At 41.5% G+C, this 288,358-nt stretch overlaps 13 protein-coding genes across 28 annotated transcripts in view; 9 read left to right on the forward strand and 4 right to left on the reverse strand.

Annotated features, from left to right (window-relative positions):
* The window catches only part of LOC119128047 (nuclear cap-binding protein subunit 1), a 9,893-nt gene extending 5,165 nt beyond the window's left edge, over positions 1-4,728 (forward strand). The window contains exons 12-23 of one of the 2 annotated variants that reach the window (XM_037260096.1): positions 2-66; positions 149-211; positions 298-372; positions 776-879; positions 954-1,079; positions 1,178-1,280; positions 1,704-1,797; positions 1,897-2,000; positions 2,075-2,192; positions 3,255-3,398; positions 4,206-4,319; positions 4,387-4,728. In XM_037260096.1, coding sequence (XP_037115991.1) covers positions 2-66; positions 149-211; positions 298-372; positions 776-879; positions 954-1,079; positions 1,178-1,280; positions 1,704-1,797; positions 1,897-2,000; positions 2,075-2,192; positions 3,255-3,398; positions 4,206-4,319; positions 4,387-4,500 — 1,224 coding nt within the window. In that variant the 3' untranslated portion in view covers positions 4,501-4,728. The remainder of the gene's footprint in view (position 1; positions 67-148; positions 212-297; positions 373-775; positions 880-953; positions 1,080-1,177; positions 1,281-1,703; positions 1,798-1,896; positions 2,001-2,074; positions 2,193-3,254; positions 3,399-4,205; positions 4,320-4,386) is intronic. The other variant, XM_037260097.1, reaches the window with a different exon arrangement.
* Positions 4,729-5,826: 1,098 nt separating this feature from the next.
* On the reverse strand, positions 5,827-12,554 carry slc49a3 (solute carrier family 49 member 3). The gene is made up of 11 exons (XM_037260098.1): positions 12,143-12,554; positions 11,338-11,496; positions 9,293-9,509; positions 9,142-9,218; positions 8,930-9,067; positions 8,726-8,842; positions 8,051-8,203; positions 7,821-7,978; positions 7,114-7,217; positions 6,128-6,312; positions 5,827-6,076 (listed from the first exon to the last, which is right to left on the reverse strand). Exons 1-10 carry the CDS (start codon positions 12,320-12,322, stop codon positions 6,149-6,151), a joined length of 1,467 nt encoding a protein of 488 aa, XP_037115993.1. The 5' UTR covers positions 12,323-12,554; the 3' UTR covers positions 5,827-6,076; positions 6,128-6,148.
* A 1,161-nt stretch (positions 12,555-13,715) lies between these two features.
* LOC119128050 (polycomb group RING finger protein 3) lies at positions 13,716-36,155 on the forward strand. Of its 4 annotated transcripts, XM_037260100.1 has the most exons (11): positions 13,716-13,866; positions 19,931-20,040; positions 21,862-22,006; positions 23,057-23,174; positions 23,771-23,867; positions 24,641-24,696; positions 24,795-24,902; positions 30,653-30,741; positions 30,887-31,024; positions 31,693-31,773; positions 32,496-36,155. In XM_037260100.1, exons 3-11 carry the CDS (start codon positions 21,935-21,937, stop codon positions 32,541-32,543), a joined length of 807 nt encoding a protein of 268 aa, XP_037115995.1. In that variant the 5' UTR covers positions 13,716-13,866; positions 19,931-20,040; positions 21,862-21,934; the 3' UTR covers positions 32,544-36,155. The 4 variants fall into 4 exon arrangements, with proteins under 4 accessions (XP_037115995.1, XP_037115997.1, XP_037115998.1 ...); XM_037260102.1 differs by lacking the exon at positions 21,862-22,006 and having other exon boundaries at positions 13,717-13,866; XM_037260103.1 differs by lacking the exons at positions 13,716-13,866; positions 21,862-22,006 and adding an exon at positions 13,961-14,317.
* Positions 36,156-49,373: 13,218 nt separating this feature from the next.
* Positions 49,374-90,467, forward strand: LOC119128613 (complexin-2-like). Its single transcript, XM_037261165.1, has 4 exons — positions 49,374-49,631; positions 51,524-51,625; positions 85,507-85,682; positions 90,115-90,467. Exons 2-4 carry the CDS (start codon positions 51,595-51,597, stop codon positions 90,307-90,309), a joined length of 402 nt encoding a protein of 133 aa, XP_037117060.1. The 5' UTR covers positions 49,374-49,631; positions 51,524-51,594; the 3' UTR covers positions 90,310-90,467.
* Positions 90,468-106,968: 16,501 nt separating this feature from the next.
* Positions 106,969-112,114, forward strand: smu1a (SMU1 DNA replication regulator and spliceosomal factor a). Its single transcript, XM_037261164.1, has 12 exons — positions 106,969-107,093; positions 108,056-108,266; positions 108,383-108,535; positions 108,620-108,730; positions 109,393-109,521; positions 109,603-109,722; positions 109,813-109,929; positions 110,010-110,137; positions 110,780-110,906; positions 110,982-111,149; positions 111,414-111,566; positions 111,646-112,114. The coding sequence occupies exons 1-12, from the start codon at positions 107,068-107,070 to the stop codon at positions 111,742-111,744; spliced, it is 1,542 nt and encodes a 513-aa protein (XP_037117059.1). The 5' UTR covers positions 106,969-107,067; the 3' UTR covers positions 111,745-112,114.
* A 3,475-nt stretch (positions 112,115-115,589) lies between these two features.
* Positions 115,590-126,223, forward strand: LOC119128061 (probable carboxypeptidase X1). Its single transcript, XM_037260113.1, has 15 exons — positions 115,590-116,087; positions 116,622-116,759; positions 117,614-117,723; positions 117,798-117,937; positions 118,532-118,616; positions 118,688-118,847; positions 119,526-119,611; positions 120,195-120,318; positions 122,635-122,831; positions 123,269-123,448; positions 123,516-123,713; positions 124,777-124,873; positions 125,006-125,145; positions 125,341-125,443; positions 125,741-126,223. The coding sequence occupies exons 1-15, from the start codon at positions 115,850-115,852 to the stop codon at positions 126,007-126,009; spliced, it is 2,265 nt and encodes a 754-aa protein (XP_037116008.1). The 5' UTR covers positions 115,590-115,849; the 3' UTR covers positions 126,010-126,223.
* A 712-nt stretch (positions 126,224-126,935) lies between these two features.
* On the forward strand, positions 126,936-135,778 carry LOC119128064 (probable polypeptide N-acetylgalactosaminyltransferase 8). 3 transcript variants are annotated; one of them, XM_037260123.1, is made up of 11 exons: positions 126,936-127,214; positions 128,248-128,500; positions 129,705-129,871; positions 130,641-130,824; positions 131,876-132,073; positions 132,554-132,668; positions 132,759-132,944; positions 133,107-133,244; positions 134,224-134,319; positions 135,171-135,338; positions 135,419-135,778. In XM_037260123.1, the coding sequence occupies exons 1-11, from the start codon at positions 127,022-127,024 to the stop codon at positions 135,563-135,565; spliced, it is 1,845 nt and encodes a 614-aa protein (XP_037116018.1). In that variant the 5' UTR covers positions 126,936-127,021; the 3' UTR covers positions 135,566-135,778. The 3 variants fall into 3 exon arrangements, with proteins under 3 accessions (XP_037116018.1, XP_037116016.1, XP_037116019.1); XM_037260121.1 differs by having other exon boundaries at positions 132,554-132,944; XM_037260124.1 differs by lacking the exons at positions 134,224-134,319; positions 135,171-135,338; positions 135,419-135,778 and adding an exon at positions 133,526-133,636 and having other exon boundaries at positions 133,107-133,320.
* A 924-nt stretch (positions 135,779-136,702) lies between these two features.
* Positions 136,703-152,333, reverse strand: elp1 (elongator acetyltransferase complex subunit 1). Of its 2 annotated transcripts, none has more exons than XM_037260112.1 (36): positions 152,236-152,333; positions 151,370-151,539; positions 150,913-151,065; positions 150,759-150,840; positions 150,295-150,375; positions 150,139-150,224; positions 149,515-149,705; positions 148,995-149,118; positions 148,840-148,933; positions 147,910-148,140; positions 147,651-147,821; positions 147,267-147,345; positions 147,042-147,194; positions 146,828-146,934; positions 146,416-146,519; positions 146,128-146,181; positions 145,951-146,056; positions 145,031-145,146; positions 144,887-144,960; positions 144,714-144,792; positions 144,450-144,529; positions 144,222-144,365; positions 143,880-143,965; positions 143,601-143,749; positions 143,339-143,462; positions 141,004-141,101; positions 140,738-140,939; positions 140,372-140,433; positions 140,234-140,296; positions 139,207-139,267; positions 139,017-139,133; positions 138,839-138,938; positions 137,783-137,910; positions 137,548-137,699; positions 137,330-137,411; positions 136,703-136,850 (listed from the first exon to the last, which is right to left on the reverse strand). In XM_037260112.1, the coding sequence occupies exons 2-36, from the start codon at positions 151,517-151,519 to the stop codon at positions 136,789-136,791; spliced, it is 3,945 nt and encodes a 1,314-aa protein (XP_037116007.1). In that variant the 5' UTR covers positions 151,520-151,539; positions 152,236-152,333; the 3' UTR covers positions 136,703-136,788. The 2 variants fall into 2 exon arrangements, with proteins under 2 accessions (XP_037116007.1, XP_037116006.1); XM_037260111.1 differs by having other exon boundaries at positions 147,267-147,348.
* A 229-nt stretch (positions 152,334-152,562) lies between these two features.
* Positions 152,563-167,448, forward strand: arhgef37 (Rho guanine nucleotide exchange factor (GEF) 37). 7 transcript variants are annotated; one of them, XM_037260115.1, is made up of 18 exons: positions 152,563-152,680; positions 153,098-153,161; positions 155,344-155,524; positions 155,809-155,858; positions 156,618-156,716; positions 156,963-157,341; positions 158,493-158,622; positions 158,822-158,969; positions 159,037-159,236; positions 159,325-159,455; positions 160,584-160,688; positions 160,775-160,888; positions 160,967-161,136; positions 161,482-161,629; positions 161,709-161,837; positions 162,798-162,993; positions 163,166-163,353; positions 165,333-167,441. In XM_037260115.1, exons 6-18 carry the CDS (start codon positions 156,976-156,978, stop codon positions 165,546-165,548), a joined length of 2,241 nt encoding a protein of 746 aa, XP_037116010.1. In that variant the 5' UTR covers positions 152,563-152,680; positions 153,098-153,161; positions 155,344-155,524; positions 155,809-155,858; positions 156,618-156,716; positions 156,963-156,975; the 3' UTR covers positions 165,549-167,441. The 7 variants fall into 7 exon arrangements, with proteins under 7 accessions (XP_037116010.1, XP_037116011.1, XP_037116009.1 ...); XM_037260116.1 differs by having other exon boundaries at positions 155,812-155,858; XM_037260114.1 differs by lacking the exon at positions 156,618-156,716 and having other exon boundaries at positions 165,333-167,448.
* Positions 167,449-181,453: 14,005 nt separating this feature from the next.
* ppargc1b (peroxisome proliferator-activated receptor gamma, coactivator 1 beta) lies at positions 181,454-231,870 on the forward strand. The gene is made up of 12 exons (XM_037261202.1): positions 181,454-181,588; positions 217,102-217,287; positions 217,914-218,120; positions 220,793-220,906; positions 222,828-223,788; positions 224,604-224,652; positions 225,819-225,877; positions 225,965-226,517; positions 227,099-227,156; positions 227,323-227,441; positions 228,438-228,565; positions 229,096-231,870. The coding sequence occupies exons 1-12, from the start codon at positions 181,508-181,510 to the stop codon at positions 229,188-229,190; spliced, it is 2,610 nt and encodes an 869-aa protein (XP_037117097.1). The 5' UTR covers positions 181,454-181,507; the 3' UTR covers positions 229,191-231,870.
* Positions 231,871-238,902: 7,032 nt separating this feature from the next.
* pde6a (phosphodiesterase 6A, cGMP-specific, rod, alpha) lies at positions 238,903-258,215 on the reverse strand. The gene is made up of 24 exons (XM_037262408.1): positions 258,136-258,215; positions 255,513-255,843; positions 255,114-255,255; positions 252,256-252,411; positions 251,971-252,060; positions 250,924-251,064; positions 250,764-250,838; positions 250,191-250,255; positions 250,051-250,117; positions 248,497-248,544; positions 247,166-247,315; positions 245,648-245,791; positions 245,406-245,471; positions 245,191-245,337; positions 243,504-243,611; positions 243,022-243,131; positions 242,768-242,855; positions 241,233-241,333; positions 241,046-241,153; positions 240,886-240,949; positions 240,498-240,572; positions 240,290-240,373; positions 239,253-239,421; positions 238,903-239,175 (listed from the first exon to the last, which is right to left on the reverse strand). Exons 2-24 carry the CDS (start codon positions 255,839-255,841, stop codon positions 239,138-239,140), a joined length of 2,565 nt encoding a protein of 854 aa, XP_037118303.1. The 5' UTR covers positions 255,842-255,843; positions 258,136-258,215; the 3' UTR covers positions 238,903-239,137.
* Positions 258,216-258,768: 553 nt separating this feature from the next.
* On the forward strand, positions 258,769-264,922 carry slc26a2 (solute carrier family 26 member 2). Its single transcript, XM_037262250.1, has 4 exons — positions 258,769-258,891; positions 260,412-261,314; positions 261,791-262,239; positions 262,317-264,922. Exons 2-4 carry the CDS (start codon positions 260,421-260,423, stop codon positions 263,101-263,103), a joined length of 2,130 nt encoding a protein of 709 aa, XP_037118145.1. The 5' UTR covers positions 258,769-258,891; positions 260,412-260,420; the 3' UTR covers positions 263,104-264,922.
* A 6,187-nt stretch (positions 264,923-271,109) lies between these two features.
* htr4 (5-hydroxytryptamine receptor 4) overlaps positions 271,110-288,358 on the reverse strand; it is a 49,118-nt gene continuing 31,869 nt past the window's right edge. The window contains exons 5-9 of one of the 3 annotated variants that reach the window (XR_005099133.1): positions 287,693-287,893; positions 281,883-282,036; positions 279,435-279,997; positions 277,247-277,362; positions 271,706-271,789 (exon numbers count right to left, since the gene is read on the reverse strand). Coding sequence is in view for 1 of the 3 variants with exons in the window: in XM_037262158.1 (XP_037118053.1) it covers positions 271,711-271,789; positions 279,435-279,997; positions 281,883-282,036; positions 287,693-287,893 (997 nt within the window). In the remaining 2 variants the exon portion in view is untranslated. Of the gene's footprint in view, positions 271,790-277,246; positions 277,366-279,434; positions 279,998-281,882; positions 282,037-287,692; positions 287,894-288,358 lie in introns of all 3 variants that reach the window. The other 2 variants (XR_005099132.1, XM_037262158.1) reach the window with 2 other exon arrangements.

A 288,358-nucleotide genomic window follows, 5' to 3' on the forward strand; every position in this document is an offset into this window, starting at 1 on the left:
GTTGGCTCAAGCCACAGAGATGCTCTATATGCGACTGGACACTATGAACACCACCTGTATCGACAGGTAATGCGTCTTTTCCTCCGCTGCGATGAAGGGCCACACTCATTTTTTTCCTGTCTTACCCTGGCCCTTATCTTGGTTTCAGACTAATCAACTGGTTCTCCCACCATTTGAGCAACTTCCAGTTTCGATGGAGCTGGGATGACTGGTGAGCAGCGAAGCTTCTAAATATAAAATCTGAATATTTATCGTCAGCAGGCTCGATTGACCCTTTGTTGTGTCGATTTTGTGAAGGGCTGACTGTTTGACATTGGATCTGGAGAAACCCAAACCCAAATTTGTCAAAGAGGTTCTGGAGAAGTGTATGAGGTATGGAATTATTTTCCCATGATTAAATACAAATGTGTTACATAAGAGGCCATTAAATATGGTGTCATTGGGGTGCAATAGATGCATATACTAGATACCAGTGACGTGCGGTGAGGTTCATGACTGGGGAGGCACTGACGTCACCCCCAAAATGGGCCTGCGGGCCATAGTTTGGATACCCTTGCTGTAAAGGAAAGGAGAACATTTCATAGCTTTTGTGACAGTTGTAATTTGTGTATATTATATGTATATTTTAATATAAGTATAGTTTAGATAAGATACATTTTTGTAATTCTCAAGTATATTAAACATGTAAATATGGTGCTTTAGAGGTGTGTACTTTATGATGTAAATATATAATATGTATTTTTTTTCTGTGAATGGATGAATGTGCGTTATGCAGGTTGTCCTACCACCAGAGAATTGTGGAAATTGTCCCGTCCACCTTCGCCGCTCTCATTCCAGCCGACCCTATCTTCGTTTACAAATATGAGACCGAAAATGCTTGTAAGCCTTTTTGTCGTTGTTTAGAAACTGCCAAAAGATCTGAAAAAGGTTATATCCACATTTTCATGTCTCAGCAATGTTGCCGGGTTACCCCGTCTCAATCATCGTCTGCAACGCCATCAAGAACCGAGCATCCAACGAGGAGATTCTCACTATCCTCAAAGACGTGCCCAACCCCAACCAGGATGACGACGACGGTTGTTAGTTTTTTAACAGTTATTTAACATCTTTGACACTGTCAGGATTTAGGCCTATGAACGTAAATATTGGACATTTACGCTTCTTCGTCTCCTGGCAGACGAAGGCGAGAGTTTTAATCCGCTGAAGGTGGACGTCTTCTTGCAGACCCTTCTTCACCTGGCCGCCAAATCATTCAGCCATTCGTTCAGCGCCCTTGGCAAGTAAGTTCACCCCAGAGCCTTGAAAACGTGCCACTGAATCAATAATGCTCAAAGTCTGGGTGTTCAGTTTACATGAGAGCTTTTTGGAATTTGGTTACCTCACCTGACAAGGTCAGAATATGTAACAGCTGTGTGTAATGCAGTGTGTGTAAGCAAATTGTTCAAGGAATACGCGTGGATGAACCAGGTTGTTTTCTCCATTGTCTTATTTCGTGGAAATGATCAATGACATCATTGAAACATTGCTCAGATTTGACAATAGTCGATCACCAACTTTGCATATGATGTAAAATATGGAACGATTTTGATCCACTCAGCGAGATCAGTGTACAATCTACAGACACCACCTAAGATTTACTGTCGTTTTAGCTATTTTCCAAAGTGAACCCACTAATAATAGGTATATGCTGGTCTTGCCTGCAGGTTTCACGAGATCCTGAAGAATCTCACAGAGAGTGACGAAGGCAAACTGCACATTCTCAAGGTGGTCTACCAGGCGTGGAAGAACCACCCACAGGTAGGACGCCAACCTACCCCAGCCCCTACCCTTCAATAAGCAGGAAATGTCAGTCTGCTGGTTGTCTGCTCACGTTTTTGAACATTTGAATCCTTTTAGATGATCGCAGTGCTGGTGGATAAAATGATCCGCACGCAGATTGTGGACTGCGCTGCTGTGGCCAACTGGCTTTTCTCTCAGGACATGGCTCACGAGTTCACTAGGTATGTACTGAGTCTACTTCCTCATCCACGTCCACAAACGAGATGGTCTACATTCTCTCTTTCATCTGACCCAGACTTTACATATGGGAGATTTTGCACTCGACCATCCGGAAGATGAACAAACACGTCCAGAAGATCCAGACAGAGCTGGAAGAGGCCAAGGACAAACTAGAGAAGCAGCAGAACAAGAGGGTACAAGTTAATCAATTTTGATTTGGAGTCACAATCTTGCAGGCACCACGGGCACTGTCCCCAGCACCAGGCGGCACTTGTACCGACCGATCGCTGCTATTCGTCTCCCATGCTGGCCTCCTTAGCTTGACCATGATGGAGCATTGTCTTCATCTCTCTGGGCTCTCTGCTTTCACCCCTCTGGTTGTTTTCCAAGGTCATTTCCTTCAGCTTATGGTACATGTCCAGCCCCATGAGGGTTGGAGAGAGCCAGCCGATGGCGATGGAGATCAAGAGGTACACATCTTCCGTGTGCAACACGTCAAGGCACATGACGCGTCACTTGCTCCAGCCATCCATTGTGTACCCTGTGAGAGAGGTGCCGTGGGGGGCATTGTGGCTCCCCAGTTCCTGGACGTCGAGTGAAGATGGTCTGGTCGATTGCTCTGAAGGCCCAGTTTAGGAGATCCATTGTATAAGATAGAGTTAATGAAGTGCCTGTTGCTGCAGCTTAGAGGTCTATCCCCGGTGTGCCCTCAAGATTGAAACTCCATCTCATATTTATGTGTTTCATAATCAACATTCAGCATTCCCCAACATTGTTTTTGAGTTTTAGTATCAACATTAAACAACAGTGTTGATGGGTTTTGGTATCAACACTTGCACATCAACAGCACAGGCGCCAGCCCCTATTATAGACATAATACAAGAGATTTCAAAGCACAAGTCACAGTAGATTTCATATGGAATACGTCTCATATAACACATTGTATGTTTTGTATCAGTAGTCTCTTCACAAGTCTTTAGATTTGCAGACATCTTGGTTCCTGCATTTAATTTGTTCCAGTAGTTTAACACCAGCTACGGAAAGTGTGTGGCTTCTTAATGTTGAGTTTATTTGCAGGTGCTCAAATATCAACAGCCCTCAGACACCAAGGTTATTTTGTCTCAGCAGTGGGATATTGGTAGACGTGTCAAACTTCACACTCGTTTCCCAACTTGTTGCATCTCCGTTACTACTCATAAAAGATTTGTGGGTGGATTTCAACATAGTCTGTCTACCTGTCTGCTTACGTCGGGCAGCCGAGGGACAGCGGGGACGAAGAAGACATGGAGAAGAACAGCGAGGACGAGGAGGTTCAGCTGGAGGAACAGATCGAGAGGCTGCAGGAGAAGGTGGAGTCGGCCCAGAGCGAGCAGAAGAACCTCTTCCTCGTCATCTTCCAGGTCAAAATCTGTCACTTTTCGGACACTAATTGAATTCCAAGAGTTTCCCGATTTTGACTTAGCATAGCAAACATTTCCTTTTGTAATGGTCATCCACACATTTTTAACCTTTCTGGGGTGTCATCAAAAAGTCTCTGAATGAAATCTTGCATGATGTCATGTGCGATGATATTTTTCCTGAATTTACGTTTGTTGGCTTTGCTACATCGACTGCTCATTTTCTTCGATTGTCGTTATTACATCTTTGAACTTTCTGTGATGTGAAGTCTTTTTGTCCTGGGATTTTTATTTTTATTTTTTTTGCTTTGCTTACGGCAAGTACTATTTCCTGTTCTTCATTCATCTGCACTTTTTTGTGGTATGTTTTTGTGGTACAATCAAAATTCGAGCAAGCTACCCGCAATGACATTTTAACTCTGGCTTTTCCCCAAATTTAGGATTTTTATTTCTTAGGCTACATCATTCTAATCTCATTTCTCTTTTCAGTGCTCATCATATTTTAATCTCTTTTGCTGTGCCATCTCAAAAGTGACCATGAACTCTCACAAATGAACAGTTTCCCCCCCCAATTTTCAGATTTTAATTTCTTCATGCTCCCTTCAGATTCTTCTTATATAGTCATTTCTTTTAATCTTTCTGTGGTACCATTAATGATTATTATTTTGAAAGTCTCGCGTTACTTTCTGCTCAACAACTTTATTCCTAAATTTGCAACTTACTGTCATTGCCACTTTTGTTTACCCGTTTCTAGTAATCTTTGGGAGAAACAATTGTAAATTAACAGCCATTTTCCATGTGGCCCGGCAGCGCTTCATCATGCTCTTGACAGAACATCTGGTGCGCTGCGAGACAGGCAGCGTAAATGTCAGCACGCCATGGTACAAGAACTGCGTGGAGAGGCTGCAGCAGATCTTTCTCATGGTAACATACACATGCACACTGGCGCACACAATGAAGTACTCACATGAATCTTGCCATTCCTCATCAGCACCACGTGATCATCCAGCAGTACATGGGCACATTGGAAAACCTGCTTTTCACGGCCGAGCTGGACCACCACATCCTTGCCGTCTATCAGCAGTTTTGCGCCCTTCAGCTCTGAAAATCTTCTGCGCAACTTTCCAGCTCTTGCATCAAGAAACCCCTCAGCCATTGAAAAAGAAATGTTTACGATGCTGTTCTTTTTTAGTTTTGTTTTTTTTTGTTTAAAATATCGGTCCCCTTGTTGAACTTCAAGTCCAGAGTGATCCTTTCAACTTTTTTTTTTTTTTTAAATATTTGTTTTATGTGAAATTGAAAATGAATTAAAACTCCAAAGTACTTTAAACCACGTCTTAGTCTGTTTTTTTTAATGAATTGCGTGAAGTAAACATGTGAAATACAGCTCTGTACATTATTAGAGTAAGCATTGTTCGTTTGTTGGTTTTATAGAAAGCTATCAACCAAAATTGCAGCGTGCTAAATATAGTGGAGTATTCTTTGTATTAGAATTTGGTGATTACTTATTTTATAATTATTTTGGGATTGTATTTTTGACTATTCTTTTTTAATACACTACATACAAATTATGCTCGATTTATTTCAAAATCCTCTACCTAAATGCTGCAAAATAAGGATGTCATGTAAAAATAAAATGAAAGAATTTTAAGATGTACAAAAAATGAGGTGTATATTTATACTTCATTAAATTTTGTCATCTTGTCCCACATCAGTAGATGCCACAAATTGTATTTTTGTAACATTTTATAAATTTAGATCCAAATTTCTGCTCAACTTCAAACCCTCTAAATGAATGTTTAATGTCAAATAATATTTTATTTATTTATTTGATTGCACTATGCACAAACCAACTTAAAATTAAATTGGAATTCATAAAATGATTTTGTAATTTAAACGAATACATTTTAATAGTATTGCGTTATGTGAATATATGTAATGCTTCTATATGTTTATCTATGTATACATTTTTCACTCAAACTCATTCTTAAAGTAAAAACCTCAAAACCACCATTTTGTGGCTCATGACTAAAAGTTCCAAACTGAGAAAGGCACACAAGGTTTATTTACAATTTGCATACAGAGGTCATTTACAATTGGATAATACCATTTTCAACTTTAAAGGGTATAAAATAAAATAAAAATACAGAAAAACCGCTACCTCGAACTTAATTCGCTCCGTGATCGGGTTTGTAGGTAGAAATTATGTAGAAGCAATATTTCCCGTAAGAATGAATGCAAAATGTAGAATTAATTATAAGTGCTTTACCTTGAAAGACGTGATGTCCTGTTATAGGAGTAGGTGCTTGAGAGGCGGTGGGAGGGGGTGTGGAACACACAAGCCTTTATAATGTATATTCTGAAATATATTTCTTGATATTTGAATTGTATTTTACTGTAATAATTTTGATATATTTGCAGAAATTATCTCTTTTGTAGTTAACGGTTAACACCATAGGAATTAGTTTTTGTGATAATTACCTTTTACTCACAAAACATAAAAATGAAATTTTTTTAGTTTAACTAATGACATGATCAAATTAAAACACAAATACAAACCTAGATAAGGAATCAATAAAAAATAAATTACAATATTGTCAATATTATAAACACACCAACAACACACAATTTCAATCAGGATCCGCTTTCCATCATTTAAAAATATCATTCACATAATTCAGATGAAACAAATATTTGGCTCATCTGTTGCAGCACATGCAATGAACAAAATCAAGTTGTATCGTTGTGGATCGTTATGTGTTAATGCTGGCTGGGGTGGGAGCAGCAGATCGATTGTCTCGGGCGTGCCCGTAGGTGGCATCCTCCTCGGCCTCCAGGCGCTTGTAGCGTGTATGGAAGACGATGATGAAAACGCAGGTGAAGAGGGTGGTCAGTGCTGCTAGCACGAACATGGACACTGAGGGATGAAACAATAAAAAAAAAAACATTTTTATAGTTATTTTTTAACTTACATAGTTGACTATGTTGTCCTAAAAAGGGTAATATTCCTTTGAAAAAAATATAATTAAGTCTGTAAAAAAAGAAATAAATGTATACAATAAATATCTTTTTAAATGAATACTTTCAGGCGGCTCGTTGGCGCACTGGTTAGCACGTCCGCCTCACGGAGTGTGCGGGTTCGATTCCACCTCTGGCGCTCCCTGTTCATCCATTATCTGTAACGCTTATCCCCACGGGGGTCGCGGGCATGCTGGAGCCTATCCCAGCCGTCATCAGGCAGTAAACGGGGGACACCCTGAACTCGTGCCAATCAATCGCAGGGCACACAGAGACGAACAACCATCTGCACTCACACTCACACCTAGGGGCAATTTGGATTGCTCAATCAGCCTACCAAACATGTTTTGGGGATGTGGGAGGAAACCCACGCAAGCACGGGAAGAACATGCAAACCCCACACGAGAAGGACTGGAGGTGGAATCGAACCCACACCCTCCGAATTGTGAGGCGGACATGCTAACTAGTGCCCCACTGTGCCGCCATGGATCAAATTTTAAAATATAAAATATACAAAATAAATATATAGTCGTAAAAATACAACTTTATTCAGAATTTATCCAGAAAAATATCTAAGACAGACATTTATATAATTTATTTTTTGACTATTTAGTTTTGTATGTTCAGATTTTGAATTTGGTGTATACATTTGTTTATATACATATGTAGGAGCTCCTCCAATATGGCCCCGATACATTACCTTTCCAGCTCTGAGGGGCGAGCCCACATGTCGAGCGAAGTGACTCGGCGACAGGCGTGGCCAAAGACTGGAGGAGGACGATGTAGATGATGGACAGGATTTGCCTACAAAGATGAAGAAAAAGTCAAGCACCCTCATCTTAAACAATCAATGATAGAGCAAGAACCTAAAATGGCTTTCTATTATTTCAACAACCTCTTTAATGGCTAAAAAAAAGTCATGTCGATTTAGTTGCAGGAATATTCCAGTTTTACAAGCCATCAAATTTGCACACACTGGCAAACATTTACATATTTTAAAGGAGCCAAATGATGCCATTTTAAACTGCTCTAAAAAACTGGGCGTGTGTTCTGTCAACGTTTTTTTTTTGTAAGTCACTCACACACAAGCACAATGTCATATGCGGGAATCGAACTCATGGTGCCTGCACACAAGACAGGTGAGTGTACCACTTCACCATCAGCCATTCCCAAGTATTACCTATGTCAATGCTATATGGGTGGCTCTTCACTTTGTGACATACAGTGAGGAGCCGATCAATTTTTGGGTTGGGCGGTGATGCTACTTCGAGATTAGGAATGAGCAGAAATCCTCCTAGAAAAGTGAATGGGGGAAAAGACCACTTTTGGGGGGCGAGAAATTAGCATTTGAAAATGGAGGATTTCCAAAGTTTAGAACAGACACTTTATTAGGACTTGATCTGGTACCCTGATATGAAGACGAGTCCTGCCGAAGTGGCCTCTCCCACCGGGTAGGAACATTCCACTGACAGCTCCATGACCACTGGGAAAATGGAGAACCCAAAGAAGCCAAAGAGCGAGCACACCGTCGCGACGGCGATGCTCTGCTGCTGCATCAGACACACCTGAGGAGGATTCAGTGTTCAGACTGTGTTAAGAGGCCATGTAAAGTTGGAAGATGGGTACCATGAGCTCACCACAGAGAAGGCAATGCCCGCCAAGGAAGAGAGGGCCATGTTGATCTTGATGGCCTCCGTGAACCTTTTGGTTTTGTCCACGTACAGTCCCAGTAAGGCGGCGCCAACGATGCCAAACACAATAAAGAGGGCACCGCACAGGCCCGCAAAGTCCTGCAATCGATGTGATTTAAAAAAACACACATTGGAATTCTAATAAAAAACTCATGAATTGCACATGCTGGAGTGGTTAATTCTAATGACTGAATTGTCTTTATTGTTAACAAAAGGTTTGTTGAATTTCTGAAAACATTCAAAAATGATTCAGACAAATGCCGTTAGGCTAACGTTAAGTTAACTGAAGCTTACTATCTTTGGTGTTAAAAAAAAACCTGTACAATAAGATCATTTGAAATGTTGTTGTATTAGTTAAGAAGAGCGCGTAGGTTCTTTGTTTTAATTTCGTCGTGAGTCCAAGTTACAATTAAGCGGACAGTTTTAGAACATTCTTTGCAAAAAGTCCTCTGTACAGAGGCCACGTCCTAAGTATTATGGATGGACTTGATTTTTACCCTTGTATGACTTTATTAGATTTACTCAATATGACTTTACTCATGATTCGCACCTCTGGGGCACATCAATCATGAGTCAGAAGAAGTCACGAGAACTCTGGCTGAGCAAACAAAGGACACTCACGTTAGTGTAGCCCTGCACGCAGAGGATCTGGTCCAGCAGTGTGGAGAAGCATGTGAACACGCCCACGCCCGAACCGAAGCACAGCAGCAGCACCAGATACGCTCGGTTCTTCAGCAGCTGCGTGACACAAAACACCTCAAATTTAGTTTTATGCAACACTAAATTGTCAGGAACAAATCCACATAGAGCCACTGTTTACCCTACCAGTTTGACGCCTTGCACAAAAGGTTCGGAAGTGGAAAATTCAGCACTGGCCGACGGCAGCGTAGGTGGGGCGTTGCTGCGTATGCCCACTGTCGCCAGGAAACAGGCAAGGCAGGCAGGAATCGCGTAGGCCAACATCTGGAGGCATCAAGGCCAATCTGTGATGTGCATTTGTGTGTGTGTGTGTGTGTGTGTGTATGTATGTTACTCACTAGTGTGGGGATTCGATCTGAATTGTGCGCTACAGCAGGCGATACCAAGTTAGCCACCAAAATGCCCAACGGGTTGGCTGCAGAGACAAATACTGCCGAGTCGAGTGCACTGTCAAAAGAAAAGTGAGCATGAGGCGCAGCGAAAGCTCACCCATGGAGGACATGGTGTTGGCCGTGGCCCGCTGGTGTTCTGGGAACCAGAGCGCCGCCATCTTTGTGGGCGTGAAGATGATGAGCGGCTGTGCCATTGCCGCCAGCGTCTGGCCCAGCATCACTACCGTGTAGTTGATGCTGAATTCATCACCCGGCGGACCACCCATGATGCGGATGACGCCGCCAAGCATGTTCAACCACGAGCCCAGGATGAGCTGAGTACAAGCAAAACACAAATTAGTAATTTCCTTTCATATTTACAATATGTCACAAAATTGGAAAACTGTTGGACAAAAGGGTCTTCTTTTCCCAAAAGGAGTTATGTTGTTCCTTGAAGACGACGTTTCTTTAAAGGAGCGCAATTTTTAAATTATCTTTCAATCGCTGTTAAAATGAGGCTGCCACCAAAGTCAGTCACCGTTCATTTCAAATCAGCCGGGGATCAAATACTTATTGTTGTTTGTAATAAAAAAAGAACAAGGGTGCGATAAAGATTAAATCGTCTTTAAAAAATGATTGTAATTGCCAACACTTTATTGTCATTGTTAAAAAATAGCAACATTTGTTTAAAAAAGAAAAAGTAAGTAAGATCGCCTTTTGTTCAAAACATGCACGTTGGGTTCCTTGACGGCTCAACATTGTCTTTAAATAGCCTCATAATTAAGGAAGTTGACTGAAGACTCAAAATTGTTTTGAGCGTTCACTTCACTAAAGACTTGTGTTCAGGGCACTGAGTAATCACATGTTACAATACTATTGTAAGCACATCAGGAGTAGAACCTTCATTGCCGTCTTTGTCGTTTGTTAAGATTAAAGTACCGTAATTTTCGGACTATAAGTCGCGTTTTTTTTTCATAGTTCGGGTGGGGGGGCGACTTATAATAAGGAGCGACTTATATGTGAATCTTTTCAAAAATTTTGTGAAACCGCGATAAACGAACCGCGATGTAGCAAGGGATTACTGTAATTTGAATTTCAAGTGACGTCAGCAGCGCGGCGCGGCGTTTGTTTACAAAAAGGACAAAGATTGATCACGGGATGACGAAGGGCCCCACGTACTACCGGCATCATTAGCGGCTTTGTTTCTAAGTGACACGGAGGACGAAGAGTTTGAAGGATTTAAGGATTTGGAGTGACACAGAAGGTTTGAAAAACTATTATGGCTTTTACGCACGCCTGGCCGGTCCTACTCTACGGAGCTCTCTTTCACCTCCGTGGATAGAAGTCGGGGGCCGGCGCTCGGCCGGGTGGCTGTCTGGGGACGGTGGATGGGGTTCGGACATGGCTTTTACGCACGCCCGGTCCTATTCTATGGATCTCTCTTCCACCTCCGTGGCTGGAAGTCCATGCCGCCACACCCCTGGAAGTTTGTTTTGTTAAATAAAGAGCCATTTACCAAACCCACGTCTTTCCTTGTACTTTGTTAACGCTACAATACAGTTATGTACTAGATCTGTGGAATAATGACAAGCTGACGTCAGGGCGCACATGCGGCATTGTTGACAAAGGACGAGGAATTTGATCAATGATTTAGAGTGCACAGATGGTTTGATAATATTATTGCTTATATAATAGTTATTTGATATCTAATTTATATATCGTTATATGGGCCTGTGGAATATTTTGAAGTGCAAGCACCGTCAGCGGCGCGCACCCATTGTTGACAAAGGACGATCGATGGATTTAATGAATTGGAGTGACACAGATGGTTTTATAAACGTGTTATTTATGTAATAGTTTTTTTTTTAATAACTCTGAATGTTACGTCAGGCCTGTTCTCAGCTCTTCGTTTGTGTTTATGTCACGTTAGCATACCTATCGTTTAGCCTGTTGTTGCTCGTTCATGTCTGTTCTTGGTGTAGGATTTTGTCGAATAAATTTCCCCCCAAAATGCGACTTATACTCCGGAGCGACTTATATATGTTTTTTTTCACGTTATTGTGCATTTTATGGCTAATGCGACCTATATTCCGGAGCGACTTTTAGTCTGAAAATTACGGTAAGCGGCACTGCATCCAACAAATATAACGCCAGCTTTGTTACCGTGGCGCGCAACCCGACCGTGTCCAGCATCCAGGTGGTGGCAATGCTGAGCGGAATAGACACCACCATGTAGACCACTGACAACCAGTTGATGTCTGACAAGGTAACCTGTAGGTACTGGGCAGACTGGTCCGCCACTGGTGCAAAGGTCAGCCATAGCTGGGAAATAAAATACAAAAGATGACCAATGAAGAGTATAAAGAGTTTACTTAGCATGGCATTGCTAGCTACTGGAACGTCTACTATAAAAATTGTGCCATGAATGTCATACATTTGTTTTATCCATCCATCCATCCATCCATCCATCCATCCATGTAAATTAAGCTAAGTTATATGTGATGTAAAAACATCGCAGACTAAGATAAAACATTTCCAACATTTTAAAACAAGTTTTTAATTGCGTTTCCGTAAAATTCTCAACGGCTCTCTGACCGCTCCAAACAGAACATGCAGCAACCAGTTTTGTTGGCTGGCTCATGAGACCGGTCACATGACCATGAATGAGGAAGTTAAAATACACTGTATATAAATACATACATATGTATATAAAAATGATAAATGGATAATTGCTTGTAATTGACCCAATCGGAATGAGTATATTTTTTAACTGTTATTACGAGTTTACAGTGCTGTACAACTACGCCGTCGACATTATGCTCTAACTTTATTTCCATTCAAACTTTCCGATAAGGTGGCGCCGATCGTGGAAAAGTAATTGACATCATTTGCCGATAGTGCCCAATTTTACAAAGCCGAGTGTGTTGGACAGTATTATCTAATCTAAGTTGTGGTTGTTTTAGCTCACCGTGGCATTGGAGCAGTTGAGCAAGCACAGCACCAGGAGTACGAACCATCTCCTCTTGTAAACTTTGAAATGGAGCAGCTTCTTCAACTCGTCATTCGGAGGAGAAGCCGGCGACGGCGAGAAGGCAATTAGTTTGTCGTTCTCGCCGTTTTCCATCGTTGACGCCCGACAAGCTAACATACACGGCGCATTGTTGTCCAACTTTTCTTTTTCTTCCCAGTGTTTTAAAAAAGACACGTCACAAGTTTAGGACAAAGTCCGCAATTAGCAGACTGTTTTGTCAACACAACGAGCAACCTCGAATCCCCCAAAGAAGACAAGAAAAATAAGATAAGCGACATCAAATATACATCACTTGTCAATGGGATTGACCGTAACAGAGATCTTCTATTGACAAAAGATGTTGCGCTTCTCGGTTAGCCTAGGACCTTCTTTTAAGCAAATATTCACTCATTTTTAACTTGATGCCTGCAAAACTTTCCGATGAAGTTGGGACAGGGCATGTAAATCTCAGTTTTTTTTTCACCTTTTCCGTTTAACTACATTCAGTAAGCCTTTGGGAACTGAGGACACGAAAAGCTCTATTTTTGCAGACGTGTTTAGAAATTTGGCGGACTGCACTGCGCCATGCTGGGCGTTCTGGTAGAGAAAGGGTGTTTTGTTCAATGACAAGGCTGCAAGTAAGCTAGACCTTAGACCAGGTGAAATCAGGTCTAGTATGTGGCTGCGACAAAAACAAGAAGCGCCGAGATCTAGGATAGTGGTTCTCAAACAGGAGTACATGAAGGCACTCCACGGGGTATGTGAAAGTTTAAAATGTATTCAAAAAGTAGCATCTATGCAAAAGATGATTAGTAATTTATGTAAATATTTCAGGAAAATACAATTTTAGTAAATTAATATTGTATTAATTAGACTATTCAATTTCATTGTGCTAAAAACCCAGTTTCCCCATTCCAAAATAGTTCAACGCAACCTGTCATATTCCACCGAGCATCACCTGTCAAACACCTCTTAAACAATTATTTAAAATTAAGTGATTTTTTTTTCTCGAGAATAAGTCTTTACTATGAAAGGAGGACACTTTGGTGAAAATAATTTGTTTCGCAGTGTGTTTATTAAGTTTTGCTCCTCTTATTTATTATGTTATTTGTTTATTTATTATTTATTCATCACTCTTATTTATTCATTGTTTGTGCCTTCTTGTTTTTATTTTTTGTGTTGTTTACTTGTATGTATTGTGTACTATGTCTTGTCACCGTGGGATAGTGGGAACGTAATTTCGATTTCTTTGTGTGTCTTGGCATGTGAAGAAATTGACAATAAAGCAGACTTTGACTTTGACTTTTTGACTTTAATCAAGGATACCGAGACAAATCAACCGTGTGATTTCTTCCAGCCATTCAGGAAATACCAACAATGATCACGTTTCAGTAAAATGAAATGTTGTAAGTAAATATAAAAGGAATAAAAACATGTGCAGCAATGAAAATAGCATTGTGTAACTATAGTTTGTTATTAAAATGTATATAGTATCATTTGAGCGCTCCTTTCTTCCACCTTTCCACCTCCAGCGCTGTGCGCATGCGCCGCGCCGCTCGGGGAGCGCTTTGCTTCGGCCTGTTCCGCGGCCGCTCGGTCATTTTCGCCTCTTTGTTGTACTGCGAGTGGAATTAACTCGGTTCCGACCCATTATCCAGCCGACTTCGGCGCTCCTCGACCAGGTCAGTCAGCACTCGGGTACCTGTCGTCGTCGTCACCTGCCTCACTGTTTCCCCGATGCCCCCAGCCCGGCCTCGGTGGCCGGGTTCGGGTGCCGGTTTGTACCCTCCTCACTCCCCTTCTTCCTCCACCTACTCCTCGTTTTTAGCATGGCTTGCCGCTGGCTGCTACCAAGCATGCTATCCATACGTGATGCGTGTGAGAATATGTGTGTGAGGGAGTGTGTATGACGCCGGGCCCTTGCAGTTGCACGCCGGGTCTTTGAAGCCGGGAGGAGGGTGAAGGCAGGCAGACAGAGACTCGGAGCTCGGTCGGGATGCACGCGGTGGTCCTCCGCGGGGCTCAGGCTCGTCTGGACGGCGTGTCTCGTCTTGTTCGCTCGCTCCTCTGCGGTGCTCCTCCCGCCTCTAGGCCCATCACTGAAGTTGTTTTGTGGAGCTTCTTCTACATGAGGTTTGGATTAAACGTGATGGGAGGGTTAGTTCTTTGCACTTCCCTCACCACCTTTTTTTGTGTCGCTTTTCATGGATATGCTACTGTTGTGTACACTGTGAGTGACATCGTGCGTGGGGGAGCACCAACACGCAGCCAACAAGTCTGCAGTGTTTTTGCTGTTGTCAGTTTTGCAGGCTTTGTGATGCTAACCGTGCTAATTTGACGTGTGTGCTTGCACAATAGAGTTGTCCAAAACTTGTGGAGTGTTGCTTCGTTCGGTTTTAAGTGAGAGTTAGTGCTAAAAAATCAACACGTTTTAGAGGGGAAACCACAATTTGCTGACTGCACGGGACTCCTCTGTGAAGTGTTAGAACAAGTTAAAGGGTGTAATCAGGCATTTGTTTCCCCCCCAAGGTGTGTCATCATAGAAAAAGCTACTGGTAGCTAATCTAATAAGTTGATTTGTTCTGACAGTATGACTCTTGCCATTATTTAATCATTACCAATTCGAAACTCATTCACTGCCAGTTGTTTTCAAAGTAGGATTTTGTTGGAACGTTTTAATTGATCTTTCAAGTACCACAGAATATTGACAATAGAAGCAGTGAACCTAGCATAGTTGACTTTACCGCTCTCCAGAAAAGTGTTTCTCAACTTTTCTGTTCTTTCGTAATTACTGGTGCATAAAACAAGGAGTGATTTCACAAAAATTAAGATTTTTGATCAAAAAGCAGAAATATCAAGCATATATGATGATAACAAATATGTCAAGTAGAACAATAATAGTTTTTTTTTTTTTGGTTACAAGACAGATTTGACAGATGTCTAACTTGGAAACGCGGCATGAGCTACACTGAGTTTACTAGTTGAACGTCAATGGCTTTACTTGCTGTTGGACATTCACAGAATCGTGGCATCTTTTTTCGTGATAAACATTTGGCACTATCCACTGGAACACATACTCTGTTTATACCCCTGTTTTAGTGTAAGATGCCTAAACCTGTCCTACGTTCAGCGTGTTGGCCTTTATCTCCCTCATAATCGACATGACAAGCCAAGATTCCGAACCAATCATTTTATCAAAAGCGATGCAGATCTCAGATCCAAAGCGATGTAATGCTCCAATCTACAGGGATCTGTTAGTCGTTACAGTAGTTTACAAACCTGACTTTCATAGACAAACTGGACCGACCGGATCCATGACTATTCATTCAAAAAAACTTGACAAATATATATGTCCAAGGCCGTAAAGTGTAAACGATTTGATTTTAGTAGAGCAGTATAAGGGCAGTGAATGAGTTAATTGTCATACACGTTATAAAAAGATATCAAGGCGGCTTAGCTGATTTGAGTGCTAAGCAGTGAATGTGCAACATTCATGTGCATCACGCCCCTAAAAAGCCAAAGAGAAGGCAAAAATATGAATTCACTAATCTTATTTTACTGTTAGTATTGGTTTTTGGCATTAGCATTGATATGTTTTGACAGTCAGCCACAGTTACCCTGACCAATAACTCTCTTTTTTAACATTCTGAATTGGCCTGCAAGTGTATAAAGAAGCTAACCACTGTAATGCTTAGCTAAAGTTTGGTGCTAACAAGTGATTACATGCATCTTGCAGAATTGGTCACCCATAAATGTTTAGTCCGAGACAACTTGTGAGATGTCAAGAGTAGTTTTGTTCGCATTGTTTTTAGCATTAGCCGTCCCAAAGCGTGAAAGCCATTGTTTTCTTGATTTGTTTGCTGTTATCAACTAAAATTCTTACTGTAGTACAAATGTAAAAATAGTAGCTGTTTTTAGTTTTAGCGAGTCACCTAACTTTATAACTTTAAGAATGTGGGTTATAGATAATTATTCCATTGATAATCTATTTAGGTCTTAAGCTCTTCTGAAGTGGAAATGAGAGAAGCTTGCTGCATTTGTTTTTGTATTTTAGCATAAGACTTTTTTGAATCCACTCAGTTCACACAACTTTAAAAGTGTGTTGCCAACAATGGCAAATATTGCAATTGTTTGTTGTTGTTTTCAGCCTAAGGCCGCTCACTGTGACTTACTATTCAAATACATGTTGCTAAAAAGCCAAAGAAAAGACCAAACATGCTCAGTCCATTAATACTAGTTGAATCCAATTGTGACGACGATAAAAGTGACGATGAAGCTCATTTTATGACTTTCAAGACTTTTTTGTTGTTAGCATTATTTTTAACATGAGAAAAAGCCAAGCATAGGTAATCCAAAAGATGTATTTCTTGAGCTTTGGGCCTTTGAGTCGGGGTAACATCGACTCTTGTTTGTTTTGACAGTTGGCAACGGTTGACAGGTTAAATTCTTAACAGTCATGCAAACGTGAAAAGAATTTAATCACTAAAATGAAAAGAAACACTCTCAAAAAAGCTAAAGAAAAAGCAGAACAAATGTGTCCTACAGTTTTTCTTACTCTACACAAGGCCAATTTGCAAATGAGCTCCATTAGGCAGCAATGTACAGCGGGGGATGTCGCCCCATGACCACAAGTAGGGCTGCTCGATTATGGATAAAAATCATAATCACGATTATTTTGTTCAATATCGAAATCACGATTATGTTTTTTTGAAATAGGAACAGTATTTATTGAATTTATAATCTAATAAAGATAACATTAACGATAATGGGGGTGGCAAAGCTCGAGAGTGAGATTTGAACCTGTGTTAAGTAGTCGTGACCACTCTCGCCACCATGTGCTACAAGGCAGGCAGAACACTCAATTGTGCAGAATTTGTACTTGCCCCTCTCAAGCGATTCACGGCAATGCACGGTGGAGAGTTGCCGCCCACTCTCCTCCTGTATCATACTGTCACTGTCTTTCAAACATTTCATGGGAAAATAAGGTGGGGAGTATCATACTGTCACTGACACACTCGCTCCCGGATTCCTCCTCGAGAACGCCTCTTCACGCTCAGTCACAAGCTGTCCAAATATCCGCCAAAAAGTTTCAAATGACTTATTTACCAGGATCCGACTCGGCATTGTAGCCTAGGGGAGAATCAAATCCAAGTCAGTTATTGTGCTGTCTTAGAACATCCAAGCTTTTCTCTCTGGGGCAAACTACTTTGAGAGAAAAGGTAACGGTGCAGTGGTTTCATGATTCTTAATAATCACATCACATTTGGTCTGAAAACACTTTTTTCTTCTCTTTTCATAAGGAAATACTTGGTTGCGGTAATTCTGACACCTTGTGTGTGACTGACGGCTGTAGAGTGAATGCAGAGTGCGCATGTGTGAGAAGTTGCTTGAGGAAATCAGGAAGGGAGGCATATCTGCGTCTAAATGTCGCATTAGAAGCAAGGAAAAGAGTGTGAAATAAAAGGAGGACTGTAGGGCAAGACCACTGTGTCCCTGTTGTGTGTACTTTGGCCACTGGCTTCCCCCAGAAGGGAAGGCAGAGTTGCCTGTGCTCATATCTCTTGTCCTGTGGTGAGCTTGGATTGGCAGTAGGAAAGGGGCCAAAATCTGTTTGCATCAGGATGACCATTTCAAATTTTTTTTTACTCCTTTACTATTGTCACTGACGTCACGAAATATTTACATTTCTACATAAGATAAAATAATTAAAGGTTTTTAATCATGTAGGCGCTTTATGAACAAATTTGACTTGACTTGACTCTACATATACGAAGGGCTGCAAAACATGGAGAATTACCAGCATGCCAACTGATTCCATAATTTCAATTCTCGTTAGACGCATCTACTGCACTGCAAAGCAAGTTATCAAATGCTTATTGAACCCCGTTGGCATACTTTCTATACTCCTTATCGGTTCCCTATCTGCAGACGTAACAGCTGTTAGCATGTTGGCCTTCGGACAAAATCGTGTGTGTCGGCCAAATTGTCTTTTACCGTCACAAATGTGTGAATAGTGGCACTTTGGTCTGAGTGAATGTGCGTGTGTGTTTCTGAAGACGAGCCAAAGCTTCCTAACAAGAAGAAGCAGCTTTCCTCCTCCTGCCGCCTGTGGGAGAGCTTACAGCAGGCCTTCTTCTGTGTGTGTTTGTGTGAGTGAGTGAGTGAGTGAGTGTGTGTGTGTGTGTGTGTGTGTGTGTGTGTGTGTGTGTGTGTGTGTGTGTGTGTGTGTGTGTGTGTGTGTGTGTGTGTGTGTGTGTGTGTGTGTGTGTGTGTGTGTGTGTGTGTGTGTGTGTGTGTGTGTGTGTGTGTGTGTGTGTGTGTGTGTGTGTGTGTGTGTGTGTGTGTGTGTGTGTGTGTGTGTGTGTGTGTGTGTGTGTGTGTGTGTGCGTGCCTGCACCTGCATGTTTGTTGGCCTGCATGCGTGCCTCTGTGTGTTGGATGCCAAACTACAGCGAAGCAAAACATTCTAATGGCCACAGGCGGACCAACAGGAACTCTTTTGTGTGTATCTGCGCTTGTGTGTTTGCAGTGCAACTGTGTGTGTGTGCGTGCGTGTGTATGTGCGTGCGTGCGGTTTTGGCAAAGGGAGACTCGTTTCATATTAAACTTGTTTGTCACATATGCTACATTCATTATGGTTAGCGAATTTGTATTGTGCAAGTTGGTGATTATTATGAAGGGACCGCCTCCCAAATGAGATTGCATTTCAAGGGATGATTGACAAGGCAAGCAATGAGCCCATTAGAGTTCGAATGACAATATCAAAATTCTGCATGTACGTGGATTTTTTTTTTTTTTTTAAACAATGTGGATCATTTCTAATCAGTGGTAATTTCTATTGTGCAGATTGTCACCTCTCAAGAATAACTGACAAGGAACAGTGATGTTACAATCGTTTAATGATGATGATGTGCCCCCTCTTTCACTCATACATGACCAAGCTTCTAATGTGTTGAATATTCTTTTTTTTTTTTACTCTGGATTATGTCTGGGTTACTCAGGATTATGTCTGGTTGTACCGCTTTTCTATATTGTGTATGATGACAAATAATTTGTAAGGATTGATCATATTTGAGTGTTTGTATGACCTGTGCTTGAGTGTAAGTCAGCGTGCTTTGGCCTTTTTTGACAATAGAGTACAGTACTTGCTGTTCGCTCCCGCAAAATTCTTAAAAGTGAGGATATCGTTCCTCCAATAAGCATTTGCCATGAAAAATGGGGGTTGGTTTTCGCTATAAACAATGCGTTAAAAAAGAAATATCATGAGGAAAAAATTGGCAAATAGGCAAATTTGTGGGTGCTTCATGGGTGCACTGTTTTTCTCATTGTTCAATTTGTGTAGACTCTACACAAACTCGTTTTTTTCGCGGGCCGCATTGTAGTCATAGCTTCTTTCCGAGGGCCATTATGACTGTCAACCCAAATAAATGTATGAGCACCTCATATTATATACAGTAAAAGCTACAAAACAAACTGACAAATAAATCGAGTAAAAACTGGTCAAATATTTAAAAAAAATAGATATTATTAAAAGTGAAGACAATTTGCAATTCTAGTAATGACACACGAATTTGATGCACAATTTGTCTTCGCGGGCCACATAAACTGATGTGGCGGGCCGTATCTGGCCCCCGGGCCTTGAGTTTGACACGTGGTGTAGAGCTAGAAAGTGGTCATCCTGAATAACTGACATGAAATGTCTTAAAAACCTCCTCTTTTGTATCCCCCCACACCCCCATGGCTCAGGCTCAGATGAAAATCTCTTCATGATGTGGAGCTAACACCGCCGGCTGCTCAACCTGCAGGACAGACGTGGACGCCGCGACATCCACAGCCCACGCATGGCGGTATTAGGGGTGAGGAGAACCACACGGGCACAATTCTTTGTTTACAGGTCAACTGCATGGATTGGATGAAAATGTCAACTCCTACTTGGTCACAGAATGCACATTAATAGTTAAGGTTGGGTATCACTCTTTTCCCCTGCTTGATACTGGTGCCAAACCAGTACTTTAATGGTGCCTGAAGCCCTGATCCCAGGCACAGCCATTTTTTTTGGAGGGGGGGGGGGGGCACCATCGCCAATAATTGTTAGTGCCAGAGCACGTCTGATTGGAGGGCTTGCTACCCTAGCTTCTTTGTAAATGACATACTGAGCTACAAAATACATACCAAAATGCAAAAAGCTACCTATCTTCCTATCTACCTATCAAGTTGCATACCGAGCTATATGCAAACCTACTTACACACCTAGCTACCTGGTTGTCCGCCCACATAGCCACTAAATTGCCTACCTAACTACCTACTTTACCTTCTACTTACCTACCTATGTACCTACCCGCCTAGCACAATACAACTGCGAATAACAATTTCCACACTGCAAATCCAGGACAGAAACAAAAAACACTTGCATTAACCATCCTCAGTCATAAAATAGCCTGTGTAGTCTCGGATTTAACGCTCTTGTTAAGATATGGTGTCACCTGGATTCCACACACTTTGCTTGCCCTTACGTAATGATTGAAGTTGACTGGTTTGAGTCGGGGCAATGTTCTTCAGCATAATTTTCCTCCTTCCTTGCAAGACGGAATCAAACTTCCCTAAGGTAGGCAAAACTCTCATGGTATTTGACGAAAAGAAAATCGCAGCTAGGGTGACGAGCTGCATGTGACTTTATGGACCAGTGACACGCGCAGTTTACTCATTCAATCCAGCGAGCGTCATTTGTCAGCCACTTTACAAACATGTTATTGTCGCTGTCGGGTGGAAACCTCAAACTGTCAAAATGACAACTTTACAGCAACTCCCAAAAAAAGCTAGCTTTTTTTTGAGTTCCCAGGCAACGCTTATTTCAAATTGTATTATACTTTTTTTTATTATATTCCTATTGCCCACTCGCATCAACACTATAGTCCCTAAAAAAAATGACACTGGCATTGATTAAAACGTGAAGCCGCGGCGGTCAATCACATGTCCGAAATTCCGCCGCTGCGCTCCGTCGTGTCCGTCGAAATCGTGCCCTGAGCGTGCTGCCAGGCTGATGCACCGGGCTCCCCGGCTGGAGCGCCGCTCTGTCCAACTTTTCCCCTCTTCACTTCCATGCAGTCTCTCCGCGAGCTTGTCTGACTAAGGCGCTGCGCATATTTGCAGGACAAGGACAGGAAAATAGTTTTGACAAACTTTGGCAACACTTCTGACATAATGAAATATAAGTTGCGTTCAAAAGCAGCAGTGTTGGGTGGAGTTTGGCAGCGTTCATTTCTTTTCAGGCTGTTTTCACTGCTTCAAATTGGCTAAAATTGTGTAAAAAATTAGAGGCAAGGTGTATACAGTCTATTTATTATATTGGTTTGTAAAAAAACAAAACAAGTCTGACCGTTTTTGGCCATAAAAAGTTTCTGCCGGACAGTGACGATATGAAAAGCCAAGTGTCCTTGAATAAATTTAATTGCATTGACATTGGTGTGAAAAATTAAGTTCAGCATAATTTTTCTGTGGAATTGTCACATTCATTCCCAATCTTGTAGACAAGCCATCACCAATTTGTGTGAGTATTGAATTGCAAAAGAACCTCTTGGGTTTTGGCAATGTAGGCCTGCAGAAAATCTACTGCATGTAGCTAATGTTATTTGTTTTGTGTCAATATTCTTATGGTTCGCTGCCATGTAATTTTGAAGGTGGCCCAAAGATTCCGCAAGACCACGCAACTTCTGACCAGCCATCAGGAGATCAAGGCTTGTCCATGAAGAAATGTTTGGCCAGCCAGCCAGTTGTCAAAAGTGTCAAACTGAAGGCAACGTTCACGCACATCATCCAGACCAGGTGATGTCTGGTGCTGCCTCTATGGGGGGGAAAACTATGGAACTGAACACCACACTAAAGTGTTTGTATGTGTGGATACTGAAAATGAATTCCCTACTTGCAGGAAAATTGAAATCTTCATGACAATAGGCATTTGTTTTGACCACAAACGGCATTACTGTGGGTTTTACATGAATTCATTCCGAATTGAGGAGGATTTGTTCGCCGTTATTGGTGTGTCTGACCTGATTTTTATCGGCATGATTGGAAATGTTCACCTGAAAATGATAAAAACATAACATTGTGTCCTGCTGCTGTTTTGGAAGAGCTGTGTGAAATGGCTTTAATAAAATAAGTGTGTTGGATTTAAATTTTGTCTGATGTTTTATTTAAGGGAGTGAGGCATGGGGTATTTGTACAGTCTTGGCACGAACAACCATTAGTGTTAATCCAAACACTTGATAGTATTACTGCACTGCCAACTAGATTTTGTTGTGAAAACCGTTGGGTGTTGAACACTTAACATTTTAGTAAATGTGACTTTAACACAGGTTTTCAATGTGACTTATTTACATAAGACATACAGATAGCATGAATGGGGGTAAGAACATTTAGAAAATGGATGGATGGACTGTAGAAAAAGAACAGTTTTGTTACGCGTTGTAAATATGTCTGCCCAAAACATCAGCATGTCAACCTCCACAACCTCCACTTGGAACTGTCTTTTGGAGCTTTCTCGGTTTAATGTCTTAATATTAACGAAGGTACAACTGACAAAAAGTTGAGCACATTTATTATGTCAGGAATGTATATCTAAACTGTAATGTGGTCGCCTTTCACGTTAATCAGTAGCTGAGCAGTAACTCTCAGTTTCTAAAAGGTTTGTGAGCCCTGTGCTAATATTATAGTCAAGTTTGGCATTATGTGTCCCCTCCACTCCTCTTCCACAAGATGGCAGTAATGCTCCGTTGTTTGCATGCAGAGTGTGGCTGCATTTTGCTGCCATGATAACAATAGGGCATCTTACTTAAATCTGCTCTCGTTTTATTTTCACTTCTTTTTCTGCTGCAGAACCCCGACATGCTGACGAGGAAGATCAAGCTCAGTCACATCAACGCCCACATCACGTGTCGACTCTGCGACGGCTACCTGATAGACGCCACCACTGTCACAGAGTGCTTGCACACATGTACGTGTACACAATCGCATCCATGCACATGCATGTAAATCCTCCTTACATCCGCTAGAGAGAGTCCTCCTACTTGCAACGGCCACCCGGGGCTTCCCTGTGGAGTCTTTTCAAAAGAGACATTCAGATCACGTCGGCCCACTGCAGCTGTCTGACTGCAATAAAGCTTTCATAAGACGGTGTGTGTGTCTCGTGGAAGACAGGTCAAGTGTAGAAAGGTTTGATGGAAGAGTGCTCAAATCATCATCGTCATCGTGCTGTTCTAATCGGTTAGCAGGCTGAAAAGGGGAAAATTGAGTTTGCTTATGATGGTGTTGCCCCACATGTATACGGTGTATGTGTCTGTGTGTGTGTGTGTGTCACCGATACAAAATTCCCTCTCACTTGAGCCTTCCTTGTTGTCGTAGCTATTATGACACGTATCCATACGTATGTAGGTACACACACCTTCATCACTTATTGCGAGCTTCTCGTTCGGACATGCCTGTCAACAACGCATTTCTAATTCCTGATGGAGTCTCATGTTGGTGGAAAGAATTGATCATTTAATTCGAAAGCATACTGTAAAATGTCATTTTTGCTGTTTGTGTGTGCAGTCTGTCGAAGCTGCCTTGTGAAGTATCTGGAGGAGAACAACACGTGTCCCACATGCAGGATTGTTATTCATCAGAGCCATCCACTGCAGTACATCGGGTGAGTGACGCACGTGCGCGCACGCACACACAGGTTAAATATTATAGACATTAAAGAAGATGCTGATATCAAGCACACGCTATTTTAAAATTTTGGACAAACAATTTTGGCCAATGGAATTTACGAAAATAATCTGTGCCTCATGGCCGCTGTCCGTGATTCATTTTTTTCACAAGTCACATGGTCACAGACTTAACATTTTAACTTAACTCATATTTTTATAATTAAATGAAGTGCCACAAATGCACACGTCGCGTGACACGTATCCACACAAAAGATGACGTCACAAAAGTATGGTCCCATATTTTGTGGCCTACAGAGTAGATAGAGACCCTCATTTCCTGGAGACATCTGCTAAAGATGACGTTGCGTCATTGCCATATGTTCACAAATATAATGTGCATAACTGAATCATTACTATGGCAACAAATGTCAACATAAAGCTTTCACGTGGGATCATTGTTTTACCGGTTTGCTGGATGTGGTTGATGTTGGTGAAACAAATCTAAAGGGGTTGTTTCGGGTTTTAGCCGTTTTGCTCAACGTTGCCAACACTCGGTTTGTTAAAAGAAAAGAAAAACAAAGGTAGACGGTCTTTGTTTTCCTTGTTTCCATACTGATCTTTTGTACTGTTCATCAAAATGGAAGTGAGGTGTCGCCAGTTGTCCATATTCACTTTGTTGAAACAAATTAAGGGACGTAGGCTCTTGTTCATACATTTCTGTCTTTGTGTACTATTTTGCTTTGAACACAATATGTCGTCTTCTTGGCAGCCATGACAGAACAATGCAAGACATTGTGTACAAGTTGGTACCCGGACTTCAAGAGGGTATGTTTTGTCTTTTTAAAATGGAAAAAATACAATGTTTGTTATATAAAGATAAATATAGCTTACGATCCCCATGTTTCCCCCTGTTGGTTGTCCAGCGGAGATAAAGAAGCAGCGGGACTTCTACCAGAAATTGGGCATGGAGATACCCGGCGATATTAAAGGGGAGCTCTGCAACATGAAGACACATCTAGACCAGCGTAACGGTACAGTCCAATTACATCATCCTCATCTTCATCACATTCATTCAATGAGCTCCCCATCCCAACTCCCAGTATTTAAGAAATGCAGCCCTTGAAGCTGGCCATTCTGGTACTACGTGAACATTTTAGGTTTTCATTTTTTTAGTTTGTGTCAATGCGAATTAAAAAATTCCGCCCCTAAAGCCACTTAAACTTTAAAGCAAGCATTTTCATGTCATTTTGGCCATTTTCCCTGGGATTCCTTAAAAGACAAACTTTTTTTTAACTTCGTCCAATTGCTCTTAAATTTGAATCTTGTGTACTAGAGTGGCGCAAATCATTCTGCAGGACTGTCTCAGAAAATTAGAATATTGTGATAGTTTTTTATTTTCTGTAATGCAATTAAAAAAAACAAAAATGTCATACATTCTGGATTCATTACAAATCAACTGAAATATTGCAAGCCTTTTATTAATTTCATTTTTGTTTTTTAATTGCATTACAGAAAATAAAGAACTTCATCACAATATTCTAATTTTCTGAGACAGTCCTGTAGTTTCTGATTTTGCATGTGGGTGGAGCATGTTAGCGAAGTTTAATGAGTCTCAATAATGCATGTTGAAAATCATTTTTAAAAAAGGGTCAAGATCCACTACGGCACACAGCAGATGTACCGGCATAGACAATAACACTAAGATCAAAGCAGCAGTGGAAGCGCTTGATTTCTTTTTGAGGGCGGTCATGCTTGCGGAGCCTAATCGCTCACTTAATCCCTCGCTCTCTTTGCGCTAATTAAGGTGCGTTGCGAAGAGGAGTGGCAATCTCTTGTACACTCATAGCGTCGCACACACGAAGAGTTGAGAACGCTATTTATTTTTAGTCTATTTTTGACAACTGTAGCTAGGCGTCTCGTCGTCGCTATGCCAATCTACTGCTTGATCCCTGCATGTTCACACTGTAAGAACGCCTACATACACTACAGTTCAAAAGTAAAAAAACACAATTAGAAAACAAAATGGACTATTAGAACACTGGAGGGATGGTGGCTGGAAATGTTATACACCTATGTAAATATTGCATTAAAAACCAGACGTTTGCTGCTAGAATAGTCATTTACTAGGGGTGTAACGATTCATCGATACACATCGATTAATCGATATAATGCTCTACGATTTATTGGCATCGATGCTAAACGTAAACATCGATTTATATCGCCGTGTTTGACCTCGGACATTAGACGCGACTTTATTTTGAAATCCAGTTCATTGTTGCTTGCTTCCTCTTTCCGGGAGCAGTACGCGGCGTGTTGTGTTGTGAGCAGAGCAGGCACGTGAAAGGGGAGCCGACAACTACGCGGCTCCTGGGCTGGTGCTATGGCTAGTGTCCAAGAAGACGAGGAAATTCGCTCCCCTTTGGGCTTCAAGTCATTCGTTTGGAAGCACTTTGGATTCCAAAGAAAAGATGGCTCAACGGACAATTAAAATTATTGTAAATAAATAGTTCAGTAATGCACTTTAAAGTTAATGGTATTACAAAAAAAGAAAGAATATTCATTTTTCTTTACTTATATGAGAAAAAATATAGGAATTTGATAAAGTTCAGTGTTAAAATAAGCACTTTGTATACTACAATACTCTTGTAATTTCCTAAATAAAGAGTTTGTAGTACCTTGTTGATTTTGCGTATGAATTGTTATAAATCAGGATATTGTTCTATATTTTTTATTTAAAAAAAAAAAAAAAATATATCGATCGTGGAGCACTATATCGTGATGTATCGTGAATGAATCACAGCAGGCTTTAAGATATCGTATCGCGGTTCTTTGTATCGATATGATATCGTATCGTGACAAAACCCGCGATTTACACCCCTATCTTTTACCCATTAACAATGTATAGTTTGATGTTATCCTCATTGAAAAAATATCGGTTTTATTTTAAAAATAAGGACTTTTCTAAGTGACTCCAAACTTTTGAACGATAGTGTAAGTGCACACTAAACCATCTGGAATTCCTATTTGTCTTTTAAAACGAGACCATTGGGGCCCAATGACAAACATCAACTTCCATTCCAGGATCAATTTAAAAAGTGTTTGGGGACAAGCGGTACAGAAAATGGATGGATAAATGTTTCACAACTAATCTTAAACTACAGTTTTAGCTGCACAAGCACAAATCTATTGTTGTGTCAGCAACAGTAAAGTAATAGCAGCACCAGTCATTAAACTAAGCTAAAGGCTGCTTGAATTTCTCTTAGTCATTTTTAATCTGTCAATGTTTGTTTTCACCATTTTGTTGTAGGTCAGTAACACTAAAGGGGTCCAGTTTTCCCCACTTTGTCAGAGGTGCTTGAGTCATTAAAACAAAGTAAGGATGACTAGCTCTAGTGGGCAAAACCAACCGGTTCTTGTTGTCGTCACTCGGTTCATTTAAGCAAGGTCATGGCCAAACATCTTCGGTTTTAACCCCTTTGCTAGCGGTAGACGACAATATTAATTAAAAGAAAGAAATTGTGATCGGACCTCGTTGTTTACGACTATCCCATAGGTTGTAGGCACTTCATGGAGGAAAAACAAAACAAAAAAAACTGAAAAACACGTTGTTGTTTTTTTAGCCATAAAACAAAGTAAGGGCAGTAAGTTCTCTTTTTTGACGCTTTCCCAAAGTTGTGCGACATGCTTTATAGTTAGGAGCTCATGGACTGTTCATTAGTTCAAGCGAAATATGGGCAACCAGCTTTTTTTTTGTTGATTCGCTATATTGTTAAAGTTTATTAAAACGAAGGGCCGACCGTCTTTATTTTTGCTGCTTGGCTATGGTCAGCAAAACAAAGGAAGCTTGGTCAATTCTCGTTTTTGCCACTTTTCCAGAGGTTTGGCACCATTTGGTTAGCAAATTAAACAAGGTCGTTGGCGATTTGTTAAAATATGGCTAATGGACCCTTGTTTATGTTACTTTGCAAGAGGTTGCCAATGCCATGATAAAGATCTACACATCCATCAAACAATGTAAGGACGGTCCGTTCTTGTTTTCACCCCTTTTATCAAGGTTGTTTATATGCTCATCATTAATTTAAACAAAGGAAGCATTAAAACAGACCCATTCGGTTGAAACAAAGTCAGGGTGTTTGGTCCTTGTTTTCATCTCTTCGTCAGAGCTCGTCAATACTTGGTTCACTAAAACAAAGTGAGAATGACCAACTCCAGTTTGCTCCACTTTGCAAGAGATGCTCATTGAAACAAAGGTGGTGATTTCTCGCGTTTGCTGGAGGTAGCTGATGTGTGTTTATTAATATAAAATAAAAGCGGTTGGCTCTTATTTTCTCCGCTTTGCTGAAGGTTAGCAACGCTCAGTTTATTAAAACAAAGTAGAGGGCGGTTTCTCATTTTTGCTGCTTTGATAAAGACTGCCAATGTCCGGGCTTTTGGTCTATTAAAACAAAATGTGGGCAGTCAGCTCTCGTTTTCTCCGCATTGTTCCAGGTCGTTGAGGCATAGTTCATTAAAACAAAATTAAGGGCGGTATGTATGTTGTTAAGCTCATGTTCAAGTATTACGTTAAGTAACAGAACAGATTTCACAAGACTTCCTTGCTTTGCCTTTAGTCCAAATGTCTCTTGAGGGATAAACGGGGTCTCTCATTACTTCTTATTTGAGGACGGCTCAGCAAAAGGAGCATTCGTTAAAGCAGAGATCATGCCATGCTAACTGCAAGCGACAGCCCAGCAGCGCAGCAGTGCACATAATGAAAGACCCACACCACCCCGCGCTCCTACCTACCACCGCAAGAAGCTCTCAAAAGAGGAACATAAACTTCCTCGGGGCGTCCACAAGAGCAGCTGTTCGAAATAAATCTCATTCAACCATTGCTCACTGTGTAGCGCTCCACAAGTCCTCTGAGAGTCACTCTGTAGACGACTGGTCGCATGAGCAGCAGAGTGACGTTTTCATCGAACAAGTCTTCTTTGAATGCCGCCGCCTCTTATTTGCTATAGGTTCAATAAAACAAAGCATTAATGATCGGTTCTTGTTTTTGCCGTTTAGCTGAGGGTCATTAAAACAAAGCGAGGGCAGTCAATCTTTGTATTTGCTGCTTCGATACAGGTGGTTAACACTGTTCAGTCGAACAAAGCAATGCCGGCTGGCATGTCTCTAGAGGTTTACAACTTTCGGTTCATTAAAACAAAGTAAGCGGATGCTTTTTATTTATTCCACGTCATCTTAGGTTTTCGACAGGGAGCAGGGAGTCAGTTCTTGTTTTGCTAGCTTGATAGAGATTGCTGATGTGGTTAGAGAAAAATAAAGGAAAGATAACAAGCTATTATATTTTTTCTGGATTGCGAGAAGATTATTGACACCGTCAGCTCCTATTTTTCTCATTATAGCAATCTGTTCATTAAAATAAAGTAAAAGGCAGCTGGCTCTATTTTCTGCCAAATTGCTAGAGTTCATCAACACTTATTTTATTTAAACTAAGTACATATGAGCAATCAGTTCTTGTTTTTGCTGCTTCACTACAGGTTGTCCAATCTCGGTTCAATAAAACAAAGAACGTAAAGCAGGCCGCTCTTTATTTTTTATTTCTTCAGTAGAGGTCATCAACACGCTGTTCTTTAAAACAAAGTCAGGGTGATAGGTTGTTTTTCTGCGAGAGGTTGTCAAAACGTAGTCGATTGAAACAAACTATTATTTTTTGTCGCTTTGTTTGTGTGTTGACACCATGAAAACAAAGCAGCCTTATATTGTTATTGCTTTGCTAGAGGTTTCTCATCCAGTGGGAGTCACCCATTAATTCAACCTTTCACATCATTTTCATGCTATGTAAACATGAGGCCCGAGTGGCTGTGAGGTCATGTGAAGGTGATTTCACCTATGCAACGAAAGCAATGAGAGCGAGTGCCTCTTTAGCCGCAATCAAGCAGGTTGACTCTGGAGACGGTCGCTGTGGAGACCACACGGCACTCACTCGCACGTACACACGCATGCACACACACAGTTAGGTAATTCTCCTTGGGATCGGTGAGAGTTTGACCAAATAGAAAATGGTCTCTAGCTGGGATACCAATCTTCTCACACGAAAACATTTACAGTAACACACACGACCGTGCACAAATACTGATATTTCCACTGTATTAAGAGTGAATGTTTTCAAGGTTGTGCAAAAGCAATCATCCTCAATTTCATCGGAGAAAAATGTGTCTCACATCCAAACATTGTGTGTATGCAATACACAAAGAAATGTCTCTTGTGAGAGCATTTTCTTTGTTGTCAGCGTTTTTATTATATACACTTGATGCGATGCAGGTGACAAACAGGTTTCCCTATGGACGGTCTCATAGATTTGTTTTTGCAGAGCCCACATTATTTTATATGCTCTATCTTAGTGGTGTGCAATATTGCAACATTTGTAACCTTTTAAGTGTTTTTCTCTTGAGTTTTCGAGCATTATTTCGATAGACTTTTTGGCAAGTCTCCTCGTTCTTGACACTTATACAAAGTTTTACATTGCTATCTGAAAATGGCTTCGGGGGCTGAATTTTCAGTCTAAAGAAATGGACAAAAAGCTCCTAAAATGGTGGTTTCACACCAAATTGTCTTTTCTGGCATGACCTCTGCGACTGGGGTATTTGTCATGATAGACAAAGGTTTCATATTATAGCGAAATGAAACTGTCTTTGCAGCCATGGCTTTTTGAGACTTTTCATGGATCTCTTCATGATGAAAATGGCTGAAGAAAAAACCTAAAGAGCTTTTCTATTTGTTTGTGTTGAAACAGGAGACACAAAGTCAGAGGACACGCCCAATAAGGAAGCAGGAGAGGAGAAAGCAGAAGAGGACAACGATTATCACCGAAGCGACGAGCAGGTACAGATTTGATCTCGACGGATTGTATTACTGCAAAATGACCAATTTGTATCGGTTGCTTTTATTTTCGCACAGTGGCGATTATCATGAATCACTGGCGATCATCTTACTTGTAACACTTTTCCTGGTGTGCCCTGCCTGGCAGGTGAGCATCTGCCTGGAGTGCAACAGCAGCAAACTCAGAGGCCTCAAGCGCAAGTGGATCCGCTGCTCGGCACAGGCTACCGTCCTACATCTCAAGAAGTTCATCGCCAAAAAGCTCAATCTGACCTCCTTTAACGAGGTAAAATCAGTGACATAATCTTATCATTAATATTATTATTATATTAAAATCTGAATGCAACACATTATTCCATGATTGCAGTATTAATTGGTGCCATGTTTTGTACAATGCATTCTTGCCAGAAAAAAATGTTTAGTTCCCCTTTAAAAGATTAAAAAAACCACAATAATCATCCAAATTTAAACTCACATATCAAATTAGTAAGAATATCCAAATAAATAAAAGACATTCAAAATACAAAATTTTTAGTTTACGTTAAAATGAAGATATATTAAAAAATATATATAATATATTTTACTCTTTTTTTTTCCCCCAGTTTTTATGTAGAGAATGCCATTAAAATACATGTTCTGGTTAAAAATCAAGAGATCTTTCCAAGATTTAAAGATTTTTACTGAACAAATAATTCAAGGAAATCCAAAAACCAATTACAATGAGGTTTGCACACCTGCTATAGTACCTTGCTTTGTGGGGAAGCGAACGCATGTCGCCTCTTGGCATTTTTGTCCTCTCCGCGCTACGTGGAGCGCCAGAAGTGGTGGTTGAAGTGATCGGCAGGATGAAAGTATCACAAATGCTTTTTCAAAAAGGTCCTTCTCTCACTCTCAGCTCTTTTCTCAGAAATGTGACTTGAAAAAAAATTATGATACTTTTTTCTTCCCACACAGTTGGACATTTTATGCAACGAAGAAATCTTGGGCAAGGACCATACTTTGAAATTTGTCGTCGTAACGAGATGGAGATTTAAGGTAACCCCATCATGTGGCATTCTCGGTTTTATCTGGGCCTTCAGTGCGGACCTCCCCAATTTAATCCACATCGTAAAACCATCACTGTCACGTCGCTGTTAGAGAAACAATACATTACAACACAATGCATGCAGCTATGCCATGTACGTCATCTGGAACAGTTCACAGTCAGTATTTGTCTAACATGACCGAAACACAAAATGTCATGCTGATTAGATTCACATGGTAACACAGAGGCTGAAAGAGAAATGTGGGCATTTCAAGAACAAGACAGAATTGAATTGAATGTTGGGCAAGGTTCGCGGGTCGTAATTCGCCCAGGTCTGCTCTAAATGATTAATCGATTATCAAAACAGTTGATTCATTTGACTCTTGATTAATTGATTAATATTGGACACCTCTCGCTGAAATATAGTTGGGCAAAATAAATTAAGCTACGATGTACTCGTTCTGAAAGCAGTGCATGCAGCCAGGAGAAACGGACTTAGGAGTGCCACAGTTTTTCAAGTTACGACCCTTCTCGATGTAATTTTCTTTTAACTATCATTTTGTGTGAATCGATTCGTGGTGAAAAGGTTGGTTGAACAAGTATTTAAAAAATATTTAATTTTACATTTAGAACAGATATCCAATGTGTAATTAATCCTGATGAAACTAATGAATGGAATCTGAATTTATTGCAATGGGGAATACGCTAAGTGTATTGTCTTGTTTGCTTCCAGAAATCGCCCCTTCTGCTCCATTACAGACCCAAGATGGATCTGCTGTAGCTCAAACGCACACACAATTTCCTTGTTTTTGATTTTAATTTTGTACTTTGTCAAAGTCGTTGCTGTCCCAGCGTGCTCTTTATAACCAACGTATGCAAAGACGATCAACCAGCAGCAGCGAGCAAACAAGCAGACGCCACAGCAAAGTCGCACTCGACACAAAAAGCCAGAAACTCGGGGAGATACCGCAACACTGGCTGTTGTTTTGTTTTTTTTCTGGTTATTTTTGTTTTCATTTTTGTGCGCTACATCCGACATATGTGAAGAAGAGGAAAGAAAAAGACAAAAAAAGAAATGGAGATAAATCATATATTTATACTTTTGTACAGTTTAAGAAAAGACAAACTTAAAGACACTACACTGGTGCTCTGTTTACATGCAAACGAGATGTCGGGAGCGATGTCAGGAGCGGGCGGGGTTTTTTTCGTGACCATCCTTCGGCGCAACGGAGGATGAAAAGTTTTATATTGACTTTTTTGTTTTGTTATTGGGGACAGGATTTTCTACTTGTGTCCATTTTAAGTTGGCTGCAGAGTAAATCGTCTCTGAATGTGTCTTTCTGCCCCACGTCCCGCCATGTTTTCCATCTAATTTGCTATTGATGATTGTCCATTGTGAATAGGCTTTGTGTAGTAATTTATGTTCTATATATTGTACATACAATGTGCTTATAGGGAGTGAGCGGCGGAGAGTAAGAGAGACTTTTAGACTGTTAAAAACAGAGCCGATCAGAAGTGCTATCTATATCAGAATATATCTTTCTTTTAAAGTTTGTTTTATTGTTTTGTTATTCTTTGAGAAAACAAATCTATGGCATAAAAGCTCCCGCCACTCGTCCTCCGTCCCTTCAGAATGCGATCAAATATTTTACGTCATAAAAACGTCCCCCAAAATCTCAAAAACCCACATATTTCTGTTTTTTTTTAAACAAGGAACGGTGCTAAATTCCCATTCTTGTGCTCCTCTTTCATTTGGAGAGCCTGCAAATTTGCAGCGTCAAAGCCGGATAGAAGGTTTTTTTTTGTATTTAGTATTTATCTAGTTTATCTAGCGTTTAAATTTATTCTTTATGGTATGGCTTTGTTCTATCCAATTACCAGGAGGCCCAAGTGACACGGCTTCAGAGCTGGAATTTATCAATCTCATTTTTTTGACGCGGAGCCCAGATAAACGTATCAAAAGCCATGACAAAAGGGGCCAGCATTTATTCGTTTTACTTTTGACACGAAACCCAGCAAAGGCATGAGTCATAGCTGTAACGGAAGCGTCAGGCATTTAACTAATTTTGACACAGAGCCCAGATAAGGGATTAAATGCAATTTTAAGATGATTTACACAGCAATGGGGAAAATATGCCTACTAATCAAGAGCCACAACAGAACACCCGACATTTATTATAAGTCTTTACCTTTTGCTCCATAACCCAGGGAACATTTTGCTGGTTCTAGTATGTGTGAAAGAAAAAACGTACACATCAGGGCTATAACGGTATAGTATCCAACTTTATTTGGAAACCTTGTAAAGTAGCTACATTAAGACCCAGAATTGACATCAAATCTCTTTTATCACAGAGCCCAATTAAGGTTAAATACCGTGTTGTGTTACGGCTCTGATACAGCCATTTTGCAGGGTCTCTGTGTGAAATATCTAATGAATGCCTCCTAAATACGTCTTTACCTTTTGCCACAAAAGTTCATTACATGACACATTTCACAATCTTGAAACAGCCCTGTTGTAAATTAACGGTCTCCATGCTGTCGTGTCCTGTCAAGATTTTTTTATTCACACAACTGGAAATTCTTTCCCCCTAAAAATTGCATACAAAGAACAAAATGCTACAATAAGGCTAATGGATGTTATGGATGTTGCCCAATGCTGTTTTTTTTTTCAAATTTGTTTGGAAATAACAATGACATCTTGACGATCTTGTGGGCAGGACATGTCCCAGCCAAGTGGTGGTGTTGGACTATGAAATGTCAAAAAAGATGCTCCAAATCAATATGTCAAGCATTATTATTATTGTTATTATTTACAGCTGACCATACTTCGTGTTCATCTGGTGCTTTCTCTGGTGCTAACCCTAAATCCTGTTGGACTATGTATTTCTCACTGCCCACCCCCGTTGCTGTAAAAAAAAAAAAAAAAACTTCACTCCCTATTGGTTCTGAGTTTAGCTGTCCAACTTGATTGACAAGCCGTCGGCAGCCCGATCACATGGACATCCTGCAAAAATTGCTGGAGCGAAAGGTTTTTATCCATCATTACCCTTTTGATACAGAAACTTGCAACGGGGGACACGGTCACGATCTTTTCAGAAGAAGAAAATAATTCTGATTTCTGATCTTTTTACGGCACAAATGTGACAATTTTGCAGGGTCACTGTGGTGACACTTGACACATGATGTGACAGAAGATCTGGCATTCATGCATCATGACACCGAGCCTGACGAGGGGAAGAAATACACAATCTTCTCTTATGACACAGATTTAGTAAACATTTCTGCTTCAGAACCATAACAGACGATCCGATATTTATTCAGTCTATACCTTTTTGCTACAGAGGCCAGCCAAGAGCTTAAATGCATCCGTTTTCACTTTCACACAGAGATCCTGCAAAATTGTTGCACCAAAGCCATATCAGATAATATGGTATTCCGATGAAAGGGATATGTTCCATATCTTCTGTTACAATCCTGATGTGACACATCTTACCCATAGACCATGCAAGATTTGCAGATTCTTTGTGTGAAAGTGAAAGTTGCCATGATGCAAGATCCAATATATCTTTTTTTTTTTTGTCATCTTTTGACGCAAAGCTGTAAAGGGTGTACAGTTCTTCTGTTAAGGCACCACAAAGTTGCCAAATAGATTATTTGACTTTTATTTAGTAGCATTTAACTCAAAGTCTAGCAAAAGTGTTAAATGCCATACCTTCTTAAATGACACCCATGTGAAGATTTAGCTGTATCTCTGTGTAAAAGAGAAAGTTGCAAAATCAGAGCTGTAACAAAACATCTGGCTTTCATAGGGTCTGTATCTTTTATCCCAAAACTCAACAGAGATAAATTTGAGACTTTTTGTTACAGAAACCTTGCAGCATTTTGGGTCTCTGTGTCAACAGCTGAGGAAGGCCTGTCAATCAAGCAGTGCTGCGTAATAAACTGCTTTTTGAGTCTATCTTCTATGAGCGTTTTTGATGGTTCTTTTTCCCCAATTGATTTTTCTTTTGTATTCTGAATTCCTGATGTTCATGTTGGCGTGAGACCAACACAATTTGTGTTTTCTTTTTCAGGTTTTAAGAGTGAAGGACAAATGTGCAATATGGCTTTTCATGTGCGTTTCCAGTCAGGTCCTCAGGTCACAAAATGCCTTCTCAGCATTTACCCTCATACCCCGAAGAAACACGCCACTCCACCCCCACTCTCCCCTCTGCCTACTTTTTGTATTATTTATTGCGGCTGTGTAATGAAAGTGCTTACCATGGCGACCCGACCTTTTGGAGGGGCGTTTGATCGAGACTGGGTCCCAAATTTCTTATTTTAAAAAAACAACACAGAAGCTTTTGTCCAAACTTAACTGTGTATTTAATCAATAAATGCCTTTTAAAAGCCATCTGCAGCCCCATTCTCTGTCCTGATTCCTACAATACACAGCAAGGGAAGTGAATCCCAGCTCTTCTGATCCAGGGATTTGGCCTGAGTGCCATGGCCTGAGTGCCATAGCCATCTTGGTCATTTTGCGATCTGTACATTTTTACACAGACACCAGTCAAAGGGGTCAATGCTGGCTCTTCTGATTTGGTAATTTTATTGCATCTCTATTTGAAAAATCTGGAACAGAAAAAAATAATCCACTTTCACAAAGAGTTCCAGCATTGCTGCACCAAAAATGAGAGCGTTGCAACAGATTACTTGTAGTCTAATCAGTTTTTTTGTGTGCAGACCCTGCAAAATTGTAATGGGAAGAGCACTGTAACCTGCACCATGTAGTAGTGCTGAACATTTTGCACAGAATCCGGCAAATGCCTGATCTTCTGATGTGGCAATTTTGCATGTCTGTGTGGAAGAGCTGGAACAAACTAGAAATTGTGCTCTTTTACAGCGAATCTGCAAAACTGCAAGGGCATGAGAGCAATAGCTTTTAACCTTTACACTGAACCCAACAAAAGCCTTTAATTCCAGATTTGATGAACTTTCAGAATGTCCGTGTGAAAGAGCTGAAACAGACTAGGAATTGTCTTTGTTCACACAAATACTCTGCAAAACTGCAGTATGTACAAGAGTTGGTATTAAGCAGTCTTCATCCTTTTACACAGCAGAAAGCTTGCAGGTCAGATATCTGATTTGGTGAGTTTGCAGTGTTTTTGTGTCGTCGTACACTGCTGGGCATTTTAAGCCATCTTTTTACCGTTTTTCAAAAAACTCAGCTGAGGCGTGAATGTTGATTCTTCTGATGTGGGCTTTTCGCAGAGACAAAGTGGAAGAGCTAGCACAGACAAAAAGTGGTCATCTCGCACACAGAGACTCTGGACAACTGCAATGGCCTCCAAACAATAACATGTCTAATGTTTAAGATTGACTATTTCATGAGCGCGGTTGGTTGTTTGTCTCTGTGTGCCCTGCGATTGGCTGGCAACCGGTTCAGGATGTCCCCCGCCTTGATGACGGCTGGGATAGGCTCCAGCACCCCCATGGGGACAAGCGGTACAGAAAATGTTGGCCTACCATGCATGATTTTATACATCATTGTTTGAACTACCTGCATGTTTCAAGACGACTTTTCACTTGTACTCCCTTAGGTGTTTTTGTACAGGCTTGTGATTGTGGCCGCGTAACACATTGTTTTCCTGCCTCAGAGGTGAGCCGACCTCCCGCGAACTAATTAGGCCTATTGTGAGGCAAGCTAATAAGCGGCTCTCATTTGGCCACAAATTAGATGCTCGAGTCACGGCAAGCAACACCATGAAGGCACGGACGGTCACAGGAGGCCACATGGCCGAGATTGATGTCCTCAGGTGGGGGCTTTCTCTCCAGAGATACCTGCTGATCCCGTTAACTGAGGAGACTAATTAGTCACTGGCAGGCACGGCAGTGGGTACCTCAGTCACTGAGCTTCTCTGTGTATGCTTTACAGCTAAAGCAATTAGTATTCTGTATCCCAAACATTCAGAGTGCCACTGTTCCTACTGACGCAAATGTCCCCAAAACAGAAATCTGAATATGGTTAAGTAAAGATTTCTTCACATAAATAATATATTAACAACACACATGCTAGTGGGGAGGCCCCCATTAACAACATTGGCTAATGAGGCCCACAAGGTCAGATTTAATATGATAATTTTTTTCTACCAATTGTCTTATGACTACAAGATGCCCTCCAATTAAAATTTTAATTTAAAATCATATAAAGATTATAATTTATAATTCTTAAAAGAAACTAAGTAAGTAGCCCCCACAATTGAGTCTGCGTCTTTTAACCTGAAGCGCCTTATGGTGCAGAAAATACAGTACTTAGTTCTACACTTGAACTGCTTTACTGCCTTCATACAAAGAAATTGAGTTGAAAACTGGGATAAATTACCAAAACTGTCAACAATTACTATGCATAAAGTACATATTGGCAAGCATGCGGGAAACACAGGCACACTAGTTCTTGCTGCCAAGTTCCAAAATGAGTTTTCTGGCCAAATGTGAACAGTATCATTCAACCTTCAGAAGTCCTGACTGGGTACAAAATCTGTGAAACTCATACACGCTAACTTCACGATATTAGTATTTATATAGCTTGTGTTCGTGTACATGACATCACTTCACATGTGGATGATATCAGTTCAGATAAAATCACTGCAACAATTTATTTAGAATGAGCAGAGTCTGTATTTTAATGATGACGTATCATAAATTACAGACAGCGTGGGACTCGATTAAACAGAATTGTGTTACATTGATATTTGATGTACTCAACAGTTTTTCAAACTGATGCATTTTATGGGTAGAAAAAGATCTTGAATGGGTGTGTTGAAGTGTCACGAAGCGGAAGTGGCTGGGAGCGTTGTTTTTCACCACTCCAAATACATGTACACACAAATGACCGTACAAATATCAGCGAAGTTGTTTTATTTTCTCTTTGTGGTTTGTCTGCAATATTGTAGGCTGTGAATTCAGGCGAGTGATTCTAAAGGGAAAATAATGACCGTTGAAGTGACTCAACATTTGAGCATGGAACCATACCATAGTTCTGGAAAGGGTTTCAGAAGACATCACATCAAACATTGGCAATAATACAAACATAACAACTATCCCTAATGATACGTTGTTGTTTAAAGTGGTTACAGATGAAAGAGGAGAGATTCAAAGATGACCTAATACAATGGGACTGGACCATTTCTCAAGGTGGGATGCAACCATTCCCCATCCATTCCCCATTTCTTACATTCAGCCCTGGCAGAAATAATTTAAAAAAAAGACGGGTATTTTTTGCATTACATCACACTGAGAATGTGTTAGCGTCTCTTGGCGTGATGCAGTTCAGTTAGTTGCACACCCACTCGCTCCATTCTTCTACCCCCCTCAGCTTTCTCTCTCGCCCTATACATCAATCACCGGCAAGGGGAAAACGTCTTCAAATAGAACACACTGAATATAAAATAATGTTATTGTGCATCATACTGCTGCTTTCTGGAGAAAAGCATGTGGCAAAGGCCAAGTAGGGTATGCGGTGACCTCCAAGATCGGAAAATGGAATTGGCGTATCAATTCAGAGCAAATGAAAGGCATGTGGGGAATAGCAGTTGATTGGATTATGGTGGTGGTCAATTCATGGTCACAGTCACAGGCTTCCACAGAGGCATGTAGGGGGTTCCCAATTTAGAAGTCCGTTACTGCTCTTTTTAACCGTCTGCCTCTCTTCTTGGCTTGGTTGAAGAAGACATGTTTTTTTGTTTTTAAGTACAGGTATTGCTTCCCATTCTGGCTGTGCATCAGTATTAGTATTTTTATTTATATGTATCTATTTATAGTTTTGCCAATCTATGTGAATGTTCTAGGTTCATTCAATTAATTATTTTTTTGGGCAGTTGTTATAGAGGTTGTAATTTTAGTTATTGTTAAGTTGTAGTTGTTGTTTTTGCACTTGCTTGTTTTTGCATGTGCTTGTTTTTGCACTTGCAGCAGATAGCCAAAGGAGGCAGTGCGAATACTCTCCTAGTCCTTATAATGACCACAGGTGTAGGTGCTTGGGTGTGGGAGTGAAAGGTCATGCAGTTTTTACCACTGGGACTCAGTCACTGGGAGACTTGGATATTTAGGGTGCTTGCACAACTATATAAAACATTATCTTCCCAATTTGGGCCCAGTTTAAGTAACATTTTGAGTAGAAAGCAACCTATACTACATTCGGAAAGGAAAATTGTAAGAACAATTGCCTGGCAGAGCGACAAGTGCGTAAAAACATCTCCCATGCAGCGACTACTGGGACAAAGGTTAGGCGCTACACTATCCTTTTAAAGACAAGTGTTTGATATTGAGTTTGGATGAATGTCTGCACTTGGATCCTTATTTACTAAATGCACACTCGTGACAAGTTGTCGCAGTAATTTCTTATAGTAGTGGCCAATTGTTTTCTGTAGTAGTAGAAGCAGATGTGTATTGTTAGGATGTCAAAGCGACATTGGTCAACAATTAGTGTGTTGCAGTTCGGCATGAGTGGCCTTTGGCATGCATCTATTATTCATACACAAGTCCCCCTCTTCAACATGAATGCTCATGTTTAGCTTAGCCACGTCTGGGGCCGTCGATTCGAAGCACTTCAAAGGTTCCCATTAAGCTATTTGCACTGCCGCCTATGAATTCTACACGTCTGCGGCGTACTGGCGACACATTAGCAAGGAGAAGCTTCAAGGATCTGGAGCTTTCTCTTTGGAGCTCGGCAAGCCTCGACTGCTACGGAATCTCCTTCCAAATGATCAAAGCTAGAATTATTTTCATTTCAAAGATATTGGTAAGCTGAAGGTCGCTGAGGCAGAAGAGTAATACTAATCTGTTTCTCTTTGGCGCGCAGCTAGGCACTGTTGTGAAATCTGCTTTTAAATCTATTGTCAAGCTTCGTACTCGATGTCAAAGCAATTGAGTTTTGTTGCTTCGAAAGACTGAAGACACGTGATGGTGATAAAGAGCGCTAGCTATTGTATACGTTTTTCTCGGGTACTCAACAAGCCTCAAATGTCAATGCATCTTTAGTTAGTCTTGAAAATGTCAGACTGACATGACATGCTGAATGTGATTGGTTTATGTTTTTCTTTGGCACTTGAGCGGCCACAATTGTCAACAAATCATCGTCTTACTCACTTAACCAATTATTCTATTGGTTTTGTAGATACTGTATATTCAGATCGAGAAGGTTGATGTGATATAGTTACATGTTTCTCTTCAGTGCTCAACCAGCCGTAGATCTTTCAATGGATCGATAGAGCTTCAGAATTCGTAGTGTACCATCAATGCAATGATCCCATTGACAGCAATCAGACACCAAAAGTTTGTGTTTGCCATTAGGTAAGCAACGACAAATTTTCATTCAAGGTCTTGTCTTATGTCACAGCACAAATTAAGCACATCAGACCCTTTTGTTTGATCACCGTCGGTACACCTCAGCGTTCCATGGTGACATAAACTCAGCTTTTGTCTGCTTGTGTGTCAGCTGGGGGTAAAAAAAAAAAAAAAAAAGGGCCAAACATCATTAAGATGCTTTCCAAAGGTCAGTTCTGTGAATGCAAGCATTCAGCTCTTGTCTGGCACCTCATTAGCAGGTGTACCTAATATTTTGGCCATTGTGACCTTTTTTGTTGAGTGGCGTGTGTGCTACTGCGTGACCTCCATTTGGCCCAAGCCACTCTCATTAACACAGATGCCATTTGGACTTCGTCGATATTTGTGTACGTGTGTGCAATCGTGCGTGCGTGTGCGCACGTCCACATGTGAGTCTTGAATAAGATCTTTAGATCTAATAACTTATTTTGACAAAATAAGGGTTGTCTGTACGATGATTTCTAATGGACAAATTGGGATCATACTTGCACTGGTGACAAAAGTAGGCCCCCCATGTTGACATCCTAACCCAGCTTTAAATGCCCAATTTGAAACTTTTAACTCTTGAAGCCTTAACTCAGGCTTAAAATCCTACTTTGAAACGTTTAGCTTGTGTTAAAAGCCCTATCTGGCTTGAAAGCCTTTCTCCCCCTTGTTATTGTCATTGCCTTCACCTTGTAGGCAACCTTCCTGTTGTCATTGAGACCCCACAGGAGTGTGGACCAATCACTTGTGCTCCTGGTTGACCACCTTCTCCTTTTCCTCTACTTTTCACACAATTACACTAATAAGAGCAGTGTTGAAAAAATCGATAGCAGCCCAACACCTGTGTGGTAGTTTGTGCTCACACAGGGAAAGTCTGATAGTGTTAGATGAGCTACACACACGAGAGACCTGAGTCCACTTAAATTATGTAGCTAACCAAAACAACAGCACTCACTGTAAAGGAACCTGTATGCATGTTGCGAACCACTAAAAATTACAAGTTTTTTTCCCAAGGAGAAAATATTTTTGTTCATCTTTCAAGTTGGTATTTGTGACACATTTTTAAAGGTATAGTTGTCCGTCTTGAGTCATTTCTTGAGTTTCTTGAGTCATGCTTTTTTCCTGGGGAAAAAAAGCATTTTTAAGTTTTTTTTTTGTATATTTAGTAAGTAAAAAAGTTGTTTTTTTAACCATAAAAATGGAATTTATATTTTTTTCAGAGAAAAAACTATTTTCTTTTCTACACAAATTTAATTAATTTATTTTTTTAATATATTTCTTTTTTTGGGAAGGTGTTTTTTTTTCCAAAACAAAGTTGGTCATATTTCCCACTTGCGGCCAAAGCGCACCAGAAGACAGCCCATTGTATGAAAGTATGAAACGGAGATTCTTTTTAAATTCTTAATATTTTAATTGATTGTTATTACTGAATGTTTCTATAAAGTACAGTTAAGTACAATACTGTAGTAGAGTGTTACTGTCCTTATTTCAAAACACCCAAAAAAATGGGGGTTTGCTGTAACTTATCATTTCCATTCATTTTAAAGGTAAAGATAATTTCCGATACAAGACTGAGTTACAAGCGTGTTCACAGAAAGAATGAAACTCGTACGTCAAAGCACCACCGTATGTATTTTTTTATGCCGTTTTTGTTGAATGGTTTGCTGTAAGGATGGATTACATAGCATTCCAAATTAATAGGGATCTTGGCCTAATGTGGTGAAGCCTTCCCCGCGCCATTTTCTCTCTGACCTCCCACGGGCTGGCTGTGGGAGGCTAATGCGACGCTAATGTGGTTAGTGATTGTTTTTTTTTTAAAGGTCAGTCGACAACTGCCAGAGGAGGATCATATGTCGCCCGCAGCCAAGCATCAAAACATCAGCATGTTGCCCCCTCATCAGCGCATTAGGAAAAAAATAGAAACAATTAATCCTTACCGTTACTCTAGTCCACAGGTGTCAAACTCAAGGCCCGGGGGCCAGATACGGCCCGCCACATCATTTTATGTGGCCCGCGAAGACAAATTGTGCATCAAATTAGTGTGTCATTACTGGAATTGCAAATTGTCTTCACTTTTAATAATCTTTTTTTTTAAATATTTGACCAGTTTCTACATGTCTGATTTGAAAACGAGTTATTTTTCAGTTTGTTTTGTAGCTTTTACTGTATATAATATGAGGTGCTCATACATTTAATTGGGTTGACAGTCATATTGGCCCTCCGAAAGAAGCTATGACTACAATGCGGCCCGAGAAAAAAATGAGACTAGAGTCTAGTCTAAGCAAATCATGGCTATGTTTTTTTTTGGACTAGCATCATCACTAATATTTAAATTCAAAGTACTGTAGACAGAAGCATAGTAATTAACAACTGTGGTAGAAAATGGATGGATGGAAGTTATGATAGGACAAGCAAAAATACTGGTGATTTATGAGAGGGAAAAAAAATCATTTCACAACAATAAAGATTGTATGCTGCTTTTCCCATGAATTTTGCATGGGGGAAAAATACATGTTGAATGTTTATCATTTGCACATTAATTACCAGCACAAGATGGTGAATAACTTGATGATGATGATTGGTTTATTTATGGGGAAGTCTTCTACATTTTTACTTCATGTTCTAATGAATTATTGATTTTTTTTTTTCTTCTTCACCATCGAGACTTGCAGCAATAGCCTTTTAATGAGGTGAGCCATTGAGAACTACAGGGAGGAATTACAGTCTCCTCCAAAAGTATTGGAACAGCGGGGTAAATTCCTTTGTTTCTGTTGTATATTAAAGACATTTGGGTTTAATAGAAGACAATAGGCCAGAATTTCAGCTTTTATTTTGTGGTACTTACATCTGAATCAAAAAGATTTTGATCTGAAACTTCAAAACAAAGGAATTGGCCTTGTGGTTTCAATACCTTTGGAGGGAACTGTAGCTTGATCATATATGTGGTAATGATTACATCATATGGATACTTTTTTTCATAGAAATTATGAAATTTTCCTGAGATTTTGGCATGTTCATTTAGGACATGTAGTATTTTTTACGTTGTTGGAATCCATAACTGCATTATTGTCCAAAAGTTTGATCCTGGTCCGTATCATCCAGGTGGCCTGAAAAATTAAAAAACGTTCGTACCAAATTGATTAGGGCCCAAACATCCATCAACTCTATTAATATTTATGTTGATATACAACATTCATGCAAGTTTAAAGGCCCAATTTTGGTGCAAAAATGGCCGCAGTTTTGTGCTGGAGCAAGACTAATTTACTGTGTATGGGAATTTGGCAGACACATTGTGTCAATTTGGGCATTGAATAATAATAATAATAAATTATATTTATGTTGCACTTGACATTTTAAGAAGATCTCAAATTGTAATCATTATCATCAGAATAATGTTTATAACCCCCCCCCCAACCACGTCTCCCAAGACCGCAACACAAAATTATGGGGTGAAGAATTGCCACACATGGCAGCAAAACTAGGGCCTTAAATCTGTTTCTGTGTAGAATTTATAATTTCACAAGTCATACTAGTGAAGCACAGTACAGTGAGGAGCCTCCCATCTTCATCATCTTTATCATCTTCATCACTTTGTCACCTGTCATGACTCCTGCAGATACTAAAAGGTCAGCCAATGTGCTGCCACTGCACACATGCACAAAACATGCGACGACTGATGTGTTTGTGTGTTTTTTTTTAAATAAATGTACATGATATTATAAAGACATGATGTTATAATTGGTCTCTGGGAGAATTGAAAAGGAATGGCATTTATTGGAGAAGAGGAAACAAAGTTGTCCGTGTGGAGGGAAACATCAGCTACGTTCATACATCTTTTAACCCCAAAACCATACTATAACCACATCGATCAGGGGTCTCAAACTTTGGTCCTCGAGGGTCGCTTTCGTACATGTTTTAGCTTTCCTTCTGAACCACACCTGATTCGACTATCCGGCCCACCAGCAAGTTCTGCAGGATCCCGATACCAATCCTGATCATTTGAATCAGGTGTGTTGAAGGAGGAAAACCTCTAAAATATGCATGAAAGTGGCCCCAGGGGACCAGAGTTGGAGACCCCTGACATAGATGCATCATCAAAGACACTGCAAGAACATGCCATAAGCTCGTTCTCAAAAATACACAATCAGAGCATACTCAGAGACACACCGTGAACACATCCTCAAAGACACGTCATAAACGCGTAGCCATGGCACATTCTCAAAAGACGCATCCACAAAACAGGACATAAACTCACACTGTAAGCATATCCTCAAAAATATGTCATCAACATATTCCAAAAGTCATAATGTCAGACACACTGCAAACACATCCCTAAAAACACATTATGACCACAACTGTATGAAGACACCATAAACTACCTCCTCAAAGCCATGATGTAACATTATTCTCAAGAACACACAATGAACACAACCTCTAAGACACACTACACACGTCCTCAAAAACACACCCACCACACACATATGTTACATACTTCATGAAAACATCATGAAAGACCATAAGAACACCATAAACACATCTTCAAAGACACATCGGCAAGATCATAGCATATCCTCCAAGACATGTACCGTGAACAGATCCTCAAAGACACAGGACACTTTAGTTCTGGTATGCAGTAGTAGATAGAGTGCATGCAGGTTTTACAAAAAGCAACTATGTACTTAGTGGACGTGCGTGTAATAGAGGCATGTTCAAAGATTTAGTGGGATTCACTTATTCATTTATTTATCTTCAGCGTGACCTCAGACTACAATCCAGTGAAAGAATTCAGTCACTGAGGACAATTCACGTAACAATAGAGAATTTGATAGGCAAGTGTATCATGAATAAACTCGCACAAAAGTCACACCTGAAACGAAACTCTGCCACTTTGGTTTGAAACAGATATTTTAGGTTCATTTTGGCCACTTCCATACTTGACCTATAGATTTTGTCTGAGCTACTAAGTTTAAAGCATTGTGTACAAAACTGATGGACAATGTTCAATTTGAAAACTTTGCGGTCTGAACATTCTGTGCATGATGGCAAAATTGAATGACTTGCCATAAAACACAAGTACTTTACTGAGGTCCATCGACATGGAGCCAATGTTCTCATTTCTAGGTCAAGTTGCTCTTGCCCACCTGAAATTATGAATTAGAAATACTAGCTTCTATTGCTTGAATACAATCAGGGACTTGAGTTGTGGAATCAGATAGATGTTAGACTAATCCAAAGTGGGAGTGGGTTTGAATTTGAAAGTGCAAAAAACTGGCGAAAAGAAATGATCAAATGAGAGTGGAGAATAAATCCAGATTAGTTGGGTAGAGTTTTGGTTGGAAAGCCTGAGCATGAAACCAGAGAGATACGTATCTATTGTGTTTGTCTACTTTGAATGCATTTTTGTAATTAAAGTGAGCATATCTGGATCTAAAACAGGTTGGCAATATAAAACCGGTTGGCAACCTTGCCTTGGTTTTTTATTGATTCCTCAGGAAAAGGTTTGAGGCAGAGCTTTAAATTCCAGCAGAAAAGCTTTTTTTTTATTGCAAAAATTTATTGCTGCCACTGTCGTAATCCTCCGAATGATTTGTTGTCAAGTGATGCGGCCGCTGTACGCAAACAGCGGCGCAATCACCGGCTGTCATTTCCACCCCACGCTTTCACTTGTAATGGATTTGCGGGTGTTGCTGTGCAGTCATATTTGGCCCCTTCAGCACTGCAGGATCCACTGAAAATTGGGTAGTCGGATACATAACATTTCTTACAGCGTGGACTAAAAACACCTGTGATATTTGTGTTCAACTCTACTTTTTTTAATCATGTATATGTTGGCTTTGTTTAAGATTCCAAATTGTCTTTTTGAGACTTTCATGTATCCCCAAAAACATTCTAGGTTCATTGAGTGTACAACGTATTAAAGTATGTTCATGTCTAGGTTGTCTTTACAAAAACTCCAATTTGTTTTCAATGCTAACTAAATTAAATACATTGCATATTTAAAGACAAAATATTCAGATTAAAAGAAATTGTAACGATAAATTGTCCAAAGTTGTCTTCCAATATGTATGTTAAGGTTCTTGAATGCTCTAAATTCTCTTTCACACAAATTACTATATGCAAAACATGCACATTTAGTAGGTTTGTAGGAGCCTTATTCACAAACACACATAACTCCAGTTATATGTGAATTGACATTTTCGGCATTATAGTTCCTGTCAAATGTGACGTGTGGGTGAGGTCTCCGTTCCCAGGCTTGTTTTTGTCCTCCTAAGGACAGAAGGTGTCAATTGCGTACTGGATATATCCGACAGCCTGCTGTAGGTGCTGCTCATTATGAACGAGAACAAGAAGGAAATGTCTTCTCTTGGGCCGAATCAGGAGAGGACAGATAAAGCTTCAAGCTGCTAATGAAGCTGAAACTACAGACATCTTGTCTCCTTTATAGGCTATATAAAGGCAAAATAATTGCACTGCAGGAAACGGCGGCTCTGACTTCCACCTGACTTAACATTCTTGCGGCAGTGTTTGCCACGTTACAACAACTTAACGTACATGTTTATATAAACATCAATTAGTCAATAATTGCACAAACATGTCTCAATAACGTCATGAACAAACATATACTAAAAGCTTAATAAAACTTAATACAATGAAAACCATATGTGAAAAGAATCAATTTTCTAATGACTAAATTTGTCAAAATCAAACGTTTGCACTTCCTGGCTTTACAATGAAAATAATGCTTCATTTTTGTGCCCCCACCGCTCCCCCAAAAAAGCCACACATGCAGCATTCAAGTGTTCTATTAATACAAAATGAGAGCCCGCCGCTGTGTTCCAGATTGATCGTTTTAATTAAACTGGCTCAGGGACAAATGGGCCCACATGAATCACTCATGAGCCCACTTGTTATTTAGCAGAGGTTTAAAAACACAGATGGACAAGAAAAAAAATAAATTCTAGAACTTCTTTTGTGTCTGTGCTTGACTTATGTGTGAACGTACACAACAGGTTTGACCAAGCGCTCGCCTTGTGGAGTTACATAAATACTTGAATCACAGCCTCTTGAAAAAGAACCTCTACTCAGTTTTTGATTTTAAAGAAGCACTTCAATCAGGTAAATTTGTCAGTAATTATTAACTTTATGAAATGATAGCGTTAATTCTGAGTGAACCAAATGTGGGTGCCATGCATTTTTTATTTACATTGGATAATATTGCAGCTCTTTGGAGCTTTTGGCTTCAAGAAAGAAAAATGGCAGATTTTCTTCCATAAAATTCAGGGCCCTTTTTTGTGCTCAAGGTAAAACCAGGAGTAACTACATTTTTGTGCAAGTCATTATTTCTCACTCACTCACTCACTCACTCACTCACTCATGGATGCTTCTTCCCCGGCTGTAAAATGCAGCCGCCAGCCCACATCCCGACATGGGTGGTCGTTGTTATGAGGCCTTTGGGGGGACCACTTTGGAGCAATGTAGCACTACTTTGAGACCTGTTGGCTGGATGGGAGTCAAGTGATCTGATCACTTGCTACTGCCTTCACCAGGGCATCCAAGCATAATCACAGCAATGTTTAAAGGTGAGGTAAAAAGTTTTCTTAATAGTTGTATTTGCAATAATTTTGCATTGTAAAAACTCTTTTTTTATTTAAGAACGTTGCACTTACAGTAAATCCACTATATTTAAAGTCATTGTGAAGTATGCACATTTTCCAGTCAATTGACTGGATCGGAAGACCTCAAGCAAGGCTCTCTTGCTTTTTTCTTCACCAGTGACATCATAAACAAAATAGCCCCATAGGGCACATAAGCTTGACATAAGTCCCCTGCAGTAGAAAGCAGCTCATCAATACAATTGATCATCAAACATCCAACCATGCGCCTGGCGTGCCTGCAAGCCCTCTGAAAATCACTTAATGTGAATGACTATTGACCGCTCCCCTCATCAATGGAGGCCAACAGCGGTGGAGGGGGAGGAGGAGGGTGTCAACATCCGTGTTTTCTCAAGCTGACATATTGTGGAAAAACACGGCACAGTGTAACAACAGTGTGCTAACTAACTAACTAGCAGCAAACAACAACTAAGCAATCGTGCACAGAAATTGAGATTATTTGAGGGTGCATACATGATCCTGCTGCACTATTGTAAACCTATTAAAGAAAATCGCGTGTGCGCGCGGGTGTGATCAACACCTTCAACGTTTGATTGATGGCCCGATGTGGCCATGTTGGGAGGGGGGCGTGGACAACGAGAGGAAGAGCGGAGGAGGAGGAGGAGTGGGGTCGTTAGCGGGACGTTTCCCTTCCTCTTCTTCACTCTCTATCCTGTCACGGTGTGAGCCTCATCCTCCACTATACATCACCACCTCCTCTTCCTCCTCCTCGCTCTTCACTCTGCAGGCAGCAACAAGGACGTCTTTCTCCTTCTCATCCTCCCACTCTTCCTTCTTCTTCTCGTGCAGACGATGCGAGCGACGATCTGCTAGGACAACTTCTTCCTTTTTCTCCGTGAGGATCGCAGGTAAATAAGCAACGTTCTATCCCGATGCCGATGTTGCGTGGGCGACGTATGAGCCGGTGCTGTCCACTCTCGGCGGTGCTGAAACCGCCCCTTCGAGACGGAAGAAGAGCATGCACGCGGCGGTCTTTTTCCGCGCGCACGTCGCTACGCATGCACGCGCAAGCCCGGGTACAGGGGTAGTTGAGTGCACGAGCGGCTGCTGTGCCGCTTTTATAAAAGATGAAAAGCCAACAGAGGAGAGGATGGAAAGTTTGACCACAGGATCGGCACACGCGCGCGCGCACACGCATGCGCGCCCACAAACTCACCTTGTTCACTTTCCGCCCCTTTAAGTCCGTTGGTGGTGACCTGTGCACGCTCGCACACACGCACACACGCACACACGCGCGCACACACACACACGCGCGCGCGCGCCCACTCGCACACACGCACACAGTCATGTGTGTGTGTGTGTGTGTGTGTGTGTGTGTGTTAGTGTAATGGTAGTCTGTTATTTATTAGCTTTGGTACTGGGAGTGCAATGGTAAAGTTCAGGTTGCAGTAATTGTGTGTTGTGTAGAATGTGTACTGGTTGTGTGTGGGTTTTGTATACTAATATGCTAGTGTAGTGTAGCGTGGTCTTATTTGTGAGTAAATTGTGTGAAGGTCGTATGTTATTTGTTGGTATATGATGCACATAGTGTGTAAAATGTGCAGTGTTACTGCGGCGCGTGTGGCACTGGCAATTGTGTACTGCATGTGGATATTGTGTGCTGTTGGTGTGAAAAATGTAAACTCATTTTGTGTTGAGTGTGAAAACTGTGAGTGGGTTGTGAAAAGGTCGTTTGACTTGACTGATAATTGTGTGAAGGTTGTGTGATATTTGTTCATACACTACATGAAGGTTTTGTGTTATTTGTCAGTAAATCTTTTGAAGGTTGTATATTATTTCTTAGTGAGTGGAATGTAAAATGTGAGTTGTGAAATGTGAGAGTGTAAATCCTGTGCTGGTTGTGTGTTGTGCGTGCAGGCCATTTGTGGGTTTTGTTGGATTGTGTATATTTTGTGTGATTTGTTTGTAATTGTGTAAAGATTGTGTTTTTTATATTTGTAAATTGCATGAACCCTGTGTGCTATTTGTTGTGAACATGTATGAAATTTGAGTGTTATTTGCTATTAAATTGGGTGACTGTTGTATGCTATTAGTAAATTGTCTGAAAATGGTATGTTCTTTATAATGTGCTGCAGGTGTGTGGCAATTGTCTGCTAATGTGTGTTGTGCATAAAAGTTGTGCGGCGATGACAGTATCCCGATTATGGTCATTGTGTACTTGTCATCTGCTGATTGTTTGCTGATGATGTATAAGGTGTGTACTCAATGTGTGCAGAGGTTGCAGGTGGACTTTGTTGTTTTGAATTGCGTGAATGTTGTGTGCTATTTGTTAGTAAAATGTGGACTGCTAGTTCTTACATCTAGTGTGTGGTAAATGGTAGGAGTGATGAATGTGTGAGCAGGATGTGTGATGTTTACGTGATGGTCGTGTGTTATTTGTCAATAAACTGTGTCACGATCTTTTTCTGGTGATTTGTTAGTAAATTGTGTCCAGGTTGCTAGTTTTGTGTAAAATGTGTGTTAGTGTGTATTGTTTATGTAGCAGCTGTGTGTATCACACAAAATGTAGGTTGTTCGGTGGGCAGAGGTGTGCGACGGTGTACGCGGGTGGTGTGTCCGGAAGCGTGCCGGTTCGTTCTGGTTGTGGGAATGTCAACAAGAGATTGTGCTGGTGTGTGTTCAGATTGTGTGTCCAAGGTGACACTTTGGCCTAGAATCTAGGCCCTAGATTGTGCCATTGAGATCATCACAAAGCAATAACGCTCTTTTCATTCATTCTTTTCCCTCCCTTTATTTTCAGAGCTCTGGACTCGTCGGCACCTTTGAATGTGACATTGCTCCAACCAGGCCGGGAATAAAAAGCCATTGACAATGAATTTCGTTATGAAACAAGCGTTGGGAGGTAAGATTGAGTTTCTTGTGGCACACATGCAGCATGAGTCAGCAAATGTATGTTTGCGGGGAGGATTTTCATGTGAATCTTTCCCACTCACTTATTTGTTGTTTGGTCAAGGTCTGACCACAATAAATGAGTAAAGTTTGTTGATAAACCAGCTTCTAGTCCAGTGGTTCAAATTTGTTAACAAAATCTCTCAGACTTTTTTATCGTTAAGGGTACCTGGAAAAGTCCAGAATGTCCATTTTCAGACAGAGCTCCTCTTGAGACCTTTTTTGTGGGTTTACTCATTAAAGTAAGAATTCTCCCAAAATGGCACCTTCAAACCAAAACGGAAGATTTCTTGCAAATTGTGGCCATGGCTTCTAGAGACTATGCGTAACTTTCAAATTTGATGAGAATGGGAGAGCTGTCAAAATGACCATTTCTATTTATCCTATGAATAATAACAAAGATGAAATGAAGCAATTTCAGGAGGCCCCTAATAAAGACGCCTATAATCTGCCATCATCTCATTTTAGAACACGTCACATTATCATAGGGCAGACAACTGGTGATCATGTATGAATTTCATATATGAATATGTAGATTGCGACGCTCTTTTGTGAGCCTTGGAGAGTGTTTGAGCGTGAGCATTCTTGGAATTGGTTAACAATGTATTCACTTGAAATAGGACACAATTAAAGGTAAGCCTTTAGGGAGAAACGGAATATTACCCATCATTTATTTAACTCCTTTTTTACCCAGTGGAAGAAGAGCTATAAAGAGTTGTGTAGCGCCTGTGTACCGGTGTGTAGTGCTTGTGTACTGGTGTGTGCCTTATTGCCTCGGCTGTGAAGGAACACCAAATGCGCAGCACTTTTTATTTGGCGTTTGAGGAAGAGGAAGTCGGGAGTGACTGGAACAGCACTGGGATAGAGCAGTAGGTCTTCGAGTGGACTGGCGGACAAAGGGCGTTTTGTGCATCAAGGCAGGACTCGACGACAGGCGCACGAGCCAACAAGGTCAGCAACAGGAATCGGACGGCAATAAGGGACGATCTGACAGGGAGCGGCGGGAATACGTAGCGGAGAAGATCAACCGGCGATTACTGTGGGCGTGGCTGTGAATGATGTGCATCATGGAAGAGTACTGGTGGTGTGCAGGGGAACAAAACTGGCCAGGGTCCTGAAAATGCAGCAGCCGGAATTTAAATGGTAGAGGGTCGCACGCAGACACACACACACACACACACACACACACACACACACTGGCGGAACTAGGATTTTTCTCCCCTTCGGGGGGGGCGTCGGCTGGCCAAGGATATCGCAGGGGTCTGCATAACATATTTTTCTTTTCTTTTTTTCATGAACCTAAATAATTCTTTACAAAATGCTGGTAAAGATTCATTGTATATTGCCTACAAGGGATGGGTTGAAATGTTATTATTAACTGGCCTGGCACCTGGGTGGCATAGAAGCATATTTGCCCCAGCGGCTCTCCCTCTAGCTGCACCAGTGACTTCCAATGACCAGTATGGGAGCATTTGAGAGCAATTACAGCACATTTAACACACCTACCGCTCACTATTCTCATGTAAGACTTTGAAACACAAACAAATCCCATGACACCGGGTAGGGAAAATGACCAGTTGGCCCCAAATTCTGACATTTTCACTTGGGCATGTACTCACTTTAGTTGACATTAATGACAGTGTGCTGAGTTATGTACAATGTACTGCAGTATATGTAATATGTTGGGATGTGGTAGTTGTGTATTGGTTGTGTGTTGGTGTATGGTGGTATTATCCCATCAGTAGTTGAGTAATTGTATATCCCTAGCGTGATCTATATTATACTGTATTGTGCATCTCAGTGTGTGTAGAAAGTTGAAGCTCTTTGGTGAGAACTTGACTTCCTCTTCATCTAACTATCCACAATGGAGTGTGCGGCGGATTAGCTGCAAGCAATTATCTCGGCCTCTTCATGTGAGCTACCGGCACACGGTCACACTCCATCTGCTCGCACCCGAGCCCAACACTAGCATTCCGCCAAGTTTGTCTCCCGCTTCTGTGTCGCTCCGAGAGTCCTAAGAGTCCGGCGCTGGGGGGTGTTGAGTAGAGCATCAGGAGTCCAAGCACGCACATGAAGCAACAGCCGGTTGCTCGCGCTGTTGACAACTGCAGCGCTGCGACATTCTGCGCCGAAAGAAAATGTGATTTATGAAGAAATCCAGGTGAAGGAATCTTTTGTCTCTTAAATTCAGTTTTTTTTGTGGTTGGCTAAAGGTGCTATATAAGTTTAATTAAAAAAAAAAAATCTTGGATGGATTCTTCTTCCTCTGTTGAGTAAAATGCAATGCAGCTATTACGCAATTTGCACAGCTGAGTGGTTGTATGAGGCGAACAGATGAACTCAACTTACTAAAGCAATTTTGTGTCTGTTAATTACATAATTTACTTGAAGACAAAATTTGCCCCCCAAAAACTTTATTTCTCTGCAAAGTTTTTTTTTTTAGTTCAAGAATTAAATAAGCATTTGTTTGCATGTCCATCAACTTGGAATGATTGAAAAAATGATTGAAAAACACGTCAGCTATGTCACGATACGATATTCTGACGGCTGTCGCTTACAAACATGGTCTACAAAATGGTCTATCGCTCATTGATGAATTACTGAACTTCTGTTCTCCCCAATTACTAATAATACGGCTTTTTTTGGTGACATGCCGACTCCCTCAATTTTGTGGTACAATTGAAGCTGGCGGTTTTGAAAGACTTGTTGAATTGTGTTCAATTTTTGTTGTATCATTGATACGTCTTTATTTCGGCTGTGCTTTCTAGTATGTTGTCATCATGAAATGTTTTCAAGCTATAGAATTATTTTGTGATGATGATGAGAGAGGAATGGTAGGAAACCAATAAAGACTAGCATTGTTGTGAACTCAGTGCCTTCTCTGCACGCATAAAACACAATCGTGGATTGGAACCGTATTCCATCTTATGTGGTAGACCTCCTCAGACTCACACTTGTAATGCCTTTGGCCAAATAACTCATTTTGAGAAAAGTGGACAAATGACAAATTGATTCAATCTGCAAGTCAGGAAGAATGATGTTCGCGTATAGTGTGGCCTGTGTGTATTGGTGTGTGTGTGTGTCTTTGAGAGGGTGTCCGTGGCTCCCGTGGCGTCTGTGTTGGTGGAGATTTATCACCCGTCGCATCAAAACTACTCGTAAAGGCCGCCACATTTGTAACCTCTGCAACGTGACCCCCCCCCCGCCCCTCTGGCCTGGGAGGAGGAGGTGGAAGATAAAACAGGACAAATTGGTCCTCATAAGCTGTTAATGGAGGATGTTTTGTCTCCTCCGACTTCCTTTGTCACTCACACCCACCTTGTCCTCCTTCCCGCCCCAACCTCCTTGACTTTCAAGTCATCATGTGCCATCCATCCATCCTGCCGGTGTCAGGGCCCCCCCATCCCATGCTTCTCTGGGCCTTGCTTCCTGCCCAGCACCATCCTTCCCAACTCCCATCCTCCCTCTGCCGCCATTACTGTAAATCTGAAGGGCAAAGCGAGGAAACCTTAATCAGAGAGGCACTAGGGAAGAGGTGTGCGTGCAAGTGTGTGTGTGTGCCTGAGCATGTAATGTAATGGCGTGTGAGTCGGCCGTTGCGGTCTTTGTGAATGTAATTTTGTAGTTTGACTCTTTGACGGCTGTGGCGTTCCTTTCTCGCATGCGAGTATCGGAAGCTGATTCGCGTAACTCAAATTTCACTCAATGCAAAATAATGAACCAAATTGTAAATCAAACTTGTAAATTGGGTAACGTATATGTCAAGGGCCTGTCTTGAAAGATGTTTTCTCCTGTATGTGGTCGTGTCTTAGATCAAGGATTGTCAACCGGTGGTCCGCGGCCCACTAGTGGTCCGTGGCGGTATTGCAGATGGTCCGCAGAATTGGAAATGGAAAATGAATGCAACATTTTTAGAAATAAAATTGATTTATTATTTAGACTTGATTTATTTTCCAGCTAATTTCAATCATTTACCAATCCAAATTATGCCAAATGTAGCCGAGATCCCCAAAATAGACAAACCGTTGCAAATAAATAGCCTGTATTGGTCTATCCTCCTTTGTTGTGGAATAAAATAATATTCCGCCAAAGCAGTGGTCCCAGAGTTGCTTCTTGGTTATAATGGTGGTCCCTTGGAAAGAAAAAAACAGTTGAAAACCCCAGTCCGAGATTATGTTCAGCGTTAAAGGCGTTAAAAGGATACACATTACATACATGATAATGAATCCTAATATGAATGTACCCGCATCTCTGCTCACTTCTCGTGCATCTTCTGGCCGCTTTCTATGATAGCATAAAGTCATCACTGCTCAGACAACCGCAATGACTTTTTGTGATATTCCATTCGAGCAGGAGATTTGCGCACGGAATGAGGCACCGTGTGCGTTATTTATTCCCCTCTGCACATGCTCACACTCGCTCAAACAATTTTCCAGCAGGAAGGCGCCTATACCTTCCTGAGATAACATGACACAGGCTTTAAATAACACACGCTTCCTGCCGCCTTTCATCGACGGAGACGTTTGCGCATGGGTGGCCAAGCCCAGCCCGGCCGACAAATTCAAATGAGATTTTTCACACTTGTGCTGGCTCGCGAAAATCACATTTGCGGTTTCCAACATGGTGGGGGGTGGATGGGTAGGGACTGTTTTAATCCACTTCAGAGGAATGGAGGCCGTCTAATCCTGATGAATTGATACACGGTTATTGAACGGGACGCCTTCGGATGCTTCTCGCGCTACCGACGCCAAAAAGGAAGGCGCTATCCTTTCAATGTTTGTCTGTGAGGTGAAAATGAAACTTGGAGAAGAAAATATGATCCTACCAATATATTAATTACACTTTAATTAGTATTACATCATCAGTTGCTCAGCTGGGAGTTTCTTTCTCCCCGGTTCCTAGTTGCTTCCTCAAACACGGGTAAACTTTCCAATTATCCACAATTCACTGGAGCTGGTCAGCAGGCATTAAATGCAGTTTATGTCTTTGCAAAAGGAAAAAGATATTAGGCCTGCGGGGGGGATTTCGGGTTGAAGTTGAAATGCATGGTAACCTTTACAGGTGAACTTTGGTTTGACCTTCTCTAAACTGTTGAATGCACATGTCCGACTGCTCATTCTTCCGGCACTCTTTGCACCTCTTGCTCTTCTCTAACAAGAAGTTTAACAGCAGAGTTGGAATTGACTTTCATCCTAAAATTGTGGCAAAGAAAAATAAAATGGGAAACAAACAGTGAAAATGAAATTAAAAAAAAAATACAAAAGTTTTAGCAGAATTTGCTTCTCGTCGATAAAGGGGACAACAATTAATCTATTAAGTGAATTGAGAAAAAATAATAAAATTAACAATTGTTTTGATAATCAATTCCTCATTTTGAGATGTTAAAGTTATCCATGTAGTGCTTGTAATTTTTCCCTTTCAGCAGTAAATTTCTCAGATGGATGTAGTCGTCCACGAATGCAGGCTGATTGTGTTTGTCTTTGATCAAAGTATTACTTTTGCAAACATCATCAAGATTTTTTGCACTCGCATTACGGACCAAACCAATAACCAAATCATAATTTTGCATTTTCTCCACTGTCAGTTTGAAATAACATCCTGCTTTTAATATAGGGAAGGAAATGAAAAAGCTTTGATTTATTTTTAATTTGAGTTTGGATTGGCTTGTTCTCTTGAGGAGCTCTGTGTTTGACTATTCTCTTTTCTTTTGTTGAAGCTGATTGACTAAATTGATAATTCTCCAAATAATTATTGAAATAATTCCAAGTTCCAGTCTTAGTATAAACAAGTTGCTACACCTGCCCTTAGAAACAGTGTCAGCGTGAAAATTATGGCTGAATTGATGATGTAGGTGTCATCCTTCCTCACGCCCGGGAGGACACGGATTGAGCTGTGGGCTTGTGTTTGTCTTCTTCAAAAGGAAGGTGACGAATGACAGCGGCTGGACAAAAACACGACAGCGTGACCGCATCACAAACGCATCTCAGTGATCAAGTGCAAAAGGCTATCATCGTGCGCCACGAAAAGACTGACTCGCACTTAAACTGGCGGCTACAAAAAAATCTTTGCCAAATGTGGACAAAGAATGCTTAAAAAAGGGGGCGGCCATTTTTTCTCACTTGCTGCTGACTGATGCTTGTCACATAACTACACAAAGAAAACAGGTGAGCCTTGACGGTCTTTACCTGAGCCCTGGGGCGCTGTGATATCATTGTCAGTCTGCAGAAAGCGACAAAGTGGCCGCCCCTGGAGATGGATAAAATGTTGCTGCTTCATCCATATGATGAATAAGAATAGTGGGGGAGCATAGAACCTATTATTATAAAGACGTGTAAATACTTTGCTTCCTATCTAAAACTTTTGATCAAAACAAAGTAAGCGTTACATTCTGAAGTCTTTGTTCTTTATCCAGCCAAAGATGACAAGTTAATAAAACTCGACATAAAACTTGTCATGCATAAACTGCAAGGCCATCATTCCTTCCAATTATCGTAGATAAAGTTGCACAATTGAAAATAAACAGAGCAAGCAGAAATAATCCACAGAGTGAAAATTGAAAAAACATGCACGACATTCTCTCAGGTGTTGTTTGAAGCATGATCCCATTTACTATGCTGACGTTCTCTAAGTAAAAGCACAGTGTCTTATTTTTTTGCAAGATGAAAGTTCGATGGATGAGGAGATTCTAGAACAACAACATCAGCTGGCTTCCTTCCAACTTCATCAAACCCAGCGACATAGGCGAGCAGCGTCTTCCGATAAACAAAACACCTTAATCACATCAGTGAGCAGCCTTGTTTCTTTCATTACTTGTACCATTATGTTGCCCGCATTCACAAAAGAATTCTTCTTATTCCTCCTCACACTCATCACAAGCGTGAAATTAACAGGAGCGCAATCCCCCGGTTGATTTTCTCCGCCTGAATAATTTCTTAATGTTTGTCGCAGTGCAGCTTAGGCGGGACGGCAGCTGTGTGCAAAGGTGCACACCCGTGAGAGGGCTGGGAAGTTGAACACCCGATGCGTCTCCGACACTTCTCCATTGTTGAATGCAATCGCAACTCCCGCAGACGCCACACTCGATTCTACTCTACTTTCTTGTGCAAACTTGAAAGTCATAGTGTCAAACTCATTTTTGTCGCAGGCCGCATTGTAGTCATAGTTTCCCTCGGAGGGCCTTTATGACTATCAAGTGAACAATTTGTAATTTTTGTCATGACACAAAGTCGATGCAAATTGGTGTTCTTGCGGGCTACGTAGAATGATGTGACGGGCTGTATCCGGCCCCCGGGCCTTAGGTTTGTCACCTATGCCATACACTGTACACTTGAAGTGAACTCAATTCAACTGTGACCAGTTGAGACAAGCACTGATCTGCTTTTTTTGTAATTGATGAAGAGAAGCAACAAATTCATGTGTTTCTTACCCCCCACCGTCCTGGTAATGACTTCAACCTTAGGGGTCCTGGCTATCGTGGCAGCATTTTTCATTTGCTTTCAAATCAGGGCGGTCGGAGCGCACGCCGCACTTGACATTTTGGAAACAGACATAGACTTGCTGAGGTCCGTGCGTGACATCAGCAGGAAAAGTGCACCAAATTGCAACATGTGCTAGAAGGTGGGGCAATGAGTATATCAAAATGAAGTTTTGCCTGTTTTACACAAAATATCTGTGTTGCCCAGCAGAGGCACAACTGTGCTACTCCTCTGATGTGGCTAATTTTGCAAGGTCCCTGTGTGAAAGAAAGCACACAAACAGCTTCAGGAGGAGCCCACGATTTCATTTCCTTCTAAATAATTGCGCTTGATACTGGAGCCCAATCAAAAAAGAGTATTTGGGTTTGGGCTTCGCTCCAGACAAACACACTGATAACAAACACACCGCACCAGTGGTGACGGCTGCGCAGATTGACAGACGCTCATTCATCTCAGCACAGACGGGACTCCTCGCCACCTCTGCGGTGGCTCTGCTGGGATGAGTCATTCTGTTTGCGCTGAATATTTGCACCTGCTTTACGCGGCTCCGCCTGTATCGAGAGATTTGGCGAGGATGAACGGAATGGAAAATGACAACGTATAAGGGGGCGATGGACCGCAGTAAAACCGAGTGACCCCACCGAGTAAATATCAAGACAAAAAGTGATTATTTGGGTTTTGATTTATTTTAATGCAGACAAATGATTTGAGATGCAAATATTCTGAGATACAAGCGTAGTCACGGGACGAATAAAACTCATATCAATGGCCCCCTGTAATCCAGACTCTTGTTTTTTTAACCACATCTTTATATAAATGTTTATCTTTCAAGGTGTATCTTCAAAAATCATCGAACTCAAGCTATGCCAAATTGCATCTTCGTAGCTTATTTGCATCTGCCTTCCCTTTCTGCCGGATTTGATTTGATTTCAAATGAATAGAGCTGTTTTTCAATTCTAGGATGATACCGATCATGGCGGAAGCACTCTTCCCAAAAATAACCTGCGGTGACGTGGCCAGTTTCCCTTCTCTTGGCACCGTGACAAGAACTGGATGTCTTTTCCCTGGCGAGGGCTCAAACCCGGCAGCCGAGCCCAGCCGCGTGTTCTTGAACGCCAGCCAAAATGGCCGTCCCCATCCATTGCTCTCGATGATGCCTTGTGTCTCCCTCGCAGAGAAATAAACCATCCGAGCGTCTCCTCCGACACCCTCGGGGTCTTGTTTGTGACTCATAGGAAGGATGATAGACCCTTGCGCTTTCATCTTCGCCATGGCTCAAGCTGAAGACGAGGTGCTGTGATCTTCTTTTTATCTCGGCAGCGTCAGCCTGGCAAATATCGCTGGTACGGAAAAAAGGCCCTCTGGCCCACTCGCTGGACTGTGACTGATAACACAGACGTTTACTGCGCCGGTAACATGCTACCTTTACAAAGATACTCACCGATTGTTTTTAGAGGGGTGTTTGTTTCACAGTATGTGACTGCACTGCCTCAATCTCAGAGCTATTATTTTCAGCCTCTCTCCTATAAAACTGAAAACAAATTCCTTGTTTCGCATACTTGGCCAAGATAAACGAGTGTGATTTAGGATTAATTTGGAATGTGCGAGGAGTGTAAATGAGGTGGTTAAAATATTCCACATTAATCAATTACAACCACAGTGTTGACAGTGACAAGGCAGCAAGCAGTGGCTCTCTCACCCCCATTTTAATGTTGAAGCCTTGAAATGATCATCAATTTAGAAACCTAGCCCATCTGTCTAGTATATTTCTGATGCTCATGTGAGTTCAGTGAAAATTGGCAATTTGGACCAAAACGGATGACTTGCTATTTAATTTAGGGCATGGGTCCTTTTTGGGTATGTGAGCAATTGAAATGTCACTTTTTCGCATCACGTGTCCTCCTTGGAAGCAAGTATTTAATTTGGGATGACTGCTGTTTAGTGTCCTGCTGTTAAAAGGTGTTAACAGCCATCAATTGGCTTGCCAGCATCTTAATTTAACCCCTGCAGGAAATCTCTGTATGCAAAGGTCAGAGGTCAGAGGATTTCTATCTCTTATTCAATCTGTTTTTAGGTCCAATGCTAATGTTGTGGCAGGGCATGAGTGCCTTGTTCTTCCCGAGCTTAAATCCACCCTGTGTCCCGCTGCTCGTCATATGCCGAGTGTCACGAAGAGAATATTATGCGGGCTTCTGTCCCCGCTGAGCCAAGTCATGCCGAAAAGACCGTCGTGATGTTACTTGGTTCTCAGGGCGGAACCGGGCTGTTGCTTTCAAAGCTTTGTGTATTTGGACCATGTGGCGGAGGGGAGGTGGTCAGAGCAGGAGGTCCGGGATCCACAAGGTGCTTGTCGGACGGCGGCGATACCAGCTACCATCTGTCTTGTGAAAATGACGCCTCCCTGGCGCTTTAGTCGTTTTATTTATTGTTTTTGCTCCATTTTTGTACCAGCGACAGATCACGAATGTTGCTTTTCTACCTACGAGAAACTTGTAGTGCTTTAAAATTAGCTGGTGGAGCTGCGGAGGTTCAGTATCTTGCTCCAGGATGCTTCAAAATGGTCTTCAGACTGCTGCCATTGGTCCATTTTCTTCCTCTGATACTGTGGGCAATGAAATGTTTCTCTCTAACATTTACAGATTATTCTTGCATGGCAACGCAAGATCCCCTGTGTTAATAAATACAATTCAATCCGGGATGCTTGAAGGAGCCACGCTCAAAGCGAGCAACCGCATTTTTGTGGCACTCTCATGGGTTTCAACAGATGTTCATTCTGTCATCTGACACAGTTTGATAGTTTCCATGGCCTAAATCTTGGTTGCCATGGCAGTCACTCCCTTGAAGCTTGCTTCTATCCTGCCTCTCTTTTACTTATCAAACGTCCGTTCTACTCTCAGGAGTAATGTTGGGCTCGTTTTACCCGCTGAGCCCTTTACATTTTCGTTTTAGTGGCAGATTTATTATTCTGGGCCAGAGTTTGCCCGTCTGTCTCCCCTCCCGGCAAGCGTCTGAGCTCAGGTGATGGCTCCGGGGGAGATGACTCATTCAGTCCAGAGGGAGCCAAGCCTTCAAAGTCTCATTGTGCTGTCCATTGCTGGCTCCAGTCTGGGCTTTCCCCACACACGGCTATGGTGGCAAAAAAAACACACTCACTGCATTCATCTTGGTCACGTTTTGCTTTCTAAGAGTTACGTTTGTAAATTTGGGTAACCAAACATTAATAGGAAGCCCAAATGTAAGAAATAGCTATGATTTCTTTGTTCCTCCTTGCCTATGTAGTATCTCTAGATTATTTGCTTTATGCACTTTACTGTGCGCATTGCCATTACCAACAAAAGAAGTGTGTGTGTGTGTGTCTGGGGGGACATTTTCAAAAGGCTGCTCATGCCAGGTAACTTCAAAATCTTGACGTTTATTACTTTCTTTGGTTCAAATAAATGGATGGTTTGGAAAGTCAGTTACGCCACTGGCTTGATTGAATCAACAATAAATAATGCATCACCAGTCTCGTTCGGTCACAAAAAAATATCAGGGGAATGTAGATTTAAGTGTGTAAATGCCAGCGATGGAAAATTAACTCCAGATTTAAACATATTTATCAATTGTCTTTTGTATTTGCTTCCTCATTTTTGGTACGAGTATTTACTGATTTAATTCCCTTGTTTGAGTTTTTGGAGGGGGAGGGCAAAAATTGGAGTACCGTAGAAACCCTTGGAGAGAATTATGTCAGTCTTTTCAATATCATGTAAGCCAAAAGGCAATGATGCAAGATAAAATGCTGCAAGTCTTTGCCAAGTCTTGAACTGTCTTTGCAATATCGCGATTGCCAAAAGGCGATGATGCAAGATGAAATGTGGCAAGTCTTTGGCAAGGCTTGAACTGGTCATTAATTCACCCAAGCCCTGCCAAAGCCTATATCTCACTGAGCTGCATTCCAAATGTTGTTTTTTCATCAGGGTCTCGAAAAGATTGAAAAAATAGTTTTTCTTGTCAGAAAGAAATCTGGAACATTCATCTTTCCATTTTTAACACCGCTTATCCTGCTCAATAACAAACTGCAAGTACGCGGTCCTATGGAAAGGAACTTCAAGGTCCATCAAAACTGACTCAATTCTTCTTCTAATCAAGACAAAATTGTACAACTGCAAGATTGCAACTGTGGGAATAATGCGGGAAGGCCTGGTCTCTTAGAATTAATCGAAATCAATCCCACACTGTATTCTCGGTGATCCATTAATTGACCGCATGGTTCCTGTGAAGATCCCCAATTCCCACAAACATGCTCTCGCTGAAAGCTACTGCAAAAAGGGAGGAAAAGAAAGTCCACATTTCTATCAATATGTCTTTCCCGGGCACTTGTCCTACTTGTCCATATCGTATAACCGCCTCTTTGTTCCGCTGTGTGCATACAGCATACGAATAGCCACAAACAAAACCCAAAGCACAATTACTGACGTTCGGCTTAGAGAGCAGAGCATGACACGTCCTTCACGAGGTGCCAGGCCCTGCAAGAGAGAACGGATCGGACACGGAAATGATGCCAACTGACACAATGGAGCTCTAATTAGTTTGCAGATGTGAGGCGAATGGCAAGCGCCTCCATTTTGGGTGGAGGAGTGGCAGTGGGTGGCACAGCGAAATGCAGAGCATTAAAATAAGCATCCTTCTCACTTGTGCAAACACCTCAACATCTCATCAGCACATCAGACGGAATGTGCAATGAGCCTGCACACATTAAAGCAGAGGAAGAAAGTTTGCTGCTTTTTATAGGTGAATCCCAAGCTTCATTTCGTATCCAACATTCTGTTTGATGAACTCCTGATCGCAAATTTGAGTTACTCGATTACTAGCGACCACTAGGGAACCCCCATGTTTTCTTTCTATCAACAAGAAAGGAACTTTCAAATTAAAGCAATTGAAACGAGTGCAGAGGTTTAATCAATAACCTGAATACCTCAAATGAATCCTCAAAATCAAAGTTCACCTGAAGTTGCTCTTCCAGAAAATTGAGGATAATCTCTACCAAATGACAAATTAGGACAGCAACGACCTAATATTTTTTGAATAGATTATTCTACCGCTTATCCCGTTGATTAATCAACTAAATGGATCGTCCACAAAGTCAAAGCCTAAGGCACACTCTACTCACCAATCAATTGAAATCTGCAGTACTTTTGGCCCCTGTAGTGTAAAATTGATGGCATCAATAGCAGCCAGAAGCACTCATTCTGCCTCACGCTGATTATGAGCCAGAGCGGCCTGCTCCGTTATCATGGCCGCCGCACACTTCCGACATCACTGGCACGTTTTTGTTGGACGAGACAAAGCCAGGGAGAGGCGTCTTATCGGAGCTCATCTACAGAGACACAATGGAAGCGCGCGAGCTGAATGGGCGACCATTGTGGAGACGACAGTCACTTAACACACTGACTGTTAAGTGTGTCAAGTCACAAGACAGTGCTTTTGATTCCCAAAGCGTTATTTGTAAAGCGCTGACTCTGCTGCTTATATACGCGGCGGATTCATATGACCAGCCGTCATTCAAACGGCATTACACATAAATGCAGATGCAGCTAAACACAAACAGCTACCAATACTTATCCATCACTACAGTAACCCTAACCCATTCATTTTTCCATCGCTATCCATCCTATCCAGCCATCTACAATCTGAGAAACAAGAATTATCTGTTATCTGCGTCACAGAGTTGTCACACACAAAAAGTGTGATCAAATCATAAACGAGAACGAGGCTCATTTACAATTCAGTGACAATGTCATGCTAATAGTCGAGCTGAGAAGTGTTGATTATTCGCTTCCTTGTGTGAGTCAGTGTGTTTGCTTCTGTACGTCTTTGTCTGAACAAAATTGAGAGTGACATCAATTGAGCGACACCTTCCAGGCCCGAGTTAGCCTGCTAAAAAGCTGGCACGCTCGCTATCCTCGGGGGTCACCTGCCTCTGCCAGCCACCGGGCTTCATTTTCCACCGTTTCGTCACAAGTATTCACGTCTGGGCATGTGGGCCGCACACACGCACATGCACACACGCACGCGTTATAGCACTGTTGGCGTGAACCCTGGACCTCGGAACACATCATTCCGAACAACTTGAGCTGGACAAAGTAAGCAGGCAGCTGTGGGCGTGATCGTGCAATGTGTTAGAAAGCACAAGTGGGCCTTAGGCACGGTACAACTCCAAATGTATTTGTGGAGAGCCTTCTGTTGCGCTATAATACAAATAACAATCACTCCCCTTGGGATACATTGTATGCACAGTAATTATAGTCTCCTACTTTTACTGCATACAATCGATGGAAAAAGATATTATCACAGTAATCCTGCCATCAAAGCCCCGTCTAAATATATACCTGTATACACTAGGGCAGTCAAACTAATTTGTGTCACGGGCCACATCGTTGCTATAGTTTCCTTCGGAGGGCCATTATGATTGTCAATGTCTTTTATATGCAGTGCAGGCTACAAAACAAACTGACGAATAACTAGATTGAAAGGAGAGACTTGTAAAAACTGTTCAAATATTTTATTTGGGTTGTTTAATGGCGGCCAGTACACAAAGCACGGCAGCAGATGAAACAACAACCCCCATTCATTGTGTGTGTGTGTGTTTGTGTGCGTGTTGTGTCCACCGTCTGTGCCCATGTGTATTGGGAGGCCACAAAGCTCTGGGTACTGTATCCGTGTTCTGATTGAGCAGTTGTGTTTATATAAAATAATAAGAGGATTTGCACACACATGAACATGAAAAAGTATATGAGTTTGTCTAACTTAACAAAATATGTTACGTTGTTGCTTCTCCCACTTCAGGGCCATATCTGCCCCCCGGGCCTTGAGTTTGACACCTATGCACTAGGGTATGGAAACCATAGTTTGAGGTAGTTATCAATATGGCTAAACATTTTTCTATACGGCAGCGAATAGCATCAGATACTTGTTTATCATCCCAAATGATCAAGAAACAATAGCTGCTCACACAGATCTCAGGTTTTTGCTGGTGTAGTTTGATGTGAAATTAAGTTTGTTTTTGTCGAGACGGTGTCGCTGCGACACGCTGTTCTAAGTGCTGGAGTGAGACATCTGTTGCAAAGTGGAGAACAAAGCGCTGCTGTATTACCATGGTAATCCCTTGCGATGATTACAGTATCATGTTTTTCTCTCCCGACTATTGCTTCATCCATCACTTCTCGAGTGTAACGATGGTTTTCTCATATTACTTTAATCCTTAAAGTCACTGATAGCCCCACAAAGGACAGTGGCGCATCGAGCCATGATGTGAAATGTGAAGTGGGGGACTCGGGTCAGATTGAAGTCGGACTTTTAGGACTTTGAACTTGCTTGACTAAAATTCATGAAAGATTAAACTTATTATTCATTAAATTAGATTTGGATTTAGCTACAACCAACATGGAAAAAAATTGTCTACAATTAAATTTTCACATTTTCAAGGTTGGGTGGAACAGTGGAGCACTGTTTAGCACATCTGCCTCACAGTTCAGAGGTTGCAGGTTCGATTCCACCCCCGGCCCTCCGGAGTTTGCATGTTCTCCCCGTACCTGCGAGCTCCCCATATATATATAGGTGTGTGTGTGAATGGTTGTTTGTCTCAGTGTGCCCGATGACGGCACGCAGCAGAGTAAATAAAACTATCCTAAAAGAAACTAAAATAAAAGCGAAGAGAATATATCAGGCTTAATAGAGCTTGCTGATGAGCTGATCATTTGAATGAGGTGTGTTGTAGTAAGGGCGCACCTAAAACAGGTTGGATTGGCGCCCTTTAGGACCGCAGTTGGTGACCCCTGCTGTAAAAGCATTCCCCATACAGAATGACACATCTTCACTAAATAACAATCCTCAATCTCAGCTTTTATGATCTTGTCGTGATTGTGAATGGAGGCTAATGTTGTGCGTATATTTCAATTAGTGATGCTCTTGAGAGAACCTGAATTCTCACCATTAAAGGCTCAGCGTGGGCACATGGGTCTAATAATACCTAGCAGCGTCCTGCCTGACCTTGCCTTGACAGCCTCCTTTTAGAATCGCCCGGCGTCGGATATGTGCGCTTGCCGACTTGGTCTGATTGAAGAATGGAGCTCTAATAACAAGGGCGAGGTCGCGTCAGGACAGATTGCATACAAGCCTTCCACAGCCGAGTGAGGAAACACTCTGAACGTTACATTTCACCATGATCGTGGGTATTGATATTAAAAACTATAAATTTGCTCATAAGACTCGCACGAGTCAAAACATTCGATGCAGTTGTACCAAATGAGAGCCAAAGCAATCCAACTTTATTTATATAGCGTATTTTAGGACAACCATATATATAACATATCAAATGAAAATTACTCAAATATAAATAGGTGACAATAATACTTGAATTAAAAAAGAGACATTACAACTAAACTATTAGACAACATACACATTTTAGACAAAAACTAAACAAATGAACATTGAACATTTGAAAAAAGATATCACAAAAGAACTGAAAACAATCCAAAAATTTCAGTTGAAAATTGATCGAAATTCAATTGAATAACGATCCTACTATCCCATTATTAAGACCAACACAAAACCCATTACATGGTTTTATTTATTTTAGTTTTACAATCATCCAGTGGCTAACATTGCTTATGTTAAAACATCACTTCAACTGTTTTCTGTGTTGAATATTCCTAGTCTTTTTGCTCACCCTAGCATTTAACGCCTCGCAGAAAAATATGAGATGGATTCTTGCTTTGCTTCTCGCTCTTTTGAAAAGGCGCTTTTGCCTGTGCTTCAAAGTGGCGTCGGAGTGGTGGTTGCCTGATCGGCCTGCGCCTGATCAGAGCACTTGTAGAGATCCTCCAACATCAACCCTGCTTGGGATGCGGACCACATTGTACTGTGATGTGATGAAATCTGCCGATGGAACGGCATGCTGAGATTTTTCTTCTGCACTGCACTGCATTGCGCTCCTTCAACCGCGATCAAACCCAACAAGGTTATCAGCATTCCTGAAAACAATGTTGTCTTAAATGTACTGCCCTCCTTGATCGTCGCTTAGTCATAACACAGCAACGCCTGCAAAATGAAATCAAAAAACACATCGAGAGTTCAGTGCCGAAAGTTCACTTGGATTGTTGTCGAGTACGCCCACTGACACTCACTGTAAGCAGCAACAGCCAAAATGAAAATAAATGTGTTGAAAATGTGTGAGTGTGAAAACACCAATAATGATTAAAATAGAGATGAAAAATGATCAGCGGCAAACAAAAAATCAGACGGTAACAAAACAAAGAGGTCAGAGTTCATCGCAAATGCCGTGGTGAATGATGCTAATTAAGTTCATGCAAAAATAAAAAACAATGCAAAGAATCAATAGCCACATGTTTGGTAATGAGAATGAAAGCGGCTGGCGCGCACGGTTTTATTGCACACCGTTACATCATTAAAATGGAGGCCACACAAAAGAGTTATTCCTCCTAATAACTGTCATAGCCGCTTCCAAGGTAAAATAAATCACAGCCGCGCACACACAGGCGACACGGTGACGCTTTTACTCTTCTTTCATCGAGCATTTTTATTACAAGGACGCCTCTGTGTAAATATTTGTCATCTTTCTACGACTTTTTTTCACGGAGCTTTCATAATTCACATTAGGTACGCCCACAAATGGGGAGACATTTGTTGGTTTCCGTAGCAACGCGAGAGAGTCGTATAATACATTTCCACATACATGGTTACAAAACATGATCACAACTTCTTGATTAATTTAATAGCTCATGGAAAAAGCAAGCATTCTAATTCATTTCCCCAATTTATTTCTACAGAAAAAAAAAAAGATCTTATGACTTTTTTCCTGTATAAACAAGTCTCAATGAAGTACTATGCTCTAAAAAGAAATTGTAATACTTCAATTTTATCCCTTTTGCCCTGCTGAGAAATTATTATCCGCCTTGCAAAAAAAAGAAACAAAACAAAACATTTTCTTATGAGAATACAACTTTATTCTGGTGTTTATTTTTGGAGGGAGGGTGGGGATCTCATGAAGACTCATAAAATTGTGCCTTTTTCCTCAAGAATACAATCTCTTGAAATAACAGTTTGTATCACCTGATGACTACCTCATAAAATGATTTTTTTTTTATTGAAGAAAATTCAACTGTTCTTGTAAGCGCCTGACTTTTTTTCTTGAAAGATTTTATAAAATTATGAGTTTTCTCAATTTGTTCTGGTAAAATTTTGATGTTTTCTCTTCAGAAAGTTGGCTTTCCAACTTACGTTCCTCAGAAAAATATTATTTCATCCCTGTACATTTTTTTTCTCATATGATAACTTTTTACTCAAAATATGGCTTTAATCTCTTGAAACAGTCCCAGATCCCAGTTCCCAAATAGTGGGACGCGTGTGATGCCAGTAAACATGCTTCATTTCTTGATTTATTTCTTTTCTAGCATGGCCTTTAAATGTAAATACACTACGTTGACGAAATCTCCCCAGTGAAAATGCTGCAAACATAAACAGGAGGGTCCTCTCGTCATCTGTCGCGTGATTGATTAATGCAGCCATGGTTATCGTTAAAATCACATTTATCTTGGGCTCTTGCCCCAGGGGAGTGGCAGGGCTTGAGGTTGGAGATGAAACCCAGGTGATTATGCATGGCGGGAAGCCACACATCCGCTGAGCTAATTCGCCGACCGAGCCTCTCTAAAGATGGATTGAATGGGAGCCGCTGGCATTAGCATAGAAAGGCTGCTGCGGAAATTGGAGTCAAAGGCATAACTGCGGGGGGACAAGTGTGTGTGTGTGTGTGTGTGTGTGTGTGTGTGTGTGTGTGTGTGTGTGTGTGTGTGTGTGTGTGTACGTGTGTGTGTGTGTGTGCTCAAATATGGGTGTTAGTGATCAAAGTGTATAACCCATAATGCGATGAAAGAAGCTACGCGTGCTGTTATCTTAGCTTCTGCTGCCCTTTAGGATCAATTTCAAGGTGACAAACTACTATGAGCATTTAGCATGAATGCTTACTCTGCAATATTTCACATTCATTGGAAATTAGATTTTTTTTAACAAGAATAGTTTTTAGGTATATATATCTGGTGTTCACTTCTGTGGGACATTAATTGATGGCACAAAATGTAACTCAGGAGCTTCCACGTTGAGGTCTTGATGGGTGAAGGAAGCAATTTTGTAATATTTTCTCATATTTGTGTTTGGTATTGCATTTGCCAAAAGAATCCTCCTGTTTCATTTTGGAACCATGTTGGGAAGGGATGTGACATCAAGTCACCCACTACTTGCTATTGATTGATCGCTTGCCTATGGCTGTAAATCTGTCTTTTCTTATTTTTTGCTAATCACGAGGTGACCCTAATAAGACACCGTAGGGGAGGAGGGGAAGAAAAGCGCCAAGAGCAATCCTATCAGCCCCGCCTGCTACCTTATTTGACATTGAGACATCAGATACATTTATTTATTCATTTACTTTTCATCAGTATTGACGCTGGAAAATTGTAGTGTAACCAACAATGTGTTTTGATACAGTTTTTCTTGATAAATCATATCTTTCATCTGAGAACCACAGGTACAGTCATAAAAGACAGCGTGCTAGATATAAATATATAGGTCAAACTACAGATCAATAATTGAGCATTGTCATAATCTGTTGGTCCCTTCTACTGATTTGTGGCATATTTGTTGGTATGTATTATTATTGTCAAGCATCTGTCTGCTGTGACTACATATTTGCTCTTTATGTTATTATTTCTGACAGGAAGTATCAATGGATTTATGTAATGACACGTCATTTTCTGGCCTTAATAATTGTGAAGTGATGCAAATATTGTTGAGAGTCTTTTTAGTCTACTTTAAACAAAAATATAAACGATATTGCATAGAGTTGTCGGTACTTGCATCGGTTCATTGGGATCAAGTCGCAGGTGGTGTGTTAACGGCCTGCTCCTTTAGGCGTTCTTCCTCCTCCTTGCTCTTCTTAAGGTAATTGTCTTTCCAAGCCCGTGCGCATTGGCTCAGTTTGGTTCGGCCCGCTGAGCCGTGAAGCAACGAGAGGGGAGATGACAGGCCACTGTGTTCCCACCGTTTGGCATCCAATGATTGGCGACTGTTAACGTCCGCTTCCTGTTGCTTGTTCTGGCTCCTTATTTTGACAAGTCAGATTTGCCAGGCATGCATGAGATGGAACCTCCTCGTATAAAATGGAAAATCACGTAGCCGTCAGCTACTGCATATGCCGCCAACTGATAAAAAAGCGTTTAGCAAAAAGAAGCTCTTTTGGGATGTTCAGAGCACGATCCAACAAGGGGAGCGCTTGACACACTTAACTTGTATAATATTGGGCAATCTAATGAGGTCGCGTACAAGAGCTGGGGTAACAATTCTGCAGAACGTTTGTATTGGATGTCCAACATATTGCATTCACGGAGATGAATTATTCAATTTTCACACAAATTAAAACCGTTTCCAGCTGTCAAAATAGCCTAAGGGTGAAAAATTACAGTAGCCATTTCCGAACAGCCCTGTTTAAATCAGACGGTTTTGAATTAGGGGTCTATCCCTTCTCATTTCAAAGGAACAAGTGCAGACTCCCCTCTACTGCGGGTCAAGCGTGACCCTGGGACAATATGGCTGCCGGAAATCGTGGCGCGGTGCAGCTGTAAGCTTTGTTGTCATTGGGGGGTTTCTGGCTGTTGTACGGTGTTATTGTGCATCCAACAACGCTGGTGCTCTGCTTAGCTTTTGGCTTTGACAGAGCTGGCTCATCTCACTTTCTTTCATAAAAGAAATACGACTTTAGAATGAATGACTGTATGTACAGTACAGTTCTGGTACGTTTGCCACATTTCTCCTCAAGATGTATGATTTCATTCAACTAAGAATATGGTTTCTGCCAAAATACAATTTCATCCATCCCATCCATCTTCTTCCGCTTATCCGGGGTCGGGTCGCGGGGGCAGCAGCTTCAGGAGGGACTCCCAGACTTCCCTCTCCCCAGCTACTTCATCTAGCTCATCCCGGGGGATCCCAAGGCGTTCCCAGGCCAGCCGAGAGACATAGTCTCTCCAGCGCGTCCTGGGTCGTCCCCGGGGTCTCCTACCGGTGGGACATGCCCGGAACACCTCCCCAGGGAGGCGTCCAGGAGGCATCCTGATGAGATGCCCGAGCCACCTCATCTGGCTCCTCTCAACGTGGAGGAGTAGCGACTCTACTCCGAGTCTCTCCCGGATGACCGACCTTCTCACCCTATCTCTAAGGGAGAGCCCGGACATCCTGCGGAGAAAACTCATTTCGGCCGCTTGTATCCGGGATCTCGTTCTTTCGGTCACGACCCATAGCTCGTGACCATAGGTGAGGGTAGGAGCGTAAATCGACCGGTAAATTGAGAGCTTTGCCTTTTGGCTCAGCTCTCTCTTTACCACGACGGACCGGTACAGAGTCCGCATTACTGCCGACGCTGCACCGATCCGCCTGTCGATCTCGCGCTCCATCCTCCCCTCACTCGTGAACAAGACCCCAAGATACTTAAACTCCTCCACTTGGGGCAGGATCTCATCCCCGATCCGGAGAGGGCATTCCACCCTTTTCCGATCGAGGACCATGGACTCGGATTTGGAGGTGCTGACCCTCATCCCGACCGCTTCACACTCGGCTGCGAACCGCTCCAGTGAGAGCTGGAGATCACGGCCTGAAGAAGCCAACAGCACAACGTCGTCTGCAAAAAGCAGAGACGCGATGCTGAGGTCCCCAAACCGGACACCCTCAACGCCTCGGCTGCACCTAGAAATTCTGTCCATAAAAATTATGAACAGAATCGGTGACAAAGGGCAGCCTTGGCGGAGTCCAGCCCTCACCGGGAACGAATCCGACTTACTGCCGGAAATGCGGACCACACTCTGGCATCGGTGATACAGGGACCGAACCGCCCTTATCAGTTGGCTCGGTACCCCGTACTCCCGAAGCACCCCCCACAGAACCTCCCGAGGGACACGGTCGAACGCCTTCTCCAAGTCCACAAAACACATGTGGACTGGTTGGGCGAACTCCCATGCACCCTCGAGGATCCTGTTGAGGGTGAAGAGCTGGTCCACTGTTCCACGGCCAGGACGAAAGCCACACTGTTCCTCCTGAATCCGAGGTTCGACCTCCCGACGGACCCTCCTCTCCAGCACCCCTGAATAGACCTTACCAGGGAGGCTGAGGAGTGTAATTCCCCTGTAATTGGAACACACCCTCCGGTCCCCCTTCTTAAAGAGGGGAACCACCACCCCAGTCTGCCAATCCAGAGGCACTGTCCCCGATGTCCACGCGATGCTGTAGAGACGTGTCAGCCATGACAGCCCCACAACATCCAGAGCCCTTAAGAAATCCGGGCGGATCTCATCCACCCCCGGGGCCTTGCCACCGAGGAGTTTTTTAACTACCTCAGTGACTTCAACCCCAGAGATTGGAGAGTCCGCCTCAGAGTCCCCAGGCCCTGCTTCCACAATGGAAGGCGTGTCGGTGGAATTGAGGAGGTCTTCGAAGTATTCTCCCCACCGACACACGATGTCCCGAGTCGAGGTCAGCAGCACGCCATCTCCACTGTAAACAGTGTTGACGTTGCACTGCTTCCCCCTCCTGAGACGCCGGATGGTGGACCAGAATTTCCTCGAAGCCGTCCGGAAGTCATTCTCCATGGCCTCGCCGAACTCCTCCCACGCCCGGGTTTTTGCCTCAGCAACCGCCGAAGCCGCGTTCCGCTTGGCCACCCGGTACCTGTCAGCTGCCTCCGGAGTCCCGCAGGCCAAAACGGCCCGATAGGACTCCTTCTTCAGCTTGACGGCATCCCTTACCGCCGGTGTCCACCAGCGGGTTCGGGGATTGCCGCCACGACAGGCACCAATGACCTTACGGCCACAGCTCCGGTCGGCCGCCTCAACAATGGAGGCGCGGAACAAGGTCCACTCGGACTCAATGTCCCCCGCCTCCCCCGGGACGTGGGAAAAGCTCTGCCGGAGGTGGGAGTTGAAGCTCTTCCTGACAGGGGATTCCGCCAGACGTTCCCAGCAGACCCTCACAGAACGTTTGGGTCTGCCAGGTCGGACCGGCATCTTCCCCCACCATCGGAGCCAACCCACCACCAGGTGGTGATCAGTTGACAGCTCCGCCCCTCTCTTCGCCCGAGTGTCCAAAACATGCGGCCGCAAATCCGATGACACGACTACAAAGTCGATCATCGAACTGCGGCCTAGGGTGTCCTGGTGCCAAGTGCACACATGGACACCCTTATGTTTGAACATGGTGTTCATTATTGAAAATCCGTGTCGAGCACAGAAGTCCAACAATAGAACACCGCTCGGGTTCAGATCGGGGGGGCCGTTCCTCCCAATCACGCCCTTCCAGGTCTCACTGTCATTGCCCACGTGAGCATTGAAGTCACCCAGTAGAACGACGGAGTCCCCAGAAGGAGCGCTCTCCAGCACTTCCTCCAGGGACTCCAAGAAGGGTGGGTACTCTGAGCTGCCGTTTGGTGCATAGACACAAACAACAGTCAGGACCCGTCCCCCCACCCGAAGGCGGAGGGAGGCTACCCTCTCGTTCACCGGGGTGAACCCCAATGTGCAGGCGCCCAGCCGGGGGGCAATAAGTATACCCACACCTGCTCGACGCCTCTCACCGTGGGCAACTCCAGAGTGGAAGAGAGTCCAGCCCCTCTCGAGAGGGCTTGTACCGGAACCCAAACTGTGCGTGGAGGCAAGTCCGACTATATCTAGTCGGAACTTTTCTGCCTCGCACACCAGCTCGGGCTCCTTTCCAGCCAGAGAGGTGACATTCCATGTCCCAAGAGCCAGCTTCTGCAGCCGGGGATCAGACCGCCAAGGTCCCTGCCTTTGGCCGCCGCCCAGCTTGCAATGCACCCGACCCCTTTGGCCCCTCCCACAGGTGGTGAGCCCATGGGAAGGGGGACCCACGTTTCCTTTTCGGGCTGAGCCCGGCCGGGCCCCATGGGCGAAGGCCCGGCCACCAGACGCTCGCCTTCGAGCCCCGCCTCCAGGCCTGGCTCCAGAGGGGGGCCCCGGTGACCCGCGTCCGGGCGAGGGAAAACGTTATCCATTAATTTTTTTCATCATAAGGGGCTGATGAGCCGTGCTTTGTCTGGCCCCTCACCTAGGACCCGTTTGCCATGGGTGACCCTACCAGGGGCATGAAGCCCCAGACAACATGGCTCCTAGGATCATAGGGGCACGCAAACCCCTCCACCACGATAAGGTGACGACTCACGGAGGGGCAAAATACAATTTAATTATCAGAAATTACTAAGCATTCTTGTAAAATTACAATGTTTTTTCTCAAGCAAATATGACTTTAATTAAAGCAATTTTGCCTGCTTGTTGATGACCCGTTTTCCACCTGAATGTGACTTTTTTAAAATACTTTAATCTAAACACAGTACAATAATTCCCATCCCCCCCCCCCCCCCCCAAAGGCGACTGATTCTTTTCTTCTATTCAATCCTTGTCTTAGCTCAGGTAGCTGCCAAGTCACAAAGGTTTAATCTGATGGTGATTTTCTTCCAGTTGCCATTGAATTGTCGTGTGTCTTGTGAAGTCCTAAGGTGTGTGGTCGACCTTGTTTTCGGTGAGTCTTCCAGGGTGATAAATGTAGCCTGTCCATATGAGTGTGTGAGTGTGTTGGTGTCTTGTCCTTTACGGTCTCCTCTTTCTTTCGCAGTTAGCTATATGAACATTTTGCTTACTAGATGAAATGAAATGAGAAAAAGTGTATTGTATTTTGGGGTTTCTTCTCCCTGTGCTGGCATAAAACATGCTTTTTTTTAATTTCATAATATTTTAATTTGATTACATAAAATGTGATGAAACCTCCCCAGTCAAACACCGTCTGAAACTTAGATAGATTTCCCTTGGGAAATAATCCAAATGGAAATGAATTTTATGATTAGAAATAATCTCAAAACATTCATTAACTGTACAATTGTTGAGCCGCATGTTTTCTTTTCATAACTTCACAAGTGTGAAAAAGAAGCACTGTTGAAGTCTTTGAGCCCTATTTTCATGCCCAGCGCAATTCTGGCGCAAAATGTAGTTTAACTGTGTATTTCAGTAGACGGTGCAGTTAGAAATGGGTGTTTTTCAAAATAGATTCTCAATGATGATAATAATAATAATTGTTATTATTATTATTAGTAGTAGTGGTAGTAGTAATAGGAGAATAATAGAAAAATTACAATAATAATGACAATAATTATGATAATAATACATTCAATTAATAGATTTTTAATTGATGATTCAGAGGATTTGTGCACACTGTCATATTTATGGAGGAAATCTGATGACATGCACAACACATCAGCGGAGCGCAGAATCTGTCTGCCTGCGCCTAGATCAAATCCACTAAAATAGCATGACATCACTGCGCCACATCTTAGACCGGCTTTTAGCTGGTCTAAAGTCTAGTCTGCTTTTCACCAAATTGTCAGACGCGCCAGAGAGAGATGGATGGATGGTTGGATGGATGGATGGATGGATGGATGGATGGATGGATGGATGGATGGATGGATGGATGGATGGATGGATCCAAGATAGAACAAATAAACAATAAACAGCAGACGAAAGTGTCAACATATATAGTAAATAAACAAGATTAAATAAATAAACAATAAACATGCAAGACGAAATGTCCTCTCTGCCTCTCTGCGCCTTGACAAGTAATCTACAGAGGGGGAAAATAGTCCGTTCAATGATAGAAAAACTTTGGCACAAGTCAATTCTTAAAAAAAAGATCTCATTAGCCCAGCAACCCCAGACTTGTTAACTGTTAGCACACTGTGAGGAGGAGAAACTACCAAAAAGCTTCCAGCACAGACAGATCAGCGTGAGAGAAAAAGCGACTCAGAGCTGATTTCACTTGATTTTTAAAACATTTTTCTCTTCTCAACTGTTCAAGGTCTGAGGCTTACAGAAACCCAGCGTGGGAGTTGAATTGCACCCACGCGGCTCTTTGAACAGCACGAAACGGCCGTAACCTCCATTTGACTTTGAAGAAGTTGGCCAAATTGGGAGAATGCGATTCGACTTGACGGCTGCATTCTGTCAGATTTATTATTGTAACATTACTCTTTAAACCTTAACTGATAGCTGTTTGACTACGTACACACAGATTGGACATTATATTTTTAGTGAAGAGTGATTCCCTGAAGCTTAAAATCCACCACAGTTTAACATCACCTATCTGACCAGTATACCTGCTTCTGATTGAATTCCCTAGTAGGAGTTCATTAAAATTTGAAGGCTTTGGATTCTAAAATTCAGACTTTCTTGTTTCACCCACATCCTGCGACATAGGTTAAAATACTTTGAAATTTAAGCTTCAGGTTGGGATACAATTACGATTACAATTAAAATTTTGGGTTTTGGAATGTAAAAACCATGGAAGGGATGAAATTGTGAATTTTATGTTTTGTGACGACTTCCAAAAGCCTCTACCCAAATAATATGAGCCAGGCTAAATTACGACTAGCTAGTATACCTACTTCCAAATAGAGCTCAAGAAGGCAAATTCCCTTTTTGTTGGAGTCCTCACTTTCTACGTGTTCACATTTGTTGCTCAAATTGAACCACACAGAGCCATCCTGTCGTTTTAAGCCTTCATTTTGTCCTTACACTCATCCAAGGCCCTTCTTCTTTGGTCCATCCTCTGGGGAAATGTCCTCATATGGTCACTCACCCAGGAAACCTGCACTCTCATCATCACGCACACACACACACACAGACACGCACGCACACACACACACACACACACACACACACACAAACACGCGCAGCAACATCCTGGTTGGCAATGAAGACTCGTACATTTTGTTCTTATTTGGCAGCATCGAGCACACACACACATACACACACATTAAAGTGCGCATGATCTCACAGTCTCCGTTATGTAAAATCTAATCCTGTGACCATCCACACTTCTTTGTGGGTGCTTTTGAGTACTCCAGCGCTTCCAACTAAGTAGAGAACACAAGATCCTGCTTTAGGATGAAATGAATCCCCAGTTGACCGCCAAAAGTTCATTCAAAGCTGAAAGGTCTATTCTCCGCAATGATGGTTCCAGTATACATATGTTGAGGTTGGCTAATCAATCGCCAATTACGTGTTTTGGACACAGACACCTTGCTGAAGTCAATAGTGACGCCTTAAGCGTGTGGACATACTTTTTCTTAAAATGAAACTGGTAGCATAGGCACTTGTAAACTGTGCAACCCTGTCCTCACAAACGATATAACAAACTCAAGTGCCGAGAACACCCATGTTTCTCACCAAAAACAGGCCCGAAATAGCAAAAAGACAGACAATACGCTGTCGCGTCTGCTTTCACAATGAAACAGAGACAAGCCATTGTTGACCAATAACCTCTTTATTGTAAAAATGAACAGTTACCGTCAAGTGTGAAAGTAAACATCCAGCTTGCGTTTCTCCCATCTGCCTGGCTGCAGAAGAGACACTCAAGTGCTTCTTTGGATTCTCGTTTTAACCTAGGTAATTTCCTCTGCGATTCTAGCCGAGTGAACTGACTCTCAAGAACTTACGGGTCAAGACAATAGAATCGTTTGAATTCTACAAATGCTAAGGAAAGGTCCTTGGATGCAAGCTTTAAGCTAATTAGCATATGTTGCTCCTGGCCAACCTTTATGAAGGAAGGTAGCACTTTGAGATTTCTCTGAAATGTAAAGTGCATTATAAATTAAATTATTATTATTATCATTCATCTTCCGAACCACCAAAGCTACTGCTAAGTATAAAGAAAGGACTCTAGTGGGTTTTGTCCAGTGTTTCAGCATGTAATGGTTGGAGATGGGGGTCAGTAGTCATGTAGTTTTATTGCTTCCTTCTTTTTGATTGCCATTGACATTCAAGAGCTGGCTCTACCTACAGTAGTTGTCATGGCAACCCCCTTATCGCTATGCAAGGTTCCAACGACCTTGATCTGCAGATGTTGCCACACGAAGGAAAAACATCAAACCATCCCGGAATCCTTTGGGAATTTTCCTGAACCCTGCTTATCATTCCCTAAGCCCAGCCACTGTGAGGTCGGTTCTAAACACCTTGATCAACCTTCAGCCTTATCCTGTTTACCACAGAGATGCCATAAAATCGCCTTTATCAGACACCCTTGTGCTTTTAGCACATCTTGTCATAACTGTCATAACTTTCTTGCATTGCGTTATTTCCTTATGCGTGGATATGTTGCTTCTTAGCTTTCACATGAAATTTTACTGAATGTTTGTCCTGTGTGTAACATATTGATGTGGGAAAGAGGGTGTTGGAAATCAAGAGGAGGAAAACTGGACAGAAAGTGTGTTAGGGTTTAAATTGACGAGGTGACTATCAATGTTGATGGAGAGTCATAAAGCTTCTAAACGCTCATTTTACAGGGGACTTTCCATTCGTCCATCTGCCGCCTTCGCCAGACTAGCACTCTCTGTGTAGCAGTAAAATGTCCAGGAAGCAAGGCAGCAGTCTTCATTCATTTTCATCAGTCCAAAAGCATGAAAAATAAGCTGATTGTTGATGAGCTTGTCGGTTAGCCTCGCTGGCTTTGAGTATCCTGATCGCTGGTAGTTATAAAATATTCATACCAGTGAGACCACGGAAGAAATTGAAACTCCATCTTTGTTGCTTAAATGTCCACGCGCTCATATGGAACACATGATGAGACAGGCCAGTCCATTGAAGTGAAAAACGTGCACAGGCTCCTACTTTTTATGGTGAGAGGTATTTGTAATCATTTTCTTTTTGTTTCTTTGCTGTTCCGGCAAAATGTTGTCTGGTGAAACCTGTCCATAGCGCAAACACAAAATGCATTGTTTATACAGAAAAGTGACATGGCATGGACAAGCAAATCAAGTAGCGTCTCAAAGGGTTTCACATGTAACAGATGCAGAGTGGGCAACACACAATATAAAAACAATCCAGAGAAAAAGTCATGTGGATGTCCATAGTCAAAATGAAGAGCTGCAGGAAGACGCCCTCAGTTGTCATGGCAGTGTCTGCGAGGAGGTGGTCCACCTCAGATCACGTCCCAGTTGGTTGATGTGGAATACAGACAACCACTTTCAGTTTGGTTGTCACCTACCAGGATGGAAATCACAAACTGCAGTCGAATTGGCCAGCACAGGTTGATTAAAGGCCATAGCATAGAAATGTTAATTATGTCTTTCATGCTTCTACTGAGGTAGCAGCTCTGATATCTATTGGTAGGGCATTCCAAAGCTCTGGAGCCTAAATAGAGAATGCTCTTGACCCTGCAGACTTCTTTTTGGCCCTTGGGATCACTAAAAGACCGGCGTTTTGCGAACAAAGGTTTCGGGACGGAACCGATGATACAACTAGGTCGACGGCAGTATAATGGGCTACTGTCAGGAATCAGAAATTAAATTTGTGCCCTTTCAGGCACAGACCTTTTCAATCCGAGGAATCTGCACCTACCAAGCATAATCTTACTGTTAATTGAACGTTACTACCATAGGCTGGTAGTGATTATACGTCATAATACGATCCGAGCTTTTAATCGATCCGAAGCTAGGATGGGGAGGAGTTGTTGTTTTTGTTTGTATTTTTTTTAATTGGCTCACCGGTTCCCCATTTGTACTCTTTTTAAATAATACCACATTTGTGGATCCCCAAACTACCTACTTTGGCGAATTTAAAAGCCACTGTTTTAAGGTCTGATCTATGTGCAGTATTTCATAGAGCTAATGGTGCTAATAGTACCCAAATGACGAGGCATTGGGCCCCGTGATGGATTTTCTGAGCGTGAAACTTAACCAACACATCCGTAGGGGCTCACTCACCTCCCCGCTCCCTCGTATCGCTTCCCTGATTCTCCCGCCGTCCGCATCAAGGGGGTGCGCATGCAGTGAGTCTTTAGGGAAGGACGTCCTTCACCACGCTGCCGCACAGCAACTTTGTCACCACAAGCTAATTAGCCTCCGACATCAAGGTTAGCTGAGCGGAGACTCTAAATGGCATTTGAAATGTGGAAGAAGACAGCGTTGCATTTGTGGAAATGTTTTTGTGATTAGAATTCTGTGCAAGGACGTACGTTGTGGACCTTTAAGGGTCATCACTTTACATGGGCCTGCATAGGTGCTGCTTTTATGGTTAGCAAGAGAGTTGAAATGGGTCTTAAGTCTTGAATTACTTAATGCACCGACGTAATTAGGCCTAAGACCATTTTTTAATGGTAAAATAGGGATGAAGTGATTACGTGCTTCGCTAGGTGCTGGTATTTAGGCTCGCAACAGCATTTAAATGGGCTCGACAACAGGTTATGTGCTAACGAGGGCGTTTTGTAGCGGAAATAATTAGACTTACATTGCTTTCCTGATGGCAAATTTTTCAGGCAGACGTTTATATAGAGATTCTGTTGTTTTGGTTAGCGATAGAGTTCAATGTGCGAACATGACTGTCTATGAACTAATATGGTTCTAATATTTATTCTTTGCTGTTTTTAAGTGCATTTATTTGCCTTGAGGCAGGAAATATTTTTTTTATATATTTGCGTTATTATAGATTAGCATATGAGCAGAAATGCCTCCTTACTAGTCCATTAGACATTTCCGAGCGCACGCTGGCATTAAATGACATTTCACAGTGATTGGCGGCGCTAATTAGTTGATGAGAAAATGTCACCACGGCGGGATTTGAGTGAACAGTCTACTTTCAGCTCATAAAATTTGCAAATTAAAAGTTGCTAGAATGACTATTATTATTCCCGCAAAATTCCCTCAAGCTGTGAGAAGCAAAGTAAAGGAAAAAGTTTCCTTTTCTGTTCAGTGAATTTAATATTAGCCTGGAGTGAAGCAGGAAGCAGCAGAGCCTCTTTCGGGCATTGTGAAATTCAAAATGTTTTACACACCACCATATTCAGTGCTAAAAGAAATGGTTGGTGTGAGGATCTGAAAAGTCTCCATTTGTTTGGAATTAAAATGTTCTCCCGTGGTAGTAGGGGGTTCCTATAGGTATACTGCGGCTCCCTCCGACATTTCCCTCCAAAACATCCACGTTATGTTCAGTGAAAACTATAAATAGTCCATAGATGGGAATGCTTCTTTGTCTATACGCATGTGCCATAACATTGACTGTCTACCAGTCGATAAGCTCTGGCTCCACCACAACCCTAATGATGATAAGCACGAAGAGAAAAATGCCATTTTGTTTCTAATTAAAGTCCCAATGATCGTCACACACACACCTGGGTGTGGTGAAATTTGTCCTCTGCATTTAACCCATCCCCGTGTGATTTTAATCCATCCCCTGGGGGAGAGGGGAGCAGTGAGCAGCAGCGGTGCCGCGCTCGGGAATCAGTTTCAAATCAAGCGTTTCGGCCAAGTTCTCATGCTCCAATGACAGGAATTGGAATGAAGCTGAATGGCAATCAGCTACTCTAGACGGGTGAGTGACGCTAAATTTTAAAGGTGTTTTTCTTGCACATCTCTGAACCAGTCTCCCAGAACTCATTCCGTAGCACCTGCTGGAGAGAAAAAAAAACAGCCCCAGTTTCAGTGGCTTACACGGATTTCAGTGGACATGTCTCTCATATACGTATATCTGAAAACGTGTCAAAAGTAGCCATGCACTAAATCTATGCATAAAATGGACATTCTGGTTGTAAGCAGCAAATTCCTGGCCTTATACATGGAGAAACCAAAATTGATGACCATGTAATGTTATCTACAGTTTTGGTTTGAAGCAGCAAATTCCAGGCTTGTGCTTTGACAAACCTTGACTGGGGTATTCCTCCAAATGAACCCCAACCAGAAGCAATTATCTAGGCTATGTTAAATCACTGTAACTGAGTCCAGGATGTATCCCACCCTACGTCATCTAGAGATTCTCAATCTTGCTCGCGACTCCAATGAGGATAAGCGGGATAGAAAACAGATGGATAGACTCCAGCGTCTTGTGTTGTTTGCGACCATTACTTGACAAATTCCTTGGTGTGAGCAAAGTCCTTGCCAACACCAACGTCGTCTGAGTTCATTAATTAGTCGTCACCCCGCCTGTACGACGACGGACGGGTGCTTGTCCCGGCCTGTCAACGCCTCGCCTTCCAAACGGCAGCCGGGCACCTCCGGGTCACCGCCGTCTCATCAATTTTCCCGCCTCAAGCAGATGGCTGCGTCCGATATTTCCTCTAGAGGCAGAATGAGGGGCTTGCCTAGCTTTTTTTTTTCAGGAGATTTTCTCCCGTGAGACGGCGAGGTTCGCTTCTGGTTAAAATCAATTTGTTTCCGGTGCGTTGAAAGTGCGCACAGAGTGCAGGTGGATGTTTGGCGAGTTGCCGCTGTGGAAGCACTGGACTGGAAAGGAGAACCGCAGTGACAGCGTACACATGCGAGAACACACATGCTGACCATCTGGATTAGTCTGAGGAAAAAACGTTCGCATACCGCTCCCTGCTGGGAGATTTCAACATTTAGCTTTATTTTCCAGCAAATGTTGCTTTTAAGTGCTTCTGACAGCTGCAGTTGAACAGTTATTGTCCTTTAACCAAGCTGTGGATGGCATGCCTGCTTCCGAGTCAAAGGTTCTTGGTTCAAAACTGATGACATGAAATGGTCATGTGTCTTCTTGAGTGGACTGTTGAAATAAAATCCTATATTAGTATCAGTAACGCCTTCAAGAAAATTTGAAACAATTACTATCTTCACTAATTGGTACAGATTTTGATGGATATGTCTGTAACGGCACGATACTTGCAAATGTCTCAAGGATGGTTGAAATTGAGCTGCCTTTGTTTGGAGCAGCTACTTAAATTGCAGTTTGATCATTTCGAGGATTTGCTGTGAAAACGCAATCGTTTTTAATCACTCAAATAACACATTTTTAGAACATACAGTCAGATGTTGAAAAACACAAATCATAAACGTTTGAAGATGGAATAAGTTCCTTTCAAATGGAATACTGCTAATAATGCTGCTTCCATTTTCCGCGCCCCGGCCTCCAAGGGAGCCCGGATGGTGCGCGCAATCAGATAAAACAGACCAGATTTTATGAAGAGACACAAACGTCACAGCAAAGCTGCAATAATCGAGCTTTTTTTTCACGGAGTGGAAGGCACACGTCTGTGAGAAGTGTTGCTATCTTGCTATGTATGTATGTTGTGGCACCATCACATTTCTTTATACTGCTATGCACCGCGCAACACAGTCCAACCCGCTCGTCATGCATCGCAAAATATAAAGAAAATGAGTGGGCAACTCAAATTCACACATTGAATGCTTTGATCTACTGAATTACTGAAATGGAAAAATGCGGCTTCGTAAAATCAAGTCAAATTTATTTACTATACAGTTCTTAATCACAGAAACGTCTCAAAGGCTTCACGTGCCCATAGTTGACAAATATTAACGGCATCCTCAGATCGTAGCACCCAGGTGGGCAAGGAAAAACTCCAAACCTTGAGAAGGGCGCTCAGATGGGAGCATCCTCCTTCCAGGACTGCCATGGATGATGTTTTGAGTGGCTGCATTGCCTTCATTTATTGACTCTAGCATCTTTTACGGCATAATACTGAAAATATATAGTTCCGTGTATGCCACTTGGAGGATTTAATTAAAAACTATGACCCCAACATCATTATGGTGGCAACTAGTTCATGCGTGATGTCACTGCTAAACAATATTATCCCATGTTTAGCACATCTAAAGAGCCCAAAATGGAGATGAGACTATGCGACAAGCCTTACAATTTGGTCTCATCGTCCCAATTATCAGAGTCGCTGTCAGGCTCTTTGTCCTCGAGTCCTAACCTGAGGTCCGAGTGGCCGCTTTGCATGAAGAGATGCTAATCCCCTCCGGGAGACACAAAGACGATCAAGAGAATGAGTAATAATTTAGTGCAGCCACTTTCATCTGAGCAGCTCACCTCTGCTGTCGGGCACTTAAGCTTTGGTTTCAAGTGACGGAGTTTTGTGTTTGACTCTCAGGATGTTTAACCATCTCGGCTCTATGCTGGCACTTTGTGTCGACCTTTTTCCTTTTTGAGGAAACATTTTAGCTGTGTTGATGCAAATGTATGAAACCTTCTACGGTGTTTTCATTTAGTGAGTGAGTGAGTGAGTGAGTGAGTGAGTGAGTGAGTGAGTGAGTGAGTGAGTGAGTGAGTGAGTGAGTGAGTGAGTGAGTGAGTGAGTGAGTGAGTGAGTGAGTGAGTGAGTGAGTGAGTGAGTGAGTGTGAGTATTTATTTATCTGTACCCCATGAACAATGGTAGTAAAATCTGACATAGTCTCAGGGTAAAATTATACACAGTTGAGTTTAACACATTTTTCCCTCACACATGTTTCAGGGGCCACCAAAGACATGGGCAAGATGCTGGGCGGCGAGGAGGAAAAAGACCCCGATGCCCAGAAGAAAGAGGAGGAGAGGCAAGAGGCACTGAGGCAGCAAGAGGAGGAACGGAAGGCCAAGTACGCCAAAATGGAGGCAGAGAGGGAAAACATCCGACAAGGCATCAGGGATAAGGTATGAAACGCAACAGCTGCACCACAATCACATGTAAAAATTCAAAAAGGATCAACTAAAAACCACAATATAAAGCTTTTCCAAGGTTTCTGCCTGGATATAAAAAGTCTACACAGCCCTATTGAAATGACAGGTAAAAAAAAAAAGAAACACATTATTTTGAATTTTTACCACAATTGTGACATAATGTGTAAAATTCAATTGTAAAACAAAAAAAATGCTGATATAACGCAACACCACGTTTTCCACCCAAAAAATGGGGAAATGAGGCTGCGGTGACAGAAATATCAAATGACAAAAAAATATTGAAAATGAAATTTGCTAATATGTGGGTGCCAAACTGCAAATATTCGGGGGGTCCACTGTCCTCTTTTAAACAGAATGTGTCAGTGTTCAGGATTAAGCGGCTTAAAAAAAAAGTCAAACATATGAATAATACACAGTCGTCTCAACATAGCCAACACTTGACTTTGGAGCCGACTTTTTGTCACTCTGCGGAGTCACACTTGTTCCCCCTGTTGAGTTTTGTTAGAGGCGAGAGAAAACGACAGCCCCATACGACGTTTGAGGCTCAACTGAGCGTAGCTATCGTCTCTTCAGGCTTTTTGTTGCTCTTTGAATAACTCTGAAAGGCTGCCGAGCGAGACAGATGGCGGGCAGCAAAGAGCACAAACATGGAGGCAGAAGGCAGACGAGCTGATACCCGTCAGAGAATCCTCAAAGTCACTGTTGCTTCTTAAGAGACATTTTGGGGGTAAAACGTTTGCCATTATGAATGACTTTACTGACATATGAGGAACATTTTTAATGTACACTGCCCAGAAAAGATGGAAACTCAGTACTGCTGCTTTTGATGGTTTTAACAAACATGCTTGAAGCAGTGCTGGACAAAAAAAAAGATAAACATAAACATGATGAAAATGTGTTTGGACATGTGTGTCATAAGTTAAACTGACTACCGTGTCAACTGTTGTAGATGCAACAGTAGCTCATCCTCAAGGCTTTGGAAGTCTTTTAACCACCATGATAGTACGTGACTAAGACAAATCTTGGAAATTGATTCACTGCTTTGGGCTTTATGAAGGCTTTGTCATGTTCAAGCAGGGTCACATACCATTTTGGCATCAGAAGTGGGATTCGCTGTAAAAATACTGATTAGTTTGAAAACAGGCAGATGGGTAATTTGCAGTAAGGAAATCAATTTGCTGTTGAAACAACGGAAATTCAATAACTGTGACATTGGTGTCAAAAGTCCGAATCACTATTTGCGCACACTTAAAAAAAGACAAAACACAAAGAGTCGTCTCTGGACACTGAACGCCCTAAAGTAAAACCCTTCTCTCTAAGAGGGAATTTGCCACAGGGAACTCAAAGATTGGCATCTGGACGAGTGAAATGTCAAGTCTGACATTGGTGTCAGATTCACCATTAGGGCACCCTTAAGAAAGATTCTTGACTCTGATGGGGAAATCGCAAAGGGAATAGACAAACCTCTTTTAATGCCCAGCACAAATCGAATGCGAAATGCAGTCTAATTGTCCGCAAATGGTAGAGTTTTTCTTCATTTTTGTATTTTAATAGACGGGCACAGTTGTATAGGGGCGTTTGCTTTGTTGTGGGAGTGAACACAGCTGAGAAAAACTGCAAGCAGACCTCCACTTGCGGATGACCTAAAATTGTCCAGGGCCCCAGCACAAAATGGGGACGCAATCATTTCTACGCCAAGCGCACATTGACCTGTCCGTCAAAATAGAGCCTAAAGACATTGAAACAATTGAATGCCAAGTCAGACATCAGTGTCGGAAGTAGGATTCGCCGTTTGTGTTCTATGAACACACATGCACAGGTTTCCTAGATGATTAAAAAGGCAATCAACTGCATCATACGTGTCATACGTGAAAGTTTGGGATCTGCATTCGCCTATCCGCGCCCAAAAGAAAAATATAGAAAAGCAGCTGGAAAAGCAGTCAAATAGTAAATTTCCGCATTAAAATACCAAAAATTGTCTCCGTATTGATGGGATGTCAGAGTCACGTGTCTTAAGGGCATGCAAACGGCAAATCAGTGAAATAAGTCAAATACCGTAATTTTCGGACTTTAAGTCGCGGTATTTTTCATAGTTTGGGTGGGGGGGCGACTTATATATGTTTTTTTTCCACACATTTTTACTTGATCATTAACACATCACTTACAAGTATAGTTGACCACTTCACATGTTATTTTTAGTATAGTTGATCACTTCACATGCTTTGATATCTTTATCTTGAACATATTCAAAACATGAAAAATAGAGAGAAAAAATCAAATAAAGTAATTAACACTTTAAAGCGCCATATCCTCTGGACATGTCCTCTGTCACCAGGATGACATAAAGGACGAGAAATTTGATCGATGGATTTAATGATTTGGAGTGACAAATGGTTTGATAATATTGTTGTTTATGTGATAGTTGTTTAAAATATAGTTTATATATATCGTTGTATGGGCCTGTGGAATAATTTGAACTGCGGCGCGGCACACGGCATTGTTGACAAAGGACGATCGATAAAAGACGAGAAATTTGATCGATGGATTTAATGATTTGGAGTGACACAAATGGTTTGATAATATTGTTGTTTATGTGATAGTTATTTAAAATATAGTTTATATATCGTTGTATGGGCCTGTGGAATAATTTGAACTGCGGCGCGGCACACGGCATTGTTGACAAAGGACGATCGATGGATTTAATGAATTAGAGTGACACAGATGGTTTTATAAACGTGTTATTTATGTAATAGTTTTTTTTAAATAACTGAATGTTACGTCAGGCCCATTCTCAGCTCCTCGTTTGTGTTTGTCACGTTAGCATACCGTATCGTTTAGCCTGTTGTTGCTCGTTCATGTCTGTTCTTGGTGTTGGATTTTGTCGAATAAATTGCCCCCCAAAATGCGACTTATACTCCGGAGCGACTTATATATGTTTTTTTTCCACATTTTTGGGCATTTTATGGCTGGTGCGACTTATACTCCGGTGCGACTTATAGTCCGAAAATTACGGTATGTGCCTTTGTTCAATAAAGGTTAGCAAACGTCAGAAAAGATCACTAACAAAACACTAACAAGGTCCTAGTCGTGTTAACATATTAAATACAATAACCAGGGAGGACATGTCATAAAATACAAATAAGTAGGGATTTTATGAGTCCGCAAACCTATTAGTGTTGTAATTTAAACTCCATGTACCAAAGGGAAAAAAAAGCATATTTATACACCGCATTGCTGTGAGATTGTCCAGAGTTGCCTTGGGGGATCTCCAATGAAATGCGAGCAAATGGCAAAGAAAAGCTGACGAGCTGTTTTCACCGGCAATGATTTTAGTTTAAGCAATCCCCGGACGACCCTGAGGTCCGTCTGTAAAAACACACACAAAATGCGCCGGCGCTCATTTACGCAGCAGAACGCCGCTCTGGTGGTCTTCCTCAAGGATATTTATTGGCCAAGGAATCCCATTACAGGGAAGCGGCAACGAGGTCACGGAGGAGTTCATCCCATTTTCCGCATCTCTGCCTCGAGATCATTCGTCGTGCCGTCCGTTGACCAACTGGCCTTCTGCAATGCACTCCTTCTGAATGGCCCACCGCATTCATTAGTCTGGCACCATCTGCAAAAAAAACATATTAAAGGAACAACGCTGATAACAACGTGGAGAACAGTTTGAGGCACACAGTGAGATGGTTCCCATTATGTTGACATGGCGCTCGGGCTGGGTCATTCATCAATTTTTAGGGGTCATGGCTATTTTTTTAGCAGCTTCTACAGTGCAATGTGCATCTCTGCTGATATGCTCCACTTCCACTTGCAACACAGTTGCGAAAGCAGTGGAACTAGTTATTTGGTCATTTAATTTAACTTATATTGACATTAGGTTTGGATCTGTATATGTTTTTTTTCTTAATTTCAGTTACTTCTGGGGAAATTGATTAAAATGAATGCAAAAAAGAACAATGCACAGAAGTGTCTCAAAGACATGTTCCAGAAATTAAGCAAGGAGTCAGTCAGTTTTGGAATTTACCATTTGAAGGTCAATTTGGCCATTTCCTTTGAATTTGAAAAATTAGCGACCAACACCAGTTTAATGTTCCACATGAAATTTGGCGGCTATGTAGATTGTAAGAGGACATGCAAAAGTCTCCAGGGCCCATGCCAAAAATCGAACGGGTAGTCAGACACTTTGTTTTGAAGCATCCATATGACATTACTTTCATCTCCTACGAGGAAATTGGCCCAAAAAGCCCCGATCTAAAGCAGACAACTACAGCATACTAAATTGTCCAGCTTTTTTGCCTGCACCATCTAATGTGGGCATTAAAGTTTAATCATCTCGAGGCTTTCCTGTGAAAATTGTTTACGAGGGCCCATTCACTGCTGCTCGCTGCTTGTCCCCATGCAGTACGGCATAAAGAAGAAGGAGGAGAAGGAGGCGGAGGCGGCCGCCGCCATGGAGCAGGCCTCGGAGGGCAGCCTGACACGCCCCAAGAAGGCAGTGCCCACCGGCTGTGGTGAGGAGGAGGAGGAGGAGAGCATCATGGACACGGTGATGAAGTTCATCCCGACACCTCTCATGGATATGTTCAACAAGAAGTAACGCCGTTTCACATATGACCACCTCCTCTGCCCTCCCACCTCCTCACACTCTACTCTTCTTCCACTGCTGCCACGTGACGTTATGTTGGTCACAAAATGGCTCATTTAACGTCCTGTCCGCCACTTATTAATCAATAAAAATAGTCATAATCACACCTATCACGCCAACTTTGATTTGTAAATAGCCTGGCATTATGCGGCAAATAATTCTATATATATATATATAAAATATGTATATGACATATATCAAGATGGGTAGATAAGTACAAGCCATATTTTCAACTTTGAAAACAATTTACAAATCCCTTTTTTGTTCTTTTATGTTAATATTTGATGCAAATATGGGAAAACAACAGATCGTCCCTGTGACATAATCAAAGAAGTGATTGGTTTATTCTTTTGTTTTTTCTTTTTGGCATGTAGTGAGATGTTGTAACGTGACGTGGTTGTCGCCGTGAAGGGAAATATTTGAGGCTATAACTGCTTTTTCTGTTTGTTTGTTTGTTTGTTTGTTTGTTTGTTTGTTTGTTTGTTTGTTTGTTTGTTTGTTTGTTTGTTTGTTTGTTTGTTTAATCTGGATCATTGAGTCTGTGTCAAATGTTCTTCCAGATCAGGGTGAGCACGACTTCAAGAAATTCCTCAAAATGACGCAGTTTCTCTCTAAGCAGTAAACAACTATTGACGGTCTGTGGCTCCAGAGTTTTTGCTAACGTTTTGCTTTTGTTCCATGACTGAAGAAATCAATAATTGAAGATGCTTAAAAAAAAAGCGTGCAGTTGCCGAATATATCATTCACCACCAACTCGTCCCAAGTCTAATCTGCAAAGACAGACAATCGTCAATGTTGCGTGTAGCTTGAAGACACAGGCTTCTTCGTTATTGTCAAACAAAAATGTAACAACACACATTTTTTTTATTCATACCCCCACTATAGTGTTTGTATCAAAATGTTTTTGTTCCCTGGAAAACAAAAAAGACACAAAAAGCTTCAGAGTCATCTGATGTATTTTATGTCCATTCCGTAAAGTCTTTCTGGAATATTCCAGACAATACTGCTAAGATAGCTATGATGTTTTGTTGAAGAAAAACATTAAAACATTCACCCATTCATAAGTGTAAAGCCGTCTTGGCATTTACATTTATTGTTGATCTGGTAAAATGCTGCACAAGTTGGTGGGGTGTCAGATGCGGACACTAGTTTTCTTTATCTCCATCATTCCATTACTTTCTAAAACATTCCAGCTATTTCAGACAGGTATGCTAAGTTTGCCTCATTGTTATCCACAAAAAAGAAGAGAAAAGTCTTTCCAGTCTTTCCGAAACATTCCAGCTCTTTCAGACATTCCACTAACTTATCCTCGTTAGTCAAAAGCTACTCTGCAGTTTGCCGCAAAGAAAAATCAGAGAATTTAACTAACTTTGTGCCATTACTTTAGCATTGAATCTGAGCAACATTTTGGCTTTTGTGTGAGAAATTGTAGATGTTAGAAGATAAGTGTTTCAGGTGTACCTTGAATTTTGCATATTCATGCTAGTTTCAGTAAGCTAAAATCACCAAATCATGTCAAAATTGAATATTGGAGTAGCATCCATGCTGGTAAACTGCCCCTGCTAGGCTCCATTCAGAGTGCTAGCAGCAAATTAGCGACCAGAACTCCACATTCGCAAATGACGTTATCAAGTCAAACCAAAGAACGACGCTTATAGTAGTAGATAGCAGTAGTCGCCTACATAGCATTCTTTTTTACTTTTTTCCTGCATATCTCAGGTGTTGTCGCTTGTACCTTCGCTAGCCTTCTTCGACTAGCCTCATTAGCCTAGCTCGCTAACATCTTCAAGGGCCTTGAAATCCTACATAGTCGTCGTTTACAACTCCAGCCGAATTCTTGCAAGCTATGAATACTGCCCCCGACCAATTTGCTCTCATCTCGTTTGATAAAATGTTCACGCTTTCCATGGCTAACAGACCACTGCCACTCAACAAAACTCTTTTCTTCCGCTCAGTAAACATCATAATAAGTAGGCCTAATAGTAAAAGCAGCCACTTGATACTAAAACTAGTCTTTGATGTAACTTGAATGTAAACGTCCAATGTTTGTACTTTTCTGTCGTCTGTACTTGCGGATGCTAAACTTAGCATGCTAATCTTTTGTGTTGTCTCTAGCTGGTCCTGTTCCTGTCCTCTTGGTAGCTGGTGATTGTTTTTATTTTCATATTTTAAACAAGTATATTTTAAGTGCATATTTTAAGTCTTTTCTACTGCAAAGTTTTCTCACCCTCCTCCCTCTTCTTTATGGACATCTGCATGCTCTGTGGTGTGTGATGACTATAAAGCGTTTTTGATGTGTCCTGTTATGTGTGTTTACCCGCCATCCCCAAAGCGTCGGTGTGTTAGCCTCACCTGCATGCCCTCTAAAGACAGATATTTTAGTCTGGAAACCATGCAAAAATAAAAGATAAGAAAAACGTGGAACCACTGCAAACTCTGAGAATAAAGTGATTTCATACAACCTTTTTGCATTGTGTTGCTGTCTTTCGGTGCATGGCTGTTTTTGGTGGTTAAAATGTTCGGTCGCTTTTTTAGAACATGTCTGTACGATGAGTGAACCCAAAGCAGACCACTTCCACCCGTCCACCCATTTTCTGCACCGCTTGTCCCCACGGGGGTCGCGAGCGTGCCGGAACCTATTCCAACACGAGCAGTAGGCGGGTTTGGTGATGGTGCTGCCATGTGTTTTGATCTTAGATTGTTGCATTCATTAGTTCACCATGAGATGACAAAACAAATCTACAAACTGTCACTTTAAGATAATTCACCATTGAAAATGTTTCATGACCATTTCAGTGAAAATAAAATTCAAAGCCAAAGCCTAATTCTACTAATTGACATACTACAATCAGGGGAACATGGCGATCATAACAGCATGCACAAAAAATTCAGAAGAACCCATCCCTGAAATTTGAACAGGAAGTCCATAAAGGCCAGAAATGATTCCAAATGAGCCCAATGAAGCAGGTTTCCTAATCAGATGCAATGACAGGCATGGTGTCATATTCCTTGAGAGGATGGGGAATTACACAGACAACAGATGGTCATGAAAATAAGTCCATTAAAAAATGATCTTACTGTAAATGACCAGTGTGTCAGGGGAAACTGATTCTCAAAATACATTGAATGAGCCGTGGACCACCGGTTGACAACCACTGCATTATGGAATCAGGCTTAGGACACAATGAACTTTAACAAAAGGCCAAAGCATAAAGGATCAGCAACTATATAACAACTGATACATCGAGAAACAATGAGTCACAACAGAAAGTGACTATCATTGAAAGAAGCGGATTGCTGTTGTCGCTTGCGTTTTTCTTTAGCGTGCCTCGGCCACAGGCGCAATTTGTTGTGAGAGTTGGCAAGTTGTTTTAGTGTCAATGGCTCCTAACGGATTCCACTGTGGAGCTTTTTGTTGCCCACTCCTGCTTGTCGAGCGCACTCGAGTCTGCCAGCAGGAAATAGAGGTTTAAATCAACGCCGTTAGTACGCCAAGCCGAGAGAGCCTTCCGCCAACCCGGGGTATCTTTCACACGCCCTACAACACTCGAGCTACACTTAACATTTATGTCTATATAATCATGCTCAGTTCATATCAGTTGTTTTATCTATTTTACAATCCAGTCAATTGTGCCACAGAGTATGGCAAAATGTTAACAGAGATACAAGCGGCTGAAATGAGTTTTCTCCGCAGGATGTCCGGGCTCTCCCTTAGAGATAGGGTGAGAAGCTCGGTCATCCGGGAGAGACTCGGAGTAGAGTCGCTACTCCTCCACGTTGAGAGGAGCCAGATGAGGTGGCTCGGGCATCTCATCAGGATGCCTCCTGGACGCCTCCCTGGGGAGGTGTTCCGGGCATGTCCCACCGGTAGGAGACCCCGGGGACGACCCAGGACGCGCTGGAGAGACTATGTCTCTCAGCTGGCCTGGGAACGCCTTGGGATCCCCCGGGATGAGCTGGATGAAGTGGCTGGGGAGAGGGAAGTCTGGGAGTCCCTCCTGAAGCTGCTGCCCCCGCGACCCGACCCCGGATAAGCGGAAGAAGATGGATGGATGGATGGATGGATGGATGGATGGATGGATGGATGGATGGATGGATGGATGGATGGATGGATGGATGGATGGATGGATGGATGGATGGATGGATGGATGGATGGATGGATGGATGGATGGATGGATGGATGGATGGAGATACTTTGGATGCAAAGGCAAGGATACAATAAAATGACAGTGGCCGACATAATCAAATGACAAAGTGGCCATCATGATCAACAACCGTTATACACCATAAAGTGATGCGCTGACTAATAAATAAGCAAATAAAAATATGGCTTAACATTATATTCAGATATTTCTGTAATTGATTCATTTTTTGTTCAGTTTTGAAGACAGTTGTTGGGCTAGATGTTGTTCCACTATTGTGCTAATGTTGATAAAGCTAATCAAAGATGAGTACCCTAATTCACAGAAACACTCAGATTGGCTCGTTGTTGTTAATTGCCACACACTCCAAAATATTTATCATTTTCAACAACTGTCAATCATTGTAGCATGAGAATAAGTAAAAAGGAGGAAGTTGGTCTTGTGACTGTAACACAACAAATGTGTGATTTGATTTCAGTGAGTGGAAATGACGTCTTCATCATCAGTGCAAACTGCATAATATATGCTTCTACATGATTTATGTATATGAATAGCGCAATGGGGCAAGGGACGTATAAATTCTTGATGTTCCTGCATTGGGATCACACATGAGTCAACGGGATGTTTTGCTCAGCTATAAATACGGAAAAGGTTCCTTGTGGGAGGTCGCCAGAAACAGTCCTCTCTCACACACCAGGAACATCTCGAAAACTCATCAAAGGATGCCAGCTCTTCAGTAAGAGGGGAAAGAGCATACTAGCAGACGTGGATGTGGAGAAAAAAATATTTTGAAACATTTAGAAAATCGGCATTAAAATAGCCTTCTTTGATTAAAATGTACTGTTGACAGTAAGATTATCTGTAAGTAAATAACAATTTAAATATTGAAAAATAATAATCACACCAGAAAATAATTTTAATAATAATCTTATAATGATCAGGACAATCAAGCGGGCCCAAAATCACCAGTGAATGAATAATTTTAAAAAATGTCATGTCGTAATTTCGTATTATGGACAGGAAGCAGAATTTCAATATTTTGAGAAATCAAGGAAAAACACAATTTTATAAAACACACCTTGGTATTCTTTGTTGTGTCTTTTTCCTTTTGGTTGTTCACCCATCTATTCGATGTTTCTGTGATAATATCAAAATTAAAGGTACCATTTTGTGTTCTAAATTTGTTTTCTTAATTTTCAAATATATGTCTTTGTATCTCACAATTATTAGTTAAAAATGTATTCAATTCAGGACTGTGTTTTTAAATCCCAACTCACAACCTCTTGCCATTAGCCAGTAAAAGGCTATAAACTAAAACCACCGAATGAAATCCTCTTTTAATTGAGTGAAAAAACATTACCTATAATTAAATGCTGTTTTTAACATTTTAATGACGATAATAAACATGCATATGTAATGCGTGTCACATGGTTGCAGTGGTCCAATTACCTTACTGCACATTTAATTGCGGTGGGTTCGTACCATTTCCACAGTGAAGATGATAATCTATCATTCCGCTCATTTAATCCCCATCCAATGCTTCCTTCACTAGTTTCCATGCATCTTCCGTGATTAGGTCTATTTTTAAGACTCATCAATATTCATTGGCACCAGTAATAGGATCAAATTAATCATCAGCTTGTAATGAAATGCTGCCTTACATATTTATGCTAAATACTAGTTCAGTCAAGCTGTTTGCTTCCATTGGGGAGGGTGGCAGTTATCTAACTGGTGAGATAAACAATCATGACACGTACAATGGGTGCACGCATATGACCAAACGTGTCGTGGATTATTTTGTTACTCTATTGTTCAAAATGTCGGTTAGCATGAATAATAATAGTGACGTGTGAGTCAAAACCAAAGTATCTGCACCTCCGAAACCAGATTTTTATGCTCTAAAATTGGTTCTCAAATCAAAATGTTGATACTTATACTTCAGTCATTTGTACGGTACATTATATTGTATTATTCTCCAAAAACTAATTTCCACAGTTAAATGAGTATTATAAAATGTAGACAGATGAACTTGTAAAATTGTGGCATTTATTTAATATATAATTACAGGCAATTTCAATTGAAGTCACTGAGTATATAAAAGTAAAATGATCTAACTTGACTACTCTTTCAATATACTTCCAAGTTTGAAATGAATAATTACTCTGATGTTTTGTATGAAGCCTTGATTAGAAATAACGCTTTTGTCAACTTTACCAGTCACATTTGGTGTATTTCCACAAAATATTAGATCAGTATCATATCCTCAATATCATCTTGAATTTTACTCTCGTGGATTACCAAAAAATGGTGGTATCAAACCTCTCTAATAAATCACTGATGAGATCTGCAAGAGCATTCATTATGACACAGTAAATGTCTACGCTGACCTGAACTGAAATGATAACACAAACACGTGTTTGGGGTTGCGCCAGCCTATTGGTGAGGCTGATATAGTATAGAGTTAGTGGCATTAATTGGTGTACAGAAAAGATTCCAAGAGGTGGTAGCCATTTCTAAAATGGGAAACAACTAGGAGTCTTTGCTGCACTTTTCTTCACGTGTCTCTGCTAACTCTTCCAGCTCCTCCCACTTGTGTCTTATGTGGTTCTCGTACTTGTGTTCGTCACGGCAGGCATTTCAGCCTCCGCACTCCCAACTGTGCTTTCCGCCTGTGGAGACATTCAACAGCAAAGTTTTCTCACTTCTTCAATTGCCACTTCTACAGTTGCATTGAGAACGCCTACATAAAGGCCACTATGGAAACCCAAACGAGTCACGTAGCACCAATTAAATATTTCAATTCCCTTGATTGCACCTGAACACAACACAGAACTGAATGAACAAATGTGAGTGGCTTAATTAATGGAAATAAAGGGAAATCCACTCAGCCGAGACAAGTCCAGATGTGAGGACGAAGCATGAATGCTTTCTGTCACAGACCCTCAAGATGGAAACCCCCTCCCTCCAAAACCCCTCCTCATTCTCCCGTGTCCCACATTGATGGCTGACAGCTGCCATCTTGTCACTCGCTGATGGGATAATTAGCAGCAAGCTACTGACACGTTGATCACATTTGATCCAAGCCAGGAGCTTCTGAAACGTTTGACTTGGTTGCTCTCCCTCTAGTTACATTGTTGTTTTTGTTGTTGATGATCGCCAGCAACACAGAGGCTAAATTCACAGATCGACTTCTCGTATTCCCCCCACTAGTCCCGTGTAGATACTTTTCACACGTCACAGCTTGCGTTTAATTTTATTTCTAGCAATCTATCCTTAAAGGTTACGATAACCAAATGGTAGCCACTTTTGCTGGTAAAAACCAGATGATATCAAAAGCGGTCAAATATTTCCTGCTAGAAAGTTGACCTTTTCTCAGTACCTGATTCAAGTTGATGAAAAGAAGCAACATTTCGAATGTGCTGGCAGACAGACAGTCTTTGAACGCACCAGCAGACATGTTGGCCTACTTCGCTTCCCGCAGGAAAAAACGCTCAATCAATTATTTAGCTGTGCACTGGAGTGCTTGAAAAGGGCGTGTGTGTGTGTGCGTGCGTGCGTGCGTGCGTGTGTGTGACTCTAACGGGAAAATCTTTTTGAGCGTTATCCCACGTCAAACAGTGGGTGTGCAGTGGGTGTGCACTGTGCAGGACCGCCCTGATGGATGTTGTTGACTATCACACCTCACCCATCTGTCGGGTATACAATGGTGAAATTTGATAACAATCAGAAAAATTCTCCAAAATAGCCCTGTCTTCGAAAGACCCCTGGAAAAGACCTATATAAATGACCCCAAAATAGCTGCTTTGCCAATGAAAAAAAAGTCTATTTAGTTGTTTGATTGTAACATTATCCATCCATCCATCCATCCATTATCTGTATCGCTTGTCCCCACGGGGGTCGCGAGCGTCCTGGAGCCTTTCCCCGCCATCATCGAGTAGTAGGCGTGGGGCACGCTGAACCGGTTGCCAGCCAATCGCAGGGCACACAGAGACGAACAACCATCAGCACTCGTACTCACACCTAAGGACAATTTGGTGTGTTATTAAATCGGCCTACGAAGCATGATTTTGGGATGTGGGAGGAAACCAGAGTGCCCGGAGAAAACCCACGCAGGCACAGGGAGAACATGCAAACTCCACACAGGGAGGGCCGGAGGTGGAATCGAACCGGCTCCCTCTGAACTGTGAGGCGGATATGCTAACCAGTGCGTCACCGTGCCACCTGTAACATTATTATTATCATTTGATTTACTACAGTATTGTTTATTATGTTTTATATATTTCCTGTCTTTTCTTTTCCTGAGACTTTTATGTAGGCCGACCAAAATTCCTGTTGTTGAGTAAAAGTCACTTTGGGGGCTGATTTATTTATTTTAGTCAAGTCAAATTTGTTTTTAAAGACCTTTTTACAGCAAAGTGCTTCGCCTGCCGACGTATTTTATTCCTGTTGGGCACCACAAAGCCAAATGACCTACAAATGGATGCTTCAACCTAGTAAAATGGCAGACCTGTTTTGTCTTGTTAAGTATGGCTTCTTGAGATACTATGCCATGCAATCATTTCTTCCCTCATGATGCCCAAAATTCAAAGATTTCCCAAATAATAAGCATTCATATGATGAAAAACAAAACCTCCCTCCCTGATTAGCTGTACATTTTGTATGTTGATAAGTTCAACAATACTTTTGTAGGGCGTCACTAAAGACGCGCAACAATAAGTTATCATGGGCAGTTTATACAAACACATATATTTGCATTTTTTTTCCTATAAATATAACGTGCCTGCATCATTTATTTATAATGCACGTTAAGCACCACAACATGAAACCATAAAATAAATGCATTTTTATGAGGTTGCATCAATATGGATGATGCAAACATAATGAAAATTTAGAACAAAATTAAGAGTGTGGTTCAACACCAGGCTAATGTAGAACAGAAGGTGGACCAGCTGATTAAAACATTTTTATTTAGAGTGAATAAGTAGTGATGTGATCGTGTTCTCGGTGACAGTGGCATTATTACATTCTCAATTATTCATATAAACCATAATAAGATAATGAAAACGGTGGGGGGGGGGGATGAATGATTAGTACCACCTTTAGCTCCAAGTATTTAATTCATTTCCATCCATAATTCAACGCGCAGTTGCAATAGCGTAATGGAAACCATTTCCATTTTGTTATCTTTACGTGGAAATACAATGACAGCATCACTACAACTGCTCATTTGATATATACTGGTGCCTTGACCACAATAACTCCAATTTACACATTTTTGAGTTACGAGTCGTCACTTTGGATATGCCACATGAAATAAAGTGGGGAAAAAAACAGAGCAATTAAAAATAATAATAAAACTCAAAAATAATATTACCGTAATTTTCGGACTATAAGTCGCACCGGAGTATAAGTCGCACCAGCCATAAAATGCCCAAAAAAGTGAAAAAACCCCATATATATGTATATAAATCGCTCCTGAGTATAAGTCGCCCCCCCACCCAAACTATGAAAAAAACCCGCGACTTATAGTCCGAAAATTACGGTAATTAAACACTATTACTATTGAGTAAAAAGGTTTCAAGATGGCATTTTAAAACTGCAGTGGAGTTTGCTTCTCAAACATCCAATGAGAGACGATTCCATAAGGGGCACGATAGGAGAAAGCCCTACAACTAGCTGACTATTTACTGAAAGCATGACGAGAAGGTGTGAACTTAAAGAGCGAAGGGAGCTTGGTGGAATGTATGGATTTGTGCAGCATGTAAAAAAGTAACTGATGTTCAGCTGAAGCCATATGGTTTGTTAGCTTCAATCCTACCACATTTTTTAGTTGGCATAGGTATTTGTAAATAAAATATTAGCTGGTGGCAGCTAGTGGCCAGTCAATGCAAGTGACTGGCAACTGGATGACTTTGTATTATTTTTTATCAATGACAGTGTATATCCATTTTTTGCATATTAAATTAGCAGTTTAACATTATTTTGGTAGTATATGTTCTGTTGGTGGGCAACGATATACATTAGGTATACTAAAGCGTTTGTTTTTTTAATCAACAACAAGTAGCAAAAATATTGTGATAGCTTTTGGGAGCATTTCAGCTGATTCCAGTGGGGAAAATTGATTTACTCTCTGAGCAGATTTAGTTACAATCTTGGCCGTGGTGCAGATTAAACCGGGAAATCCTTCGAATCCCCAATCAGACAATTTTTCCATATAAATGTGAACACCTGCAGCGTTTGCTCTGTGTCATAGAAATACAACCTAGAACAATTAGGGAAGGTCCGAGGAGCACCTAGGGGAGTGAGTGGCTGACATTTCAGATGGATGATACCATTGCTGGAAAAAGCCAAGAGTGAATTGACTCAGTGATGAGAGAATGAAGCAGGCGTGCTTGATCTGTGATGATGATGACAGGTCATTATGACCTGCTGGGATGTGACACTGTGGAAGGATGTCATTATCTGACTTTCCACCATTGGTTGACTTAGTCTAACAATCAGTGGCAGACGTTTTAAGCTGACGTTGGCCATTTCCATTGGTAATGACTTTGTAGGCCAGATTTTGTCAGATTGCTACCAAATTTGCCGTAAAACACAAAAAGTCCGTTTCTCTTGGCTGCGTTAAATTTAGTAGGTATGTCTGCCATGAGTAGGCACAAAACAAGACCACCAAAAAAGAAGCCATGCGTGAAAAAAACACAAGTCAGCCTTTTTGGTTTGAAGCAATAATTTGGGGGTCATTTTGAGAATTCCCTGGGGTTTCTCAAAGGCTGAGCCTTAGAAATGTTGTCTAATAGCTAATGAATTTGAACCTCACATACTTGACAGATTAGTGATTCAAAATTGAGGAAAGTATCATTTACATGGGCTCATGGATTTTTAATCAACCTGAATACAATTTTTCTTACCAATATAACATTTAGTAGTCATGATATTTAACCGCAATGTCTATAATGAGTAGACTCGCAAAAACTATGCCTGAGACGTCTGCCATTTTCCTTCCAAGCAGTTATTTGGTTATTTATATCCTTCAGAGACCAACTTGGCCGACAGATTTTGTTTGAGTTTTACCTCATTTGAGGTAGAGAAATGTATGATGTTAAAAAGCAGAAGGTTTTGGTTATGGAACATGGCATCCAGGTGTAATGACTCATTATAACACATCTAACCCTTGTAATGATTTGGGGAAAATTCACCCCCCAAGCCAGCTTCCCATTGCAACATAAAATTTGGTAGGCATGTCTATCATATTGATCTAGAAAAGAATCTCGAGAAGTCTTGCTATAAAATGAACATGAAGTCTTCCATTTTGGTTGTTCTCGAGATTTTGTCTGATTGTGACCAAGTTGCCATCGAATGTGGGCAGAGCCTGGTGACAAAGGTTGATTACTCACCATAACATAGAAACCACTCAGAATTATTTTTGCTAATTTTAGCCCCAGAAGCCAGACAGTCAGACTCCAAAGAAAAGTCTAAGGAAGACATAGTTGAAAAGGCACAGGGTATTTGCCATTTTCCTTTAATTTGGCCATTTACAAGGTTCTTTAAAGGTTTGACTCATTTGAGAAATGATTGTCGAATTACAGTACTACTAATTTTAATGTTTGTGTGTTGGGCAGTTGGGTGACGTTAACCACAGGATGTAAAAGCGAGAATTAATTCCAAAAGACCGCAAAGATGAAGTTGAATTTCTCATTTCGCCTCTCTTGCGATGGGGTTTCCCACCGAGGCTGCTGACAGAAGATAAATGTATTTATTATTGTGCTTGTGCAAGCCAATGAGCCCTACTCTGGGAATCAATTAGTCTCCCGCGAGTCCCTGCTTAAAACCTGGTGGACAACAAAGAAAAGCAATCATGTCCCACATCCCTGCAGACTATCAAACGGTGTTGATTAGCTCCAAATGGCTTTTTTGCGTTCTTCCTGTATTCTACCTAACAGCCTCATTGCAGGCTGACACACTCTCCATGCTCCAGAAAAGGCAAGTCCAAGTAAAATACTTTGAAGAAAGGACACCCAAATAGTTGCTTCAAACCAAAATGGCCGACTTCTTGAGTATTATCATAGTAGTATCATAGATTGTGCAATTAAATTTCATGTTGCTTTGTGAAACTGGCAAGGTTAGCTTTTTTTTTCATATGTCTTTTTCACATGTCATAGTGTTTATTTAGATTGTGCAAGATGGTGTATAACTGTTTAGGAACAATCACTCAGTAATTGTGTGCACGTATGTCCAAATCTGTGGATTGTTTCTTCTTTGGTCAACAGCAAATTTTATCCACAGTGGACTTTATATGTTCTTTAATGTAGTGTTGGTGCTTATTTAAAAATTGTTTTTTCTTCGAGCACATTAGTTTTTTGAGATATTTTCAGGTTTTGTTTTTGAGTTTGACCAATAAAAGCTTGCACGATATGGATTTCACCGTGTGCTCTCATGAAGAAAAATCCATGTCACCTGTAATGTATGAATATGAGTAAAGTTTTATTTTTATTTTTATTTTTATTTTTATTTTTATTTTTATTTTTATTTTTATTTTTATCATCATGTGCTACAGAAAAAACAGCTTTGGAGTCCCAGCAAAATAAATAAATAAATAAATAAATAAAGTCATGATTAAAAAAAATTGTCAAAAAAAAAATATTTTTATTTTTATCATCATGTGCTACAGAAAAAACAGCTATGGAGTCCCAGCTAAATAAATAAATAAAGTCAGGTAGCAAAGTATGATTAAAAAGAATTGTCAAAAAAATTTTACCAGCATTTTGTTTATGTCTATGCGCAAGGTTATTGGCAAGGAAAAACTGTATTGCAGTAATGGTGTTGTGAGGGCATGTGTTAATTTGTTACAGATTATGCTCCTTTACGTTGGTGAAGTTTTTCTAGTCATGAAGTGGTTGTCATTAGTAACTGGCAACAGTAAAAGTAATCGTATGACATGCCTTGTACATTATGTGCATCTATTCGTCTGTTCCAGAGTGTACTGTTTTTCTCTGTGGATTGCTTGTACTTGTTCTGTTTTTTTGTGAAAGATGGCAGTTATAGTGAATAACTGGCAAGATATGATTCCATTTGAATGAACCCATGACACCTTGTCTTGTTTTTGTCTAAAGGTGACGTAGTCTGTGTGTGGGTGTGCAATGCTCAATGTTTATCTCCCCACAAGCCTCCTCGCTAGTGTTTGCCAAAGCGCCCAGCGCTTGTGTTTGCGCCGCATACCCGAGTGGATGGAGAAGGAAAGGGAATAGCTCGCCGTGTTCCAAGCACTCAACACAGCGCTTTATGCCCCCCACCCACAGCCGCCCTACCCCCCATTTTGCTTTCTAGCCGGCGAGCTCATGGGATGTCTGTTCGAACGCGGAAGCTGCTGAGTGTTTGCCTCATGCAGGCTGTCGAGAGGCTAATAAATATCAGCGTATGAGCTCGGGACGCCCTCCTTTTTATGGGATCAATACCATTAGCGACCTCCCAAGCTTTATCCCCTCAGCGTTCTGTCACTCACCATTTGATTTAAATCACTCATCTATCCATTTTCTTTCACTGATTCGGGGTTTAGAAGGCCACAGCCTAATCAAGGAAGCCAAGACCTCCCTCTCCCCAGACACTTTGGTTACAGTCATACTACAGCTCAATTTCGATTTTTTATGCGACCTGTATCTGATTTTCAAGACAGTCTGAAGGGCTCAGTTCAGATTTTTTTCAAATCTGACTTGGGCCACTTTCATATGTGGTCCTAGATTGAATACGTATTGGATTTTTTGCAATACGACCGCTGTCCGAATGTCCGGGTCGGATAAGACAGACTGCTTTTTTGATAATCCGTGAATCTGCAAAGTTGTTTTGAGTAATGGAGTTTACTGTATGCCCCAGCCCTAGCCCCAACCCTAGCCCCAACCCTAACCCTAGCTCTAACCCTAGCCCCAACCCTAACCCCAGCCCTAACCCTTGTCCCAACCGTAGCCCTAACCCTAACTCCAGCCCTAACCCTAGCTCTAACCCTGACCCCAGCCGTAACCCTAGCCCCAACCCTAATCCCTAGCCCCAACCTTAACTCCAGCCCTAACCTTACCCAAGTCCTAACCCTACCTCAAGCCCTCACCCTCGGCCTAAGCTTTCGGGAGGTGTATGGTTTTATGGGGCAGCACACGTGCAACTATGTTGCAAATTTTTCCAGGATAAAATATTTTAGGTCCCACTGGTATTTGACCTCAGGTCGCTGGGGTGAGAGTCCAGAGCACCAACCACTACACTATGGAACCCTCGCTTGTATTTAATGGAAGGTACGTACGTATATAGTGTCATGGAGCAGCTCACAAGCGAATAGTAAGTCATAGCCCGAAAAGTATTAATCAAATCACAATACGGTAACAATGTTTTCATTTCCTTAAGAAGTCCAAAATCGGAGAAATTGTATTTCGATGCTTGCCTGTATGCTTGCTTTGAGACTTTTTTGTGGGTCTATTCCTGATCAGCATGCGGCCCAAATTTCACGTTGCCAAATGAAACTGGCTTCAGAGGCTGACTTTTGCCAAAACCTTTCAATATGAAAGATTCAAATCTGCTGTGATGGAACTACAAGCGACACCTAAACACATAATGGATGATTCTTTTATTCTATGGTGTAGTGCTTTTTCACATTTCGTCCACAGGAAATAGGATGAAGGTTTGTGTTCCTGACATTGTTGCAGCACAATGAATTTGTAAGTCTCGTATTGTATACAATAAACGTGAGTTTACTAAAATAAACAGTAATTGGTCAATTAACATCATCTAGTACATATAACCTGGCCAATCTGTCTGTTTTAAAATTTTAATGTGGCCCTTGAACTATAAATTTGAACTATTTGCCCACCCCTGATGAAATTCACTGCGGGCCTTTGCCTTTGTTTCCTCTTCCCCTCAAGCTCTCGCTTTTATCCCACCACCACCATTCTCCTGGCAGCCCCTCAATGTTTTGTCCTGCTGGGAGATGGTGAAATCAAACCTGATGCCATCCCGCTACCGCCTCTTCTTCTTGTTCTTCTTCTTCTTCTTCACCCAAACTGCGGATGACGTCACCATTTCCCACCTCCGAGCATCAAAACACGTTAACCTTGAAAGACCTTCAGAGAACAGAGGTAGGATGCGTGCACGCAGCGTCCCCTGCTGCATGCACATGTCAACGACAGCTGTGATGAACTGATGGTTCAGCATACATTACCACTAAAAATCGCTATTTGCGGGGGTTGATGATTATGTAGTGATGTTGTGATGACCCGAATGATTATTATTGTGACTGTAGATATGATATGAATGATTGTTCTGGTGACACGTACAAAGTCAATAATTCTTCTGGTGATGTGAAGGATTGTTATTGTAACTGTTGATTGTAATGATTATGTCATTGTTATCATGACTGGAGATTTTTATCCTACTATGAAATCTGTATTTGGTGACAAGAAGATCATTTTCATGGTAATTTTAATTATCATTATGGTGTTATGAATTATTGTTATGTGGCCGGTGGTTGGTCTGCTGACATACGTATGTAAATGGTTTATCGTGATTCACATCAGAATAAATCGTTTATTAACTTGTTCTGGTGAGTGAGCGTCAAGATATGCATGGTGATGTGAGTTGTTGTTCTTATGGATATTGGGATTGTTTTGGTGCACTTGAATAATTATGATGATTGCGGCAGAGATTATAGTCATATGTAAATGAAGACAACAGTTATGTTCAAATTATGAAAACGGATTGAAAACATTTTACAGTATACTTTTTTTTGTGGAGTTGAATCACTACTTGTACTAGAACAAGTCTTTTTTTTTTACACATGTATCTGGAGTCCTCCTTAAATACATATTATGAGTGCAATGCTTTTGACACTTCTGTCCCAACACCTCACGCTCATCAAGAACTACACACGATCTATCAAGGAAGTCATGCAGAAGTCTTGTCTTTATTAGTATGAGAACAATTGCGAACCAGAGTCCTGTTTTTAAACAGTATTTGTTGACATTGACAACTTCTCACACAGAAAATGTCACAGATGTATCTTCTATACATGCTTTGAAAAAACATGAAATACAATATATTAAGGTAACATAATGCGCATTGGTTCACAAAAAAAAAAAAACGTGCATGTATTTTGTCCATATTTAAAATAGAATCTTGTCATACAGCTGATTAGGAAGTGTGTGGTCCTGTATGGCCCCGAGAAGCGTTGATGAAAAATTGTAGCCCTCTCCGTCATTTAAGTTGCTTATCCCTGATCTCATTAAATACGATAAACGTTATCCATGACGTAATAGTTAATTTAGTTTATTTCTCCAAATGATCCTGATCTTTGTTGGTTGGTTCTGTTTTATAATAAAAATAAATAAATAAATAAATAAATAAATAAATAAACTCGCCCTTATTCGTAGATTAAAATTGCTCCACTACCAAAATTGACCAGTAGGTAGCAGCACGCTATTTGCAAACGACCATTAACCACCAAGAGGAGACGCGCTTCTTAGTCCACTTCCGGGTTACCAGCTACTGTGTAGCGGGTTGTTTCTTGTTGAATTTGTTCATTACAAAATTAAATATGTCTCTGGAGATTGAATCGGCAGAGTGAGTAAACAAATCCTTGACATTTGGCATGTGTAGTGCACGAAATATTTCCCCTCCTTTCTTTTGCTTACTGTTCTCGTTTACTTGCAGTCAGTTGTCCAGGCATGCGAGGCCAGTCTCTGGCGACGCTAGCGTGAGCGGTCCGGGGCTAAGCTAAAGCAACTAAAGTAGGCGTAAAAAAAAAATATTTTGCATATGCTAGTATATTTCAGAGCAGGCTTTCCTAACTTGTTTTCATCGTGGGCCAGATTAGTGCTATTTGCAACCGTGAAGTCAAGCGCTAGGGATGCAAACAAACGTCCAAAATGGAACAAATGACGGCTCGATAACCAGCGGTGACAAATGTACTCACCAAGCTGTGTACCAAAGTACTTGTTTAAAACATATTCTGGCAGAAATAGAATTACTGGGAAAATCTCTTATTACTGTCGATTACAGTAATAACGACAAGAGTTTTGTTCCGTGACCAAGTTCATTACTTTTATGTCAAATCAATGTAATAGACGGCTAAGTGGGGCTCTCCTTGCCCACATCCAGGGTATTATTACATTACCTTTACTTTTATTGGGTGGGTGGTTAGATGATGGATGGATTTTTTTTAAAATCCAAAGTACATTCATGTGGGGTGCATTTTCTCTCATTAAAAACCATCACAAACATTTTTGGTGGTTTCTGTTCGGATGCTGGAGCAGATTAATGGCGTTTCCATTCATTAGAACGGGGATACATTGTTTACCATATGAGTGTTTTGAACGTGAATTGAGTCAAGACCCACTCTAAGTGTAAAAGTGTTTTTTTAATAAAAATAAATAATTGTACATACATTAATTGTACATTTAACCTTTTTTTTTTTTTTTACTTCTGTGAGTGACCTGTGCGCCTCTGTCCATTTTAAAAATCAAAAGATACTATAGTTTATTCGCTGTAAAATTGACCACCCTGACTTAGTATGTCACTTTCAGCGTGGTCCGACTCATCATGCAGTACCTGAAGGAGAACAACCTGCACAGGTCGCTCGCGACCCTCCAAGAGGAGACCACCGTGTCACTAAACACAGTGGACAGCATTGAGAGCTTTGTGGCAGACATCAACAGCGGCCACTGGGACACTGTCCTCCAGGCCATCCAGTCCCTCAAGCTTCCCGACAAGACTCTCGTAGACCTTTACGAGCAGGTCAGCTCACTTGCTTTTCTATGTCTCGCTCTCTGTCTCTTTCTCTCTCTGTCTTTCGCTCTTTCGCCCGCGGCCTGAGCATGGCATTGACATTTCTTCCTGTGTATTGTGTACAGGTTGTGCTGGAGCTCATAGAGCTGAGAGAGTTGGGTGCGGCGCGTTCCCTCCTCAGGCAAACGGACCCAATGATCATGTTGAAACAGACCCAGCCGGAGAGGTACATCCACCTGGAGAACCTGCTGGCTCGCTCCTACTTTGATCCTCGTGAGGTGAGGGAGTCTCATTTTGTCGTCATTCTATTAATCATCTTATTCGGGGCTCATTAAGCATGATCCTAATGAGTTGGTTTGCAGGCATATCCAGATGGCAGCAGCAAGGAGAAGCGTCGGGCGGCTATCGCTCAGGCCTTGGCAGGAGAGGTCAGCGTGGTGCCGCCATCCCGTCTGATGGCTCTGCTGGGCCAGGTGATCCAATTGCATCGCAGCTTCTGGTGCACGTGATAGCTTAACAAACTTGTGATGACGATGATATCCGGCACTCAGTAATTCCCAACGAGACCTGTTCATTTGTCGCATGTTATTCGCTATAGTTTGGGATTTATTTGTGGTCATTTTCCACACGGACTAATGTTGATACAGACTCATGATTAATTAAGCACTAGCCAAGAGGAAAGACAGGGTTGGGGGAAAAAACGATTCAATCACAAGATAGAGCAATATGTTTTGTTAAGTAACTTGTTTATTTGTTATATATATTTGAGGACTGTTTGCTGAGATTCAACAGAAGTAGTCTCAAGCATCTTTCTGACTGACCTTGCCCTATTCATTTTGCACCTGAGTGTGTTGTGCTGCTGCACTCGCTGAGTGAATATATTTTGATGCGTGTATATGGAAAACCCTTATTAAGATTTAATTTGGAAGATTGCATTGGGACTTTTGATTTATCTAATGTCTCCAACTGGTTAAATTATCTATAATAGCTCTGTTAGTGTTCATTATAATACAGATTGATGCATTACTTGTTAGTTGAGAAAATAAAAGGTCCCCCAAAAAGGAATAGCGGAATCATTCAGCCATACTTTTCACTATAGTTGTAGTTTTTACTGTTTTACTGTTTTTGTGAGCAGTCACTCAAGTGGCAGCAGCATCAGGGTCTTCTTCCCCCCGGGATGACCATCGACTTGTTCAGGGGCAAAGCGGCCGTAAAAGATGTCGAAGAAGAGCGTTTCCCCACGCAACTCAGCAAGCTCATCAAGGTAGCGCCGGATTTTTGACTGTACCAGTGTCCTCTTGGATTATTTCCATGTGAGGCTCACAACATCAAATTTCTTTTACAGTTTGGCCAAAAATCCCACGTGGAATGTTCCCGGTTCTCTCCTGACGGGCAGTACTTGGTGACTGGCTCTGTGGACGGCTTCATCGAGGTGTGGAACTTCACCACGGGCAAAATCAGAAAGGTAAATGAAAACAGCGCTCAAGGTGTTTAAAAGGGGATGTGTTGTAAGAAATGTTCACCTCATTTGCCAGTACTGTCTTGTGTCTTTAAGGATCTGAAGTACCAGGCTCAGGATAACATGATGATGATGGACGATGCCGTGTTGTGCATGAGCTTCAGTCGTGACACGGAGATGTTGGCCACCGGTGCCCAAGACGGAAAGATCAAGGTGTGTTTTGTATGCCTTTGTGTATGTGCGTGCGTGCCTCTAAATGGCTGACAGTCTCTGTGCATCCAATGTGACGGCAGGTGTGGAAGATCCAGAGCGGGCAGTGTTTAAGGAGGTTCGAACGCGCGCACAGTAAAGGAGTCACCTGCCTCACTTTTTGCAAGGACAGCAGCCAGATCCTTAGCGCCTCCTTTGACCAGACAATCAGGTAAGAAGATTCCTCTGCCAGCCTCCTCAGTCAGACGGAACCTTCACTGTAACATAAATATCATATGAAATTGTCTATGCACTTAATGTATCCTACATTCTATTTACTGTCTGTACACCTCTAATGTGCCATATTTTAATCCTGTAAGAAAGATAAAGATCATATTTATATAGCGCTGTATTGTGCCATCTTGACAGTATATGTGTGTATGCACCTCTAATCTAGCATTACTGATGTCACATTTAATGTTCTATATTTACACAATGTTCCAAATTTACTAATCCCAAAGGAATTCAATGGACATGCAAGTAAAACGACAGTTCTGGTGACGTCACGTCATTTCAACCAAATTCGCAAATTATAATTCGATTATTAATTTGCCTACCCACCCACTCACGAGTGAACATGTGCCCATTTGTGCACAGCTCTAGTATTTACGTCACATTTGTTGATTTTAATGCATATGCCAATGTACCAGATGTGCATTATATCCTGTGCTAATTTTGTATCCTGAATGCTAAATAATGAATGTAATTAATAAATGAATATGAATAATAGCAACATTGCTACTAATAAAAAAAAAATACAAGTGACAAAATACTATAGTTGTGATAACTAGTATATATTTATTTCTCTTGTTAGGATCCATGGGCTAAAGTCGGGCAAGTCCCTGAAGGAGTTCCGAGGTCACTCGTCGTTCGTCAACGAGGCCACGTTTACCCCTGACGGCCACCACATCATCAGCGCCTCCTCCGACGGAACGGTCAAGGTGTGCCTGCCGCATATCGTTTGTTTTTCGGTGTGTGAGTGTGTGTTTTTTAACCTGACTTCTTATGTACCTCAGGTATGGAATGTGAAGACAACAGAATGCAGCAGCACCTTCAAGCCGCTTGGCTCGTCGGCCGGCACCGACATTACCGTTAACAACGTCCTCCTGCTGCCCAAGAACCCAGAACACTTTGTGGTGTGCAACCGCTCCAACACCGTGGTCATCATGAACATGCAGGGACAGGTACACACACACACGTGTGCACGCACACCCAATTTTCGCTCAACTGCACTCTGCCAACTTGACTGAGCAAGTCAGTGGGTGTTGTGCCGGAAAGATTCACTAGATGTCATTGTTGTGTATCGTAGAACAAAAAGCTTCTTCATCAGCACAAACCGAGTGGGGCTGTTGCGTTATGTTCTAGATTCAATTGGCCTATCTATCATTCCATTACGAGTGTGTTTTTTTATGTATGTATAAAATGTCATAACTTTGGATGCATTGCAGATCGTGAGGAGTTTCAGTTCAGGTAAGAGGGAAGGAGGTGATTTTGTGTGCTGCACACTGTCACCACGTGGCGAGTGGATCTATTGCGTGGGCGAAGACTTCGTGCTCTACTGTTTCAGCACCGTCACCGGCAAGCTGGAGAGAACCTTGACGGTACGAAGCACGAGCGGCCAAGTATTTTTTGTGGAAAAGAAAGTGCTCATCACCACACTTAACCCATCCTTACTCTCAGGTCCACGAAAAGGACGTGATCGGCATTGCCCATCACCCCCACCAGAACCTCATCGGCACCTATGGCGAAGACGGCCTCCTGAAACTCTGGAAGCCCTGAAAGATCCCAGATGTGAACTCTTGGGTCTTGCCTGTTTGCGTGTGGCAAGGCCACCAGCATTGTCGAAACCCTGGAGAAAATCAGATGAAGCAAGGAACGCATCACTTGTTGGTGGATTCCCAAGGGAGTTTAGAAGATTTTGTGTTCATGGGTGGAATTTTTTGTTATCAACTGCATTTTTTCTTACTCTTTGTAAATATTTTTATAGGAGTTTTTATGCTTTTTCCCCTAAAGTATCAGTGACAAACAATTTCAATGGGATTATTCTAATCCATGTTAGAAACAACAATCACCATCTCAGTTCTGGACCAGGCAGTTTATTCCATTGTCTTTTCACCTTAACTGTTATTAAAGCTGATTAAGCAGTGTGCTATTGTGTTCAACTTAAAGTTAAAGTCCCAATGATCGTCGTCACACACACATCTGGGTGTGGTGGAATTTGTCTTCTGCATTTAACCCATCCTCGTGTGATTTTGATTCATCCCCTGGGGGAGAGGGGAGCAGTGAGCAGCAGCGGCGCCGCGCTCGGAAATCATTTGTTGATCTAACCCCCCGATTCCAACCCTTACTGCTGAGTGCCAAGCAGGGAGGCAATGGGTCCCATTTTTATAGTCTGGTATGACCCGGACAGGGTTTGAACCAACAACCTTCCAGTCTCAGGGTGGACACGCTACCACTAGTTGTGCTAATGCTAATACGCCTTTGCTGTAACTCACACATGTACTACCGTATTTTCCGCCCTAAAAGGCGCACCGGGTTATAAGGCGCACCTTCAATGAACGGCCCATTTTAAAACTTTGTCCATATATAAGGCGCACCGGATTATAAGGCGCATAAAATAGAAGCTATACTGCATCAAACTGAGGTTGACTAGGGTTGCGGTATGCATCCACTAGCCAATAACCAACGAGCCCTCTGTAAACAATCGCGTTTCTCAAACGATCTCCTATAAAATGATCAGAACTGACTAAAGTTCGATCTAACGCATTGGTACTACTTACCTATGTTTCCCTTCCATATCGATCCGTAGATTTACTCGAAACATTAACAGAGCAGCCTATTTTGACATGAAATAGCCTGGTACGTATAGCAGCTATCGCAATAGCATTACCCATCCGCAAAGTCTCACGAGCCTCAGTTCGCAATCTCCCATGAGCCTCAGCAAAGTGTAAACAATCGCGTTTCTCAAACGATCTCCTATAAAATGATCGGAACTGACTAAAGTTCGATCTAACGCATTGGTACTACTTACCTATGTTTCCCTTCCATATCGATCCGTAGATTTACTCGAAACATTAACAGAGCAGCCTATTTTGACATGAAATAGCCTGGTACGTATAGCAGCTATCGCAATAGCATTAGCCATCCGCAAAGTCTCACGAGCCTCAGCTCGCAATCTCCCATGAGCCTCAGCAAAGTGTAAACAATCGCGTTTCTCAAACGATCTCCTATAAAATGATCGGAACTGACTAAAGTTCGATCTAACGCATTGGTACTACTTACCTATGTTTCCCTTCCATATCGATCAGTAGATTTACTCGAAACATTAACAGAGCAGCCTATTTTGACATGAAATAGCCTCGCGGGTACAACAGCTATTCGGTGACGCCCCCTGACTACAGTTGCCGTAATGCTGGGAAGCGATGCGACCTTGTAATTTACTAGTCGTACTAAAACGTACTGAAACATTTTGGCAGAGCACTGTGTACAACCAGTATGGATCAACAAATTCATCAGTTGATCCATATATAAGGCGCACTGGCCTATAAGGCGCACTGTCGGCTTTTGAGAAAATTTTAGGTTTTTAGGTGCGCCTTTTAGGGCGGAAAATACGGTAGTTGAAATCATATGAACTGAAAAAAGAACCAATCAATCAAGTTAGGAAGTGATTCATTCACTCTTGTTGACTGTGAAGATTCGTTCTTTTGAACGAATCGTTCACTCACGAGCCAACACTACCGTCAACGTGCCCAACCGCTCGGCCATCGGTACTTCGAAATAACTTCGTTCTGTGGCTCCACATATCCTCAGCACTGCAAACCTTTGCGCCGGTGTTACATGTCAAGTTGCTCCCATGTTATCTATTTGGCAGAGCCTCAACCGCTGTGCTATAGTGACACGCAGCAAGCGCATCAGATAATGTTCAATATAGCCAACTACACTAAATTACCCGGCGAGGGTACGCGTTGATCTGACCCGCCCCTGTTAAAAAAAGGTGGCTCCAGACCATTTTAGCCAATTTGGTTGTCACTTTCAATCTCAAACTATTTATAGTATTCAACAATAAATATTGACCTCAAATGTAATGTGCATGTTAACAAAAATGTCAAAACTGCATAAAAGATATACATTTACAACGTCGCCCTACAGCGTCATTACCGACATTTAATGCTTTACGCCTGCATACATTAAAGATGATAATGAAACATAACGACGACCATACTATAGCGCACATGCAGACGTGAGGAGCGTAGAATTCAAATAACCTCTTGATTTTATTCCATCAGTATGGTGAAGAATTGAACTGCAAACGCATCCAAAATGAAAAACCATGTCACGAGTGTAGCAGAGTTAATGCTGATGACTTTGAGTTCAACAAGTCTCTGGTCTATTTGCTTGAGGTGCTCCATTGAACCATATAGTATACGTACCTTCTGGGCAACACCAGTGAGAGTTCCATAGTGGTTAGTACTCTGGACTGTCGCCCCAGCGACCCGCGTTCAAATCCCGGTGGGGCCAAAAAATATTTTATCATGGAAAACACAGGGTTAGGGCTGGGGTTAGGCCTAGGGTTAGTGCTGAAGTTGGGTTTAGGGTTAGAGCTAGAGTTAGGGTTGGGGTTAGGGCTAAGGTTAGGTTAGAGCTAGGGTTAGAGTTAGGGTTAGAGCTAGGGTTAGTGTTACAGATAGGGCTGGGGTTAGAGCTAGGGTTAGGGTTAGAGGGTTAGGGTAACCCTAACCCTAATTCCGGGCCTGACCCTAACCCTAGCCCTAACCCCAACCCTAAAATAAATCTTATTTATTTATTCTTTTTTTTTTTTTACCTATTGAAGTGTCCATGAGATGTACCTAATCACAGGCCACTTCATTAGGGAAAAAGTGTAAGTGAAAGTGAAAAGTGCCACACCCGCCCTCACTCACGAGCCAACACTAACGTAATTGCAACTAGAGAGTGTTATTTCAGTAGAAATAACTTGAATGCTGATGTGAGATCCCACAGAATTAGAGAAGATTTAAAATGACTAAATTATTGTACACTTGAATGCCGCTGATGATTTTGAAGGATCTTAGCTGGGCGGGCGGACTTCATTTAGTAATGGTGTAGCTTTGACCAATTGATACAAAAATTTCTTGTGGCATCTTTAGGCAAATAAGACTAGAGACAGTATTGGGGGTTTTAGCCATTTGTGGCACTACTCGCTCCTTATTTGTTAAACTATTACAATGAACATTGTTAAGATAAGTGTGATTGAGGGTTTCACATCTTGCCCTAAATCTGTCAAATATTCTGAGAATTGCTGAAAACGGTAGATAAATTACAGCTAAATTAAGTAACAGCTAAATATTTAATAATAGAAGGCAAATGTCTCGAATAAACTCAACAAATTGTAGTGGTTTGAACGAGCTGAGAAATTTGGAAGAGACGAGCATGTGAAATATCTTATTGGAAGTTTTAGTGAGAAAATAGGGAATTCTGCAGGGAAAAAAGGTGGAATTATTGAATGTGGAAAAATGGGTCCCAAATTTACCTGAATGGTATTCCAATTCTTTAGGATTGCTGGCCAAATAAAAAGTGGTCAGATTATTATTTTTTTCCTTTTTTGGGGGGGGGGGGGGGGGGGGGCAAATGTGTGAAAGCTTCATGATTAAAAAAAAATCATTGCTATGGTGAAGTTTCTTTTCATAACAAAACACGATGTTCCAAAAGCGACTCTATATTTTCACTCCGGTTTAAATTGCGCTACTTTTCTGTTGGTTTAGAAAAAAAATACTTTTATTTCTTAGATTCACCGGAAATATTTGCCCACTACTGCTAACCTGACGGAAACGGAGCAGTACAGCGGTGCAACTTCTTATAAAAAAATAAAAATAAAAAAAGAAGAAAAATGACCTTGCCAACTTTGAGTCAGCACTTGACTCTGTTTTTGTTCTTCCTTTGTATTTCTCCGGTGCTCATCTCTTGCCGGGCAACCGCCACTGCCAGGTACACTAGCACGGCACGGCCCAAAGGAACCTCCACCGAGACGGGCTCTTTTCCAGCAGCGCCCGCCGACAGCAGCCGGGCTGCGAAGTCCAACAGTCGGAAAACTCCGAGTAAGGTGTCAGAAACTCCTCTACACATAGGTAAAACTGATTGTATTTTGGTTTTTGTTATGGTTACTGTTTGATGTGACCATTCTGCTGTCATTTAATTTTCTATTATGGGAATTTGCTTTTAATAGTAGGCTTTCCCGAATGCCTCCCTGCTCATCAAGCGTGAAATTAAATTACCGCGTTAATCTTTAGTTATGTGCGTGTTTTTGAAAATTTCTATGCGAGTGAGCATTTTGGAATTTCGCCAAATTGTGACATCACAGTGGGGCTAATGTACAATTAACATTACCAGCTCGAAGCGAAACTTATTTTTCTGGACATTACAGGCTTATTGTCCCTATGTGATGCACAAGATATGAGCTTAAATAGCGCATGACTGCAGGAAAAAAAACAAAACTGCAGAAAAAAAAAATGTGTGGGATGAGCGCTGGCACAGTGCACAAGACAGTACTGCCCCTAAATTGATCCGATTTTATTAGGGCAAGAAATATGCTGTGAAAAACACGTCTACAATTCTTGATCCCTGGAGTATTTTGACAAATGCATGCCACACACCTTTTGTAGAGAGGAAGCCAATCAGGAGCGTGAAGATTGCAAAGAAGCCCAAAAGTGTCCTCAAGAAAGTAGAAGTAGCCTCTGAGAAGCCAAAAGTTGTTAAGAAATCCAAGGCCAGCCCGGTGGTCCCCAAGGAGACGGCGACACGTATGTATGGCGTGTGTACGTGATGCGTGGCTGATGCAGCATTGTCACTGAACTCAATGAGATGACTTTTTTTGTCTTTGAGATGTGAATTCTAAAATCCACATTCAAAGCCACTTTTACCTAGCAATTTTAAATGTCTTTGGCATATCTGAGTACTCCCACACTCTAGAAGCCATTCCTTAAAAGACACAAAGTCTGCTGTTTTAGTTGGATTTTGCCATTTTAGAGACAAAAATATCTCATTTTTTATTATACTACTGCCACATTATTGTTTTGACATTGAGAACAAATTGTGCTCATAACTCTGGGAGGTGGCCTAATACTTTTGTCCATAAGTTAAACTCTGTGATACTCCCTTCATGCTTTGCTGATAACATGCAAAGTCTCCTGCAGGACCCCTCTTCCGGAACAATCAAATCCATTGTGATGGTGTATGAATGGGCTATTTGCTGTCCAAATATTTCTGTGTCGAACTGTCTATCAGGGCTAATTGCTGTCCTATTCCCAGATCCTGCAGGACCACAAGATTACACGGAGCACCCTGAACATTTCTAAATCTACGCTAGTGTTTGACACATGCACACACACCCAAAAAAAAAAAAAAACACTCACACTGGAAGACGCTAATCGTCACTTACTATAAGAACTGTAGAAATAAATGCACCACCTTGAAATGATCCAAAAATGCGAAAGGCATATTGCACATGCAAAGTCACTTCTTTTGCCAGTTATTCATGATAAATCATTCATGTCACCTTTCATCAATAAACATTAGTGTGAAAGTGTGTCTACCCCCTGGACCTCATTGAGACTTTTCTTCTGTACCAATCAAATGGCGTGGGCGTTGCCTTCAGAATGTCCTCCTCTGGGTCTGGAGTCCCTCAAAGTGAAAGACACCCAGCTGAGGGCGTCATCCTACAAGCGGCGAGGCCTGGGCCCCCACCGCGGCCGACTCAACATCCAGGTGAGCGCAATCCTTTTGCTGTGAGGCCAAAAATGTGGTGGAGACATTTTTTTTCCCTCCCCCCCACCTGGCAGTCGGGGATCGAGGATGGTGACATTTACGACGGAGCCTGGTGCGCCCATGAGCGCAACACAAAGCAGTGGCTCGAGGTGGACGCTCTGAGACTGACGCGCTTCACTGGTGTCATCCTGCAGGGGCGCAGTTCCATTTGGAGGTCGGGACTAAGGGAAGAAAACTAGCTAGCGCTGCGAAATAGCAGAGTTGTCTACATCGTCCCCTGTCAAACAGTGTCTATTGGTTTTCTTATTTACTTATTTGTATTTTTTTAAGAATAACTCATTATTTAAAAAGAAAAATCCTCATTTATAGAAAATAGTCAATGTAATGTCTGGATTATTTTCTTATTTTTTATTATTATTTATTATTTTCTTTATTTTATAGAACAATATTCCCAATATTTTAAAAAAGTAATTTTTTTTTAAGAAAAAAAGTTATTTTGCAAGATTAAAGTAAACAAAAAAATAAAGTTGTACTTGAAAGTTGAAAATGTTTTTTACACGTTTTTTTAGGGTGAAAATATTTTATGGAAAAATTCTAATCAAAAAGTCATAATTTTATCACAATGAAACTACATTTTTAAAAGAATAAAGTTACAGTTTTATGAGATCAGTTGTTATTTCAAGAAAAAAAAAAGAGAATAGTAATGTGGTGTTTTTCCAAATTAAAAAAAAACTTTGGGATTAAAAGAAAATAGGTATGATTTTCGGCTTTTCAGGAATTCTGACGACAATGCTTGCTTGTTGTGCAGTTGGGATGTGGTTTACACGTATAAGGTGCAGTTCAGTAATGACTCCCAGCTGTGGGCACCATGCATGAACGGGATTCAAGAGGCTGTAAGTGTCGCCCTCCGCCACATTTTGCACATCCCTCCACCGCATCTCTGTTCATACGTGTGTGTGTGCAGATTTTCCAAGGCAACCGTGACCCGGAGACACCGGTGCTGGCTGTCTTCAACACGTCCACGGTGGCGCGTTACATCCGGATCAACCCTCAGACGTGGTACCAGAACGGGACTCAGGGAGACATCTGCCTCAGGGCTGAGGTGCTGGGATGTACACTACCAGGTACTGAAGTTTTTAGGTTATTGAAAATTATACAATAAAAATGATTAAACAAAAATTTCAAATTAGTCAAATAAACCTTTTACTTTGTTATTTAAACTTGTTTTAATTATTTTAGTAAATAATTGATAAATAATAAAATTGATAAATAATAAAATGAAGCACATCATAGATGGGCCATTTTATGCAGGGTAGTAATTAAGTACCTTATTTTATTAAATTATGGTTGATTATTTTATTACGATATAAATCATGACATTAAAAAAGTTGGTAAAACATTACAAGCTTTGTAATTTTGTAATAATTTGACTACATGCATAGATGTTTGATTACATTTATTGCAAATAATATACAAAATGTACATATACGTTGAGTGTGTTTTTATTCGATTAAATAATTAGATAATTAATTATAAATAATAAGATACAATTATTAATATGATAAACACATTTACAAGATGGTATTCTGGTACTAAACATCTGTGCACGGGTCTGACTGTCCAAAACAAACACCCTAATCAAGCATTTTATTAGCACATTTAAAGTTGTGTTATTTTATTTTTTTAAATCTCATCTCTCCGTATGACCTAACCCATCGGTCCACTTTAAAAAGTCAAAGGTGATCCCTTAAGCCACCAAAGTTTGCCCTTGACCTCTGCACGCCATTCTGTTTGTGTTCCAGATCCTAACATGGCGTACCCATGGCAGACGGAAGTCACCCAGGACAAACTGGACTTCAGGCACCACAATTACAAAGAGATGAGGAAGGTGAGGAAGGGTGGGAGTCGGTGCCACACCATGCGCTCCTGTTGCTGTCCAACCACAAAACAAATATTGTGAGGTGTTTTGAGTGCGGCAGCGCACGAGCGGCGGTCACAAAGCAAACATTCACATTGCTGGCCTGGATCCTGAGATCAGACCACAGACAAACAAAATGATTTCAACTCCAATTAATACTGTCACTTAGCACATTCAAAGTGATTATTAGACAATAGTTTTGACTCATGGGTAAGCTGTTTTGCAAGTCATCATCGGTGTTGGGCCAAATCATCCAGATTGTTTTGGGCAAAAGCACAAAAAAATGAGCCAAAGCAATTGAGAACGATTTTCACAACTTTGATGGTACTGACTCATTTGATGGGAAAATGAAAAAAATAAACGATATGAAGGCCGCCAGTTGCCCATTCTTGCTGTAGAATCTTGTCTAAGATGGACCGAAGATTGTTTTGTCCTCCTCTTTGACGCAGGTGTCAAGCTGCCCAACTGTGTCCACGACACAGCACACTTTCCTCCAAACGGGAAACGTATCTTTTCATATTCTTTCCTTAAATTGACTTACTGGTGTTTGCAGTTGATGAAGGCGGTGAATGAGGCGTGCCCCCGCATCACCCGCCTGTACAGCATCGGGAAGAGCTACACCGGGCTACAGCTGCTCGTCATGGAGATCTCAGACAACCCGGGCACGCACGAACTGGGTGAGTGTTAACTTGACGTTAATGTTGTGCGATTAAGGTTGTACGTTTTTAAAATAAATAGTTAAGGTTTGCGGGGGGGGGGAGTTGAAAGTTGTCATTTTTCCACAAAGCAGTTAAGACTAAAGTTGTACTTTGTTATTTAGTGAAGTCATTATATTCCGAGATCTTAAAAGAGCAATTTAACGAAAGCTTTAAAAAAAAAAAACGATTTAATGAGGTTAAAATTGTATTGTTACTATGTCATCCAACAAAAATACAAATACTGACAATACAAAAATGTACCCCTTTTCTATCTAGCTCAGGGGCGGCCGTTGTGCCACTTGCTATCAACTGAAAATGACATTGTTGATCACGGCTCAGGTAACGGACAATCACTGCTCAACTTGTGAAGGTCACGTGACCAAACCAAAAAGAAATTGAGCCATGATTTGTTGTTACTTGAGCCCTGAGTAACCGTGATGTCATTTTCCGATGCCAGCAAGTGGCAAAATGGCCGCCTTCTTGCGACCAAACAAAATGGATGGAGTTTGCTGCTTAGTTTGTACTCCACAATGCAGTAATGCGTTTAGACTACTGTGACCTTATAGTAGCTTACGTGTTATAGACTGAGTGGTGACTTATTTCTGGTAAAATCACTTTTTTTGGAAGCGGCTTTATTCTGTCAAAGTTTGGGGGTATTTTTAGTCAGTCTTTGCATGTGTGTGGTTGCGTCTATTTGTCAAAACAACAAAGAGGAGAGTCGTTGAGCTATCACTGCACCAAAGTCTGTTCTCGGCATTTTAGTCCTGCTGATGTAATAATGCAGCTGTCAACCCCACGAGGGCGCCGTCTGTTAACACTGGAGCAGTTATGTCAGTTTGAGAGTTCCCAAGCGTTGGTGTGTTGTTAGTTTGTTTACATAGAATAGCAATGTCCCTGGCCTTTCAACTTTCCCTTTGGCCGTTTGTATATTATTCCCATAATGCCATTTTACCGTATTCGAAAAACGTGAAAATATTTGAGTCATTATTCCTGCACCGGGTTTCCACTTTTCAGCAATGGCATTGATTTTTGCAAAAAAAATCATCATGGTCAATTAAAAACAAAGCATCAGAGGAAGCATTACAGCTAGTGTCTCAACATCTTGATAATGCTAAGTCTACGGATGGTTGAGCCAGTACGAGCAAGAGCAGCCTCCCCCCAGTGAAGAGAGGCCACACAGCAAAACGGTTCAAGGTATTTTCAATTTATCACACCAGACTTTTAAGAAATGAAATACATTTAATTAATAGCTCCTCAACAGTGAGAAATAATCATTTCAGATGATGGCCTCATTGCCAAAGCACAAGCCATCAAAATGGGACAGTCTAAAACACAATGTAAAACAGCTCAACCTGGCTTAATGTCAGAAAATCATGAACAATCGTTCTCAAAATTAACATCTACATCTCTACCTATGCACACTTTAACCTCTGAAAACATGAAAACAATCGCCAGAGTATTTTGGATTTTATGGGCATTACCACCTTCCTTTTCCTGAGAGTCTCCTGCACCGGAGATTAAAACTTTATTAAAAATGTGATTTTCTTTCTTTAAAAAAGAATCATGCTGAATTGTTTTTTATCTAGTCATGAAACTTTCAAGGTTAAAATATTCCTTTTTTTTTTCATTATAATTATACGGTATTGAAGTCTCATTTTTCTTCTTGAATAGAAATAGATGTATTATATTTCCATGATTTGTCAGATTTCTGAGGCATTGCTTTATGATAGAAGTTGCATCTGAAGTTGCCCCTGATGCATTTGAAGGTGTGTTATGAGGGACAGGAGCCACTTTGTTTTCAGGTAACTCATTTTCAAAGTCTCTCTGTGTGGATTTTGCAGAGCATGGTCAAACAAGTTGCCTCTGAATGAAACTGGTTTACTCTCCACTTGCACAAATGTTGTCCTTGGCCTCTTCAGCTTCGCCGACATCCCATCCCATTTCCCGCCTTAGCTGCGAAAGGCATCATGGGAGTATCCATTTAATTTTTTTCCCCCCATAACTGAGTGCAACAAGACTTCCACACATAGGGTGGCTAGAAAAACCTCCAAGGAAATTATTTTGGAATGTTGCTCCTCAAGAAATATTTGACACTACCGTGTGGAAAAGGCATGCATTCCATACTTGACTATTTGACAAACGTAAGCTAACGCGCATGTTTGTGGATGACACTAGGCCTCTTCCATGCAAAATGGCAGCAGCACAGCCTTAAAATTTCAAGGGAAAAACATCATTAAGGTGTAATGTGTGATGAGAATGAAGTGGGATTTCTCCACTGAATTTTGTGTTGTGCAGGAGAACCGGAGTTCCGCTACGTGGCAGGGATGCACGGGAACGAGGTGTTGGGTCGCGAGCTCCTTCTCAACCTGATGCAGTTCTTGTGTCGCGAATATAAGCTCGGAAATCAGCGCGTCGTCCACCTGGTCCAAGAGACTCGCATCCACCTGCTGCCCTCCATGAACCCCGATGGATACGAGATGGCCTTCAAAAAGGTTTGTCCCTTCTGGCCTGTCAGGTGGCGCCATTTGATAAGAATACTACAGTTGGATGGTTTTTTTTTGTTTCTTTTTTTCAAGCTCACAAAAAAATCTTTTTTTTTTTCTTTTTAGAAAAATCAGAATAGATTAAATTTGTGTGTATTTTTTTTTTTTTTTTTTTAGAAAATGTGATCTTACTAGAACAAATGTGTTTTCGGAAGAAAATTTATGGAATTATTTGACAGTATAAATTGCAGTCTTACTAGACTGAAATCACTTTTTTTCAAGAAACAACATTGTAATTTTGCAAGAATAAAGTTAGATTTAATCTTATGATTTTTTAAAATATATTTTTGAACGTTACAAGGATAAAGTTTGTTTTAATTTTCAAGTAATACAGTTACATTCCCAAAAATACCCGCCCAACAATATCAACGAGTGGTTCCCCGCAGGGCTCGGAATTGTCTGGGTGGACTCTGGGCCGGTACAGCTACGAAGGCATCGACATGAACCACAACTTCGCCGACCTCAACTCAGTCATGTGGACCGCCTTGGAGCTGGAGACGAACCGCTCCAAACTCATCAACCATTACTTCCCCATTCCCGAGCAGTACACCTCGGAGGACGCTTTTGTACGTAGCCCCCCCCTGCCCCCCTCGCCGTCATCTTGCCTTCTTTCTATATCCGTCCGCCCGGCAGGTAGCATCCGAGACCAGAGCCGTGATCAACTGGATGGACAAGATCCCGTTTGTGCTTGGCGCCAACCTTCACGGCGGAGAGTTGGTGGTCACGTATCCGTTTGACATGACCCGCGACTGGGCGCCGCGAGAGCACACACCCACCCCGGACGAAAGCTTCTTCCGATGGCTGGCTGCAGCCTACGCCAGCACCAATCAGGTGACTCTTCAAAATGGCCGACTATCTGTGTCTTCCAGGCATGACTTTTTCTGCGGGTCTCCTCATGAAAGACACGACTACCAATTTCTGTGTTTTTAAAGGGATACTTTTAGCCATCGTCGGCAGTAAAAAGGTCATAGTTTGTATAAAAAAAAAGTGATAACTTCATCCTTTTTATGTACTATTAGTACCTTTAAAAACACATTTTGCCACTCGTCGTCTCGTGCTCAGGGCTCTGGTAACGAGCAATCACGGTGTCGCTTGCATGAGCCGTGATTGGTTGTTACGCCTCCCCATACTTGATTTGCTTGCTTCCTGTTTACTTCTTTCTCGGATTCTCTGAATAACCCATTTAAGAAGCTGACTATCTGGGCCTGAATTAATTGCGCCCTCCTCTGGTACTGAACAAGAAGCAACAAATGCCTCCATTTGACTTAATTGACAATAAAAAACTGTCAGTTGATTTCATGCTCCATCGTGTATTTATTTATTTTTTTACAGCAGGATGATTAGGCTGCTGAGTGCTGACTCGTCGAGTCCAAATTAATTTTGGCCTCCTCTGATGAATGTCAAGAAGTGAATTGTGCCGCCATTGCCTGAAATGGCAAAACACCTTATTCGTCACACAACAATATCATGCTCCTTCTGTCCTTTTTTCGATTTATATCCAAGCCATTTATGCTGTAAAGGCCTGAAACTTTAATAGTATGGACTATTGTTATCTAAATAAATTGAAGGCTCTGCTGGTTAGTTGCCAAAAGGAAATAGTTGGTTATGATTAGCTTGTTTTCTTCTTAGTTCCCAATTTGATTCCTACCGAAGCACATTTTGGCAGCTGATCCTACATGAATTTCACGTTCTTATGGCTGGTTTCCAAAAAGTTAAATACGTATATGTCTGTTGCCCCACACCTTACTTGCTTATCTTGTTTCTTTTGTACTTCCTGGTTAAATGCTTGCAGCTATCAGTTTTGGCAGATGACTTGTCAGGCCTGAATGAATTGCACCTTTTTCTTATGGTTTCTAACAAACAAACAAAGCCTCTTTGCTCTCTAATGTTGCAGGTGATGTCCAACCCCGACCGACGGCCGTGCCACAATAAGGACTTTGTCCGCTACAACAACATCATCAATGGTGCTGACTGGCACAACGTACCTGGAAGTATGAACATATTTTTAGCAGTGTAACGTTTTTACAGATTATTTCATTTCATGTGTGTGTGTGTGTGTGTGTGTGTGTGTGTGTGTGTGTGTGTGTGTGTGTGTGTGTGTGTGTGTGTGTGTGTGTGAGAAGGCATGAATGACTTCAGTTACCTGCACACAAACTGCTTCGAGGTGACGGTGGAATTGTCCTGTGACAAGTTCCCGCATGCCAGCGAGCTTCCCATTGAGTGGGAGAACAACCGAGAGTCTCTGCTGGTCTACATGGAGCAGGTGCTAGTACGCAACTTCACCCACAGTCAAAAAGTCAAAACAGAGGAGTCCATGGAATTTTTAACCGATACGTTGGACAATAGAAATGAACAGAATGATGAGAAGTAATCCACAAGGTCCATGGCACAGGCAGCTTTTTGCTGACTAATGCATTATAATGACCGCTTGCCCAAAAGAACGGTTGACGTGTTCCAGGTGCACAGGGGCATCAAAGGCGTGATCCGTGACAAAGACACGGAGGCGGGAATCTCAGACGCCGTCATTCAAGTAGAAGACATCGACCACCACATCCGATCAGGTAATATCAATAAATTTAAACATTCATACAACAAAAGTATTGGAACACGTGTTGCGGACAGGTAGTTCAAAATTTCAGTGCGTCCTCATTATTACATTGTTTTATATTTATGGACTAGAAGTCTTTTATGGATGATTATATTATGTGTTTATTATAAGAGCTAAATTAAGAGTTACGATTATAATTAATGTATTTATGACTACCACTACGACTACATTAATGTAAGTTTGTTTTCACCGCTTTGTTGAGCCAAGGCCCAGCTTTCCACCAGCTTCCATTTGTGTTGTTCCCGCATAGCTGCCGACGGAGACTACTGGCGCCTGCTGAATCCCGGCGAGTACCGTGTGACAGCCAGCGCCAGCGGCTACCTGCCATCCTCACGCACCTGCCAGGTCATGTACGACTACTTCCCCACCATCTGCGACTTCCGCCTGCCCAAGGAGCCTCGGCTGAGGATCAAGATGGAAAAGCTAAATAAAGGTGGCCAACTCACCAGGGAAATGCGTCTGCGCCTGCGTCGACTGCGCAAACTGCAGCTGGCTGGCAGGCGCGCAAAGACCATGTGAGGATGACCACTTCATTAACTCCAGATGTTGGTGGAAGTATATCTTCATTTCATTATTTTTATTGTCCCTTACATTTAAGATAGCCAAACACAGACTTGGTTGAAAAAAAAAGGAAAAAATATTACATGCATAATTCTTTCAAGCAACTTCCTTATCTTTTAATTTTGTAATTTTATAATGCAATATAATCATAAAAATAAAAAAATGAAGTATATATTCAACTTCAGGTTTTTCAGTTTTTTTTACTTTACAATTGAATAAATTAATAAATTTAAAAGCAGCGGTGCTGTCATCGAGTGTCTAGCTACAAACAACGATTAAAACCAAATGCACGCGCCTATAAAAATGATAAACAATGAGAAATATAAAGTGGAAAAAGTGACACGTGAAAACCATGATAATGGATGCGAAAGTCAGGAGGACATGATTGGCAAGCACCTTCATCCAGGATGAAGTCCTTTCTGGGAGTAATTAAAAAAAACCACACTTGATACACATGGTAATCTAAGGGCAAACATGACTTTCAAAGCTCTTATTGTCTTTAGAACAGACGGAAGGTTTGCTTCCCAAATACAACTTCATTGCCACCTTCATTCATTCAATAGGTTCCAATTGGACTCCAGTGTGTTGCGTCTTGTTTGACAGATGGTAGCTGTGGCGCACAAGGATGCAAGCTCCTGTTTGTACAAGCACCTTCTACAAGCACAAAAGCAAACATGATAGTGTCAACGACTACCTGAAAAGTCAGCATTAATAACCATTTAAATGATACATCTTCATGAAAATACCCAAATAATGTCACGTGAATGCACCAATGTGTGTCTAAATTGAAGATCGTTGATAAAAACCTGCAAAGACTGAGAAGCAAAAGGGCGCAACATTCAATTAATGTTGTAATGTCAATTGTCCACTAGGGAACATCTGCTCCTACTTAATCCGCTCTTGTTTACCGGGAAATTCAGTTACAACACAGTTGAACTCCGAGTGGCGTGCACGTACCTGTGCAGTCGACATGAGGCCTGGCTGGCTCAGAGGTGTCCTGCTGGTCACCTTTGTGGCCTCCACCCTGCTGTACCTGGGCTCCATTCGGAGGGATGTGAAAAGCCACTCGGAGCGTCTGCACAGGGTCATCTACAACGACTCAGTTCACGAACAGGGGATTTTCAAGAGGCTGGAAAAGATGGAAGCTGGCATTGAGAGACTGCGTAAGTCCTTTCTTTTTTTTTGGGGGGGGGGGGTAATTTTCATCCCCATAAAATCATGCAACACCATGTTCTATCCATTGTTAGAATGGGCAATGTACAGCAGAGACTTTTTAATTAAGAGTCCACCAATATTTGTTGCATTCGTTTGGGGAGTTAATTGTTCATACTTTATTCATGTATCATTTTACATAAGTAGTTCAATTACTTATTTAAATTAAATAAAAATATTAGTACAACATAAAAAAGTAATTCCATGAAATATTTTTATGTTGTTGTGTTGAAGGTTTGTTGTATTTATTTAGCCACTTCTCTCCCTAAATTTGGGTGGCTAAAATGGAGTAAATTCCCTAATTTATTGTTTAAAATAATAGTAAAATCAAAAAATTTTTTGATGTGATATTTTATTTGTTTAATTGATTTAGCATTCGCCTCTAAAATGATTCCTATTTACTATTTTTTATTTGTAATCTTAATTTGTGAATTATTTTTCTAATTTAATCTATAATCTAATCTATAATCTAACCTAGAATGTAATAATATAATCTTTAATGTAAAATATAATATCTCATCTAATATATTCAATATAATATCACTTCACTGGTTCTTTTATATCAAACGTTTGATATAAAAGAACCAGTGAAGTGATTAAAAAGGAAAAACAAAATGAATTTAGTACAACTATTCAATATAATATATCTAATGTAAAATGTAATCTACTTAATCTAATATTTTTTCCTCGCCCACCTGGGCAGTATCTCCTATCAGTATCAGGTCCTGGGATCTCGAGGGTTCTGTGCAGAATCTTAGCTGTTCCCAGAGTTGCACACTTCTGCATGGAGATGATAGCGTCTTCCCATAACGAATCTCATGATTTCATAAATTATAGTTAAATAATTCATCAATAATAGCATACTGTATAACGCTCTGGTTTACCTTTCCCACACACTTGGTTTTAAACACTACTAGTACACAGGCTTTAAGATAGATTTGATGAATATGGACGAAACAATGAAACGACTTTCCATTTTTACAGTCAAAGTTGTAAACAATGCACAGCCAGTGGCGGTGATGGCGAAAGCCGAGGACAAGGCAGAAAAGGAGCTCAAGGACAAGAAGGTGGTGAGGAAACTGTTCCCCAACTCAGCCCTGTTCAAGAAGTGGGGAGAGGGTTTGAGCGAGGAGGAGCAGAAGGAGGCCGAGGCCATGTTCACCCAGTATGGCTACAACGCCTTCCTTAGTGACAGGCTGCCGCTCAACAGAGAGATTCCCGACACACGCCACGCCAGGTAGCCGCAAGCGCACCCACAGATTTCCACTGAACATGTTGGCTACTTCATAGCAAAATAGTTGGCTCATTGCATGATGAAACGCCACACGTCAAAGTTCATGATATAACACAGATTACTGTATATGATCTTGCTGTAATAGTAATGTGGATGGCAACCCGGAGCACATCTAGTCTACCATGTTTGAGGGCGTACTGGTGTCGCCTTGCCCTTGACTCATCTGACGATTTGGTAACAGAAAGTCGTCTGCCCTTTGTGTGCAAGTGATGGGAATTTCATTTTTGTGCCAAGGTTTATGAATGTGGTGGTATGTCACTAGGCATCCCTGCTACACACCCCGCAATAACTTGTAATTACTATCATTATCTATCATCTTAAACCAGGGGTCTCAAACTCCAGTCCTCGGGGGCCGCATTCCTACATGTTTTCCAAGTTTCCCTCGTTAAACACACCTGATTCAAATGGTCAGTTCATCCTCACGTTCTGCAGAAGCCTGATAATTGAAATATATTTTAGCTGCTGCTGATGCTGCGTCATCAGGAGTTAGATGAGGAAGTCAGTGTAAAGCGCTTTGAGCGTTTCAACAGGTACTGCTTTGTCCCCACGGGGGTCGCGGGCGTGCTGGAGCCTATCCCAGCCGTCATCGGGGAGTAGGCGGGGGACACCCTGAACCGGTTGCCAGCCGATCGCAGGGCACACAGAGACAAACAACCATCCGCACTCGCACTCACATCTAGGGTCAATTTGGAGTGCCCAGCATGTTTTGGGGATGTGGGAGGAAACCGGAGTGCCCGGAGCAAACCCATACGGACACGGGGAGAACATGCAAACTCCACACAGGGACGGCCGGAGGTGGAATCGAACCCGCACCCTCCTAACTGCGAGGCGGACGTGCTACCCAGTGACCCACCGAGCCGCCTCTGATTATTTCTTATCCTATAGAATTTTATTTTCTCTTGGATTCTCCCCTATCATTCTTTTTCTTTTGTACCCTATTTTGTCCTACTGACTTTTAGTGTTTCTGAGTTTAAAAACTTTCCTTCAGTGTACCATCATGTGTAGTAAGATGTTAATTATGACTTGCATAGTATATAGTTAACTATGCTTAATGTGACCTGCTGAACATCAGCCATGCATGAGACATCATTTGCAATGACGTGACCTATCAGGACATGTTTTTTTTTTTGTTCTTTCTTCTATAAAGATGCACACAGAAAAAGTATCCTGCTGATCTCCCCAGCTTGAGCGTGGTGTTGATATACCTGAATGAAGCTCTGTCTATTATCAAGCGGGCAGTCCGCAGCATCTTGGACAAGACCCCTGCCAGCCTGCTCAGAGAGATAATACTGGTGGACGACCACAGCACAAATGGTACATGAAGAGAGGGGAGTCCAAATTTCATCATTTCAAAGGTTGCATATCTCTTTGACGATCATTCAATGTACATTTTCCAATGGGGTTAAGCCAATGGGTTAATTTCTGGACTATTTTGCACAAGTTTTCAACCCTACGGAGTCCGATGCGGCTTATCTATGAACAAAACAGGATTTTTCCCTAATTTTAGCTGGTGCGGCTTGTGTTCCAGAAATTACGGTCAGTAAGGTTATAAACAAAATCGTTGAGTAAGTCATTTATATCATTATTTTAGTGCTTCATAAATGCCTTTGCAAATGTGCGCAGTAATGTGTAATTACACAACAATTTTTCTTTTCTGATATGTGGAGGTAGTTGCTTAAGAACAAAACACAATATTTAGCATTCTCTGGAACGTCTTTCAAGTGTCTATATAAGCATGTTGATATACTATACAATATATTGTGCTTTTAAGGGGAAAACCATTATACAGCTTCACTTTATGACAATAACAATTAAATTCCACTCAGGAACATGGTCTGAACCAGCACTAGTTAAGTTCGGTAGGGAATCCTTCACCCCATTTCTTTTAGTATCTTTAAGATTGCAATACTAATAGTAACTACCAGAAAATGGCGTATTCTCAGTTGAACTATTTATTTAACGGATGCCAGAAAAAAGAACCTTTCTATATACAGGTTGTGTGAATGGAAATATTGTCACTATTTGAGTAGGTGGCAAACAAGGAAATGAAAATAAGTTGTTCACCTTGACCGTTTGTCCACAGAGGACCTGATGGAGAAGCTGGAAGACTACATTGGGGTCATCCACGAGGAGCGTCCAGGACTGCTGAAGCGGGTCGTGCACAAGGAGCAGCTTGGCCTCACCCAGGCCAGACTGTCTGGATGGAAGGTAGCCACTGGTGATGTGGTGGCCATCCTGGACGCCCATATTGAAGTCCACGTGCAATGGTTGGTGTCTTAAATGACCTCTTGCCATTTCCATGTTTGCGGAGGTCAGAGGTGAGACTGGCCGAGCTAGGGTTTTTTTCTTGGGGTGGGGTCATAAGGTGGCCACGGATATCTCAGGACATCCTCAAAAAAAACAAAAGAAATTCTAAAAACATAAAGACTTCTACAGAAAAATGCTGCTAAAAATCAAGTTCTACAGGACAAAATGTGGAAATAGACTCCCGAAGAAAAATCTGGAATACCCAAAAGTCACTTATCTGGCCTGGCATCTGGGGGTGTACAAGCATATTTCAGAGGAGTGCAGTGCCCCCGAGGGCACCCTCTACCTCTGCCACTGGGGTAGCAAACATAATGGCACTAAGTAGAAAGACAAATACTTGGGTAACGAAAACTGTGGTAAAAGTACTGATTCAATTCTTTTAGCCTTTCCCATCAAGGGTTGCCACCATCTTTTTTTCCCCTAGGGTCATCAAATAATATTTGAACACAAACATTGAATCATTTTTTCATTATACACATTCCCCATCCATCAGACCGTCTATGACTCAATTAATCACTGATTAATGAAAAAGGAACCTTAAAGTAATAACTAACTTATTACTCTACACAGACAGCAGTAGAAACATTGCTTTCAAATGCAAGCACAATACCTAGTCATATAAAACACACTACATTTAGGAAATTGCTTGCCCAACCAACAGTGTGATATCTTTTGATCATACACATTTGCAAGTAGCAACAATGCTACAGTTTTCCCCGTTGGTTTGGCTCGTTTCTTGAAACAGAAATGACATTCTTAAAACTTGGCCAAAGAGTCATCAATCTCTATGTAACAATACAGCTCATTAGGAAAAGTGTATCTCTCCCAAAGCCGTTCATATAAGCTTCAAATTTGAGAATGCATGAATAAGTCTCTCCAAGTCTGGTTTCGTCTATACTGTGTATAGTACATGTAAGAAATATAAGCACAAAGAAAAGAATAAATAAATATGTAGCTTTTGCATTGACGCCTTTTTTACCTCCCACCATTGACAGTCGTTTGTGCATTCAGGGCAGAGCCGCTGCTGGCTCGCATCAAGGAGGACCGCACGGTCATCCTGACGCCTGTCTTCGATCGGGTCAATTACGACGACTTGACCGTGACCCACTATGGACCGGCCGCCGACGCCTTTGACTGGGCCCTGTGGTGCATGTACGAGTACTTCAGGCCCGAGTGGTACGAGCTCAAGGACGAGTCGCTGCCTGCCAAGTGAGTCACACGTTTTGCACCCGCTCTCCTCAGTTTCGGTTTTGAATATTTCTAAAGTCCATTACAATTTAGAAGTTTTAAAAGTTTTTTTTTAATACAGTGGCAAAATGTCTTAGCCAGCCCGTGAATAGTTAACTTTACGTATAATTGACGCCCATTGAAATGCACTGGAGAATTAAATAAATAAATAAACAAATAAATAGCCTATGTATAACGTTTGAACCCTCCAAAGTCTTCAAAAACTGCTCTACGCAAAATAAATAACTATAAGTGCAAATAATATTGAAATAGAAAAAAATCTGCAAATCCGCCAAGGCGGACTAATTCCAAATAGAATTCAAATAAAATGTATCACACAACATTAATTATAGTGGATATAATTGGAATATTCCCTATAGTTCTCATTTTAAATTGCGACTACCATTTCTTAAAAGTGTAAGTTGTATTGATGGACTTTGCCCCTGTTCTCCGACACAAAAGGAGCCCAGCCATCATGGGGATACTTGTTGCAGATCGCAAGTTCTTTGGCGAGATCGGCAGCCTGGATGGAGGAATGAAAATATACGGCGGTGAGAACGTGGAGCTGGGCATTCGGGTAAGACTCCGGTGCAGTTCAAGTTCTCAACAAAAGCGGAACGTTTGGTCAGCGTGTTCCGGCGGCTCGGCTCTGTGTTTGAGCCTGCAGGTGTGGCTGTGCGGCGGCAGCGTGGAGGTCATCCCCTGCTCCAAGATCGCCCACATCGAGCGCGCCAAGAAGCCCTACCTGAATGACCTCAGTATCACCATGAAGCGAAACGCCCTACGGGTGGCTGAGGTGTGGCTGGATGAGTACAAGTACAACGTCAACATCGCCTGGAACCTTCCTTTTCGGGTTAGTGGTCAGTACAGATCACAAAAGAATTCTTAATCCGGCAAATTTTACATGAAAATTACAGTAACATTTTGTCAAAGAATTCCCAGTTGTCCAAACACTGAAATGTGAAATCCAGAAAAAGCCAGCACGGTGGGCATCTTATGCACCTTTTCCCCTCAGGATCACGGCGTGGACATCGGCGACGTATCTGAACGCAAGGCGCTGAGGGAGCGGCTCAAGTGCAAGCCCTTCAAGTGGTACCTGGATAACATTTACCCCATGCTGGACCCTCTCAAAGACCTGGTCGCCTATGGAGCGGTGAGCACAAGCAATCGGCCAATTAGTGGACTCTCCTACTCTGCCTCAACGTTTAGTGCTTGAAATGGACCAATTGGGATCTTTCCCTCCAGTCTTCAATCCAATTTTTATTAAGCTTGTGGCGAATAAGAACGGTGATTAGTCTCACTAGCATGTAACTCTGCCATGCTGCATCTTTTGCATAATGTAATTCATTCTGATCAGTAATAATGCACGCTTTGCACATTTGTGTACTGTAATATGTGTCCTGAATAATGCTATTGTGTCTTTTTGTACACAAGTTGTAATTATTAGTCCCCTCCAAAAATATTTAAATGGCAAGGTTAATTCCTTGGTTTTTGTTGCATACTGAAGACATTTGGGTTTCTGATCAAAATATCAATACAAGTACCGTATTTTCCGGACTATAAGGTGCACCTAAAAACCTCAAATTTTCTCAAAAGCCAACAGTGCGCCTTATAGTCCGGTGCGCCTTATATATGGACCAAATTCCTAAATTTAAACTGGCACCGAAGCATTGTGTCATGAAATCAACCATAAGTGGCCCGCTGAAGACTATGAATCATGAATCAAAAAGACTATGGATCTTTATTTTGTGATTATAAAGTAATTTGTTGCGTCTGAAGTTGAAATAAAAAAGATAAAATGGAGAATGATTTGATTTGGATTAAAAATCTGACATGATGCATTAATGGTGCGCCTTATAGTCCGGTGCGCCTTATATAAGGACAAAGTTTTAAAATGGGCCCTTCATTGAAGGTGCGCCTTATAGTCCGGTGCACCTTATAGTCTAGAAAATACGGTACAACTACAGGAAGAGCGCCTTTTGTTTGAAGCCATCCACTCTTCAAGTGAGCAAAATTATTGAAATGGACATGATTAAATGGACTAAAAGTGAATCACATATTATTTGGTGGCCTACCCCTTACTTGCAATAACAGCATCAAGCCAACACTGTTTACTCCGCTCTGTTTTGCAGTTAATAAACCAGCTAAAGCCGGATCTGTGCATCGACCAGGGTCCGGTTCCGGGCAGCACACCCATCCTCTACTCTTGCCACTATTTTTCCCCGCAGGTACGAGCCCAACCGAGATGGAAAGCCCTCTGAGCATTTATTTGATACCCTTGATTTCCATCTTAAGGTCCATATACTCGTACACTCTTTATCCTAGTAGGACAACTTTTGCCATGGAGTTTTGCCTCACTACCAAAGGTTGAAATGGGTGGTTTTGCAGCGCAGTTTGAAAGACAACATTTACATTTTGTGCCAGATCAAAACACATTGAAAAGCAAAAGTGATTCCGAACTGAAGCCGGTTATTCTAATAGTTGCCCTGGCTGTTTGAAGTTGACAGAATAGTGACGTTCACATCAACTTTGAATGACATTGAGCAGTGATCATGTGGTTAGCGTTAGCGAAGTGGCTGCAAACACAGATACGTCTGCTTGAAGCAAATTGTGCCCCCCATCTTAACAAAACGCAACCAACGTTATTACTCTGTCTGCATTGATACGCCTCAGAGCTTTTGGAATTCATCACGTCTGAAGTGACAGTTGTAATTAGACACGCTGTCAGTTGCATCTAGATGTGTAGGAACCAAGACTGAAATATTTGCTTTTAATAAGCTGCAACAACTGGTGTTTCCACATTGTTAAAGTCTGTCAGAAAGAGTCACACCAACTTCTATAGGGAGCCTCAGGTGTGCTGCCATTGTCCCATTCTCAGGAGATCTGACCCATATTTTGAATGAGAGGCACAGCCAATCAGTTTTTCCCGCAGCAATAAGTGTTTCTTCATTTGTTGTTGTTCTCAATTTTTGTTGATTAAATGTGTTTGTTTTTTGACCCCCTCCAAATGAAATGATTATTTTTACTGCGGAAAGCTTCCAAATTCATAAATTCACAACGACCCTTCTCTTTGCCACAGCATTGCTTCTACCGGACCAATGGACACCTCTACGTGGGTGGCATCAAATCCCACAAGTATAACAACAACCGCTGCCTGGTGGACCCTGGCAGTGGCATCTACCCGGCCCTCTATGAGTGCAACATAGCTGCGCAGAAGAATTTCAACATGTTTTGGGACTTTAAGCAGGTGGGTGGCAGCGATAATGTAGGCATATCTCGCAGTTCTGAGCAAAATGGGAAAAGTCAAAACTATTGACTTCCTTCCAGGGATCATCGATCCGTAACAGAAAGACGAAGCGGTGTCTGGAGATCGCCCAGGGTGAAAACAGCTACTATCAGCTTATTGTACAACATTGCACTGGTCAGATCTGGAACATTCAGAATTACATCACAGAAAGAGTTGCTCAAGGGTAACAAGTCATCTGTCCAATCAGCAAACTAGTTAGGTGGGGGCCTGAATTTAATTCACACCACATTCCCTCAGCGTGAGAGATTTTGCTCTAGATGAGCCACAATTACTGACAAGTACAGATAGGCGAGGAATTCCTTCAAAAGTCCTGTTCCAAAAATTCAATTGTGCAGCAGCTTGTTGAGGCAATCGACCCGTTGAGTCTTAATCAAATGGAAGATCTAGCCAGCAGCTACCTCCTGTCCTCGTGAATATGGACTGTATCTAACTTCATGGATGAGGAGGGAGGAATCTTGCATCATGCTGATTTTTGTGATAGATTTAAGATTTCTTGTACTCAAACAAGTACAAATAAATGGTGAAAACATTCACACTATCCCTGATTAACATGGTTAAACAAGATAAAATGTATTCAAAGATAACTCTCCATGTTTAAGGCTGCTACATGTCAATGGGATTTATTTCTGTGATGATAAATGTAACTGTAAATGTAAGATGAATGTAGAGAAGGTGAAATTGAAGATTTAGACCATCTTTTCTTTTGCTGTGAGTTTGTACAAAGGTTAGCTTGTTCAATAAAGTTGCTCTTTATTTCTCTTACTATCTCTGATGTTAAATATGGCTTTTTTCATAATGGTAAATATTATTTTGTTGGCCAAACAATACATACACTTTCAAACAAAACCAAACATTCTGCATTGGAAGAATGATCTGAAATCCTACAACAATTCGTTGAAGCTTATTAACACCAAGAATGCTGTAAAACGAACCTTATTTATTGAAAGGCGGTCTCTGTAAGATATTTGCTCTGACTGTATATTTTTTGTATAGAAGATAGTTGCCCTGAAATGTGTTTTTATTTTTTTGTGTGTGCTTTGGTTTGTTTGTTTTGTGTTATTTTGGTATTCGGTATGTCTTACTTTGTTGATGTCAGTTTGTAGTTGATAGTGTTATTATACCTAATGTGTTTGAATAAAAGGTTGAACTGAGAAATAAATAAACCTCCCATCCTCGCACTTCCTTATGTGGGGCGTGTCCAATACATGGGGGAGGGTTGTCAGGGAAACGCAGTTTAGGCCAGCCGGCACCGAAAACCATCGGACGATGACCATTTTATTAACGTTTACACACACAAGGTGGTGTCTGGATGAAGAAGTGCTTTATTTATTTTTTACATAATGTGTATTCTCTTTAATATCTAATACATTCAAACAAAAATAAGTTTCGTTCAAAAGTCCAAATTCCACTTGACTCCACTTCTCATCGTAGGCGGAGTCGAGATCTCAATATCTGGTGACAGGAAACATGCAAAGCATCAGTTGTTTTTATTTATTTTTTTTCTGTTTCTTTTAATTTGATTCACTGAAAGTATATTTTGTTGTATAATTCCTGGTCTTTTGCACTTTTGACATATTTGATAGCCTCAATAAAGGCAAGATGTTTCAAAATGAGTCTTTTGTCTTGTATAGGCCTATCCTGTCGAAAGTTATGTCTGTCCCAGATTGTCACTTAATCATTTCCCACATTTTGTCAGTCTGGAGGTGGTCACCCTATCTGATTCATGTAGTGGCACATTTAACTGACAAATGACAAAAAAGCTTGCATCTAAACCCAACGACTGACAACGGGCATTTGGATCGCCAGCCAATGGCAGTGCAGGGAGGCGGGAGTTGAATAGACATCACAGCAAGGAAAGCACAAATGCATTGACTGGGTGAATGAATGAATGTGTGAATATGACAAAAAGATGAGCACATCCTGACCCAGACCTTTTGACGTTGGCTGCGTCTGCGTCTGCTGCTGCTGGAAGGAAGCCATGATACTGTTTGCTGTTGAGTTGGGTCCCGTCAGCTGGACACAACAAGCAGACAAGTGGGCTACATTCAGATTTGTTTCCACTTTAAACGTTTGTCTTCAGCCGGGAAATATAAAAAATAAAAAACAATACTTTGTATGTGGAATAGATTATGAATTGAAAATTGATTACCGGTGTGTGGCTGCTCTGTATGTCCTGAGGCCATACTTCCGGGACGGCCTCCTCCATGGCGTGCAGAGCTTGCTGAAAAACGAGTTGGAGTTCATCGGCTTGCCTGTCGAAGCGGAAGAGCACGAGAGCCTTGAGCAGCGCCTGAATCTCCTCTACAGAACAAAATCAAACCACAGAAACATGAATCCCCACAATGTGTAACGTGCTTTCAAAAAGCTCAAGTGTACACATTCACCTCTCATTTTGTCCACGCTGGCAACCATCTCTCCCAGGGTGTACAAGAGCGCTTTTTCCTCCTGGGGATTTCCTTCCTTCAGACTCAGCTTCTTCCTCTCAGCCTTGCGGCGGTTTTTTGAAGACCTCCTGCATCACATCATATCTCTTGAACATTTAACGTCACTTGGGTACATATTTACACCCAGAAACAACAGTTCCACAAAAGCAAATGAGGTCAAGAAGATAGTCTTTCAGATGAACTAGAAAGCAGCTTATACACTCAGTGAATTTTGGAGTCGAGGTGCAGATTTTAAAAACACACAAGCATTAAAAACATTTTGCTCTATGTATACTGGGTTGATCAAAAAAACAAAAACTGACATGTACATATTTTTTTAAATTACATTTTCATAGAGCTTGTATGCTATCCGATGTGGCCCAAGAGTAACAATGACAAAAAAATCAAATAATGCGGCCACCTCTATCATGAAGTTGTACACCCTTAATCTACATGTTTCAGTGGTGAGAACTTGTGCCATCTGGTGGACAATTTAAAAAGTCAGAAGTTCATATTTGATTTAAAGATCCCGTGTCATCAGATCGCATGTACCTTTGCCCATACTTTTAACCATAACATTGTTCAAACTGAGTCTGTGATATGGTCTTAGTTTGACATCAGTGCGGTTTGTCATCGCATGCAGTAGCCTTTCAACGCCAAAGGCTTGCAAGTACCCATCCACCCAACTGCTTCATCGTAATACGTGCAAATTTGATTTTGATATTGTTGTGACAGATTTGTCACTCAACGCTTTCAACTCACCTGTGTTCAAAGCTAAAACTCAAAAAGATTTTGTCTATTACATATTTATCTAAAGTATCCTCTTCCCCCTGCTATTTTTCCTTTCATCAATAAAAAAAAACAAAAAGCTTTTGTTATGATTATTATAATTATTACACTGGCCAGCAAATGTCTACTTTTTTAAAAAGATAATTGATTCCGAATGTATTTTTTTTTTAATTTGCACATCATGTTTTAGTAATAATGACAATAATAATGTGTGTGCGTGTGTCTTACGAGGAGACGCGCGAGTTGCTGTGGGAGTACTTGGACGCGTTCGTGACGCTGCTGGCCTCGGAGTAAAGTTCTGCGTCCGCACAGTCGGGACCGTCCTCATCTGCGAAGAGACAAGATGTTGTTTTGTTTCGATGATGTTACCATGGCAACCTATCACGTCACAGTTGCCTGTCCTCACCCAGCATGCTCATTCGGGCTTTGTCCTCTTTCTGCTGCCGCACCAGCGTCAGACGTGCGCGGTGGTGCGAGAAGGCGGCCAGCTGCGTCTCCACCAGGAAAATCTGTGCTGATGCCGCTGCCATGGGGGGAAACAAAATTAAAAGATGGAAGGTTCCACTTAAGAGAAAAAATTGGCTCCTAAAAGCTACCTTCATCCAGGGCGGGTTTCAGGTCTGTCTCTGTGATGTCAGCTCTGTTGTGCATGTGAATCTCAAGCATAAAAAGAAACACTCAATTTAAATGACAATGAAAGTAAACTGAAGTACGATCAACATATGTACTGCACATTTTGTACTTGCAACACAAGCGTGAAGCAGTTGTTGGAAGCAGCGCTTATTCAGCTCAATATTCAGTTGACTCCCAAAGTACAGATGACATCCGAGGCTAATATTGACGTTTACAAGTTGACAAAACAAATGTGAGGTGCTTTTTTTCCGTGACCACACCCATAACTCAAAACACTCGCACCTCAAACCATCTTTATCCACTTATATGAATAGGAATGTCATTCATCATTTCCATCCTGCCACTAAATATAACAAAAACAAGTTGGCACTTCGAAAGATTGTACTCCATATAAAAAGATTAAGAACCAAAAGAATTTCGAAAAGTTTGTGAATCGTGATTTAATGCTGTAATCTAATTAATTCTTTTTGTTTGCACTCTTTGGCCACCTGGAGGCAGTGAATAGTCCTACAGACAAATAAAAACAAGTATTATTTGTGCATGCCGTAATGTATTTGTGCTCAAATAGCTTTTGATTCTAAAAACGCAACTAGCAATGCTAACCATTAGCAGGTCAATGCTGTTTTCCATTCAATGCTTGAATTAAGTAAGCAGGTAATTTTTAAGGCAACGTTGTTTGATTGCATAACATAATGTTATCATTCTCAGAGGGCAAAAGCAACATACGGTCCAAATTTACCCAAATATTTCCAAGAATGACATTTACGAGCTAAAAATATAAATATGTAGATGCTGTAATATTTTTGCTCATGATTATAGAGTCAGAATCTAAATATGGGGCCATGCCTACACACATGGCCCAAGGAGTGAGGCAGTGCTTAAAAGGCCTTTCTAATATTTTTGTATGCCCTGTGTAAGAAATTTAAAATTTTGTCAGTGCTATTATTGGATCACAACGTGGATTTGTACGCATGAATTTTTTGCACCAACCAGCCGTAGTGCCTCTTCCCAGGCCGCACCGGAGATCAGCATCGAAATGGCTTCCTCACAGTCCTGTATGAGGACAAAACCACAATCAACAATGATAGTCATTGTTTACAAACTGTTGGTTTTGTATTAACAACCTACTTTGGCATACTGGTCCAGCAGCACGGCTGCTTCCGTGAAGCGTCGCTGTCCGCTCAGCCTACCTGAGAGAAAGCAAATTTAAAAAGTGTCATTGTTTTGCATTAACTTGCACACACAGACTTCAATTTGAGCCAAATAGCCATGGCTGCAACATGGCAGCCATACTGGATGTTTCAAAGTTGCAAGTTCATGTCAGCAATTTTTAATGGACTTGACTTCATAAAGCCACAATGTACAGTGTTAGGGATTCTTGGGTGTTTGCTCGCATGCACACGAATATTTAGAAAATGGCACCAAAAAGAATGTAAGACACTGAGACACCGCGCTTATTAAGGCTTCCTCGATTGAAGGTACCGCCGTGGTTACCTGCGAGGTCTCGGGCTAGCAGGGCAAGTCGGTCGCTGGGCAGCGGAATCTGCTGTGCCACGCAGATGGCGTTTCTCCAGCTGGCGCCGGTGGTGAAGGCCTGCAAGGCTCCGTCGAGCTCACCGCATCGCCATAGCATCAGGCCAGCCTGCTCAGCTTGCTGCTGATCTAGAAGGTGCTTGGCGTAGGCACGGCTCAGTGCCTTGGGAGAAGCCGCATGCGATTATGATAGGAAGCTGAGCAGGAAGGTGCTGAATGTGAAGTACCTTGTAGTGAGCGCTGTCAGCTGAGTAAAGACGCAGAGCTTGGCTGTAAAGCTTCTGCTCCTTCACCAGCTGTAAAACTTCTGGGAAATGCTCATCTCCTAAAACAAAAGACATTAAGACTTTGAGTTTCATTTGATTTAGTTGTGCATGTTGAGAGGTGGGAGCTGCTTTCAAAACTGAAAATGCAAGGTGGAACTTTTTCAAAGATAGTATTTGAATGAAGAACCTAAATTGTGAACGTATGAGTCGGAACTCCTCCTTGCTGTTTGAGTTGTCAATGTCTCTGACATTTGAAGAGCATTGTGTCGATTTTGAGTTTTTGATTTGTTTATTTCGCCAAGTACATAAACAATCCAATTTTTACGCTCTCATTTCACCTTCTGGGAAATGGGTTGAAGCAATTCTGCTTATCTGGTCCTGTCACGATTCCAGCCAAGGTTTCACTGCCAGACACACAATCTACATGACTACAGTACTACCTGTATACCACCATAACCATGAAAAGGAAGAAGCAAAGGGAAACTGAATTTGACTTGTACAATGTGATTTGAATGCAGCAGAATTGCCTGTTCATGTCGCTAGTAGATCTGCTCCCAGTGTGCCCTCAAGACTGCAACTCCCACTCATTATATATGTTCGACATATTGTTTCTACATTTCAGTGTTTAACAACAGCGTTGATTATAGATATAATACAAGACAATTCACAGCATATTACCTCGGGTTTAATAAAGAATGCGCATTTTGTATGAGTAAACATTTCACTTTTTTTTTAAAGCTTTTTATCCATTGTATTGGTTTGCCCAGTATTCCATATCTACCGTAATTTTCGGACTATAAGTCGCACCGGAGTATAAGTCGCACCAGCCATAAAATGCCCAAAAATGTGAAAAAAAACATGTATAAGTCGCTCCGGAGTATAAGTCGCATTTTGGGGGGCAATTTATTCGACAAAATCCAACACCAAGAACAGACATGAACGAGCAACAACAGGCTAAACGATACGGTATGCTAACGTGACAAACACAAACGAGGAGCTGAGAACGGGCCTGACGTAACATTCAGTTATTTAAAAAAAACTATTACATAAATAACACGTTTATAAAACCATCTGTGTCACTCCAATTCATTAAATCCATCGATCGTCCTTTGTCAACAATGCCGTGTGCCGCGCCGCAGTTCAAATTATTCCACAGGCCCATACAACGATATATAAACTATATTTTAAATAACTATCACATAAACAACAATATTATCAAACCATTTGTGTCACTCCAAATCATTAAATCCATCGATCAAATTTCTCGTCCTTTATGTCATCCTGGTGACAGAGGACATGTCCAGAGTATATGGCGCTTTAAAGTGTTAATTACTTTATTTGATTTTTTCTCTCTATTTTTCATGTTTTGAATATGTTCAAGATAAAGATATCAAAGCATGTGAAGTGGTCAACTATACTAAAAATAACATGTGAAGTGGTCAACTATACTTGTAAGTAAGTGATGTGTTAATGATCAAGTAAAGATTTGTGAAAAAAAACATATATAAGTCGCTCCTGAGTATAAGTCGCCCCCCCACCCAAACTATGAAAAAAAACGCGACTTATAGTCCGAAAATTACGGTATTTAGTTTTTCAAATAGTATGTTATGACCAATGGTGTCGAAAGCTTTTCTTAGGTCCAAAAATATTCCAATACTATGCAGCCCCTTGTCCAAGGCGGTGAAATCTGTGAGAGCTTGAGTAGTTGATTTCTTTTTCCAAAAGCCATATTGATTGTCATTATTGTTATCTTCAATGTATTTCTCCAACCTTTGACAAAACGGTTTCTCTATGATTTTATTGCACCGTGGGAGAATCGAAATAGGACAAGTTATTTAGTTCATTCTTACTCCCTTGTTTATACTAAATGGGAAGGACTTTTGCTATTTTCATCTTTTCTTGACATTCTCAGTTTTGAGAAATGCAATTTCCTCCATCTTGGTTTCTAATCCAATCAATCAAGTCTCCATTCCATTCAGTGTCCATAGTTTTCTGCTGATTTTCTTCCAGAGTTTTCATCTGGTTGAGGAGTAATTCCAAAGTATTGCCTGGTCCTTTTTTGGCCGCATTGCTCCAAAGTTTCCTTCTTTGTGGCAGCTCGTCAGAGTAAGATGTGGAAAAATTGCGGCTATTTGTGTCTTCATTCACCGATCTGATCAACCGTCAATGAATTAAAACATTAAAGACGATCACAAAATGTCCATAAAGAGTAAAATATCAGCTGAACCGAGTCTACATGTTACTACCCACCTATGTGCAAAAGTGGCTTCCTGTGAAAGACAAAATGGAGGCCTACCAGACTTCCTGAGGTGCATCAGCGCCTTGCCATAACGTCTCAGGTGTTTGTCAATGGTGTAGCGCTGGTAGTTGACCTCCATGCTCTTCAGCATGTTCAGGAAGGGGAGGTACTCTTTGGGATCCTGTGCACACGCAGCATTGGGGTTTGACCTCAACTCACCTCATCAATAATTGGCTATTGCTTATCATCATTTGTTGAGAGGCGTGGTACATATAGAAAAACAGCCACTCTCACATTCAGACTTTTTTTTTTTTAGTACCTTCTGTGATTTCTCGGCCACCATGAGCACCAGGTCAAAGTCGTACGTCCCCAGCGAGTGTTCGTACAAGTCGTTGACATTGACGAGGAAGAGGAGATACTTCAGTGCCTCCTCAGCGTTCACGCCACCGTCTCCTTCAGGAGGGTTCACTGCAAAAGCGACGGCAGCGGTTGCACTCAGAGCTGTTTCTAATATTTGGCTTGTAAAGCAAACTGCTGTGTTAAGGGTTTATTGTGCCAAAGCAGTGCATGACAGAGCGTCCCAAAGCATCTTGCTCACCTCGAAGCTCATGGACTTTCTGCAGGGCAATCTCCAGCTCAGGAGTTGACTTCTTCACATGTGTCGTTAGTACAGACAGACAAAACCTAAAGTGGCGGGAATTGGTTTTTTACTAAAAAATAAATTATATTTTTTTTAAATGAATAAAGATTAAAATAATAAAATGTGGGGGGAAAAATAATGAATATAGATTAAAATGATAACGTGTATGTGTGTGTGGGTACAAGATAGATGACTTAAGAAGTACAAACATGATTTTAAAATCTTATTGAATAATCATGATAAAAAAATTCCAACTATATAATGTTTTTCTATTAATTCCTATTGAAAGTTTTCACTGACTTGTTGGGATGTGTGTCCTCCATGGTTCTGCGTAGAGCATCACAAATGACATCCACCTTCTTAGATCCGGGGGCGTGCAGCGGCCGCTGTAGCTGCGGGCATCCCCCGGGGCGAGGATACATGCTAATGGTGGTGTCCTCCTCCCTGATGGCGATAGGGATGGGGCAATGTTAAAAGCTGAAAAAGAACTCATAGTGGCCAGTCCTCACATGACAACGATGGGCTGACCTGAGCTCTGTGAGGAACAGGTTGATGTTGCTGATGGAGTCCAACTGCTTCAGGAATGTGTGCGTGTTCTCCAAGAACACCTAAAGTAGTGAGCAGATTGGTCAGAGGACACCCCCACTCTTTTTAAATCTTTCTATTGTAGATTTTTATTATACAAAATCCTTCTTTCTCACAATGACTTAACCTTTGGTTTGACATGATCTCTAAACTTATCCAAATAATACTTCAGAGTAATAATCCATGATAACAAAACTTTGCATGTACCTTTGGATTGTGGTCATAAATGAGGTTGAGGTTGATGCGCAGCTTCCTCATACACTCGAAAGCTTCCCTGAACTTCAAACTGGGGAAAAAACATAGCAGTGACTGCATGACCACTGTACATCACACATACAGGACTGTTGGGCCGTGGCGGAGGTCTACACTCGTCTACTCACTCGTCCAGCCACTGCCTGAGCTGCGCCAGCACCAGAGCCCGATGGTGGACAGTCTCCAAATTCCCACGCGGCATCTGCACACACAAACTCAGTAAACATCTCCCTGCGAGTGGTCTTGAGAGGCAGAGAGTGTTTGGGGCTCACTTGCAAGACCACCCGTGTGTCTTGTGGCACCACTGTGACCACACGGGACCCCCGCTCCACTCGCCGCAAGGTCTCGTCGTTCTGCCCGCCGTCCTGGGCCAAGGCTGCTTGCAGCGCTGTGGGAGTTTTCAAAGTGTATTTCTTGTCACACAACAAAAAATGTGCATGTGATTCTGCTCATATTGTATGTTTCTTCGCAGGAATTGAAGTCGCTGGTTGTTTTCTTTGAATCGTTGCCTATTCGTTGTGTTCGGAAAAATTGTGCAATGTGACGGTTATCATGAATATAAATTAAGATTACGGTTGTAATTAACAATTATTTTTATAATGGATTAATAAAAAATAAAAATAAAAATAAAAAAATCAATAAATTTAAAAAGTCTCAATTTCTATTCCTATATTCAAAAACAATATTTCAAATTGACGGTGCAAAAATATGCATAAACAAATTAAGAGTCAGTTACTAGTTTGGTCTATAACATGTAAGGAAAAAAACTTGATAACTGTTTTGAAATGTTTCATTTTAATTCAAGCACAATTAGAAGTCTGCTTTCAAACAGGACTACAGAAATCTGAGAATATTTGCAGTTACAAGGATGAAAAAAAAAGGCAAAGTTCAGCATCCCTTCTTTGGTGGTGAGGTAACCACAAATAACCTTTGTGCATATACACTCACATACTGGCACAAATGTTGACAGTACTATCACTGCTCAAAATTTGGATAATTTTAAATTGAACTAGCACCCTATAATCAGTTATCAAAATAGTGACTGTTTAATTTGACAATCAATTGACATCAAATCACTTCTAAATAATTATTTACGAGACGATTTTCTTTTTTTTTTTTTATTACGGTCTATTGCTCGCTGTGGTAATTATTTCTATTGTGTCTCGAGAGGGACAAAATGATAGCCATGTACCTTTAAGGCCGAGTGTGCTCAGTCTGAGGCAGCGGCACGTGTGCGAGTGCGTGGTGACCACCAGGAAGTCGTCACACACGGCAAAGGATGACACGTTGGAGGCGAGCTAAGGGGAAGGAAGTGGACAAGTTCAGCAGGGATGCCAGTATCAGCCACTGTGCCAAAATGGCCACTTACCTCCACATCAGCAGCGTACAGGTGAGATCTGTCCGTCAGGCCCAGCACACACTCCTGGCAAAGTTAGTGTTGGCTTTAAAGTACAACTCATCACCTGCAGTGGCACGCTTGTGAGTGTTGGTCATGTTAAATCTACAGACTATTACAAAAGTGAGAAATGATGATAGAGACTCTTCAAATCTAGAAGTTGAAGCGATGACATAAAGGGCATACATAGACACGCAGGGCACTTGTAAGTGAATGTACCACTGAATCAGTTTAAGTCTGAACTCTTCAATTTGGTTTTACCTGGCCATCCACACTGCAGAGAGCCATTTGAGTGCAGGGCACGGGGAAGTTAACGCTGCACCCACTGGACTCCTGCCACTCCTCCACCGAAGGATCGGCACAATCTGCACAAAAATACTACTTTGAAACGATGCTGTATATTATTACTAGCCATTCTGTTTGTTCCTATACTGTGCAAAATGGCGGATTCCAGGAATAAGTGTTGAGAGGAGCATAAATCGCATGACATGTACAGTACGTTTGCTCATGTGTCTCATGAACTTGGAACTGTAGATTTCTTTTGTAGTGTTTCTGTGTATTTCTATTGTGTAAGGCAGTTAGGATGAATAACTGGCAACGAGTGATAACAGAGTAATTGTATACATTGCACATGTATGACCTATTGTGCCTGAGTATTGCCGATTCGACTGACCCCAGAGCAACTTCCTAATGCGCCCATCCTCCAGCTGTAGGGCAACCGAGCGCGTGCTACAACATTGGACCATGCTGATCACGACGCCGTCCACTTCTAGCCGACATCTACAGTGGATAAAAAAACAACAACAAAAAGAACAGGGGAAAAACAAAAAATGAAGAATAATTCAGTCTGTCGTCAATGTCAGACCAGGGTTCGTCTCATTCGGCACCTGACGGAGAGCGTGTCGACGTCCTGGCTGGGACACAGCAGTATCAGGGCGGAGGAGGTGGGCACCAGACCTGTGCTCACAGCCACAAAGAGATTGTCCTGAAGCCACAGCAGATGTCGCAGACATAGCGGGGCCTCCTGATGCATGGCGATGCTGCAAAAGCAACAGATCAACATTTTAAGATGGATGACTGCTTTTACATGTTTGTGACTGTAGTTTTGTTACCTGAAGGTTTCCTTGAAGACCAAGGGACGAATCACAGTCTTAAATTCATTTGCAGCTTTGTTAGGTTCGCCTCCAGAATCTGCTTAATGAAAAGTTGCTAATGATAAACTTGATGTACAGAGAGTAGTGGCAAATTCAACTTGGTGCCAAACTCCCTGTCATTAAAGCACGTATCTCACTTTTTTTGTGGATGAAAACAAGTGGATTTTGCTGCTTCAGATTTGAAGCACGCAATATTAAGCAGAATGCCGCCTTTGGACGAGCGGGGGGAGCAAAGAACAAGATAAATGTAAAGATTACTGACTTGGCTTCTACCTTTAATACAGAATATGCTGGAACTAATCATTTAGGTAAAATAGTGGCGTACTAACTGTGGAGACCCACCTTGGTTGTAGATGGTTATGTTTCCATTTGCGGTAAGTGCCGCGAGCTGATTGGTCCTCTGAGGCTGGCAGAGGAAGGTAACCTGATTGACAGGTGAGCTGAGCTGGAGGTCAAAGGAACACATGGGTGGAGGAACAATGCCCTGCCTGAAGGTGGTCACCAGGATCTTATCTGGATGGTGTGTGTGTGCGGGGGGGGGGTATTATTGATTTTTTATCATATTAATCAACAACATTCCTCTCATCCAATTGGTCCTGACCTCCGTCAATCACAGCCACGTTGGCGTAGTCCGAGGCATCCGTCCCCGGGCTCCTCTCCGTCGTCCAGCCCCAGTCGTAAACCAGGCAGCTCCAGCCGCGGGTGGCCAGGTGCAGACGCAGAGCCCGTTCAGGGTCCCAGCACACGCACACCGGAGCCTGGCTTGGGTCTGTGCCGAAATCCAGGCTCTGTTTCAGGTACCAGTGGTAGTTTGCCACTGTCCACAGTTGCACTGCATGTAGAAGATGGGACAACATTCATGTATGCAGAGTGTATAAAGTTAAAGTTAAAGTCCCAAATGATCGTCACACACACACCTGGGTGTGGTGAAATTTGTCCTCTGCATTTAACCCATCCCCGTGTGATTTTAATCCATCCCCTGGGGGAGAGGGGAGCAGTGAGCAGCAGCGGTGCCGCGCTCGGGAATCAGTTGGTGATCTAACCCCCCAATTCCAACCCTTAATGCTGAGTGCCAAGCAGGGAGGCAATGGGTCCCATTTTTATAGTCTTTGGTATGACCCGGCCGGGGTTTGAACCCACAACCTTCCAGTCTCAGGGCGGACACTCTACCACTAGGCCACTGAGCTGGCATAAGATTAAAGTCCCAATGATCGTCACACACACACCTGGGTGTGGTGAAATTTGTCCTCTGCATTTAACCCATCCCCGTGTGATTTTAATCCATCCCCTGGGGGAGAGGGGAGCAGTGAGCAGCAGCGGTGCCGCGCTCGGGAATCAGTTGGTGATCTAACCCCCCAATTCCAACCCTTAATGCTGAGTGCCAAGCAGGGAGGCAACGGGTCCCATTTTTATAGTCTTTGGTATGACCCGGTCGGGGTTTGAACCCACAACCTTCCAGTCTCAGGGCGGACACTCTACCACTAGGCCACTGACCTGGTCAGTGCGACACAAACAAGGGGACCGAACTCACCCCAAGTGTTCAAGCGTCCGTCCTCGCCCGGTGTTAAATCCTCCAACCAGACAGCCAGAACCGTGGAGTCGTTGTTCCACAGAAGCTCCTTCACCTGAAAGGAAAACTTTAGCCCCAGAAGCATACGACAGCGGGCTATAGCAGCATGGATGTGCCTTAGCCTGGTCTTTTCTGAAGGGCAGGGTGAAGTCTCCATGCAGCAGGCCGTTCTTCTCCATGAAGACCACACAGTGCTTGTTGGGATGGCGCTGGGTGCTCGCCAACAAGCTGCCGGAAGGTCTGAAACACAGATTTATTTATTTTTTTGCCATTAATCATGTGACATACATTTACACATGCCCGTCCGTGCATGCCATGAACATTTTTGACTGTAGCATAAGTCTAGGCATTTTGTTTACAGTTGTGCCTCGAGAGGAGAGTTTAACTTGTTCTTGGACCATACTCAAAACTTTTATATCTGAAATAATCTTTCCCCAATCAAATGAATGGAAAAGCCGTCAGTCTGTTGGAGCTTCCCCCAAAACCAAACAAAATTGTAATGAGTTTTTTAACAGGTAAAAAATAACACTAATTTGAGTTTCTATAGTCATTGCATTAAGTGCTGTAACAAAGCTACATAGATGCTAATTGTCAGCTTTTGGATTTAGGGTTGAACTGTTATTGAAAACTTCTTACTTCCAGGACAGCGCCTGCTCCAGGCCATTGACAGCCTCGCTGGTGGCCTGCAGGACGCCTTCCCTGTTCCACACCCGGACCTTCCGGGCTCCTGTACTCGGGCAGACGGCACTGACAGCAAAAAGCTGTCCATCCCCTCGCCATGTCACTCGAGGGCATCTGTCGTCCCACTCTGCTGTCGGCTTCACTTCCTGCAAGCACATTGACCACAGTCCTTTATAAAGTATGTAGAGTGCATCATATTGTTTCACTTTTCCACATGTTATGGTATAGCCATATTAATAAACGGGATGATTCATTTCCCTTAAAAATTATATAATTAGGGATCTTTCAAAATGCATTCAACAGTTCTGGTCTTACTGTGTGTGGCTCACTGCTTTGCTCCAATAATCTCAGCAGAGAGCGCCACAAAAGTTAAGATTCTGTGCCACCATAGATTTCTAGACTAAGTCCTTAGAGGCAAAAATGTCAGGTGACCACATAGGATTCCACAAAAACGAGTGAGAACATACACCAGATATGTGCTGATGTTTTCCGAGTGTTTCCAAAAAGAACCGTTGGCTTGAGTAATGTAAGACAGTAAAAATATTTTGTAGGCTGTCACCCCCCCACACATAGACAAACCTGAGCCTTCTTCTGTGCGGCCTGTTTGCCTTCTGAGCCATGAAACTGTGTCTCCTTCTTGCCCCAACCCACTGTGATGAACTTCCCTGTCAAGTAGGACACCATGTTACTCAAGAGTATGACTACGTTTATCATAAATCCACAAATAAGTCGTACCTTCGCCAAAGTCATCCTGGTGAATTCCAAACTCGGTAATCGGCTCAAATGTTTTGGTCATCATGATAATGGTTTCCTGACCTGCAAGCGCCAAATATGAAACACTGACACATTTCTAATACAACAGTGAACCCTTCTGTATGTATTAGTTATACTGCTCTCAGGTGGCCAATTTGTGCACACAAGAAGAAGCCGTACAATTGATTAATCAAAATGAGCAGATGTTTAATTACAATCTATGTGTAAAATATGTTAATTTCTTGGATGGTTTATAGGTGTGCGTGTGTGTTTGGGGATTTCTGTCATTTTCATTCTTTTGATTGTGGAGTGATGATTTGAGATTTTTATGTTTTGGGTTACGAGCATGGCAACATTGTACACTATAAAAACTGCAAAAAAATGATTACTTAAAAATCCACAATAGAGCGGGGGAATGCTGGATTTAGATTAATTTGACAGCTGACCGGTCGTGAGAATGACGAGTTCTTCATCAGGACTCCAACTCATGGAGGTCAGCCCGCTGTTCACACTGCCGACACACTCCAACTGTTAGGAACAGACTAGTTACCCGTGCGTTTAACACAGCGCACTGAAGAGGACACGTACAATGCAACGTACCTGGCTGGTGTTGAAGTCAAAGACGACGACATCCCCGCTAGTCAAGGCCAAACATGCTGACTCGGTCTCTGGCAGGTCTTGCAGCCCGACCACGCAGCCACTGCCATCTGCTGGGAGGTAGCCATCTGCTGTCAGCGAGGCCTCACTTGCCACCTACAACCAGAAAGTGGGGGGGGGGGGGAAACATGCATCAAGCATAAAAAAACAAACAAACAAACAAACAAACAAACAAGCAAAAAGAACATTGCCAATCAGAGAGTGCAGGGCAATTATGGCCAAAAATCGGATTTTTTTTTTCCCCCTTCACACAAGTTGTAACTGGTACTCATTTTGAAGTGGCCATTCCAACCAATACTTTACTGGAAATCTCACCAAGTTGCTACTCTCAGAGCAGTGCGCACACATTTCCAAAGTGTGTGTGCACATGTGCGTGTACAGTACATATACCCCACTTTACCTGTCCAGTTTGAGGGTTGAACTCAGCGATTGAGTATTGAGAGGCGATCAGTAGTGTCCCGGTGTCGCTGCGTACCGCCAAACACTGCGGAGAGCCCGGGCCCTGAAGCTCCGAACTCTTCAGGCTCTTCAGTAGCTTCAAGTTCCTCATTGCAACTCAGGACATGACACCTGCGCATTGGACATTCATTCAAAGTAAGAAAATAATGCCCACTTTGGGTTGACAGCATCTGTTGGGCATTCATTTAACACTATTGAATGAAAACCCAACTGTGAAATAATAAAATTAAATACATTTCAAAATGAATTACTTTATACAAGCTTTTGAAGTGTAAATCCCATTTTGATTGCCTCAATTTAACTTCTGATGGAAGTCAAGATGCTAAGCACCAGAGGTTGTAAATTCAGGTCCACAAAAACCCTGCCAGTTTGGCTTTGGCCCATAGCTGTTTTTACTCAAGCAGGTAGACGAGCTCGAGGATGTGCAGCTTAACTGCTGATCGAGTAGAAATACCTGGAGCTAAAACCAAGCTGTGGCAGGGTCGATTAATTTTAATCAATTATTTTCTTCGCCCGTCACTGCATCTAAGCGCAAATGAAAGGAGAGAGCTTGCGCCGGCGTAATTATTCACAAAACAACAATCAAATCTCTGTCAATGGGCGAATATCCTATAGTATGGGAAAATTAACTTCAATAAGACAAACGAGGCAGCATGATTTAAGTTATTCACAATTAGGTTTTCATCAACTGGCTAGTGCGACTGTCCTAAAACGAAACTTTGATGCTAACTACTGACGAGTCTGCGTTCGATAACCAAATTGATGCCGATTCACTTGTGATTCCCTCAAAAACTCCTTGAAACTCACCGACAAGAGCCGCTTGTTATGGTTTGTTGTAGTTGGAGAGCAACATCAGCTACTCACATGCGGCGACGTCAAATTCGTAACCTTTCAACTCTACGTCACTATGTATGGTTCAGCTCCATATTGCCCCCTACAGTCTTGGTGGACAAATGAGAACATCAATAAAAATATTTAATTTACGTGGGGCGGGGGGGGGGATCACGAAAATGGTCTTGGAGACGTTTACTAAAAATCAATAATTATTAAAATAATAAAATAATAACATTGAAATGTTATTGAACACATTTTAGTCAGCGGTGTTATTGACCAGACATCCCGTTTGTCAGGTAGTCTCGCGAGTTTGACAGGCGTGCTGCGTGATTGACCGATGAGGTGCGCGACTGCGAGCGACTTCAGAGTGACAACAAGAGCCGAGGATTTTATACTTGGAGAGAACAACCGCGACGAGGTAACGAAAATGGTTTTATTATTTGACATAAACGCTCTTTTCTCACAGTTTTATAGACAAACGACGCTGCTTTCGGTACTCAAGCTAACAGAATTTGCTTGCGTTGAATTTTTTTTTTTTTTATAGAAATAGAAACATGTCAGTCATTGTTGATACATCTCAGTATTTTATGGTTTTAAAGTATGTATATATTTTTTAAACCCCAGTATGCTGTTTTGTATTGTTTCTTGTAGTTGACACTTGAGTGATCTGTTGTGTTGTGCACCTGTTCCTTGTTGGTCATTCTATGGCGTAGAATCGACGCACAACTCTCAGATTCTAATGACATTTAACTCACTGGTGTTCTTAACGATTGCAATGACAATATGGTTGAGTTTGCAAAATACCAAATGTGTTTTCTTTTCTTTTTTTCTACAGCCGGAGCTGCCGTCAATCTTCCTCAGGAGAAACAATTTGAGAGAAGAACCCTTTCAATTGACAGGTATCTGATACAATAAACTTGAACTGTTAAGACAAAAAAAAGGTCATAATGTCATGATAATGTATTTTTTTGTGTGGAAACAATGGAGAATGCTGTGAGAACTAATTAATTATATAAGATGATGATGATGATAGAACTTTATTCATCCCACAGCGGGGAAATTTACTTGTCACAGCAGCGCATACGAGTGCAAGAAAACAACTGGCAACGTTTCAAAAAGGATAAATAACAGACAAAGACAAGTGCCGCTAGTAGAGCCGAAACACAATTTTTCTCATAATATTTGTACTTGAGAAAACCTTTTTCTTTCAAAGCTCATCATGAAATATTTATACTTTTCGGGATAGTCATCTGACTTCATTCTTTAATAATATTGCATTTGCAACTTTATCCTTTATATTTTAATATTAAAACTCAGTAAAGTTACAATTTATAATATATGTATTTTTTCATTTGGCATTATTCACAACTTTATTTTTGTAATATTACTAAAAAGCTAAAGTTTATTCTCAATGTAGTTCTCCTTTTTTTCTCGTATATTAATATCTAACTTTCATAAAATTACTGAAGGACACATTGTCGTTTAAAAAAAAACTACTTTTTGATGTGAACGCTAAACACTTCCTGAATGTACAGTTAACAGAACCGAAGTTGAATATATGGTAGTGAGTTGTCAAGTAATGCTAAAGTTTTTGTCTTCAGGGCGTTTAGCCTTTAACTGAGCTAAAATCTGCACTGACAAGTTGTCAGTTTCAGGAATGTCGTCCTGCAGCATTTCGAGCTCTCCGGCACGATTACTAATTCCTTCCTTGTCTCAAGACCATGATTTTCATCAGGCAATATGGCATTAACCAAATAGACATGTCCCTTTCTCTCTGAAACAACTTGACTCGACTGACAAGAGCCACTTTCTACCAAGTACTGCTTGTAGCAATACCACCCATGAACTATTCTAGGTACAATGGTTTAGTTCCAGCTTCCAAGCCAGTCGCTGCTCGTTCCTAGCTCGCTGGTTGAGTGCATTCATCATTGTCTTTGTGACGCTCACAGTGACAAATGAGAAAAGTAAATGCACAAGTTAACATTAGCGTGCCTCTGTTGGCTTGGCAGCAGCGCTGACTGTCATATTTAAGTACTACATGTCATATGCGGAATGTGTAGGCACCTTTTAAAACTTTTATTATGATTTATTATTTATATTTATTATTATTCAAACAATAAATTAAATCAACCACTTCACATTTACACATGTACACATCATCTGATCGTGTGATAGCTCTTCTCACAAATTATTCAATATAACCACCACCGGCGCATTGGTTAGCACGTCCGTCTCACAGTTGGGAGGGTGTGGGTTCGGTTCCATCCCCGGCCCTCCCTGTGTGGAGTTTCCGTGTTCTCCCCGTGCTGGCGTGGGTTTTCTCCGGGCACTCCGGTTTCCTCCCACATCCCAAAAACAGGCTTGGTAGGTCGATTGAACACCCCAAATTGTCCCTCGGTGTGAGTACGAGTGCTGAGGGTTGTTCATCTCTGTGTGCCCTGCGATTGGCTGGCAATCAGTTCAGGGTGTCCCCCGCCTACTGCCCAATGACTGCTGGGATAGGCTCCGGCAGGCCCGCGACCCCCGTGGGGACAAGCGGTATAGAAAATGGATGGATGGATGGACGGATAACCACCACCTTGCACAATGGAAATAAATATAATGCCTTGAGCTATGAGCTTCATTTGTTTTTTGAGCACACTTTTAAGTCACAACATTTTTAACCCAAAACATCTTTCCCCACTGAACTGAACTACGCAATGGCTTGTGTCTTAAAAGAACTCACAAGTCGAGTCACTCTTATCTCAAGGCAGCGCTGTAAGCCCCAAAGTAAAAATAAAAAAATGCATGTGCACAATCACTCCTCTTGCCAGTTATTAATGGAAGATTGATTAATGGAATGATTGGCTCAGAAAGTGACATCAGAGTACCTTACCAGCTGATGATGAAAACAAAAGAGGCATTTAGACTGAAAACACTGACGTAAAAACTGACCAACAGTTTTGGATTACACTCTGTGACAATTTTATGTTAGGGTACAGTCACCAAAGACCAACAGAAAAGAGTGAATTTTTTTTTTTTTTTTTTTTTACACACATTTTTTCTGCTGTTATAAATCTTATTGATATTGTCTCTCGGCAGAACAACATGACTGGCCAATTGGGAGAATATGGGACGTCCCGCCATGCTTTTGTCTTCCCCAGGGGACTCTGACGTTTAATTCGACCCTTGCCGGCCTTCCGGTGGAGAGGGTGGGACGGCAGACGTTCGATTGGTCCTCAGCTGCCCTGAGGAGCTGTCAGCGAATCCAGTTTGTGTCAGGGTGAGTGTCACTTCCTCTTCCCTGCTGCTGGCTGCTGCAGTCAATCAGCTTATTGTGCATGAATGTGTGGATGTGGGGGGGGTGGGGGGTGTCCCTCCTGTTTTCCTCTACCAAACAGCCGGCCCACCCTCCTTTCCGCTCCCATCCCCCCGCACACACACACTATGGTGAATCAACACTCACACACTCGTGCCACATGAGGCCATTCTGTGAGTGTGTATTTTTGTGTGTGAGTCAGTGGAGAAACTTAAATGAGCTTGTGCGCGCTTGTGTTTTCCATACAGCAGCAGAATTGAGAATCATCGCAGCTGCGCTGAAAAGTCTTCTTCATAAGGTTTGTGTCATTGTTGCTTTGTATTTTGAGTATGAGAAAGTACTTTTGCATTGTATGTTTGCTGGACTCCTCCACATGGAGCCACATTGGGATGACAGAGTAAGATAGAATAGAAGAATAAGATAGAATGCAACTAATATGCATGATGGAAATGGACAAAGTTTTCCCTAATAAGAAATAATACAGACACTTTGATACGGGGTGAAACTGTTGCTGACAAAGCTTTGTTATTAGCTGGAGAGGCAAATTTTTAAATTCGTGCTACAACATTAACACATAATTTTTTGAACCGCTTATTGTATTATTTAGTGTTAAAAAACAAATAAGATCACTCTTCGTTTGCTGAGAACGATCAAGCTTTTTGGAATGAATTTAAGATTGAGCATTGCCAGCAGGATCAGCTTTCTGGAATTACTTAGAAACCTTAACTAATGCCCGTCAACCCTCACCCTGGCTTGAAAATGTCATTTGAAACACTTGATGCGAGCATGAAACCACACTTTCAAACTGCAACCCAGCCTTGAAACCTTCATTTGAATTGCCAAGCTTTATTTGAAACCCTAATCCAGGGCTGAATTAGAATTAATAGATGAACTCCTACTTGTGGAAGCTGGCTCAAAACTTGTTGATTAAAGTGACAAGGTTGCGACTTACGGGACATGTCGTGATGAGAAATCACAGTGTTGAGCTAATAGATGCTTGAAATGATTTACATGATTGTGATTTCCTAAAATGTCTTATGATTCATTCACGCATTAGATTCGAGTCACCGCGCTCGTCGTTTCGCAGCCGTCGCAGTACTAATTGTCACAGCGGTGCGTCCGCAGATGCTTTGTCAACGTCTCGCTCGGGCTCCTGGTGAGTTAAGCTCCTAATCGTTCTAGCTTCCCACTTCCATGACAAAACCTTAGCGACTGCTGCTTTTCTTTGTGCATCCAACAATAACAACAAAACCTCGTCACCTGTGGCTCCCGCCCGCCTCTCTCTATGCGCGAATCAAAGCTAAGCCGCACCACACAATTGTACCTGTTGTCTACAATTAAACAGACTTTGTACCCTGTGCTACCATATCAATAAACGTGTTATTTTATTCTACTCAAATAGAGTGATCTCCATCATGGAGGTGCCGAGGATGCCTCCGCCTGTGCCCTTACCCCGCACAATTTTTAATCCCTCTCGGTCTCTGGGCGCTAAGAAGAACCTCTCCCTGAGCAAGCCATCACCGGAAGAGGAAAAGATTCAGGAGGAGAATGATCTAGAGGACGATGCATTTGGAGAGGATGAAGAGGAGAAGAGTGCAGATGTGACTATTTCCTCAGTGGAAGAGGTGGACAAGATGGCGAAGGAGGAGAAGGCAGCAAAGGAGAGGGCTGCACAGAGGCAGCTGATGTCCGTTCAGGAGCTGTTGCAGTCTGAGAGAAATTACCTGAGAATGCTGCAGATCAGCACCTTCACCATCAGGAGCAACCTGCAAAAATTACAGGTACAGCATACCAAAATGTGTTGGTGCAACGTGATGCCCATAAAGCTTGGCAAAAATGCAGAAACATCTCGCCAGGTAACATTTTTGCAAAGCTGCTTTACTGTCAGTTGGTGAGCCATGGGCATGGCAATGATATGCCTACAAAACCTGCAAAACCTAAGTTGTCACGTGCTGATAGCTTCATGTCAGTCGGTCCCAATAATACCCGAAACAAAATAGTAAAAAGGAAGTGTACAGTGACTTTTGGGACACTTTATTAGAACTACAATACAAACAAGGTCAGAGCAGAAATAGTAACAAAAAAGTAGGAAACATCCGAACCAGTAGAACACGTCGGCCACTCGGCTGGATTCCTCCACCTGTGTGACTGTGAATCACAGTGGAGCTGATGAAAGATGTTGTGAAGAGTAATGGAATGTGGCTTTATGGAAATGATAATGCACGATGGAGTTGCTTTTCGACCGTGTCAGAAAAAAAATCAAAATAAGGAATTGGGTGCTGCTCAAACAGAAAGTAACATGCAGGATTTATAGCAAGTGTACATGGATAGCGTTATGCTTGGAAAATAATAAAATGGAGTGAGGAGTGAAATGTCCCAAACATTGGGAATGGTGAAAAATGGCCTCATTTAGACAATGTTGCAATTGTGTAGCATTGTTGAATGCTCAAGTTGCGGGCTTGTTTTCTGGGCACAATACAAATTGTTCATTGTCTCACTGGCCAACTGTTTGCGCATCAGACCGACTCAACAGCTTTGGCCCACATTGTTTCTTTATGACATTGAAAGAACAGCTTATTATTGGCCAACTATGCGCATAAATGTTGTTAAACTAATGTATGGTAAATAATTGGAAGATGCCCAGTGAGAGATTAATAGGCCAGTTTTACAGAACAATCTTTTTTTAATTCAAACTTTTCTCACCAGCATACAAATGCTTGCTAAATTTGGTGCGGTTTGGATTTGGCTTAAGCCCTCAGTAAGGCCATGTAATCCTCTAAAAGTGTTATTATGCTACTGACAACTGGCGTTGGCAGAACAATTTAGTGAACCACACCAATAAATACCAAAATGTCTTGTGAACACAACATGAGTGAGTGGGCCTTTTGTTGTTTCACAGTGTGTGTCTTTCTGTATTGTGTGTCGGTCACAGCCTCCGTTGGCTAACTTAGACAGCATGTTCCTGTATGTGGAGGATGTGATGGACGTGTCCAGTCGGCTGATTAGTCTACTAGAGCAGAAGCAGCTCCAGCCCGGAGAGCCGCTCTTCCTCGAGGCACTGTGTAAGTAGGAACCCCTTTATCCTCTGGCCAGCTTTTATGTTCACACCACACTTGATCTGTGGACTATTGAAACACACAACATGGGGATAGTAGTTGAATTCATGGCTGTAGGTTTTCCGATGGAAAAGTTGAGTTCTAACTGTAACAATCCATGGACCTCAAACTCACCCTAAAATCCCCTTGTCTGACTTTCCAACAGGTGACGCGTTCCTCAGCCTGTCCTCTGATATCGAGGCAGCCTACAAGGAGTACCTAGCCAACTACAATCGTGTCACCATGGTGGAGAACTCCTATAAACAGAAGGAGGCGCTGTGGGACCAGATTGTCAACGTCATCAAGACATCAGCGTAGGTTTTGAAACGTTCACAAGACAAAGGTTCCTGACTCCCTGTCCTCACTTATGTGATTCCACAGGCCTGAAGTGAACGCCAGCTCGCTGACTTTCTTCCTGGTGATGCCCGTGCAGCGCATAGCCCGCTACCCTCTCCTCCTGCAGACAATCCAGAAGCACACGGACACACAGCACCCGGCGTACTCGCTGCTGGAAAAGACGGCACACACCTCCGTCGCCATAAACTGTCACATCAACGAGTTCAAGCGCTTCCGGGAAGTCGGTGAGAAGCTCTTAAAAGTTCTCAGCACATCTGAGATCAGCCGACGGGATGAGTTTGAGCTCTTTGTTTGTTCCTGGCGTCCTCCTAGCCGACAAGTACAAAAAGAGTGAAACGCTGAGCATCATGGACAAGATCAATCGCTTGAATTCGCACAGCATCGCTAAGAAAACAGCCAGGATCGGCCAGTTCATCAAACACGAGACAGGCATGGTTCCCAAGGTGACACGCTCACGCACCAAACACTCTATAGACGGTGGGCCGTGCGGCAAAGACTTATATTAAAATTATAGTTTTTAACTTCCATGTCAGTCATCGGGGCTAGGAGATTTGATAAAATGGTGTCCAACAACCTTCTAAAGAACATTCCGGTACTTTTTTGTTCACACGCATAAATGTTACACATTAGCAAGTACCGTTCCGCTAAACTGGGCAACTTGACTTAACTTCTGATTTTTCCCAGGATCTTTCTACACATTTCCTCCATTTCATGCTGAGGAACATATAATGAGTGTTCATGAGTGTTAGTGTTTTTTTTTCTTGTTGAAGAAGAAGAAGAAGAATTTTATTGTGTATGTATTTTTTTTTAAAGGGCCACCCTGAACAACCCAATGGAACTTTTGAGCAACATTCTGTTCGGAAACTCAGAATGTTGTTCAAATGTGCCGATGAGTCAGACATTCAGTTGAGCATACGCCAGATAGTAAGCAGCTGCATAGCTACGGACCGCGGGACAAGGCTGATGAAAGATTGGCAAATACTAATTATATTATTATTTATTTTTATTGTCTTAAATCATTTAACCTTAACTGTAATTGCATCTTTAGCCAAAAGTACAATCCTAGCGGATTGTTGCAGGATTTCTGCTTTGTGGTTAAAAAAAAAAAAAGAGAGGAAACGACAAAGAAGAACAAGAAGATGACCACAGATGTACAAAGAAGAAGGAGAAGCAAGACAGTCATGGCCACCAACCAATTTTTAATTAACGTTTGTACTCGTTCATGAAGAAAGTTAGCTAGCCAAACACCTGCTTTTACTTTGGGAAAGAAAAAGCGCACCAGTAACCGAATCAGTACTAAAACGATGAGTTATGAGTACAACATTAATCCCTCTTCTGTGAAACAATTATATTGTTTAGTCTTCTTTTTAACCACTAAATAATACCAAATCAGCAACAGTAATTTAGCTGATAAAACAGTAAAAGGGGAAAAGTTTTGTAATAGACTTTCATTCCAAATATAATTTTATCTGATTATTCTGTTATTCCCTGGTATAATCAATAGAAAAATCGATTGTCGAAATATTTGATAGTGACAGCCTTTGGTACGTACTGTTTGTGTTCTGTTGCAGCTAGTGGATGAGGAGTTTGATGCCCTCGAGGACTTCTTTTATGTGCTTGAGCATGGTATCTTGCAGCTACTGGACAATGTGGAGCTCTACCTCCATCACCTCCAGGTAGCTACACCTTGCTGGACCAACTTGCCATTGGAATAAGTTGACGTGCAAGAATATCATCGCTATGTTCTTTGTTTGATGGTCAGACTTTCCTGGACTGCAAAACGGAGGAGTTTGACCTGGACATGGATGGCGAGAAGGTGCCCATTTGCTATAAGGAGATCACCACTGGACTCAGACAGTGGATCCTGCCTGAATTTGTGAGTGATAAATCAACATCAACTAAAATCACGTCAATATATCATTGATAACTGACGTGGTCACTGTTTGCCACGCAGGAAAAGAGGATGAGGACGTTGATCCACAAACCTTTGTGTGCACTACGTGACCTCCTGGCAGGCCCAAGGAACTTGATCCGTAAGAGGCTGCACAAGCTACTTGACTATGAAGTGATTGAGGCGAAACCTTCCCTGAGCTACGACGAGCAGGCCATTGCCAACACGTATAGGTGAGAACTGGCATGCTTTAGTTACAGAAATGACGTCATGGCCTTTCTCCCTTCCTCCTCCCCTCCATCATGCGTTTCAGTGACCAATTATTGCAAGTTTTTTTGGGGTCTATTTAAGATAAACTTGCCTTCCTACCAAATTTCATCTTGCTAAGGACAACTAACGAGGATGTCGTTTTAGGACATGCTGAAAATGGGCAAAATGTCATTGTCAAGGCAAAATTGCAGACGTGTCGTGTCAGGCATGGATTCTTGAGACTTTTTTTGACATGTCTAGCAAATTTCTTGTTGCTAACTAAAACGAATGTGGGTCCTAACAGGAATGTTCTGGTACTCTTAATGCAGGACAATGAACACGTTGCTGCTCAACGAGCTTCCCAAGTTCAACAGCTTGGCGTTGCAGATGATCTGGAGCATGTTGGGAACGTTCAGCTGCCTCCACAAAGACCTTGCCTCTGACTTGCAGCAGCTCTTCCATAGTTTCGCTCAACAGGTACCAGTCCCATATTGGAGCCAATACCTTTTATGGCTGTTTTCACTTGTTCCTACCATGCCTTTTATCTCCCACCCAGCTTCCTCACAGCTCTTTAAACACTGCTGCATTCTGGGAGTGGGCTGAGACGGCAGTGCTCGAAGGGGCGAGGAGGCTGGATACTTTGGGTCAAAATGTGGAAGAGACGCTATTGCGGCCCTCCTTTCTGGTCCGTACACACCTCAACATATTTTTTTACCTGCTTTATTATTCGTTTGCTATTTACCACAGTGCTACCTTGACCGACAAATATATTTCACTTTCCTAACCCAACAAGGATAGCTTGCTTACTCTTCTCCTTTTTGAGTTGTTTTGACAATAGGCAACAATTTGAAAGTGGTCAACCGTTATCTACAGCTGACAGGCCAAAATGTTTGGAATTTTTAATTTAAAAGTGCTAGTTTGTTCAAAAAAATCTTCTAAGCTACATGTTTTCCATGTATAGTAATTTTATAAATTGTCATATTAATTAATTAGTTTCTGCATTATTTTGTTTATTCTCCGAACATTTTGAATAAAGTGAAGAACCAAAGTAAAAAACAAAGTCAAACACAAGTAAAACGTGAAGAATTCAAGTTCAAAACATTTTTAAGAACCATGAACAAAAAAGTCAAACCCAGGTCAAAAACAAGAGGTAAAGTAAAAAAATAAATTTCAATAACAATGTTAAAACAAAAATCAAATTCCAAGTCATAAACAAGTAAAATTTCTAGAAATTTGGCAAAAGAAAACCTAAAACGTTGAAGCTCGTCAAAATTAATAACCGAGTTAAAAACTGTCAAAAACTAAAGTCGGTGACAAGTAAAATTAGTCAAGGAATAAGTCAAAAACCTCACCAAGAACCAAGTCAGCAACCACATGAAGAACAAGTAATATGACAAAATGTAAATGTAAAACAAGCTTGATGTATTGAAAGCAATTAAAATGGCTTCAGAAGTACAAGTAGTAAGTAGGAGACTTTAGTCGTTGGACGTGTGAATACTATAAACTGTAATTCAATGTGAACCAAAGAAGGCACGATCATCTTTCCTGCTCAGTCACTATCTCATTGGCTAACATGATCAGTAGGTCAAGCTGCATGACATCACATGACATTTTTCTCCCCATCTTTACCATCTGCTTTGGTCAGCCATTAAACTCGTCCTCGCAGCAGCGACTCCAGCAGTTGACGAACAAGCACAGTTCCGACAAGATATACCAGGTGCTGAGCACCGTGGTGGGCAGCCGAGACCTGGACCTCAACCTCGCCAAGGGAGAACTAGTGGCCGTCATCAGTCAGGCAGACACCCGCGGAGACAAACGCAGATGGCTCGTGGATGCTGGGGGTGAGTGGTTGGGTGCTGGTTGAGAACCAGTCCAGAACAAGTGTAGAACAACCAAGTCAAAACTAGCTGAGATATCCTCCAAAAACCCCGTCAACAGAAGCAAAACCAGAACCTCGCACCCCTGTTGCATCAAGCTGTGTCTAATAAGTGTGGTTGCGCTTGTGCCCTGCAGACAGACGAGGCTATGCGCCGGCCTCCAAGTTGACCCGCTATCACCAGGCCGAGGAGGAGCCTCCACCCTCGCCTCATCTGAACCTCCCGCAGGTTACCGGTGACTTCAGAAGACACTCGTACACGTCCGAGCTCTCACACACGACTGCAACAGCCACTCGGCTGGCTTTCAGTCAGCCATGCTTCCAGGTGACCACACTCATCCTCACACACCCTTTACTGTACAGTTAAGTCAGATACGGCTGTTTACAGGGCAGGACGATATGCAGTAGCTTATAGGATCATCAAAAATATAGAGCGCTGATACCAGTACGAGTATTTGAATAGTCACCGATACTGACACCAAGCACTAGTCACTAGTACTTTTGATACATAAAATTTCCCACAAAAGACAGTCACAGTATTTTTTTTGGAAAATACCTTTATATTTATATTTAAATTTGTCTGAAATGAATGGTCATTTTCTATTCTTCTAATTTCTGGGCTTCTGATTGTAAAACCACAAGCGGGCGGCCGATACTGGTAACGACCATTGTTGCGAGTACCGATACTATGAACTAAGGCTGGTGTCCGCACTGATACCAATATTTGGTATTGGGTCTCGCCCATCACAAGAGCAAATAAGTACTGAAGTAAGACGGACGTCTGTCAACAGGTCTGAGGTGAACGAAGGTGCTCAATATCTGAGGGAGGGGCAACTCCGGCCGCATGCCAAAGTGTGTCTTCAGGCTCCGTTTTTGCCATTCCTTAAAAAATCTGTAAGACTGAACTGGTGAAAAAGAGTAACAATGGTTCATGGTAATGAGTCTTACGTATTTTCGCTTATGTAAAAAACATTTACTTTACAGGGTCTTTAAGAACCAAACAATAACAAGTCTGAAAGTCTAAAACCAGCCCCCCCCCTAAAAAAACAAGCCAAGAGCCACATCAATAATAGTTATTATTATGAAGCGCGTACATCCAAATAAATCCCTCTTATAATACCCATAATAGTCGGCCGGTTGCCTGGCTCTCTGCACTTGAGTCAATAAACCCCCCCAGCTACTTACAATCCATAAATAAAGCATGACTTCAGCAATGACATTTAATTATAATATTGACAATTATAACATGATATAATAGTGTTTATATGATGCAATCTGAAATTACTCTAACACCAGGAAGTGTGACTACTGAGTGTGTGCATTTGTGTGTGATTGATTGATGTTGTGCGTGCGTGCGTGCGTGCGTGCGTGCGTGCGTGTGTGTGCGTGTGGATGATGTAGTGCACTTCCTTATCGCCTGTCAAAATGACTGAAGGTTCAGGTGACCTCCTCCAGTCATCCCTGAGCTTTCTCTCATGAGAGACTTGCACAATTTGAGGACACGTGACCTTGATAATGACAACGAAGAGTTCATTTCAGGAAACAGGGCCGTTCATTTAACCCCAAATGCGTTATGTTTGAGAGCGCCTTAACTTCCTGGCAACATGCCATCACTATCAGGGAGAAAATAATGACATCGCTGCATAGACAAGTCAAACGGCATGTACAGTGAAGAAAACGAATATATATTGCAATAAATAAAAAAAAAACATTTAAACAACCATAAAACAATGGTGTGAATAAACACAGAAGTTCAAAACCAGAAAAAGAAACTGTCCAAAAATAAGTGAATAAACTAAAAACAAAATCCCAAAGCTTGATCAGTAGCTATTTGACTTTTGTACAGCGCAGTCAAACGCATTCCCACTGGAGCACTCCAATATGCTAAGTTGCTAACACCAAAAACTGTAGGATGTAAGACACTTGTACTTGCATTTCTCACTAATATGCAAGATGTAAATAAGCCTTGCTCTGATTGGGCTGCTGTTCTTTTTAATTTATCATGGCAAGAATTGGTTTTTCCTCTGGTTGCTAGTTCCGAATATATGGAGCTCTTGTGGCCACTACGTCTTCATTGTTATTCTTTCCTTTTTTGAGGGGTGCAATTGAAATTCAGCGGGCCATTGGCGAAGTTGTGGCCGGTCAGTTCACCCAGGTGGAAAATTGTTTTTTCTCCTCTATGCCGACGCCCAGCAACCTTGCGGCTGTTTTTCGAATGTAGTCTTCTATATTTTTTATCCCGCCTGCATGCTGAGGCCGCACAACCGTGTGGCTGCGACTGACTGCCGCCCGGTGTGTCTATAGGTGTTTGCGATGTATGGCTTCACAGCACGAGGAAACCACGAAGTTTCTGTGGCGGCAGGCGACCCGGTGCAGGTGCTAGAGCCTCACGACAAGCGGGGCAACCGTGAGTGGAGCCTGGTGGAGGTGCGAGGTCGGCAGAGGGGCTATGTGCCCTCCAACTACCTGGCCGTGGCCCCCATCCCGGGCGCGCTAACCTCCTGCCAACCATTCTGCTAGCACATCTGCCGTGGCCGCTCGTGTGCAAAAGGTTAGCTGACATCATCAACCATAAAGAAATAGATGTGTGTTAAAGACTGCACACACTAAGCAAAACACTGGTTACAACTCATCGAACCACGGTGGGGGGGGGGGGGGGGGGGGGGTTTCAACAACAGAAAAAATGAAAAGGCAAAACAAAGTCTAGCAGTCAAAATGCAAATTAATGTATACAGACAAGAACCAGGTTAAAAAAAATAAAGTAACTGTGTCAAAACCAGTCGAAAGAACGCTCAAAAAGTCAAATTCTGTCAAAAAAAAGTAAATAGGTTTTCTTGGTTTTAGATATTGTTCTTGACATTTTATGACTCTTTTAGATAAGTTCTGTCATGATTTCTGATTTGTTTCTTCACTCCTCTCGACTGGTTCTTGCCTTGGTTTTCGAATTGGATTGGACTATTTATTGCTTATTTTTGGGGATTCTTTTGATTGGTTCTTTGATTTTGGTTTTGACTATTCATGAGTTTTTACTTGTTACCTGTTTTTTGGTTGTTACCTTTTTGAACAAAGTCTTTGTTTTTTTTAACTTCATCTTTGACTGTTTTAGGCTAATTCTTGACTTTGTTTTTGAGTGATTCTTGAAATGTTTACATAACTGTTGCTCAAGTCTTTTTGACTTGGTTTTTACTGTTAACTGTTCTGGGCTACTTGGTTTATATATTTTTTTTGGCTCTAAACACTTGACTTCACTTAGTTTATGACTAACTTAAATTTTTTTTTTGATTTTGATTGTCTGTCCTGAGAGGTTCTGTTGAAATTCAGCCAGTGGTTAAAAGCTCGGAAAACATTATGTAGCCCCCCCTAAACCATCCTCAGTGGTTAGTTGTTGGAGATGATGGGCTGTGTGTGTGTTGTTAACCAGCTAGCAGCTACAATGGCGCCACTGCATGGACACTGAAGGACCTAATGCTGCTTTTTGCAATGGAGATGACCTCACTCAATGCCTTCCACATGACTGTGAAGAGACACTGCAGTGAGATGTCGGTGAAATGAAGGAAACGCTGCAGATTTTGGATCATAGTTTTCGTTTTGTTTCGAAGGACTTTTTTATGTTATTACATTAGTGCACTAAAGACATGTCAGGATTTGGTAGGACTGAAATTGTAAATATAGTGATGCCTTGAAGTACTTGAGTGACTGACTTGCAATTCTTTTTAAGTCGTCAAATTTAATTTAGACCTGTGTGCACAAACTTGAGACAGGAACATTAGTTTGCCAAATGTAAACAATTTATCACTAAAATGTTTTGAGCTATTTGTCACTCCCAGTTGAAGCTTACTGTCACAATAAATAAATGTATACAATGTCAGGTCACTGTATATTTAAAACAACTACATAACTCCGCTTATTAACAACAAATCATACAAAATCCCATTGGTATGCAAACAATATATGAACACAAACGGAAGAGCAACACGCGTAGACAGACAATACTCACAGGCTGGCACATATACAGAACGACTAAATTTAAATTCCTCGTTTCCCGGGTAATTCATAATTCCCACTTTGCACGATAGAAACACACAAAACTTGAAATAATCCAATAAATATAATATTCAAATAATCTAAAACTAGTTTAAGTATTGCAAATAATGCAAACACAGAGCTAAAAATTTGATTCTGCATTCTGTTTTATCGCCCTGATGCATACGGGGAATATTAACATTGCACAGTGTGTGTGTTGCCAGTATTAACACTAACGTGTACGCTTGTGCTCTAAATTTGTATATCTGTATTACTGTTTTTTGGCTGTCTTTTATTAACTTATTGGAGACATTGGAAGTGTCCATTTCGTTGAATGTAGCAGCACGCCAATGCTAAAGATACTTCAATAAAGCTATGAAATCCAACTCATTTCACACGGTTTTGCCTTTGGAATTCTGTCTATCATTCTCAAAGTCACACTCCAAAATGCAGAATTATATTATCGCCAAGCATTTACATACGTTGTCCTGGAATGTTTGTTTCATTTTGTCCATAACAGAAATCCACTTCAGTTGATACCATAGTTGAACATATGTAGTATTAAGAAAATCAATGATCAGTTTAAAGACTGCAGATGACTTGAGCACCCGTGGTTTGACATTTCAACCATTTGATAGAAGCTCATAATTTTAAAACCTGTGTTTTGTAATGAATGCCCTAAAGAAATACAAAATGCAACCGTTGTATTGGTTGTTAGTTAAATATATAGAATCTTAGGACAATATTGGAATAGAATATCAAGGTAATTATAAATAGAATATTTATCAAAGTAAGTCATTTTGCATACTTGATAGTTCTAAATAATATAACGTTTTTAATTTGATTGAATAATTGGTTAATTATGAATACAAGAATTAAAAAATGGAATTATTTGTAAAATAAACTACAATAAATACAGAAATAACAGTAAAATAAACTATTTTACATGCTTTTATTTTACATATAAATCATTTGATTTTATATGCTGTATTTTTAGCATGATTTTTAAAAAAATAATATTGAACAATTTTACAAAATGCAAGAAATTCTGGAATATTAAAATAAACATTACATACATTTGTAGTACCTCTTGTTTTTCTGCCCACCCGCTTAATAGATCCAATTGTTGATGTTTTTGTCCTATATAATGTGTACACTATTAACTTAGCATCCTGATTTGTTTTGGATGATTTCACTTTGACATGCATTTTTTTTTTTGTGTGTGTGTGTGTTTGTGTGTGTGTCACTTTGTAAAGGCTTAATGTATATTGTTGGTCCAGAGAGATTATTTCTGTTGTTCAAGGTGTCAGCTATCATGGATAACTGGCATTGTAACATGTTCAACAACTGTTTGTGTTGCCCCTTAAATTGCCTGTGTATTTTTTGTGTGTACGTGTCAGCTTAGATGTGTTCCTTCATCAGCCATTTGCTACAAAATGTCTTCAGGCATCTGCTGGCTGCTGCTTGTCTGCAGATGTAGCTTGCGCGTGTGTGTTGATGCAGCAGAGTTGCACGTGTGAAACAGTAACAGATCTCATTCTATAAATATCTTATCCTCCAGCTGAACGCGGGCTAAAAATAGAATTTGTCTCTCAGAGCTGCTTTCTAGCGGAGCGCAGGAGAAGTGCACCGACTTGATCTTGAAACGCAGTCAGTGAATTCTTTGGTGAATGGTATTCAAAGATGACAAGTAATCACCTGAATTATTTGGTAATGTGATTGTGACAAGTTAATTTGCATTACAAATGTGTCTGTGCTTGTGTATGCGTGTCTGCGTGCGGAAAGACAACGGTTAACCAAATGTTACTAATGGAAGCCTCTGGGTGACAGCCAACCATCTGTGCCGCTGCATGCAATGGTGTGTGTGTTGTGTAGATCTGTGTAAGTGTACGTGTGTGTAGACGTGTAGGTGTATGTGCGGGGAGGTTCATTTCAAATATATTGATTTTGTCATTGCTGTACATATGAAGATAATGAAGAAATAAGGTCAAATAGTTCTTTGAGAAGTGTACTGTACTTCATTACAGAGACTCCACCTTTTTTTAATCTTAATATGGTTAAAAAAGCCAAACTAATACCAAAAGTATCAAAACACTAACACAATGTACATACAAAGTACTCAAATAAATGAACAAAATCGAACAAACCTGCTGTAAAGATCAAAACTAACTGAATAAAAAACAATTTAGGACCAAGTAATGGACTAACTGAGGTCTATTTGAGTGTGTAGCTCACGAACTGACATGATTAACTAACTAGCTAAGCACATAAATAAATAACCAACTGCCCTAATAACAAACTTTTTCTGACTAACTTACAAATAAATCGCTGAATGACAAACTGGATAGTTCACTGAATGGCCATCGCAACAACTAACTGAGTGATTGACAGAAATAAAAATGGTCCAATACTCTTTAAAAACTTAAAAAAGGTAGGAGTAGTTTCTTCCTCAAGGACCCACAATTGTCCCTCAACGTCTTACAAGACGCTTCCTCTCCTCATCCCGTCCAAGCTCCCAAGAGCACCCTCTGCTGATAGCGGCAGCAGACTGTAATGTGTCTCCAAAATTGAAACAGGCTGACGCTGCAATTGCACAGGCGGCGGCGTGGGTGAGGCTTGATGCAGTGTGACATGTGTGCCGCTATGTGTATTAATCCTGTGTACTGCAGCCCTGTCAGTGCACATCTGTCACCAAACATCTGTGCACTGTGCCAAGCCTATCTTTGTCAACAATATGTGGCAGAAGTAAGACACCTAAAAACATGTCACCTTTCTTACAAGCAAATTTAATGTATACGGTAAACAGTATATACGTATATACTATATTTCGATATACAGTTAAACCCTGGAAGTCAACCACGTCGGTATGCCACATATTCGTTTGTTTGACGCATTTTTTTTTTTTTTTTTTTACTTCTTGACAGCATTAGCAATCAGTCTGACCTGCCCTACTCCTCTTTGCTCTCCTTTTCATCCTTCACCTTGCTCGCCTTCTTTTATCTCTGCCACATCATGTCATTCTTCATCCATTTTCTCCCTCTTCTCCTGAAAAAGAAGAGCTCAGAGCTTCATGTCAATTTCATCTTATCATCTCCAACCAACCTCTCTTCAAACTAATAGGAATGGATTACCATTACCTTTACATATAGTGTGTGTTTGTGTGTGTGTGTTGTGGGTGGGGTTACCATGGGGGTTATTGATGGCACTGACCTTCAGCCTCACGGAATGATGGGTGTCCTGCTCAATAATAGATTGGACGCTCTCCCATCAGCAGGCATTTGTCCATGAGAGAGTGACAGATATACGAGGCTTTTTATTTGCTGCGTCTCCAGGTCAATTTGGTCCGCGGGCACCTGATGTCGTCCATGTACATTGTTGTTGTTTTTTTTATATTATTACTATGCTGAAACCGTCATGTTGAAAAAGTTTAAGCAAGTTTCAGCATTTAAGATTGCCAACCCACTGGAGTAGTCGGTTCAGTTGCTTTGATTGTCTAGTTCCTTTGGTTATGAATTGGTGAAATTGTTATTTGAGAGGTATTACGTTGATATATTATAAATTATATTGATAGATGTGGAGTCAAAGTCAGGCAGTGTTGCTTCAATTTTTTTTTTCCGTGAGCGCCTCACATTGGGGGGACTACGAAACATTGTGCCCGCCGCCTACACCTGCCAGGGGTTACCGGGAGCTTGACCCCTTTGTTGTTTTTCCACTTGAGCAGCATAGTATGTGAGTGTGTGTGTGTGTGTGTGTGTGTGTGTGTGTTTCTGTGTGTTCACATTAAACAAACACACCAGGACTTAACCTTTACACCACGTTATGAAAACACACAATGAGGGGGCCTCAATATTTTTGTGTGCACGTGTGTGTGTGTATGCACATGTGTGTGCACGTGCGTGTGTGTGCACGCGCGTGTGTGTGAGTGCGTGCGTGTGTGTGTGTGTGAGTGAGTGTGTTATCAGTCCGCCACACAGCGGTGTGACCGTTACATGTATGTCATGTCATGTGCATGTGTGTGTTTTGTGGGGAAGACCGGAGGCGTTCTTGTTTTGAATTCCTTGACGCCAACTGTCGTAATAGACTTGTAAGTGCTGCGTGTGTGTGTGCATGTGTCACATTAAAGAGGAAAACTACCAGAGGCAACCACAACACCCTCATGGCCTTGGAAATGAACTTGTCATTATTACATAATTACACAATGAATTTAACTGGCCCCAATTAAACACTAAATACATTTCTGATTACAGTGAGATATGACCATCATTATTTTAGTACTGCGTATACTCGATAAACGTTTTGTGTTTCATTTGTTGTGGTGAGCTGTAAGAGTTTTCTTGTGAAGTATGTATATTGGGGGGGTAAAGTGTGCAGGATTAAAGCCAAATGTCCTTTACCGGTGATCACTTCTTTTGCTGTCGGTATTCTTTGACCATTATTTATGCTAAGCTACGCTGGCCTCTCCTCTTCGCATCCCGTGGAGCATCCCCCTGTGCGACTGTGACATCATCGATCCAGAAGCGAGGCGGCCTTCAGACGGCCTTGGAAGCAGCATTCGCTCTCGCTCTCTCTCTCTCACACACACAGCACAACTCACACACAGACGTACACTTGCACATACACACACATGTAATGTCCACTCGTGATCAATAGCAGTGCTAATGGGAAGCTAACATACACACACAGACGCACACACGTGCACACTGCTCTGTGTGAAGAGAGAGGATAACGTCACTAGTTTGGGAATAACCTTTATATTTTAAGTGTTTGATAGATCTTTTTTCACATTTTGGTATTTCTATGTATAGGATGAAGGCACTTGGCAACAGGCTTGTTTCATGTTACATCTTTTTTTTCTTTTGGTGATTTTAGATACCGAATTTTGTTTCTTATTGTATTTCTTTACATTACTTTTAAATGTTTCAAATGTTTTTAAAGTTTTCTGTTAATGTGTTTAGCCAATGTATTTTTCATTCATTTCAAGTAATATATTGGTCAAGTAATATAAATGTAAACAAATCAAATGTTTACTTTTGATTTTTTTATGTATTGTGTTATAAGTGTTGTAAATGTAAAATAAATACTATAATAATTATAAATAATAACTGTATGCAGTGAGTATTTGATTAAATGGAGACCAACCATTTTTAACCAAAACATTTTAACGCATATGAATGAATATTCAAATAATTTTAGTATTTATTTATTACATCCCCAAGAGATTATAGATTGGTGTCAATATGAACGTGCTATGAAGGCTGGTTGGATATGACCTTTGAACCCTGGCTCTCTGCCTATTGACCTCATACTACTTGCATGTTGTTTATCATTCAAAGGTCAATAGTGCTCTTTTCTGTTGACATTGTTTTAAAGCCTCTCTCGGGCAGCAGGGGATGCTAATTCAGGAAGGCTTCCTATTGGCCGCCTGCGAGGAAGAAGAAAAAGACGATGAGGAGAGAAGAGAGAGAGAGTGAGAGTGATGAGTCATGTGACCCAGCGGCACGTGTAAAGCCTCTCCCTTTGCCTGTGCTTCCACTTCCACAGACGCTCTGGACCAATCACGACGCGGCGTCTCTGTGTCATGGTGCTTAGCCGCCACCACCGCCACTCCACCCCCAATGTCAGACTCCATGTCAGTGCCTTTAACCATGTCATGCCCACAAGCAGGAGTCTGATTGCACTGGCTCAAAACATGAGCCATTCTTGTTTAAAATGTAACTACTACTAAATGATGCTTTGTGTAAAAATTAAAGTTTAAAAGATTCAAAAGAAGTAAAGTAAATTATTGCTATTTTTCTGGGCAGCTTGGTGCAGCGTTCGATTCTGGCTCCGGCTTACCTGTATAAAGTTTGCATGTTCTCCCCGTGCTTGCGTGGGTTTCTTGAATTTTTTTTGGGTGACATAGATGTGTCATAGATGTGTTCCCCCAATTTTATGTTGATCAATAGAACAAATAACGCCGGCTAAACTTTTTCCCTCTTTTTAGAAATCGCTACAGTGTGAATTTGGAGGGTACAATATATTTCCAGAGGATGGAGATGATTGTCAAAACTGGTGCGTTTTCAAGCATGTTGAGGTCTCCTAAACTTCGATTAACTCGTGGAAAGAATAACTATACAGGCACAGATTCAGAGTGATGATTTCTCAATTTATGGAGCAATGAGAACAATGCTGCCACTTGTGGCCAAAGCATGTGAGTGCTGTTGTTTGCTGCAGTCAGCCTTCTGTCATAATGGCTCACTGGTGAGTCATATTGCATATAGTAGGCTTTCGCTCGCTCTCTCTCTCTCTCTCTCTCTCTCTCTCTCTCTCTCTCTCTCTCTCTCTCTCTCTCTCTCTCTCTCTCTCTCTCTCTCTCTCTCTCTCTCTCTCGCACACACACACACACGCTCATGGAATTAAAGGATGAGTATTGTCACTGTAACAAATGTTGGCTCTCTGCCTCCTGATATAGTACAAACAGTTTATGTATTTATTTGCATTTGAAGGCGTGTGTGTGTGTGTATGTCACTTTTTTGTCTGTGGGTGGATTTCAGCTTCTTCACCAAGTCACCAAGTTGAAAACAAGATAAAAATAAAAATAGGAAAATTAAGAAAAATCTTTGGAATAAAATCAAACCATAAAAACATACCAGAGATCGTGGTACTCAAGGTCATATTATAACATTTAGGGTTCAAGTTAGGCACCCTGAGCTGACAAATACAACTCAACTGGTTATTGTTTTGGTCCAATTTTAAATCCATTTGCTCGTGTTGTTCTATTTGTGTGTGTGTGTGTGTGTGTGTGTGTGTGTGTGTGTGTGTGTGTGTGTGTGTGTGTGTGTGTGTGTGTCATGATTGGCTGGTAACCAGTGTGTTGTATTAACAATGTATAACCCACATACACACACAGAAATACAAACAGGAATAAGGATTATAGAATGAAAATGATCCTCCCCGGGCACCAGCCTTCCCCACGCTCCAATGACTGAGAGATCCAACACAATTGTTTCCTCTGAGTACACACAAACACACACACGCAAGCATTGCGAGCAGAGGGGAGATATCCTCACATAACCTCTGCAAACTAATTCAAAATGCTGCATGATGACAGCTCATCTTGCTTACTGCTCCAAAACGCAAACAGACAAAGCTGCACTAACACACACCATCACACACACACATACAAGCATGAGTGCGCGCACACACACATCCTCACACGCACGCGCACACACACGCACTGGTGAATTCCATTTGTATTTTTTTAATGTATTTATTTAATATTGTTTTATTCATTTAGCAGCATTTTTGTCTCGCTTAATAATTGAATGAAGACAGAAACTGCAACATTCATGCTCTCTCAATAAAATAAAAATCGTGAAATACGTACAGGTGTACATTTTATTGTGCACTACATTAGAATACAGTACAAATTCACTCTATACGTGGTATATAGCATAGTGTGAGTCTAAGCCCTAAGTAACTGATGTATCAGCACATAGGTATTATTGTACACATATATTGTGTTCATAGATATAGTCAGTCAGCCTCTCTCTCTCGCTCTCTCTCACTTCGTCTCAGACACGCGTATGTGCACACACAAACTCAAGGACAAGATTTGGTGGCCCAAGGTCATGTGATTCGACATGAGCAGCCAATATACTAGCAACCTCTGTGTTTTTCTGTGTGTGTGCGCGTTCATAAGATTATGTGTCTAAAAAAAAAAGCTGATTCTTGTGTGTGTCTGTGGGTGTGTGTGTGGACGTGCACCCCGACATGATGACATCCCACCCATTTGTTTGGTTTTGTTTGTTCGCTGGTCAATGAATGAGCAGTGTGACCTCATTCATACCAGTCATTGATCAGTATCCTCTCTGAAAACTAACCCTCAACCTCATTTGCTGATATTACATCAATAACATGCACATGTTCAACTCACCAAAAACACAACTGCAGTACCGTATTTTCCGCACCATAAGGCGCCTCTGAAATCACCTACTTTAACTCAGAATGTTGAATGTTAAAATTTGGGGCGTTAAAATCAACTATCAAAAATTCTGTATAAGTTTTAACAGTCCAGTTTTTGTGAATCATGAATTAATGGTGCAGTTCATTGTGCTTCTCCTTCTGGTTTGCAAGTCTTTTGTTTGAAACCTTAATCCCTGCCAGACTCAAAAGCCTAATAGAATCCCAAACTGACCGTGGGTTCAAATGTTACTATTTAATTATTTAATAAGACGAACAAAAAAATAAATGAAAATGAATGAATATATTTTCATTTAACCGCTACTGTATGTGAGGCCCACACATTGCTCCATTTCTGATCTAAAAGCATGTTGGGTCACATCAGTGTTGTGTCACATCAGCACGTCTCATCCTCTGCGGGCATCCGCACGACTGCCCCCCCCACGCCTTTTTTTTCTCACAGATGCTCAGGAAGCCTTGAATTGCCCTCGACCTGACCTTCACATTTCATCAGCCAATGAGATGAGCTCTGGCAAGCTGCACGGCTTCACGTTTTCGCATACTTTATGATTATCTCAGCATTCTGCGCAGTGAAGCTGGCTAAAAAGGCTCCTCGCTGGAGTATTTTCTTCCTCGAGTGATGCGTTCTCGGAGCCTCGTTCATGAAGCCATGCACTTTTAGTTTTATTGTTCAGGTGCTACAGTAAGAGAATAGAATCAAAGAGAATGCAACCTGCTGTAAACTGGTGCTACCTGAGAACGGCTAAGCGAGTTCCTTGTCACACAAATACCACTGTCAGATCAAATCCTTTTAATGTTTTGGTATTGCTAGGGTCCTTATGAGTTTGAACTGAATATATCTGAGTCGTTTTTCCTCCATTTACCCATTTCAGAGCATTTTTGCTCATATCTCTTCTTTAAACAAGTAGCCCCACCCGATCCATGAAAACGGTCGCGTCCTCACTGTGTGATGTCACAAAGTGAGCAGCCCCACCCCCTTACCGCTCCTGCTGACGAAACACATGCCCAGTTTAATGTCCCTGCAAATTGACTTCACATGCAGATTACAAAATGTTTCCACATACCCTCCACAATTTGATCAGGTACGAGTCATTGTTTTGTGCATTAAATAAGTTTTTTACAATGTAATTTTGAAATGTCCTACTTTGTGCGCTGTCAATGAATGCACCTCGACTCAATAGGGTCGCTGTTTTAGTGAACGTCTTACTTGCGGGTTAGAAAAATAGCCAACAAAATAACTCATATTTCACAAGTAATTAATTAGATTACCGCTGTGATATATGAACTTATACAGTATAGAATAAAGTTTAATATAGTATGTCTAGCTCCTTTAAATAAAAAAGATGATCAGATTTCTCATGAAGAATAAATCAATTTGTGGCCTTTCTTACAAAATGATTAGGCATTAGCGCTTGTCAACATGCTAAAGAATGGGCATTCCCCACATGCTTTGTTGCGGTTAGAACTACAACAGATCACAGCCGACTAGCTTTGCAGCCACTTTTTTTCCCCCCCACTGGAGAGGGGGATGCCTCGCAATACTCAGTAGCAGCTCTTCCAAGCAGGCTAAAGTTGAAGGTTGTCCCCTTGAGCTGCAGATTGAAGCATCGAATCAGCAAGCGAAAGAGCCATTTAGGCACACAGGACGCATGAAGCTGGCGACCGTGTGCGACCATGGAAGCGCCAGGCATGTCATTAAATTGCCCTGTATCTCCAGCTGCAGCCCATCAAGCGCAGCCATCAATCACAGCACTTGTGATTCGCTAATACTCCCGCCCAAGTGCAGCATCAGGACCCCCACGCCCAAGACCTTGAGAAGGAGCAACACGCTCTGCAATGTGTCAAGGCCAATGTTCATGTCTACTGCCTGAGCAAATACAGTCTTGAAATGGCAAACGATTGCTTTTAAATGGGGAATTAGAACATTTTAACAGAAATTTCAATAGTAACACAACCTGTTAAGGCAAAATTAGAATAAACTGCATTTTTTAGCGGCAAAATGTATGTTCATGTCTTTTTGTTAGCAAATGTACTCTTAATAGCAAAATATTGCATTTCAATATTAAAGTACCATTGGATGCCCAATGCCCAATATAACCTGTTCCTGAGACAGTTCATGAATGCCAAGGCGTGAAGCCTTCTTGTAAGCAAATAGTGACCAAATGTGGCATTTAAATGCACCACTATTCTGCCTTATCATGAATCACTCATTTTCAATGAAAACATCATCTTTCAAGGTCAACTACAATGCCAAATATTGTCTCAAATATAAAAACTTTTTCATGCTCAATTTGAGCAATTTCATAGCTAGTACTTTGGGAGCCTAGTATAGCATTTATCTTTACAGTCTGTCGACTAGTAAACAAGTTAAGATGAAAAGCGATCCCGCAGGCTTGTTGCCTTAGAATAACGATTCCGTTTGAAGATTTACGGCAGCGAGGACGGGGTGTTCTCAGAGCGCCCCCTTGGCAGCAATGCGGGCTGTCAGCTGCCACGCATAGCGACGAAGCTTAGTGACCGCTCGACCTCGCCATTGCCGTAGTGGTGGTGGGACGGCTGACAGCGAGGAGGTGAATGTGAAGGCCAGACATCCAAATGTCAGCGTTCCAAAACTCACTCGCTCTCCATTTACAACTGTCAGACTGGAAAGGAACCTCTCATGCCCTCATACTTGACTATTCTTGCTGCTGTTCACGTTCACATCTGTCCACGTGGCATTCTGGTCATAGAGAAAATTCTTGTACGATTGTTCAACACCCAATGGTGTTCATCATGATGATAAAATCAGGCCAGATACACCAATAACGGTGAACAAATCTTCCTCAGTTCGGAATGAATTCAGGTAAAATCCACAGTAATGCCGTTTGTGGTCAAAACAAATGCCTATTGTCATGAAGATTTCAATTTTCCTGCAAGTAGGGAATTCATTTTTAGTACCCACACATACATACACTTTAGTGTGGTATTCGGTTCCATAGTTTTCTCCTCCATAGTGGCAGCACCAGACATCACCTGGTCTGGATGCTTTGCGTGAACGTTGCCTTCAGTTTGACACTTTTGTCTACTGGCTGGCTGGCCAAACCTTTCTTCATGGACAAACCTTGATCCTCTGATGGCTGGTCAGAAGTTGCGTGGTCTTGCGGAATCTGGAGACAAACCAATCATTTTACATTCTCAAGTCCATAGGTGAAATGAAGACGATGGTTATCAAGTTGCTTCGTTAACCCAGGCTCTCATCCTAAAGCTTGGGCTTTCCCTTGCTCCATCCTCTTATGATCCTTAATTGCACCCAGGTCCAGCGGAGTGTCCACAAATGGTGACGCCATTTCAGTTGAGATTTAGATGGGTTTAACAGTAAAAATGTATCATAATATATAATATATCATAAATTACCGAAACGATCTAGCCAGGTAAAAAGTGGGCCACCTTTGGAACACGGAAAATCCTGGCTTTAGACTCACCACAGCTCGTGACACTAAACTCGCTTCGTAGTATAACCTGTTGTGTTACATTCGATACTCCACAGGCTATAATATTACTAAGGGTTGTTATTGCAACACCGACATTCTGTTTTTAACATCGTCCCTGAACACTGGTATATTTGCATGACACAGTAGTAAAATGAGTAGGAATGCATGTTGTACATCGATGACTAGACTGCATCCTCGAACTGTTGTTGATGGGCTAAATATAAATGTGCAACATAAAAGTTGAGTATCTAAGTGGATTGTTTTAGATGGACAGCAGTAAATGATGAGAAATATAATGTGTTATACTTTTTTGGTCCTATGTGATAATCTGGTATCCGAGTGATGACTGTTTTAGCAGGACTTTTACTATTCACTTGTCACCAGATATGGCAGCTTTATTTGAAAGAGTTTCTGTGTGTGTCTGTGTGTGTGTATGTGTGCGTGTGTGTGTGTGTGTGTGTGTGTGTGTGTGTGTGTGCGAGAGAGTGTGTACGTGTGTGTGCGTGTGCGTGTGTGTGTATGTGTGTGCGTGTCAAAATATAAAAGGTTAACACTTTGAGACAGGTGATAGCCACAGACCAGCATTACTGACCTTAGGACAAATGCTAAGTGCATGTGTGTGTCTGTCGCTGTATGCCTGTGTATTTGTTTCACCTGCATGTCCTGGCATGCTGTCTGTCTGTCTGAGAGAACATATCTATAAAACATGGGAACATTACACGAATTGGAAATGAATAAAAAGACACTTGTCATATTCCAAAATGTACACACACACACACACACACACACACACACACATTTGCACGCACGCGCACACACACACGCACATGCACGCACGCACGACCTCTACCAAGACCCAATGAAAGCATATGGTGGATGATAAACAGAAGAATATAATTCATTACTCCAACTTTTTCTGTTGTGAAAGGTCGCAATTATCACTGACAAGGAACAATTGCATGACTGTAATTGTAATAGTGTGAGAATGCATGTGATGCTTCTGTTTGCTACTTACTCTTCCCCATCTTCCGTTTCCCTATGCATGACTGCTGTACAGACTTCTTCATATGCGGTAACTTTCGAAACTATCAAAGTATTATTGCCAAATGTTTCCCCCAGAAAAGCTCATGCTCTCTTGAGCAAGTCAAAGCCTGTTTGACATTGTTGTTATTTTAAGTTTGTTAGTGGATAATACTGCAGAATATCGTAAGGGAGGAGGAGACTGTAAATTTATTATTATTAAAACAATCCTTTCTCAGTGGTGGATAATGTTCTTCTCCGGTCCAGTCGGAGGTGACAACTACGGCATTTGAAGGTGATAAAAAGACAAACGTTATGTGGCAGCTTGTGATGAAATTCATCCAGACAATGAAAACACTGCTCCCAAACATTCCAAAGCGTTGGTTGAGGCATGTCGACTGAAAAATGGGATCAACAAATTGATGATTCACGTTTAGAGGAATGAGAAACAGAAAAGGAGTGGAACTGGCGAGATCCGGACAATAGGAAAAAGTCAAGTCAGTTCAAGTCTATTTATTTAGTCCTTAACCACAGAAGTAAAAGACAAATTTGAAATTTCTTGTATTGGGAGCACAACTCAGTAAAGATCCATGCATGCCTTTTACTAGCGACTCATTCCAACATCCACATATAGGAGAACATATGTGAGCCATGTGTCATACTTTGAATCTTTTTGGAAGACCTCTGCAGAAACTACACTCATAACTCCTTTTGAATCCCCTTCAAGGAGTGTAACCCCAAAATTTCTGCTTCAAACCAAAATGGCTGAGTTCCTGTTCAATTAATAGCTATGGGTCCTTAAGACATTTTTATGCATCCCATATTGACACTTTCGTCTACTGTTTATTGTTTATTTATTTAATATTATTTATTTATATGTAGGCACTTTCGTCTGCTTTTTGTTGTTTATTTGTGAAATATTTTTTATTTACCGTAATTTTCGGACTATAAGTCGCACCGGAGTATAAGTCGCACCAGCCATAAAATGCCCAAAAAAGTGAAAAAACCCCATATATATGTATATAAATCGCTCCTGAGTATAAGTCGCCCCCCCCACCCAAACTATGAAAAAAAAACGCGACTTATAGTCCGAAAATTACGGTATATGTTGACACTTTTGTCTGCTGTTGTTTATTTGTTTATAATCACTGCGGATCTATTCTCTCTTGTTTTGTTGTTTTTGACGTGTCCGATGTTTATATTGTCTATCTGTTTATTTATGTATTTAATTGTTCATTCATACTATTTCCCCCCCCAGGGATCAATAAAGTATCTATCGATCGATCGATACAGCATAATATAATATATAATATAATAGATAATATAGGGCGGCTCAGTTGCACACTGGTTAGCACGTCCACCTCACAGTTCGGAGGGTGTGGTTTCGATTCCACCTCCGGCCATCCCTGTGTGGAGTTTGCATGTTCTCCCCGTGCCTGCGTGGGTTTTCTCCGGGCTCTCCGGTTTCCTCCCACATCCCAAAAACATGCATGGTAGGCCGATTGAACACCCCAAATTGTCCCTCGGTGTGAGTACGAGTGCTGAGGGTTGTTCGTCTCTGTGTGCCCTGCGATTGGCTGGCAACCGGTTCAGGGTGTCCCCCGCCTACTGCCCGATGACTGCTGGGATAGGCTCCCGTGGGGACAAGCGGGACAGGAAATGAATGGGTGAATATATAATAATATATATATATAATATAATATATATAAAATAATAAGACAAAAATAATGTAATTGTAAAATAAATAATCCAGTAATTAGTATAATTATATAATTAGATAATGTTTCCCCCACTCTGATTATTTTCTTAGAGGATTGTTTTTATTTGTGTTGGTTTAGTAGTTATTGTTACTGATCTAAGTGTGAAATGTGTGTTTGTGTGCATGTGTGCCAGTGAGCTTGATTGCAGTGTAAACAGAAGCGCCCCCTGCAGATCACAAGTGTCACTGCAACCCTCCTTCTATTACTCTGCCGCCTGGCTTCGCGGCGCCTCATTCACTAGAAGATGGCGGACTGCGCTTCACTATTAGATGAGGAACTCTCGTCCTTCGTCTTCAATTACCTGACAGAGAATCCCGACAGCCAGGTAAGACCTCCGGTTGGTGCATGAGAGAATCCTGGTTTGGCTCGTCTCCCGGCTTCCTTCTTCGTTTTGACTGGTCTCCATCACTACCACCGGTGCTTGGAGCGGCGAGAGGCCGGCTTGAGGGAGCCCTTTGCCGGCTTGTCAGCAGCAACTTGCATGCTCAGTGCTCCGCGGTGTCTTGACTTGCGGCGTTCACGTGGAGGATTTGACATCACCTTCGCTTCGGAGGATTCGTGGCAGACAAATGTGTGGTTTTACGCGGTGGAGGTGTGCGTGTGGGCGCTCAGCCCCCCCTTGCTGCAGCTGGGGGACTGCGGAGCCGCACTTTGGAAACTTTTTGACGCATTCTTCACGGGGAAGTTAGCTGTCAGTGTAACCCGGCGTGGACACGTGGTAGAACCGCCAGCGCGTGCAGCGAGCCCCGAGAGGGGGACCAAGATGATCCCCCCCCCCCTGGAAAGACTTTCTTATCGGCATTTTGTTGTCACAACACACCTGCTTGTATATTTGATTGCACGATTTTGCTGTTGAACTAAGACCGCGCGTGAGAAGCTGTTACGTGTGCTGGTGGGAAGCTGTTACGTTGACGGTTCTCTGCTCCTCTGCAGACCGCTCGCTGCACCTCCAAGTTGGGTCAACTCTCACGGTGCTCCGTGGCTGGGGTAGCATTGTGGTTATGACGAGACATTATTTGGTATTAATGAAAGCTGGCGCTGTTTGATGTCCCCAAACGTGTGACTGGCGTTTCTTTTTAACCATGCTGCATATATTGGCGATTTGTGTGGACTGTTTTCCTCCCGTAGTAAAATCGCCATTCAAACGAATTGTCAAGGTGCGTTTGTGCACCTTGCGATCAAGCGCAACTTTTCCGAGATGAGACCTGGTGCACAAATCCAACCACATATGGGATAATGTTGTGCGGAGGCCATCCCCTGCGGTTGCGATGTGACGCGTTGCGTTTAAAGTGCGATGGTGAGAATTAAAGGTGAATTAAATCTAAAATGTGGTCATTTTCGTACGAAGCTCCGCCAATGTCTGGCGTATGACAAGACAGAGCGGCTTGGGATCAAGGCTCTAATCCCTCATCTTGCTCTTGGATGGATGCCGCGCTTCCAAAACACGCACAAGCATGCTTACTTAGACCCCCAGGCCCCTCCCCACCTTCATCTAATCCCTCTCCAAGATGCACCCCGAACCTATCCACCCACCTTCCCTGATATAGCCACTGCATCACTGCTGTGTGACATTGGTGACTGCATCATGTGTTCAAGCAGATTGGCACTTGAAGCAGGTTAAGTGTGTGTGTGTGTGTTTGTGTGTGCATAAGCGTGTGTGTGTGTGCATGAAGCGGCCTATTTATAACTCACCGTATTAACCTTTACATTCAACTGCATTGTGACATTGCAATATTCAGCATTTAATCTCGCTGCACACGTTAGTTCATGGTGTGACCTTGCTCCTAATATTCAGGCTTGCAACCACGTTGTAATGCTCCCGTGAGGAAAACAAGCGCGACCAGTCCATGTGTCAACTTCCAAATGAGGTCGACGTGCATGTAACGTTGCAGCAGGCTTCATAAATTATGCTGAATGTGTGCCCGTGTGTATCAGAATTACAGGAATATCAACTGTCTGCTTTGAATCTTATCATTTGCGTTAATATTTACTCAGGGTTATTAAACGGTGCCCTCTCTCTCTCTCTCTCTCGCTCTCTCTCTCTCTCTCTCTGCCACTTCGTGACTACGTTGCTCGCCCCCCCCGTAATACTACTCCTCGTGATGTGTTACAGAACCGAGCTGCTGCAGTCATGTGAGTCGTAGTGGAGGAGGGAGGCAGGAAGGGAGGCGTCAACGTGACGTCGACGGTGGCGCGCCTCCTCCTTTTCCCTCCAGCATGTGACTCTTCCTCTTCTCTCTCTGGCTGGCTGTCATTCCCCCTGTTGCACATTCACACGTTTTCTTTTTTCCCATTTTGAGCAACGTTTGTCGCAGCCAGTTTCAAAGGGGATGTATAATGTGGAAAAATGAGTAATGTTTGCCCATAAATAGCGTTGTCTCGATGACTGATTGCCCATCCATCATGTGTGAAATTAAGCAACCAAGTACAGTCCGTGTAGGGACCCCCCCCACAAACAGTGAAAATAATATTAGAAAATAATATTTTGAATAAATCATTATAAATCCCATCACAATATATGCAAATGAAGTGCAGTAATTATTTTTGTGCATTTGGGGTCTGTTTGCTGACATTCAGCTCTATAGTATCCGTGACTTTGAATGTGTGTGGCTTTGAAATTGCAGGGCCTGTCTTTGAGGTCAGTAAATAAGCAATGATGGGCATTTCGTCTAGAACGGAACCGTTTGTGTATTTCCACCTGCTGGTCTCCTTCTGTGAGCAGTGTTGTTTTCAATCAATCAATCAATCAATCAACCAACCAATCAATCAATCAATCAATCAATCATTCAATCAATCAATCAATCAATCAATCAATCAATCAATCAATCAATCAATCAATCACTGTAGAAATTGAGTCACACAGAATTACTTCCCGTCCATAAAGACATTTTAAAGCTATGTATCAAGTTTCTCAGAGTAATAAAGATGGCGGATTTGCCAAACCGTTTGGCCACACCCATTACCTTGTTTAGTAGACCCACCACAACAGATGTGACGTAATGGATAAAAATACATAATAGAAAACGGAGAAAACTGAACGGAGGAAAAAATAACCCCCAAACAGATCATAAAAGTATCTCTGCAGCACCTAGAGGGATAGATTACACTTTTCTACAATCTTGGAGACTCCAAGTACACAATAAAATGAATGTAATAGCAAAAAAAGTGGATTTTCCACGGTACGTACTTTTCATTCAAACTCGCAACCATTAACTGAGCATAAAGTGACTAGCCACGGATAACAAATAAGAAAAAAACCACTGGTTGGAATAATTGGAATAATAATTGGTTTCGCCGGTGGCGACAAACAACTTGCGCTTTGTAGGATAACCAATCAAGCGCTATGCAACCAACATTTGCAAACTCTCAAACCACAAGTTTCGAACATTTGCAAACTCTCAAACCACAAGTAGCAAATGGAAAAGTTAATAAAGCTTAAAGTCATTTCACCGAAGCCCCCTGTACTCCCACGCACTGTGAGTCAGGAACCTGTGTGTGTGTGTGTGTGTGTGTGTGTGTGTGTGTGTGTGTGTATCATGTGACCATCTCAAATGTCAGTACCTCTCTGAGCACATTTATCCTGATGCTGCAGGTGCAACTATCATCATTATCATCATCATCATAATAACAGTGTACTATTAGCAGATTGCGTTGGAATGCTTGTTTTTATTTTGGGTGTAGGTTAATAAGGTAAAATATTTTAGAAATATATATAAAAAATAAATAAATAATATAATTGCGATGGGAGCAAGACTGGGTCAGCCAGTGGTGTGTCAGCCAGAGGTGTTGACGGTGCTCGGGAAGGTCTGTGCTTCTTTGATGGCCTCCGTCACCACCCGAGCGGCATTCATCAATTCCGCAGAGCATAGTTTGCTAACAAAATGTTGCCATCAATTATAACCCAGTTGCTCGGAAGGTATTTATCAGACTGGTAAAGTGGTATTGGTTTGTTAGTATCAGAGCATGTTTGGGGTTTTAGATTTAGGTCTTGGGGTTATTGCTAATATTCCCACTTTGAGTTGTATATTGAGATTATTTTTACGTTAGGGTTCAGTTTAGAGGGTTAATGTCATGATTAGAAGAACCTTCATCTGAGGTTCACTGAAGTCTCAAAATTGTCCATAGGTGTGATTATAAATTTGTCTACATGTGTTCTGTTGTTGGTAGGCAACCAGTCCAGGTGTACCCTGCAGTCCAGAGTGTAATTCGTAGTTCAGGCTGCACCCCGCCTCATGTTCAAAGTCAATCCGAGAGGATAAGTGTCATAGAAAATGGATGAATGGGCTACTTGGTTAGAGAGTTCGGGTTAGCTGGCTAGGATTAGGGTTAGATAGCTTTGGGTTGGAGGGATGCCTTGGAGGATTAGAATTAGGGGGTTAGGGTTAGGAAGTTACATTTAGAGCGGAGTGTAAGTAGATAGTGGGCAGCCAGGACAGGGCTGTAAAATTGAACATTTCAAACCTACTTCTCCTGTCCTAAAGCGTAAATGTCACTGTTTGGTTTAGCAATGTTCCACTTTGATGCATTCTGCGTGATAGGCGGAGGGGGATTCATTTAGATTTTTGCTTCACTGATGTCCGAAAGAAGCTATTTCATTGATGTGTGAAAGAAGCTATTGCAACGCACTTTCAGAGCCCTAACGTTCGACCTCCAGAATCCATTGGAGGTTGACATGGCATCCGACTCGGATGCACGCCCTCCCCAAAGGAGAGCATTGTGTTTGCGCTCAATAATTCATCAAGGTGCTTACTCAGCTTCTGTTTCGCATTTCATGATAAGGAAGTTGTGGTCGAAGTTTGGTAAAACCTGTCTGTCATGAGTAGAATCACACCAAAGTCAAGAAGCCATGCCTGAAAAGACAGACGAGGTTTTAGTTTGAAGCGGCGAATTTCAGGCTCAATTTTCGTCGTGATTGAAACAAACTTATCCCTTGCCAGTTCAACATGAATTTTCACAGCAACATGGGAATAACTACAAAAAAAGTCTGAAAAACCACACTCAAAATGAGCCAGTAGGTACACCATTTTGGTTTGAAGTGGTCATTTTAGGGTGATTCTGGCTGTTTGCAGGTTTGTTCTTGAGTGTGAAACTTGGTAGGAATTTCTATCACACACATGAACTACATATTAGTGTAGTTTCTAACAGTTTTATTTAATGAGGAAACAACTGAAAATGACAACAAATGCTTGTCAGGGGAAGTATTGCATGACGACTCAGCTTCCTTGTGTGTGTGTGTGTATATCATAAATAAGTGCATGCTGACACTGCACACACCAGTCTGTACCTGCTCGTGGCACCTGGTTGCCACAGCGACAAAACATGCTGGCACCTGTGTGTGTGTGTGTGTGTGTGTCCAATGGGCAATGGAAATTTCCTTTCACCTTTTCTCTGTTTTACACCTGTGCCTTTGAAATGTGCACACGCACGCACACATGCACTCCGATAAAGAATCGTCACTCTTACATTATGAGTCCAAATCTTCAACAAGACTTCGACCGCCAAAAGCTGTTTGCGCTTTCAGTTTAGTTATCTATAAGTTTTATGGCCCCTTATCTTAACTATTCGCTAAGAATGTGGGTTTAGACGTTCACTTTTAGTAAGACAGCAACTCTACACTCATTGTTTTTAGAAATTACCAACCGGCCCTGCAAACAACCTTCCCTAAGCTTATTAGCTTAGCGTGATAGCATTTCATAGGCATGTAGTTACAGTTAGCCAACAACACAAATTGTCAGTATTTACTGTACCTAATGGTGTAACATTGTAAAAAATTGTAGTTCTATCAATCAATCAATTGCACTTTATCACATTAAACATGTTAATATGCTGTAAGAAACAATTCAGTTTTTGTTTTAAGTCAAAATATTTAGCGGGAGGTCATTCCAAAGAGTAGGACCGGCAATGGAAAAGGCTCAATCCCATCTGAGCCTTCGCTTAGTCCTCGGTCCCTCTAATAATGTCTGGTCGGCTGACCTTTGCGTATGGCTGAAGGAGCATAGAGAGGTAAGGTGGGGCCAGACCATTTAAAGATTTGAAAACAAATAACACAATCATCAATTTGCCCGTCATTGTCCAGTTTAAGGCCCAAGTTTGAGACTGTTGGCTCTAGATAAAGCGCCAGGGAGCCCAAATCAACAGGATGACCTGACCCTCATATGCCTTCACTATGAAGACAGACAGTACTGCTCTAAATGCTCAGTGACTAAATGCTACCTGAGTCTTCCTCGCTTCCTGCATGCGCCTTAGCAGCAGGTTGCCAACTTGACATAGTGACATAACCCACCCACGCCCCCTTTAATCCCCCTAACCTCGTAGATCCCAAACTCTTAATACACAATAATCCTGCTTGTGGATTATCGGCAGTGGAACCAATAAACTGGTGCATATACATTGAATTTGTGCATGTGCGTGTACGTGTGTGTCTGTTAGTAATTTAGAATTTGTGTATTACCGTGTGTGTGTGTGTGTGTGTATGTGTGTGTGTGTATGTGTGTGTGCGTATGTCAGCATGTCTCTGTGTATTGTATCATGTCTGTTTGCTTGTGTATGTTAGTAAATGTTGCTGGCATCATGAGCGAGCGAGAGAGAGAGAGAGAGAGAGAGAGAGAGAGAGAGAGAGAGAGAGAGAGACACACACACAGAGACTGTTTATGCCTGCGGCAGTCAAATGTCTTTTTTCTTCTTTACTTTTATTGTTATTGCAGTGAAAATGAACACGAGCAATGAAGTGAGTGGTCTGCCTTAAGTGGGAGACACCAGGGAGATTTTAAGCTGTAATACAGCTACAGGGAGAATCCAATTATTAGTAGCAGTAGCAATAAGGGGACACTTTAAGCACAGATGACAAGTAGGAACGTCATCAGCAATAAAACACGCGTAATAAAATCGGAAGCAATGACGGCTGCCGTCGTATTTAGAAGCTTATGTGCCCGAAATGAAAATTTTTCATGTTCATTTTACACTGCTGCACAAATCCTGATCAGATCCGGATCACATTTGGTTTGACTTTACCACTTCAGGCATTTAAAAAAAAAATCCAGTTTTTATTTAAAATGTCTGTGATTTATTTAAATGCTGTAGTGCATGAACTGGTTTGTAATATTTACAAGCATGTATGTGCGTGTATGTGTGCTTGTGTGCGCGTGCGCACGTCAACCTCAAAATGATCACAATCATTGATATTGATCTTTGAATTGCTAATCCCCCTGGGACCAGCACCTCCATCAATCCAGAGGCACACTCTTGGATATCCATGCGATGTTGCAGCCATTACGTTGTTTTAAATATACGTGTGGTCTGTCAGTCTCTCTCAGCTTCTCACCTCCTTTGGAAGCCTGCGTTCTATATGTGTTAAAAAAAGACATTTCCCTGGTGGAGGTCGCGGTGATAAATCATCCTCCCAAAAAATAGGACAGCTAGCATGGAGGCTCGCAGCAGGCCTCTCTGATGCTTCCCCTCATCGCACTTGGCTGATACTGCATCCACATTACCTTTAGCTGCATGGCTGCCATACTAATGCAACTGATGTGAGTGTGTGTGTGTGTGTGTGTGTGTGTGTGTGTGTGTGTGTGTGTGTGTGTGTGTGTGCATGTATGTGTGAGACACTATCAATATCATAATGAGGGCCTGTAATGAATGTAAGTGGCAGGAAAAGGTGAGAAAAGGACACTCACATCCATTTTGATTAGAGCAAGAATTTACTGTACCTGCTTAGCTTTGTTTTTGGAATGTTTTAAAGACCTGTACACCCCTGACTGAAGTTGCGTGGAATCACTGGTGAGCTGTTTACTTTGATGACTGTGCTTACCTAGTTTTTACTTTGAAATTCCATTAATTATAAAATGATAGCCCACAAAATTGAAATATTTAAATGACTAGAAAAGTGTGCAAAAATGAAAGAACAAAAATATACAGAATAGAAAAAACAATGTGTATTAACAAATTAAAAATAAAATATATAAAAATATAAGGAAAAAAGCTTAATAAATTATAACATACAAATAAATTGCAAAAAACGAAAACAATACAAATAACTAGAATAAGAAATAATAACATAGAAAACAGGTGGCACTGGAAAGAAAAAATAACTAGAATAAGAAATAATACTAATCACATAGAAAACAGGTGGCACTGGTTAGCATGTCTGCCTCACAGTTCAGGTACAAAGACTGCTGGAGTTGGCTCTAGATGCCTGCAAGATAAAACTAGGGCTCATAAACGTAATTTAAATAAATAAATAAATAAATAAATAAATAAATAAATACCTACCTACCTACCTACCTACCTACCTACCGACCTACCGACCTACCTACCTACATACAAAAAAACTAAAAGCACACAAAGCAGTGTTTGGAAGATCTTGAAACATTCTTGACACTACTGGAGAGCTCCAGTCAAATTTTCTTTGCATCCTGCTTTAAGTACATGACACCGTGAACTCTGACCTACCCTAATCACACACACGCCTCTCTACCCTCCCTCCTCCACTGTTCTTTTCAGTGCAACATACATATCAGTTCAGTGCGGCCGGCGTTGCAATTAGCCACGATGGCTAACAAATGGCAGCAGTGCGCTGGCTAAGCTTCGGCCGGCCTGCTTTCGGAAAGCGGGCCAAAGGTCACTGGGCTGCAGCACTGTGGGACACGCCACAGACCACACTCAGCAGGTGATGGAATTATATTAGTGAGATATTTTATTGTGGCGGCACTCGAAAGAGACTCATTGTCATGGTTTCATTAGAAATATATTGCCGCAGGTAGCCAAAATATCTGACTTCCTAAGCTAAGCTCCTTGAGACTTTTTTGTGGGTCTCCTCATGACAGACATGCTTCCCAAATTTCATGTTGCTCATGGAAAATGGCAGACTGACTGGGTCTTTTCGGACAGGGGTTCTTGAGACCAAGATTCTAATTCATCTTAGTCATCAAGTCAATATCTGTCAGCGAGAGCTGATTGGCTGAGATGTGATGAGATGTGTGTGTGTGCGCACTCATCGGTGTAACACCCACACACGCACGCACGCACACACACACATACGCACACGCACACACACACACACACACACACACACACACACACACACACACACACACACACACACACGCACACACACTCACACAAAAGCACCCTTACACGTTGTTGTCGTGACGACCCTTAATGGTGCCCAAACGTAATAACACTGATTTATTGCCCCTCGAGAATATTATGTGATGACATTAAAGTGTGTATTCATGAGGATAAACGTGCCAGGGAGCGGTGGATTGGCAATGCATAATGATAGAAAGTTTATAGTGCGTGTGCGCAGTATATGCGAGAACATGATAAGTACAAATAAATCAGTATTTTGTGTCTTATGTCAAGAAGCAATGGTCAAAAAGTGGAAGTCTGCCATTTTGGTTCCACATGGCCTTTTTGGCCAGGAGTACTTCAAAAGAAAATTAGTGGTGGCTAGTTTGTCTTAGCAACTTAAAATTTAACTGGCTGTCTATCATTGTTAGACCCACAAAAAATTCAAAAAGCCATGCATGAAAAGGCACAAGAAGTCTGCTGTTTGGGTTTAAAGATGCCATTTTCACAAACAAATTTGCTATAACCAATTTACCGCTGCAAGATGAAAATTAGTCGGCGTGTCTATCATGAGTAGACCCACAAAAAGCCTCAAGGACCGCCGTTGGAAAAGTACTTCTGTCAGTCTGTCAGGTTTGGTTTCAAGCATCCGTTTTAGGGTCACTTTCCCTATTTGCACAAAGTCAAACTCATCCTCGAAACTTTTCCGATTGCTTCCATTTTAAACGCCCTGTAGATAAATACATTTTTGTCATTGTGCGCGGAGAGAGCATGAAGGCGACTTTTGATATCTTGCTGGAGTGTCTGAATAAAGCACTCTTTCAAAAGAGTTATTTTTTGCAATGATTGGGAGCTCATTTGCTGGCCTGCTACACATCTAAACCGTCACTCTCCGTTCTCTTCTTCTTCTGTCTCTCTCTGTCTTTGAGCCTTTCTCTGCCTCGCTCGCTCATTGACCTACTTCCCAAAGGCCCGCTCGAGCTTGCGTGACCACTGTGCTGCAGCGGCATCTCAACCCTCTCTGCTTGCTGCTGTGTGACGTTTAGACGTGCACACCTACTAACACACATGCATGCATGCTTACACACACACACACCCTCACATGTATTGTGCATGAGGTGGAGGTGTGTTGAATTATTTGCTTGACTCCACTAACAGACTAACCCGACATGGTGGACACGAGTCACATGACCCGACTCGAGTCAGAATCAAGTCAAAACTTCCTTGGCTATAACTATTGAAAAACTTGATATATCTTGACTGTTAGTCTGAAAATGTGCATTTTCAGGATAGTGTGTTAGTGTAGTGTGTAATTTTTCAAAGTAGCTTGAGTTGTTTGATTTTTGTCATAGTAAAATTGGACATAAACAAATATTATTGAATTTTGTGGGTGTGGCATAAAGTGCCATTTTTTGTAATTTACTTTTGTCCATGTAATGCTGTTGTAGCACTTATAGTACTAGTTGTAGTGGTAGTGACACACCCACACGGTGCGTCCCCTTTCCCTCCGCCAAGGCGGCGGTGCGTCTGGCAGCAGGAATGCCGCCGGCCGCACTGATGCAATACAGTATGGGTAACAAGCCAAATTCTTGACAAATGAGTGTGTGCGCGTATGTGTGTGTTTCCGTGTGTCTCTGCGTGTGTGTCCTCCGGCTGGATGCTAATAAAATATATGGTATGTTTGGGTCTTTTGTTGGTCGTCATTAGTATTTTTTCTCTTGAGTTTCATATAATTCCGAATTTTGGCTCAATTGAGAGCGTTCCTCCGAACTTGACATTTTGGCAGTGGCGCTAGGGCAACCCCGCACCACACTACTTCCCTTGAAGACATTTTTTTAATGAAAATTTTGATAATGAAATGCATGTTTTAAATAACAGTTGCAAAGAAAGCCAAAGAAAAATCTTTTGAAACTGACTTCCCACAAGATATGCTCACATCAGAATGACATCAGTCAGGTGCCAACATTTTGTTCAACTTTAGCAGCGTATGTTTCCCAATGTTTTTGAATGAGAGCAGATTTTTGTTATTTTTTGTTTCTGAGGCTCCTCTGAACTTTGAGAATCTTTTTAAAATCTCCCATAAGGCCTTTCTCCAGAGGCTAAGGTTCTACTGTCCATGTGCAATAATTAACATGCATTAGTTACTAAGTGACCCCGTCTGGTGTTTGATTGTTAGCGTTATTCGACCTGTTGTATTAGCAGAGTGTGCTAAAGTCACACACACTCACATTTATTTAGTTATTGAATGCTTTCCTGCTTGTCCCAACTTGCTCTCATCACCCCTTTTTGCTTTACCTGTGTGTATCGTTCCACTCGTCCACTATTCACTCCCTTTTGTATAATTCACGTTGGCCTTACGTAGCATCGGTGAATGAAAGACAAACATACACGCACAGTGACGTGTTTTGGACAGATCGGTCGGTCGGTCAGTCAATGCTGAAAGGGGCAGTACGTGAAGTATCCGACCGGCCTTCTCGCTCTGATAGCTTATCGACTGTCCTGCAGGTGACTTTTTAATTTTTTTTTTAATTTTGTGCTGGCACATGGCTCACTGAAAAAGAAAAAGCAGACAGACAGGCAGGAGAAAGAAAGATGAGCAGGATGTTTTTCGAGCAAAATAGCCAACATCAACAAATCTTGAATCCACCAGATAGCTGGTTAAATCTATGGCGCCAATCATAAAAATATTACAATTAGTGGCTAGAGTTGCACATTAATTCAAGACATGATTACTGATATTATATTTTATTTATGATATCTAATACTAATTTCAGAATACCTCATAATATAGTTCTATGGGAAATTATAGAATGTTAATGCAAGCTTTTTACCTACTGGAATGTACCTTAGGTGAAAACAATATGACACATGACTTGATCAATATTTTGTGTCTTTGCTATCCTGTGTGTGTAGCTCTGACTGCCTTTCAAGGTAAAAGTCTGGAGTTTTCATTCAAGGGACTCATGGTGTTGTCGTGCTAAGCTAAGCTAAGCCTCAGGAAAAAAAAGCAAAAGCGGGAGACGTTCGGGCTTGAAAAATGTTCCATTTATGGCCTCGCCGTCTCCCGTGACTGAAACGAGGCTAATTAGTAAAAGGTGGTGGTCCTTTTGATGGACCTTTTAGGGTGAAGAAGAGTCCTGCACAGCCTCCTCATCCTCATCCTCATCCTCATCGTCGTCATCCACTGCAGTGCAGGATAAAGAGCGCTCTGGTTCATGTAGCCTTCATGTGAGCCTTTGAGAACAGTTATTTGGACCGCAGTTGTCATGATTCAACTTGCCCGATTAGCACTTTAATAGCGACACATTCAGCCCCAAGGCTATCCATTGCCTGAAAGAGTTAGTTATGAAACCGAAAAGCCTACAAAACACGTACAATATTTACTATTTATTTTCTCGACTAAAGTGTAACTTGTGTAATATAAGGTGCAAATGCATGTTTTTGACCCTTAGTCAAATAAAATGAAAGTTCATTTTGCATCAATCTTAATTAAATGTTTTAATTGTATTTTTTAACAAAATCAAATTAAATACTTATTTAACCATGCACTCTAAAGCAGCGGTCCCCAACCACTGGGCCGCGGACCGGTACCGGTACCGGTCCGTGGGTCATTTGGTACCGGGCCGCACAAAAAAACAACAACAACTTTTTGTTTTATTGACGCTCAATTAATTCAGGTCAAGACGCTCGTCCCACTCACGTAACATGTTTCCCCAGTCGAGCCCGCAAAGCTACGGAGCAGATACTTAATGGTGAGTTTTATTTTTATGCCGTTATTTATTTATATATAAAGGACAAGTAACGGGACGCATATTTTAACACGGTGAACATTTAGTGTTTTTCAAAGATGGCTGCCTGAACACAATACGTGTTGTGTACGGGTGAAAAGCAGATGTTTTTCAGAATGGTGAGGTAGTTAGTTCAAAGACTGCTTGACGAATGCACACACACACACACACACACACACACACACACACACACACACACACACACACACACACACACACACACACACACACACACACACACACACACACACACTCATGCATCTTTTTGTAGACGCTGCAGAGATCCAGCAATTCGTGCAGATAAACTTGGGGAAGGTCGAAGGTTGTAGTTCAATGTCTCTCTGCACTTGTGTGTGCGTGTGTGAATGCGAGTGTGTGCGTATGTGTTGATACCTAATATGGAGCTGCTCACTGCAGTTACATGAGTCTGTGTGTCACATGCACTAGATTCCGCTGCGTAACACGCAGACACACTTACACAAGCACTTTCATTGTTCATGTTTGTTTGTGTGTTTGTTTGTGTGCGTGTGCGTGTGTGTGTGTGTGTGCGTGTGTGTGTGTGTCTGTGTGAGAGAGATCTCAAATCTCAAATAATCTTCCAACCTTTCTGAATTTTATGATAATTCATCACTTTTTCTGTTGATGTTTATGGCTCCTCACGTCCCTCTCTTGTTTCCTTTACAGCCTGCTTATTTCTTTTCATATTACCACACCTCAGCATACCTGTTTTGTGGATTGCACAATAGTGGCTGAAGTCTGCTGCACCTTCTTGTCAGTATAACGACAGACAAAAGCATGACTAGCATGACTAATAATATGAAAACACATAATGGTTGCATGCCAATTCTAACAGAATGCAAAGATAAATCTTACTTCGTTTTCCTGAATTTGACCATCTTGAAAGAAAGTTAGGCAACATTTTATCCAGTTTTACAAAATGTTATCCCTCTTTGGCATGTTTTATGAAATGTAGGGTTACTGTAGGGTTACGTTTCCAAATTCATGTATGTACAATATTGTATGTCTGTGATGCGTAGTTTCCCGAATTTGACTACTTTCAAGTCACATTTTCTAAAATTCAAATCCTTTTTAGGGTAGAATCCCCAAGATTTGACCAATATTTTCCAAATTTTGACAACTTTCAGGATGTGGTTTTCAAAATCTTACATTTTTAGCCACTTTAGACCACTTTGGAGTATTTTTACAAATGTGATCACTTAAGCACGTTTATTTTCCCAAATTTTGACCACTTTTGACTAGAAGGAACAATTGAATAAAGAGCGTAAGGCAATAAATAGAAGTTTCAGTCGTCAAGTGGAGAATTACATGCCAAACTAGGTTGTTTGTTTACATACTTTAGGACAGGTCCAAAACTTTTTAATGCATTATTTCCAACACTTCGTTTTTTTTCAACCAGAAAAAAAGTAGCGCTGCAACTAACAATTATTTTACGAATTGATTAATCTGTCAATTATTTTGGCAACCTTTATTGAATTGAATTAAAAAAGCACAATTTAATTTCCATGCCTTTACTAAAACAACATGACATTATTTCAAATTTGATGAATTAATGAAAATAAAAAAAAGTGTATCCAAACCATGCATCAATTTTCAATAATAATTCGTAAATAAATTAATCATATATTAGTTCTCAATTAATTTATTAATTGTTGCAGCTCCAAACAAAGTGTTCAAATGTTAAATAAAAACTTAAACCGGAACGGGCATAATATTGTTCTAGATGTGGAAAAAGCAGCCAATGGATTTTCTCAGGTGTGGTGTCAGGTGTCGTCGTGGAACTCGGACTAGCACGAAAATAAAACTGAACTGGTCGCACTGGGTTAATTCCGAGCGTTCTGCCTTAAGCCACTTACCCATCGTTATCTTCTGGCGTCAGGCTAAGCGGCCTAGTCGGCTAACTGAGAGTCCACCTTGGACACAGACATCTTTTTTTTTTTAATGATTGGCTCGGTCCCTCTCACTTATGATGATGTCAGATGCTGTTAGGGAGGCTTTTAAAAATGCTCTCACAGATGTTTTTATGACTGCTACTTACCCCAAAGTAAGGGCTAATGAAGTTTTGATTGCACTCGAGCAATGGAAATAGAAATCATCTGTTCTTTTTAGTCAGTAGAGTTGCTATTTAAAATCATAATTTTTAAGTGCAGCGACAGCTTAGTCATTGTACCATAAAGGTTCAATTTAGATAAATTACACACAAACTGTAGTTACATAGTTTAACTTGTGGTTCTTCTGTGATTGTCATCATAAAATGGCCACTTTTTTGTGTCTTGTCATTTTAGACATGTCTGCCAAATGTTGCTAAGTGAAACCGGCTCCGGTGGCTGATTATTATTTTGTATCATTTTACATCTAGGAATTTGTCTTTTAAGAACCCCTATGAATGGTCAAATAGACCAAAATGGCAGACTGTGTCATTTCAAAAATGGCTCCTCAAGACTTTTGGCTCGATGACAGACACCTTTACCCTATATTTCTATTCTGAGTGTGCTGGCTTCGGAGGCTGAAATTTTTTTCTACTTCATGTCATGGCCTAATTGTCCATAAAATACCCATGTCTTTTCAGAGATAGCCTTGAATCTTTTTGTGTCTGTCTAGTCATGATGGACATGTCAACCAAATTTCATGACGCTTAGGGAAACTCGATAGAGGTATTGATTATTTATTTTTTTCTCAGACTTCGTCTGAAGGATTGCAAGAAATGTATAAATTGACCATGAATCAGCTTCAATGAAACAGTTAAACATTGTGATTGAGATTATACTTTTAGATTAGATTTTGATTTTTTATTAGATTTTTGATCATTTTTTGTATGTATGTTTTTTTTCCCTCCAGCAAATTTCCAAAATTTGACAACTTTCAGCCTATTTTCTAAAATTCAACCACCGTTTTTCAAAAGTTTTCAAAAATGTGACTTATTTTGCCCACTTTGGGGGCGTAATTACCTACTTGGGGCCTATGTTCCACTTTAGCAGTTTTGCGCTATATGTAAAAGAGTCAGACTGTATCAGCAGCAGGATGAAGGAGGCTCGGGTCAAAAAAGACATAAATGTTTGGCATTGTTGCTCATATCTGTGAGAAATGTCAGGAAGTTGAGGAGAATTTTAATGGGGACACACACACACACGCACGCACGCACACACACACACACACACACGCTCACACACACACATTTCTGTAATAATGTCACCAACGTCATGTGAGTAAATGTGTGCATGCGTGTGCACGTGTGTGCGCGTGTGTGTGTGTGTCTGTGTGTGTGTGCTCGCGTGTAAGCCCGACATCCCTCGCGCCTCAAGGACGGAGAGTTGATTGCTCTGGCCTTCTTCCTGTATGTATTTGTGTGTGTTTAATGATGCATTAACTCGCATCTCCCTATATGTACCTATGTATGTAAGTGTGCTTCTGTGTGTGTGTGTGCGTGTGTGTGTTGTGTGTTGTCCTTGCATGTGACAGGCTGCTGAAATGTGGCACAGGGGGGACTTGCAAGGGGTGTTATCCTAGCGTGGACTGATTGGTTGGTTTCTGTGGGTCTCTATGTACATTACGTGTACGTATGTGTGTGTGTGTGTGTGTGTGTGTGTGTGAAAGATTGGGTGTGTTAATAATCCATTGGTTAGGTTGATGTTTGATGATGAACTGTTTTTGTTGTTGGGCGCATTTCTTTTTGTGTTAGAAGCTGTGAAACGGGAACATGCAACCAATGTGACCTGTGGCTTAACATGTTAAGCACAGGTCAGATTTAACATTAGCTTGCATGTATGTGATCGATATCCATACATATTAAACATACAAAGACACACAGACATGCCTATATTTACGTAGTTGTAGTTAAACCTGACTTTGCGAAGCTGTGTTACTAGAGTTGTGGTGAGTGATTAATCTTGCATCCTTGACAGTTTTGCATTTTTAGTTTTTCTATTCTACGTTGATAATCATCAGACATAATTTCTCGGACCATTTTGTTTTTAAAGGAAGTCAGGAATTTACCCAGGATTTATTTGTGTCCTTGAAACCAAAATGTCCCCTTTGTTATTTCTGTTTTTTGCATATTCATCAATCACAAAGGCCATCAAACATCAAATAAAATATTAATATCACACTGATATTAAGCCCAGGGATATATAAAATGCAGTTTAGAAATAATGATTTCATGACCATTGGACCCCAAAATGTCAGCTTGGATCCAAAACTGATGACATACATTTTCACACATTGCTTGTTGAAACTTTTTGGGAGGGTCTAGAAATGCCTACTGAATTTCATGTTTCATTTTTTTGAGGTTCCTTTTCTTGAAGGTCACTTATGAGCATTCTTTAGGCGTCACATGGCATTATTGGGGCTGAATGACATGTGTAACCTTTTCCTGTGCGCTGCAATGTTAAGATCTTCTGTGCGAGTGTGACAGTGATGGATCGGCAGGGCTGCATGTGCTCACACTTTTGTACATATTAATAGCTTTGTGTCTACGTGTATTTGTATACATGTGTTAAGTGTTCGTGCTAATTGCTAAAGTCCATTCTATTTTAGCCCACCAGGAAAAATAGATGACATAGCAGGCAACGGGTATTTGAGGCGACTACAATTTTATCTTTAATCTGACCTTGTGAGAAGCAGCTAATGTCGGTTATTTTTGGCTCGTCACCTTGCCTTAAGTTATGACTTTCTGTCTCAGGCACGGGTGCAATTATTTTTAAATCCAGTAGGAGTCACACGCGGCGCTAGGTTAGGCATGCTAAATTATTTCGTAAGGCTTTGAAAATCAGTTAAGAACGGCACTACTGTTACTGGCTAGCGAGCTCACAAACTTCAACACTCCAGTCACTCCCAAACTGTACATGTTAATGACGTTTTAGCAACTGATGGTCCAAGGTTAATAAACTTAATAAACTCATGCTTCGGAATGTGGATTTGTCACCTGGGTTAAACTAATGTTCGCCTTTCACCGCTGTTAGCCTGTTGCACTTGTTGGCTAACATAAAAATGTGTGTGTGTGTGTGTGTGTGTGTGTGTGTGTGTGTGTGTGTGTGTGTGTGTGTGTGTGTGTGTGTGTGTGTGTGTGTGTGTGTGTGTGTGTGTGTGTGTGTGTGTGCGTGTGTGTGCGTGTGCATGCGTGCACATGTGTGCATGAGTGTGTGTGTTTTCCCAGAGGACAAAGTGCTGGTATGGTGAAACTGGATCAAAGGTGCTCGAACAATACAAGTACGCAAAAGTTGTTCCATATGAGTTGCAAAGCCTTTACAGCAGTGGTCACCAACCGCCAGTAATGCTAATCTTAAACCCGCAAGCTAGCAGAAATTGTTTAGGTTAAGTTATGCATTTGTACTCAACATAACAGGGAAATAAAGGTGGCCGATGCAATATTGTGTATGCTTTTCTTGGTATTATTATTTTATTAGTCATGTTTGCTATGAGTAGACAGTACTCCCCAAACACACCCCAACTTTCTCGTAGACATGCGCAGAAAGTCATGGGATGTTGACATTTTTTTCGATTTTACGTAACAACATGACATATCAATGTCTTCCAAGAGTTTATGCCTGGAAATTAAGACAAAGAAAGTAAGCCATTTTCTTTTTAAGTTGACCTTTTAGGGTCTGTTGGTTCAGTTGCACCCAACTAGATTAAGAAAAAAAAAATCAGATCCCAAACCAGTTTCACTGGGCAATAAGAAATTTAGTAGACATGATTGGACTCATAATAAAGTCTCGAGAAGCCATGCCTGAAAAGAGGAAGGAAGTTGATGTGATTTAAAATGTCCATATTATGTTCGTTCAGCCATTTCCTCCAAACTAAAACATTTAATGACTCACCATAAAACATGAATTTTCAAGTTATTTCTATCGTAACGTAGAAGGGACTGTCAGTCTTCTGTCAACAAATCCAGGGAGTATCTTAAGCTCCTCCAAACATGAGTGAACTACACCTTTATGACGACTGGCATACTTGACACAAAGGGGGAAACGGGGGATGACGTAAAACCAAAATAAAGAGCTGCTTTCAAGACACACACATGCCTACACTTGCGTGCACAAACACATTAACACATTTTCTGGGTGTTCCCCACCATGTTGGCTGCTTCTGTTGCATCTCCTTGGAGACTAAGGATAGCACAATCAACTATGCACACACACGCACACACACGCACGCACACACAGTGACACTTTCTCAATGATCTCTTATTCAGATCTGTGAATTGTCTTGTGGTAGAAAAAAAACAGCATCCTCAAATGACCTGCCACAGGCATCATGCCCAAATCGGCCCCCAACCTTGTGTGCTTTGGGTCGGGGGTTCCATGTGATGGAAATTAAAAACAGAGGGAGAAAGGGGCGAGTGAATGATGGAGAGAGAAATAGAGAGAGAGAAATAATTCTTGGGTTATGAATTTTGAAGAAAAAATACTGTTAAGTGTAATGTAAAAGTGTTTTGGGATCATAGTTTGTGGTATAGTTCTTTTGGTTTAAACAACTAATATTCACGGTTTATTGTATCTATCCCTTGCTTTGAGCGGAATGCTTCCGACTTCCTGGCAGTCTCGAACGCATCGATGCAGCTCAACTCATTCCTGTCTCTGGTGTTCCATCTCAAAGATGGCGTCTCCCTTTCTTTGCTACTTTCTGTTAGTACCCTCGGGAGGTGGGAATGCAGTGTCTGCGGCCCGCTGTGAGGATGAGTGTCGTGGAAACACTGCAGCTATAAATACAGCGTGCATCATGCATGCTACCTCCCTTGACTCTCGTATGAAAAACGCCAACAAGACATGTCGGTAGGAACTGCACTTAAGCCTGTATTTATAGTCATGCGCAGCAGTTCAGTAATTAATAGCACTAAGATACTTGCTATTTGGTTGTGGCAATGACACATGGTGTTGTTTTAAGTAATCTATTGTTGGATTTAATAATAAAAGCTAAATTAAATTTGGTCATCGAGAGCTTCTCATGGTAGAGATACCTGCCAAGTTTTGTGTTGCCAAGTGAAACACGCTTTTGAGGAAGAATGGCAGCCTCAAACAAAAATGGCAGACTTGGGGTGCCCTTGGAAATGTTCTCAGAGGGGGCACTACTCCTCTTCGACCTTTCTGAAAATCAGAGCGCTGTTAAATGTGCCATTCGGTTACTCTGTGTTTCACAAAATCGGATTGCCGGAGTGTGCTCTGGGCACAGCAACTGGGAACACAAAGAGTGTCAGGCAGTGCAGATGGAAACAGTTCAAGTGCAAGCGGGTGCAGTTGGAAATCAATGGGAATGCCTCTCCGAACACACCCACTCTCAGAGTTTCCGATATCACGTATTGTTTTGGTGTTGGGGGCTGAATTTTAAAAATAATTCCGGAGTGCATCCCCGGGCAAACATAAAGAATGTTATTTACTACTAAGATAATTATCTACTTCCCAGACTCCTGTTATTGTATCAAATACATTATTAACTTTGTTATTGAGCTCCATAAGTGCTTTTGCTCAATCAAGGTAAGTGTTGTTTGGTTGGATGCTCTTCAACTGTTAGTCCAAAAATAAAAATAATGACAACACTGATAATATTAAATGGTTGATGATCACATGATTTCCCAAAGCATGACATTTATCTGGACTTTTATGTGAAGGAGAACCTGCAATGAATGTGGCTTGTGTAGAGTTAAACAATGGAGGTCTATATTTAGTACTTCTTTGTGTGAGCTTGTGTGCTTCAGCATTTATGACATGCAAACATCTCAGTGGAAGACAAAAAAACACACTTTGTAAACAGTCAGATCTCTAGAAACAAAATAACCAACATTCTTTTCAGGCAAAAATGCACCTCTGCCATTACCATTAGTTAACCATTTGGACAAATCCAGATAAATAATAGCTCTGTTAGCAACCAAAGACAACACATAGCCTCCATAGACAATCACAGACAAAGCCTAAAGAAGTGTTAGTGTAGTCGAACATCTAATCAATTAAAAATCTGTCGGAAGATGAGTAATCAGTCGATTTGGCCGCTTGTCTGCGTTTTAGCAAGAAGAGCTAACGGAAAACGCTTTGTGGCGAATTGTTTGCGACGTGTTCGTGTCGTCGTTGGTGTCATCTCACATTTGTCAACAGTTACGACAAAGTGCCTGTGAAAGTCATCACATGGCTTGCTAACGAGGTCTCTAAGTCCTTATTTAAAACTTTCCATTAAAAAAACTTTTCTCTCTTATTTATAGACACACAAATATGTGTAGAGTGGAATTGTGAAGTGTGTGTAAAGGTACTAAAGGTAAAGAATTGTGTCTTCCCTTTTTACTTAGAAATACCATAAATTAGCATGAACAATAGCCACCAGAGACAAAATCAGAAAAACAAAACATTTTACCAAGCGAAAATATATGATTTGGCAAACTTAAAGGCACACTAAACTCACTTAGTGATTTTCAGCAGTAAAAAGTTAATATTTTGTCTATAATGGCTTTGTTAGCTTAATCATATTTCATGTACAATAACATCGTTTAAAAACACTTTTTGTCTCTTGCTGTCGACTGAAAATGACATCATGCTTAAGTAACGATCATTCGTGGCCTTTTCTTCCTCCTGAAGTCCACAATGATCTCCTTTGTCTTTGTGGTGTTCAGAGCCAGGTTATTTGTGGAGCAGCAGGTCGTGAGCTTCTGGACCTCCTCCCTATAGGCTGTCTCGTCACCATTCGAAATCAGCCCGACCACTGTGGTGTCATCAGCAAATTTGACAGTCATGTTGTCGCCATGGGTCGGACTGCAGTCGTAGGTATAGAGACAGTAGAGGAGGAGGCTCAGGGCACGCTAGTGGTTAGTACCGTATTTTCCGGACTATAAGGCGCACCTATACAGGACTGTCTCAGAAAATCAATGCATTAATGGTGCGCCTTGTAGTCCAGTGCGCCTTATATATGGACAAAGTTTTCAAAAGGGCCATTTATTGAAGGTGCGCCTTATAGTCCGGAAAATACGGTAATCGTTCTAGTATAAATTAGCATCAGTTAGCCCACTGGACTTTTTGACTAACCTAGGCTAAACACAAGCAGTTAGCTACATGTGAATCAGTGATCTTTGTATGTGTTGAATGGGCAGTTTTGTAAAACCACTTCGATGTACAGGCCATCACAGATTAGTCAAGTCGAACCAAAAACGTTTCACTGTGATGGAAAGCAAGAGTATGGCGGGAAACAAAAGTTGCTCTCTTCTGAGCAGATGGCAAAGCCGTCTGTCTGCATGTTAGTTGCACTCACACATACAATATATTGTTTTGTCATATTCACGTAGGTCCACTTCCTTCTTGTTAGCATACTTTGTGTGTGTGTGTGCGTGTGTGTGTGTGTGCGTGTGTGCATGCGTGCATGCATGTGTGTGAGTGAGTGTGTGTGTCAGTGTGTGTGAATGTGTGCATGTGCGCGTGCATGTGCAAATTTGTGCACATGTGAGGCAGCAGGGAACATCGCTGACTCACACATTGCACCACAACACACACACTCACAAGTTAAAGTGTCTGGGAAGGCAATTGCTTTTTGATAGGAAATGATAGCATTTTGATAGCATTTGGATTGAAACAACACATTTGATTCCAAAAACAATTGAAAACAATCAAACTCTGCGGGGGAAAAAAGTGTGCCTTTTGTGTCCTTCTGACTGTGTCTTTATGCATTCATGTGTGATGAGAGTTTTAGAATGCTAGATCAAACAAATTGACCAAACAAATTTGTCAAACTATTGACCCAAATAATACACCAATAATTAAAAAAAGATTAAATTATAATTAATTAGTTATTAAATAACTCATCAATTAGAAAATATAAATATTGCAATTTACAGTGTTTAAAATAATTGTAAAAAAATAATCAAAGAATGAATTAACAACATACCACCTATATGTACATATAAAATGCATTAATAAATAGTAAATAAATGAATTACCTGACTTACAGATGTGATCGTAGTTCTTAACTGATTTAAAATTGTGGGCAAGCATTTGTATTCGGCTTCTTTTGACTTTTTTTCAATGTTTACAATGTAGATGTCAAGTAGATATCGTTGCTCGATATTGCCATAGAGTTCATGGCTTTATTTTGGAGCTTATTTGAAAAGTTTTTTTTTTTTGAGCAGGTATTGTGAGTGCTGTAGAAGACATGAGGAAGTGACTTTCAGCTTTTCCTGTCTGGGGTCACCATAGTGAGTGACTCGCATTATATGTTGACACGGTTTTTACACCGGATGCCCTTCCTCACGCAACCTACAAATTTTTATCTGGGTCTGGGACCAGCGGTGGCTGGGAATCAGCATGCAGCACACAAAGGGTCTTGCCTCGGGAGTCGGGAGCCAACTGTATATTACTGTTACCCCTGAACAAGATTTCAAACTCGGTCTCCGTGTTGAAATTCAGCAATGTTACCTGCCGGCTGCCACGTTGTGGAAGACAGAGAATGTTTTTCATTTCGTTTATGTCTGTTAGACAAAAATTAAAGGGTTATGGCATGTGCCCATCTGCCCAAGAAGAACACATTTTATTTGTGCGTTGTGACCAGGTATTGTACCATTTGACAGAGATAAAGATTATTAAATTGTTTTAATACAAAAATGACAAAACTTTGCACAGGTTTGGGGCATGGTCCAAGAAAGAAGTCATTGTATTTTGGTGGTGATCCAAATTTTGCCAGAGAGCAGGTATTGATGCTAACTCTGCTAATGTTGTTTTCTTTGATATTGTAGGTATTGATGCTAACTCTGCTAATGTTGTTTTCTTTGATATTTGTTAGCCAGAACACACGAAAACAACTTAATCGACTTTCACAAAATTTCGTCAAGTTGGTCCAAAGAAGAAGCCATTAAAAGTTTGCGCTGATTCTGGATAATGCTGCAGATCCACGCCAAAAAAGATTGCACACGAGTGCATTGTACCCCATTTCCCAGTGAATAATGTATGAATCTTAATGACAACATTCCAACATGTGGGTATTAATCCACATGGGGATTTTTTTTATTTTTTCAGTATCATTCCAGTTCTCATCTTATTCAGGATAAACGACATTTAAATCTTTGATATTCCCGCTTCACCCTGCAGGCTGGCAATGATCGTAATTGGATCTGAAGCGGCACACCTAAGTCATTAATGCGGACTAACACTGGAGGAGTGTATGTATTATGTAGATTGCAATTCCATTGGCAGAGCGAGGCAAACCATGTCTTGTGTGATGTCTTTAAGTATGCGGGATCTGTGCGACTGCAGCTGTAATCACCGCAGTGCGTAGATGTGTGACTGCATGTGTGTGTGAGACAGCTGTGCTTGTTTTTGCACTATTACATCTCTACTGAGCCAAATGGTGAGGTGGTTGTGCAGGAACTGCGCGTGGTGGCACGCATTGTCATGTTAAGTATCATTGCCATGTTAAGTAGCGATCATTTGGTAAAATGATTCTATTTGCAAAAAATACATTTATTTCTTTTAATTCATGCAGTATTTTATTCACCAATAAGAATTTCTTCATAAAACGGACTTTTTTCAAATATTAGTGTGACTTTATTCTCATTGTGATTTAAATGTCATAAAATAACGTTATGGCTTTATTCCTGTAATATAACGTAATTCATGTAAGATTATGACTGTTTAGGATGATATTTGAGTCGCTGATAGTGTCGGGGGTACACACGCCTGACGTGTGTGGGCAGCGTTCCCGCTCAGTGGTGATGTGCATGTGGGTATGTTTGATTGTTCATCTCTATATGTGCTGTGCGACTGACTGGTGACCAGTTCAGGGTGTCGTCTGGATGGATGGATGGATGGATGGATGGATGGATGGATGGATGGATGGATGGATGGATGGATGGATGATATTCAGGATTGGAGAAAAAGCCTATATTGGTGATGGCCCTTGAGCCACCTTGAACCATGTTGTGGTGGCCCTGTCAAAAGCAGTAGTATTTAAGTTTGAGTTATTATTTCACATTCAGCATCTTTCGTAAATTAGATGTTTCCCCCTCTGTGTGTGTTTACATCCCCAAATAATTTTGGCCATGGCGTGTGTGATGCTTGCAGGCGTGTTTTGATCCTGCTTGTGAGCGTTGTGTTACTTTGACAGTTAATGTGCCACTCAAGGCCTTGATTCACTTGTGGTATGTTTGGGGGAAAAGTTGTGTGTGTGTGTGTGTGTGTGTGATGATGATGATGATGATGATGATGATGGTGTGTGTGTGTGAGACAGCTGTTTCACGCCATGTCCTTTCAACCTCCACCCCTTCACACTAACACACACAGACACACGCACACACTCACACACAACAACACATGCATTTTGGCACCCCGTTCGTCTCCAGAAGAGCTCCACTATCCATCCTGGCTGTGATTGAGTTTCAAAACAACTTACCCCCTCCCAGCTTTTCTGGCACCATCTTTTCCCACCGCAGTGGGAGTGAGGGGCCTGTTTATTGACAGTGACACCCCTAAATATCACACACGCATACTAGAGGTGGAGGTTTAGATGAATTTTTCCCACACCTCAACATAGCTCCTGTGTGTGTGTGCATGTGTGTGTGTGCGTGCGTGCGTGTGTGTGTTGAGATGGTTGTTTTGGGGGTCTCTGATGTTAAGAAATCTGGCGGCAGTCTCATGAGATGCAAGTGAGAGTGCATCCCTCTGGAGAACCACGATGAAGGCTTCCAAAAGGAACTTCCATATTTAGACGCAAAGTGAAGGGAAAGGAAAATAAAGAGTATCACTTGGTCTTGTGCTGGAGTGTACACGACATCTACTCCCAAGAACTCATCAAATTGTGTGTGTGTGTGTCAACCTCTACTTCGCAACTTTTGGGGAACATAATTTTTTCTGTTTGCAGCAATAAATGACCATCTTTACAATTCAATTCACTTCTCCAGATCAAATAATTTGTGCATCTTCAAGTGCATGAATGAGACTTTCTCTGCAGGTGTCTTAATGTGTGTTTGTTGAGAAATTTGCAACATTATGGACTCCATTGCTTCTTTTCCTCTTTTCTCCTTGCTGGTTTTAAGAGTCGTGACCACACAGCTAGCCGCACACACACACGCACGCACACACACAAGGATGATGATGATAGGGAAGATGAGGAGGGCAGGGCCTCACCTACAAGACAGCCAGCCAGTGGAAAAGAAGAGGAATGAACGAGGTGAACGGAACAAGAATTAGTGTGTGTGCATGTGTGTGCTTGTGTCTAGGCCATTTAGATTAGTCACTGTGCTATGAGTGCTTAATCTGCCCGGATACAGGCCGTTCCATGTCGTTTATACACAACAGAAAAACAGGGAAAAAAGGCGGATTAAACAGTGTAGCCACATCATTCTGCCATTGCGGAATACCTTTTCACACAGCCGGTAACCATCCCATCTCTGTTAAGCTTTTGAAGCTGCCTCCTGTATCGACTTCATCCTTCCATCCCACATCATTAACATAAACAAGCAACCAGCCCAAAAAAGCTTTGGTTGTTAATTACCAACTTCATACATATTATACATTGAAACAAATGGGTATTGTCTATCTATGAAGGTATACAGTTTAATACTCAGATTGTCGGGCCTCTTTCCATGCTTTCATTGTGTTGGACATCAGTTGGTTGGGTTTAGACTGGAGACTGAAGAGATGGGGCTGATGGAAAATTGGTCTTTTCCCCAGTTTTCCTCCATCTACTTTCTCTACTGTCCTCCACGTGTCATGTTACTTATCTGTACGTTTCCTCGAAGTCCTGCCCAACGACCTTGACAGAGTGGTTTGTGTGTACATGTGTGCGTGTGTGTGTGTGTGTGTGTGTGTGTGTGTGTGTGTGTGTGTGTGTGTGTGTGTGTGTGTGTGTGTGTGTGTGCAAGAGCGTGTGTAATACGTATTTTATGTGCCGCAAGGCAGCACGCTGTATCACAGTCCAATTGAGACAAACACCATCTACTGGCACTTGAGATGTGTTTAACATTTTAACCAGATACAATATATATTAAAGGTCAGACTCCCACCCAAATCCATCCATCCATTTTCTGTACTGCTTTTCCCCACGGGGTTCGCGTCCAAATCAGATCTCCATGGATTGTTGTCTGTACTCAGTTTGGTGTCAATTTGAAAGAGAAAAAAGAAACATCCCTTATAATAACAAACTACTAATACAGAAGTGAATGTGAACACAGCAAGAATAGTCAGCAGCGATGTATATAGCAATAAAAAAGATTGTGGCAGATGGACTACAAAACAAAGACATTTTTGTAGTCCATTTGCATAAGGCCCCCCTAAATTGTGTCATTTGACTCCCACGTGAAGCAAGATAATATGTATCATGCCTCTCACGCGTCCCCACGGCATGTGACAAGGAGATGTGACGGAAAATGTGAAGCATGGTGCCGTAGCGTGTGCGAGAAAGATGGAGCTTGTTCCCATCGGTTGCCTCCTAATGAGCTTGTTCCCTGGCCGAGACTGATTGGGAGCGTTTGACCTCCTCTTGGATCAAGGACACCCTGTATGCAAATATATTATTGTATGTAACTCATCAGTAGATGCTCACGTCTTGTATTAGTAAATGTGAGGCAGCTTTACTGCTAGTAAAACTCCAAATCTTTTTGGACGTATGAGCTATATGTGAAGGCCAAACATGCTAAAGTTTTGTAGAAGTATACATTCAATTGCCTCGCCTCCAGTATATGCTAATAATGTCTTATAGAATGTAATGTCTTTATATACTACAAAACATCAGTATGTGCTGCAGATGCGGCCTTAAGTTTTGATAGACTATTTTCTACAAAACAGCACCTATTGGAGGTGAGGCCTTTACCTTAACAGTATTGTATGGAGGCGAGGCAAGAACAAAACCCTTTCCAGTCTCAATGAGATCAGTGTCATGTAAACACAACCTCCGACTCTTCATTTGATGTTTGAAACGTGATGATTCCCTTTGGCGCTCATTGATATCAGTGCGCCTGTGTGTGAGAGAGAGGTCATCTGTGTGTGTCAGACGCTCCTCAAGTCAGCAGCAGCCTACTTACAGCAAGTCATGAGACCCATGCAATGAGCTAAATATAGAACAGCACATACTCACAGTGCAAGCCAATGAGGATTACGATGGAATCAATCACAACCAATCACAGTCCTTGTATCTGTGTGTGCGTATATTGTCAGCTTATCTTTCTTATTCCTGGTGTAATGGCAGCCGCATGCAAACTTGTGGGCCAGTTTCCATTTCCTTTAAGCTTATTCTCTTTTAATTGTTTCCGCAGTCCTCTCACTTTATGCGTGTGTCCTTTGTTAAACATCACACCCCCTGTCCCGAAAATACGGCATTCCCTTTCACGCTGACAGTGCAGAATACCACCTCTAAAGCCTAGAACTGTTCTTAAGGTTCTTTGATACACAGTTCCCACATAATTGCTGCATCAGTGCTGTTATAGTAGATTCTGAATTTATCCGCATGTGCTGTTATCAGAGAAATTAGTAAAAACGTTTGCGTCTTTCACACAGATCAACAACACTAGAAAAAAGTCCCATCGAAAAACACCGGTGTATCAGGGGCAATTCAATAATTAGACGACATCTGAAAGTCTACTAGTGGACTAAAGAAGTTTATTTTTCTTCAGCGACGGTGCAATCTGGACAGGATGACTTTTGTCCGGCACGTGACAGCTCGAGAAGACTGGAACGAGGGGTAGACCAATCCTAAGTGACAGATCCGCAGAGATGGCGCGGCAATGGGTGGGAGGGAGGTAAAAGCCGATTCAGGGCTCAGGAATAAGAGTGTTGCGGCTCGACGGGTTCGGTGACGCCTGTGAGGAAGGATGATCCATGATGATTGAGCCACACGGCAACCTGTCAATCACTAAAAAACAAGGCCTTAACCTCCACCATGGATTATTCTCTTGCCTTTTGCACGCCACCTCTAATAAGTGGAATGGAAATATGCAAAAAAAATTTACGTAAGGTGGTGACAAACAAACTCAAACGGATCATCAGATTAACTCATGAGACATATACAATGACTAGAATCTACGTGAGGCATTTCTTTTTCTAATACTGCATGATGTTAGCATCTCTTGCAATCTTGTACTACGAATAGACCGCACTCCAGTAGCTGCTCACTTGTGGTATGGAAATGCCTCACTTCTATAGATTCTGTCTTGTAGTATGTAAAAGCCTCACCTCTAGTCGATGCTACTGCCTTGTAGTATTATACTTGTAAAAGTCTCATTTCTAGTAGAACTGGTTTGATATGAAAGTAAAGGCCTAATGTACAAAAGATACTGTCTTGTCGGATTTAAATGCCTCACGTCCAGTCTTGTAGTATGGTAATTCCATTCTTTCAGTAGATGCTTGTGTCTTGCCTCACCGTCAGTAGATGCCGTTTTGTCAAATACAAAGGCTCCAGTGGATGCCTGAATCTTATTACCGTATTATCTCGCTTCCAGTAAATAATGTCTAATTCTAACATATCTACTGATGATTAGCTGTCCAGTGTGTGTGTTTGTGTCTGTGTATGGTCTGTGCTTGATGTTCCGTGCGTTGATGCGCGTTTGTGTGTGTTTGTGGGTGCTGCTTTTGTGTGCAAGTGCAGCCCTAATAATCGATAGTGCTCGGATGTCAGGCTAAACCACTTCCTGTCAAAGTGACCTCCAAGAAAGTAAGAAAGGACGGGATGGGACGGTTGGTCGGCAGGGGGTGGTGTGGGTGGTAGGTGATTGGGCCATCTTCATGTGCCGCAAGGGTGTGAGGTAATTACAGTGAAGTTGCCTCCTCATCACCATTCCTCAACGCTTCACCTTCACACTGCCTGACACACTATAACTGTGCTCTATACAACAAGTATGTGTGGAGAATGTACTCCACTGAGCACTTACTTTTATTCCTGCTGTAACCAAAGCACTCCTATGTGCCATTTTACCTTAATTAACCATCAGACATGGAGGCATAGTAAATGAGTTAGTATACTATAAAACTGGGGCTGGTAGATAGCTTTTTTTTTCCACGCAAAAATCAAATCTCAGCTTTTATTCAAAGAAAAAAAAACTGGCTTCCGTCTATAGAAAAAAAAACATTGACAGTGACAATTTACTTCTGGTATTTGCTTTATTTCTCCTGATACTAAACAAGAGAGTACAAATTACAGATAATGTGACTCGATTTTTTTTGAAAAAACATGACTGGGTGAGGGTAATAATTGTCTTTGACAAGAAAGGAACTGCATGAAAGGCAATTACAGAGTGAATTACAATTTTATACATTGCAAAACTAGCACATGTTGTCAACTTTTAACCTGGGATTAGTACTTCTGAGCCGCTGAATATTTTGCCGACGTCGCCTCGCCTCATCTATGTGACGAAAGAGTGTGAGAAGCAGCAAGAAATAGTGCCTGCATGGCCTTCTCCTACGCCTGGCTGACCTTGGGTTGAGCTTTCTACTGTGTGTGTGTGTTTGAAGTTTATGTGTGTATGTCTTTGCGCGCACGTGCGTGTGTGTGTGTGTGTGAGTGAGTGCGAGAAAGAGAGAGCGAGTGAGAGAGAGAGGTTTCACCTCATATAACACTGCACCACTGCATGTATTGGATTTCCTCCATGTGTGGATCAATAAAGACTCTTATTAACGGACAGCACTGAAGGTCACATGACATATGTCCATTACATTCCAGTTTTTTACAGTGGATTTATTTGGTTTAACCCCCCCCACACACACACACACACAACACATGCAGTATGTTTTACTTGTGGGTATCAGTTTATGTGATGACACACCAGCATCCACCCTAGTGACTGATGCTCAATGACATCAAGATTCATGCATATTCGAAATCTGGAATAGCTGTCCACTGTAGTGACGGATGTGCAACTTTTGACTAGGCTCATCCACATATGGACACAAACAGCCTTTAAACAGCTAACCTACCTAAAATTAACAAATTAAGCCATATTGACCTGAGTAGTTCTTATCAAATGCTCATATTAAGAGTTAGCTTAAATATATGATGCCATATTTTTAGCTTATTATCTTCGCATCGAAATGAAACCTTCGAGAATAGTCATCTGGTCTTTGTCAAAGGTGAACGCTCCCTGGAGAAGAAGGTGTTTAAATTTAGCGCCGTGGGCCATTGCAGAGGGGCCAGTCGGCTTTTCCACGCCGACGCGCTTCTTTTAGCACGGTTAGCGCTCCTGCTGCAGGCAGGGAGCACTATAAATAACTTGGCTTTCATGCACCGTCGTCCTGGCAGCCTCACTCTGGCTCTTCACTCTTCCACTGTTGCCGTGAGCAGAGCTTGACCACACATGGAAGTCAAGATGATTTTGACTAATAATATACAGCAGCTATGAATGTCACAGGCATTTTTATCTGCAGACAATTTTTTACTCTGTGGTTTATTTCTAGCAGCATGGTGGATAGAAATCGCCCATAGGTGTGCCCTGGCTGGCGACCAGTCCAGCTTGTAACCTGCCTCCTGCCACAAGTCACCTCAAGTGACCGCATTTCACAACAGCAGTGTGGCAAATAATCGAAAATTCATTAAGAAAGAGGCTTAAAGTTATTTAATGTCTCCAACCTGAAGTTTACCCTCAGGCTAAACATAAAACAGAGTTACACATTATTTAAAACAACCACATACACACTTCAAAAGTTAGGGCTCAATTTAGTGTTTTTCATGAAAATTAACATAGTTGCACAAGGGTTTTCAAGGGTTTTCTAATCATCCATTAGCCTTCTAGCATAATTAGCAAACACAATGGACCACTGGAGGGATGGTTGCTGGAAATGGGCCTTTATACACCTATGTACGTAGATTTGCATTGAAAACCAGATGGGTGCAGTGAGAATACTCATTTACCACATTAACAATGTCTAGTGTATTCCTGATTAGTTTAATGTTATCCTCATTGAAAAAAAATAACAATTTATTTTAAAAATAAGGACATTTCTAAGTGACCCCAAACTTTTGGGGCAGTCATGGTGCAAACACCAAAAGGAGCAGTCCATTGAATTGAAACCAAAATGTGGCAAAACCTTTTTAATTCTTTACATTCTATATATTTAAGACATAAGTAGTTCATGCTTCATTTCAGTATGGAAATATGATTCGAGATATGAGTGTTATGAACTCACAAGCATAGTCCAGTAACAAATTATACTCATATCTCAATACACCACGGTATATCAGTCACTGAAAATGCTGTGAACAATTTTTGGAAACTGTGTATCATTTGTGGTCATTCTATTTATTAATACCGCGCGAAGTGGCTGCTAACATGAATAACTTGTGAAGCGAATGACCATAATAAATGATCAGTAAGTATATTTCTATTCATCATGGATGGATGGTTGGATGTTTATTGCTATTGGGAGTAGGAAGTGTACGAAATTTGAGGATGCATCAGAGCAACTCTACTAGGTGGCAGTTGGCCCGAGCATGGCACGCATTCCTGTGAGTATACATGCGTATTTAATAGTCCATTTAGAAACCCGCTGAACTCTTTCTGAACTCGAAATTTCCCTGGAAGTATTCCCTCTCAATAACATCAAAGGTATCAGTAGTCTCCCGTATAATTTCATGCCTGGCATCGTTTGCTTAATCTGCCTTTTTTTTTCCCTCCCTCCTAATGGCCCAGTTAAACCTTCATATCGGGAGCCAATGACACACTGGCAGATTCTTTAAACGCCTGCCATTGTCTTTGCGGACGTTAGGCAATGAATGAGCAAATTTTTTATTTGCGTCTCTTCTACGGACGTGTTCAAACTCTGGCCGCAGGCATTTCAGAGTGCTCCTCGCCGTACTGCCAGAATAATCACAGGATAAACTTTGACTGACCCCCCTTTGGTCGCGTGAGAGAGTGCACTTCCGGGAGAATCCTGGGAGAATTGGATTGTTTTGCGTTTGTAGTGACCTACATGTAGCTTTGACATCAAAGGCCCTATTTTTGTGTCCAGACTAGCTCAATAATCTTTCAATTAATTTATCCCTACAATGATTTCAAGAGATTGTCCTATGTTGTTGTCATATTAATGAATGAAATACGATGACATCCACCGCATATTTCGAAGCAGCTCATAATCTGTCTGCCTGCGTCTTGATCAAATCCATCCAATTCGCATTACACCATCTGCGCCTCAATTTAGACCTGCTTTTAACTTGTCTAAAATTCAGTCTACTTTGAGTCAGCAAATTGACAGCTGTGTAGTAGAACATGCCGCAATGCTTTTCGAGGTGGAGGGCGATGTACCAAATTCGCACACCTGCTAAACTAGACTTGCCCCTGCACAAAAATGAAGATGTGGCCGCTTTTACGCTGTCACCAAATTGTCAGGTGTGCCAGAGGTTCGCCAGCTCCACCCCCCAAAACGCGCAGCAAGGTGCAACGCGGTCTGCCACATTCTCAAACCTGGGAAACTCCAGCCCCAGCAGAAAAATGAAGATGGGTCCGTTTATATACGCTTAGCGCTGGGCGTCTGTATTCAAAAACAGGGCCCAAAGACGGATATGCAAATGCTGTAGCAAAAATAGCTTGTGCGGATCTGCCCACTGTAGTATCTGATGTGCAACTTTGATATCAATTCATATGCATATTGAGGTTTTGGAAAGACTGGTGATTAACACTGACATCAAGTCAAATGCCAAGGAGTTTGCTTGCGTTAACTGGATAGAAAATTTCAAAAAACCCTCAATAATTCCTCCCCATACGAATTTTTGTGTGGAGGATGGACCAATTACATTTTGGGGCCAATCCTAATCGGATTGGGGGGCCTTGGCGGAGGACAACACTCCACTTTAGTGCCAGAAAGCGTGCTTCATGAGATGAAAGAGAAGAAGGATGCGCCTAGCCAGCAAGCCGAAGGTGCACGTGAGTGACTGTGGATGTGATCAGCATGCTAAGATAGTGGCAGAGACAAGCACACACCTGCATGAGAAACTGGAGGGAGATGAAACAGTGGGAGGGTCTAATGGAGGGCGTCTGCTCCTTCACCATGCCTTTTTTCCTCTGTTCGACAGTAGTGAGTCACGACCGCCCTGCTCATTCTTTTACTGTGGTAATGCAGGTAAAGTAGGTAAAGACGTTTTTGATGTGCCTCCTAACTAGGTATGTCTTTGAAACACGGATAGGGATGGAAACTATAAAATTGTTGCTTCAAACCAAGCTGGTCGGTTTCCAGTGTCTTTTAAAGCCATTTTTCTGTGGGTCTACTCCTGATAGACATGCCTCCCAACGTTCTTATGGCTTGGGGAAATGGGGGCCAAATTTTCCTTCAGGGTTTCTGGGAGTTTCAAATTATATGGCAAGTCAGGCTCCTAAAATGGCTGCTACAAACCAAAATGGTTGGCTAAATTCCCATTAGATCATCTCACTTTATTATGTAATTATAATGATAAATAATAAGGTGGCAAAACATGGTGATATCATGTGTCGACTCGAATAAATATAAACAAAGCAAATGCTAAATTTCAATTACAATTAGCATATGCTAATCCATAATCACTAATTGAAAGCCAAATAAACACACTAATGAGGGATAGGGAGATTAATGAATCTGATGAACGAAAGCCGTTAATCTTTTCCAGTTTCACATTGGTGTAAAACTAGTGCCTTTTGTAGATTTTGAGAAGATAAAGCGCCTTTGTGAATTAATACATGCTAAATGAGTCACGGTGATTGACTGGAAGTAGATAACAGATCAGACGTTAATATTACTTGCCACTATTTCATATTTTTTCGTTAGAGTCATGAATGAAATGTTCATTAGAAGAGTAATCCAATATTCTTTCTGATACAGTATATGGCATGATTTGCCCACATCAGTGACATTAGCATTTTTTTTAAAGGTTAGCGGTGTCATTGCAGTCAGCTACAATGAGCTACTTTTCAACAGGGGTGCATTTCGTACATACAGTCAATTTATCATGTACAGGTGCTCTCGTCAATAAAGTTTTAAAATTTCTTTTTGATCAGAGATACAAGTAAACTTTTCGGGATGATTTTTTTTCACTGATTCAACCCTTGTTTTTTCTTCAGCGCATCCGTTTTTTCATAACATAGCACACATCCAGAAGAGAAGCAAACCCGGAAGTTTGACACCGCAAAAACATCAGAAGAAAAATGGGTTTCAAACGAATGCGGAAACGCCAAAAAGTGGTAGCCCACGACCACGACATCTTGTACACACAAGCAAATAATTTAGCCTCCAAGAATGCCACTGCACTTACACACTTCGTTCCAACTTTAGCAACGCACGTAACACAAGCTACATTATTGTTGAAAGCCTCTATGAGGTTAGACAGTGTTTCACAACATGGAGGCTCTACTACTTCTTGTTATTATTCAATTGTCACTTAATTCCCATTTTCAGTGTTATTCAATGTCTCCAGTGGAGACACTTCCTCCCACTGTGTCACACACTTTGCTTCCTTTTTTCACATTTTCACAATGACGTGGCTCAGTCTGTGAGTGTGCCTGACTGTGCACCACGAGGCTGTTAGAGTCCTGTCTGGAAAATCACTCCTGCTGCAACGGTAGATAACATTGATTCTTGTCACTCTTGTTATTATCCTGTGATGGCTGTGTAAAAGGCAAAGGCGGATAAATGAAGGGTCTTCAGTTTTGTACAATTTTCACACAGTCTCAAGATAAAAGGCTGTTATATAGTTGGATTTGATCACTTTCAAAATATGGTGCCTTCCGTGTTGCCATCAAAGGGAATGCGCTCACATTTTTTGTTAACGCATCTGACCCGAAATGGAGGGTTTGAAGTCAAAGGTCACCCACGAAATGAAATGGGGTTTGGAGTCAAGCCTCAAATTTACCAGCTTCAAGATCCTTCAAAGTAGTATTTTTAATATTCATTTTCTATTGCTGTTCTGAACGAAACATACCAACCTGGAAGTGGGGGTTTGTGGATGGACACTGGTGCCGATCATCCAGTTATCTGATTACGTGCCTTCGCTTCTCTGCGTCGAAGTTTTCACAGTGAATTACCCTGACCACACCTTCTCTTCTTTTTCGCATCTGCAGTATGGGGAGGAGGAGGTGTGCTCAGACCGCCTGGACACCGACTTTGCCGACATTGACCTCTCGCAGCTGGACACCAGCGACTTTGACAGTGTCAACTGCCTCAGCGAACTGCAGTGGTGCAGTGATCAGGCAGCGGATGCGTCGCCGGCCTCCATCCGATACAGCACACCCGACGAGCTTTTTGAGGTGAGCGTCCATATTGTCCTCATTTACAAACCAGAATTTCAAGGAATCACGGTTTGAACACCAAGGGTGAAGAAACACATGGAGACAGTTAATATGCTCACAGGCATAAATTCTTCATCCTCTCCTAAAAATGACTTTTACAGCATCATACTGAGTTGCAGCATTAAACCAACACTTTAATTATTTAAATTATTTAAATTCTGTTTAACTAGGTTATTAATATATTTTTTAAAAAGTAAAATATTATAGTGTGAATGCTTCTTTCCTATTTTTAAAAACCCAAACACAGGCTGTAACAAATGGCCTTTCAATGGGGAAAGAGGATTTTTTTTTTAGTTACAGTGATGGTCAAGCTATCACTACATACCTGCTAAAAAGATTGTGGCAATCGTATGAATTCCCTTTGTCCAACCATTATAATGGCCAGAATTCCCTAAAATGCCACTTGCAATACAAAGTGGTCTTTAAACTATATATTTTACAGCCGAAGGTCTTCAGTGTCTTTTGTACATTCAGCCACGCTGAACGCGGTTGCCAGGTTTTTATACAATGGGGATCAATGATTGTTCACATGCTCGTGATGCAAGGTTAACAGAAAGGTCAAAATGTTTTCTGGTGCACTTCAGATTGAAGAGGAAAACGCGGCGCTGCTGGCCGCTCTGACGGACAGCCTCGACGGCATGGTAGACGCAGAGGTGGGCGGCCTCTCTGTCTTCCCCGCTCTGGGGGAGGACGAGCCTGAACAGGACGAGGATGACCACGACCATCTTCATCATCTTTCTGTTGGCGCAAAACACATCAAATGCTCGCAGGACACCGAGGACCCTTCTCTGGTAAGGCCATTTCCTGTTTTTCTTTCTCCCTTTCCTTCCTAAATAAGGAAAATAAATCACATACTAACTTTATTTACAAATGGCTACCTGAATTTGGCTACCTGAACCCACAGATGTTGTTCATTGAATTATTCTTGGTTATACTTGTCTGCATTAGGACCATACTGGAATCCACATCTGTGTGTGGTGTCCAAGCGCTCTCTACTAGTTTGTTTTCCACCAGCGTGCGCCCCCCTTTCACTTTTCACACGTCATTGTGGGATGCCTTAGTAGACCACCCCTCCCTCTCCCGGTTGCGCCCCCTGTTATTGCCAAAGTCCAAAAACCTCCAGGAATCTACTGTAACTTTGTTTGTCTTGGTTTGAACTTGAGAAACACTTTTCATGCTAAATATCTGTAACGATGATCGACTCCTGCTACAATGCCAACGTGTTCTGAAAGAAGGACTAACTCATCATTCACTGAAGCTCAAAGAAGCTTTTTTGTGTCTGTGTGTGTTTGTGTGCTGGATCTAGACTACAAAGATGCTTTTGTTCCAGTTGGCTGAAGCATAAATATTCACTCAGTCTCACGCCCTCTCCGTTTGCATGGCCCGTTTGCTAGTTGGTGTTCTATCAATCTCTAGAATTTTAATTAAGACGTACTAATTTAATGGAGTAGTGAAAAAGTCAAAAAGTTTTGGAATGGCTGTTCTACAGTGTAAAATGTACCTGTGATTCATTGGGGTGAGTAGCATGAGGCATGGCAACTGGACTTTCTTTTTATACTTTTTGGTAAGTCGGGGAGATTTTTGTTCTCATGGTAGGGGTGTACCAATTTTATTCATATTCTAGTTTGGGAACGGTAATGACATTATGACCTGTTAGGCAGGTAGTAATTCCAACAGGTGGGGCACTGGTTAGCTCGTCTGCCTCACACTTCAGAGATTGCGGGTTTGATTCCACCTCCGGCCCTCCCTGTGTGGAGTTTGCATGTTCTCCCCGTGCCTGCGTGGGTTTTCCCGGGGAACTCCGGTTTCCTCCCACATCCAAAAAATATGCCAATTGAGCACTCCAAATTGCCAATAGGTGGGAGTGCGAATGGTTGTTTGTCTCTGTGTGGCCTGCGATTGGCTGGCAACCAATTCAAGGTCTCCCCCGCCTACTGCCCGATGACTGCTGGGATAGGCTCCAGCACCCCCGTGGGGACAAGCAGTACAGAGGATGGATGGATGGATAATTCCAATGGTGGAGGAGTGGCAACTTGCCATCTCTACCAAGGAGATGTGTCTTGAAAAGTATTTATTATACAACCTGAAATCAGGTTAGCTAGTATATGCTAAACTGACTTCGTTTTGATCTGTTTTGCTGAGTTGGGAAGGTTTTGGTGTTGAGGATGGGGATGCGCCAATTCTGTCTCGTTTTTGAAGGGATATATGCATTAAGAAGCTTGAAAATGCCTGATCTTAAAGTAAAGTCAGTGTTGATATACACTGACTGGGTTATGTTTAGATTTTTTTGGTGGATGGAGTTTGGGGTAGTGCTTCCAAGAATAGGGCTGTACCAACTCTCTCTGGGTGTTGAAAAGCTTTGGGAAATGTTTTTTTTTGCAGTACACTAAACTGTCTTTTTTTTGTGTGTAAGGGTTAGTGCCGTTCGAACCGTTGTGGTTCCAAGGGTGTGATGTGCCAATTCTGTCATGGTGATGAAAGATTACTTGGCTTAAAAGGTTTATGAAATGATGCGTAAATTGTGTTAAAGTTGATGATTTTCCGTTTGGTCGAGTCTCAGAATACAAGATGTAGCTTAGCATAGTAGCTACACCCACACACACACACACACATGCACACATGCATGCAGACACACACACAAACACACACACACAGTTACACACATCAAGTGTCCAAGCAGGGCGCTAAATGCAGTGGTGGCATTGTTTAGTCCCTAAACAATGAGTCTCATGACAATGATGTCTTTGTGTTTTGACATAAAATAACAAGTGCACCCCTGGCCTGCCCCTTGGGTGACATTGAGAAGTAAATCATCCAAATGACAAGCAAGGCAAGCAGGTTAATCAGTTACATTCAGGAAAAATAGAAGGAGAAAATGGTTAGGAGTCAAAATAACGGGTGCTTGAATTCATACAATGTTGTAATGTTTGAAAAAAAAAAAAACATTCCTTCAATGCGTAAACTTTAGGAGATGACAAGGACAGAAATCTCTTGGCGAAGTTAAAATTTGATTTTCCTCGAATAGAATCAGGCTTAGCGATATCTGGACCCAAACTAGTGCCATGCTGTGACCAAATCTGTTCCACATTCATAGATTATACCAAATTAATACCAGACTTCAGACAGACCAGTACCAAACCACTCCCGGACTAGAACCATAATCAGACCAGTGACATGCTTTACATGGCTGTCACTTGACTAGAATCAGCGTACAACCAAATTAACATCAGACTAGAGCCAGCTGCCCCTCCCCAGGGATCAGACCGCACTCCAGAGTTCAGACATAATCACAGTATTTTCCCTCTAATCTGATATCATCTGATAGGTCTGTTATGAAGACACTGCTGATGGTGACAATGATGATGATGATATGAAGACTATGTTTCACCAGACACACTGGTAGCTCCACAATGTAATGAATTAATAATAATTTAATAGTTTCTTCCTCGTCTTGTGTTACCAGCTGAAGATCTTGCTGCTCACTCCGCCCAATGTGCCTGTGGGCAAAGATAGCGTCCATGGGCATCGCTATAGAAACAGAGGATTACACTCACGGACGGTCCGGCCTCCAGTTAAGGTGAGGAAGATATATTATGACAAACCAAGGTCACAGTACACCTAGACTAATGCTGAACTAATTAAAAATGAGTAAGTTAGCGAATAAATTAGCAAAGGAGTTCAAACATACCAGTGATAAACTGGGACAGATGAAGCCCAGCTACTACCAGAGTACAACAAGATTAGTAACAAACCTGGACCAGACTAGTACCAGGGTAGGACCAGACTAGTATCACCTTTCTACCAGATTAGATCCAGACTAGTACCAGTCTAGAATCAAATTAGAAAAAGACAAATATAATAGCTCTAGGGCAGTATCAGAATTGAGCAACCTAGTTCAGGTTAGTAATACACTAGTACCAGACTAGTAGAAAACTAGGATTAGTACTTGGATTAGTAACACACTAGTACCAGGATAGTAGAAAACTAGATCAGACTACTGCTAATTTAGGACCTCATTAATAACAGACTAATAACAGACTAGAGAAGACTAAAACCAATCGCAGAAGCATCCCAGACTGTCATCAGATTAGAATTATACAACAAGTAGTTCAAGACGAGTCGTATTTGAGAAATGAGGAGGGACCAAACGAGGACCAAGTGAAGTACCAGACGAGTACAAGACAAGTGCCAGACTAGGACTAGTTAGAACCAGGCTGGGAGACAATGATGGCGTATATACTGAACGAGTCTCTTTAAATTCAAAACACAGCCAAGCTGAACATGTGACTGATGTCTTTATTCACTTTTCAATTCCACTCTTCAGTCATCAGGAACAACAAACAACACCACTTAGAAGTGAGTGTGGTCCAAAGAGAGAGGCCATCGCTCATCAACAAATATGGCATAAGGGGAATATATGTACAACTACTCTGTACTAGACGATTGTGGTACTGCTTGTCCAATTTGGGGTGGCTGTGTAAAAGGGAATGGGGCAAACCAGGGACCACGAATTAACTTTGTTAGAACCATGTCAGTACATTTAAAGATTCTTACCTTACTAGAAGTAGGGTATTATCAGACTTTTACCAGACTACTTCAAGACTACAACCTTGCGCAGTATCAGTATATTAGCCAACTCTTACTAAAACTGGATTTACAAACGTACAAGACTTTATCCAAAACAGAATTACACTAGTATGTGTCAAGAAAAAGTACCAGATAACAGCAACACTAGAACCATACTGACTAAACTCTACCCAGACCAGTTTGAGACTACGACCAGACCTGAGCTATGTGGCTATTGATTAGAGCCGCTGGAAATTAACCATTGCTGAGCCAAGATACCTGTTTTTCCATCATAAAATCCTCATGGGTAATCATCCATCCATCCATCCATCCATCCATCCATCCATCCATCCATCCATCCATCCATCCATCCATCCATCCATCCATCCATCCGTCCGTCCGTCCGTCCGTCCGTCCGTCCGTCCGTCCGTCCGTCCGTCCGTCCGTCCATCCATCCATCCATCCATCCATTTTCTATACCGCTTTGTCCCCATGGGGGTCGCGGGCGTGCTGGAGCCTATCCCAGCTGTCATCGGGCAGTAGGCGGGGGACACCCTGAACTGGTTGCCAGCCAATCGTAGGGCCATGGGTAATCAGTAAACAAAAATATAAAAAATTATGATGTTCCGAAATAATGAACTTGTTTATGTTAAATTTAGTCACAAATGTACTTAAATGCACTTGAAGATACATTTAATTTGAAAGGCACTTTACTTTTCAAAGAAATCTCAAAGAAAGTGCTAAATCGAAAAAAATATCATGAAAAACCTTCGTGCGGTAATCGCTACTCTAATTGTCTGTGTGTGGGAAGCACTGTATTGGTTCACTGCTTAATACCTGAAAAACGCATGCGATGCGGTAATTGGATAAACTGTGTGAAAGGATCTTAATATTTGTGCGGTTAATCAATGAGCTTGTCTCCACCCTCTCAGATGGATGCTTCTCAGGTGTGGAAGCCACGCGCCGTGCGTCCGGCGGGCCGCCTGTGCACCGAGCTCCATCGCCATCTCACCATATCCCGGCGGGACGCCAAGGAGCCCCCAACTGCAGATCCGGAGGACGAAGAGGAAGAGGAGGAGGATGAAGACGATGAGGACAGCGAATCAGAGGAGGACGATGATGAGGAAGAAGAGTCTTCTGGTAGTGAGGTAGAGGCAAGGCAAATCAAGGCCCCTGCCGAGCCTGTCAAACCTCAATTCACCTCGGAAAAAGAACTCCGCTCTGTAGTGGAGCTTATCACCTACATGCACACATACTGCATGCCTGTGCGCAAGCAGCAGGGTCTGGACCGTAAGGACCCGCCCAGGCCTCGAGCTCGACCCGATGCCGCCCGCCCGTCAGTAACAAACTCTCACAGCCGGCTGGTCCTGGTGGCACCCTCAGCGAGCAGTGGGCCAGGGTATGAGCCCCGGAGACCTCCCTTCGCGAGGCGGAGGCAGTTGAAAACCAACTCCCTTCTCCGTGATCTCCTGCAGCAGAGTAGCTCCTTTGATGTGAGCAAGCCTTATGGATTGCACAGTCCACCGTACACTCAAGCAGGACCAGGATCTCCGCCTTCCAACCGACCACCTGGCACTGTCACCACTAAACCAGATCTTTGTAAGGACCCTTCCTTGCCCGCAAGGAGAAACCACCCCTATGAGGCGCTGCAAAGCCCTATGGAAGACAGTGGCTCGTTCTCAGTTCGCCGCTCCAGGCGTCTGGCTTCCTTCCCCAGCCGCTTTGCCAAGAGGCTGCGGCCCGGGCAGATGAGGGAGGGTGACTGGAGGGAGGAACGGGATAACGGGCAGGCGGGAGGCAAGCTCTCGCCAACTCAAGCGGGAGGAGGGACAACGACAGAGGCAGGAATGCAAGGTGACACAACAGAGATGACCAAAACCTGCTGCCACAACGGTGAGAACATGTCCATGGGCTTAGTTACGATTTTCTGGGGGTTGGTAGTTGGTGTCAAGAATAGAGTTTTGGATTGGCTTGTTACTTCAGTGGCTTGGGAAAAGACCCTCCCTTGACATAAGTAGCTATCAATTAAACTGGTTTTAGTTACACTGATTTAGTTTCTCACTTGGGTAAAGCTGACAGGGATATGGCACAAGCTATGTTGCTTAATATGTTATATTAATAAAAATACAAATAATAATTACGAATAATGATCATGCATTAGGTTTATATATCACTTTTCTCGATTCTCAAATAGTCATTCACTAAACAGGGTTGGGGAATTTGCGGTGGCGGAAATTGAGATGTGCCAACTCTGTTTGATTTTTGGACCGGTTCGTGATTTTAGTAGTTTGGAAAAATATGTTTTGTCGGGTAAAATCGACATAGGTATAATCTAAATAGTGTCCTTTTTTTTTTTTATTGATTGGCCAAAGATAGGGGTGAATGGCCTAAGAAATAACCTGATGCACCCTCCCCGTAATTTTACCATTCCGCACCAAATTAGCCAATCAGTAGCCCAAAGAAGGTAATTTGGGGGAAAGGCACAATAACAGTAGGAGGAATAGTATAGTTGACTTTAATATAAAGTTGACATGTTGTGTGGACAGGTTTGTCAAATGTGACTTGACTTGATGAATGTTGTGACATTGTGATGTGAGTCAGTTGTGTAAAGAGGACAGCGCTATTCAATGTTGTCCACATCTTCCAGTCCTTTATTGCTCAAATTGTTCTTTGTGTGTGTGTGTGTGTGTGTGTGTGTGTATGGACAGAGAAGCGAGCCTGCCTGTGTCTGCCTCTCAACACCAGCAAGTCCACAGGGTGAGAATTTCTCTTGGCTTTATCACACTCATGCTGACCGGCTGCAACATTGTCCATGCCGTGAAGGAGCCAACGTGTTTAGGATTCTTTGTTTGTAGGCACAAGCGGGCAGCCTGTCATCAGAAGTGAGAGCAGATACATGAGCAGTTTACTTAACAGCACACTTACATCCGTTTTTACTCAGGGTGTCTGTAGGAGACTGTGAATGAGGCCTGTGCAGGAATCGTTGCTCCATGTACAAGGCCTTGAAGGAGGTCCCTGTAGGAGGCCTTGGTTTCTATACATGGCCTTGAGTGAGGCTCCTGTAAGGGACCTTGAAGAAGGACTCTTTATGAGGTCTCTAGGGATCCTTGAAGGATGAACCTGTAGGAGCACTTGGGTTCATAGTTCTTGAAGGAAGTCCCTGTAGAAAACCTTGAATGCAGACTAGAGAAGTACTTTAACTCATTGTACGAGTCCTTGAAGAAGGTCTTTGTAGTCTCTGAAGTAGATCTTGTAGGAATCAATGAAGGGGATATCTGTACAGGTCCTTGAAGAAAACCCCTCCAAGGAAGTCTTTAAAGGAGGTTCCTTAAGGAGTCCTTGAAAGTCCTTTTATAAGGTCTCTGTACCGTATAAGTTCCTTGAGGACGTATAGGTGTCTGTTTGAGTTCCTATTGGAGGTACTCTATATCTATGATTATTTGATGATGTGCGTAATGGCAATCGTTTAATACGCACGACTTTGCCAAGTTGTCATTTCTCATCCCAGCAGCCTAACATTGATGCATTCTAATCCAAAACAGATTGTATTCCAAGATGCTTAATGATTCTGACTGTAAACTGAGCCCAGACGGGCGCATCCTCTCTGCCCTCGCTTTTCCACATTAACATCCCACTGGCATCCCTGGAGCGTCTCCAACTCGCTCCGGCCGCCATACTGAGCGCTTTCCCTGGCATGGGTCCATTCTTCACATTAATCTGTCTTTTCAAAGAGCTGGCCGTTTTTTTATTCCCGTGGTCGGTGTGATTGTGGCGCCCAAAAAAAAAGGAATTAAAAAAAAAAGAAAATAGATGAGAGAGAAGAATGGCGGTGAGGACAGGCCTGCATGTGGCAGCTCTGATAAGAGAGGAGGCGTATTGATGAAATCTTATGTGATTCTCTTTTGTGTTTTCTCTGACTGAAGAGAGTTCAGCAGCAAGACTTTTGAGCAGACGCTCGGCGTGGATCTGTGTGGAACTGCAGGTAAACTTTGAGTATTTGAAGTATTCTCGCAAGCCATTGACGGAAGACCCTGTGTGAGTCCTTCAATGACCTTATTTAAATCTCCAGGTCTGACGCCTCCCACCACACCGCCTCACAAGCCGGTGGAGGACGACCTCTTCAAGCCAACCGAGGCCAGAAAGGATGGCGAAAGAAACAGTGACGCGTCTGTCCACTCATCCGTCCACTCCTCCGCCAGCGTTGTCGGCGGCCTCCGAGCATCCTGGCTGAGCCGCACACATCAGCGTAAGTTACCGGAGCAGACAGAGCTGTATGCCCAGCTGCGGCGCATGGGTCAGGCCGGAGACAACGACGCCTGCCGTGGCTTCGGCGACCACGACTATTGTGTGCTGAGCCTCGGAGAATCCCGCAAGCGCAGCGTTGCCATGCTGAGCACCATACTGCAGGGGGTTGGAGAACACCAACTCAGTGATGCAGCGCCGGAAAATGGCATCCAGTCCAATGTCGGCGAGCCAATGACATCATCACAACCCCCGTCTGACTGCCAGTCAGTGGCCACCACACCCCCTGTCTCAGAAGAAGAGGGCTCTGCGGTGTCCCGCTCGCCCTCACCGACCCTCCACGTTTGTTCTGACTCCACCGCCAGCAAGGGAAACTCCAGGTAAACATCCCAAGAGAGGTCGACTTTTTGATTTATTTCTAGTTGCCGTGTGTATTTCACCTTTGCAAGGTGGTGGTCATCCTGAATAACTGGCCAGAGGAGCTGTCGCATTAATTGTATGTGAGCCAGCAAAGCGAAATCCGCTACAGTGACCCGTATTTCAGAAATAAGGTTTTAGCTTAATCAAAAAGAGAATGATCTCAGCTTTCCAATGATATATCAACCATTGTGCTAAGCTACTCTTGACACCATTATTACTCATTACTGTATTACTACAAATATGAATAAGTAGATTTGACACGCCCCCGTTGAGCTGCGTGCCTACAGCAAAGCTAAGCTAGGATGGCCGATTCCATGTGTGGACAGCAAGAAAACTAAAAGGCCATTGTGCAGCATACCGTTGCGCACAACGCCGTAAGTGAACTTTTACCTGGTAAAACGGTTTTGCCTTTTCATCTAATGGTATACAGTGAAAGCACTGTCAAAGTAATGCACCTGTTCTCTTTTCCCTCTCGCTGTTGTTTCACCCTTTTGTCCTTTTTTCCCCTTTTCATTCCTAATGTGTATTCTCCCGTCCTCAGTGAACACTCTGAGATATGCCCAGACGACGAGCAGAGGAACAAAGCCAAATCTGACGAGGTACACAGTGTTCCCGCTCCGCTCCATAGTGAATCACTACATTGTGTGTATGTGCGTGCGTGTATGTGTGTGCAGACAACATCTGCAATGCTAAAAACCTCCCACGTCCATCTGTGTGTTTTCTCCCACCCGTTGCTAACTGTTGCCATGGTTTCCCTGTTGCCAGGAGAACTGTCAGGTGTTCTACATCCACAACCTGCCCAGCAGCATGACCCAGAACATGTTGAGGAAGCGCTTCCAGGTCTTTGGCACAGCCGAGGACTGCAAAGTCATCATCTGTAATGAGTACGTAACCAGCTTCCAACCAGACCAAAGTACATTTTAAGTCACCAATATACCGTATTTTCCGGACTATAAGGCGCACCTAAAAACCTAAAATTTTCTCAAAAGCCGACAGTGCACCTTATAGTCCGGTGCGCCTTATATATGGACCAAATTCCTAAATTTAAACTAGCCTGAAGCATTGTGTCATGAAATCAACCATAAGTGGCCCGCTGAAGACTATGAATCATGAATCAAAAAGACTATGGATCTTTATTTTGTGATTATAAAGTAATTTGTTGCGTCTGAAGTTGAAATAAAAAAGATCAAATGGAGAATGATTTGATTTGCATTAAAGATCTGACATGATGCATTAATGGTGCCTTAATTAATAGTCCGGTGCGCCTTATATAAGGACAAAGTTTTAAAATGGGCCATTCATTGAAGGTGCGCCTTATAGTCCGGTGCGCCTTATAGTCCGGAAAATACGGTACTAGAATAACTGACTTCAGAAACCTTGTCCAGAAACGCATAGATCTTCCATATTCCATATCTTCCAGCAGTGGTTTCTATGAAGACCTGTAGCGAACCGCGAATCGTTTGTAAGCACATGGTTGTTGGGTCTGCACCAGGGTTAGTTTGTTTGTATTCACACCAGCATAAAAGGTCCCGGACCGGCGTGGAGCAAACGTTTGAGGTGTGAATACACCCTAGACTCAATTTGGAAATTTTCAGGACCCTAGTCCTTCGATTACCATAACAAGTTTCACTTAGCAACATGAAGGCAACAGTTTTGAGTGAACCCACAAAAAAAAAAATCTCAGGTAGCAGTGCCATTTTAGTACAAATTGGCCATTTAGACTCAATAAGACTCTTCTGGGGTCCTTCAAAGATTAACTCCTGCTACTAAATATGAACCTCATACACTAAGACAGGCAAAAATGTTCAGTTTTCGTTATTGTGTGATTCCATGAGGTACTAATAGTTCTGATTTGTGTCTCTTCAACTGTACGCCCGCAGGGAGCGCTGCGGCGTCATAAAGATTCGCCAGTCCGGCATCCAGCGGCACCGGCGGGAGCGTGAGAATGTTTTCCAGAGCGCAACTATTAGTGGGAGGAGACTGACGAGGAAGCGTTACATCGACCTTGGTGACTACTGCAACCCACACAGAACAGATGCTCTAAATTCCCTTGTGCTAGGCTAATGTTAGCATGGCATAAAATCTGGACTTCGAACACAAAGTGCATATTCTGTTGGATCAATGGCACAGGTGCCCACACACGTTCATTGCATTTTCTCCCATCTCGTCGAAAACCATTTAATAATTCTGACAATCATTATACGTAGCTTGCTGGCATAAATACAGTGGATGACTAAAGGTAAATTATTTGAAGTAAAAATATACCGTAATTTTCGGACTATAAGTCGCACCGGAGTATAAGTCGCACCGGCCATAAAATGCCCAAAAAAGTGAAAAAAAACATATATATGTATATAAATCGCTCCTGAGTATAAGTCGCCCCCCCGCCCAAACTATGAAAAAAAACGCGACTTATAGTCCGAAAATTACGGTAAATACATTTCAGAACAAATAAACTTGATGATCTTTCATTGCACAGCATTTGGGATTCACTGGCCTAGGCTAATGTTAGCATTCATCCCCTCCCTCACTGTCCAGACGAGGCAGGTCCAGGTCCAGTCAAGAGCAAGTACGACGCGCTAGACTTTGATACGTTGCTGAAGGAGGCCCAGAAGTCGGTGCACCACCGCTGACTGTCCCACTGCGCTGAACCCAAGCTGCGCCGCGACTGTCCCGCCTTATTAAATGCCACACCACGGCAGCAGAAAAAAAAAGCGGTACACACCTCTCCACACAAAATGTTTACATTTTTAAAAGGAGTGGACGAGATCGTTTTTTGAGGGGAGGAGGCAAAAGCGGTTACTTTGTAATAGCTACGAGACCAGCCGCAGCGCTACGTCCTGCCGAGAGACCTCCGTAGCAAATCTTTGTTGCGTGTGTGCGTGTTTGTTTATGTGTTTCTGTGTGAAAAAAAATTCAGGTGGTGCGCGGCGTCCTATCGCCAGAAAAAAAATACAAAAGTAATAAACTATGTGTGTGGTTGTTCAAAAAAACGGAAAAAAAGATACCCACTTTGTTGGATGTTCTACATGGAAAAAAACCCTGTGGTGTGTGCAAAGAGTATAACGTTCAATGTAAAAAGGTGGACAAAAGTTTACAAAAATGAAGATTTTCTTTCTTGTTTTGTAATTGTAGTGCTTCCTTGATTTGATCTATGCACTGTTGGGAAGTTTTTTTTCTGCTTTATCCCGCTGTCACTGTCAACGCTAAATCCCCAAACCCTGTTTTTTTTTCAGAGGCGCCCTCTACTGGCCCGCGTTTGTTTAGCGACATGGATAGCGCGAAATGCTTTGTGGGAATGTTTCACCTGAAAATTAGGAGGCGAATGTTAGCCTGGATAAGTCAGCATTTGTTTTCTGTTAATCAGGATATTAAATGGTTTTCAGTCTTAGTTTTAGCCAGCAAATAAAATCACACAGCACACCTCTATTTTCTAGTGGTAAAAGGCCAGTAATGCTAGCTTTCGCTATTAGCCCACAACACGCCTGTTGTATGTACATCCCTTGACATTAGCTTTAGTTGTCTAGCATGATTATAGTACACGTTCCTTGGTGTTAGCTCTATGTTCTTGATCTTGAAATGTTAGCGTTCGCTGTAGCCAGCTAGCCCAGCCACACAGCACCTTATTTTTAAATCCACTGTTAGCCATCCAGCATGACCACAAAGCACCTCTTTTGTCTATATTTAGCTTTATCCTCCAAGCAAAGACAATATTACTCATTTATTGTACACAGTTAGATTTAGCCAGCTAAAATATCTCCAGTGCACCTCTGTTTCATACTCTCAACATCAGCATTGGCCAACTAGCGCAAATTAAACACATCTCTATTTTTTTACTGTTTGCTTTCGCCTGCTAACAAAACCACATAGCCCCTCCATTTTGTAGCGCTAAATTTAGCTAGCAAGCATGGCCACAGTGCGCCTATTATTTACATACACTGTTAAATGTGAATGTTCAATACCACTATTTTTCAGACAGAAACCAGTAGGAGTATTCACTCTTGAATACTCACCAATTCTGATACCAAGTACCAAACAAGTATTTTAATACTTTTATTGCGTTACATATACACGGCATACCTATTTCAAATACAATTTTAGTTTTAGCTTTAGCCAGCTAGCCGGTTTAATTAAACAATCAGTAAGGGTGGAGCATTCCCACATTGAAGGCGGCGGACTGGTCTGTCTGCCGATGCAACGTGTATTGTTTACATTTAAATTGCAGCCTGTGTCGTTCAATGGGGGGGGGGGGCGAATATGGTTGTGGCAGTGGTTCCATTACAACAAATGTCCCAGTCCCCTCAAAATATCCATAGTGACTAATGTTGGTTAGATCTGATGGAATGTATCTGTCACGATGAATGTAAACATTCCCTTTAGCGGCAGTTGGTTGCACCCAACCTGGCCAGTAGGAGGCACTGAAAAAAAAGGAAGGGAGCATTGGAATTTAGCAAGAAAATGACACGGATGGTGTCAGGAGCATCTCTACCTCACGTCCATGCGCCGATGCTCTCCCCGCCGCCATCCTGCTATCCCATAAGGGTTCATTCTCTAAAGCCTCTTCTGCACGCCACCATGTTTGTAGCTCATCAGCAAGCTTTGCAAAAGCTTGTTAACAATCCTGATGATTTGAATCGAGGGTGCTGCAGTAGGGATACATTTAAAACAGGCTAGATAGGGGTTCTCGAGGGACCGGCCTTGGGCAGCCCTGTCTTAGAAAGATTAAATCTAGCCTCCGTTTTGACATCCAGCCTGACCACAGCCTGACCTGACCTCTGCTTCACAAATCTGCCACTGGTTGAAGCCTCTACTCCAAAAATGGTGGCGTGTAGAAGGCTTTAGTTCTGAGCACTTCCTCTCCTCGTCAAACTGAGACACAGCTTTGTGCGGGTTCAAGGCCTTGATTTTCCGGGTCCTTCCACTGCTTATCAACTCACACACAGGCACACACAAGTACGTTGAATGTTTACATCATGGTTTACATAAATCTCTAATATAAAACACCATACTAGCTCTCGAGCGAGAGAGAGAGAGAGCGAGAGAGAGAGAAAGAAAGAGAGAGAGAGAGATGTGTGTATGGCTAAATGTGTACATAGCACTAAAAATCTTACATATAATTTTGGCGGCAGCAGGATTTGGAGGGAACTTTGACATAACTTGACACACAAAGTCCGGCACTGTGTAAAAAAAGAGCAGTGCATGAAAAATCCCTTTAGATTATCACATTTGTTCAGTTTTGCTTTTAATCATATTATTAGATGCAATACGTGAGAATGGTCACTGAGTCATCAAGACGAATGTGATCGACGTGTACAAAAATCAATCGTAATCTTGCACACTAAACGTCCCGACTGGAATTGTCGGAGGTGAAGAGACAAGGGGAAATGGAGGAAGGGGAAGGGGTGATGATGATGATGTGATGATGACGATGGTCTTGATGATGATGATGAGAAAACCCACTTCGCTTGGGAATTTGCAGTAGCAAAAATTTCCCCTAAATTAAAAACTTTAAAACGCACGCTAACACAAAATATTTTTATTTTGAAACATCCATCCATTAACATAGTATACACACATACACATGCGCTTACATACTGTACATCAACTTGCTGTGCAAGCTCAAAACATTTAGACATACATATGCACACAAACTTGCATACACAAACATGCACCTAAACGTATGCTGACAAATGTGAACTTGCATACACAAAAGTTCTTACTTCATAAACTTACAAACACAAAGTAACTTAAACATAGTCACGTGAACTTACATGTATAATGTACTTTGCACATGAACTTAGACGTACGTAAGCTTGTGCCAAGTACCGTATTTTTCGCACTATAAGGCACACTGAATTATAAGGAAACGATGCGACCTTGTAATTTACTCGTCGTACTAAAACGTACTGAAACATTTTGGTGGGGCGCTGTGTTCAACCAGTATGGATCAACAAATTCATCAATTGATCCATATATAAGCCGCTCTGCATTATAAGGTGCACTGTGGTTTTTTGAGTTAATTTTAAGATTTTAAGTGCGCCTAATAGTGTGGAAATTACGGTAATATTCAGACAAATGTCCCGGTAAATCTGTATCCATGTCAACTTGCACACATAAACCTAAAAGTCATCACATACATTAAATAGATATAAACTTTCATCAACGTACATACATACCACAATTTACACGAATTTACATAGACACTTGTACGAACTTGGATTCATAAACGCACACTGAAATGAACACGTAAACTTTTTTTTTTTGAACATTTGCCCCCTGACGTCTCATCATGTCATCACGTCATCTCGTGATCACAGCAAAGCCTTAAAATCAGCAGTAGGTTCTTCCCTCTTCCACACGGCACCTCTCCGATCCAATTCCGACCGCCACTGAGGACGTTTTATTCAAAAGAACTCTTTTTCAATAGCCATATTCTAAAAAAGGTATATACATATATATGAATATATCTCAATATATATTTGTGTGTTTGTGTAGATATATCTAGATGACGATATACTTTCTTATAGAAAACTTTGATGTTGACCTTTTTTTTTCCTTGTGTTTTGAGAAGACACATTTTTCAAGTGTAATAATAAGCACTGTCCACTTGGGCTAGTTCTAATCAATCCAAATATGAATAATAATAACGATAATAACTTTCCAAAGGGAAAAGATTCTCGCCACAATGCAATACTTCCTGCTTTTCGTTTCTGAAAAGTAGGGGAAAAAACGGCAAGAAAAACTGCAAAACTTGACCAAAAAATAAAATAAAAATACAAGTTGGTGGCTTTCTTGTTTTATGTTTCAAATGCTTAAATGTTGATTTTTCTTTTCTTTTCTACTAAATCATTTCATCACAATATAAACCTTTAAGGATGTCAAATGAGCACTTGGTAGGCAAATGATTCTACGTGAAATAAATATAAATGAAATAATAAATACAAGAGTGAAAATATAAATGTGAGCGTGTGGAACAATATAAGATAAAGGGCATATGTTTTATTTTGACTTCTAAGGACACACTCATCTGATTTTCTTTTTTTAACATAAAATATGCTAAATACTTTGCGTCAGATTTTATATTTTTAATTTTTTTTTAATTTATGCTCCACTTAGCTTGGATGTTTTGAGGTGTGTTCTTTTCCCCTTTTTATTCAGTTTTTTTTTTGGGTGTGATTTCATGACGGGTGAAGAATGTGGAGAGGAGAAGTGTGTGTGGGCGAAAAGGCATTTCAGTATTTTTGAATTGCTCAAATCTAGTTTCTTAGATGTTCTTGTTATAAATTATATTTTAATTGGTGTACATAGTTTCAAACAGGAGACGCTGGCTTCCTTTTAAACTGAATACATTTTTCTCTTCAGAGATTGTTTACATTATGAAACTGTAGAGACGTGCTCCTCATATACTGTATAAAGGACATATATTCATTGATTTGCCTCCAGTAATAAATCCCTAATGGAACAGCACTTGCTTGTGGCACTCCTCGTCTTCATTTCAAACTTCTCTGTCACTTCAGTCAGCAGTTAGGAATGTGCATCAGTCCCTACTGTGGATGCTATTGTGTCATCCCAAGCACTGCCGAAAATAAAATGTCTAATTTGTGAATCGGTCACGAGAGGTGATTGCTGTAAAAGCTGTCCAAATGTGTTCTATATGTAGGTGAGATGTCAAAGTTGCGCAACAGCGGGCGGGCAGCTGTTTGAAAGCTCTTTTCACACCCCCCCAGTGCACCTAAAAAAAGCTGAGGGATCCTAGATTTTCGATTTGGGTAGATTTGATCCAGGTGAAATCAGACAGATTCTGAGATTCAGAATCACATACAGACGGAAATCAGACAGATTCTGAGATTCAGAATCACAAGATTTGGGCTGCAAAGCGAGCTCCAATTGCCCACTTCAAATATGAGTGAAATGGTTAATTGGATTGTATTTCATGACCATACAACGTGTATAAATCGCTTTTTTATGTGCTTGCAACCTTCAACTCTCTGACCAGAGGTACTGTATGTTGGGCACGTCCATGGACACTCATGCACACTCAAGGCCACTAGCAATTTCCCGTGTGGCTCGTGAGTGATGTACCTTTTGACGTCCCAGTGAAGATGCTGACCATATTCCTCAGTCACCCTCACGACCACAAATAGTAACTCTAATCAATCAATAATAATATAGGGTGTTTCATAAAGTACGCAGTTTTTTAATTGCGCGGGATTTTTTTGTTTGAAGATTGTCAGCACTGTTCCTATCATTTTCGTTATCTATTATCACTCCGATTAGAAGACCATTTGTCGTTTTTCCATTTTGTAGCCATGGAGCGGTTCAGTATCGAGCAACGCATTCTTATTGTGAAAACTCATTACAAAAACGGAGAGTGCTACGCAGAGACTGTCCGTAAACTTCGCGCGATCTTTGGACGTGACAATGCCCCGAACGCAACAACAGTTTCGAGGTTGGTACAGAAATTCGAAGAATCTGGGTCAGTTGCAACCAGAAAATCGCCCGGTCAAAACCGTAATTCCCTGAGCGTCTGATCTCACTTCGCGGCGGCGACCAAGAATGGCCTCCGAGGTCATGTGACCTCACACCTTGTGACTTCTTTTTATGGGGATATGTGAAGTCACAAGTTTACGTGAACAAACCTCAAACGATTACCGAACTGAAGATGGAAATTCAACGGGTAATCGGCGAAATCGACAGGGACGTCTGCAAAAGAGTTATCGTTAATTTCAATGATCGGATGACTGCCTGCAGAGAAAGTGGAGGTGGACATATGCTCGATATCATTTTTCATTATTAAATTGAAGTATATGTTGAATGAAATTAAATAAAATTTTTGAATTTTGCATCGATTTTGGCTGATTTTTTGCATTTTTAAAAACTGCGTACTTTATGAAACACCCTATACAATCAAGAACTAAAGTACAGCACATTATTATTGAAAGTAAAATAGTTTTTTTTCTGAACCAAACAGCCCTATTTTTTTCTGAAAATAAAGGTGTCTTCAAGAATGAATAGCGTAATAATACAAAAAACAAGTTGTATTTTGTGACTTTCAAAATGTGACTTTCTTCCCTCATAATTTTTATTTTAATACTGCAATACATTTGTGATTTGAGAAACAACTGACGAGTTTTTATGTGACGAGATTAAAGGTGTTGGTTAAATCTGCCCTGACCTATAAAATAACACAACTGTTAATTCGTGACTTCTCCTCTTGTCAACACTGCCAGAATGTTGAAAGCGTGTGTGCTTGTGTGTGTGTGTGTGTGTGTGTGTGTGTGCATGTGTGTGTGTGCGTGCGTGTGTGTGCGTGTGTGTGCGTGTGTGTGTGTGTGTGAATAGTGGAAACAGGAGGAGACACGTGTTTGAATTCATCCTGTCAGGTGCTTCCTTTCCTGTCCTGTGTCCATCTTCTCTGCTTTGGTGTGACGACAGTATGTACATAATTGCACACAGCATCATATCGTATATTTACATAAAATACTGTCCATCTTTATAAGTACATAGATGATCTATATTAAAAAAAAAGTGTACACTGTGTTGTACTTAAAACTACAAAGTTACGGCAGAATCTGTCCAATATAAGTCATGCATCCCACAAATCGGAACCTTATAGAACAGTGTCAAGAATGCATTTTTTGACCTCAACGCAACGCTAACACTGTTCATAATCCTGAACCCTCAATACCCCCACCGAATACACGGTGGTAGCAACGTCATGTTGCTTTTTTCACCAAGGACAGGGAAGTCGGTCAGAGTTGATCAAAGAATTTTCATGTATCAGAATGGCCCAGTCAAAGTCCAGACTTAAATCCCTTTGAGCATCTTGAAAAGTCCTGTCACAAATGATGTCCACCTTAGTGAAGTGCATTCCGGTTCTTTTAAGTGAACTGAATCTTTAGAATCAGTTCACTCAAAAGATTCGTTGAAAGGTTTTTTCAACCTTTTATTCAAACACATTCGGTATAATAACACCGCGTGGCACTTTTCACTTTCAGTTCAGCTTTGACCATGATTTTTCCCTAATGAAGTGGCCTGTGATTAGGTACACGTGAAAATGGCGATGTACCTAATGGAGTGTCCGAATGACGTCACAGATCAAATAGCCAATCAGGAGGTGGGGGTGAGGGCGGGTGTGGCACTTTTCACTTTCACTTAAGCTTTTTCCCTAATGAAGTGGCCTGTGATTAGGTACACCTCATGGACACTTCAATAGGTACACTACACGAGGTAAAAAAAATTAATGAATAAATAAATAAGAAAGTGTAGCGAACGATTCGGTGAAAAATTATTTTGAAGAAATCTTTTGAGTGAACCAATTCTAAAGATTCAGTTCACTTAAAACTGGAATGCACATCACTAGTACAAAAGAGTGCAGACGGCAAAGTGATGTTAGGTTGAAATAGCCGACTGGTTAGTGATATGCACTTTTGCGTGGTAAGAACTTGGTTCGAGCCTAGGTGTGAACACATATCTAAATGTGCTTTTAGAATTGGAATCTCCCTTTGTATGGTGGTGCGAGGTTCCAATTGGCTGTACATCGCCATTTTCAAGTGTACCTAATAACAGGCCACTTTATTAGGGAAATATCATGGTCAAAGGTCACAGGTGTCAAGCTCTAGTCCTGGGGCCGCATTCCAACATGTTTTCCAAGATTCCCTCGTTAAGTGCACCTGCGTGAAAAGTTTTAGCTCCTGCAGAACGTGAAAATGACGAAAATATTTTCACGCAGGTGTGTTTAACGACGGTAACTTGGAAAACATATTGGAACGCGGCCCCTCGAGGACTGGAGGTCGACACCCCTAGTTTAAGTGAAAAGTGCCACACCCGCCCTCACCTCCACTTTCTGATTGGCTGTTTGATCTATGACGTCAAAAGTGATTCGTTCACTCTCGTTCACTGAAAATATTCGTTCTTTTGAACGAATAGTTCACTCACGAGCCAACACTAGTCCACCTGTGCTCATTTGCAGAGAAAAATGGGCAGAAATTTTCATGTCGAGATGCGCAAAACTGGAAGAGACTGGCATCTGTAATTTTAGGGAAAGTTGGCTCTACAAATTTTGATGCCGGAGTGGATCATGTCAATTCTCTTTTCAAAAACAAAAAACATTGAAGATTGTAGTGTGAAAAAGTTCTAGGTCCTGTTCAAGAAAATGTGTAGCTGAGCATGTCAATGAATTCCTTCGGCATTCATCAAAATGAGACGATAAAAGGGAGAATACCATGCATAGAAATATAAAGATATATATTTATATCTAAGACATGTATATAAAGACCCATTTCTATTTGGCTTTCGACTGACTTGGTTGTTGCATGTAAATGGGTTATTCTGAATGCTTCATAAATGGGAATTTTGACTTTAATCCAAATATTGACTGCATGTTAACGTAGACACTGTGCAGCCAGACAGTCCATGCAGGTCCTGCATGGAAACAACAGCGAGCTCCTAAAAATAGTCATCATGGCTCCAACTGGCCCCCTCCTCTCCTCGCTTCCTCTCTTTGCAGCAGTCACGAGTTGTCCCTGCGTCACGGCTCGGACTGGCCAGCATCATGGCCGTATACGGCAATCCTTTGAGCCGCCGTCTTATGTCAGCAACGCTTACATCACGAGGCGGTGACGACACACATGCTTGCGTAGGCACTATTACAAAGCGCAGAGGGGGAGGAAGGATGGATTTAGAGTGCATTTGACCCCTTTTGCAGGCTCCATCCGGGATATTAACGCTCGGCTGTCGTGCGAGAGCAGTTGTGAAACACTGACGTGACCCACATATGAGATGGTGCCGTGCATATGCAGCATACTTAAAGCAGGGAATCACAAAATTTCAAAATCTCAAAGGACAACATTTTTTAAGGACACCTCTCATAATTCAGGTCTAATTTGACAGCAATTAAAATATTCATAATAATCTTTCCCCCTAAAATTTGCTGACTGTACTGAAGTGATAAAATGCACAATGATGGAGGTTTTTTCCCAACATTCTTACATACTGGTGCCCCAAAGTTGGTGTCCCGGTTTGACCCAATCTCAAGAACTGTCTGTGTGACCACCGCAAACTGCAGTCTAACTATGCACATTGGTGGGGTTTTCTTTCTTTTGGAATTTTACTAGACTTTGTGCGCCGTTGTGGGATGGAAGTAGACTTTTCCCAGCCAATCCGTGCCTTATATTCCTTCCTCATCCACCACTCACACTGACCCATTTGTCTGCCTGCACCTCGATAAAGTAGTGAATTTTGCCTCATATTCCACAAACACAATATTAACCAGAATGCCATGTTTAAACTAGTGGAGATGCATACAACATATATAAAGAAAATTTCGCGCTTGACGTCCGCTTTAAGTTCAGGTATTTATTCTCCCATTTAAGTGCATGTTAATAGTTCACTGTGCTGAATGTTACAATAGCTTATAATAGTATTAAATAGACATCAAATGAATAAAACAATAGCTTATAATAGTATTACATATACATTAAAGGAATAAGATCCACTCTACTCAATTTTAATGTTGGTCATTAGGATGGTATGTATTCTTTGATGTGATAGTTGGTGTGGAAACTTCTGAGACACTCTTCTAGCTGAGAGTACAAGTCTTGGACTGGGCCGCACTCGCTGCAGGTAGAAAAACATTGAATTAGATGTGATGAAAATGGATTTTTGGAGAGTTTAGCATCGGTGGTGACCTGGACCTTGTCTGGCTGCCGCTGCCTTGCCAGAGGCCTCCTCCTTAGCCTTCTTGTCTGCCTCAATGACAGCCATCTTGGCATCATGCGCCTCCTTGAGGGCATTCCACTCCTTGCGGTTGTTCAGCAAACGATCCAACATGGGCGTGATCTCCACGTGAAAGCGGCTGAACTCCTGGAACCAAAACACAACTCGTCACGTCATTGACTCGACTACATCTATATGTTGCAACAGAAATTTGATTGGAGAAAGTACAAATTCATTCTTGAAAAATTGCAGGTTTTTTTTCCACAATTTATTTATTTTTCTCACTCTTTTTCCCCAAAATTATGACATAACAGTGATGCCTTCTTGATATGAGTATATTTCATTCCTTTATCATGCTTGTAACTCAAAATCATCTTTTCCATTGAAGTGAATGAAAATGCCAATAATCTGTTCTAGACTCACAAATTAGTATTACTACTCTCAATGCGACATTATTAATCATTCTTTACAGAGGATAAAGAATACTGCATATGTCTATGAACTTCTTTTTGAATGTTTGTTGCTTGGAGAATCAGCAAGACTATAGGCTCTAGGTGCTAAATGCCTATGGATTTTCCCATTCTATGTTAAACCCCTATCTGACTGAGTGAGAGTAGTAATAAACAGCTAGTCTCTTAATCTCTTAGAATTAGGAATTTTCCACCCAAATATTTTTTTCTTACTTTTACAAATCTTTTCTTATGGATTTTTTTTTTTTTAAATCGGGTATTGATCTCATAAAATTAAAATTGTCTCTCCGGATAATGAGTCTTGTGTCTCATACAGTTTATTTTTTTACATAACTAATAAAAAGTTTATCTTTAGAAAAATATATTGCTTTAATCTAGTAAAGTTCTGGCTATGCCCCCCAAAATTGTTTTTCCTTGATAAAACAGAAACTCTCCGAAGATAATTATTACCTCCCCAGAAAAAATAAAATGTTATTCTCCTCTAAGATTACATTTTTTATTTGTGGAAAAATTAAGAATTTATTCTGTTCATTGGATGATATGACCTTGTAAACGAAAGAGCAGACAAAGTCGATGAAGCCGCATTGAAGTTTGGGAAGCTCTTCTGCTTTGTTTCTGTCCATCATGGGCTGGAGACCAAAAAAAAAGGCAGTCGTTGAGATTTGCTTCTCTCACTAATCACTTAATTAGGGACACAATACAGGCGCTTCTATTTATTGATTACCAGAAAGTGTCCATTTCACAAACACTCACGATGGGTTGTTGCTCCAGGACGGTTCTCTCAAGGTCTCCCTGCTCCCAAAACTCAGCAGCTACAGACAACGCCACCTGCAGGCGAGGAGGAAGATAAACACTCAGTAATTAGCCTTTTTTTATTTCTTTAAATACAAATTGAATTGCCCAAGGCAATAACATCTGTTCTTGAATGAGATATTACTGTCGAAGGTAGTAATTTAACTTCAAAAATAGTAAAATTTAACCTTTGTTTGAATTGAAAATAAGATTTATTTCTCAGAATATCGTCTGATTGTATTTTCAGTATAAACCTATTCTAGCGAATGAATCATAATTGCGTGGATAACACAAGAACAACACATACGCACGCGTACGCACGCACGCACAAAAGTGACATCACGCCGACCTTGCTCTGAATCTCCCAGGGCTTGGCGATGGCTGACAGGTCACATGCCGTCATCATCATGGCCCTTTAAGGTAAGGTTACACAACTTGACAAATTAAATTGTGTGTGAGTGTGTGGGCGTATGGCTGTGGCACATGTGTGTTTGCATATACGCACTTACATGACAATCTCTTTGCGCGTGGTCTCCAACATCATGTACTTGGTCCAGTCATTCCAGTTCTCATAGGTCTTGGACTGGTCCACAATCTTCTGAAACATGGTCCTCTTCCTATGGAGAAGAAAAGCATTGCATGATAGGGTTGGTTTGAGAGCGGGGGCAACGAGCCTTCAGAACGGGCACTACTGACTTGAAGTAGAGCGCCAAGTCAGTGGCGATGATGGCGATGTCCATGAGGTGGATGACGATGTCGTGCTGGCGGCGGTTCAGGTTCTGGTAGATGTTCAATGACTGAAACCAACAACCAAGTTGACACACACAAATAATGTTATTTAATTTTTTTTTTTTACTACCTCAAATTTGTTTTTAATTGAATACGTAATCACATCCTTAAAAATGCTGGGTTGAAAACAACCTGATTTGAGTTGATAATTGGGCTGACCCAGGAAATTGGGTCAATTTGACCTGTTTTATGGATTTGGTCATTTTGACTTCAATTTCACTCAACAGATTACTTAATTAACTAATCAGATTACCATGTTTAGACTTGTGGGGGCACAGAACATATTAATGCAAAGAAGATATTTTTACTTGATTTTTTCTTCAAACAGAGTGAGGAATCAATACAAAAAAGGAAAGATTGAGAAGAGTGCATAAACTATTAAAACTGAATAATTTCCATCCATCCATCCATCTTCTGAACCGCTTAGTCCCCACGGGGGTCGCGGGCGTGCTGGAGCCTATCCCAGCCGTCATCGGGCAGTAGGCGGGGGACACCCTGAACCGGTTGCCAGCCGATCGCAGGGCACACAGAGACAAACAACCATTTGCACTCGCACTCACACCTAGGGACAATTTGGAGTCTTCAATCGGCCTACCAAGCATGTTATTGGGATGTGGGAGGAAACCGGAGTGCCCGGAGAAAACCCACGCGGGCCCGGGGAGAACATGCAAACTCCGCACAGGGAGGGCCGGAGGTGGAATCGAACCCGCACCCTCCTAACTGTGAGGTGGACGTGCTACCCAGTGCGCCAACGAGCCGCCTGATTAATTTCCATTTAAACTTAAATACATTTTGAAAATCATTACTTTGCAAAAATATATCTGTGCTAAAAATTAAGTTTTTATTAACATTTAATTTAATAATTCAAGTTAGGTTTCAAAATTGAATGAACTGAAAATGAGTCCTTTACAAAAAATTAAACACATTTCATTTTAAAAATCCTTAAACAAATGTCATGCTATTTAATTATTTTTATATAAAATGAACGTGAATGTAAAGTTTAAATGTAATGAAACAATGGTAAATTAAAATTGCTCTACATAATGTTTTTTTTATATATAATACATTAATAAATAATTCAGTTTTTTATATTGAGTCTTAACTTTTTTGTATCTAAAAGATGTCATTCTAATGTTAACAAATTATCCATTTGAATTAAATTAAACGTTTTTATTTAAAACAATCATTAAAACCTTCAGCTTTTTCTTTCAACTTCTTATTTCTTTCAATTCTTGTTATTCTTCATTTTTTTTAGAATGTACACTTAATTATTCATAATATTTATTGTATCATCTTATTTATTTGACATTAATTTGGATGTTGAATTCATCAGACTGATGGACCAAAACAGCAACTGTCAAAGTAAGTTGAAGTCGTGTGTGCGTGTGTGTGTGTGTGTGTGTGTGTGTGTGCGTGTGTGTGTGCGTGCGTGCGTGACTCACCTCATCTCTCAGCAGTGTCTTACCAAACTCAAGATGGTGTCTCTCCAAAATGGACGAGCCGTGAAGCTTCGCCAGAGGATTTCCAGACCTGGACACACATGCACACATCAAGGCTGGGCAGTTACATGGTACTCGAAGCTGGCTGGACCTGCTCCACATGTTGGCTCATTCTACTGCATGTGATGAATTACATTTGTTAGAGCCAGCACTAGTCAATCAACATTTTGGCAAACCCAGTTTAGCTTTGTGCTCACTTCATCTGGTAGAGGTTGTTGGTGCCTCGGTGGTCGATGTCATGACAGAAGCCGGCCGTCACCATGGCCATGCACTCCAGGTCAGTGTAGTAACGCTTCAGGTCGCCCGTCTGAATACACCAGTACACGCATACGCACTTCACACTTTGATGTATGACTTCTGTAGGACGTTCAGTCAAGAGCTTTGTGGAGCTGAGTAGTTAGACTTTTGTGTTTTGTAGCGAGTAATCAAAATTGGTCTGTTTTTAGGCATATCTTCTTCAGACTTTTTTGTGGGTCTACTGATGATAGACATGGCTACTAAATTTCATGTTGCTAAGTGAAACTGGTTCAAAAAAGTTCATCTTTGCATCACGTCATGGAAATGGTCAAAATAAGCCTAAAAATGTTGCTTCCATACAAGTTGTGTGTTTTCAGGCAAGGCTTCTAGCGACTTTTTTATAGTCATGCTAAATGTGCATGTTTGTGTGTTTGCGTGAGACCATGAGCAGCGTGAACATGGTCTGCCCAACGTTGAAGCCGTGTCTCCAGTTGTGATAGGTGATCTTCCTGTAGCCTTTGCTAAGTGAGTACATGAACCTCACCAGCACCTACAAACACACACGCACATATTAGGTCTCCATTTGTTCTAATAAGTGATAAAAATAGCTTTACAGTGAGTTTATTTCCAGGAGACCGCACAGTATGTGACCGGCAATGCGTCATGATTAATTAAGTGCCTGTATTGGAGCTGATGAGGGCTCGCTTGGTCTTTCAAAAAGAAACTTCTGAGACTATCTGTGTTATGGCTTTCACAGGGAAATAATCTGAGTAATGTTTCCTCCAAAAATCAATTTGCAGGGGAGTTTTTTACGTTATCATCTGAGAGCATATCGACAACATAATTGGTGATCTGAGAAGCCCTTATTAGGACATTGAATTTGGTGTGACTTGATGTAGTGCTTTGTAACTTTCATTGTTTACCGTAATTTTCGGACTATAAGTCGCGTTTTTTTTCATAGTTTGGGTGGGGGGGCGACTTATACTCAGGAGCGACTTATATATGTTATTTTTCACAAATTTTTACTTGATCATTAACACATCACTTACTTACAAGTATAGTTGACCACTTCACATGTTATTTTTAGTATAGTTGATCACTTCACATGCTTTGATATCTTTATCTTGAACATATTCAAAACATGAAAAATAGAGAGAAAAAAATCAAATAAAGTAATTAACACTTTAAAGCGCCATATCCTCTGGACATGTCCTCTGTCACCAGGATGACATAAAGGACGAGAAATTTGATCGATGGATTTAATCATTTGGAGTGACACAAATGGTTTGATAATATTGTTGTTTATGTGATAGTTATTTAAAATATAGTTTATATATCGTTGTATGGGCCTGTGGAATAATTTGAACTGCGGCGCGGCACACGGCATTGTTGACAAAGGACGATCGATGGATTTAATGAATTGGAGTGACACAGATGGTTTTATAAACGTGTTATTTATGTAATAGTTTTTTTTAAATAACTGAATGTTACGGCAGGCCCGTTCTCAGCTCCTCGTTTGTGTTTGTCACGTTAGCATACCGTATCGTTTAGCCTGTTGTTGCTCGTTCATGTCTGTTCTTGGTGTTGGATTTTGTCGAATAAATTGCCCCCCAAAATGCGACTTATACTCCGGAGCGACTTATATACCGTAATTTTCGGACTATAAGTCGCGGTTTTTTTTCATAGTTTGGGTGGGGGGGCGACTTATACTCAGGAGCGATTTATATACATATATATGTTTTTTTTTCACTTTTTTGGGCATTTTATGGCTGGTGCGACTTATACTCCGGTGCGACTTATAGTCCGAAAATTACGGTATGTTTTTTTTCACATTTTTGGGCATTTTATGGCTGGTGCGACTTATACTCCGGTGCGACTTATAGTCCGAAAATTACGGTAGTTTTATTTTAAACGTCATTACTGGTAAACTTTGAACTTAACCAACCAATTCAAGTTCAAAGCTGACTAAAAACCGATGCCCCAGCTGGCTAACTATTGACTACCAGAGGTGGAGAATTCAGATCCAGGAAGTAAAAATGCTGCCACAATTTGGCTTTGTGCAGTAAATGCACTCATTTATGCTGCGACAAAGCTCTAAAACCTGTTTGTGTGCCGATTGAGACGGTCACCTCTCTGGGAATGTGAAACTTGTCCACCACTTTGAGCTCGTAGTACATCCTGATGCCACACTTGACTAAGTCCAACTCACTGTGATCAAAGTCACAGAAGTGAAACTCCAGGATCTCAGCTTTCTTGGCGTTGGGGAGGACTTCCGACTGGAGACGGGAAAATGAAAGGTGTGTGTTGCATTTTTTGATATGTTGTTTGTGTTATTCATGATTACCAAGATTTCCTCCAGCTCCTCCTCTTCGCACTCATCCGGTTCTTTCCCCCATCGCTCGCGGGTGTTCTGGGGATGCAAAGGAAACGCTACTTAGGAATTAGGGCATAAGCTCTGCCCACACACAATGACGAAAACACACAAGTATTGCAATTTGGCATTGTTCATCAGTCTAGGATAAAATGTTCAAATAACAATACTAGGGGGCTTAGCTTATCAAAACTATGAGATGGATGTTCACTGACCAGGACATTCTGTATCTCGTCTTTTCGACATTTGACGTGGTACAGCACCATGTCTTGGAAGATGTCTTTGCGGTTTTCCAGCTTGTTCATCTTGTCGTATGTGTCCGGGTTGAGTACCGACCAGCCCAGGAACTGAGTCAGAGACTGCGATGGGGATAGTCACCATCAACAACTTTGCGATTTTTCATTCTTCCACTCCTCCATTCAAGATTAGACTTTTCTGTGCTGTATTGTCATAATTGCTCATGTATGACCCCTTTAAAGTACAAAGTTTTAGTGCAGAGCACTGATGTAATCCTCGGACCACAAAACTGTTCGCATCTGTCCGTTTGAAGAGGTGTTTGACATCTGAAGGAAACAATGAATCTAAAGCTTTCATCATTTCCTAAAGAATGCAGTCTGAATTATTTTTGCATTGTGCTGCCAAGATAAATCCAGAAAAAGAATGAGGGTACAGAAGTTTAAATAAAAGCATGTATGTTTTTTGGGGTTAATCATAGCAATCTGACAGTCACATGTAAAAGCATGGCTGCGCCTGTAAGTTGACAGCTTGAGGGACTTGGGAACTATCGTCTTTGTCGTTACTGACATGAACTAGTCCTCGACAAGACGTATATTTACAATTATTTTATTTAAACTTGTTTCATGCCAAAGAATACTGTAACACTGCATAAATCCATCCATTATCTCTACCGCTTGTCCCCACGGGGGTCGCGGGTGCGCTGGAGCCTATCCCAGCAGTCATTGGGCAGTAGGCAGGGGACATCCTGAACTGGTTGCCAGCCAACTTTACTTAACTTTATGAGTCCCAAATGTATTTTTAAAAACGATTTTCAAACATTATACATTTTTTAGCATACTGAGTTTTTGAGATATTCTGATTTATTGTTTTTAAGTATGACCTACAAAGGCTTGAACAATTTGGATTTTACCATGTGTCGTAATTTATGATATGAGATTTGAGAAAAACATGTTGACTTTTAATCCAGAAATATTATGATATATACGTATGATTACATATGATCTTGTTGTTATTATATTGATCAATATTATGAAAACCTGATTTTCTAGACAAAAAAATATGGGCACATGATGAAAAAGTCATTTTTCATCAAGATAACATGACTTTGGTCCAAAAAGTGATGCATGGATTGTTCAACTGAAAGCATTCGAGCTTATGAACAAAGTAGACACAGAAAAGCCTCCAGGCTAATAAATAATATACACGCATGTGGCTCTATTTAGAAACCTGTGAGTCACACACACACACACACACACACGTACACACACGTACGCACACACACGCACACGCACGCACACGCACGCACACGCACGCACACGCACGCACGCGCACGCACACGCACACACACACACACACACACACACACGCACACACACACACACACACACACACACACACACACACACACACACACACACACACACACACTCACACACACACACACACACACACACACACACACACACACACACACACGCACACTGCAGATACTCCACCTCCATCAGCGTTTCGTCCATCTCATCAAAGGGTTTCCCGTCCTTCCTGTTATAGAAGGTTGCCACGCCCACAATCTCCTCTTTCTTGTTGACGATGGGCATGGACAAAACGTTGCGAACTGTCCAGCCCGAGCTGTCCAGTGGTTCTTTCTGTGCAGGGGAAGGGAGTCACACCCCTGAATTTAAAATATATATTTTTAAACACCTATTTAACTTCAACAATTAAAGTTACTATTTACTGTACCTAATGTTTAAATTTAATAAAGTGAACAAATGTAGAAAACATTAAAACAAGTAATATAACCAGTGACCACGTAAAAATAGTAAAATGTACAATACACGTGTAACAAGTGTGTGATGAAGTGGAGTCTGTAAAAAGTACCTAATACATGTTTATCTATCTTGTAACAAATATATAACAAAATGTGTGCAGCAAATGTGTAAAGGGTGTGTAATGCATTGGAAGTATTACATATCCACAATAAATGGGTGATTAAAATTTGTAACATATTGGTTATAAATGTGTAATGAGTGCATCATTAGTGTGTGAATGCAAAGTAAATAGATGTGTAATTTATTGCGTGTAAAAAGTATCCAAGAAAATCCATATCTAGTGTGAGAGTAAAACATTGAAACAACAGTGTTGTATGTAATAAATATTAGATACCTGCGTTTTAAATGCCTTAGTTGTAATAGCCAACATATCTCTGGCGTTGGGTTGAAACATCATAAGTCACAATTTGGTAAATTTTTAATTTTTAAAAAGTCTATCCAATTTGGGTGTGTTTTTTTACTAATTATTGATGAATATCACGTGGTGAAAATGTCTTTCGTGTTTTGACAATGCAATATTAATGGTTGAATAAATGTAAAAATAAATGAATGCACACTAAGTAAGAATGGAATAATAAAGTGCATGACATTGGCCAAGTTGGCAGAGAACAGTCGGGTCCTCTCAACCCCGTGATGAGATCCCAAAAGAAGGAGTAAAAATGATGAATTTGGTCGTTAGAGTTAGCGCACCTCCCCGTGGCAAAGTGATTCTAATGGGAGGAAAGATGAGAGGAGCTGTGCATCCTGCTGGAAAGTCAGTGAGGAAAGATAAGGAGATCATTTATTCCCTTTATGTCTGTGTCGTCGCCCCACATGCACACTCACGCACGCACACATGACATCACGTTAGTGCCACAAAAGTAGGTAGACCTGCATAATCTATTGACTTCTATTTTCAAAACAGTATCATTAAATCACATGGCTCTTATATGAGAGCTCATTAAAATGTGCAGGTGTATCTAATGGAGTGCACGTTCACATGAAACGCTGAATCTTACTTGGAAATTGAAGAATTCGTCCTCAGCTGCATTCATTATGTTGCAGATCTGTTGGAGACATGGAAATGATATTGTTATCGTTTGTCTATGAGCTTGTAAATTTGTACAAATACAAGGAGACAAGCAGGGGGAGAAATAAGCAAACCATGAATATTGACTGTTTTCTTTCAAATGTCAACTTTCATATGTACAAAGGAACTCACACTATATTATCATTGTATGAATAAGGATTTACAATCCATGTGTAAAATAAGTGTTCAATGATTGTGTAATACGTGTGCAATACATATGAATGTGTAAATGAATGTTAGATACCTGTTAGATGAGCTGTGCTTAAGTCACTGATGATGATTAGTATCATTTCTGGATCCACTACACTATTTAATTTAATATTTGAAGTCTGACTTCTTTTCCCAATTAATCACAGTGGAATTCAAATATCTTATGAAGATTCGCAATCTCGGAAGTAGGATGACCCTCAGAATTCAATGAGTCATGCCTCTTTGGTGGTTGCACATACATTTCCAGATTATTGAATGTTAGGTGTGCTGAGAAGTGTGCAAGCTAGGCCCATAAAAAACTGACTTATGAGCAAACATGGCCTTTCATATTTAAATCATTTGTGCTAAGGGCAGCACGGTGGAGCACTGCACGTCTGCCTCACAGTTCAGAGGTTGCGGGTTTGATTCCAACTTCAGCCCTCCCTGTATGGAGTTTGAATGTTCTTCCCGTGCCTGCATGGGTTTTCCCCGGGTCCTCCGGTTTCCTCCCGCATCCCAAAAAACATGCTTGGTAGGCCGATTGAGCACTCCAAATTGCCCCGAGGTGTGAGTGCGAGTGCTAATGGTTGTTTGTATATGTATGTGTGCCCTGTGATTGGCTGGCAACCAGTGCAGGGTGTCCCTCGCCTACTGCCTGAAGTCAGCTGGGATAGACTCCAGCGCGCCCGTGACCCCCGTGGGGACAAAGCGGTACAGAAAATGGATGGATGGATGATGGATGGACGGACGGACGGACGGACGGACGGACGGATGGATGGATGGATGGATGGATGGATGGATGGATGGATGGATGGATGGATGGATGGATGGATGGATGATTACCCATGAGGATTTTATGATGGAAAAACAGGTATCTTGGCTCAGCAATGGTTAATTTCCAGCGGCTCTAATCAATAGCCACATAGCTCAGGTCTGGTCGTAGTCTCAAACTGGTCTGGGTAGAGTTTAGTCAGTATGGTTCTAGTGTTGCTGTTATCTGGTACTTTTTCTTGACACATACTAGTGTAATTCTGTCATATATAATGTGATAAGTGTGCAACAAATTAAGTACACAATAAAGGTATAATACAGGTGTAGTGAAGCATGTCATAAATGTGTAGCTAATGCCTATTAATAATGTAAAAGAATAAATGCACAAACTGTCTTGGTAGTAAAGGGATTGTGTGGTACATGCGCAAATAAGGGGGTAATAAATGTACGTAAAAGATGATAGTCATTCCCATCTTTCAAAATGAATACAAAAGAAAACATAAAAAAAACAAAAATATCTTACAAGACCATTTTCCGCAACATACGTCGGCAAGCCGCTGACAAGAGCCCAATGGTCTGCTGGAGGATTCCTGTGCGTCAAAAACAACAACATTAGATTTATAAGAAGCCATCAACACGACTGATTGTATATTTGTAACTGACGGGATGACTTTAATGTCTTCTTTGCCGTGCAGGATGTAGTCGATGATTTTGTAGAAGACAATTTCCTGGACAAGACAACACAAACATGGTGATGAGTGTGCTTCCATTTTCTCTGAAGAAACTGGTTCATAAATGTTTACTGTCTTTTAAACATAGATGCAAGTAATTTTTTTTAGATTCATTTTTCTGCAGTCATTCTGAAACTGTCTTGTTTTTCTCGAGCCTATAAGGTTTCATCATCATCATGATAGTAATACCCTGCTGCTCTGTGTCAAAGTCAAATTAATGATCTTCAAGTAACTATTTTAAAAAGGGTCAGCTTGCAACAGTTTGTCCTTGTTTTGGTTTGAATGTGGAGTTGAGATTCAGCTGCTCTTCAGTGCAGGGCTGGAGTGACTTTCTAAAGTCACACTTAAAAACAAAACAATAAAAATTAAGTATCACCAAAACCTGATGTGCTAGAAAAAAAAAGGAAAGACATGTTTTGAATCAGCGTCTAAAATATGCTCAAGCCTACATAAAGCCATCTCCGATTAAAATGTGCTGTTTACCAGTGTAATTATTTACACTAACCCTGCCATCAGGTGTTTTGGGTCCGTCGTACGGGGGAACTTCTCCCATCAGGACAGGCCACAGGTCAAAGAACTCCTACAAATCAAACAACAAAATGGAAGACAATCATGCACGTGTTTAACCCTTTGATGCTAGCGTTGGCGCAGTGAATGTTGGTCACCTTGGTTTTGGTCATGTCCAGCAGGCCAACAGAGTAGCGGTCGCAGTTGAGGAAAGCTCGCACTGTGTACAAGGCCTTGTGGAACTGCCTCTCGATATCCGTCAGCTCCTCAAACACCTTGCTGGCCGACCACAACAGCACCTGCCCACAAACACGTAAACTGTATGCCGTCAATGCATATTAGGTTAGTGATAAATTGAGAAATATCTCATGTTTTGGTAAATTTTTGCATCCCACTGAGCTGCAAGGCTTTGCAAGTGTTTGCGGTGGTAGCGGGTATTGATTCTTTGTCAGCGTTTATGACGGTTCGTTCAAGATCGCAAAAATCTTTGCCAGACGTTCGCCAACAGTTTTAATTGTCGCCATGCTTTCAACAACACAACAAAAACATTAAAACTGTTGGCGAATATTTACCCACCCTGGCGAGAAATCAACATTAACTTCCTTTGTAAACACTCGCAAACATTTGTGTCTCAGTGGGATACGGGCTTGAGACTGTTGTGTTATAGGTAATACTTGTGTATAAAGGGTTTAGAAAGTAAATGAGTCAAACTGTGAGGTTTGCAACAAATGTGTAGCAAGTGTGGAATGGGTTGTGCACTAAGTATAAAATTCCATTTGTAAAAAGTACGTAATTAATGCACATTGAGGGCAAAATGTCCTTTAAATCTGTAATATGTGTTTATGGAATACTCAACAATTGTGTAACAATTGTGTAATAAGTGTGTACACATGTCCAGTAATGTGTGAAACAAAAACGCGTAAAGTGTAACAACTGTGTAGCAAATGTGTATAAAGTGTGTGAAAAGTGCAACAAATGCATGTAATAAGTGTGATATGTTAAGTTTATAACATGTGTAGTATGTGCAATATGTAAAACGTTGTTGAAAAAGGTGTAACAGATGTAATGTGCGTGTAATAAAGTGTAATACATAGCTATCAAGTGCACAATAATGCATAATGTGTGCAAAATGTGCAATAAGTGTGCCCTACGTTAAAGTTTGTAACCCGTCGAAGACTGAAAATAAGCCCCCGCCCTGTCCTCACCTGTCCTCTCCTAGTTTCACAGCTGTGCAGGTAGCTAAGGTGGAAAACTCTCAGCACCAGGTTGGCGAAGTTCAGGTACTTGTTCAGAGTCTGCAGGTGAAATGATGTTTATTTTTATGATTGTAAAAGTGGTTTCCCAACTTGGGTCAGAAGGCCTTAGAAAATGTACAGCATTCTTACTCTGATATCCATTTCAAACCATCCTTTAGTAAAAAAAAATCTTAGGTCAGTTCACCAGTATCTTGTGGCACAATATATTATTCAAGAAAGTATAAACACGTTTACCTCCTCGTCCGCGGTGGTGAAATGCAGTGGGTCGTCCATCTTGTTAACGGCCATCATAACGGCCACCATGTCCTTGCCGTTCATGATGGGTACAGCCAACACATTCCTGGTGGTGTACTCAGTCAGCTCATCCACAAAGTTGCTGAAGTGCGGATTCTAAAATGTCGCAGGATGTAGAGAGGTATGAGGAAGTTTTCAACATTTAAAGCCAAACCCAATGGAGAAGAGACTTAAAACCTACAGATGGATGGATTCTCTGGGGATAGAGAAAGAATTAGTGACGGTCTGACCAACACTGCTGTCAATCTTTTTTTTTAAAACATTACCAGACCAAGTCAAACCAATCACTAAGGAGTTGATTGAGGCTCCAATTCTCAATTCCAATAAATTTGCAAAAGACTTGTTATGTAAGGCTTAATATAGGTGCTTTCCAATTATATAAAGTATGCATCCTCCAAAGGCTGTAGCGTCACTTCCATTACGACACGAGCGCACGTCCATCCATCCATCCATCCATCCATCCATCCATCCATCCATCCATCCATCCATCCCCCAATCCATCCATCCATCCATCCATCCATCCATCCATCCATCCATCCATCCATCCATCCATCCATCCATCCATCCATCCATCCATCCATCCATCCATCCATCCATCCATCCCCCACTATCTGAGCCAACCCACCACCAGGTGGTGATCAGTTGACAGCTCCGCTACTCTCTTCACCCGAGTGTCCAAAACATGCGGCGGCAAATCCAATGACACTACTACAAAGTCGATCATCGAACTGCGGCCTAGGGTGTCCTGGTGCCAAGTGCACACATGGACACCCTTATGTTTGAACATGGTGTTCATTATTGACAATCCGTGTCGAGCACAGAAGTCCAACAATAAAACACCGCTCGGGTTCTGATCGGGGGGCCGTTCCTCCCAATCATGCCCTTCCAGGTCTCACTGTCATTGCCCACGTGAGCATTGAAGTCATCCAGCAAAACGATGGAGTCCCAGAAGGAGCGCTCTCCAGCACTTCCTCCAAGGACTCCAAAAAGGGTGGGTACTCTGAGCTGCCGTTTGGTGCATAGACACAAACAACAGTCAGGACCCGCCCACCCCACCCGAAGGGAAGGGAAGCTACCCTCTCGTTTACCGGGGTAAACCCCAATGTGCAGGCGCCCAGCTGAGGGGCAATAAGTATGGCCACACCTGCTCGGTGCCTGTTTTCAATTTAAATCATTACAATTAATTGAATAATTAATGATGTTTTAGAATTACTTTTCCATTAAAATAATGACAGAATATATTTGGAAAATGGTTAATCATAAGAATAACAATTTCAAGATACATTGAGACCCAAATATAATCTAACAAATTAGCCAGCAAAGGTTTTGGTTGTTGTGGGAAGAAAGCTGTCTCAAAATGGCTGCAAGGTGTTTTTAGCGGTCGTACTGCTGCTGCTGCGGGCTGCAGCTGCTGCTGCTGCTGCTGCAGCTGCTGCTGAGTCAGTGGACAGGGCTCCACTGCAGGCCTGTGTGACCTCTGGCTGTAATCTGGGATCGCTCTAATTCAGTACAGATTAAGTTTCATCTGGGAAACTGCACGCGCACACAGACACAAACACACAAACACACACACACCTGAATACAGAGCCCGTCAAGGGATGATGAGCATGTGAAGGATGTGAAGCTTAAAATGAACTCTTGAAGAAGTGGAGTAGAATGAAAACCAAAATCCAAGTGAAACATAATCTGTACCTTCAATGGAAATAGAAGGTCTGAAAGTCCGCTGCATTCACACATTAGCATCACACAGCAGACCAATTACAAGGAAATACAAGTCTGTCACCAGAGGTTTTGGAATTGCACCACTTTTACTCGTGGTGCGTCAAGCCCAGGGAGGATTGTGTTTTGCTACCTCGTGTGGGAACAAATTTGACCAAACACTTACGAATGCCAAAGGAATTAAGTAATAATACCACTGAACGTTTTGTAGGCCTGATTTCGAAGGAAAATGTGGTGTCACGTTGCTCTCTGGTGGCTATTTTGGAGCAGAGCATCGAGGCAGAAAAAATTAAAATTGCAATTGAGATTATTAACAGTGGGGGATTGAATGTGTTTTGTGGCATTCGTCCCACCCTCGATGGCTCAATTACATTCTCATACCAATACAAGATAAGAGGATTATTAGTGTGAGGTGGCTAAGGCACTGCAAGAAACTGGTTGCGCTGCTGTGTTTGAGTTATTGAAATAAGTCAAATAAAAGAACAGATTAATATATGTGAATAATAACAATACTTGTTATCATCATCGTAATCGTCATTCTCATTGTTATTACTGTGACTATAACTCATGAGAATTCTAAATTAGATTAGAAGTTTAATGAACACATTTTTTATAAAAAAAACCAAACAGATTAATGCCTTTTGTGAATTCATGATTTAAATTATAATATAGATAAATTGACTAAATTATTTAAAATTCAGATAGAATACAATTTCTTTAGAGCTATAGTATAATGGAAAGTTACTAAATTCTTGAACGTGTGCAAAGTTAGGTAGAGTTAACTGTTAATCGCAGTTTAGATAATTTCAGTTCATGGTAGGTCCTCCGAGAGACAAATATAATATAAACACTTAAAGTATATTAATTATTAAATTAATAAATACACAAATACACAAACAATAAATAAATAAATAAATAAATAATCACTCATCCCCTTGGGGGTCTTACATTTAAAACATTCTTGAAATTGTTGCTTTCAATCATTTTTGAGTATGAACTTGTGCCTTGACACAGAAATGCTCAGGTTTGCTGGTCTGTTCTATTATTGTGATATCTTAAAGTGTCCATTAACTTATTACCTGTGACACATCGGGTACGTTGACCATCTTCTTGGTGGAGGCCACATGCCCCACGATGCCCAAATCCAGTGGGTACACAATTTCACTATCTGGCTGGACCAGGCAGTCATCGAAGATAGAATCTTTGTGCACATTAAACAACCTGCAAGGCACAAGTGATAAGACTGTTTTTGTATATTTACTTTCTGCATGTAGTTACATGGAAAAGTCAATTTAAAATGTTTTTCAATTTGGATGCTGATTGACATAAAGGTAGTTGAGGAATTTATTTTCACTTTTGATTGGTACAATCTTCTTATTTACTTAGTTACTTTTCAAAGTGGAATATGGTTTTGCTGCGTTTGAATACAAAACAATCAATTTTTGTTTACTCAATAGATAAAACATTGAAGGATCGACCTGGTGGCAAGCTCAGCCACGCCGTTCCTCTGACGGTACATGAAGAGGCTCATGCGGTCGGCCCTCATCATGAAGCTGAGGTGCCTCATAAGGTTGAAGACGGACTTCTCCATCTGCAGGTTGTCCTGGATGTCTCGCACCAGGTCAAAGAGGATCTCACTCTCCTCCACTGTAGTGAGCCGGTGATAGCGGCTGACATCCACCGCTGTGGAGCGGCCGTTGTCCAACAGGTCCGACACCACCTTGGGCCGGAAGTTGACGTCATAGTACTGCTTGGCAAACTGCGGGTTGGCATCAAGGAACTGCTCAGCTGTGGCGGCGTCCACCATGACTGCAGAGCAAAGCATACAGAGTATATAGTGATGCTTTAAGATACGAGTGACCTGACTTGAGGGGCATAAAATATGATTTGTTCCTGCATTCATGCTGGAAAGTGTGAAGTTTGAATTGGCCCTCTAGTGACCAGGGCATGCACCCTGGAATAAGCAGCACGATGTGCATTGAATTGGATGAGAAAGTGTGAGAAAAGCTTCTTAACTCTTTTTAATTCTATTTTATTGCAATTAATGTATACCCCGGGCGTGCTGGAGCCGATTCCAGCTGATTTTGGGCAATAGGTAGGGGACACCCTTAACTGGTTGCCAGCCATTTGCAGTGAATGAAATTAGTAGTTAGTAATCAAGCAAGTAATGTCAGTTAGAAAGTTACTGAGTTGCTTTATGACATGAGTTGAGTTGGATGTGAGTTACACCAAGTTAGGTAGCAATTTTGTCAATGAGTTTGTACGAATGAATGACCGAACGAATGAACGAACGAACAAACAAACAAATGAGTTGTGTAGTGACTGTGTGAGTGAGTTAGGTTGTGGGTGATTTAGGTAGTCATTGAGAGTGTGAGTTAGTCAGGACTGAGTGAGTTAAATAAATCAGTGACTTAGAGCGTTCATGAGTTACTTGGTAGGTAAAATAACGGATTAGATAGTGGTGAGATAGTAGTTAGATAAGAACTACATATAATATAACATTGGTATGACTGAGGAGTTAACGAGCGAGTGAATAACTTAGCTAAGCGATTGATGAGTGCATGAACGTACCCTTGAGTGACATTCAAAGGTGCAGATTAAGGAATTTATTTGATCTTCGGGTGTGGCAGTTGCTTGCCTTGCTTTGAAGCCAAGTTAGGGAGTGAACCACCAGATGGAAAGAGGGAGCATTTGACAAATCCCCCCCACACACACTCAAAAACAATGACCCTGACTCAAATAATGCCTCTTGTCACACACAGCAAACTGGGATATCTCAATTTAATTTGCACCAAGGACCATTTAAATTTTGTACAAATCCTCATTTCCATACAAAATGTTCGGTAAAAATGCCACACAATTTAATTGTGGAATTAATTCATTATTATTAATATTATTTTATTATTATTTGAAAGAATAAGATATTACCAGACTGAACTCCCTCAATCACAACAAGATTTGTAATGGTTTTGTAACACTCCTTTTGATTTCATGACTTTTGTTTTTCAATTCAGGGAATTTGACTTAGATGGCCGATGGTGTAGTGGCTGGCACACTTGCCTGACTTGTGTGATGGCGCCACGTAGCATGGGCTCAGTTCTCACGGAGTGAACGTGAGGGCGAATGATTGTTAGTCTCTGTATATGCCCTGTGACTGATTGGTGACTAGTTCAGGGAATCGTCTGCCTTTTGCCCAAAGTCAGCTAGGATAGGCTCCAACACACTTGTGACCCGGATAAACAGTGTTCAAAGTGGACGGATGGAGGAATAGTTAGAAATAGTTTCTGAGCAAACTTGTTTGTTTAAAAAAATGCTCATTTTAGTTTTAGTATTAGTTTTTTGTAATATACAGATTTTTTTATCTGGAGCAATAAATGTGATAAAAAAAAAAGTTACTGTGATAAAATAAACCACAATTTTAATGTGACTGTTGGACCTTCCTTCTTCTGCACAGTATTACGAAAAAATGAAATTATAATGAACACCAAGGGCGGCACGGTGCACACTGGTTAGCATGTTTGCCTCACAGTTCAGAGGGTTCGATTCCACGCCCGCCCCTCCCTGTATGGAGTTTGCATGTTCTTCCCGTGCCTGCGTGCGTTTTCTCCGGGCACTCCGGTTTCCTCCCACATCCCCCAAAACATGCAAGGTAGGCTGATTGAGCACTCCAAATTGCCCATATGTGTGAGTGCGGATGGTTGTTCGTCTCTGTGTGACCTGAGATTGGCTGGCAACCGGTTCAGGGTGTACCCCGCCTACTGCCCGTTGACTGCTGGGATAGGCTCCAGCACGCCCACGGCCCCCGTGTGGACAAGTGGTCCAGAAAATGGATGAATGGATGAATACTATGGATGAATGAACACCGTGCATATTAACTGACAAAGACGGAAATAGAGGACATTTTAGCTTGTTTTGGTTTGTCTTATCAAGCTTCCGTTAGTTTTCATTTATGAAACAAATTTTCAATATTCTATGACTTTGTAAAGAAAATACTTTTTCAATTTTAGTTGGAGTCATTTCATAAATGTTTACAATTCTTGATCACAACCCTAAAGACATCATTTTCAGTACATAAATAGATCAGAAAAAGACAAATGGTACCTGATGAAGTGTCTGCCTTGTATCCAGTTGCACAGTTTCTAATCCCTCTGCTCTGTTTTATCACAGTCTGCAGGTGGGTGAGAGAACATAAGGGATTATTACAAGGGTGCTTTTACATGATCACGTGCACGTAAACCTGCACACAAATGCAATCCTGAGATTATGATACCTTACAGTGTTGAAGGTCGCATCCTGGGAGCCCTCCTTCTTTTATTGCAGCATGGGCTCTGTTCTCTCATTTCAAAGCACGTTCATTATGACAGCAGGAAGCAATTATTTCAGTACAGAAGCAAGATGAGAAATGCAGTTGTGGTGTGAAGCGGCTATTTTTTGGGGGGCAATTTCTAATTGTCCAATTATTGGTACCTCCTCCATATTAAGACAGGCTATATATAACAAAAGACGTCACCTTTAATCGCTCGATAGGCTTTGCCATGATCGAGATGAAATAATCATACACTATTAATCATAATTGTAAAAAATACTCATTCTAATCTACTCGTTTATTAACTTTAGATGGTGTACCTAATTTTGTGGCCAGTGAGTGCGTGTCTTGTCGGAGTGACAGTTGACTGTGCGAGCGACCTATCTTTGCTGTCTGGGCACATCACGTGACCAATTCTCACGTTGCACCCTGACGTCACGTCACCACGCAGAAGTGCTTCTGCACGATATGACTCTGAAGCGGAAAGGTAAAAGCAAGAAAACACGGATCCTCTCCTCCCGCTGTTTAAGAAGAATTCTCGCACAGATCAGGTTAGTAACTTGAACGTAGTCATTTGAGATCATTTTGCTCCTCCCCGCGTGAAACAGACGTGACATGAACTCGCTTCCTCAAGAGTTGACACGTTTGCGATTTGTTCTTGACAAAGGCGTTCATTCATACACTTGAGTAAACACGAATGCTGCACGAGTTGTCCAACTTCTATTGAAAATTTAAAGTTCTTATTTAATCGTAGCTTCCCGGCATTAGCTGTTAAATATAGCCTGGACCAATAATCTCATCAACGTGGAGCAAACACGGCAAAGGTGATGTGTGGGCAAATAGTGCGTGAACAAATTATATATGTGAGATGTATGTTTATTTGGGGCATGTATGTATGTATTCTGTACCGTATTTGTATTATGGGCTACAACTTTTGATTATTGGAGTATCTTGGTAATGCAAAGCTTGAGGTAGGATCGAATTTGATTTCTTCCTAATCCATTTCGTACTGTCAGCCTTTTGGAATATTTATATTGCATATTTTTGTTGTGTTTGTTTTCTGTTTTTATTTATGACTGTGTGTTCGAAATAAAAAAAAATATATATTGTAGTTTCCATGAGTGACTAATGCTTAAAATGATTATAAAGAAAAAGTATTCAATGTTATATTAGTGTGTTTGGAAAAGCAGACATCATCACTAATGTTCACACACACAGCAAGTATTTACATTAAACGATGTTGCTGGAAAAAAAACATTCATCGCAGTTTCATTTCATGCACTGCTAACACATGACTTGCAACTAAAAATTCATCATATTTTTCTGAATTTATTGTATAAATTACTACTAGTGGGAGGCGCCCTACTCGTCATATAATATGACTTCTCAGAGGACCCTCAAGCCGTGTGCTTTCTTTAACACTGCAGTCTCTTCATGTTCCCAAAAAGAAGTAGTTAAACCTGTTAATAGCTGAATATATTATATCCCACTATCAGAACCAGAAACTTTGGAAGAATAAACAGAACATCAGTGAATTATCCAGTTAGGGTGTGTATTTGTATGAGTGTGTGTGTATTTGTGTCAGAATGTATATACGTGTGTGTGTGTATATACTATGTACATATATGTGTTTGAGTTTGCGTATGTGCATACATATGTGTGCATGTGTGTGAATGTGTGTGTGCATACATAGGTGTGTGTGTATTAACGCCAAAGGTTTTGTGTAATCAATCATGGACGTGCAGTTGTGGCACACTTTATCGTCCTTGTTATTTGTGGAATAATCTAGGGCAGTCGTTTTTGAATCATTTTAAAATGTATTTCTTATTCTAACGACTCCTCCATCACATAATCAAGTAATTGGTAGAATTTTGCATCAACCAATTTTCTAGGTCCAATTGGTTGACTTTTTTTTCCCCAGCCTTAAAATGAAAGTGGTGCTTGAGATAGGTGTAGACTGTTTGTAAAAATTAAATCCAGTCAATTAAAAGTTAACCATATGCTTCGTCACACACGCTGTACGATCCGGCCAATTACTGTGTTCCTAACTTTGTTTCTGTTGACCGTAGAGAGCTCAATAATGCCTCATAGAGATGCCTGCTGTGCGACATCCGGGGATGAGACCAACAACGAGCAGTGCGGGCCACTCATCCTGGAAAGAGTGCCGGAAGAGGAGGGACAAGGCTGCCGGACGGTGTTGTCCCGACACTTCAGGGAATACTGTTCCTGTTCGTCGCAGAAGATCAAGTCCAAGGTCCTGGGCTTCATCCCCATCCTGAAATGGCTGCCGCGCTACCAGCTGAGGGACTGGCTCCTTGGGGACATCATGTCGGGAGTCATCGTTGGAATCCTATTGGTTCCCCAGTCCATTGCTTACTCCTTGTTGGCCGGCCAGGATCCCATCTATGGGCTCTACACCTCCTTCTTCGCCTCCATCATCTACACGCTTCTGGGCACCTCCAAACACATTTCTGTGGGCATTTTTGGGGTGCTTTGCCTGCTGGTGGGGCAGGTAGTGGACCGGGAATTGGTGTTGGCGGGGTACCTTTCGGAGGGTGGCCTTGGCAGCAACGGCAATGCCACCGTGGAGGGCAGCAACAATAGCATGGTGGAGGCATGTGACAGGAGCTGCTACGCAATAACAGTGGGCGCGACAGTCACCTTTGTCGCAGGGGTCTACCAGGTGCTAATGGGTATCTTCCAGGTGGGCTTCGTGTCTGTCTACCTGTCGGACTCGCTACTCAGCGGCTTCGCCACGGGAGCCTCGCTCACCATTCTCACCTCCCAAGTTAAGTACATGCTGGGCCTGAAGATCCCCCGGCCACAGGGCTGGTTCACGCTCATCAAGACCTGGTTCAGCGTGTTGGCCAACCTGGGAAACAGCAACCTGTGTGATCTGATCACCAGCCTGGTGTGCCTGTTGCTGTTGGTGCCCACCAAGGAGCTCAACAATCGCTTCAAAGCCAAGTTGAAGGTCAGTCATTCACCATTAATAGCTGAGGTCAGTCATGGCCTGCACGCAGGCAAATACAGTATGTGACTGACTCCCTTAAATACGTAGGCGCCTCCCTTTAAAGTTTTGTGGAGGTCAAGATTTGTATCACTTACTGAAATAGTGCCACACCATGCAGGAATTAGTGGATGGGTCAGTCATTCAATTATTTGATGCAAGAGTAATGTCTCTTTAAACGTTGTCCTGGATCAACAAATGTATTGTTATTTTCTCAAATACTGGTTGTCTCTCAAATTGAAGACTTGATCATCAAGTTAGTCGCCAGGTACACTTGAGGCGAGTTGCTATTATGTAACCCCCTTGTTCGAGAATGAACATTAAGTGGTTAACAACTGAGTCCCTTTGTACTCTATTGCTAACCAAAACAGCAGTGCCTATTGAAGCACACAAGTTGTAGATGTCAAACGCCTCCCTCGAATCTTCTGTTTTCTACCCAGACTCCAATTCCCTTTGAGCTGTTTGTGGTCATCATCGCAACACTAGCGTCTCACTTTGGCCGCTTCAACGCAGACTACGGCTCGGCCGTGGCAGGTGAAATCCCTACGGGCTTCATGCCGCCACAGCTGCCGGCATGGTCGCTCATCCCCAGCGTGGCGCTGGACGCCTTCTCTATTGCGATTGTGGGCTTCGCTATCACCGTGTCGCTCTCGGAGATGTTTGCCAAAAAGCATGGCTACCGGGTAGATGCCAACCAGGAGATGTTCGCCATCGGCTTCTGCAACATCTTGCCGTCCTTCTTTCGCTGCTTCACCACCAGCGCCGCCCTGACCAAGACACTGGTCAAGGAGTCAACGGGCTGCCAGACGCAGGTGTCAGCCCTGGTCACCGCTGTGGTACTGCTGCTGGTGCTGCTGGTCATCGCTCCGCTCTTCTATTCCCTCCAGAAGTGAGTACCGGTCACCTCAGATAGCAGTATCTTCAGGTTTGGGCAACCCATTCAGGCAACTTTGGCTTCTTGTTTAGGTGCGTGCTGGCTGTGATCATCGTGGTCAACCTCCGCGGTGCCCTGCGCAAGTTTGCTGAGGTGCCCAGCATGTGGCAGGCTAATCGCGTGGACGCTGCCGTCTGGCTGATCACCATGGCCACCTCGGCGCTGATCAACACAGAGCTGGGCCTCCTGGTGGGCATCCTGGTGTCCGCCTTTAGCGTCCTGGCCCGGACGCAGCGGGCTCAGGCACTGGAGCTGGGCCGAACCTCCGACAGGGACCACTACGATGAGATGTCGGCGTACCGCGGCCTTCACGCTCACCCGGGCGTGGCCGTCGTCAGATACCCAGCACCCATTTACTATGCCAATCAGAGTTTGTTTAAGATGTCTTTGTACCGGCGTACGGGGCTTGACCCGGTAAAGGAGAAGGCGCGGCGAATCAAGTTTGAGAAGAAGCTGAAACGTCAGAATGCGGGGCAAGAATCGGCGCACAAAAAGGACGGCGAAGGCACCGCTAGTGTCACGTTGACGCTGGACCAAAAATCTTTCCGTAGCTTAGTCCTGGACTTTAGCGCTGTCTTGTTCCTTGACTGCGCTGGCGTCAACGCCCTGAAGGAAGTGCGCAATGATTACGGTGAGCTGGGGGTGGCGGTGGTCCTGGCTCAGTGTAACACAGTCGTCCTGGACGCTCTCCGGCGAGGGGGTTACTTTACGGAGGAACAGGGAGGAGTCGAAGGCTTGCACTTCTTCACCATCGCAGACGCCGTCCATCACCTGCAGCGTGCGTTGCCGCCAAATGGCGATTGTAATGGCACGCGTTGAGAATTACTGTCCTGATATGTTTACAAACCAATTTGCGTCTTGCTATGCTGATGTTAGTTACTGATTGTGCCTTCTGGGGCTGCAGTTGTTGCATAAATGCCACCTTGCACGTTATCAATCAAGTCAGATATCCTGTTTATCTGTTTTTTCAGGGATAATGAATGTTTTTTTCATGCTCTCATGATGCATATCCAATTCACGAGAACCTTGCCATGTTTTTTATTTTTATTTATTTCTATCAGCAGTTTACGGAAACTCCACACTGTCACCTCTAGACTAGTCGTGGGTTGGTTACCAATTTCAAGGTATACCACGGTTTAAAAAAAAAACAAAAAAAACTCTTCAACGCTTATTGGTACTCAAAGTCTGCTTACTATCGGACCTACGGAGTGAGTTGGGAAAAACTTACTTTAAAGTCATACGTTCTAGAGCAGTAATTGCAATACTGAAAATGTTCTTCATTGTTATACGGTCAGAATCTGATACTTGTTCATGCCTTCTACGAACAAGTCTCGCTTATTTGGAGACTTACTGTGTGCATAATAGTTTGTCAACTCGAGTCTACAAGGGAGCCAACTTTTCCTGTAAAGTAATGTTACTGAAATGACACCGTTTGATACATTGCCAAAGTTTACGTTAAAGCCAACGTACCGCACAGACAAGTCACTGACGTCCATCGTTAATTGTTTACTTAAATACAAAAGTAGCGAGATATAATTTGTTATTGTTACATGCAAAAAAAGCCATAAGCAGGCGTTTCCTCATCTGGCCAGGTTCGATCCATGCATCTTTGTGTTTGTCTAGGGTGACACGCTTGCCAGACAAACACAGAGCCGAGCAAAGTTCACAGCCCAAACAAAAAAATAGAAAGAAGGGATTTATTTTTCTATATATTTATTTCAAAAGTAAATTTAAAATGTAGAGCTGAAAGCTTGCTTGTGAAATAGCAGCATAACTTGTTCTCAGGTAGAGCTACTAGTGTTTACTTGGCAGTCTGCTTGGGCCCCCGTGTCATTTAGTTTTCGTTTTTTTTTTTTAACCATGACCCAAATGGTAAATACTGTTCTTGACCAACTGCAGTTGGAAAAAACTAAGACTGTCTTGTGTTGGGTCAAGAGTCTTTATTGTGTTATTTTTTATTTCAACAAACCAGGCTACTGCAATAAAAGGTAAATCGCATTATGGTCAACATTCTGTTTCTGAGCAGCCATCTTGGTAAGAGTTAGCAGTGTCAAAAAATCGACGTAACTCTGGTGGCCATGGCTCAGGCAGTAGAGCGGGTTCTTCAGTAACCAGAGGGTAGGCGTTTCGAACCCAGCCCTGTCTAAGTTGTGTTGTTGTGTCCTTAGGCAAGACACTCATTGAACACGAAGAGTGTTCTCAACTGACTTCCCTGGTAAAACATTGAATAAAAACAATAACCGTCCACTTCCAACTTTAGGGATTATTATCTTGTGTTGAAGTTGGTCTTTCTTGGTCTTGAACTATGCTTGATGTCTTTGCTCTCTACGAGCCACAATGACATAATGCTGGATCCATCTCTTTTGATTTTGTATTGTGTTGAATCCGCATTGCTGGAGGCTATCAATTACCTAGCAATTATGTTGTATTTAAACTTGAACACGTGTTCCTTACAAGTTTTTACAAGCACTTGTTGGGTATTCACCAACTGACACAGGTGATGGCTACAGAATGACAATCATTTAAGACCAAATGTTTTGATGTGTCCAAAAACAAACAGTAAATGTTGATTTATGCAAATAAGTGCCTTTGATTAATCATATTTGCTTTGTGCCTTAATAAAATGCACATGTTGCCATTTCTGTGTTTGATTTACCATTCTGGGTTGGTCTTAACGCACAAATGCCTCATTGGAATTTTTCCACTGCCTCAGCTTCAATTCATTTTTATCTTTATAGAAATCTTGCACCACCCTGCCCCATGAATCAACAAATGCTCCCAAGTCCCAACCTGTGTTGAACGCAAACATTTAGACACTATGATCGCCTCAAAATATCTAAAAATTATACGTATGCACACACAGGCCACATATAGATCTGCATCTTAGGACCAGTGTATTAAATATAGGAAATGTGCTGTCAAGTTATTAATGCAATCATTATTTGGGGTTCTATTATTAATACTTAAGTTAGCTCATCGAGCAACTCAGGAAGCCACATTTAAGAACTCCCATTCACTATACCAGGGTTCGGCGACCCAAAATGTTCAAAGAGCCATATTGGCCCAAAAATACAAAAAACATACCTGTCTGGAGCCGCAAAAATCTAAAAGCCTTTTATAATGCAACATAGAGTGTCAATACATAAATTGTATGCCTACTATTAAAATAATTTAAAAAACATTCGTGGTATCAATTTGATAATTTCTTCAGTTCACGTACCTGCATAGCAGAGCTGTCTGTTCGATATCGGTCACGTCACACGACTCATCCATCACAGGCAATTAAGAAAGCTGGAGCTGAATTGATGTCCTTAATCTGCTGATCGGTGATATTGTTTGTGCGGAGAGGCATGTCTTTAATTTTCTGAATGATCTCAGTTTTGTTTTTGAAGTCCGAAAATAGCCACTCTGATATTTTAATGAATGAATCCCTTCATGTACTCGCCATCGTGAATGATTTCCCGGGTTGCAACAAAACTTGCAGCAGTAGTAGAGTTTGGAGATGCAATCCACTTCTTGAAACTGTTTTTTCGGTCTTCAAATGTCTCCACCAGCACTGCAATTGCACCTTTCCTCTCAGTTGCAAATGGGTGATCGGTAGCAAATTTAACATGCTGAAAATGTCGCTCCAAATTCCTCTTCTTGTTATTTGACAACTTCTCATTGCAAATCAAACATGCAGGCAATGCTTTAGCATTGGAAATGAAAGCAAATAGTTCAGTCCATTCTTTCTTAAAGCCTCTGTTCTCATCAGCAATCTTTTTCTTTTTTGCCTTTTGAATCCATGACCCATCACTCACACACCTGTTTGTTTACAACTCACCTGTGCTGTGTCGCAGGCTATGACGCAATTTTGCTATTTGACGTCATTCTTAAATTCGGTATTTTTAATATATTTACGACTACATACATTTTTACAGCATAAGTATGGTTGTGTGGTGATTACCATCTAAAAACCATATTTAAAAAAACACCACCAATAACAAAAAATAAATATTTTTCCATTTTCACGCATTTTTGCAAAAACTCCAGGGAGCCGCTAGGGGTGTGCTAAAGATGCGGCTCTGGAGCCACGGGTTTGCCAACCCCTGCACTATACCAATGGTTAAAAAAAAAATAGAAAAAAACACGCCAGGATGGATGCATGACGCCAATCGTGACCTTGCCAACGAGGTGCCCCTTTTTCTTTTTTCCAGGGAGTTCGCAATCTTAACCTGACACCAGAGAGCAGCATTTTCCCGACGATAACTTCCGATGGCATTAAACTCTCCCGGCTTCAGGTTTCAAGTTTCAAGCTTTAATTGTTATATGAAGCAAGTACTTCGCCGTAGTGTTTTGCTTTTGCACATATTGCCTTTAAAGGCTCTTTAACACCATGATTAAAATAATATTAATATGCATTAGAATTCTGCTTTCCCCCTAAAAATCCAACGTTTTACTAGATAAACAGAACATTTCCTCTAAAAAAAAAAAAGAAAAAAGACAGAGGCATAAAATGTTATAGTTTTCTTAAGAAAAAGTATTTGGTCAGTAAAAGGCTTCGCAGTCTGTGATATATTTTGGTAGAGTTTGACCAAAACAGGCGAGTTATCTTCTATCGTGCAACATTTTAACGTTTGCTTGAAAAATAACAGAAATTTGATATTTTCTCACAGCAAACACCAGTGAATAAAAAATGATTTGCAATTGCATCATCATGGCAGCATCATAAACACCATGTATCTTCTGTTGTTGTCTCCCACTTGGCACATTAAAGTTTTACACTCCGAATCTGAATACAAATTGAATCATCATAATGTTGTTGTTTTTGTGGCTGTAGTGACATAAATATGTTGCTGAGCTGCCAAATTTGCACCGATGATTTATTGCTGCATGAAAGTTGAACATTTTCAGTTACAAACTAATTAAAAGTTGCCAGTCTTACAGCACAACAGATGATGAGAACATGACTCACTTGCAAGAAGAACACTTAACTTGTCATCACCAAATTATTATCCTTTATGCCTTGCAAAGGAGTACACTGAAGAAAAGGGAATGCAATTGTATTCATACAATAATAAAACGTGAATAAAGGTTTCTAATTATTTTGACTGGGCTGCAATGTCCGATCCAAGGAGAAAATAATGATAATCGCAGTTGCTTGTTTTTTCTCTCTTCCCAGCTCCATATGTTTTCCAGGTATTTTTAATATGCACATTAGGTTTTGACAGTCAGACTAATGTCGTTAATATCTGTGCTTTACATGTTGTTTTACTGATTGCATAAAACCACAAATAAAAAAAAGAATGCATTTTTTTTTTTTTTTTTAGAAAAATAGCAGTCTATAATGTACTTTGAAAGGGCGGCATGGTAATGCACGGGTTCGGCCGTCTGCCTCACAGTTCAAAGGTGCAGAATTGATTTCGGCTTCGGCCTTCACTCGGTCACCCCACCCTTCCACCCGTGGGGCTGTCAGAATTTTGACATTTGGCGATAAGGGCTGAGAACAATAATGGCGCAAATTTATTCAGATATAAAAAAAAGTTGGGTATCTCAACAGCAGGAATTTCTTTTTGACATACTGCATCTCATAATTCCTTCTTACGAAGTACTCTCAGTTCTATGTTTCAGTTTTTAATGTCAGGCTGCCTCGGTCGATCTCGCTCAGTGCTTCCTTCACCAGCCATGAATCTCACCTGTCTTTTTCTGTCTCTTTCAAAAGCAGAATAGAGTAGGACTCTTGTATGTGGATTCCAGCTGCACTCCTTAGTTCAAATGTCAGTGTCATGCGGTGCATTTCTTTCACTGTTAGTCAACATGGCCACCTTTTGTCCACCATTTCATTCACTGTTAGTCAACATGGCCACCTTTTGTCCACCGCTAAGCGCACCTGAAATGTCAGAGCAGGCAGGCGAGGGCACACTGCTGTATTTATGCTCGCTTCTTCTCCTTCACTATGATTGCATTTGGGGAGGATTATGGAATAATGGCTGACATTTGTCGCTTTCCCATCGATTACAGTGTTGAAGGCAGCAGACGTATTCTAATTTTAGCTGCCAAGACATTCTTCTCTTTGATGACCTGGACAATTACAGAGATGAATGCTGAGACACTTACACTCAAGTGATGCGTACGTGCGTGTGTGCGCGTGTGTGTATGTGTGTGCGCAAGGACACATGCTGCTCTGTGGATGTAAATCACAGCATGCTGCTAAAGTGTTGTACTACACGCGTTCATGACAGACATTTTCACGTGGCAGAATACAGATTCACACAGAGATAGATTCAAAGAGATAACTAGACTGAGAAATGAGGGTTTTGAGCCTGAGTTTGGCCATGATCTACATTCTACACAATACATTGCCAAAAACATTATTAAAAGCCAGATATTCATTCAAATTTATTACAGTAAGACGATGAATTGCTGCCGTTTTGTTCTAACTACGGTATTGTTATTGTTTTTTAGAATCTCACATTGCATTGTGTTTTAAATCAAGACAAGATTAGGGTTTGAAAGGCGCGGTTCAAATCTGAGTTACTATTTCGTATTAGGGTTTGAAATAAGGGTAAGTATTTCTAACTACGGTCTCAAGCCTGGGTTAGGGTTTCAAAGTGGGGAGGGTTAAGCTTTCAACTTTGAGCCTGATGTCTGAGTCAGGCTTTTAAAACAGGGTTTTAAGTGAGGCTTAGGGATTCAAATGACGGTTTTAAGACTGGTTTACATAGAAAATGCAAACGTCCACATATAGCATATATATAGAGAGAGAGTGGGTGTCAATAAAGTCTCTTTTTATTTACAGTATTTTACAAACTGCGCTCACTCACTCACTCTGTTCCAATCAACAAAAACAACAACAGATAATCGAAAAGCAAAGACATCAAAAACATTGATTGAATGAATTTTAAACATTATATTTTTCAGATTGTGTTTGTGTGTGTCAAAGTGCTCGTGCTTCACACATGGGTGAGCTCACAGCTTGAAAAGCAAAACACCCCCCCAAAAAAATCATGAAAGTAATGCAGTAATCCATCAGAAGTGAAACTACACAAAATAGACAAAAGTATTGGGACATCCCCGAAAGTGATTCTTCTAAATCAGGGGTCACCAACCTTTCTTAAACCAAGGGCTATTTCCTGGGTACTGATTAAGGCAAAGGGCTACCAGTTTGACACACACTTTTGAAATAGCCAATTTGCTCAATTTAGCTTTAACTATGTTTTATTATTAATTGTCATTTCCAGTTCACATGTGTGATTTAAACAAAAATAGAAAAAATAAAATAAAATAAATAGAAGCCGCTATTTCACGCGGTCCTCACGGGCGACCTGGTGCCCGCGGGCACCGTGTTGGTGACCCCTGTTCTAAATTGTCTTCTTTCCTGACATTTAGTTCAATCTCTTTTGATGAACTCGGGAGGTGTCTCGGGACTTTATTCCACCCACTGTTTGTGAATGAAAGGAAATGATTCATTAAATGCCATTTGAGTCCACCCATTGAGAGTTGTAGGCAAAATCTAAAATTGCAGCTTCAAATCAACATGGCAGACTTCCTGTGTCTTTAAGGCATGGCTTTGTGAGACCTTTGGGTTGGTTTTATTCATGACACTAAAATTCCCTCTTCCAACCAAAATAACCCCGACTGTGTCTCTTTTCAGAAATAGCTCCTTGAGATGTTTTTGTGAGAAATGTCTACGAAAATACGAAATTTCCTTTCTCAATTTATTAGAGTTTCTGTTTTGAGAGTCATCATACGCATTGAGAAAAATATTCCCCAATTTAGATGCATCCATTTGTATGGTACAAATTTGGTAGCGATCAGGCAAAGTCCAAAACACACATTTGTTTTTGAGGGACTCTTGAAAATTGACAATTGAGCCTACGATGGTGACAAAAAAAATGGCAGATTTTGTCTTTTTGTGGATGGCTTGTTGAGACTTTTTGGAGTTTCTTCACGACATACATGCCAACCAACTTTAATCATGCTAAGTCAAATGGCGTCGAGGGCCTAAATTAAAGACCAACAACATAGGTTACTAAAGTTGCATTATGTAAACATGTTTGAGTACGTATACGGTCCTCTACATTCCCAGTCCTGGGGCCAATGGGTCATGTGACACGCGGAGGAGGCATGGGTGCAGCATGGAATGACGGGAGAGTACTGTTCACGCACGCGCACAAATGGTTGTAAGAGACAAAAAAAATCCCACATGCATCACCGTGAAAACACACATGTGCAGGCATGCACATACTGTTGGAAGGAATGCACAGGCATTCATTTGCACTTATCTGAGGTGTGTCAGAAATATCCCGGGACTAGCGTCACAAAAGACATCTTTCAAAATCCAAACTACGAGTTTTCCCCTTCGAAAAGAACAGACGGGTCTATAAATATTGGGACTTTGACACAATTCTCATCTTTTTGGCTCTAAACACCACCGTAATGGATTTGAAATGAAACCAAGATGTGCTTTAATTGCAGACTTTCAGCTTGAATGTGTGGGTATTTACATCCATATCAGGTGAACAGTGTCACAAATACAAGTTTTTATATACGTATATATCTCACTTTTTAAGTGACAAAAAGTAATGGAACAGTTGGCTACTTAGATGATCCATTATTATTATTAATTGCCATGTATGACAGCCAATGGAAGTGATTGCTTTGCATTTATTTCTGATGGGATTGCTGACATGAATTCTGATGGGCTTCTGCAGGTATTATATGTTCATACTTAATCAAATGCTTCAAAATGCATTGGATGGTGCGTCTTAGTGCAGATGGACAATGACACAAAGCTCACTGCGAAAGCGACCTTAAGGCAAAGAAGTGGAATGTTACGCAATGATCGTTTCCATTCAAGGTCTGGCAGAGCCTCAGCAGATTCATTCCAGACTTAAGGCAGTAATTGACTGCAAAGAATTTGTAACCAAATTGAAAGCATGATTTAGGATTGTTAACTCCCTTTTGGTCCCTACAAAAGTGGGAGGCATACACGCTTTATAGTATAATTCCTACGCTCGTCACCTGAACTCAAATCAAAGATGAAAGTCTGCAGTTAATGCACATTTGTTTGTTTGCGTGCACCTTCACATCCATGCATACACACACATTCACACAAATGCATAAATACACACAAAGTGCACACACGTGCACACAAACTCACACACGCGCACACACAAACACACACGCACGCGCGCACGCACAAAGAGGTGATATAAATCTACTGTTAAATTAACTACCATATTAACATTCGCTTCGGAAACATCACACCCTCAAAGTCCCACAGGTGGTGCTTGTTCGTGACCGTAGTCACATTGGGGCCAGAACCAGAGCCAGAACTAGTTTGGCCACGGTCCACCAGACTCTCTTAGCAGCCGTGGATCTAGGCCGAGTCGGCGTTGCGCACCATTCCCGCATATGGGCTTCGTGGAGGTGTGTGACGACGCGTCACAAGCAGGACTCTGCGTGGTCGTGCAGCTTTTCCTTCTCCTGTGCCACATGGTTCCCATTTTGAAGCACCAAATACCTGACACGCACCACATAAAAGAAGGCACAACATGTAAAAGAGATTAAAGATTAAAGATTAAAGTCCCAATGATCGTCACACACACACCTGGGTGTGGTGAAATTTGTCCTCTGCATTTAACCCATCCCCGTGTGATTTTAATCCATCCCCTGGGGGAGAGGGGAGCAGTGAGCAGCAGCGGTGCCGCGCTCGGGAATCAGTTGGTGATCTAACCCCCCAATTCCAACCCTTAATGCTGAGTGCCAAGCAGGGAGGCAATGGGTCCCATTTTTATAGTCTTTGGTATGACCCGGCCGGGGTTTGAACCCACAACCTTCCAGTCTCAGGGCGGACACTCTACCACTAGGCCACTGAGCTGGGACATGAAACAGGTTTCTTCATCCCAAATCAAAATCATGTGAAGTTGAGGGAGCGCCCTAAGGCTCCACTAAATACAATGCTCCTTCTCGATCCAAATCGAAGTCCTTTGTTCACAAAGAGTTGGTCAATAGCGTCTCTGGCTGAGAATTACAGTAAATCAAGCTAACAGGAATGGGAACAAAAAAACTGCAGTAACCTAACCGAACCTAACCGAAGAAGTAACTAACTCTCTAACTCACAAAATAACACTCAGTCGGTCAGTTGCTCACTCACTCACTCACTCACTCACTCACTCACTCACTCACTCACTCACTCACTCACTCACTCACTCACTCACTCACTCACTCACTCACTCACTCACTCACTCAACACATGAAAATCAAGAATATATTTGTGGATTTGAAAAAAATGTGAAAATCGCGGGTTTATTTGTGGATCTAAAAAACACTAGGAAATCAGGAATATATTTGTGGATCTGAAAAACACGTGTGAATATTGCAGACGTATTTGTGTGAATAATCTTGACACAAATCTCTCCCCATACACACTGGCACCGGTAAATGTCACAAATCGTTATGGAGAATCCAAAGCTCATTAGCAGCACCATAAAGCCAAGAAGCCAATCTGTGTGTAGTCGGGCAGAAAACCAACAGAGAGATGATGATGACTGCGGTCTTGCTATTCCTACAACCATGGAACACCACGAACGCATCACGCACTAGATTTAATGAGGAACAACAGAGGAAAAACTTTTACTGTCTACTACTTAAATGAGTGTGTTAGTGGGTTTGCGTGTATATGTGCATGCTTCTGTACGTGCGTGTGTGTGTTTAGCACTCTCACAGTAGATTAGAGATTCATTCTTTCGAACGAGTGACAGCCGTGGCGCACCATTACACCACTAATTGCTTTCAGGAGAGATTCTGAGCGTGTGCATGTATGTGTATGTATGTGTGTGTGTGCGTGGATGTGTGTGCGTGTGTGTGTGTGCGCATGTGCTCAACAGCCATGACGGTGTCCAATGAGGCATCATCAGGTCAACACCCTAACTTGTTCCTTTGAAGTTTAAGTAAACAAATGTAAAATGTTCACTCCTCGTATATTTGATTTGTCGTCATGGCAACAATCACATTCCCGTTTACGAGATCTTTAATAAACAACAATTATGCCCAGACGTTACCTAAAAGGGCATGTGGTGAAAATAAACCTCAAGCAGTTAAAGGTCTTTTTGGTCATATCAGTCTCTAGAATTTGTTTCAAAATCAGAATGTTGCTATTATGTTAGCACTCAAAACCAAAATCTGTTAGAGGAGTCACTCTTTGAAGGTTCCCGTAGACAATGCAAAGCCTTTAGAGACTTTTTGTGCGTCTACTCATGATAGAAACTTCTTCTTACTTTGACACACCCAAAACACATTGCTCAATCAAACCGACTTTGGGGGCTGAATTTTCAAAGCGTTATGCGAAGGAACTGGGCAGCTTGCTAGATTAGAAGAAATGTACATATTTTGGCATTGGCAATCTTCAATCACAAGACAGGATGTGAAAATGAACATGGAACTGTATCTGCAGCATCACAGACGATGCAAACAGAGCAGAAAGCTCCAGGAGCTGAGCTGAACTGCTTTTCTTGCAATCACATTGCAGCTAAGCTTCAGTGTTGCCCCCGGCAACAAGCGCGCCTCAAAAAAAAGAACCATTTGTGTCATTAAATGTGATCCTTGGTGCCATTTACCCTTCATAAACCAGCCAGCGGGAGCACACGTACACACAGAGCTACAAATAACCTTTTCAATTAAAATAGCACGATATTTGACATCAATACGCTGCACACTCTGGTCAAAAACAAATCAGATGCTAAGACAGCATAGGATCCAGATTGCAGAGAAAAAGGTCAACGGGGTTGTTTGTTCCTTAAAGGGCACAGTAATTCCTGGTTGATGTACTATATCCAGACCTCAAGGGCTAAGATAATTAAACTTTGGTGAACTATCTTGAGACAGTTTAGATTACAAAAATGAATGCATGAATGAACACACACACACACGCACGCACGCACTCACACACACACACACACACACACACACACACACACACACACACACACACACACACACACACACACACACACACACACACACACACACACACACACACACACACACACACACACACACACACACACACACACACTGAAGCGTCGAATGAAATCTGTCTCCGTCGAATCTCTTCATCGTCCTGTGGCGTGGGCGTGCGGGGTAGGATTTGGACACACGGCCGCTCAGCTGTGTGCATACTGCAGTACCATTCAAAGAGCTATGACCAAGGGCACTCACTTATAGCTCTGAAAATGGCGCTGCCATCTGCACCAGAGGCTCGTGGGGAAACCGGTGGATTGATTCTTGCATATGTGCGCACACAATTATTCTTCATAAAACAAAAGAGCAAAGGAAGTCTTTGTAGACAGACATACAGATACGTCAACAATCGTACATTAGTTGGAATCTACAATCAGCACATATTTATTGACTCAAAATTAAATGTAGTACATGGAATGGATGAAAGTCTTGGGAATACAGATACATTTGTAAAGTACATTTTTTAAATTCAGTTTACTGTCATTTAAGTGAGTACAAAACATTTGCATTTAATGTTTAGTTTACGTATTTATGTAAGAGCATTTTGATTTCATTGATGTGAAATACAAATTAATAGAATCATTATTTAAGTACATTTACAGTATTTCCTTTCATACACTTAAAGGTCAGATTCCAAAGATTATTTTAGGGTCAGTTAAAAAATCCACTGGAAGTGGCAATGAACAGTTTAAAGCCTCTTCTTTGAAGAATTGACCTTGTGAAGCGAGTTGAGTTGCATTCACTGCCAGCTCGTAACAAAACATTTGGAGAAAGCTCATAAATTAAGATGCTTGTATCTCAAGGCACTGTTGACTGTTGCTCAAGGCCCACATTTGAAAAGAGAGCGATATTTGTCATAACTGCCCAATAGAAACACGAATGAAAACTTTTTTTCGTATTGCAATGTTAATTTACCCCAGCCCAAATTTACCTGAATGCCTAACCCCAAGTTACACTAACACAATTACTAACCCGATGAAGGACTATTGATTGATAAATTTAACCATTAACAGCTGCATCTTAATACTTTTGTTCTCACAGCATACTCCCTCTCATAAAAAATTATATTTCAAACTCAATGGGAGACATTTTGCTCATGGGTAATGGGATAAATAAAAGGCATTCAGAACAAGGCAATTGTATCAGTTGGTTGGTTTATCACCACTAAGTAATTAGGAGCCCTGTGGGCTCAGCAAAAAGCAACCGTGACACATACATTAATCACACTTAGCTTGTCTTTGTGCACAATTACTGTCCTTTCTTTGATTAGACTCAAAAGTCACAACAGACTGATGACAAAGAAAAAAAATGCACCACTCGCCCGCTCGCTAATTTATTGAATTTTCTTTCTCATGTGATTAATATACACCATCAGTATTCTCCTTGTATCATTAAAATGAGTAACTACGTATAGTGTAATTAATAATAATTAAAAAAATGAAACAATATATAAATCGCAAACAATTAAATCTAAGTGTTTCATTGTGGGATTAAATTAGTACAATTATTCACAAATATTTAAACAATAACCTATCTTGTTTTTGTGGGATTGAAATGAGTAAACTAAACAGTTTTCAAACCAGTTAAATATTAAATTATTGTAAAGTTTTTGCAAATACAAAACTATAAATACAGCAGGGTCTTTTCTGTGTTCAAAATTGCAAAAATGATTTTGTGCCGCCACCAACCACAGCAATTGATATCGTTCAACCCAACGTGAAACTCCAGGTGTGCAAGTGATTTGGCAGCTGCGTATTTTGTTACTATGGAGGCGCTAGTATATACGCAGCAATGCACCAGAAGGACCTGAAGCAACTACTGAAGAAAATTCAGAATGCACCAAAAAAAGGAGTGCCAGTGGCGCTCTGACTGCAGACACAGTGCACTACTGCTGGCTGCGATTGGAAATGAATGGGAGCGGAGTGCACTCTTCTTTCCAAATGTGCCCACTCGCAGAGGAGTGCACGGGCAGTGTGAATTTTTTAAATAATTTTTTTCCACTTTATATCTAAAACTAAAATAATAGAGTTTAGATGGATAGTTTTAGAAAGAACTGTGTTTTTCACTGTGCCTGTAAAAAAAAAGTGAGTCAGTTCATACAATATATGCACATCATATGGCTCATTATCAGGTTGGACTCTGCTTCAATTTAAACCAGCAAAAACGCTGTACAGTATTGCATTGGAGGACTAAAAGGAGTACAAGGAATTAGCAAATATTTGAATAAATGTATGCCTCTAGACTAGACGGGCCACGGGCAGTGAAAGCTCCACATCCTAACCACTGGACCATCAGGGATCTATCCATCCATCCTAATTCATTAAATTACTATCAAAATTAGTATGAGTAAAAAAATGTTCTTCTCCATGTGAGGGATTAAAGTTGGCACAATAAACAAAACATAACACAAATAAATAAATAAAAAGAAAATAGTTAGTCTCTTTGATAAAAGATATTAACTGAACTTTGAAGAATATTTAAACAAATTAAAGTATTCACATTGAGAGATTAAAAGTTACATACTGAATATTTTCTAAATATAAATATGAAAAATTAGCATGATAAACAAAATATATACAAAAATACATATTCATTTAATTTTTCTGAATTAAAAAAATACAATTTAATGCCCCTTGAGGGAATTAGATTTAAAAGAAATGTGCAAACTATTCAATAAATTTAAAATAATTCAAAACACTTGAAGAATTACATATCCGAGAATAATAATTATGTGAGCGAAGATGCAGACATGTTTCCATTAGCGTTGTTTTTCTTCCAAATATGATTTAAAAATATATATATTTTGGTGACTATCATTTGGAAGCAAAGGATTTTGATTTGGATCTACTGCAAGAATTTCCATGAAGTAGCATTGGGTAAAGTTGAATTCATTCAGATTTGAATCCTTCTGTAATTGATGTCAAAGAGATACGTGTGCGTGTGAGTGCGCCAAACTCACTTGAGCGAGCGAGCGAGAGTGAGAGAGCGTGCCTGCAGGTGAGGCTTAAGAGTGGCTAGACAGGCACTGGCCTGGTGTTGCACAACCAGAGCAGCAGTTTGGAGGCAGAGGAGCAGCTGCTGGAGACACGAGCAGGGAGGACGAGGAGGAGAAGAAAGAGGAGGAAAAGAACGAGGACAAAGAGGAGGAGGAAGATGAAGCAGAGGGATGTGAAGAAAGGGTTCATTTGGGGAAGGAATGAAAAAGAATGCAAGAGAATATAAAACGCAAGTTACCGTGCAATGTATGCGATGAGCAAATGAAAGAATGGCGACAGAATAGATGGAAATGAAATGGACAGATGGCATGCAAAGCAGAAAAAGGTGGGGGGGAAAGCAAAAGAAACCCAAAAAAAGTCACAATAGGTTTTGAGACAAAAAAGAAAAAAAGGATGATAGGGGTGAGCAAAGGAAGTGAAGTGGAAGTAAATATAAAATATAGACATAAAAACAGGTGAAGCAGGTGGTGAAAAAGGAAGAATGAGTGGAGGAAGAGGGGTGGAACAAAGGACGGCGAAGGATAGAGGGAACTCAAATGGGGACGAAAAGAGGTAAGGTGTGAAAAAAGGATATTGTCAGACAAATAGGAAGGGAATGGAAATATGGATTGATAGGGCAAAATATGATAAATATATAGAAATAGGGAAGGAGGTGTAGGAAGAATAATAAATAGTACGGGATAGATTGCAGGGAGGGGTGAGAGAAGGAAGTAAAGAGGATGGATAGAAAGTTGCAAATGGGGAAGAGAAACAAAGGGAAACAAGGACAGAAGAATGCAGACATGAGAACCGATGGAAAGGAAAAGAAAGAAAAGGGCCAAGAAAGAAAGGAGGATAAAAGAGGGAAGGGAATAGAGGGAGGGTGAAAAACAAGGTTAAAATTGACACATACAGTCGACCAATTCGATATTAGAACAAAACACGTGGATAAACACCGAGGGTGGACTTGGACAACAAAATTCCTTTCAAGTTCAAATGAAGGTGGCAAAAAGTTGTTTCTTCTCATCATTTTAGAGCATTGAAGTATGCGGCAGAATTCCTGCGGTATGGTATGCATATTAGCGACGTGTGTTTGTGTGTGTGTGTGTGTGTGTGTGTGTGCGTGTGCATTAGTCTGTGTGTGTGTGTTCGTGTGCGCATGGCTTGTTGCGATTGGCAGCCGAGAGCAACATTTCCTGTTAGAATGTTTCTCTCTTTGCTTTTGTTTATGTCTGCAAGACATTGTTACCCACACATACACGTGCGCATGCTCTAAACATTGCCGGAGACAAAAAAAAAAAAAGGCCACACATGCATTCTGTAGCTAAACACATCCAAATAATGTTCATAAAAGGTCCAACGTTTTAAATCAAGACCACCACAGATTTCCTGCAAGAGATTTCCCAATAAAAGATAAAAAACATCTTGTGGGGTCATCGACTGATCAGTGAGGAATGTCTGAAGAAAGTTGGAACAACAAGAACAGTTTTCTAACATGAAACTAAGGAAGTAAATGAGAGTTTTCCGCTAATTAGACTCCATAAATCCCAAAAGATCCCAAATTTGAAAATCATGTCCTTAAAAGTGAGACCTTAAATCCAAGACTATCCATTCATGTGATAACAATCGTGTAAAAGAGAGCTACTTGTAAACAATAGCCATCCTTTCGTTCACATTGAAGGCAAGTGAACGGCGGCAACGTTCCGCGGACTGCACCGCATCCAGTGTGAATGGACTCGTCGACTCCAATGCTTTCTATTCCTTGCTGCGCTCCAGAGAAGACCACAACGCAGCTATTCCGCACCCATTGTGAATTAGGCGTCGGGCCTGAACTCTTAATAAATTCAGACTGAAATCCCAAATCTAGTCCTTAAATCTAACACCTTAAATCCAAAGCCTTAAAGCTAAGACCTTGAATCTGAGGCCTTGAACTTATCTTTAAAACCAATATAATGTAAATCCAAGTCCTTAAAACTAAGACCTTAACAATCAGTCGTTTAAATACAAGTTCTTTACACCAAAACCTTTAATACAATGCCTCAATACCTTCAAACTATGGCAATATTTTTTTAGCATTGTAGATGTTGTCAATGTTTTCACAAAGAAAAAAAAAAAGTCGAGCCGGCAATCTCAGCAATCGTTTTCACATATCGGCGGCAGAATGGCACTTACTTGAGCACATGCGTGGACCCGTTGATGCGCGCAGCGTTGCAGGGCACGTGCGGGCCCACCAGCACGGAAGGTCGTCGGTAGAGCTTGCGCCCGCAACACAGGATGCTGAGGAAGGCACGGCGGAAGGACTTGTTGAGGAAGGCGTAGAGGATGGGGTTAAGCATGGAGTTGATGTAGCCCAGCCACAGGCAGGCCGCCCACAACTGGTCGGGCACTGTGTAGCCGATGAAGGGGTCCACCACATTGGTGATGAAGAAGGGGGCCCAGCACAGGCAGAAGCAGCCCATGATGACGCACAGCGTCTTGGCCGCCTTGGTCTCTACACGCATGTGGTGATTGCGCTGTTGGTCGGCTGAGTCCGACGAGGCGCCGCCCGCCCGCCGCAGCGCGCCGATCTGGAGGGCATGCGCCCGTGCCGTCACGTAGATCCGCTGGTAGGCCAGCACCATCAACGCCAGCGGGATGTAGAAGGCCACCACTGAGCATGTCACCGCGTACGGCTTGTTCACCAGGAACACGCACGTCGTGGAGTTGCTGCCCTCCGTGTGACGACGTTCGTCGATCTGCGCGCACGCAACACACAATACTTAGTGGGACTCCATCCATTTGGGGAAATCAAAATAAAATAAAATGGCTGAAGCAGCTTGTGATTTATTGTCCAAGGTATGACAAAACATTTTTGCTATCAATAATAAAAATAGCACTCTATAATTCTCCTCTATAATATTGCATCGTTGAAAAACACAATAATTAAATAATAGAATGTGATGAATCAAACAGTTTTTGAGAAATGTTGACACGGTCCGGGACAGAAGCGGCAGTCAACAGTCCAGACGCCAGCGTTGCTCTAACCCTAACTAACTAATAATGGTGCAAGCAATATGCTCCAACATCCAAGTCCAAATGCCAAAAAACACAATTTCTGTAGCTACATGTGGCAATCATCATAATGTAAGCTAAAATGCTAAAAATTCACTCAGTTGTTAAGCAACTTCATGTATGTCCAGGCTAATGCATCTGATCAAGCTGCTTTGCCAACAAAACATCATTGATAGCAATGCAAATGAATGCAACGCAAAGTATGACCATCTAGCTGTGGAATTCCTTCAGAAACAAGTCGCTGTCAGAACTTTTAATTGGACCCTCAGAGAGGAATAAAGTTCCTAACCAGACTAAACTGCTCTTTGTGTGTGAGAATGTGTGTGTGTGTGTGTGTGTGTGTGTGTGTGTGTGTGTGTGCGTGTGTGTGTGTGTGTGTGTGTGCGTGCGTGCGTGTGTGTGTGTGTGCAGGGTGCCAAATTGGACCGCAATTTTGGACCGCGAACCGGGTCACCGAGCAAGGGCAACCGAGGGCGAGCGAGGTTAACAGAGGCTGGGGAGTAGTTTGCTCGCTGGCCTGACAAGAAAAAGCAAACTGTTTTCCTTAAAAGGTTTTTTGGAGACTACTTTGTAACTAAAGAACGGAAGGATTAATTCAATGTTTGGGTTGCTATTGGGCAATAACTCAACATGTAGTTTTGGTAGTTGCCTCAAGGGGTGTCAAAAGTTAATTCAAAAGCATCTCTAGTCTCTGTGTTGTCTATTCTACTCATCATTTCTTAGCTGAACGTCAATACCCTTTGAGAGTAATTTTTATCATGAAATCACATTAGAATAATAGTTTTTTTTTCAATGACATAAACTTACAAGGAAACAAACTCGATGTATGAAAACAAAACACTCATCATTTTGCTGTCATTAATTATGAGCTAAATTCAAAGCATAAGACCAAGTTCTATCCAATACTGCTAACAAATCTTTCCATGTCTGTGTTAGGTGAGCACTTTGCTGAGATGATCCTTAGGCAACCCACAACAAAAAGGGGGGAGGGCTTGTCATTGCAGTGAGAACACCAGCCACTATCAATTCGCCTCACCAAAGTATGACACATATTTTCTCCTGGAAAAAAAAAACTGCTATCATAATTGATTTTTTTCCAAGAAAAATAAATTATTTTCTGCGTATTAAGTACCATCATGTTCAAGGAAAATAAATCATAATTGTATGCGAAAAGTGATGGGAACTCAAATAATTTTAATTATAAATGAAATGGTATTCAAGAGAATAAATAAAATAAAATAAATATATAAATATATTTTATGAGACAAACAAGAACAAAAAATAAAAAATGTCCAATTTCTTTTAAATTGTCGTAAGAAGTAGAAAAATGTTATAATCTTGACATTGTAGGTATTTCTTTCTGAAAAAAATAAATAAATAATGAGCAACCCTGTGAACAATGACATTTTGTTTCATCTTTAAAATTCATTATCTCACTACATCAAAATTGTCAAGCTAAGGTCATAATGGGAACTTGTAAAACTGACAGACATTTTAGCAAAAAATTTGCAGTTGTATGATTTTTTTTCAAGAAGGACATTTGGATTATTATAAAATGAAGACACTCACCACATGGTCAATGCCGATGGTGTTCCATCCTTGCATGATGGGCAGGAAGGAGATGAAGGTGGGGATCACCCAGCACCCACCGATCATCAGGGCCACACGCATGGGTGTCATTTTGTTGCGGTACACCAGAGGCTGGCAGCAGATGGCATAGTACCTGGACGCAAACACTTCATATTGTTAAATTCCTCACAAAATGATATCATCATGATATCAAGTGTAAGCATTCATTGTAAAAAACAGAGCGCAAACAACAAATAAAGACTGATACAACACATTTATTCAAACAAGATATTTGCAAAACAATGCTGAATGTGACGGGGCGTCGCCTTAACTGTCCCCAATGCAGAGTGAGTCAGCATTGAACATTTGCTTCCATTAAGGATTGTGTTGTCTGATGCACTGTCAGCCCCCATTTATTGATTTTCAAGTCCATATTTGCACGGACACTATTTCCTGTTTATGTGTGACTATTGATTAGCATTGATTGGCAACATAATGACAGAGCTGTATCTGAGTTTGTCATTCGGCGAGTTTAACGCGTCACTTGCGTGTCTCTTAACATTTAGACTCAAAGTAGATTCCATCCGGACTACATGTAGGGCATGTAAAGATTATGGGCGGGTTAAACCTGGGGCCTATTTGGAAAATCAAAGGTTCTAACCTTCAGGCCATTTTCTGTCACCTTTTTGGATGACATCATCAGGTTAAAGAACAATCGAAAGGTGCTTACTTTCCAACATAGGACTGAATTGAATTCGACTCTATTTTTCCTAACTCACATGCCGAGTGTTGCCGACGTCACTTTCAAGCTCACGGACTTCACTTCCAAAATATTAGTGTGATAATAAAATTAAAAAGACAAAGACACGTTGTTTTCTCTGATGACAGTTTTCAATGACCGTAGATTTGCCCATTCTCATTGACTATCCACTTGTGGTAAAAAACAAAACAATTTTTTTTTTTTAGACATTACTTGAATATTCAAGTCTGAAGCATAAAACTTGAACAACTTGGGTCCTGTTGCTTTAAATGTTGCTGTTGAACTGTGTATAATATCCTATCAAAAAGGTTGGTCAGGAATAACCTATGCTAAGGGAGGCTTCAAGGTTGCATCCATGCACCGTAACTTTAATGCATTTGTAGAATTCAAATGATTTTATCCTCCAAGGACTTCCGGTTTATCTCACATGGACAGCAGAAGATAAAAAATATCCTTGGCAAAAACGAGAATTCTAAGACGCCCATTACTGCTAATTTCTCAGATGAGTGCAGACCAGGGGACCCGAGAGAGGAAGGTCTGCACTGCTGTGGGAGTGATCACATCTTACTTCAATCATGGCAAGTCAAAGTGGATCCGCTCATTTAAAATGTGGTGCACCGGTCGCACACTGGCAGCCCCGACATGGCTGTTTTTTTTTACATGCATGGACAATTTTATTATTTTATTTAGCATAAAAAGACATTTCACACATTATTTTTAGTAAGCAGCAGTAATGAGTATGATGTTTATTATTCCTTCTAGTTTTGGTCATACACAACATACAGTTGAGTAATACAAAAGTATATAGATTGTAGCACATGGCTCATCAACATGGTGCCTGCAAGTACCAGGTAGGCTCCAAGATAAGCACTCTGCGGGCTTTTTCTAAAAACAGGTCCCCAGAAAAAAAGATAATCTCATAATAATAATAATAATAAAACGAAAAGACAGTAAAACCCAAAAAGCAAAGCCTTCGAGTCCCAAAGCAATTTGTCTCATTTTAGGCATTGTTGATAATTCTAATGTCAAAAATTGCAAACCAATGTTTTCAGATTTAAATCTCATTAATTGTTATCTCATAATAGAAGGCAGTGGCACGGTGGAACTTCTTAGCAGGTCCGCCTCACAGTGCAGAGGTGGTGGGTTCGATTCCGGCCTACCTGTGTGGAGTTTGCATGTTCTCCCCGTGCCTGCATGGTATTCCTCCGGGTAGTCGGGTTTCCTCTCACATTTCAAAGACATGCATGGTAAGCTGATTGAGCACTCTAAAAATTGCCGTAGGTGTGATTGTGAGGATCATGAGGATAAAGCGGTTCAGAAAATGTATGCATGGATGGATGGATAGTAGAAAGCTAACTTTAGCCTGTTTGATATCTCAGAACTGTATCTGAAACGTCACATCAATCAACCCCCAAGAAGTATCTTGCGGTAAAACAACCATGTCAACAACGCTGCATAAATTAGAGTCTTAGTGCATCCAAAAAGCAGGGGAAAACCAAATTTGATTTGCTATGATATTTGAGCATTTGGCATCATTTCCATTCTGTTCTTTTGTCTCTTAGTATCCGTCTTCATGTATTCCCTCATTCCTCCAATGTTTTTTTTGGAAAGGAAAGAGAGGTTTTGTACGTGCAGCTGTTCACTTCTCTTGTTCTGCTCTCTTCTCCGTTTCCTCTCTCATTGTCTTCTTGCCCTCCCAACACCTCCGTAGAACAAGAGAAGATTCTCTAATCGCTCTATTCTTTTGTGTCTGATTGTGAAAGCTGCTGTAAACGAGCTGATTTAATGTGTCTCGTCTCGCTTTCCATGACTTCATTTAAAAAGCTCTCCATGCTGTGACAGGAAAAACCAGCGATGAGTAGCCGACTCACAAAAGTATCAACAATCAGGGAAACGACACATCAGGACAAAATATAGATTGGGTGAATATCAGATTTAGACACAAATCACGGCAAATCAAGACAAATACGTCAGTTGTGATCATCTCATCTCATCTCATCCACATCAGGTCTATACTAAACTGTGTGTAAAGCTCATCTACACTACATGAAAAACAAATCTGGACCACATGTAGACTAGATGGGGCTCACATTGGGAACACATGTAAACTATTGAAAGATTACATCTGGCCACCATGTAAACAAAATGCGGATCACACCTGGATCAAATGTGAACCGCAACCTCTAAAATTGGAGAATCTGGCCTGCACCCTCGACTGTTGTGCCCCCTGACAGTTGTGGACATTCCCATCACAGCGGTTTAGAAGATGGGTAACATGATCAGTGCCTACGTCAGGAAATGGCAAGGAAACAATGGTAGTTATTGACAATACTACATTTATTAATTTTACTGTCAAGGCTCCAGACTTTTTTTTTTAAATGAAATCTTTTTTTTTGCTGCACTTTGGATGAAAAGACTTTTAAAATCGTGATAACAGAACGTTGCTATGACAAAATAAAAAACGGCATATCCTTGGGCAAGTCATACGCGAATGCACATGAGCTGAATATTAAACTTCAGCTCGCTCAATAGCTGCTATCTTAACGATTAGATTTATATCAGCGGTGCAAATTGACACTTTGTCACTATAATATCCAATAAGACACGTGCAACAATTAACGGATCACACGGATAGAGAAACAAAAATCCTTCCATCCATCGTGAGTGCGTCCTATCTTTTAAATCTTTCTCGTCCCTTGCCCTTCGTCCTCAAAATGGGCGTCCGTCAGTGACGGATGGACGGACCATTCCACCCTGGGACTGAATGCCCATCGCGGAAACCCACTAAGATGTGCAGTGTGAAATCCGCTAACTTAATAACGTGCACTGCCAGTCTAAATGAGTTCACATTTTTAGTATTCAAGCTGTATAACTTAAATTTAGTTCATTATATGTCGTAACTTGTGCAATGGAATGTGAATTGAAAGTGTAGTTTCCGCATCTACTTAGCCGTAATACCGTGTAGATGGAGCGAAATGTGAACATCTACTTTGCAAGCCACATCTACCGTGTGTGCCCCTAAATGTTCTTCCCCCGCTCATAAATTTTTAAGTTCGGTGCTTCTGCGGTCCTAGCAAAAATTGCTAGTCTGGAGCAATGACTGTGGATGATTTCTCCCAATTCCGTTTATTGCTATTGTGCGAGGTGACAGTTGTCATGAATGACTGTCGAGAAACACATTATAGTGAAGAAAATGGCAACAAGAGGAAAGATGAGACAATGTTATGATGACAGCAGCGGGGGTCACATGTGGGCTAACAGAAACCGATTAATTCTCAATAAATTAGGAAGAGAAGGGCCTAAGGATGCAAGGGTAGCTGCACGATATATACTAGCGTCAAGTCAAACAAACTCAATTAACAGTTCATTTCCTGTCTTTATCCCTTGTTTTTCCTTTTTTTACATCAGTCAATGATTAATAAAAATGCAGCAAATGTGAAGTGATGCAGAGGAACAGTCTTTCATCATGTTTTCATCACAATTTGGTAAAATATGACACAAATAAAGACCAAAGGGCTTTTTCGCTCCCGCTGAATTCCATCATTTCACTCAAAGAGGAAAAAGTCATCCCCAGTGAGCGCTCCAACAGAGTCTGACAGACGTCGCATGTGACACGTGTCACATGAAAGGCTGTCGGACCGCCGCTTGCCAGATTGCATGGTGACCCATCTGGACCTCAAATCATCACCAGCATTCTCCTCCAAATGATAACGATGATGTATTAAGTCATTTTTTACACCAAGGAAAGCCGTTCTCAGTTCTCTTGTGGGTCAAAATAGTCAAAGAGTTAAGAATTAAAGAACCTTAACCTCTCTAAATATCACTTTTCAGTTTGAGGAATTGTGTTGGAACTACTTTTGATGTGTGTATATATTTATTTGTTTTGATTTTGTTTCTCCAAGAAATTAATTTCTTTGGGCAAAAATACACTTGATTGCTTTGAGTACACCATAATCATCTTAATGTTGGGGGGGATTAAATCTGCACGTTACAGTAGCCTAAAGAACACAAAATACTGTACATAACAAATGACATCCAAGTCTTTTGTGAATTGTGGTGAATATGCGTTTTCGGTGTGTAGCTAGCAAATAATGGTGGACATAGGAAATAGCCACCGGCTGTCTTGTGAGGAAACAGGTTCGAGTAACTGGACTGTAATAACTAGGCTGAAAAAGAAGTCGTTCGCATTTGTGCCCAATAGCCACTAATGTGAACAAAAGCACTCTGCAGTGAGAGGTTACTCATGCCCGATGGCTAAGTTTGTCATTGAGCACCATTCACTTTGGGAAGTCCACTGTCACTGGATAATTTTTCAGGTCTGTCTTACTTCAGTAGTAATAACGTCAATGTCAAAGGAGTCTAGGGGATGTAGGGGATCAGACAGCGGTTATATCCGGGCGGCAGGTGTCCTTGGAACGTCATTGTGAGGCATAGTGATCATTGAGCGTAATATACTCATTCATTTCTTTTGTTCTTGAATTATCGATCCATTATCTAAATCGCTTATCCTCACGAAGGTCGCGGGCATGCTGAAGCCTATCCCAGCAGTCTTCGGGCGGTAGGCAGAGGACACCCTGAACTGGTTGCCAGCCAGTCGCAGGGCACACATAGACGAAGGAGCATTCACACTCACAATCACACTTATAAACAATTTGGAGCGGCCAATCAGCCTACCATGCATGTTTTTGGAATGTGGGAGGAAACCGGAGTAGCCGGAGGAAACTCACGCACGCATGGGGACAACATGCAAACTCCACACAGGTAGGCCTGGAGCCACAATCGAACCCCGCGCTTCTGAACCGTGAGGCGGACATGCTAACCAGTGCCGATCTCTGTTACTTCTTTAGGTATAAATTGCCTTTTATTTCTATTACCGCTGTTGAATTATTTTGCATTAGGCCAGTTTTGATTTGAATACTTGCAAAAAAAAAAAAAGAAAAGGAAAAACTCTGCCCAGTAAGTTGCTTTTGATTTTTTTGGGCATAATTTCACTCAGTATTCCTTTGTGTATAAATCAGCTAAGTGGTCGAGCCTTGAGCTTGGTTCTGACCTGTCGAGGGCTATGCAGCACAAGTGCATAATGGAGGCGGTGGTGAGCAGCACATCCAGCGAGGTGCGCACCAAGCAGAAGGTCTCGCCGTAGATCCACTGCTGGTGCACCAGGTCGATGGCACCGAACGGCATCACCAGGAGCGACACCAGCAGGTCAGCGAAAGCCAGGGATACGATGAAGTAGTTGGTCTTGATTTTCCTGCGTTGGACGCACACAAATAATATCATCTAAACACCAAACATTCTTGGGTTAGTGTTAATAATACAGAGCAGGTCAGAGGGGTCTTATAACAAATGAGCCCTCTAATGATGCAACCCTGACTCATGTAGGCTGAAATGCTGAGTCACGCAAAATACGAGCCTGCTATTCACAAAATGCACGCCCACATTGAGCTTTTTGTTTGTTACTCACCCACTGCAGCTTTTGGTGAAGACAGAAGAGTAGGTTAATGTTAGGTTCATTTAAAATATTCTTTTACATTTTTTCAAAAGATTCATTTCCTTATTTTTATTCAGATAAAAATTCCCTTTAATGATTGCGGACAGGCCAAATGTGGCTTGCGGGCCCGACTTTACCCAGATGTGCTGTAAATCTTTACGTGTATCCTTGAGGTCAATGGGTCAGGGAAAAAAATTAGCACCAAACAACAGTCTCAGCTACACT

Source organism: Syngnathus acus, chromosome 10 (assembly GCF_901709675.1).
Source record: "Syngnathus acus chromosome 10, fSynAcu1.2, whole genome shotgun sequence".
Lineage (NCBI taxonomy): Eukaryota > Metazoa > Chordata > Actinopteri > Syngnathiformes > Syngnathidae > Syngnathus > Syngnathus acus.

Excerpts from the sequence above, each read along its gene's own strand:
- slc49a3 (XM_037260098.1), bottom strand. The coding sequence starts at position 12,322 with ATGTTAGCTTGTCGGGCGTCAACGATGGAAAACGGCGAGAACGACAAA. Across the intron at positions 11,497-12,142 it reads TCAACTGCTCCAATGCCACG|CTATGGCTGACCTTTGCACC; the intron begins GTGAGCTAAAAC and ends TTTATTTCCCAG. Across the intron at positions 9,068-9,141 it reads CAGATCGAATCCCCACACTA|ATGTTGGCCTACGCGATTCC; the intron begins GTGAGTAACATA and ends TGATGCCTCCAG.
- LOC119128050 (XM_037260100.1), top strand. The coding sequence starts at position 21,935 with ATGTTTGGCCAGCCAGCCAGTTGTCAAAAGTGTCAAACTGAAGGCAAC. Across the intron at positions 23,175-23,770 it reads CACAGAGTGCTTGCACACAT|TCTGTCGAAGCTGCCTTGTG; the intron begins GTACGTGTACAC and ends TTGTGTGTGCAG. Across the intron at positions 31,025-31,692 it reads ATCTGACCTCCTTTAACGAG|TTGGACATTTTATGCAACGA; the intron begins GTAAAATCAGTG and ends CTTCCCACACAG.
- LOC119128613 (XM_037261165.1), top strand. The coding sequence starts at position 51,595 with ATGAATTTCGTTATGAAACAAGCGTTGGGAG. Across the intron at positions 51,626-85,506 it reads TATGAAACAAGCGTTGGGAG|GGGCCACCAAAGACATGGGC; the intron begins GTAAGATTGAGT and ends CACATGTTTCAG. Across the intron at positions 85,683-90,114 it reads GACAAGGCATCAGGGATAAG|TACGGCATAAAGAAGAAGGA; the intron begins GTATGAAACGCA and ends GTCCCCATGCAG.
- smu1a (XM_037261164.1), top strand. The coding sequence starts at position 107,068 with ATGTCTCTGGAGATTGAATCGGCAGA. Across the intron at positions 108,731-109,392 it reads TGATGGCTCTGCTGGGCCAG|TCACTCAAGTGGCAGCAGCA; the intron begins GTGATCCAATTG and ends TTTTGTGAGCAG. Across the intron at positions 109,723-109,812 it reads CCACGGGCAAAATCAGAAAG|GATCTGAAGTACCAGGCTCA; the intron begins GTAAATGAAAAC and ends TGTGTCTTTAAG.
- LOC119128061 (XM_037260113.1), top strand. The coding sequence starts at position 115,850 with ATGACCTTGCCAACTTTGAGTCAGCACTTGACTCTGTTTTTGTTCTTC. Across the intron at positions 124,874-125,005 it reads CTGGCACAACGTACCTGGAA|GCATGAATGACTTCAGTTAC; the intron begins GTATGAACATAT and ends GTGTGTGAGAAG. Across the intron at positions 125,444-125,740 it reads CGACCACCACATCCGATCAG|CTGCCGACGGAGACTACTGG; the intron begins GTAATATCAATA and ends GTTCCCGCATAG.
- LOC119128064 (XM_037260121.1), top strand. The coding sequence starts at position 127,022 with ATGAGGCCTGGCTGGCTCAGAGGTGTCCTGCTGGTCACCTTTGTGGCC. Across the intron at positions 129,872-130,640 it reads GGACGACCACAGCACAAATG|AGGACCTGATGGAGAAGCTG; the intron begins GTACATGAAGAG and ends GTTTGTCCACAG. Across the intron at positions 134,320-135,170 it reads GCCACTATTTTTCCCCGCAG|CATTGCTTCTACCGGACCAA; the intron begins GTACGAGCCCAA and ends TCTTTGCCACAG.
- elp1 (XM_037260111.1), bottom strand. The coding sequence starts at position 151,519 with ATGAGGAACTTGAAGCTACTGAAGAGCCTGAAGAGTTCGGAGCTTCAG. Across the intron at positions 146,057-146,127 it reads TGTACGCTGCTGATGTGGAG|CTCGCCTCCAACGTGTCATC; the intron begins GTAAGTGGCCAT and ends CCTTCCCCTTAG. Across the intron at positions 140,297-140,371 it reads TGCTGGACCAGTATGCCAAA|GACTGTGAGGAAGCCATTTC; the intron begins GTAGGTTGTTAA and ends GTCCTCATACAG.
- arhgef37 (XM_037260114.1), top strand. The coding sequence starts at position 156,976 with ATGGAGGTGCCGAGGATGCCTCCGCCTGTGCCCTTACCCCGCACAATT. Across the intron at positions 159,456-160,583 it reads AGACAGGCATGGTTCCCAAG|CTAGTGGATGAGGAGTTTGA; the intron begins GTGACACGCTCA and ends GTTCTGTTGCAG. Across the intron at positions 160,889-160,966 it reads AGTGGATCCTGCCTGAATTT|GAAAAGAGGATGAGGACGTT; the intron begins GTGAGTGATAAA and ends TTTGCCACGCAG.
- ppargc1b (XM_037261202.1), top strand. The coding sequence starts at position 181,508 with ATGGCGGACTGCGCTTCACTATTAGATGAGGAACTCTCGTCCTTCGTC. Across the intron at positions 181,589-217,101 it reads CAGAGAATCCCGACAGCCAG|TATGGGGAGGAGGAGGTGTG; the intron begins GTAAGACCTCCG and ends TCGCATCTGCAG. Across the intron at positions 227,442-228,437 it reads AAAGTCATCATCTGTAATGA|GGAGCGCTGCGGCGTCATAA; the intron begins GTACGTAACCAG and ends GTACGCCCGCAG.
- pde6a (XM_037262408.1), bottom strand. The coding sequence starts at position 255,841 with ATGGTGGACGCCGCCACAGCTGAGCAGTTCCTTGATGCCAACCCGCAG. Across the intron at positions 251,065-251,970 it reads GTGAAACTAGGAGAGGACAG|GTGCTGTTGTGGTCGGCCAG; the intron begins GTGAGGACAGGG and ends GTTTGTGGGCAG. Across the intron at positions 245,472-245,647 it reads ACGAGATACAGAATGTCCTG|AACACCCGCGAGCGATGGGG; the intron begins GTCAGTGAACAT and ends TTGCATCCCCAG.
- slc26a2 (XM_037262250.1), top strand. The coding sequence starts at position 260,421 with ATGCCTCATAGAGATGCCTGCTGTGCGACATCCGGGGATGAGACCAAC. Across the intron at positions 261,315-261,790 it reads GCTTCAAAGCCAAGTTGAAG|ACTCCAATTCCCTTTGAGCT; the intron begins GTCAGTCATTCA and ends TTTTCTACCCAG. Across the intron at positions 262,240-262,316 it reads CTCTTCTATTCCCTCCAGAA|GTGCGTGCTGGCTGTGATCA; the intron begins GTGAGTACCGGT and ends CTTCTTGTTTAG.